Source organism: Cricetulus griseus (genome assembly GCF_003668045.3).
Source record: "Cricetulus griseus strain 17A/GY chromosome 1 unlocalized genomic scaffold, alternate assembly CriGri-PICRH-1.0 chr1_1, whole genome shotgun sequence".
Lineage (NCBI taxonomy): Eukaryota > Metazoa > Chordata > Mammalia > Rodentia > Cricetidae > Cricetulus > Cricetulus griseus.
This window is the reverse complement of record NW_023276807.1, coordinates 3,766,374-4,054,731: the sequence shown is the minus strand read 5'-3', so window position 1 is coordinate 4,054,731 and position 288,358 is coordinate 3,766,374. Positions and strand designations below refer to the sequence as shown.

General features: G+C 38.6%; 2 long non-coding RNA genes and 1 pseudogene across 7 annotated transcripts; all 3 read right to left on the bottom strand.

Annotated features, from left to right (window-relative positions):
- Nucleotides 1-129,144: 129,144 nt before the first annotated feature.
- Nucleotides 129,145-130,077, bottom strand: LOC113832221 (annotated as a pseudogene).
- Nucleotides 130,078-156,614: 26,537 nt separating this feature from the next.
- On the bottom strand, nucleotides 156,615-239,860 carry LOC103162603. 5 transcript variants are annotated; one of them, XR_004772519.1, is made up of 5 exons: nucleotides 239,408-239,860; nucleotides 237,820-237,904; nucleotides 186,121-186,252; nucleotides 169,757-169,860; nucleotides 156,615-160,536 (listed from the first exon to the last, which is right to left on the bottom strand). It is a non-coding gene; the product is annotated as an uncharacterized LOC103162603 (long non-coding RNA). The 5 variants fall into 5 exon arrangements; XR_003479422.2 differs by lacking the exon at nucleotides 156,615-160,536 and adding an exon at nucleotides 168,685-169,430; XR_003479423.2 differs by lacking the exon at nucleotides 156,615-160,536 and having other exon boundaries at nucleotides 168,685-169,860; nucleotides 239,408-239,466; nucleotides 239,568-239,860.
- A 623-nt stretch (nucleotides 239,861-240,483) lies between these two features.
- Nucleotides 240,484-287,720, bottom strand: LOC103162602. 2 transcript variants are annotated; one of them, XR_004772518.1, is made up of 4 exons: nucleotides 287,667-287,720; nucleotides 256,720-256,820; nucleotides 255,308-255,457; nucleotides 240,484-240,776 (listed from the first exon to the last, which is right to left on the bottom strand). It is a non-coding gene; the product is annotated as an uncharacterized LOC103162602 (long non-coding RNA). The 2 variants fall into 2 exon arrangements; XR_003479408.2 differs by lacking the exon at nucleotides 287,667-287,720 and adding an exon at nucleotides 270,190-270,740.
- Between the last annotated feature and the right edge of the window lie 638 nt (nucleotides 287,721-288,358).

Sequence of the window (288,358 nt, the reverse complement as noted above, 5' to 3'; positions counted from 1 at the left end):
GAGATATTTTGTTACTATTTCAATCCCATGTATCTGTTGAACTTTACTTTTTCACCTTTAGTTTTAGCATATAAAATACAGGTATAAATTAAACAATTTCTTTAAGAATAACTAGTAAATTAGAATATAGAATTTTATATTTCCTAATGATTTTCTGATTTTTATTTGTATCTATTATACTGTAACCAGTCTCAGCTCTATTTTCTTTATTTTGGTATTCTCTTCTCATTAATCCAGCTAAGGGTTTATCAGTAATATTATTCAAATAATAAATTCTGTGTTTCATCATTTTGTTTCCATTTTATTACTTCTATCCTGATGTTATTTTTTCAACCTACTGATTGGATTGACTTGCTTCTGTTTTTCCAAACCCTAAGTTGAATCCTTTAGTTATTTATTTTGGATTTGTGCTATTTATTTAATGCACAAATTTGCAGCCCTAAAATTTCCTCTCAGGTGTGCTTTTATTTTATTCCATAGGTTTTGGTAAGTTGTATTTTCATTTTCAATTGATGTTAGGAATTTTTTAACTCTTTGATTTCTTGTATGGTCCACTTGTGATTCAATAATGGGCTGTAAATCTTCAAGAGTTGTGCACATCTTGCAATTTCTCTTTCTGTTCACTTCTAAGTTTATACCATTGTGGTCAGATAGAATATAGGAAATTATTTTTATCTTGCTGAATTTTATGACTTGATTTGTATTACCTATTCCAGCACAAGTTCCATGGGCTTATGGGAATACTTGGCTTTGGCAATTCTGATATGCAATATTGTGTAGTTCATCTTGTGTATGATATTTAACTTAAATGTTTCTGTTTCATTTTTATGAAGATGATCTATTGCTTAGGGCAATGAATTCATCCATTATTACTGTGTTGGAGTTCATCTGTCACCGTCTACCTAGTTTTACTTGCTTTATGAAATTGAGTGCCCTGTGCTTAGTTTGATTATGTTCAGAACCATATTATCTTCTCAAGAGATTATTACCTTAATCAGGATACAGTGTCATTCTCTCTCTCTCTCTCTCTCTCTCTCTCTCTCTCTCTCTCTCTCTCTCTCAATTCAAAAAAACAAATAAGACAAAAGACATCAAAATAAAATAGAACAAAATTCCTCAGAAAACATATACAAATACACACACACACACACACACACACACACACACACACACACAAACAACAGCAAAAAACTTGGATTCCAACTACTCCTGGGCAAGGAGCCTGCCCTAAAGAATGGTTCATATACTCAAAGACAGTCCCTAAGAGAATACTGATTGCCATTTCCCAGCAGGCATCAAATTTCAAATAGCTTCTTGGTCAGGGGTGGGACTTTGTGCTCAATTTCCCTTCTCAGCACTGAGATTTTCTCTGGTTTGCACCTACCTATGTCTTCATATGCTGCCACAGTCTCTGTGAGTTAATGTGTATCAGTCTTGTTGAGCCTAGAGGATGCTGCTTCCTTGGAATCATCCATCACCTTTGATCTAAATCTTTCTGCCTTCTTTTCTGCATAGATTCTGGATCCTTAAGGGGAGGATATTTAATGAAGACATCCCTCTCAGGATTGAGTTCTCTAAAGTCTCTCACATTCTTTACATTGTCAGGCTGTGCTAATCTACATTAATCCAGACCTAGGAGGAGCCCTTGTTCTGTTTTGTTTATGACACAGAACTTTTATTGAACTTGGATCTCATTGATTTGTATTGAGTAGCTGGCCATGGATCATCCTTTCACTGTATTCCTAGAAACGAGATTGCAGGTGTATACTGCCATACTTGATTGATTTTTATCTGGGTGTTGGAGGTCTGAACTCAGCTTCTCATCCCGTATGGCAAACATTTTTACAAACTCATCTCCCCTGTTGTGACTCTGTTTTACCCATACTTTGAAAGTTAAATGTATTAGGTGTGTGTGCACTTGAGCATGCTACAGTGTAAACAAGGAGGTCAGAGAACAAACCATGTGGGTTCTAGGAATCCAACTGGGGTCATGGGCCATAACAAAAAGGCCTTTTACGGTTGAGCCATCTGACTGGTCCTGAATACTAATTTTTTAATTTTATTTTTCTTTTTATGTACATTGGTGTTTTACCTTCACATTTGTTGGTGTCAAGGTATCAGAGCCCTGGAACTGGAATTACAGATAGTATTGAACTGGAAATTGAACCGGGGTCCTCTGGAAGAGAAGCCAGTGCTCTTAACCACTGAGAAATCTGTCTAGCTCCCTGAATCCTAATAGTTAATCTAATCCAACAACTTGTGCTGTGATTGCAGAACTGAGACCAGTAATATTCAGATTTTTTTGTTTGTTTTTGGAGACAGGGTTTCTCTGTGTAGTTTTGGAGCCTATCCTGGCACTCAATCTGTAGACCAGGCTGGCCTCGAACTCACAGAGATCAGCCTGCCTCTGCCTCCAAGTGCTGGGATTAAAGGCATGTGTCACCAATGCCCAGCTTTTTTTTTAATTTTATATTATTATTATTATTGTTATTGTTATTATTATTATTATTTTAAACATTTTTATTTAAGATTTATTTATTTAATATGTATACGGTGTTCTGCCTACATATATACCTGCAGGTCAGAGAGAGCACCAGATCTCATTACAGATGGTTGTGAGCTACCATGTGGTTGCTGGGAATTGAACTCAGGACCTCTGGAAGAGCAGGCGGTGCTCTTAACCTCTGAGCCATCTCTCCAGCCCATAATATTCAGATTTATTACTTAAATGTGTTACTAATTCTTGTCATTTGTTGATTTTACATTATTTAGTGTTTCCCTATCTTTCATTTGTAAACTGATGTTCTATTATGTACTATATTTTCCTGTAACCTCATGGATGTGTTCATCTTTCCCTTCAGTCTCTTCTATTGAGGTGGCGTAATAGTCATCAATTGTTTAGCCTATTTTTATCCTGAAAGTTTTTCTTCTTCAACTGTAACAGATTAGCTGAAATGATAGTCTGGGTTGCTTGGTTACTGCCTAAGAGATGTACAAAATGACTAGATCATGCTAATCCCTCTTAGCTTTTACAATTCCTGTTAAGAAATCTGATGTTATTCTGAGAGGATGCCTTTATGTAGAACTTCATGTTTCTCTCCTTTAGACACATTTGCTTGCTCTGTGATTTCAGTGTGTTTGGCTCTACTATGGTGTGGAGAGATTATTTTCTGTCCTGTGTGGCATTGGCCATCTTTTTCTTTGGACTTGGGAACTTATCTTTTGGGAGTTCATTGAGAAAGTTTTCTTGCCTTTGGCATAAAATTCTTCTGGAATATATGACCAAGTTTTATAGAATTTGCCTTTTCATAGCATCTGTAGATCTCAATATTCTTTGTGTATGATATCATTTAAATCACTCTTGTTAGAGGCCATTACTCTGGAATTATTATTTGGAGAAATCATGATGTTTAGTTTTTCATGTGCTTTATCTTGGTCCACAGATGCTGGCCCCATCAGTAGGGAACCCTTCAAAGGTAAGGTCATAAATGTTGGTCACACCCCTGGGTTATACCTCAGAAATCAGGTCGTAAATGTTGACCCTGATACAGCATGGTCCTTTTGTGTTTTGGATCACAACTGGTGGTCCCTTCCTCATAAGGCAGGTTGCAAAGCATGACTTTACTCCCAGGCAATCCTACCCAGAATTCAGTGTGACTTTAAAACCACAATGTATGTATTAGGCTGACTCTGGCCCTGAACAGGTTTCTACTCTGCCATGTAAAAAGTCAAGAGAAAATCACTCACAATTTCTTCTCTGTCTGTGGTCTTGAAGTATCCTTTTAGCCAGGTTTCAGTATGTGAGTCTATGGCATTTGCTCTGATTCTTTGTACAGTGTAGTTAACAGAGGTTTTTGGTGTCTACCAAGATGCCAACTCAAAAGAAATATTTTTGATGAACTACAGGAATGATTCCTAAAACTATAGTCTTAGGGGTCTTTAAAATGGCATCCCGTGACTATTCTCACACAGTTCCAAGAAGAGAAGAATTTCCTGATATCTCCTCCATCAACAAGTCCTGCTGTTATGCACCCTTCTCCTTACTCTCTCTTTTTTATCTGCTCTATAAATGCCTGTTATTCAAAGTAAAGTACAGATTTTCTAAGCCTCTCTGTCTTAAGCCCTGGATCTCACTGACTGCTATTAGTTTTCTCTGTCACTCAGAGCTCCCTAGACTACATCAACAGATCTGGGACAGACTCTGAATTTTCCTACTTTATATACCTATATTGAAGATATAAATTTCCCTATACCTTTAATATTTAAAACTAGAGGTATTGAGGCATTACCTCCTTTATCTAATATCTGTTTCGTACCTGTTTAAACCTAATCCAGTTTAGTACCTGAAAATTCTAACAGACCACTTGGGTAGGTAATCTATTATCTTAAATCTGCCCCCCCAATACTTAGAGAACATTATTTCAGCACTTTCCATAGCTGTCACTTACTCAGGATCAGTGCTAATTGCTTTCCTCTTTAGTCCAACCAAAATGCATCAGTGTCCTTAGCGCCATCTTGCACTTCCCTTCTTGATTCTTCTGAGTCTCTTGGGCTCCTGATGCCCCATATAGAGGGAAATGTAAATGTAAATATGACTTCTGTCCTATCTTTTAATGTTCATAGGAGTGCTTTGGTTTCAGTCACCAAAGGGGTTTTTCTGTAGTAATTGTGTTTTGAATCCTATATAAAATGAATGATAAGATAGCTTTAGAGATCAAATCCCAGAAGACCAGGACCTAATTTTTTTTCTTCCATGATAACATGCCTAGGATGAAGGCAGTTAGCACTCTGCTTAAGGAGAGATGGAAGGGCAAAGATGTAATTCGGTGCTGGGCTACTGTGTAGCACAGTCCCTGGAGCATTAAAATAAAAGTTCTGGTTTTGGAGGGCTTCACTGTAAAGTACCAGTCCATGGAAAAGAAATGTAAGGCAGAGTAGTCACAGGAGAAGAACAAAAGATGGCCAGGTGAGGGATGCAGCAGTTTCTAAGTCCTCCAATGATTACAGAATAGTGATAAGACTGACAACTGACCTAAGGACTCTGCATGGAACACTAACTAGTCTTTGCTTAGGGAGAATCACAAACAACTGTGTCAAACTGGAGCACACAGAATAGTGATTATTAAAGTCAGGTGTTCCCTACCGAAATAGTCAGTTACAAGAACAAATATAGACTTTACTTTATAAACTGAGATTCTACATACTAAAGATAAATTACATTCTGATAGAACTCACACAGAGCTGCCTAGAATTAACCAAAAATATGGTTAATCAAATGGTCAGGTCCACAATTAATTACTGTGAAAAGTTGGATATCCCTTGCTTGCAATTATTGGGACAAGTCTTTTTTTTTTGTTTGCTTGAGACAGGGTGTGTTTCGATTGATTTTAGTTTGAAGTCTAATTTGTTAGATATTAGGATTGCTACACCAGCTTGTTTCTTGGGTCCATTTGTTTGGAAATTTTTTTCCAATCCTTTACTCTGAAGTTATGTCTGTCTTTGATGTTGAGTTGTGTGTCTTGTATGTAGTAGGAGGATGGAGTCTGTCTTCATGTCCATTCTGTTAGCTTGTGTCTTTTTATAGGCAAATTAAGACCATTGGCACTGAGGGATATTAATGACCATTGATTATTAATTCTTGTTTGTTTTGGATTTGTTGTTGGTGGTGTTATTGTGTTTGGATTTACCCCCATTTTTTCTTTTGGTGGTTGGTAAAGTGGGATTATCTATTGCCTATGTTTTTGTGAAAGTAGTTAGTTTCCTTTGGTTGGAGTTTTCCTTCCAGTGTTTTCTGTAGTGGGGCTGCATTTGTAGATATGTATTGTTTAAATCTCTTTTTTTCTTGAAATATCTTTTTTTCTCCATTTATAGTGGATTGAAAGCCTTTCTGGATATAGTAGTCTGGGTGGGTTTCCATGTTCCTTTAGCATTTGTAGACCATCTATCCAGGACCTTCTGGCTTTCAGAGTTTTCATTGAGAAGTCAGGTGTTTTCTGCTTTTATATGTTACTTTCCCTTTGTCCTTTGCTACTCTTAATGTTTTTCTTTAATATTTAAGTTTGGTGTTTTGATTATTATGTGGCAAAGGGACTTCTTTTTGTGGTCTATTTAGTGTTCTGTAAGCTTCTTGTACTTTCATAGGCATATCCTTCTTTAGTTTGGGGAAATTTTTTTTCTATGATTTTCTTGAATATGTTTTCTGTACTTTTGAGCTGTATTTCTTCCCCTTCTATACGTATTATTCTTAGGTTTGGCCTCTTCACGGTGTTCCATATGTTCTGGATATCTTGTGTTAGGGATTTGTTGGACTGGAAATTTTCTTTGGTCAATGATGACTGTATTTCCTCTAGTGAGATTCTCTCTTCCATCTCTTGTATTCTATTGGTCATACTTACATCTGTAGTTCCTGATTGTTTACCCAGCTTTTCTATTTTAAGCATTCCTCATTCTGTGTTTTCTTTTTTGTTTCTATTTCAGCTTCCAAGCCTTGAACTGTTTTAATTGTTTCCTTCACTTGTTTGGTTGGTTTTTCTTGGCTTACTTTGCATTCTTTAAGAGATTTGTTTATTTCTTGAATTTTTTGGCTTGTCTTTTCCTCCATTTCTCTAAAAGATTTTCTCATTTCCTCTTTGACAGGTTCTTTCATCTTCATAAATTTGTTCTTGAAGTCTTTCTCTTCTGCTTCATCTGTGTTGGGATGTTCTGGTCTTGCTGGTATAGAGTACCTGGATTCTGGTGGTGTCATATTGGTTGTTGAGTGTGTTCTTATACTGTCATCTTCCCTTCTTTCATTGACTGGATGCAGAATGGGTCTCTCCCTCTCCTCTCCTCTCTTCTCATAGCCTCTCCTCTCTCAATTTGGGTAGATGGGCCAAGACTTCGATGTCCAGAACTCTGGATGGTCTGGCCTTTCTTGGTGCTCTCATCACTCAAGCGGAGAGTGTAGGGGGGGGGGCAAGACTCAAGTGGAGGGTGGAGGGTGAAGGGGAGCCAAGACTGAAATGTGGCCAGACTCCAGGTTGTCAGTCCTACCAGCGTGGGTCCACCTCATGCAGAGGGGACCCAGGATGTTCCAAGAAGGGGATGGAGGAGTTGGGCCAAAGCAGAATCCACATTCACCTCAAGAGGAGGGCAAAGGACCTGGGGGGCAATACTGAGGGGTGGCTAGGCTCTGGATGGTCTTATTTGTTTTCTTGATGGTAAATATCTGACTGGAATGGAATAGAATCTCAATGTAGTTATGATTTGCATTTCCCTGCTTGATAAAATACTTGATACTTTTCTATGTATGTTTTGGGTAAGTGTAATGATTCACTTGAAAATTGCTCATTTCAATTTTTCATATGTTGACTGGACTGTCTCATCTTCTATTACTTGGTGTTTTGGTTCTTTATAGGCTATAGATATCAGTGCCCTGTCAGATACATACTGAGCAAATATTTAACTTCTGCTTGCACAGATGTGTATGCACTATGTTGACTGCTTCTTTTGTTCCACAGAAACCTTTTAAATTTGATAAATTTCATTCATCAATTCTTGTTCTCCATTCTTCAATATTAGCATCCCATCCAGAATTCTGTACTTATGTTTGTCTTTTTGAAGTATCCCCACTCTGCTTCCTCCTAACAGTTTTAGCTTTCCAGTCACACATTTAAGTTTCAGATCTATGTGGAACTGAACTTACATGGGATGAGAGACAATATTATAATTTCCGTTTACAAGTCCCATTTAAAGACAGTTAAAGATGCTGTCTTTTTTTCCAGTGTATGTTTTTTGTGCCTTTGTCCTGGATCTGCCAATTGTAGCTGCTTGGGCTTATTTCAGTCTGTTCTCCTCTGTTCCTTTGGGTTATATATCCATCTGTGGTCAGTATCATGCTGTTTTTGTTACTATGGCTCTGTAATATGGTTTAATGTTAGCTATTGTGATTGCTCCTATTATTAAGATGTCTCTGGCTATTTGGAATTTTCTGCACGAATATATATATATATATATATATATATATATATATATTCATATGTTCATATATATTCAAATTTGCAAAGAATATTATGAAATTTTATGAGAGGTGCATTGAATTGGTGTATTGCTTTTTCTAATATTGCCACATAAAATATTTTTTCCATGGTCTATAAACATTGGAGGTCTGTGACTTCTGCAGTTTCTTCAGTAATTTATAGTTTGCATGGTAGAATTATCACACCCTTTAGATTTTGATATATTACAGAAAGTCAGGTGTAGAATTTTCCATTCATAGCAGTAAATTTGGCTAAAAAATTTTGGATTTTGGAGCATTTAAGACTTCACATTTTTAAATTATGGACATTCTTCCTGCAATGTTATTGGGGTACATGGTTATATTCCCTCTCTTTTAGTGGCTTCATTAACTTGTTAACTTATATCATTTCAGGTAAATTCAATTTTTTTGTACTTATAATGTCTGAATTATATCTCCAGACATTCCAATTTGGATCCTGTAATCAGAGAATTGGGTTTTAGGTTTGATTTGTTTTGAATTTCCTATTAGCAAACTGTAGAGCAATGGTGATACTACTTCCTCGTGGATTGTGAAGATAGATTACCTAAGCAAAACACTTCACATATTGCTCAGCACATGTCAAAAACTGTACACATCACCTAATGTTTCTACTGTTGTTACTACTTTCTTCTCAGGTTTGTCTTTTGGTTTGGAAACTACAGTATAGTGCTAACTGTCCAAGCACATTGCTTCACTCACTGATAACAGATCAGACATACCTGTTACCTTAATGGAAATGACACATTGGAACAGAATTCCTTTTAATTTTTCTCTACATCAGTCTCATGAATCAAGGCTATTACTGCAACAAAACGAGTGTGGCTGAATAGCATTTGTCAATGGCTAAAAGCATGAGAAAATGTGATAAAAAACCTTCTTGTCATTTTAATAACTTGTGTAAATGTTAATTTTCAAGACACTTGAGGATCGTGATTCATATTTCCTTCAGGTTTACAAGAAAGACAATCTCACTTTAACCCTTGATATGCAGGCATGTTACACAAACAAAGAAAAATGAGACTCAATAATATTTTAGTTTCTCTCCCCTTTGCTATGACAAAATACCCTTAACAGAGCAACTTAAAAGAGAAAGGGAACATTTTGGCCCACAGCTCAAGGATATAGTTCAAAGAAGTGGGGAAATCAAGCATCCAGTCTCATTCCATCCACTATCAGGAATAGAGAGTAATGATTGCATGTATCCTCTTCAACTCTCTACAGAAAACAGTCAGAAAAGAATTTCTAGTTTTTTGCATAAAATCCCTTGCACAAACAGCAAGATAATAATATTATAGTAAATTTCACTTTCAGGAAATTTGAACATAAAATTTGGCATTAGAAAAAAGTTAGTGGATGATTTCTTACCTTGTGGAACAATTCAATAGTGTTTATTTTTATAATGGATACTAAAATACAAGTAAAATTTGGCTTGACATTGCATCTAGAACTTTCTTGGACTTAATTATCACACAAAAAACTATAAATCTTCTGTAAGCATTCCAACATAATACAATTATCAAACATTCACAACTGATGATTCTTGATTCAAAGCCCCTCCATTAAAGCACTTTAAAAATGTGAATGATAGGCTAGGTATATATGAGAAATATTACAGAAATTATGGGTAACCTAACAAAGGTCTCACCTTCTGTACCTGCACCATATATTTGCTTATATATTTGACTCACAATAGGCTGCACATTTCTCAAAAGTCTGAAATGTCAAGGTTATGTCTGTGATGAGCCTCTGGGCAGAAGAACTTATACAGGTCTCCAGGTATGCATGTCATAGCTACATTGTTTATTTCATTATTCTACACATGCCTCTGTATACGCACAGTACCATCTGTGATTTAAGGTAGGTGATTATAAGAGTAAAAGTCTGGAATCCTAGTTTGATAGAGGGCTTGTCCAAAACACTATCATTTTCCAGGTTGGCAAAGAGTCATTATCACTGACATTTGGGGAGAGCAAGACTCAGAGATGAAGTATATGAGGTTGTGTAGAAGTGTTCCAGTCATGAGCAGGGGTGCTGGCAGAGGTTGTAAAGGAAGAGGAGCCGTAGGACTTAAGCCATCAGAGGAATATATGGCAAGTGGGAAGAGAAGTGGCCAGAATGACTTCATCATGTAAGACTCCAACCTCCCCAAACTGATGCAACAGGGTTTAAATTCCACTGTGCATTTTAGGGGTGGTATTCAAATCATGATAGTGGCTAAAACATTGAAGACGGTTCAGCTCTAACAATAAAAGGTCTTACTTTTGGGGAATGAGTCAATGGAGTCACAGTTGTGTGCACACATGTGGCTCATAATAATTGATTAGACCTAGAATCCTGGAATTCTGGGTGGTAGTTCAAAATGTAGAGTCCAGTCACACTACAGGCCCCGATTCTCCTGCCCACTTTGAGAAGCTAGAATGACAGATGATGCTGTTATGTCCATGAGAATGATATTTTTTAGGTGGAAAAATGAGAAATATCTTAAAATATTTCCCCAAAGACCTTATTTTGCTAAACTTTATGTGTTCATCCCAAATAACATAGTTCTAAAAATCCATTTTACTACCAAAATAAAAATCAATCTTATTCTTAAGGTTGTTTTGCCAGACAATTTAGCATGGATAAAGAGGAACAGTGAAAAGAGCCTGGATTTCCTAAGGCTTTGGTAAAATGTTCCCCAAGCATCCTAAAGCTCAAAATGAGAAGGAAGATGACCTTGGGGAGTAGAGAATGCACAGTCTTATCTAATCTCTTAGTTATGAGTAAGGTACACAGTTATGGAAGCTGGAAAAACAAGGAATGGATTCCTTTAATTTTGATATTGGAAGCTTTGACCTTCTGACTTTGAATTGCTGCATCTGACCTCTAGAGATATGAAGGGCATAACATTTCTGTTCCTGAAGTCACGAACTTTGAGACTATGTCTGCAGTAGCCAAGGGAAACTAGTACACTCCAGTTATGTAAAGCAGAAAGACATTCAACATAGAAATAGGCTGCCCACAAAAATTATGAGAAGAGTTTGAATGAAGATATTATGGGAGGTGTTCAGGTGACCAGAGGTCTGGAGACAACAGGAGATTTTTATTCTCAGTTGTCATAGTCCTTTAATTCTGGAGCCAGTGACTAAATGGTGGAACAAGGAGTTTGACATGTGCAAAGGCAGAGGGATCCCTGCAAAAGAAAAGGAGAAAGTATGAGTACAGAATGTAACAAGGAAGACCTAGGACCACCCAGAGGATTTCGATTTAAATGTATAGCTGGTGACTATAGGTGTGCAAGGCAAGAAGGGCAATGGGATACAGAAAACCATACATATCCGCTGAATACCAGTTCCCCTTACAGAAAAGCCAGAAAAGCAATGAGATATATACAACCATGCAGGTCAAAGTAGGAGAGCATGAGGTCCATGTGCTCAGGTAAGCACTAGAGAAACCAGAATTGTTAAACATGCAGGCTTTCTTCTTCAATGGAAGAAATTGATAGCTGCTCATTGGTGTCCACAACTTTGGATCAGCTTATTGATGAACCTACACCTTGGTCAGATGTCCACCAATTCTAGGCTGAATTGGAGTATATGCAGGTAATATGGAACAGAATCCATATTTGTGGGAAATTTCCATACAAATGTAAGTGTAATGTAAGTATTTCAAGTATATACTCTTTTTCCTTGCTTCTAAGATGGCATCAACTTTTATGAGGTGCTGAGATTTGGACCTAGATTCTACAGAAGAGCAGTCAGTGCTATTAACGGTTGAACCACATCTCCTTTCTCACCAAGATGTGACCAATTTTAAGACATCATTATTTATGCATCACTGAGAAAGAAAAGAGAAGCTGCCGTTTAACTTTGCGGGATTCATTGTAATTCGTATTTCAATTGAGATGTTAAAATGTGGGAAAGTAACTTATTGTTTTTCACGAATGAAAGATGAGGAGTCAAAGGCAGTGTGGAATGACTCCTTTTTAACCACTCACTGAGCATGACTTCAATAGAAAAATTCACAATAAAAAAGTCAAAACACAAAACAATATTGTTTCATTTTTATTCTTTTGTAAGTTTAATTTTTTTGTAATAAATGTAATGGCTAATTATAGAAAACTGCAATGAGAGCAATCAAAATTATGCAAGTGGGTCTATGGGGGTCCTTGGAAAATCATGGTGGTTTTAACAAAATCCAGGGAAATATGCAATTCCCATTCAAGCTGTCTTCCTTCCTTCTGTATCAAAGGGACATTTTTCAAAAGATTACAAGAAAGGAAAAGTGCTGCTGCTTTTGGTTTTGCCTAATAAGTTCCTCTTGACTCTCCGTTCCTGGGTAATGTATGCCATTCTCCAGGTTACTTTCCTTTTAATAGATAGCTGACTTTATAACATTATGCATGAATGAACAGAATTTGATTGGTGTATCTGTTCTGAAAACACCTATCAATTGGGCACAGCTAGTTAGTTTGCTAGAACTGTTTTTACATATTACATGATTTCTCTTATCTCTGTGTAGCCATACTGGAGTTTTAAAAGGCATTCTATTAGTAAAATAATTAGTGTAGAAAGTCTGATTCACCAATTTCCAGTAACTGATGGAAGCCCATGCAGTGGTCCACAGCCAAGCAATAGGCTTACTCCTGGACTTCCGTTGAAGAAAAGGGAAGAGATCATATGAGCAAGGCTGCGGGGCGGGTCAAGTTTGTGATGGGTAAAATGACAGAGACAGCCAACCCTAGCTCGAGGTAGTTCACAGACTCTGGACTGACAGCTGGGGAACCTGTCTGATACTCAATTAGGCCCTCTGAATGTGGGTGATGGTTACGGGGCTTCATGTGTTAGGGGTGGGGGACTGGCAGTGGGACCAGGACTTCTCTGGGTACATGAACTGCCTTTTTGAAGACTATTACTTGTGGTGGGATACCTTGCCCAGCCTGATTCAGGGGAGAGGGGCTTGATCCTTCCTTAACTTGGTATCCTAGACTTTGGTGACTCCCCAAAGGAGGTCTTATCCCCTCTGACAAGTAGATAAAGGTGGGATGAGGGGAGGTGGGGAGGAGAGAGAAGGAGGTGGCAGGGGAGTGGGGGTTGGAATGTAAAAATAATTTTAAAAATATAAAAGTGAATTCTGATTCACAGTTTGTTGCAAAGAGCATTTTCATGAAATGATATTTAGTGCTTGTGGTGGTTTGAAAGAAAATGGTCCCCAAAGGGAGTGGCACTATTAGGAGGTGTTACTTTGTTGGAATAGGTCTGGTCTGGTTGGAGGAAGTATGTCATTGTAGGGGTGGGCTTTGAAGTTGCCTATGCTCAAGCTATGCTCAGTGTAGACCCAGTTCACTTGCTGTTACCTGCAGATCAAGACATAGGACTCTTAGCGCCTTTTCCAGCACCATGCCTGCCTGCTTGCTCCTATTTCCCACCCTGTTGATAATGGACTAAACCTCTGAAAAGTAATCCAGCTACAACTAAATATTTTCCTTTATAGGAATTGCAGTAGCCATGGTGTCTCTTCAAGCCATAAAAACAATAACTAAGGCAGTGCTCAAGTTGACAAAATTTCCCAAATTTAATGGGAAGCACTCTGTAAACAGTGCTGTCAGAGCTGATCAGATGCAAATGCCTTGGCTTCTGTGTTTACTATTAATAGCTGTGGAAGTGGCCAGAACTACATAAGCCTTATATAGAAAGAGGGACAATTTTTAAAGTCACTCTGAAACAGTCACTTTATTAACTTAATGAAGAATATCAACATATTTGTTCCTATTTCTTCTTTATTTCTTTCTCCCTAGTGTAAATACTTATTGAATTTTGTAGCCAATGTGATTATTCAATTCTAAATACCACACAGGCAGGGGCTTTGTTTATTGCTACAGGTTCAATAGTGAGAATATTGTCTAGAGTAGGTGATTTGGTAAGGAAATGCAGATAAAGTCCTACCTTGTTGTTGGCCATGTCACAGAGATGAGGAATAGATGAAAATGGGCAGATGGAAAAATCTGGCACAATCATATGTCTAGTTCTCTTACTTATAAATTGTTTCTTGATAAATTGCTCTCAAATGTACTGATTTTACACAAAACCCATGTTACTGAAAGTCAGAAATTCACTTGTGGCTTTTAACACCATAACCTGGAGCTATGCCTCATTGTGGTCTCAATCTGAAGGCCCCGCTGAAAACACTCAAATTGCCATGGACAATCTCTAGCCCTTTTCCCTGAGGAACCTCGTATGGGGTGGCTCATCTGTTCCAACTGGCTTTTGGTAAGAATCTTAGAGATAACAGGAGCAAACCATGCCAACTGAAATGCAATAAATGTATTGATTCACAGTTCTGGGTGCTAGAAGTTTAAAAGCAAGGTGTTAACACTACTTTTACCCTGATGGCATTTGAAAAGAACCTTTCCTTTTGACTTTCTGGTGACTGTTGAAAAGTCCTGGCATTCTTCAGCTTGCAGACATTTTACTGTGTCCTTCCATGGTCATGCTCTGTGACTTTGTCTGTATTTCTCTCCATTTACAAAAACAGCAGCAATTGGATTAGGCCCACCCTACTTCAGTAGCTCCATTTTCCAACTTGATTCCATCAAAAAAGACCCATTTACAAACCCCAGGGGTTAGGACTTAAATACATCTCCTTTGACGGTTATAATCCAACCCCCACATGGGACTAGGAAATATTTGGAACAAAGAAAACCTCTAAAGGATTTTTACAATTATCTGTAAGTGTTTGCTTTTGAGTAAAAATTATTTATGGTAGCCCAACAGTGGTGGCACACCCCTTTAATCCTAGCACTCGGGAGGCAGAGGCAGGTGGATCTCCATGAGTCCAAGGCCAGCCTGGTCTATAAAGCTACCCAGAGAAACCCTGTCTGAAAAAATATATAAAAAATATTTGTTGTAAAAATTATTGTAAAAAGTACAAAACAAACAAACAAATCGAATGTCTTTGTGACTCCATCTGCTAAGAAGGAGACCAACAGTGAAAGTAGAAGGAGTCAGGAGTACATATGATGGGCTTCCTCTGGGTCCAAGAATCTCAGTGCAGGGAAGCATCCTTTGCTGAAAGGCACTTGTGGCAGGAAGCAGACCCCTGGGGCTCTTCCACTGGAGCTGGCTGATTGCTGTCATGCTTCTTCTAACTTTACAGACATTCACAGATTTCCAAAGCAAGAGAGAGTGCACTAGTTGTTATGTATCTATTCAACACTCAGAGCAAATAATTTCCCTGAAACACACTTGCCTAAGCAACAAGAAAATTTCAGAGAAATGTTCACTGATCTTCCTACTAAGAATATGGTAGAACCATGGATATTAAGAAGAAAAAAAATTCTGTCTGAGAGCAATGAAAATTAGAAGCATCAATTTCATGTCAAAAGTGGTACGCAATTATACTTACCTGGAATGGGAGATGCCATGATTACAGAGATGTTTTCTTGGATGTGAGAAAGCTGGATGGTACCTTGTTTGTCTGCCTCCCTGCTACATTGACATTTTAACACCAGATTCCTGTGTGCTACCTCTCGTTCAGTTCAGGATTCAATTATTGTTGAGTCAAATTAACCAATTTTTTTAAATGTCTCCATTTATCTGCTTTCCCTCACTCTCTTTTCTTTTGAGTCACCATTATTCATAATTTTGGTCAGCTTGATGATGTCCCATAATTTCCTTTAACGTTAGTCACTCTAAGCCCCCTTTTTTCCCTTTCTTTTTGCTGGGATAATCAACACTGGTCAGCAAGGGCTGAAAAATCATCTATGATTAATAAGAGACCAACACCATTGAGGCAACATCCTCTGGGAAGTGTTTTGTTGGGGTCAGAACATAAAAGCTGTGGTCCCTGGAGGTAGCAAGACTATACTTCATGCTGGCTATTGAACTAGGTAATATATAAGATTTTCCCAGGTGATCCTCAGTTTTTAGTGCATGGAATGGTCATGTAGAGATGCTGAGGCTTGCTACTGTTAGAGGCCATTGGTGAGAGTACAGTCTCAGTTTCAGTAGAAACCCGAGAACTGAAGGGGCCATGGAGAATTGGCACCATGTGGTAGGGTCAGAGTCCCTGAAGAGAGCCCATGAGAAACTATTAATGAAATGCAGTATAGTTGCAGGAGAGAACTCAGCATATTGGAGATACAAGTACCTTGGGATGATCACCAAGGACAACATCAGGTGTAAAGTGCAGCTTGCCTGAGCCTATGGAGAAGCTGTATGTGCTGTGGATGACAGGGCCAGAGAGCTGGTGCTGTCTAAGCCCATCGGAGCCCAGATGATTGTAAGTCCAAGACCACAGATGCTGACTTTCTACACTGTTGTACTTTGGGGCAGCCTGGTTCTTCCCTTTTCAAATAGGATTTATTTAGTTCAGTCTTGATTTTATAGAAACCCATAGTAAAGAGGTTTTGCTTATTTTAAATATGCTGATCTTTGGTGTGTTTGGGTTTTGATAGACTGTGGGATTTTAATATTGTGTTTTATATTTTGATATTAATAAGTATGAAGTCCTGCAGATTAAAAACAAGAGGAAAGATTATGGTTTAATAGAGTATTTGTGTTTCAAGTTGACAGATGGCCAATTGTGCTGGTTGTTTTTTGTCTATTTGACATGTACCTAGACAATTTGAGAAGAGGGGATCTTAACTGAGACTAGCCTATAAAGTAGTTTATACAGCATTTTCTTGATTACTAATTGGTGTGGGAGTGCCAAGCTCAGTGCAGTTGGTGGAAACTTGGACAGATGATCTTGGATGATGTAAGGAAGCAGGATAAGCAAACCATTAACAAGAAAGCCAGGAAGCAGTGGTTTGTGATAGTCTCTGCTTCAGTTCCTGCCTCCAGTTTCCTGGTTTGATTTCCCTTCCTCATTTCCCTCAATGGACTATGACCTGGGATATGTAAGCCAAGTAAGTCCTTCCCTACTCCAGTGGCCTTTGTTCATGATATGTATCACAGAAAAAGAAACCTCAATAGGACAAGGAGTGACATGTACATGTATTATCTCCCCCACCTCTCTCTCTCTCTCTCTCTCTCTCTCTCTCTCTCAACTTGACCAGTTGTGGGCACCTGAGTTAATCACCATCTATTCGAAAAGGAAAATTCGTCAATGAAGTTTGAGAGATATACTAACATATGGGTATAATGATGTATGATTTAAGAGTTGGTTTAATACTATGGCTAGTTAGCAGAATAATACAAGGAACTCCCACTAGTTTCTGTGATGTGTGTAGCCAGAGGTTCTTGAGCCCAACAATGGTGCTAGGTATCTGTTTCAATTTGTGGTGCAGATTTTAAATCCAATAGGAAAGTTGTTGTTTATTCCCATGGTATTTGTGCCACTATTGTACCAGTGGACATCTTGCCAGGCCGTCAATTATCAAAGCATGCAGCATTCAAGACTGGATAGGATTGATTAATTGTTTTGTTTTTGAGAACCCAACTGACTGGCAGTCATTCAGGCTCAGTGTTCCAAAACCAAATTCTTACCCTCAAATGTATTGTTTGTACAAATAATCTGCTCATTATTACATTAGCTAACTTTTTGTGGCTGGAATAAAATACCCCCATCAAGGTATATATAGAAGGAAGGGTTTACTTGGATTCCTATGGATAAGAGTCCATTGTGGTGGGAGGCATGGCAGCAAAAAGGCATGGGACAAAGAGCAGGAGGATGAGAACTCACAACTTCAAACCTAAGTGCAATGCAGAATCTAAGCTGGAAATAGGACAAGGCTTTATAAACTCAACCCTCTCCTACCCATCCCTAACATGCTTCCTTCAGCAAAACTGCACCTTCAAAGCCTCTCCAAACAGTGCCACCACCTAAGAGCTAGGTATTATGGGAAACTTCTTTCATTCAGACAGTGTAACTGTGACCAAGGATTATTTTTTGTCTTTCACATCATAAGCACCTACTGGGTGTCCTTAAGACTGATTGAATTGCAGTTAAACTTAACCCAACTCAACATTCATGAACTAATTCTATTTTTTCATGGGCTTTTTGGACCTCAGAAATCAAATTCTCCAGAAAAAAAGTGACTCTCTCATAACAGGAAATGAACTATATTCAAAACTAATTTATTGTTCATGAGAAAATCAAGTATTTTGTGGTACTCTTATCACGTTTATCTATGTACCAAACTCTAAAGCTAATGATTATGAATCTTTCGAAATACAAATGGTAGACAGGAATAGATCCTGCACCTGGAGGACCTTCTCTTAGATTTCACCTTAACATTGGTAGCAATTTCCTCTCATCTTAGGTAAAGCAGCCAATTAGCTTTGTAGTACTGTGAAAGCCTATCTTTCTCAGCATGCTAGTTCTATTCTGGGGCAACTCAGTGTTTGCCCAGAGCTTCTTTTGAAATGTGGATAACTTCATACAGACATATGCATCCACCGAGTAGGGAAAGAAGTCAACAGGACTCCAGTCGTGGGGACTGTTGCTTTGTTAGTGCTATGACTATTCACTACATTATGGGTGCAGCAACCAAGCTGTTTTTCTGCTTTTGAGAAGTTGCTCTTTATAGACAGACAAAAAAATTTCCCAGTCCAGAAGTTATTATCTGTGGAGCAGGTATTGACAGCAGTGAGAACAGGAGCTACACACCCCTGTGGGCCAGGCTGGCATAGTAAGAAGTGTAGCCTGAATGAGCTCAGGCCTTGAGGCCTCATCCTACTCAGGATGGCATATGGGACAAGGGTAGTTTGATGTGCTAAACTACCCTAGAAGATAGACCACTGCTTGTGAGAAAAGAAGACTTGCCATATGTGTGTGTGTTTTTACAGTACAGTCAACTTAGGGCATATATTTATAAAGGTAGTTCCCAATGTCTTCAAGAATGATGGATTGCAAAGCATCAGAAACATAAATAGGGAAGCACTGCAAGCTGTTGAGTTTTGCACACAGAATATCTAGAGAATGAGCACAATTCCACATTGTCTAGTACCTTGTCAGCTGTAGCAGCCACTGTGCTGAAATAGGGCAGATTCATTTCCGGTTCTGGCTGTGCTCGGTCTTCTGGTGATGCTGCATGAATTCTGTTGCCTCCACCTACATCACCTCACAAAGCTGGGCAATAGCCACCCACGACAGTGTTAATGAAGCAGGTGGTCATGGAAGGAGAGAGAGCAGCTTGTAAAGAGAGTACAGGTGACCCAATAGGGTTAACAGAACATTAAGCACAAAATGGGGCCAGTGATGATCCACATCCATCCCTCTTCGCTTTACCTTCGCTTGCCTTGGGAATTACTTTCCAGTTTCTCAGTGGACCTAAGTTTGAATTCACATCTCAGTGCTCAGTATTACTCCAATAGGTGAAGCGTCAGCATTTCCACCTTTCTAAGATAGTCCCTCAAGTCCATTCACTTTCACTTCCCCAGTAATTACATACACAACCTGCATATATCTGAACATAGATGACAAGAGAACACATGGGGGAAAAGGGACTACATTCTCAGAGGAACTGACACAGGATTCAATACTGATACTCTGTGGTGGGTGAAATCCTAGGCATGTAGGGGAACCTGTAGCCACACCTGCCTAGGGGCTGGCTACAGGTCTGCCTGACCATGCCTGCGAGGGCGTGGTCAGGGTGACATAGAGTAAGACTTTCAGTTGGCTGAGTTTTGTTTTGAGTTTTCACCTTTTCGGCTTGGGTACAGACTGCTGCCTTGCCGGCTGGCTAGATTGCTCTGTAAGTACGGCTTTTCCCTATTAAATACCCTTATATTTCTACTTGGCTCCGTATTGGTAATTTCCCACTATATAGGCATGATAGTTTTAAAAATCAGTATGAAGCCTGCCTTCTTTCAGAAAAATTGAATAGAACCTTGTTAAGATGACACAAAAGAAGGCAGAAAATTCAAATGAAAATACGACTATGAAAAACAGAGACCAATGATACATGCTTAGAGTTGTAATGTCTAAATTATTTTTGTTCTTTCAGCCACGGAATTCTTTTATCAATATGGTGATAACCTCTGCCAAGCGCTTGATTGTCTCTTAATTTAGTAAGAGACCAGATATCAAAATAGGTATTTAAAATTTATGAACTTTCACTACTGTTTCTGATGTAATAAATGTCCCCCACAATATGCATCACTTCCCTCATTTATTGTATTAATTAACTAATGTACTTTAACATGGGAAAGTCAATTGTGCAGGAAGAAGCAGACTCCAGGGCCAACTCCATACTGCTCAAGCTATTCCATGTTGCTTAAGTGATATTGTCTTCTTGACCAAGGAAGAGAACTTGCACAGTGCCAAATTTTAGGGACTGCCACTTGAGGTTCCGACTCCTACATGCTACTGACTTTGACATCATAGAGATAAGTTTGCTTGCAAAAAGAGTGTACTGGTTAGTTTTATGTCAACTTGACACAAGCCAGTCATCTGAGAAGAGGGAACCTCAGTTAAGAAAATGCCTCCATAAGATCAAGATGTAGGCAAGCCTGTAGAGCAGTGGTTCTCAGCCTCCCTAATGCTGTGACCCTTTAATATAGTTCTTCATGTTGTGATGACCCACAACTATAAAATTATTCCTGGTACTACTTCATAACAGTGATTTTAATACTGTTACAAATCATAATATAAATACCTAGCTTTTCTATGGGTTTGAGGTGATTACTGTGAAAGAGTCATTCAACCCTCAGAGGGATCACAACCCACAGGTTGAGAACCACTGCTGTGGGGAGCATTTTTCTTAGTGATTGATGGGGGAGGGTCTAGCCCATTGTGGGTGGTGCAAACCCTAGGCTGGTGTTCCTGAGTTCTATAAGGAAGTGTGCTGAGCAAGCCTTGAGGAGCAATTGAGTAAGCAGCACCCACTCCAATTGGCCTCTGTATCAGCAACTGCCTCCAGGTTCCTGCTGTATTTGAGTCTGTCCTGACTTCCATCAATGATGCATAGTTATATGGAACTGTAAACCAAACAAATCCTTTCCTCAACAACTTGCTTTTTGGTCATGGTTTTTCATGGTACCAATAGAAACATTCAGACACAAATCTAGCAAATAGACTTGCCTATTGTATATAATTTCTTCATTTATGAGTACAGATTCAGTCTACTCTTGTAGCCTCGTCCTTTCCATTGACTTTTTGGCTGTTTTGTTTGTACACAGGATGACAAGTCATTAGAATTTCAGAAACCCGTGCCATGTTAGGAATTAGAACTGGCATCTCCTCAGACCTTGGAGGTGTGGCATAATCTCTGTGGAGATGTCAGTGCTGTTTCCTAGGGATATTGCTCTTACAAAAGTGAAGCAACTCTAGAGAACTGACTCTGTTTATAACCTTAATTGACTGAGGTTCTGGATTCAGCTATACAACCCAAGAAGCCACCCAATATACGTTATGTTTCTTGGTGTGTTCATCAAAGTTGTCCTGAACTCTTTATCATGGTGCTTTTACTGAGACACCAAATATGTTATTTCCAAACTCACTTATCTTCATAACATTCCAAATCATGGCAAATATTGACCTGATTTCAGTTTGCTGGATCTATTTCCTATGCTATTCTGTTAATTTTGAATCATATTTTAAATCAGTACATTTTTGTACTGGTATTTAACACTTATATTCTATACATTCTAAACATAGAAATAATACTTTCTTTGATGGCTAAATATAGCACAGTGCATATACATTGTGTATGAGAGTACACACACACACACACACACACACACACACACACATACACACACATACACATACACATACACATACACATACACATTTCTGTTACTGTAGCAAAAACACCCTGACAAAAAGAATAAATTATTTATGTTACCTATCATCCATCATGTGAAGAATTTCACAGAGCAGGTAGTCACCTCATCTACAGTCAAGGCAGGGAGATAAGAACATATGCAGTTTTCTTACTGGCTTTTTCCTGTGAAGTCCATTTCTCTGCTCTTATAAGGTTCATGTTCTCAAGCCTAGAGAATGCAGCCACCCATAATGGTTTGGATCTCTGCACATCAATTATCTTGACTAAAACCGTCCCCATACACCTGCCCACAGGCCAATCAAATGTAAAAATATCCCTCATTGAGACTCTTCTAAGGCAATTTTAGAATATGTTGAATAAAGCCAACCACCACAGATGCATGTCCACATAATGTACATGTATAATCGTTACTACAGTACATTATATTTCAACTCTGGAATATTAGAAACATGTAAGCAGACTCTTTATTCTTGAATATCAGTAAGATTGTACAACAGAATAGAAAAAAGAGGCATATTCCTAAACACTGGTGGAAATGAGAAATGCCATTTCTTTAGAAACCCTCAACACTATGCTTCTCTCATTTATATTTGCAAGCTTTCTGGTGTATATGGTGCAGATTGGCTCAACAGGAAGATGCTTTTCTTCTGTGAAGTAGCAGCTGTCTTATAAAAAGACATATATGTCCCAATGCTCTCAAGATGCAGCTGCTGTCAGCACTCAGAATTCTGAATTCAATCCCACAGCAGGTGGGGGTGTGTTCACACTCACTTCACACCAGCCTCCTCATTGTTGTCTCTCTCTTTTCCTCTCCCACCCTCCCTCCCCTCCCCACTCTCTCCTTTATCCTGTTCAGCTTGCCTCCTCTGAAGAAGGTATTACAGTTGTTGTGTCTAATTTTTGATTATGTATATAGTTTCAATAACACCTTGAGCTCTTTTTAACACTGTTATCCTCTCATATAATCTTTTTTATCAAAAAATCACCAAGTATATACATTCATTTTACATTTTTAGGAGAAAGATGAAAAATAGACTTTATTAGTTCTCAGGAAGAGGACTAAGGGCACATATTGTATAATTTTAAAATACAATACTAAGTATTGAAACCAAGGCTTCTTGTATGCCAGGCCAGTGCTTTTACCATTGAACTCGTGCTTTCTTTTTATGCTTTATTTTGAGTCAGGTTCCATTGAGTTGCCTAGGTTGGCTTTGAACTTCTGCATTAGCCTCCCAATCAAATGGAATTACAAACATCATTCCACTTCCCTTCTTTTGAGCAATTCTGTTTTCTATACTCTTTTTCCAATTTCTACTTATATTGACTCTCTAAGCTATTATGAAGCATAATTACGTGGTCATACCACATACAAGATATCCTGACCATGTTCCCTTCAAGTGTGTGGAATTGATGAACAGCAAATTCTTTCCCATTAGGAAGCATGGCTATGTTGAGTGGTGGTCCTCAAGTGATAATATACAAGACATCTGAGGAGACAGTATTAATTTAAATAAAATAGGAAACATTGGTACTAAGAACAAAGCCTGTCAGAATATTGAGATAGGGTTACAAGTGTTCAAGTCATTCCTGAGCTCTGGAAGCCATTGCAAGATAGGCCTGGCCATTCATCATCAACCAGCCATTTGAAAGAGCTGCATTAATACTAAGAAGTGAAAAAAGGAGACTTAGTCAACCAAGGTACTTTGATAAGAGTTGAAAAGAGATTCAGTGTCATTTCTCTGCATGATCTTTCCACCTTTCCATTTAGCTAAGTAGAAGGCTGGCATATGCATAGATGAGTAGCCTCAGCTAGTTGTGGTCCTAACCATCATTATCATGACTCCAGTCTCTCCTGCATGGTATTCTGACAAGTGGTCAGTACTCTGTAAAAACCTCTTTCCAGAAGACAAGCTTCCCCTCTGGCTAGTACCAGGTTCTGTTTTTTCTTTCTTTTGCAAGAGATTCATGTGTAGAATTTGCTGCTTTAGCCATAATAGTTATAATTGGGAGACAGGGTAGATGTCTGGCAATGAATGACTGGATAAAGAAAAATGGTATATTTACACAATGGGATGTTACTCAACTGTTAAAACAAAATACCAAAATCATCTGAGTGATGTAAGACAGACCCACATACAAATGTGGTATGTGTTCATTTATGCCAATGTTAGCTTTTAAGTCACTGATAATCAGGCTAATATCCATATTACCACAGAGATTAGGTATAGAGTAAGGGACTATGAAGAAGGGAAGGATCTCTGAAATATCATGTTATGTAGAGATAGGGAGTGATAAACAGAGGGGGAAGGAAAAGAGTGTTAAGAAGGGGATATGGAGAAAGACAAATACAACTATTGGCCATATAGCAGGCTGAATGGAAGCTTTTTATCATATATGCATATATGAAAGAAATCTAAATAGGATCACCAAATAACAGGGGAAACAGAGAAGATTCCTGGGGGTGTTACAGTTCCTGGGGGTGCTTTGTTTCAAGTATGATAGTCAAAGTGAGAGAGACAAATGTCTGCTTAGAGTTCTCATTCTTTTGAACAGTCTGGTTTGCTCAATATAGAATTTTGAGAATTAATAATTAAGTTAGAGTTTCTTGAAGATCAAATGTGGTATTTCTTCATAATCATAACATTGAGAGATTAGCTAAAGTGTGTGTGTCTGTGTGATGCATATATATACATATATATATATATATATATATATATATATCAGTGATATGATAAGGTTTTATAACCTGAAGTAGTGTTACCCTCCTGTCTCCCCAAAACTGAAAATTTCACATTATTTGGACAAATCAGTGTCTTATTTTGGGGACAAGAGAAAAGCAAATGCTTCTCTAAGGCCTGAATGGTGTTTGTACTGAAAGCATATGGGGCTTTATGGGTTGTGTGTTCCTGTGCTTCATTCTAATTGGCAGTGACAACTGTGAAGTCTTTAGTGAACTCACTTTTGGGGTCTGAGATACAATAAAGCAGACAACCCAGGGCAGGTCTCCCCTGGTTTAGATGTGATAGTGATCTTGGTGATTAGGAAGACAGAGGGATGCTTGCATAGTTTGGTAAAAAGTATCCTTTAACAACTGATGACAAATAAACTGCAGAATTAACCAACATCTGATTATCAAAACCATTGAATATTATATTTAAAAATATTGTTCCTGGCCAGTGAAATATTAATGCAGCTTATTCTAGAATAATTGGCACACAGCTTTGTACATATATTTAAAGCACACCACTTGACAAAATTTGCCATACTGGTATGTTATTTACCTGTAAAAATATAAAAACAAGCAGATATTTATACACAGTGAACAAAGTAACCACATGCCCTGTATATATTAAGCGTCCTTTTTTCCTTGGAATAATCATTTTGTGTCTCAGTTTTTTGCTGTGTATAATAGCTTGGCTTCATAATATAAAACTTTAGGAAATGTAAACCACGCTCCTGTGACAGGATGCTGATCCATGTTGACCCAACAGGAATTGTAAGAGACTGAGAGGAGAATTTATTCAGTTTTATGGAAGATTTTCATGCCAAAGTATGTCAAGATACTCATGTGATGGACGTGTTCACTATTTTCACAGCATCCATAACCTCATGGCTCTATGGTCTATAACTATAAATCCTATTACCTGGTACACTTTGCTTTTATGGAAGTTACTGTTCATCAATTTATACAAAAAAAGTAGCTATGTGGCGACTTCACTAGCTGAAAAATAATACATTAATAGCTTCATTTGACAGTCCCAAACTAGCAAGCAAAATGTCCATCAAAGGCATGACCTGATTCAAAAGCAGTATACTCAAATAAATGCATCCTATACAGTAGAAGGCAGAATGGATTGCAGACTCAAGTCTGTGTGGCTATTGCTGCTTTCTTAGGTGAATAACAATGAAAAGAATAAAGTAGATGGGTGATTAATTATTTAAGAGACTGTACAACTGTTTTCCAAGGTGGTTTGCCATTTGACATCACCAGAAGTATGTGAGAACTTGATGCCCCCATGTCCCTCTCCAATTGATATCATCAGGCTTTCAAGTTATTTAACCCCCTCCCCACCCCCCTCCTCCACCTTTGTCTCTCCTCCCTTCCCTATTCCTCCTCATCTTTCTTCTTCCCTTTCTCCTTTTCTCCTATAAAATATTTCATGTGGTTCAGAGTGGCCTCCAACTGACAATCATTCCACCTCAGCCTATCAAGTGCTAGGATTACAGGCTTACAGCACCACACCCAGCTCAGTTCAACACTATTTAGTGAACAGACTTTTTAATCATCCTTTCATTTGTCACTTAGTTATCTTGTTGCACGATAACTTGTCTCTTTTCATATTTTAATAGTTTCTTATATTAGTTTATTTGGAGTTCATTTGTTTGGGCATCTCTTTATATATTTAGACTCAGGTGTGTATTGAATGTATTGAATATTAGCTACACTGAAGTGTTGGATATATTTTACACCCATGTTCTGTATTGGGTAAGTATTAAGTCCATGGATTGTCTGGATTAGCTGTATATTAGCCATGCACTTTGTATTGGATGAGTCTGAAAACATTTTTCTGGTCTGTAGCATTTATATCCACTATTTATCATTGTATTTGAAATTTTGCTTACTTCAGAGCTTGGTATCTTAGAATCAGGCTGTCAGAGTTCCTTTTCAACCTTTTCCCCAAATTGTGCTGGATATCCCTTGTTATTTTTCCATCATTGTAAAGAACTTTATAATCAGCTTTTAATTTCTACAAATTCTTGGTACATTTTACACACACACACACACACACACACACACACACACACACGCACGCACGCACGCACGCACGCACGCACGCACGCACACACACACACACACACACACACAAGAAAGTAAGATCAGCATCTTAACAATGCAAATACCTTTCATTATTATTAAATGATTGGTTCTCAGAAAAGCCTTTCACTTTGTATATACTAAAATTTGGGAATATTTAAATATTTTTAAAGGGGTATAGGTACTATAAAAGTTACACACACCCTCTCATATATTTAAATAATTGGTAAAGAATCATCATACTTGGTAATAGTGTATATTTTTGTTCTGTTGTGTTGCTTGGGGAATAATGACAATAATATAGCCGGGACCAGTTAAGTACCAAAGCAATTTTATTTCCAAAGCATTTTTATTACATGATTTGTGGGTGTAGAATGTATGGGCTCAGAGGACCCACTAAATTATTTCTGACTCATAAACACAAAGTAGTTCCCAGGCTTTTAACTATGTTGTTTTTTAAATTTCATTTTGTAGTTTTCAGGATCTAATCATTTCTTCTATGTCTTTCTCAGTTTATTCCTAAATATGTCAGGTCTTGTGTTCTTTTTAAATTGGTGTTTCAAATTTTTACTTCAATTTCCACTTTGATAACAAACATAATCATATCCTGGGAGGGTGTTACTAGATTGAGCCCTTCCTCTCAGTTGCTCTCTGCAAAATGCACTCACTACAGCTTCTCTGCAGACCATCATATCTTCTGTGAATAAATAAAAGTTTTGCTTATTTTTTAGTCCAAATGTTGCATGTTTCTTTCCAGGCTCCAAGGCACTAGCTAAAGTCTCAGTCCATTGTTGTCTGCTAGAGGAAAAAGCTGAATCCTCATACTGTTCCTAAATCAAAAGGAAAAGCTCTTCTGATATCTCCACTGATTTAATACAGCTGTATGTCGTTTTCATGAAAGACTTTCACCAATTTCTCTGCATATTCTTCTAGTTTTCTGTGAAATACTTCCTTATGAATCTCCTGATATGACCATGTGATTTTCTACTAGTGAACTCTTTATTACACTGATTAACTATTAATCAGTGATAGTTTACACTGATTCAACTATTAAAGCAACCTTGTAGTGTAAAATCAATTTCAAGTAGTCCTGAATTAGCCCATCTCATGTATTACGGAATGATTTTTATTGCTCTTAATTAAGCTGCTACTTTATTTATACAGGTTGCTTCTCAGTGTCCTTTTCTTCCTTCGGTGTCTGATGATGGGTGATATAATAATGATAGTGCCACAAAATCTAATGGGGAGTGTCCTCCTCTTTCCCAATTTCTTGGCTATTACGTAGAGTTGGTTTTAATTCTTGCTTCAATAGAGATTGCAGGTGAAATCATCTGGACTCAGAATAATTTTGTTGTGGTGGCTGTTGTTATTTAAGGGATAATTTCTCCCTGATTGATCAATTAATTGAACTAGGGTTTTGGTATGCTGCTCAGCCTGTCTAGAACATTTGTGTTGAAGTCGTCTTTTTACCTTACCTTTCCAAGTGGCTGTGACTGCAAGCACATGTCTCCTAACTCTTTTGGAAGACTTTGCAGTAAACATTTATTTTAGAAGACATTGGACTGTCTAATATATCTATTTCTTCTTAAGTTACCTTTGGATGGTTGTCTCAAGAAATTTGTTCATCTCATTGGAGCTGTCAAGATTACAGATATAAAGTTGTTTGTAGTGTCCCAGGCTTTCCTTTTGGTGTCTGCAGAATTGCAACTGATACCATTTATTTTTTCCTGGTGTTATTTCTTTATTTCATGTGCTGTCAGGCAGGAGAAGATCCATTGATTTTATTGTTCTTGCTTTAAGGTCTGGCATTTGGTTTTATTGATGTTTAGTCATTGTTTCGCTTATTGATCCATCTCTAATACTAATTTATACTTTTGTATGATTAAATCAGATTTAACAGTCTCCTGTCAAGGGGCAGGGTGTTGTAATTAGAGACTCAACTTACTTAATATTATTTAATGTGATAAATACCCTACCAAGTACTACACATACATTGCTCTCTTGTGTGGGTGCAAAAATTTGACTTGAAATAATTCAGATTTCTCTTTGACTTCTTTCTCATTCACAGCCTACTTGAGAGTGTTATTTTGTGTTTAAAGATTTGTGTATTTTCTAGGTATCTTTTGACTATTAATTTTTGAGTTCCATGTGGTCACAGAAGATAATTCATATGCCGGGAAATGTTTAAATTTGCCAAGAATCATTTGTGCTTTGGAATATATTCTTTCTTTGCATATGATTTCTTAATACATCAATAAATTTCACTATATTCTATATATTTTAATATTTGTGAATGCATCTGCAAGCATATTGGAGACAGTGTTATTATATTTCCATGTGGACTGAACACCATAGCTACCTTTCTTGGCCTCCTGAGTAGCTGGGATTACACACATATCATTGTCATTTCTGTCTACTTGTTTAATTAACTATTGAAAGTGCATTACTGACATATTTGCAAATGGATCTGTCTCTCTATCCAGTTGTTTCTGGTTTTCTTCATGATTTTTTAAATTGCTGTAATTAGCCAGGCATTACTAAGCATCCAGGATTAGTATTTTATCTCAGTGTTGTGATTTTTGTTGTTGTTTACTTATTTGATTGGCAAGTGGACTTGAAGTCACTGCAGAATTGTCTTGAATTACTGATGTTACTCTGCCTCCAACTCCCAAGCACTAGAATCCTAGACATACCCAGATTCAGTGAGACCTTTTTATTATTTAAATTAGAAACAAGCTTGTTTTACAGTCAATCCCAGTTCCCTCTCCCTCTCTTCCTCCACCTCCTATCCCATCCCCTTACTTCTCCCCAGGGAGGGTGAGGCCTTCCATTGGGGAATCTTAAAAGTCTGTCATATCATTTGGAGCAGGACCTAGGCCCTCCCCCTTGTGCCTATGTGGAATGGGCTCCCAAAGTCCATTCATATACTAGGGATAAATACTGATCTTTAATCATTATGAAATCATCTTCAATAATATCTTGTTCTGAAAACAGATTTATTTGTTATAACCAGCACCACTTTCTTTCAATGAGTGCTAGCATGGAATATTTTATATACATTCAATCCATCTGCATGACCTTATCCATTATTTGCTTTTATATGCCTTGCTTATCCTTATCCCCCAGCGACTCTCCAGTCTCCTAACTGATCTCTTCTAGGTCCTCTTTTTCTCTCCAAATGGTCCCTGCTTCTGCTTTCATTCATGCCATATGTACTTCACCACACACTCTATTCTCCTCCTCTAGTCTCATTTAAGATATCTTCTTACTTGCTTGTTATGCTCGTGTGTGTGTGTGTGTGTGTGTGTGTGTGTGTGTGTGTGTGTGTGTGTGTGTGTGTGTAGGATAGACCTGTGTATTGACTGAATGAGTGGAGTATTGTTTTGTATTTGATATTTGGAACTCTTTATGTATTCTAGTTTGCTGGAAAAGATTTCTTCCCCGTTCTGTAAACTGTCTCTCCACACTAAAAAATTGTTTCCTTCACTGTGAAAAAGTTTTCAATTTTATATAATGTCATAATTCAGTTCTTAAGATTAGTCCTGAGCTACTGGAATCACTTTTAGAAGATCCTTGTTTATGTCTGTGTTTTTAAGTGTTAAATCTAGGCTTCTCTCTAGCATTTTCAAAGCTTCAGGTCTTATATTAAGGCCTTTGATCTATTTTAAATTGGTTTTTGTGCAGGGAGAGAGAAATAGATCTAGTTTTATTTTTCTACATGTGGATATCACGCTTTCAAAGCACCATTTGTTGGATAGGATGTCTCTTCTTCCAATGTGCTTTTGACACAATTATCAAAAGTTTAATGGCTGTAGCTGTGGTGGTTTATTTATAGGTTTCATAACTGGGATAAAAGCCAAGGTGGTTTAGCATCTACAGTCCTCTTTATGTGTTCTTGAATTAGGTTTGAAAGAATGTTGTTGATATTTTTTGTCTCTATGTTAATCACGGAAATTGGCAAGTTTTGGCTATTGTATCATTATCTGGTTTTAATATTAGGATAACAAAGACTGTAGAATGAGTTTGTTACAATTCATTCTCTTTCCAATGTATTAAGAGATCTATATAAGGAGAATCCAAGCTGAGTTTTCTTAAAGAATTGGTAGCACTGGCAGTAAATCCAACTGGCCATGGACCTTTTTATCCTGGGGAGGCTGTCTACTTTTTCTTCCTTCTTGGTGCTTGGATCTGTTTAAGTTGTTTACCTCACTATTTAATCTAAATAAATATATATGCCCTGGGATTTAGCGATTCTTCTATATTTTCCTATTCTAGGAATGTAAGTTATTAAAATATTTCTTAATGTATCTAGGTTTCACAGGAATCTCTCTGTTGAAGCATCCTAATTTTGGAGTTAGTTTACTATTTTGGATTCTTTCTCTAGCTTGGCTAGGGATTTGTCAATTTTATTTGTTGCTACAGTGATTTGGTACATTATTCTTTTCTCATCAATTTATTTACTGTTCTTTGTGATTCCATTTACTGTTCTAGGTTTGCTCATCATTGTTTTACTAAAGAACTTAAACTTAATGACATTTGAGAGTGCTCCTGTCTGTCTCCCTCTCTCTGTGTAAGCACCGGTGAACTTTCTACTTAGAATTTGATTAAATCTCAAAGTTGAGCTTTAAAGATGAGCCCCCTGATAAGTTATCCAATCCAAAGCTACTAGTTCTAAACTCATGTACATACAAGTAACATTAAAAACATTCATGAATTCATAGGGTGGTACAACACATAAGAGGAACTGGATGGGGAAGAAAGACAGGTGGGAATGATGTGCATATACTGTACTCATGTGTGAAATCCTTAAAAATGGAAAATTAATGTGAAGATATCACAGAAACTTCACAAACATTTGGAGATTGACCAATAGATTTTTGAAAGATCAATGATCATTTATAAACCAGAGAAAAGGAAGAAAAAACTAAATAAAAAATGAAATGGTGGAAAGATATCTTGCATTCTTCTTCTTCTTCTTCTTCTTCTTCTTCTTCTTCTTCTTCTTCTTTCTTTCTTTCTTTCTTTCTTTCTTTCATTTTGTTTTTTGAGATAGGGTTTCTCTGTGTAACTTTGGAGCCTCTCCTGGCACTCACTTTGTAGAACAGGCTGGCCTTGAACTCATGGAAATCTGCCTGCCTCTGCCTTCCAAGTGCTTCGATTAAAGGCATGTGCCAACACCACTTGACTCCTGTTTCACTCTTTTATGTTAACATTTGTTTAATTCCATGAAACTGTGTTACTTTGTTTGTCTGAAACACCTGATAGTTCTAATAAAAGCGGAATAGCTGATAGCTAGGCAGGAGAGAGAAATAAGTGGGGTAGCTAGCAAGAGAAATACATGGAAGGAAAGAATAAGAAAAGGGGGAGCAAGAAAAAAGAGGAGGAGAAGGAGAGGATGACTCCAGAGTCCAGCTACCCAGTTACACAGAAGCCATGGGATAGGAAGGGAAGGAAAGTATATAGAATAGAGAAATAGAATAGAGAAAGATAAAAGCTCAGAGGTAAAAGGGAGATGGGATAATTTAAGTTAGAAAATCTGGCTAGAAACAAGTCTAGCCAAGGCCTGGAATTCCTAAGAAAGGATAAGTTTCCTTGTATTTATTTGAGAACTAGGTGGTGGGCCTCCAAAGAGTAAAGAGCAAAGAGTCAAAACAAACAAACAATCAAACAAACAAACTACAACATTCATGTCCCATCCGTCTTGGCATGCCAACTGGCATGGCCATCATGTAGGTCTTGTGTGGGCAACCATATTAGTGAGATTGTATCAGTAAAGCTTCTATTTTGTGCGTAGAACACACTATCTAGCAGCAAACATCCTAGTTCTTTAACTTTTATAGCCTTTTCATCTTATCTTCCACAATGTTTCCTGTGCCTTGGGTATAGAGGTTGTTTTGTAGATATCCCAACCAGGACTGGGAAATTCATACTTAACTGCATTTTGGCCAGTTGTATATCTTTGTAGCTGTGTGTATCTGTGCAAAAAAAATGAGCTCTTTTGATAAGGGGTGAGAGATATACTTATCTATGGGTATAAGGATTGAAAGACCCCCGAAGAGGTACTTTTGTAGAGGGAGACCCACACCCAGGAATCAGCGAGGCCACGAACTGGATGCAAAAAACAAGAGGCTTTATTGGAGACGCGGGTACCCGGGGCGACTTAGCTTCTGTGTGGCTAAGCGCCCCGAGCCAAGGGAAAGGGGTCCTTATATAGGGAAAAAGGCGCAAGCTAGGAGCAGGGATTCTATTGGATAATTCTAATGAGGCATTGTACAGAGCTATTCCCATTGGTCAATGTAAATGAGGCGCTATACAGGGTTATTCAAATGAGGCAAAGTACAGAGTTATTCAAATGAGGTGAAACACAGAGTCTTTCAAATGAGGCGAAATACAGAATCATTTCTATTGGATGGTTCAAATGAGACACAGAGCCATTCCAGATCAGCATATTCTCAAGGTCTGGTGTCTGGTGTCTGGTACAGCAGACTCAATTCCCCCCCCTTTCCTGATGGCTGACCTTGGGGGCGGAGACCTTGGGACGGAGTGTTTCTCTTCGGGCGGGGCGGGGGCTCAGGGGCAGGGCTCCAGGCCGGCTCACTCGGTGTTTGTTCTCGTGCTGACCCACCTGGTGCTCGCCCTCGTGCCGGCCCACCCGGTGCTCGTTCTCGGGCTGGCCCACCTGGTGCTCATTCTCGGGCCGGCCCCACCCGGTGCTTGTTCTCGGGCCGGGCGGGGAAAGGCCACCGGGGGTGGGGATCGGGGAAGCCGCCGACAGGAGGAAGAGGAGACAAACTTGAGAAAGAAAGGGCTAAGGGACAGGGGTCTTTCAGGATAAGTATTTAGAATATAGTTAAAAACTATATTGATTTAGAAATTAGGTCATAGTAAGTTCTCTTCTAGGGTCTATGACCTCTCTTTTCATGGACTTGAATATTGTTTTATAGTTCCAGGCATGAGTATGTTCCTCTTGTGTAGTCCTTAAGTCCAATTGGGAAAGTGATGATTATGCCCAAGACATGAGTGTAATCCTGTATCATTGCATCATTGGGAATATCTTGCCAGGTCATTCATTGTTGTGATTTGCAGCTTTAGAACTGAGTAAAACAATTGGTTACTTTTCTTCCTTGGTAGTTTACATAGCAACTTAGGATGCTGTCAGAGCTCAACCTCAGGGAGGAGGCTTCTGAGTCATTACCAGTTTGATTCTGCCAAGTACTATAACTAAAATATGTGGTGTCTTCAGCAATATGATATTACTTAAAAGTTGTGGGAAGCAACCAGAGGCATTGGTAATAACCTGTAATGTTTTAGAGGTCTCCTGGACCGTATTGACCAATTAGATAGGAGGTATCCTTTGCCTGGCACTGGAGTGTTTGCTAGTATATGGCTCCCTAAGGGGTAATTATAACCCTGTGTGAAGTAACTGCATTTAAAACCACACACAACACACACACACACACACACACACACACACACACACACACACACTATGCATATGTATATATTTATGTTTAAATAATCATATAATCTGTTTCTCTACAGTTTTTGCTAACACTCAGTGTTATTTCCTTTTCCTCTCTCCTTCTGCATCTATATTGTCATTCCTCCCCATTTCCCAGCTAAGTCCATACCACTGTCTTTCCTGTCTCCCCTCTCCCCACCATAGCAACCATGTCTTACTTTTCACTCTCTAGAGCTCCTTCTACCCACATCTCCCCATGGTCTCTTTCTGCATTCCTGGCTTCTATAGCTATTTAGGCTATGTGCTCATGAAATGTCCAATGCAAATATGCTGAGGAATGATGTAGCTAAATCTATGTATGGTAGAACTATTTTCAGCTTCTTGGGAATCTCCCACTCAAATTAGCTTTACCAGTTTGTAATGTCACCAACAGTGAATGAGGGGTTCCCTTTATTTGTACCATTGCTAGTATTTGTGCTTACTTGCTTTCATGATCATAAGTATTTCAACCAGAAGAATGATAAAATCTCAAAGTAGTTTAAAATTATATTTCCTTGAAGATATTTTCACATATTTATTAGCCATGTTTTATTCTTTGAGAACTATCTTTTCAGATTCATAGCCTATTTAATTGGGTTGTTCATTTTCTTCACTTTTTTTCTCCAGTTCTTTATATATTTTCAATATTAATCCTTTATCAAATGTATATTTGGTAAAGATTTTCTCTCACTCAGAGAACTTCCTTTTAACTTGATGGATTTTTTTCCTTTCCTGAACAAAAACTTTTCTGGTTTACGGCATACTAGTTTTGAACACATTGGCCTGGGGGACAACTTTCTGAATTGAACACTGATAATGCAAGCAGTAAGGTCAGCAATTAATGAATGGGACCTCACTTTGACAAAGTGGCAACCTAGAATTTATTGTTCCTAATACCTGAGTGAATGAAGCTTTGTTCAGGAAGTCTCTGCTGTGTTTATTTATATCTTGTAGTTTTCTTTGGGCAGTTTGCACATTTCATGTTTCACATTGGGGTCTTTGATCAATTTGGAGTTGATTTTGTGGAGGGTCCTAGCTAGGGATTCTGATTTCATTCTCCTATGTGGTATCATTCAGTTTTCCCTGCACCATTTGTTGAAGATAACTGTATTTCATTTGATGTGATTTTGTTGGTGGTGGTGGGTTTTTTTTCTTGGTAATTTAGTTTCTTAGTTAAATATCAGGGGGGCTGTAATTGCATGCTGTATTAGTTACTTTCTCTTGCTGTAACAGAATAACATGATCAAAGGAACAAATAAAGAAGGGATTAAGGATTTATTTTTTATTACAGTTCTAGAGGGGTAAAAGTTCATTATGATGGGGAAAGCATGGCAACAAACAGGCATGGAAGAAGAGATAATGTTGAGATCACACAAACCACACACAAAGCAGAGGGAACACTTGAAGAGGAAGTGGACCAAGGCTATAACCCTCAGAGTCCATCTATGGTGATGTTTTCTCCAGAAGGCTATAATTCCTGAGTGTCCATAAACTCACCAAACAGTTCCATCTAGTGGATACAAAGACTATGGGTAATATTTTTCATTCAAACCATAAAGTTTAGGTTTAGGGTTATTCTATTCAGTTGATCTGCATGTCTTGTTTTGTGCCAGATTCATGATGATGTTATTACTATAGCTCTAAACTATAACCTAGAATGTAGTATAGTAATTCTTCCTATATGCCCTCTACCACCGTTTGCTGTGGGTATATGGGGTCTTGTGTACTTTCAAACCAATTTTAGATTTGTTTTCTATTTCTGTGAGGAATATCATAATGTATTCATTGGGATTGCATCATATCTGTACATTGCTTTTGAGAGGAAGGTCATTCTCACAAAATTAATTTTACCAACCTTTGAGAATGGGCTGTCTTTTGCATCTTCTGCTTCACCCTACACTATTTTCTTCAGAGATTTAAAGTTTCCATTATAAAGGTCTTTCTTCTTCATTATATATGTTCCCAGATTTTGTTTTTATTTCTATTTTTTGAGGTATTGTTAATTGGAGTGCTTCCAGGATCCCCTTCTCAGTATATTTCTTAATAATGTGTAGCAAGGCTACTGATTTTTGTTAAGTGATTTTGTATTCTGCTACTTTGGTGAAATCATTAATCATTTCTAAAAGTTTCCTGATTAAATTTTGAGATCTCTTATGTATAATATCATATAATTTGTAAATAGAGATACTTTGACTTCTTTTTCTATTTTTAATCATCTAATTTCCTTCTCTTGTTATATTACTCTAGCCAATACTTTTAAGAACTATAATGTAAAGCAGTGAGGATAGTGAACAGCCCTGTCTAATTCTGTAATAAGATTGCTTTGATATTTTCTTTATTTAGGAGGATGCTAGCCCTGACTTTGTCATAAATGACCTTTATTATATTGAAATAAGTCCCCCCCAGTCCTATTGTCTTTTATCTTTAAAATAATTTACATGATTTATTACATTTTAAACTTACATATTTTGGGGCTATTCTTACATCTTCAGCATAAAGCCAATTTGGTGTTAGTGGATGATCTCTTTGATATATGTATACAAATTCAGTTTTTAAATGTATTATTGAGAATTTTTGCACTTATCTGAATCAAGGGTCTTAGACTGTAGTCTCTTTTTTGTTGTTATGTTTTTACATGGCTTTGGTATTAGAGTAATACTGTCTGCTTGGGTTTAAATTAAGTCTATGGGGGAATAAGATGAATTTGTTGACACTCGCATGAGAACATCTGATGTTGATATTTGACTTTCCTCAACTTCTAGAGAACAGTGAGTGTAAATTATATTCCCATATCTCAGAAAACCTTTGAAGACAAATACTATTGTTGTGCTTTGTATAACATTGAACACACTGCCTGTGAAGCAGGCTTCTCTGCTGAATTTTGTGGACTCATAACTCTGTTATCAAAGGAGGTGTGATAATAAAAATGAGCTTTGTTGTCCAAATTGAATGGCTGCCTTGACCCCTCTGGTTTCCTGCTTCAGTTCTGGCATTAATCAGGAAAAGCAACTTGGCCAATCTCTCCTACTGGCCGTTGTAATGAATTTGGGAGTGTCACTCCCATTTCTGTTTTTTGCTATTGTTTGTTTTGTTTTCATTTTTAAAGTGTTTGTTGTAGTTCTTCTCAAAAGTGTAATAGAACTCTTCTCTGACGAGTAGTTGGAACTGAGATTTTGTTCAGAAAAGAGCTTTAATTACTGTTTCAGTCACAATTTGTTACAGGACTGTATATATTGCTGATCTCTTCCTGGTATAATGTTTCAATTCCTCTAACTTGTCTTCAAGTTCTAATAATGCTTTATATTTTAATTGAACCATTCAACTGGTTAAGTTTCCCCCTGAGTTTTCTAGAAGAGTTTTGAATTTTGACTCCATTTTCATTTCAGCTTGATCTGTCTTCATATTTCATGTTTACATTAATACATTTTTGCAATACTGAATTGTTTCTGTCATTTTATTCAGCTGTGTTTTTTGTTTTCTGGAACTTCAGTTGAGTTTTTTTCTTGCCTACTTTAAATTCACTTGAATATCACTGTCCTCTTTAAATTCTTCATGTTGTTTTATGATGTTTATTATTATTCTTTTAGATCATATATTTACAATCCTTCCAGATAATTCTTATTGGAGATCATATCTATAGGACTGCTATTATTTGTTTTATTGGTTTGTCTACTATTTTTTGTTTTATTGGTTTGTCTATCGAGGTACATATTGTCTCGGCCTTTAATGCTGTTTGTGTTTTTGCAAGTGGACCTAGAACTGTGGATTTATTTAATTGGTTTTGTTTCTGGTATGAAATTCTAGCTTACTTCTGTTTAGTGAACCCCTTCCCAGTGTTCTTCATTGCTTCATTTAAATCTATATATTGTTTTAAGTTTTCCCTATTTAATTTTATTTTCTTCTTAATATATGGAAACTAAAAAATGTTAATAAATCTGAGAATAGAATGGTTATTACTAGTCACTGAGGAGGGTGACAGTGGAGAGAGGACAGAGATAGAAAAAAGTTGCTGGCATGGCCCATACACACACTATACTCTGTGTGGAAATATCATACAGAAACCTGTTAATATGCACAGCTGATGTGTTAGCTGAGAACAAAATAGAAACATCTCTGCCATGTTTTAGGGTGAAAATGTGATGCTAATGAGTGTTTCTTCTTTCATATAGATTTATTTCACCTTTTCTAAGAAATAATGTATTTACTGAGGCATAATTCATGTGATACAAAGTTTATCCCTTTAAAAATACAACTTAGTGTTATAAATTCTGTGAGATGTACTTCCATTACACTAGCTAATTTTAGAACGTTCCATCATGCTCGAAGTGATTCTATCCTTATCATCAATGAGTCCTCACATTTCTGTCTGTACCTCCTGATAAATAATTGACTTTTGACCTCTGTTATTTCACCTATTCTGTATATGCCACATAAATGCACTAGCCAAATATGACCTTTGTGTTTTGTGGATAAATCCAAATGTGTGATGTGGAGCCCACTTAGCATAAGTTGTTCATTGTTCATGTTAGTGAAAGGCATATTTCCTTCCTGTAATCTATGGAAAATTATTTTTGCATCAATACAGTCAATTCCATTCATCAGTTCATTACGTAATAGTTATGTGTGAATCTTTTCCAATTTTTCCTTTGGGTAACTTCTTGCATATCTTTGGTTATCATGTGATCAGTTAACTGTATTATGGAACTGCTCACTTAATAACCCTATACTTAATATTTTGTGAGTTACAAAATAATTTTAAATAGGATACATTCTTAACAGGAATGTATGCTACTTCCAATTTCTAAATGGTTTAATCAAAATTTAGAAGTTTTCTGTCTTTTAATTTAACTATCTAATTTGCAGTTTGTTTTGCTTTCCTGTAATAGCTAATAATCTAGACTGCTTTTGTTGGCTATTTGTATATCTGCTTTGAGGTACTGTTTTTACTTGTCATAAATGATCATGCCGGATAAAGATCTCTGGGTTGGTGTGACTTTTCTTTCAGTACATTACGTAATGTTCTAGGATCATATGTTCCCAAAATCAAATCTTCTCCCACATGTATTTTTGCTTCTTCTTGTGTGTATTTTTCCTCTGGTTGCTTTAGTAACTGGTATTTGAACAATTTAGTATTTAAATCACAGATTTTGAACAACTTATTATATGGCTAGATGTATTTTTATGTTTATTTTAAATTCATTTAAATTCTTGGATACATACTTTATGAATTTTAAGTAGTTCAGAAAAATTTCTGTCATGATTTCATCAGTGACTCAGCTGGACCCATTGGTGGTGATAACGCATCACCCAACCACATACCTATTTTACATATTATGTGTCTGCATATTTATGTATGTTCTTGACTTTACCTTATAGCTCACTGAAGCTCTTTTCACATTTTTTTCTTATCTTCATTACCTAACTAGTTTAAATTCATGGGTACTTTCTTTTATTATAGACAAAATAGTGTTGGTGCTACAGTTTGTGAATGCTGTTCATAGTGTTTTTCTGTTATATAATCTTCTCTAGGAGTTTGATTTTAATTTTTTATACATTCCATATCTTTATGTGTATTTGTAGCATGTATAGTAGGTATAATGACTGCTTTGGTATCCTCCATTAGTCTTTAACATCTGAGTCATTTAAGTGTTGCTTCGGTTGAGTTTTTTTCCCTTACTATATTTTGTGTCTTATTGCTTCTTTTATTCACCATAAATTATGTTTTGATGTCAGGTACTGAAAGACATACCATGCTTCATATAGATGCAAAAGGAGGGCATAAAGGCCTTTTGTGGACATGGACTGAACAAGCCAGGAGACTGATAATTCAAAGCAGAAGGAATAGGACCACAAGGTAGGCAAGGTTACCCTGAGGCTGCTTGATCTGATGGAAAAGCAAAGGAAGGATAATATGTTCATGTTTGACAGCTGCATAATTGAAAACCCTTGAAGAAATGGAATCCCAAATAAAAGTCTCTTGTCTTAATCCTGCTGCTTAGGAAAGGTAGAGGAGGTGGAGGTAAGGGTCTCTAAAATGTCAACCACTCACTCATCTCAATGGTCCACCTATGGCAGAACCACAGTATGGTTCTCTCAGACACTTCCTGTTGCCATGATAAAATGGCTCAGCATGTAATGCCATTTGCTACTAATCCTTATAACTTGAGCTCTGATATCAAGAGAGAATTGATTCCCACAAGTTGTCCTCTGAACAACACACATGTGTGCATTCACGTGCGCGCGCGCGTGCGCGCGCGCACACACACACACACACACACACACACACAATACTGCTGTTACCACCAGTAACAACAACAACGATAATAATAACAATAAATGGACTGGGCTTAGAGCTAAGTTTGTGTTGCCATGAGCAACATAATTTTTTTGTATAATATCTACTATATGTTAAAAACAATGAAAATAATACACAATAAAAACTTATTAAATCATTATAGTCATGTTTATTTCCATTCTCTCCTTTCCCTCTTAATGCATGCTTTCTATGATCTGTCTCTAGGGGCTTGCAAGGAAATTATTTCCATATTTGAATTTGACCTCAGATGTCCAGAGCAGAGGGGTATTTGCTAGTCTGCGAGGGTTCTTTTGTTGTTAACTTTAGATATCATTATTTCTACTAGATACAGCAGTTTTCCTCATGTTGTCAAATTATATTTTTCTGCTGATTCTTAAAAGAAACTGATTTTTACAATGCCTTGTCTTCATAGCATTTTTTTAATAGAAAAGAAACCCAAGTGAATCTATTGCTTTAAAAAGTGTTGATTATTTTAAAGACACTATTTTGACAATTCAAAAATTTGGGGAGAACCATTTGAACTTTTATAAATTCTCGACAATGAAATAAATATTGAAAAACAGTTCTGACATACTTGACGACTCTTCTGTCCCAGAGTCTAGTAAAAGCTCATGTGAAAGGGTCACTTGCTCTGGTCAGAAAGATGTTTTATGCTCCTTTACCTGTAAGCACTCAGTAAATTCATTATGACTCACTTTGAAGACACAACAGAACCCTTTCCGCATTCAAACACTGCCCATCATGACAGCAACATCTGAGTTCTGACATCAAAGAAGGTCTAAGTAGTTTATATCAGTGCTGGGAAATAATTTTGGACACTGTGGCTCATGGCCTGGAGCAAATAGTATCTGTAAAACTAAGGATAATTCCAATGGGCTTGTCGGATTGCTGTTTGCCACATCTTGTTTGTTTGGGGAGGGTATGAACAGGGAAAGGAGAAGAGGCAACTGAGAAGCTTCTGTAAGGCAAAGGACACAGTCAGCAAGACAAAACGACAGCCCACACACAGACTGGGAAAAGATATTCACCAATCCCACATCTGACAGAGGGCTGGTCTCCAAAATATACAAAGAACTTAAGAAGCTAGTCTCCAAAATACCAAACAATCCAATTAAAAAATGGGGTACAGAACTAAATAGATAATTCTCAATAGAAGAATCTAAAATGACTGAAAGACACATGAGAAAGTGTTCAACATCCTTAGCCATCAGGGAAATGCAAATCAAAACAACTCTGAGATACCATCTTATTCCTCTCAGAATGGCTAAAATCAAAAACACCAATGACAGTTTATGCTGGAGAGGATGCGGAGAAAGAGGAACACTCCCCACTGCTGGTGGGAGTGCTAACTTGTACAGCCACTTTGGAAATCAGTATGGTGACTCCTCAAGAAAATGGGAATCATTCTACCACAAAATCTGGCAATTCCACTCCTAGGCATATACCCAAAAGAAGCACATTCTTACAATAAGGACATCTGTTCAACCATGTTCATAGCAGCATTATTTGTAATAGCCAGAAACTGGAAGCAGCCTAGATGCCCCTCAACCGAAGAATGGATAGAGAAAATGTGGTACATTTACACAATGGAGTACTACTCAGCAGAAAAAAAAAATGGAATCTTGAAATTTGCAGGAAAATGGATGGAACTCGAAGAAACCATTCTGAGCGAGGTAACCCAATCACAAAAAGAGAATCATGATATGTACTCACTCATATGTGGATTGTAGACATAGAGTAAGGGATTACCATCCTACAATTCACACTGCCAGAGATACTAGTAAACAAGGAAGACCCTAAAAGAGACAAACTTTGCCCTCTGGAGAAGGGGAAAGGGTCACCATCCCCTGAGCAAATTGAGAACATGGGAAGAGGGGGGAAGAAGCTACGAGAGAGAGAAGGGAAGAAAAGGAAGAATGCAGAGGTCATGAGGAAGCAGAAATTTTGAGTCAGGTGTAGATTAGAAGAAAGAACATATGATAGGTAGGATTTTAGATGCGGGGGTGGTAGAGGAGGAAGGGAGGGAGAAGGGAACTGGGATCGTCATGTAATTCAATCTTGTTTGTAATTCAAATATATATATATATATCTTATTAAATCAAAAGAGATCTCTGTAGGAAAGCTGCCTAGAAATCTGGTATTAAATGGCTCAGCTGGAAGCCCTCCCCAGGCCATCCTGAGGAATAAAGCTGCTTTAGAAAATGTCAAGGAAAACGCTGCTCCTCACAGGAAATGGTGGGATAGGGGTTACAAGGAAACATCAAGAGGGCCTTATAATCTCTGTTCACCCGCATGCTAGAAACCCGAGAACAATGAGGTTGCAGGTTGCACACAGCAGCACCTGCAACTTGCTAGCACCAGACAGATCTAATAACATCACCTTTCAATTCCGCATGTCTGTACCTGCAATTCACTCCATTGGTATTCTTTTTCCTGCTCTTCCACATCAGTCTCAAGATGATTCTCTTCTTGTTAATATATGTCAGGGTTTAGGGCTGTTGAGTTCATTTCTCTACCCATTTTACTATAAGGCATTCTTTGCTATGCTCTTCTCCCCCTCACCACTATTAAGTTCTTTCACCTTTATCCTTCTGTTCACATAAATGTAGCTTGATATAGCTTCTATACTCTCTATAATAAACATATCCAACAGAGTCACAACTTTGCCCTCCTGGTTACTTTACCTACCTCAACTTTTTTGTCTTTTCAAAGTTGATCTAATACCCAATCCTCATCCTTATTCCTCCTGCTTGCCTCCCATTCATAAACTTATTATGAAAATCTGAGTACATACTCCAGAATCTCTTGAATGTTTATCCTTATCCATCGAAATCATAATCCACTATTATTTTATTAATAGGTTTGTATAACATCTGCATAGTGATAAATCAGCCAGCTGTGGTTAATGTCATACTCAGGAAATACCAGGTTACACCAGCCACCTGAATTCCAGGTCTGAAGACATATTTTCTGAGTTACAAATTCAGTTCCACTACACCCATATTCCATATGAATTCTGAAAATCATCAGCTAAGTGAAGATTAACTGATGAAAATTAAATCTCACAATGAAATAAAAGCAGATCCCTAAATCCCAAAGCAATAATTTTAGAGATGTGAAAAAAATCAAGGTAACAACCTCAGAGAACTCAAAATTATGTTTGTAAGGATGCCCAAAGAACTTAAAGAGGAGAGTAAACTTCCATTGAGAACACCAAGAGGTTAATCAAACAAGGAAGGCTAGATAAGATACAAAGAAAAGAGGAATCCAACAAAGATAAAAATGTTTAAATAAAAGATAAAAATAAATCTGAAATCATTACAAGTCAAATAAAAGGTCCATGGTCAGTCTCACTAATAGAAGGAACCAACTCGAGGAATAAACATCTGAGCTTGAAGACAAGGTGGGCATCTGGTACATTCAAACACAAACAAACACAAAATGGCAAGAAAGTACTTGCCAATCTAACATATATGGGGCACTCTGAAAAGACTAACTCTATGGATAATAAGCATACAAAATGCAAAACTGGAGGAATAATATTCCTCTATATTGGGTTTCTCTATTCAAAAGGCTTTAATTTTTATTTTTAGTAAGCTTATAAAATAGGTTTCTATATAGATTTTCCAAACACTTTAAGGTTAGTTATCCCTCTCCTAGTTCCTAATGGTGGGAAAAGTACTTTTGTTTTAAATGCATGTGAAATAAATGTTTGTTTATTTATTGCCCATATTCTTATTTTAGAGTGCACCTTTCTTAGATATGAAAAATTATTTTCTGTGACAAGTGATCCTTGTTATACATCTGTTTACTACATGTCTTGATTGCAAGATATTTATATACAACATCTAAAACTATGCTAATGAGGATCGGAGAGAATCATGGTCTCTGTACCATAGGTGATTTCTAAAATAAAATCAACAAACAAACAATGGGTGATTAGGTGGACTCTGGTGTAGTTCAATGGCTGAGCATTTGTCTAACACATCCTAGGTTCCAGGTCTAATGCCTACAACGACAAAACCTATAAAACAAAATAAAATGGAACAAATCAAAAGAAACATAACACCTGTGGTAGTTTGAAAGAAAACGGCTTCCAAAAAGCGTGGCCCTGTTAGGAGGTGTGGCTTTGTTGGAGAAAATATGGCCTTCTGGGAGGAACTGTGTCACTGTGGTGGTGAGCATTGAAGTCTCATATATGCTCAAGTCACACTCAGTGTCTCAGACCACTTCATGCTGCTTCTAAGTCAAGACGCAGGACACTCTGCTACTTCTCCAGTATAAGGCATGCAAAATCTTTTTTTGAGTTGTTGTGTTGTCCAAGTGACTACCAAAACACTGTAGGCAATTGCTGTTGTCCTTGCTTGTCTCTCAGAGGTTGGAGGTAAGTCCCTAATACTCACACCTCTGTGTTATCAGATATAATATAATAACAGATGAAAGGGGAAATCTCATAGGTCCCACCCTTAGACAAAGAGCTATAAATAACTAACAAATGCTAAGAAAACTGTATCTCCCAGACATAAGCCATCTAATATGATTATCTGATGCAAAGTAATCATTACTGAAAAAATATACAAACAAGCAAGAAAATTGGAGTCAACAGGTCATATTTATAGATTCACATATATATGCTATAAATTTACACACATACAAATATCATGCCTCCTCTTCTAAATTAACCTCCCCATCTGCAATTAAATCCCTCCTCTCTGTTTTTTTGATTTTCCCCTTTATATCAACTGTGTCTCACTAGTCTTTCCTTTACACTACCCCCAGGTCCTGTTGACTTTCCTGGTTTCAGTTGTTACTCCAAGTTATACATTTACTTCTGAAGATTTGGAGTTAAGAACCTCTGATGGAGAGAGAGAACACATAGTGTTTGTCTTTCTGGGTATTGGTTACCTCATCCATTATGAGAGTTTCTTGTTTTATTTATTTACCTAAAATTTCAACATTTCCTTTTTCTGTACAAATGAACAGCGTTCTGTTGGGTGTGTATGCCAAATTCTGATTATCAATTCATCTGCTGAAAGACATTTAAGTTATTTCAATTTCCTAGCTATTGTGAACAGAGCAGCAATGAAGATGGCATAGCAAGTACCTATGGAGTAGGGTGTTCAGTCCTTTGCTCATATGCCAAAGATTACTGTAGCTGGGTCAAATGGTCAATGTATTTTCAGCTTTATGAGACTTCTCCACCCTGATTTCTAGTGTAGCTGCAGCAGTTTTCATTCTCACAAACAGGGAAGAGTCCCCTTCCTCCACGTCTTCACCAGCACTTGTCAGTTGATTTGGTGGCCATTGCCTTTCTGGATGATTTGAGATGAAATCCCGAAATTGTTTTAATTAGTATAATGTATAAAATGTAATTAGTATAATTATAAAAAGATAATGAAAACCGTTAAAAATATTTAGTAGCAATTTTTATTTCCTCTATTGAGAATGCTCTGCTCAATTATACCAATCACTTTTAAAATGAGATAATTGTTTTCTTGATTCCTTGTTTTTTTTTTTAATTCTTCATATATTATGAATGTTCTGTCAGACATATACCTGGCAAAGATTCTCATTCATTCTGCCTGTTTCCTCTTTACTAGATTGCTTTCCTAGGTATACAGAAATATTGTAGTTACAAGAGATCCAACCTGACAATTGTTGGCCTTAATTCCCCCAAAAGCGCTTATCAGTTGCTGAGCACTTCAAAGATGGAAGTGGCAATCAGTCCCCATCACTGGCTCAGAGAAATGATGACAGGAACATTGTACTATCTTATTGCTCCATCACATTGTACACCACTCAGTGGCAGTCTGTTCTGCATGCTGCCTGCATCTGATGCAAGGGCTCAGCAATATTTTCTTTTGAGATTCCTGCTCATTAAAGATAAAGGATGGAAATCAAGGTAATATAAACACAGGAAAATGTTTTGCCCCTATGCCATGGAAACAGCTAACCGTGATAACACAATTGTGACTTTAAAATGCGTATTTGAAAACAACCCTTAGTTTTCAGCTACATTATTCACACTGTGTAGTAATGTATAGTGTGATGTCCAGAGATCTGCATATGACAGTGATATAGTGGCCCATATCACAGTGCCAGCAACCTACAATTTATTGTGTATACGATCTATATGCTATACTTAACAGTGACTCAATGCCCTACTCTGCACACTGCACAACAAGCTACATTGGTATTGCCCCTATTTTTAGCAAAAGGCACATTTTATTGGCCCCACTCTTGCCAGGTCACTCTTTTGTAAGACTTAGATAATCCCTTCAAACAAAACTCCCAACTTTTTCTACCTTTGTTGATCTTCCATCTTTGAATCTCCCAAGATTTTAAGTGATCTCGTTGATCTTAGTATAGATCATATTCAATGATCTTAGTCATTAGCAGAAATATATGAAATGAGCTCACCATAGACAGGAAACACCATACTTGTTGTTTCTAAATTAAAATGAGCAGAAATTTAACTGAATTCTGGCCACTGTGGTGGAGCTCCCTAGAGCCTCGTTTCCTCCAAGATTCTAAGCCAGTTATGCTCTGTGAAACCTTTCAGATGATTCTTATACATGGTTGTTGACCTGTTCTATGAGATGAGGGAACTTCATCATTGTTTTCTGATTTGTCTCTTTTCACATGGGTAAAATCTTTCCTGGATTCTCTTATGAGAAGAGGTAGAAGCAGCCTTATCTATCCCACAAGCCATTTCTCAAATAACCATGCAGAGACTTATTATTAATTATAAATGCTCAACCAATAATTCTGGCTTGTAACTAACTCTTACATTTTAAATTAACCCATGTTTCTTATCTATGCTCTACCACATGGTGTAGTAACTTTTCTCAGTAGGGAAAGTTCATGTCCTTCTCTCTGAGTCTACTTGTGATTCTGAAAATCCACCCTTCTTCCCAGAATCCTTTCTCCCACCTAACCTTATCCTGCCTAGCTATAGGTCAGTCAGCTTCTTTATTAACCCAGCCACAGTGACATATATTCACACAGTGCCAATGAATATTTCACAAAGAGAACTGGAGAAATCTGTTTTCATTTCACATGAAAGATTAATCAAAGCTAAACCTTACGTTTTTTTTTCCCCCCACAGTGTAGGCACACAATTGAAGAATAGAGTTGTGGGAGAATTCTGAGTGGTTGTGAGAACATTCCAAGAAAACAAGTGTCTTGTGACCTCAGTTTATCAAAATACAGACTTGTTCTTGTGTTTGTTTACCTGCTCCACCCAGGTGCAGCAGGTGGGAGTGAGTTTACTTTGGATTACTTATTATTTATTGCAGTTGTTATTCAATTATGCTTCTATGGAAAAATGCTTTTGCCATGTGCAGCTTGTCCTTGTGATTGTATACTTATGTGACTCTTATAGTTTAGAGTATAAATTGGCTAATGCTATGAATAAAGTTGATTATTCCGTGAGAATTTAGTCTGCCTCAATTTTAGGCTTCATTCCCCATGTCCCACCATCTCTAGGGCAGTGACACCACAGAGAGCACCAAATAATGGCTCTGTGAAGAGAGGGCACCTGAAACTTCTGCTGGAGTAGAGGTAACCCAGAAACATAACCAGTATGGCTGTGATAGTGCCTGAAGTAGCAGGTCTGTGTATTGGTGCTTTACCTGAGAGTTTTAAATTCTTCAAAACCACCCACTGAAAACTTAGAGAAACATTAATATCCAGCCATATTCCAGACTTCAAAATGGTCTCTCATTCTTCATTTGTTTCAGAAAAAATTGACAAGTTTCTATTTTCAATATTAAACATAGAACTTTGTGATTTTATAGTTGTAGGCAAGGGTATTTGCATTTTAAGTTCTCTCTTCAATTGGGTAAATGTGATTCCTGGATGAAAGAGTCACTTGGTGAGCCAGAACAGTATGATTTGCCAGTTTTGTCTATATAAATAAGTCTCTATCAGTTGTTTCTGCACACTCGCCTTTCTATTTCTGAAAATAGTGGAGATGGATAACTCAGGATCATTTATGTAAATTGACTGGAAAAATGAAAGTGTGTTTCAACTGCAAATATGCCTTCTTGAAAGGAGAGTAGAATTGGAGAAAATATTAAATATATTTTAAAAGACATTTCAGGAAATGACTGGAAGTACTAGTAATTTGTGTTCAGATAAAGTTTTGCATGTTGTTTGAAGTTTCTGGTGTATGGGGAAAACTTTAAATTATACTAGCTATTTTTTGCCTCCTCTCTAAAACATTATCACATAGTTAGAATGCACTATTTATTCAGATATGTGAATTGCCACAATTCGTAGTATTTTGAAATCATATCCATTTACATTTCCTTTCTTTTTATAATATATATTTTAAAAGTATAAGTATGTTTGGATTTTATGGGACCCAACGACCAGAAAGATTTATTTGAGTGAGGCATTGAGAATGCAGTTCTGGAGCATATTGTGGAAACTATGACCAATCACAGTCAAAGTACAAGATTGTCATCATTTTCAAGCCAGATGATTAGACATTCTACTGTATTTGTGCCCTGTGCACAGTGTTAAACATCAAGAAAGACTGACCCATTGTGCCTAACATTAGGAATATCACTCCACACCTGATAGCCTACAAAGAAAATAACAGTGAGAATTACCCACACTCCTGACACATGCATACACACACACACACACACACACACACACACACACACACACAGAGAGAGAGAGAGAGAGAGAGAGAGAGAGAGAGAGAGAGAGAGAGAGAGGGGTGCTGCGGTGGGGAGTGATGATGATGAGGGCAGGGTGGAATGCATAGAGCAGATCTAGTATTACTGGGGAGAAGTCCAAGAGATTGGCTTAGGTCATGCTTTGGAGAAAGTAAATGGGCTCTGGCATACCCTCCAGTTTTCATTTCTGTCATTTTTCTTCCATTAATCTGTCAGAATTTAATTTGGAAAATACAGATCATTGAATATGTGCTTGCACTATAAAATGTAAAAGATAAAAAGGCCTCACAGCTATAGACTGTTTCCTGGTCATTCTGTTCCCTTTGCTAAAGGTCAGCAGCATCATTGTTTCCTGCATGGTTTCCAAAGGTTGTAAAAGTGCATATGAGTGCACTACTCCCTGTGCCCGTTTACCTGTTATGATGTTATGCATTGCTCACTCATTACTTCAATTAATGTATCTTGAGAGTAATTTCACACGGATGTAAATAATTGCTTCATTCCTTTTGGTTTCAGTTGCATGATACAGTATGTGAGTACTGTATCTAATCCAAATAATATTCGACTTCTTTCTAAATGAACATTTGCACTGCTTAAATCTAAGAAGATCCATTGGAAGCATGACAAGAGAATGTACTGTTGTGTGCTGGGTGGAATCCAAAAGTAGAAACTGACATTAACTAAAATCTAAGGGAATTTGAATAAATGAACTGTAGTTGCCCTTAATGCAACCACAGCAAATCATTCAGTATAACAAGTACACATGCCAGACCTAGACATATGAACTGAAGATTTAAAATATTTGTACTACAGTCTCAACATTTTAAAAAATCCATCTAAAATATTTGCAATTCATATTCATAAAGATCAAAGCCCCTGGAGAGAAATCAGAAAAGGTCACAGGCAAAAAAGTTTAGGGAAAAGAAATATAAATAGTTCTTTCTTTAGAAAGTTGTTTAGTCTCACACATTAAAATCATATGTTTTCACTTCTCAAACTAACAAGAATAAATATTTGATAAGTCTATAGAAGTTGGCTAAATCTATTAAAAATCTTAGATTTCTTCCAAGAGATAATTCTTAGGTCTCTATCCTCTTTTGAGCATGGGATACTTATTGACTCACTTTTAATTAAAAAAGTATTAATGAAAAAAGTATTAATGGCAGTGGTGGTGCGTGCCTTTAATCCCAGCACTCAGAGAGGCAGAGGCACATGGATCTCTACAAGTTCAAGGAAAGCCTGGTTGACAGAGTTTTAGAAGAGCCATGGATATATAGAAAAATTCAGTCTCAAAAAAAGAAAAGATATACACCATAAATATGATTATTTATGACTTCTATATCATGAAAGGCTTGATGCTTTGTAGGGGCCACCTCTCTTGGATCACGTTCTGTAAGAAAGTCCTTTGCACACTTCATATGATGGGAACTGAGGTCTCTGCCAACAGTCATTTCAGATGTTGATCCTACAGTATCATTAAGCATGAGTAATTGTAACACTAATAGCAATGAACAATAGTAATAGTAATGAATAATTTCAATCTCAAATGACCTACAGGATATGAACAGGATGATTTCTCAATTATATGTTCAATAAACTAAATAAAATGTCTTCTTAACAAAAAGCATTTGAAATTATATAAAAATTATCTCACTGATGCCCTTTCTCTTTAGTACATTAAAAAAAGTCAGTCATATAATTATATGGCAAAAGCACTGAGTGTAGATTTATTTCTGTTTCAGATAGATAGATAGATAGATAGATAGATAGATAGATAGATAGAGATAGATAGTATATTACCCCAAGCAGTGTTTTTCTGCTGTGAACTACTTGGGCTATCATATCACCAAACTATAGCATTTTTTAGCATAATCTTAAAAGACCCCTTTTCTACCACAGAGAAACATGTACATTTGTGTTTATGGCTGCATTATTCACACTAGCAAGGAAGTAGGACCAGCCTAGATATCCATCCACACAAGAATGGATAATGGAAATGTAATATATATACACAATGTGGGTTTGGTGAGCTGTAAATAAAAAATAAATTTGCAGGAAAATTCCAGTTTGTAAAGTATTATATTTAGGGAGGTATTAATAACTCAGACTCAGAAAGACAAAATCACATGTTCTCTCTGACGTCTGAATCTTAGCTAGTAATGTTATATATTTGTATATAAGTGAGGTAGTATGGATATAGACTATGAAACTAAAATGGAGAATATAAGAAAGGAGAAACATGTTGAAGAAGGGTGGAGTATGGCAGGACACAACTGACAGGGAAAGGGACTGAATGCTACTGGAGGTAGAAGGGTAAAGTGGAAGGTCAGAGAAATATGGAAGGAAAGGGAAGGGTGAGAGACAGCAAAATAAATTCTGTTTGAAATACCATAAGGAACCTAATATCATGTGTATGTTAATTAAAAGTTTAATATGAAATAAAGCTCTCTATTTGTATTGACATTAGTGTTTCTCTCCTCGTGGATTAAAATAATACAAGGAAGTCCTCCCAAGTTTGTAAAATCTTAAATATCTAATCTCCAATTATAGGTGCTGGGTTTTAGATCAATCTGATGTTACTTCAAAATTTTGATATTATCTGCAATTTTAAAATGTTGATAATCAGAGGAGGCATAGATAGTTAATGAAGAAATTTTTAAAGTGAGTTATCTAGGAAAAATGCTTTCAACTGAATTTCTCAACTACTCACAGTTAAAATTATTTACTTTTCTATTTTATTTATTCTTTTAATTATTTTTAAGTGTGTTACTGTTTTACTTATAAGTATATCTGTGTACTGGGTACATACCTGATACCTTAGAAACTAGATGAGGGTATAGGATTCTTGGAACTAGAGTTACAGATGGTTGTAAGTAGCCATGTAAGTGTTTGGAATTGAACCTAGGTTGTCTACAAGAGCAGCCAGTGGTCTTAACCACTGAACCATCTCTCCTGGTTATCTCTCCTGGTTATCTATTTCAGCTGACAGAGAAATATAGTAACACATAAATCAAATGAAAACGATTGATGTAATATGAAAATGAATGGAAAAAGTTGTTCATGGGGGAATGATTTTATAACTGGCAGAAAACATTCAGAAGCAAGATAATTTTGTTCATTTCTATCATCTGACTCAACAATCACTTGTATATTTCTTTTCCTGTGCTTGTATATTTCTTTTCCCCCCATGACTTCCGTGGAAACTTTCAAGTAAATCTAATCATCTAACAATCTTGATTTTGGAGATCAGTATTAGCAGCCAATTATAAGATAAAATTATTGAATCATACTGAAAATGAGTGAATTCTAATGCTTACTCTGGGATTAATAGAAACATTACCTATGTTAATTCATTCAGAACAGCTAACTGAAAATATACTATTACTGCTTATATTTTACAGATTAAAAATATATTGTTAACTATAATTTTCCTGTATGTGTCTTTAGGATGTTCAGCATATTGTGCATGTTTATATTGGATATAGAAGGTTAGCAGGAAGTAGATTGTGCTAATTTTAGTAACTAGCTAGGGAAAAATGTCACTTATATTCCATTAGATGTGGTTACATACTTATTGGAAACCTGGTATATGAAGTCTGCCACCATAAGCAAAAAGTAGAAAGTACAGGATTTGCTAAAGAATTAAAAGTGGAATTTTCTGGAAAGGTTGGGTTTTAGAATGGAAATCAGAATACATAATAGTTACTTCCATCCTCATAAGCAGTGTATAGAATTCCCCATTTTTTTCCACATTGATGACAGCATTTCAGTTTTTTATTGTTTTATTCATGATAGCCATTCTAACTAGTTAAGATCATATTCTATTATAGTTTCATTTCCATTTCCTCAAAGACTAGTTAATTTATTGTTGCACCATTCACAACAGGCAAGACGTTTAATTGTCTTAAGTATCTAAAACCTGATAAATGAAGCAAAAATGAGATGAATACACAGTGGAATATTGTAAAAACAACTGAACTTCTGTCATTTTTGACCACATTTTTAAAAAATGCTGGCGATTATATGCTAAGGAGATTAACCAAAGACAGAAAGATAAGTACTGTATGATGTCATGTATTCTGAACAAGCTAACCTCGTAGAAGCAACAAGTAAAAGAATTACCAGAGGCTGAAGGGAGGCTGAGGAGACTATAAGGAGAAATTAGCCAAGGGATGCAAAGATATCAGTCAAACAAAATGAATAGTCCTTCGTACTCTTGCATAGCAGGATGGCAATAATTGACAAGCTGGTACCCCATATTTAAAATTATTCAGAACAGAAGATTTTTTATGTGAACATAGAAATGTTTGTGAGGTTATGGTTGTGTATGGGAACATCACTGTACCTCATCTCCATGTGAAATTGCTGTGTATACCTTGAAAACAAAACAGAATTAAAAAAAGAAAATAGCTTTTTTTTAATTGAGCCCCACTTCCAGAGGTGTTGTGCTTGCATTATAATGATGCTACCCATGTACTCACAGAAGAATGTGCACGGGAAGAAGAAAGCTCTGTATATAACAGAGCAAGGACTTGTACTTCAACTTCTGACTAGAGCCAACTCATGAAGGTATCAGTAAATAGGTACACAATGACATGAACAGCTCAGCACAGAACTTCCCTATGCTGTGGCTTTCCACCCAGCTGTCCTCTCCATGCAGCCCTGTAGGATGGAATCTGGAGGTTAATGTCTCAAGGTGACCCTGAAATTTTTGCATGTTCTTTGCATATGAAGTTTGGTTCTTCAGCTAGATCAAGGGTTACATTGAAATAACTCTCTCCCTCTCTCTCTCTCTCTCTCTCTCTCTCTCTCTCTCTCTCTGTCTCTCTGTCTCTCTCTGTCTCTCTCTCTGTCTCTCTCTGTCTCTCTCTCTGTCTCTCTCTGTCTCTCTCTGTCTCTCTCTCTCTCTCTCTCTCTCTCTCTCTTTCTCTCTCTCTCTCTCTGTGTGTGTGTGTGTGTGTGTGTGTGTGTGGTTTGTTTGTTTGTTTTGCCACAGAGGCTTTTGCCTGTATTCTGTGCTCACTGCAGCACTCATACAGGTTTCCAACCAGAAAACAGTTTCTTATAGTAAGAGCAGGAAAAAACCTGGTTCATGTAGTGGAAGCAGAGAGCTGTGGTCTAACTTGCTCTCTTGCTAAGAGTAGTCTTTTCCACTCCTGATTTTTTGCAGGCAAAGCAGGAAGTGGGTGCTGCTTATATCAGTCCCATGCTACAGAGGTTATCTCTTCTGAACTGATGTTCTTGGGGGCTATGGTTGGAACCATCCGGATAGCCATGGGTCCATCTTTGAATGGGGGTGCGTGGACCTGGAACCTCCTAGATACCCAACAGCAATAAAGACCAAACACAGGCATCTTGCCGTTTCAGGAGTGCTCTCAGTCCATGCTGGAAACTGAAGCCTCCAGTTTATTCTAGCGTCCTCCTAAATCGTTTTCCAACAGTCCTGGTGACCGCAGAGAGCATCTACTATTAACTCATAATTTTAACCCTAGTGGCACACCTAAAAGCAGTCTCTAGGCATGTAGACAAAGCCCTCAATACAGTTGTGGCACATTCAGGGCCTGGGCCTGTTCTAATGCAAACTAGGAGACATTCTCCAATGAGGCCATACCATCCAGAGGCAATTAGCCAGCATCTGCAATACAATGGAGATTCAGGATCCATAAAAATGGAGTGGAGATTAGGACCCCAAGAAACTTTATAATAGATAATTTTGGTTCCCGACAAGTGGGCAATCAGTTTCCTACTCTATATTACTATTTATGTGGTTAGAGTGGCCTAGGGCTACAAGCTCATTGTCACTTCACTTCACATATGGTTTTATTTGTTTCAGGTAAAATCACTTCTTCATGTGATCGCATTCTCCAGTGTTCATTTTTAATTTCAACAGTCTATAAAATGTCCTTTGATTCTCAAACGTTAAATATTTTTGATTCTCTAAATTCAATTTTTGTAATTAACTGGGACAATTTAGTTTCTTTCATAAAATGAAAAATTTTTATATAGTTATTGAAGGGACCAGCTCCCATTTCAGCAGCCATAACAGCCTAATACTTAAGGGACCAGCTCCGATTTCGGCAGCCATAACAGCCGAACAGTGCTTGCCATGACCTTGCCTTGATCACTAAGAGGTCAGATGCTTGCCTTGTGGTAAGGAACCAATCAGAAGTTAGCTGGTGGTGCTATGCTTTACGGCTCTGAGTGTGCTTTACGGACAAGTGCACAGCAATGATGTGCAGAGCATAGTAATCGCTCTGGGAGGGCCTATGGGCCATAACAACCAACACAGGGCAAGCCCTCCAAGTGTGGAGGCACACCAATCCTGAGCCTGTGATTACCCCTAGACACTCCCCTTATGCTGCCCTGTAAGATCTCTATGCCATGGCTTCTCGGCATCTTTTCACCCTACAAGCCATGGTGGATGGATGAAAGGCCTGAGCTAACATGGGGTTAGCTTGTTAAACAACAGCAATAAAAGACTCATTGCTTTTGCATCGAAATGGGCCTCTTGGTGATTTGGGGATTCAGAATTTGGGCACAACAGTTATGACTTATTTTCTTGTCATTCTCCTTCAGATGGTGCTGGTACATGAGTAGTATCTAATACATAGTTGTCACTGTTTAAATATTTTAAATATGCGGCTTTTTAAAATGTGTACTAATTTAAAAGACCAGTGACCTTGTTTTATTCTATTTTAATTTCTAAGTATTTTTAAATATACAGCATCTTAAATATATACTAATTTGAAAGACTAATTGACCTTGTTTAATTCCATTTTCTTTTCTAAGCAATTAATTCACAGATCAAGTGTAATTATTAGTAATTTATTTGATCCTGTATTTTGGTAAAATATTTCAGTGCACAGTAGCACCTTGTAGATTGCAAACTCAATTAATTATACATTAGATACAACAACCCTTTGTTTTGCAAGATTTTTCTCAAAGTTCTTTGAGAAGAAATAACTATGTTTATTATATCAGGCTGAAATCTCTGTATTTGCCTTGTGTCTGTACCTGATATCTATTACCAACTTATCTATCTCTCCATCATCTGTCACTTCTCATTTGCAGCTATAAAGCTATGAGGAGGTCATGTTCATATAGTAAGGTAACAAAGGCAAGATACAAACACACAGACACACAGACACAGACACAGACACAGACACACACACACACACACACACACACACACACACACACAACTTTACAATATAAAGGGTGAGGTGAAAATAAAATATAAAAAAGATAAATTATTTTAGAAAAGAAAAAACTCATGGCATGACATTATGAAACAAAGAACCGACAAAAGATGCATCAAGTTCCTTTTCTGTTAGTCATCTATTGCTGGGAATATGGCCAAGTGTGGTATATCTGACTCTTTAGGTAGATTGATTCCCATCTTTCTGAGGATCTGCCACACTATTTGCCACAGTGGCTGCACAAGTTTTCTTTCTTTCTTTTTATTAAGTTTAATATTTTTTATTTTTTATATTCTCTCTTTTTGTACCCTCCAGACTCCTTGCATATATATTATGACTTCTGGTTTTGTGTTTTTAGGGGATTCCCAAGCATGTGAATGAGTGCATCTCTGTGTCTTTATTTGTCTCTTGTGCTTTGGGAGGGGGCTTTTTCCCTTATGGTTTGTTGTTTTATCATATTCTGATGTGTTAGTTTTGTGTTCTATCATATTATATTAATTATATTATATTGTTATTCCTTAGACACCTGTTTGTTTTCTAATGAGAGACAGAAGGGGAGTGCATCCTGGTTGGAGTGGAAGTGGTGTGGCTCTTGTTAGAAGAGATCTGGAAATGCTTAGTAATTATCCAAGGGAACATTAGAGACTGAATGATCCACATAAACATAGAGGAAATCATTGGTGTCAGGCTAAGCCATTGAGCATAGGTCACAAGAATGGTGTGCTTAAATTCAGAGGCTCTGCTTCATAGATATCAGTCACAGAAACCAGACTCATGAACAGTAACTACCACTCTAGTTGGATAGACATTTGCAAGTGTGCACTAAATGATTCCTGAGAGTAACAGAACTTCATATTTGCCAGAGACAATTTATAGATAGGCATCTTTCTTTCAGGGATCTATGTTTTTATCCCTAAAAATTCTTGTGTTGAGACTCCTAACATCCCAAAACAACAGTGTGAAGCAGGGGTGGGGGTGGGGATGGGAAATTGTTAGTGCTTAATCCTTTAGAGTGAATAGTCTATTTCTAAAAGATGAACAAAAGAGATCGATGTGTACAAAGTTGTACTTTAAAAAATTTGTTTTGTCTCAAATTTGGATGCCAAATTTGAGCCTTAAATGTATGTTTAAACTTGAGTATCCAAATAAGTCAGAAAATTACTAGGAAAGCGTGTGTGTGTGGGTGGGGGTACTTCAGGGAATGGGGGATAGAATTCATGAAGTATAAAAAAGTGAAATAATAGAATAGGAAGAGTTACATGTGTTGAAGATGGGATGGTAAGTTAGAGGAGAAAATATGGGAAGACGTAAGTAACACTAAAGACATTTGAAAAGGCTGTATACTGCTGCAGATATTTTTAAAAATATTTTATAAACAGAGTCACCCTACTGGGGGACAATGCTTTTTAAAACTCCATAATATAACAAATAAAAATCATAGTACCAGCTATGGTTTGCCTCTTTTAGAGTTGTTGACCAATGAGTTTGCACAAATAGTCTCCCCCACCCCACCCACCAAATGTTACAAGTTATTGCTACTGCCATTGCTCTTTGTTCACCCAGAGCTTAAGACACCACCTATGTAAGTAATAAAGCATGGAAACATCAAGCTAGTACCACCCTAGAAGCGTCATCCCTACTAGCTAGCTCTTATAATGACAGAAGTACTCAACAGTGCTACTTATTAGTTGCCCTTCTGTTGCAGTGAGAAAAATGATGAGCAAGGTAAGTTACAGAAGGAAGTACTAACTAGAGACAAATGGTTCAGAGGAGTAAGCATCAATCATGGTGGGAAGGCAGAGAAGCACGGTGGCAGGAGAGAGGCATGGAGAGATCACATCTTAAACAAAGTACAAAGCAGAGAGTGATGAGGCAGTGGTTTGAGGCTTTAAACTCCTAACATCTCCCCAGTAACATACTTCTCCTAGCAAGTATACATTTCCCTATAACATTTCTATGCAGTGCCACCAGCTGAAAACCAAATATTAAAATACCTGAGTCTGTGGGAGCCATTTATCATTAAAACTACCACACTTACTCAGCTGTTAACTCTGGAACCACAGTAACAACTGGCAGGTGGAAGATATTTCTGCTTTTATAATAGTGGCACTAATGATATCACAGTAACCAAGCACTTTCTGGTTAGATTTAAAGCCTGATCCACAAGACAGAACTTATATCTGGTACTGTTAACTGGACAAAGACTCAATGATTGTCTTAATTCAAAGTCCCTAGGGGAGAACCTAAAACATATTACTATGCTAAATTAACATAGTACATAGTTCATCAATTAATATTAAACTAAACCACAAATTCTTATCTTTATATTAGTGCTTCTCTCAACAATCATTAGGGAAACTATATTGTTTTTAAGTAAGTTGTTCTATTCACCAATAAGACCCAGGAGTTGGATGTTGGGCTGAAAACCTGTTAGACCAGAGAAGCCAAGAAACAACAAGCTGGCCTTCCTTTTTGACTGGAGACACAGCAAGAGACAGTCTTCTCATCCTAAACCCCCCAAAGACCATGAATTGCTAAGTCCCTCCCTACTCCTTCCTGTGCATCTCTCTACCCATATTCCTGGCTCCTCCTTATTCTCTATGGATAATTCCTGTTAACTAGTTGTTGGCTCTATCTCCTGATCTGAGGGTGATTTTATTAACTCAGTCTCTGGGATTAACAATACAATCAAATAAACTGCCACAAAGCTTCCTTATGCAGTAGACAACGATTAATTCAGAGACCACTCAACATGCTAGGGATGAGAAACTGTGGAGTGCTCAATTCTAAATGGAGCATCCACACCACAACCTCTCCCCCTAAGACTCATGGATCATCATGGTAGAAATATTGTCAGACTCAGAAGCTGCAAATATGTGCAACAAAATAGCGTTTGCTTGGAATGATATCCCAGTTGTATCTATGTACCCAAGGCTATTTTGAATGTAAGTAGAAAACCTTCACGAAGATCAAGTCAGCCAAAATCCCAGAATGGATGGAGAAGGGACTCACACAGCCCCTCTCCAACTGTGAAGCTATCCAAAACTGATTAACACTGGAGGAGAGAGGGATTTTTTTCTTGCAAGATGCAGCCCGTGAAAGACTACCCATGCTCCAGGATGTGTTCCTATTCCCAGGCACATATAGGCAGCACTAAGTGCACTCAGTGGGCTTAAAATAAAGGAAGGAAGGAAGGAATTTGGGAAGGAAAATGGTGAAGAGAATAGGGAATGAATTGGAGGGGAAGTAATGAAGATTAGACCTGATCAAAATGTATTACATACATGTATGGGATTCTCTAAGATTGGGTAAATGTTATATTAGTATCTGGGTTTCCAGCATGGGTGCTTCTCTGAGCAAGGAAGAAAAAGTGCTGTGACTCCATAATTCCTGAGTGACCTCATCTAGAAGTCATTCCATCTCCCTGCTATCTTTTTCTATGTTCTTCATCCCATCTCATTCTGCTTGCTAATAGTAGGACCCGGTCACTGCTGTCAACTGTGAGGTCCTGCCCCCTTCATCCCACACCTGGATAAATAAATGGTGTGCACTTTACTTTTGTATGGAGATAATGAAAGTTTATACCAGCATCCTCCATGACCCCTACAAGAGGTTCATGGAGAGGTCAATTTCCTTCCATGCTGCTGAGGAGAGTGCTCAACTTGTACTCTCATTGTGCGTGCTTTGTATCTGCACCTCTCTCCTTTGGGATCCCTCAGACCCTTTCAATCATGCACAATTCCTAAAATTTAACTGCAGTCTGGGCTGTTTAGAACAGTCTGTTCCAGGGAACTCTGAGACAGGGTCACGGACATGTTTCTGCTCCTTGCAGGGTCCTCTCTGTTCTCTGGCTTGTCCCCTTTCCTTTTAAAATCCTCAATATTAGGTGTGAGAATAGACTATGTGGGTGTTTGATGAAAAGTGAGACTATTTTTTTTACAAATAAAATGTGAACAACAGAATACATCTTAAGAGCCCTACATTCCTATAAAACAAGAAAACAAAGTGGCAGAGCAATGGCTGTGTTACTTATGGAGACCCCATGTCAAGGACTGTTTCACTGCAGTTGTTACCTGAGCCAGTGAGATGGCTTGAGGTCACTGTAACACAATGACTGTGAGTTGGGTCAGTTCTGCTGTGGTCCTTTTGGATTTATGCTGACAGTTCTACGAAAAGCCACACACACAGGTGCATACCCCTCCCCCGAGCAGATGGTGGATGTGTATCACAGAGGCCCTGGATGTGAAAATCTACTGATTTTCTTAATGCAAAGAGACATTCTGTCTTCCCATTATTGTCAGCCTTGGGCTGAAAACGATTGTACCTGACATCTTTCATTTCACCTGACTTAGCTATGCATTTCTATAGCAACAATCAGTGTAGCAACCAGATTCCCATTAATCCTCTGATGTCCCCATTTGGTCTGCACCTAGGAGCCAATATAAGTTCCAGTCCATTGATGGATTGGAATGCTACTGCCATTTGTCAATATTGCTGGGAAGGAAAGACACAGTACCTTTGTAAAGGCCTTGGAAAACACTTTGTTGCTTTTGCTTTCTATGATTCTGTCTGTCCATTCTGGACTTCATCTTGTGCACTGACCTTACTCACAGGCTGCTGTCAGACGCCTCACCTCTTAGGCTGAGAATAACTGGCTTAGATTTCAATTCTCCATGCTTGCAATTAAGGACATAGATGTCATGCCTGCTGCCTCCCCCATTCTTTCCTGCTATTCTAAAGGACTCACACTTAGTATGGATCCTCTTTCTGGTTTTGAATAGTTTCTTCATGCAACAAATTTGTTCAAAATATCTACTACCTCTTCCTGAGGCAATTTAGAAAAACATTCTATGAGTTTAATTGTACCCTGCCTGAGCCTGGCCTCAGCATTCAATCAGTGGAGAATAATAGTCTAAAGGTTTGCATAATACCTTATTGGGAATTCATCATCTGTGCAGATGAATAATGTGAAGGTGTAGATTGCCTTTTCATGAGGATGAGAATAGAGATGTCTTTAGCCATGAAAAGGACAATGAGGAAAGAGGAATAAAAATCATTAGGGAAAGAAATAGCTGCAAGAGAAGCAGTCATGATTGCTGTTAACTTGGATACATCTTGGCTCTAATATACTCCTTCAAGTATAATTAGCTTTGAGTGTGATATGTTTATTAAGTAGAGATGATATTTTAAAATGGATCCAGAAGCTCATCCATTGCACTGAAATAAAGGCCATCCATATTACCAAGAGGATATGATGTTGCACAATAAGGCTTAGAATTTTGTAGAGTTCCTTGAGATAGGAAAGGATAGAATAAGGTTGCTGCTTCTCTGCTTCTACATTAAATTTACTAACCTATTAATATATGAGAGAAATAATAATAGGATAACATGAGCAATTAGCACACCTGCCAATGAGTATAAATATGTAAACAGCTTGAAACTGTAGAAAGAACATCATTCAAGTTAGAATCTGTTCTTGTCATCCAATGGTTAAACAAAATGTTTACAAAAATTATGCGAAAGGTATGGTTGTCCCTATGAGAAAATAAGATGAAGGACATGATCCAGGGCTGTGATTCTAGGATCAGGGAGGCTGAGGCAGGTGGCTCCTGAGATGGAGGCCATCCCAGGCTACATGGAGAGTCAGGAGAGTCTGTACTTCAGGGAGAAGGAAAGAAGGGGAGGGAAAGAAGGAATGAAAAGAAAAGAATAGGGAAGAGAGGAAGAAAAGTAGATGTAAGAAGGAAATGAAGGGAGCAGGAAGCCTGAAAGAAAGAAGGAAAATGAGTTCTCATATTAGACTTGCTGCTTTAAAACAAACAAACAAAAAACCCTAAAAACAAAACAAAAGAAAACCTCTTTATTCCTTGATTCAAATCACACCAGGGGAAAACAAGTCTTTCACTTTCATTCCATTTCTGTGAAAAATGCTCTGACATAAAGCAACAAGGGAGAGGAAAGGGTTCCTTTAGCTTGTGATTTCAAGTTACAGACCATCTTTGGGTGATGATTAGCAGCTAGTCATATAATATCCAGAGTCCAGAGCAAAGAGAATAAATAACACCTTGCTGGCTTCAATGCTTGCTTGTTTTCAGCTAGTGTCGCTCCCACTTATACTGTTCAGGACACCCTGCCTGGGAAATAGTGCTTCCATAATGGACTGGCTCATTCTACATTAATAATACTAAAGTCAATCACCCACTGGCATGCCTACAGACATAGGATCTGGTCTACTTAATTCCTGGTTATACTCTTCCCAAGTGATTCTAGATTGTGTCAAGTTGACAATTAAACCTACTCAGAACAACAAACCAAATAATAATGACAATATAAACTTAAAGACAGTATTGAACCACAGTGCCACCCACCACCCAGCTTCCCAGGAATCCTTCTGCCCACAAGGCCACTTCTCTGGAGGGGAATACTTTCATTGCCATGACCAGTCCTCCTAGTCTTACACAAGAGCTGCAATGTACTTGTTCTATTTGGCCTACAGGCCTACAAGGCAAGTGCCACGATGAAAGATGCCTGTACCCATATGCTACTTTCTGTAGCTGTGAAGTGATCCTGAGAAGAGGTAGAGCCTTAATTGCAACAGATATTTCTGTCCAACCCACAATCTCTGTCTCAGCACAGATTGTACCAGCTATCAAGGAAACTGTAAAGAAAATTCTGTGGCTGTTGGGGAACTGAGTGGAGCCCAAGGTGTGGATGCTGGACACCTCCCCATGACCAGTGGATTACAGAGGAACTTTCATCTCTATGAAAATACTTTCTTCCCCCTGCAGTGCTGTTGCCAGGGAGTATGGGGGTCACTTTGCTTAGGTAACTTGATCCCACAAAGTCTTGCCCTTACAAGTCTCAAATATTAACCATTGCTTAGAAACAAACCATCAGAGATCCTAATTGTTTCTCTGTCATTTGGAGTTTTAATGGCTGTGAAGAACTGTCCTGTCTTCTTTCCACATTCATTTATGTAAGCACTAACTTCATTACAGATGCATATGGAGAGTCTTTGTGATGGTAATTGAGTTACAGGGATGTCATTTGTCATTGGTGTGAATTTTTATCCAATGTGACTGGGTTCCTTTCATAAAATGGGGTCATTTGGATATCCATTAATGCTCAGGAAAATGATTCAAAAGATTAAGAAGAGGAAACCACATCTTTTCTAGAAAAGTGCCTCCAATAAGATCTTCCTTTTCAGGCTTCAGTATCAGATTCATACCTGAGGACTGAGACAGCACATGCCTGCTGTTTAAGGCATGCCATCGGTGGTACTTTAATATGGTAGGATGAGCCAACTAATGGGCTTCAAGGGCACAATAATTAGGAACTATATTTTTCTGGATTTTAATCAAGTAAAACTCAGTTGGGTGCTGGAAAGTTCTCCTATGATCTTGTTAGGTGATGGGTAGGACCATTAGGCATAATTATACAGACTAGGATACTTTCAAAATGATCAGAGCACTCTAGATATTTAGGAGAAACATAATCTGGGGCTGCCCTAGGAAAGCAGAGGGGATGGTCATTCTATATAGAGCAATCATGTCATTAAAAGATTGGCACCTCTTTGCTTTTGTCTTCTCTACATTCGTTTACTAAAAACCAATGTTATCTATCCTGTGAAAATTTTGTTATAAGATTTTGCTGAATCCAGCCATGTTGCTACATGTTCCCTTACTTTTTAAAATAACTTTGTGTGCATGTATGTGATGTAGCTATATGAGTGGCACAATCGCCATGGCTGTGTTTCTCTCTCTCTCTCTCTCTCTCTCTCTCTCTCTCTCTCTCTCTCTCTGTGTGTGTGTGTGTGTGTGTGTGTGTGTGTGTGTGTGTGTGTGTGTGTTCCATCAATGTGAGTGCAGGTGTATGCTTTCTATGAATGTGTGCATGTATGGTATGTGTGTCATTACATATTTTCTATGGCTATGTGTATATATGTTATGGGTGTCTCTTTCTGTAGAGGTGCATGCTTGCATCATATTTAACTTTACAGAGTTAGTTCTCCTCTTTCACCCTGTTTTGAGGCAGAATGCTATTGCTTGTGTGTCTCTTTGTACTTCAGATCCAGAAACTTTTCAGCTTTTCACTTTTTTCCACCTCTCATCCAGCTGTAGGAATGCTGGAATTACTGATATGTGCCAATACTTTGATCTTTTTACATGGGTTCTGAGTAGCAAATTTAGGCCAAGAGCTTTTACCCTCAGACATCTTACAGATCGCATATATCTCTTTTGACTAAGAGTCTCATGATTCCAAGCATCTGAGAAGCCTGGTTGAGTTGAAAGAATGGTCTGTTGTTCTTTGTTTACATTTTATTATTTTATATATATGGATATTTTGTCTGCATACTTATCTGTCTATCAAGTACAAGTCTAGTGTTCAGGGAGACCCTTGGAACTGGAGATACAGATGGTTGAGAGCCATCATGTGGGTGCTGGAGATTGAACCTGGGTCATCTGGAAAGTTGCCAGTTTTGTTAAGAGCTGACTCACCTCTTTAGTCCTCATTTTAGTTGTTCCATAAATAAGAGGGCAGAATGCCTAAGTGCTGATGGTGTAAAGCCAGAAGACCTAAAGGTAAAACAATTATATGTAAGTTAATGTCTACATTTGTACACAACATAGTATGATAGTCAATGTATATTCTTAGAGCTTCTTGACTGTAGTTTATTCAAGAAATGAAAATGTGAGCATTCAGTGTGAGCCTTAGCTTTTAATGGCTCAGATAGGTTTTGTCTTATTTGTCTTTTGGTTTGTTTTAATTTTTGGTCTGGGTTTCTGTTGTTATTTTTTCTGAGATAGAGATAGACAGATAGATAGACAGACAGACAGATAAAATAAAGTTTGGAGGATAGGTAGGGATCTATCCTTTTCTCTACAATGGAGTCCTGCCTGCAAGATATGTTAGGGTAGTGGTGGCACAAATCTTGTGGGAGTAACCAACCAATGTCTGGTTTGATTTAAGGCTCACTGCATGAACCCATACTCATGACTGCTTCAATGATCAAGAACCTGAAGTTAGGCAGCCCGGGGAACTAGGGAACAACCAAATACTACTGTTCTAAAGAAAACAGCAGCAATAAAATGACTCCTAATGATATTCTTCTGTATTCATAGATCAGTGCCATGCTCAGCCATCATCAGAGATGCTTCCTGTTGCCGCAGATGAGAACAAATGTGAGACCCAGAGCCAGACAATATGCAGAGAGTGAGAAACTTTATACCACTCAGTCCTATGTGGTCTTAATCAAATCCTCTCTCGGGACTCAGGTGATCATGCAGAAGAGGAGACAGAAAGAGTGTATGAACCAGAAGGCATGGAGGACACCAAAGAAACAAGGTGCTCTAAGTGAACAGGATCAATGCACACATGGAAGCAGAGACGGAGGCAGCATGCACAGAGTCTGCACAAGTCTGCAGCAGATTGGGTCCTCGAGCTGAAAGGAGGAGTAGACACATTCCCCCATCTATAATGCAAAAGCTATCTCCGATTGATGACTACTTACAAATGAAAATTTAGTTTTCTCCAAAGGAGTCTCAATGGGGAAGCAAAATACGCTTAACAGTAGGCTGCCTGTCCAGTTGTAAATGGCCAACAAAGCAATGAACTCAGCCACATCTTTTGAGGCTCCTTGTCTCATAATGTCATGTCAGGGATTTCTATGTTTTAATTTAATTTATTTTTTTACTCCCTACTTACCCTACAGCTCCTTTTGGTGTATAGTATGACTTCTAGCTTAGTGTTTTTATGTGATTCCTAGGCGTATGAACAACTCTGAGTCTCTTTTTCTTGTGTCTTTTCTTGCATTCTTTCCCTTTTGTTTATTATCCCTCAAAATCCTGTTAATTTTCTAATGAGAGATAGAAAAGGGATAGCTCCAGAGAGAAGAGGGGGTAGGAACAGAGGAGAGTAAAAGGAAGGAAATCATAACCAGGATATATATGTAAGAAAAAAATCTATTTTCAAGAAAAGGAAAAATATTTTTGGAAAAAATGTTAACAAATTATCTGGGCTAACTACTAGGAAAATTGAGGTTATTTTAGGGCATAAGAAAGCAATGGATGGTACAGTGGTGTGGTGATATGAAGAAATAGGAAATGAAGTTTATATTTTAGTGAAGCGTCAGGTTGTTTACAGAGGACCCTTCCCAAACAGACAGAGGATCTCTCCCAGAACTCTGTCTCCTATAAAGATGCATCCATTATGAACATTGTAGATAAAGTTTTAGGAGATAGCTTGTCTTTTATTTTCTTATTGAGAATGATAAAGTGGTTTTCCTCCTGGAAATATCCAATCCATCTCCTGAATCAAGTTCTAAGCATTTTGTAGTATTTGACATTGACAGAGGCATCTTGTACTTTTTGCTTATTACCAGTACCCTATCATCATTTGTGGATACATCTTGAGCAAACATTTAATGCATTAATCAAAACCTTGCCTTTCTGACAGTGCTAGTGTTCAGCTGAATAGGCAAGATCTGAGAAACTCATCATCATCCCCCAGCAGGCCAGCTGCACTCACACACACATACACACACACACACACACACACACACACACACACACACACACACACTGTGTGGGATTACTTTCTACACAGGCACTGATCCTAAGCATGCCAGCTGCACCACACACACACACACACACACACACACACACACACACACACACACACACACACCACACAAACACCACTGCGTGGGGGTTGTTCCTTTCTACACAGGCACTGGTTCCCAGCAGGCAAGTTTCACATACACACTGTGTAGTGTACCCTTCTCTGTGGGCAGAGGTGTCTTGGCACACAGGAGTCACTTGAGATAATAGATGCATTTTTTGAAAATGTTCTGAAATGATAAGACTGTTATAAAATGAGTGAGGAACACTGGTGCATATCTAAAATCCCATCATTTGGGGAGCTGAGGCAAAAGGATTATGATAACCAGAATCAAGGGAGTAAGGGAGGGAGGGACAGAGGGAGGGAAAAACAGAGGTAGGGAGAGAGGGAGGGAAGGAGGGAGGGAGGCAGGCAAATAAGCATACGAAAATCATCAGACTGTCACTAAAGCAAAACAAAACATCTGGAGGTCTGTCCTACCACACTGAGCCAAGTGACCTATGATTGTGTGCATTGTTAGCCTGGAGAGAGTAAAACTGTATATACAGGGAGCGTAGATAGTTAAGGACCATGCTATAATAAAATGACACATAGTTAATCTCCTTAAACATTTTGAAAACATTTAGATTAAAATAAAAATATACACAGACAATAAAATCTACTGCATTTGATAGCAGCAGACTCTCTTTGAAAACATTTTGCTGTATTCTGCTCCCAGTGGTGTGGTGACTAGATTTTCTGAAAACCTTCTAGATAATAGCAGGGAGCAAGAATATGGTTATTTCCCTCTTCACAGAGCAGTGGACTAAAGCCTGATTTAAAAGACAAGCTGTAAACACAAAAAGTTAAGTCTGCTTACTGTGATCGGGGCCTTGAATGGGCTCTGAGAAATGGTCATCCAAAGCCACATACTGCTGGGGACTCAGGGAGAGGTGACGAGGGGGGTAGAGTTGCTATTAGTGCCTGGGTCTTGGAATGCATTTCTCAAAGCCCAAGATCTCCTTATTTTCTGTATTTTCCACAGATTAAAAGATCCAGCTCATATCTTGTTACCAAAATTTACTGAACTCACATACACACACAAACGACACAGATGAGAAATTTCAGAAACAAGAGTGACAGATTTAAAGCTCCAAGGACTTGAGATAATTACAATGAACAGACATAAATATAAAATGGCTACAACTCGAATATGTCAAAAAAAAAAGTGAAAAGCATTAATTAGGAAACAATAAAAGCCTGATAGCAATAAACAGGCAGCTTTAACAAAGAACCAACGATTGCTTTCAGAAGTGCAAAAATACAACCATTCAAATAAAGTGAGAGGTTTAGAAAGGCTGAAGAAAGAATTAATGAATCCTGGAAAATACAGGAACAAAGTCAGAGAGACCTATGTGACAATGGCCGTGTTCTGGGACACAGGCTTCAATGAGACCATAAAGCTCCAATGAACGAGACTCTGAGGAATGCATCTGGGACTTCACCATGGACTAGTTTGTCCCACTGGGGATGTGTTACCTTCTATCTGGAACCTCTGGGCTGCATGGAGAGGAGCAGGGATTTTAAATTTGAAATGTATGCTAATGACCTGTGAGGAGCCCGTTTTCTATGTGTAACCCACAACTCCACTTGGTTTACACTCTGTACATATCCCTCTTCTAACAATGCTCTTGCCAGCCTGAAACCCTTACCTGCATGTGCTATGCACTCACTCAGCTAAACATGCACCTAGCAACCTGATAGTAATCTAGAATTCCTGCATGCATAAAGTTGCATGCACACCCCAGTTCCAACAACAAAATCAGTCTCTCCTTCTGTTAAGAACTACCAAATGTAGACAAATTTTCCTTAGTCTCACTCTAGTTACATCTATGAACTATTGTCTGATTGAACTTTGCCAGAGAATCAGTCCTCTTTAACAACTTATGCCAAATGGGTGTTCAAAGACTCAGACGAAATGCATTCTGGGAAGAGATATGAACAGTGTGTTTCCATGATCAATCTTATCTATCAAAATAGGATACAGTATACAAACCAAATTAGGTTATTGCCTGAGGCTCTTACTACTGTCATTCACATGGTCCACTGTGACTCTTGCTAGTGTGTATGACCCATTCCTTGTATTTTGAATAGGCTACCTTGATGCTTTTGCAAATGTGTATAAGCCACTTTTCAATTGTTTGAATAAGAGGCAGTCTATGGGGCCTCTGGTAGTGGAACAGAATTTATCCCTATTGTATGAATGGACATTGGGAGCCCATCCTCCAGAGGGGGATACTCTTTCAGTCTAAACACATGGGGGAGGACTTAGGCCCTGCCCCAAAGGATGTGACAGACTTTAATGACTCCCCATGGAAGGCCTCATCCTTTCTATGGAGCAGAAGAAAGATGGGATGGGGGGGTTGGTGGGGGGCATGGGAGGATGGGATTGATATATAAAATAAGATTGTTTCTAATTTAAATTTAAAAAAAAAGAAAAAGAAGGGAAAAAGAGACCAAGGGCCTGAAAACAATTTGTCCAGTTGCTTCCCACCAGTGAAGCAATGAGATGGGTTGACCATTGTCATCCATGTAAGCCCGTCTATTCCAGAATGAATGAAAGGCCTGTGAAGAGAGGATGATTGTCCAGCTGCATGGGCTTCATTGCACTTAGGGATTAGGGTTTCTATAAAGCTGATGTGGAAACCTAGATTTTAAACTATAACCTTTAAGTACATTTTAAGTACATTTTATGTCCATAATCCACATTATTTATTTATTTGTATTTATTTATTTATTGGGTTTTTATGTTGTTTGTTAGAGATAGTGTTTCTCTGTATAGTATGGATGTCCTGCAACTCATTTTGTAGGCCAGGCTGCCCTCAAACTAAGAGATCCTTATACCTCTGCTTCCCAAGTGCTGGGATTAAAGATGTACACCACCACTCCCTGGCTCATCATCCACATCTTAAAAATTTTATTCTTCTAGGCAATTTTTAATTTTATGGAGTTTCTCATTATATAGCTGACTTTAAACTTGTGACTATTTGCTGCTATTGTTTTGTTTGGTTTTGCGTCCCAGGGCCAGGAATGGAGGCATGTGCCACCAGGCACAGGAAGAAATTTAAGTTGAACTATCACTTCCCAAATTTAGTTTGTTTCAAAATACAACTATTGCAGTGACCTTAGGAGACTACAAACCATCTAACAAAAGTCTGCTCATCTGATCGTGTTACTAGTGGTTGAGATCTGGTCACCTGTTTGCAGGCTCTTCGCCTGTTATTCAAAGAATTAATGGCAATACACATTTGCACAAGTAGTAAGATAATATTACTCAAAGTTAATCGACAGAACAGGTCAGATCCATTACGTTCAAGTTTGTCCTTGTGTTTAATGCTCTTGTCTGGCAGTGCAGTGCGGAGAGAGTAAGGTACATGGGATTACATTGGTTTTTAAATAAGCATTTACTTTGAACTTCTCTGACTTTACCTCTTCACACACGTTTAGTTCTATAACCTTAGTACTTTAGAAAATCTAGAATTAGATACTTTTTGTTAGAAATGTCCAACCAAATACATTTTCCTTTTTCTATGCCTCCTCTGAAGAATGGTGGTTTTAGGACTTCTGAAGACTTGGCATGATAATATGAGGCAGGCGCTGGGCTTCTCTACCCTTCCACATCTCAACTCATCACCCAGAGGCATTAGAACGCACTTCCTAATGCTCCGACCCTTTAATACATTCTTCATATTGTGGTGACCCCAAAATAAAAAAAAATTCATTGGTACTTCATAACTGTGATTTTGCTACTCTTATGAATTATAAATATCTGATATGAAACTCTCTGTGAAAGCGTCGCTTGACCCACCAAACGGGACACAACTCGTGGGTCAAGAACTGCTGTTCTACAGGCATAGATCCTAAGAGGACCCAAATGCTGCTCCCGTAAGTTTACTGCACACTCTTGACCTCTTGGGATTTTTCTACTTCCTGAGTTCTCTCTCAGATGCTTCCTTTCAAATACTGTGAAGACAAAAGCTAAGGTTGAATGCCTCAGTCTGTATCTTTCGACTGAAAGCCAGTTTGAAAGAGGTGATCCACACATGTGCACCTATGTTCCTGCAGTGGGCTGGCCTTGAATTCTCCCGGGAATCCCAAAACTATCTCTTGACTTCCCTGTGTGTCCTGCAGACCTTGTGTTTGATTGAATTCCAAGCTGTCTAGTGTTTACAATCTTGCCAGCATAAATAGAGTTTTAATGACTAATGAACTGTCCTTTTTAATGGGGGAGGGATTTCTCAAATGCTGCCCAGAAGCATATCCCCCCCCAAAGGAACTATTATGCATTACATATTTTAAATCTATGGTCTTCTGCGGGTGGAACAGATTATAGCAGTGGCCGGCATTCAACTAGAGATGGGTCACAGTGGTCAAGCATGGAAAACAATACTTTAGCTCTACCTGTTCCTTTCCCCCCCTCCTCCCCACCCCTCTTCCTATCACTGCATTCCCTTCCAATCTGTTCCTCATTCCTCCTCCTTTTTCTATCTTTCCTTCTACATCCTTCTTCTCCTCTCTCTTCCCTTCCCTTTCCCCCTCCTCTCTCCATTTCTCCCCCCTTCTCCAGCTGTCTCCTTTGTCTCTTTCATTTCTTTTCCAGTGCTTTCTAAAAAGAGCTAACATGGGTGAAATGACTGTCAAAATGTTTGGAAAACTAAATTAGTAGCAATTAAGGGAAAAATATATGCAAGATAGCACAGGGTCATGGCAAAACACCAAACCAATAATAAACCTATTACAGAGCAGATGACATGCGAGCAGGGTTGAGGCCTGTGGAGCTCCAACATCAGTTAGGGGAGTCTCCAGGGCTTTAAACGGCACAGCCTTTATTTCTTGACTTCAAAGCATGAACAATCTGTTTCTTAAATACTATAAAAGATGGGATATACCAGGCTATAAAAGGTCCCTAAGTACAAATAATGTAGATAATCCATCTGTGGGAATAGCACTTCAGGCCACAGAAACACAAGCTGACCAGATGTCCTGGGCATGTTATCTCAGAGCAATGACTAAAGTTTCTCATCACTTCAATAATTGTAGTGGTTTTGATGAAAGTTTGCAAAATGCTTTGGTTATGTTAGATATTTCTGCCCTCGTGATCATGATTTCCCATTTTTTAGGATTTAAAACTATTTTAGAGACCTAACTATGGTTGAGTATATGCTTAAACTGACACAACTAAAGTCTCTCAACACATGCTTAGTTAAAAGCCTGTACTCTCTGAGACAAGATCCAGATGACTGTTGGACTTCATGGTAGATGAGAACTGTTGCCTAAGAAAAGTTGAAGGGGTTTATATAAAATCACAAGCAAAACACAAGGCATGAAGGTGTCTGTGGGAGCAGAAATATCAGCTTGGGACACAAGTAGGAAGTATGACCTCTGAGCCATGAGACTTAAAGAAGGGGTTTCTAGAATGTGGGAATGGATAGCTGATCTTCATTCACAATTCAAACCATCCAATGTAAAAGCAGACAAATTAGACCGGAGGGCCAGGGTTCATGAATTATATACATTACAGAACCAGGATGTTTTAAGATGATGTCTGTCTATAAGCTAATATCTTGAAGAAATGCATATGGTTCGGGATTTTTTTTTTTTTTTTTTTTTTTTTTTTGGTTTTTCGAGACAGGGTTTCTCTGGGTAGCTTTGGAGCCTATCCTGGCACTCACTCTGGAGAACAGGCTGGCCTCGAACTCACAGAGATCTGCCTGCCTCTGCCTCCAGAGTGCTGGGATTAAAGGCGTGTGCCACCAACGCCCAGGGTGGTTCATATTATTAAAAATTAAAAATGTCTTATGAGCATCACAAAGGAATTTTAAAAGAGGAGTTCAAAAATGCTTCAGTCTACAAAGTAAAGTGAGGAATTATTTGTAGCTGTCCCCTGCCTGATGCACTGTTAGATTTGCTAAGTTCTTGCAGGTTATAGACTGTTATTAGGCACTACCATGAAACCAGGTGCTATAGCAGCTGCAGCACCATAGAATACTGCTTGCAACCATCATCTAGCATGGAGCTTTCAGATGCGTTTCATGGAGGACTGAGGGAACAAACACCATCCCGAGGATGTAACTTCAAGCACTCAAGCAGCTGTTACTTGCTGTGCTTTTAAGAATACACTCCCTCTTTATATGTGTGCATGCGTGCATGTGTGTGTGTGTGTGTGTGTGTGTGTGTGTGTGTGTGTGTGTGTGTGTGTTTGTAAGAGACAGAGACATGGCTTTTCTGTGTGAAACTCTACACTCAAACATATGAAGCAAGGGGACATTTCATACTTCTTTATGTGTGGGTGCTGGTGGCAGGGGCATGGAAGAGGGCTTGGGATGTAACTGTAGTTGTGACTCACATTGAATTGCTAGAGATGCAGAAGAAAGAGACACCTCCCCTTTCAGCTTTTCATCAGCTGCAACAGCACTTAATGAATGCTTCCAAACCTGTTCCTAGGGATGACTTGGCAGTGTACAGAAAGTCCCTCTTTTGTTTACACACTCACAAGGGACCATAGTCATTGTGCAAATAAAGTTCCCTTCTGGTTTGGTGTAGAATGGGGACTGCCAGTTAAAATGGTGAAGTTGAATTCTGAACTATTTTCCAGCCCCAAGAGGTATTAAGTACTACTCAACCTAAAAAGTTATTTCTTTAAGCCATTTACCTTGATATCACAGACTCTGAAAGTTAGCAGTCTATTTCAAAGCCCTCCTCTTGGCAGTGGCTAGAGGGACCTATAAAGTTAAGAAAGCTGAATTAGTATCAGTTGGGCAAAGCCGCCTCCCAACCCTGAGCACCAAACTCAGCACAAGAATTCCAAGGTCTTTCTGTGGTCATTCTCTGTGACAAAATAAACCTGCCGACAGGAGTTCCAAGTCTTTACTCCCCGTAAGAACATTTGACATTCTGCTCAACTGTCTGAGAGCAGACAGAAAATAAGTGGGGAATTTTGATAAGCTTATGTGATGATACTTTGAATACATTTTATTGCCACAAGGCCTTAGTCAAACTGCAAATCTTTGTATTTTGAGATCTGAGCAAAATGCAAAGGACTAAATCTGAGAATAATATGTAGAAACATGTAGGGAAGTAGTTCTCAATTTTCTTAATGCTTCAGCCCTTTTTTTCCAACTTTTTTTATTTGAATTAGAAACGGGATTGTTTTACATGATAATCCCAGTTCGCTTCTCCCACCTGTCCTTCCCTACCCCTGTTACATATCTTTTCTGCTCCTCCTGGATGGTGAGGCCTTCCATAGGGTGTCATCAGAGTCTTTCGTATACTTTGGGATAGGGCCTAGGTCCACCCCCATGTGTCTTGGCTCAGGGAGTATTCCTCTATATGGAATGGGCTTCCAAAGTCCACACCTATGCTAGGGATAAACACTGGGCTTCTACAGGAGGTCCCATAGATTTCTGAGGTTTCCTCACAGAAACTCATGTTCCTGGGGTCTGGATCAGTCCCATGCAGGTATTCCAGCTATCAGACTGGGGAGCTATCAGTTATCCAGCTATCAGTTCCTGGATGTTCAGGTCAGCTGTTTCTGTGGGTTTCACCATCTGGGAGCTAGGAGAATGAGAAGGGGAGAAGAAGAGGGATGCCGAGGACATGAAGGAACAGAAAGTATGAGTCAGGGGAAGAATACATGATAACAAGAATGGAGATATCATAATGGAGGGAGACATTTTTGGTTTACAGAGAAATCAGGCACTAGGGAAATGTCTGGAGATCTACAAAGATGACATCAGCTAACAATCTAAGCAACAGAGGAGAGGCTACCTTAAATGCACTCCCCTGATTATGAGATTGATGACTGACTTATATGCCATCCTATAGCCTTCATCCAGCAGCTGGTGGAAGTAGAAGCAGACACCCACAACTAATCACCAAACTGAACTGGGACCCAGATGCAGAGAAGGACCAGTGAAGAGCTTCAGCCCTTTAATACAATTCCTCTGTTGTAGCAAACCCCCAGTCACAAAATTATTTTTGTTGCTACTTCATAACTGTAATTTTGGTACTATTATGAATCATAATATAAATATCCATGTTTTCTAATGGTCTTAGGTGACCCCCCCAAGGGTCATTTGATCCCTAAGGGGTCATGATGCAGGGACTGTGAAAATGGGCTCCTCTGTGAAAGCCTCAATGCTCTGAATTGAATGTACTTTGCATAGAAAGAACAGGAGCCTGTGTCCTTTATAGTGATGTTGACTTCCTAGATGCACCTGAGGGCAGTGTTACTCACAGTGGCCAATGACTTGTTTCAAGAGCTAAACTATTCCCATTTTGAGATATCCTCAGCAGCAAAAGCACACTCTAGAAGCTGATAGTTATTTGAGTGGTTTAATTTAATAAAAATGACCTTCACTGCTTCTAATTTTTTTAATCTTTTAACACACATACTCAGGTATATATTATAAAAGTAGAGTTTTTTTCAAAACATTTTCTCAGCTTCCATAACTTAAGAAACATTATCCTGCATATAGACCCTTTTTATTTTTTCTTTTAAAAATAGAATAAAGAGAAAACAATCTTTGTAAATCATAAATCATAGTTCAGAAGGAGCATCCAAATCCCTAATAGCAATAGCTTTCATAATTGATCCCCAGCTTGTTCTTTTAGTGGAGCTAGGCAAAATAAAACTGATGAAGAGCGTACTCTTTGAGCATCTATAATTAATATTTTCATTTACATGAAACTAGTTAAAAATTTAAGACTATAGATTCTATAGGGCAGAGATAAGAGTAGTCCAGCTTCAGTTCTGAAGTTAGAAAACTTAATTCCAGCTGCACCCAGAGGGCTTGCTTCAGTCTTAATCTATTTACACACTTTGTACCAATCCCACTTTATGATCTAGCTATGACTTCAACAGCATCAGATCAAAACACTGACTTCAAAATGCACTGGCTGCTGACTCAGGCTCAGCCTATCCAATCCATAGGTCTCCCTTCTTAGTTCTTTGGAGGATCGTGTTTAACACATGGCTAAATTCAATTTGATTTGTTTCCAAAAAACTTAGGTACTATTATCCCCATATCCCTACCCTTCTTTTCCTTTCCTTCCTTCCTTTGGTATTGGGCAGGAATGGGAAGATTCTGGTATGCCGAGTTCTCCAGTACCAACTACATTTGTAGTTTCTGTTTGTCAATTTGAAACTGTCTATTTAGTATGATTTCATAACTCTGTCTCTTCCCCTTTGAGTTTGGTTTATTTATTTATTTATTTTTGGTCAATAGGTACTTAAAAATCTTAAGGGAAACTTCTCTTTTAATTATTATCTCTTTAAAACAATTAATATATTAATTTTAATTTTCAAATTAAAATATAATTATATAATTTCCACTTTTCCATTCTTCCCTCTAATGTCTCCCATTTGCCCTCTCCCCACATGAGCATTAAGAGGAATAAGTAGCTCCATGTGAAAAAGCAGCATCACATGCAGTGATCCTGTCCCTGAGTGAACTATGATTGTCATGGTGGATGTGACAGCATTCACAGGACCTGTGGAGGCCCAAGAAGAATAGAATCCCAGCATCGAGCGGAGACTTGGGCATGAAGTCCCACTCCTAGCTGTGCAGCTATTGGCAAGTAGTAGTTGCTTGGAGAGGGAGAGAGAGTTTCTCTAGGTGGGAAGCCCCCTGGTAAGTAGATTGCACTCCAGGGAAAGTCACACATCAAGTGATGTTTGAGCAGTACAAACTGATCTTGATAGGTTTACAAAAAAGAGGCAGACACAAAGTTGAGTGGGAAGCAGAAGGGGCAATGGAGCTGTTAGGAGTTGGGAACAATGAACATGGTCAAAACTCACTGCATGAAACTCTGAAAGAAATAGAATAAATAAAGTCTAGCACATCCGATAGAAAGAAACATGGCAAAGGAAACAACAATAATAACAACAAAAACTAACTTAAATGCATAAAGTTTGGTGGTTCCACAAGCTTATTTTGTCTAATGATATAGTGCCTGTCTTGGTATGTATACACAATAAGATGTTACGACTCAATAAAACCATGACACATTTCTCAAAACCAGAGCATGTCTCCATCACTGATATGTTACATTTCTGTGCTTATTCACCCTACCATTAATTGCTAATGACATATTAATATCATCCTTAGTTTCTAGACAGGTAATTTGTTTTCTGTTACTTACATTCCTAAAATTAACTCATGGACTACTGCTGTTGATGTTTCCAAGACATAACTATTGGCATGAACAAGTTTCCCAGGGTGTGATAACTGCATGAGAGGAACATGATGGTTGAAGCCACTGGCAATTTTACCAGTTCCAAAGTCTGTCCAGATGCATAGTTGCAAGGTTGAGATGCATGTTGCTTACTTTGCACAAAAATGTGATATTTTTATTAAAATATCTACTGAAATCTACATAAACAAACTTTTTGTTGAAGCAGTTGACAATTCTTTTACATACAAAATTATGGAAATAACATTTGTAAAATTAAACTGACTTTGTTTTTCAAAAAGATTGATTTTGACATATATGTGTGTGTGTGTGTGTGTGTGTGTGTGTGTGTGTGTGTGTGTGTGAATGTTTTTACTACATGCATGTGTGTGCACTGTGTGGGAGCTGGGTGTCCATGGAGATGAGAAGAGGGTGCTAGATCTGCTGGAACTGGAGTTGTAGACAATTGTAAGCAGCCATGTGGGGGATAGGTACTGAACCTGGGTCCTCTGCAAAAGTACCAAGTTCTTATAAATGCTGAGCCATCTCACCAGTGCCCAGTCTTCATTCTTTTCTGCCGCAAGGGATGATCTACCACTAGTTCTGGAAGGAAAAGGATACTGAAAATTTAATAACAGCTACTTATTTCATTAAGTCAACTATTAATTAAAATACTTTGGATTTTTTTCCAAATTCATATTTGGAAAAATATCAAGCAAACAGGAAAGCTTTAAAGAATGATAGAGTAGGTTTTTGAGGTCGACTGCAGAGCACAGTTATTCTAGTTTTTAATAATACATATTTAAAAAGCGCAAAGAGAATAATTTCAAATTTTTGCCTCATTAACAGGGATAAGTGTATGAGGTAATGCTATGATAATTAACCAGATAATCATTTCATATGGCATGTACAAACAAAAATACCACATTTTGCTATATATAATTATTGTCAGTTATAAATAGAAATGGTAAAATCAATTCACCTCTAAAGTGAGAATGATTGTGATAAACACTCAAATACTTTTGTACAAGATAGATGTTATCGTGTGTGTGTGTGTGTGTGTGTGTGTGTGTGTGTGTGTGTGTGTGTGTGTATGTTCAATTTTGGACATTTAGATTAAGTCACAGATAGCATTCTTTATCCCTAACTCCTCTAGGTCCACAATTTGATTTCTAGGAGCAGAATATTTTCTCCTGTGCCCCCTGTATCCGCACCACTGGAAAGGTCGAAGCTTATGAAGACATGGACTAAATTGGTAAATAATTCACAGTTAATAGTAATTTTTATCCAAATTTCCAACAACAGATTCCACATCTCTATTTTCCAGATGCAGCATATAATCATCACACTGCCTTGGTATTTTAATAATCAAATCCAATGGAATCTTAGAATAATCCCTATATTTTAAAGTTAGATTAATGTTAAATACTTTTGACAAAAATACTGAACTGTGTCTGTATATCACACCTGGAAGCATAGAATATTGGCTGTATCATTCTTGGTGAAATTCAGTACAGAAGATTATGCTCATGCTGTCAGCCATCTCCCTCATAAAGAGTAGTTTTCCCTTTATAATTAGTGAGCCATCCTTATAATGAACAATAAGTGAATTTCCTGTTGCTCTAGGTAATGAAATAACATGAAAATGTACACTGTAGCATGCTTAATAATATTAATATTGAGCTGCTACAGTGCTGACAATTGATGGAGAAGTTTGCTGATTTGTACCACTCGACATCTAGTGAGGGTTCTGCATGCAATCCCCTGCAGACACTTAAAGACAACTGTAGTTTCTATATTTGAAACAGGTTTAATATTTAATAGCACCATATTATGGCTGATAGTGCCCCAGGAGGAACCCTGGATGGCATAACAAAAGGCAACAGAAAGCATGCTTTTCTCCAAGTCCCAAGAAGAGTGTGTCTGAAAAACACTGACAGCAGAACAGACTCTTAGAAATAAATGTTTTGTGTAATAACCAGCATATTACATATTATCCCAGCTATTCAGAAGCTGAGGCGGGAGAATGGTGAGTTCCTGAGTAATCTAGGAAATTTAGGGAGCTACTGTCTCAGAATAAAATAGGGTTGGGGCTTTAGCTCAATGGGAGAACATTGCCTAGTATTGCCAAGATCTGGGCTGCAGTCTTGTATAGTACTTAGAACAAATCTTTATGTAGTCCTTTATGTGCCTGCCCATCATGATTCAGCCAGCTTCTAGAAAAGCTGGAGTGGCTAGTTCAACTGTTGCATCTGAGGGCTGAGAAGCCAAATCATAGTTTTAACCCACACCATTCCAGTTACTTAGAGGGAGAAGAGGTACCTTAATTCTTGGCATGGGCTTTGTTTTAAGCGCTAGTGAAGGTGAACTTAGATTTCATTAGAGGATGCTTCAGGTGAAATAAAAGGTAAAGTCAGCCGAGCCTCTTCTAATTCACATCCAATGAAGAACTGCCCTAATTCTGAGCATGAGAGTAAATGAAACACAGAAAACTGATTGGCACAAAGGGGTGGAGAACTATGATTCAAAAATCCACCCCCAAATATTTTGAGGAGTTAGTTTGGCAGCATAGCTAGAATTTCAGAGCCTTGGTTTGTTTTGGAGTTCCATATGGAGACTCTGTTCAGGACCCCAACATTCAGAGGCAGTAACTGGAGCAAACATAGGGCCTCTATGCAGCTTTACATAAGCTCTTTTACAAACTTAAATGTGGGGCAAACACTGACATGGAAATGAACTAAATGAAGAGGAGTAGGCGCAGCCTTCCTTTCAGGCCTGTCACCTAGGCCACACAATGTATTTGCAGCCTGAGTCAGTGCTGAACACCAGCACAGTAGTCAGCTCTAGTAAGTCCATGTTGAGTGGAGGATTTTACCTTATGATAGATATTTGGATGATTGTCCCGCGCGATAGTCTTGCCGGCAAGAACCACACAGAACACTCGGATCCTTCTGCAGTAAAGCTTTTATGCGTCTTGAGAGAGAAGAGCATAAGCTTACCAGAGCGGAGACCCCGAGCCAAGAATCCCATCCCCTAATAAAGGCTGGCAACCGCCGCCTCGGACGTGTTACCCCATGATTAGCTGTAGCTCATCGGACCATATGACACCACGGAAGAGGCAGAGACCAAGGAATGGAAAGTTACCCAGCGCCTGCACAATAACTTGTTTACATTCGGTGCCTGCCGGATGCAGGAGCCATCTTGTAATGGAGAATGCAGGGACGGCTCCCTATAGATGATGGCCTTGCTATAGATTTGACATCAGGTGTTATCAGAGAATGAATGTATATGTCACAAGTTATAAAGAAAAGTTTCTTCATAACAGAGCTATCCTGTCACACCCCAAAATGTAAATATTCCTTTCCCAGGAAATGAGGCAAAAATCCAGTTCCTAAACATGATTATATAATAGAAATACTTGAATGTTTACACAGTCACTATATCATGTAACAAATGGAAGCAGAGGGACAAAAAATGTTATTGGCCTAATGTAGATGGAGCTATTTGACAGGTTATGGAAAATTTTCAACATGGGGACTAGCTTTCAGGTGTACATATGTATACACAAATACATTCATAGAAAAATAAGCAACTACAGAACAAACACGGCTCTTGTTTCCACAGTTGTCCAAATGTTTGAAGGTGATATTCCTACTTCTACAACCCATTCTGTATTTTGGCTTCAGCATATATTTCTTCTGCTCATTGTTCTGTACCTAGCACAGTGGCCCAAATATTCATTCCAAAGATGATGTGTCCAGTTATCTTTCTAAGTTGGTTTGTTAGAATTCTCATTGACTTTAAACCTAAACCATAATAACATTGAGAGAATTTCTAGAGTCCACCTTCTTAAACAATGGGTCATGGCTCCATGCAGGGGGTGTTGTCACACTCCACAGAACTGAGTGTGGGGGTTACAAAATATTTGACAACAATACAAAATTTCTAAATACACGATGTCCAAAAATTAATTCAAAATTAAAGATGTAATTAATGTTGGGTGGAGTGAGCTCACTGCAGTCTGTCTTCACACACAATTATCACACTTTGCAACATACAGCACAACACCAGGCAACACAGAGAAATACAGCCTGAAACATCTTGGCTCGGGTAGGAGAGTATTGTGTATCATGAACTGCTAGATTTGTTCTGTTCACAGAAACGTTTTCTGCTGTTACAATGATAGGATCATAACCACTTTAGTTATGAAAACAAATATTGGTAACATTTTCTTACCATCATTCCTCAGTGTGCATCAGATTAGAAGGCTTTTAGATTATTGTTTTGCTTAAATGTTTGATATTTTTAAAACTGCTATTTGAGTTGGTAATTGAGTTACAATAAAAAGTTCCTAAATTAACTTTTACTTGAGATTAGAAAAGAATTGCCAACAATTTGTGAAATGTCACTAAATGTAGTTCTTTTGCTTTGAGTTACTTATGTATATGAATTGGCAGTCCAAGCACTAATGTTAGAATATATAAATACCAACCAACATTAGCAAACCCTGAGAATGCTTTACATGCATGGTATCAAATACTCAGTGAAAATATAAATTTTATGTAAAATTCAATAAGTACATCTATCTTTTCAGTGTTCAAATTTATGTTTGTATTTTAAAATGATAAAATTATATGCATTACAAAGAATTGTTTATTACTTAATAACAGTAAATGTTTGATTTGAGTATCTTTGTTACACACTTACAGATTTTGTGTCACATAAAAAAAATGTCTTGTGTGAAGAGGGTTTTAAGTGGGAACCCTCAGAAGACATGTCTGAGCAGATCTCCTGTATTTCCAACTCCTCTGTTTTCCCCCCACACACAATGAAATAGTTGCTCAGTTCCTCCATGTTCATATAGTCCAGGTATCCAATGCCACAACACAAGAGAGGATTTTCTTGGTCTATGCCAGGAGAGATATCAGGAATCCCAGGGATAAGCTTAGTTTCCTGTTCAGTAGGTTCCTGATGGAAACAATTATCTCTCAGCAATGAGACCTCAGCAGTGTGTAAACTCAATGATCAAGATGCAAAATTTGGTATTAGGTTACCAATAGTGATTAGTGCCCTTTCATTTTTGCCCTCTAAGTCGTTGTCTAAGGAAGAAACTATCATATACCAGATACAGTTAGGAGAAAATGCAGCTTCTGGAGATATTTACAGCATCCATGCAAATCAGTGTAACTTAGTTTGCACTGTATTCAAAAAAGCCATTTTGCTGGTAGAGCAAGCTGCTTTGGGTTGTGAGAAGTGGGTAAGAGCCATGACATCATGCACATGGGGCCATTGTTTTCCTCTTTGCCATGTGAAGTGAAGTGAGTTCAATGATGAAAACCGGTACTGGAGCCAGGTATGGTGGCACACACCTTTAATCCCAAAACTTGGAGTCAGATACAGGCAGTTCTTTGTGAGTTTGAAGCCATCTTGTTCTCCAATGCAAGTTCTAGGCTTGTCAGAGTTGCACAGAGAGATCCTGTCTCAAAAACAAAGAAATATGAACAAAACAAAATCAGTAGCCGTGCAAAATGTAGGGCCACTGGTGAAGTGTTCTGAGATTCACGAATGGAAGTTTTCTTAGAAGTGTTGCATGCAGAAAAAGCAAACCCTTATGCAAAGTAATCTCCTTTCATAGGAAAAACCACACCCATTCCCTTGCTGCAAGTGGCACAGTGTTATCAGCTTGTTACTAGGCAACTGAATAATCTCTTCAGGAAAGGTGTCATGTCAGGAGCTCTTTGATGGTCTGTAGTGCCTGAGATTGTGCACTCATTGGTGGCCATAGCCATGCTGGCCTTGTCCAATGGCAAATCCAAGTTGCTGAGCCCATGTAGAATCTCCATCTCTGCCATCATGTCATTGCATTCTTGAGCTCGATGACTAGTGTGACAGTCAGTATGGATTTTAACATGACAGAATCTGGAATCATATAGGACATAGCCTCCAGATATACTTATGAAAGATTATATAGGTTAGGGTACCTTTGAGCAGGCCTGTATGGGGTTATCTAAGTTAGGATAGTTGAAGGGTATCACCCAGCCTAAATATGGGTGATACCACTCCATAGGTGGTAGCCTGGATGGCATAAAAAGAATACAGTGAGTTTAGCACAAGCATTCATCACTTACTGCTCCTGATTGCATATGGAATATGACCAATTCCCTAGAGCATCTATCACCATGACTCCCATGTGTGACAGAATGCACCCTGGAAGTCTGAGCCCAAATAAAACCTTCTATCCTTAATGCTTTGTCACAACCATAAGTTCATTAATTAATGAAGATGGTGACAGGCGTGACTTGGGAGGAGGCAAACTAGTATCCACAGAGAATATCAAACTAACATTCAGATTATTAAACTCCTGCTTTGCTCCAGTTACACTTGAGTGGATATTCATACTATGTACATATATCTTTGTGTTTATTTTCCATTCTAATTGGTCTATCTATCCTCTAGATTTTTTTTTATTTTTGTCACCAACTTTCTAATCATGTCTCTTCCAAGTTTCGTCCACACCCCATGCATTGTCATAATTACCTAACTTTCCATTTCTTCTTTCAAACAAGTGCACAGCCAGATGACTTCCCTGGAGTGCTGTCCAGTGAGAATATTTCTTTTCACTACTGTTCTTGGTAATATTCCATAGTGACACTGTAGTACTGCAGCCATCCACTCTGTAATGGTGTCCCCATAGTGTGCAGAAACTGTGGCTAAGCTCTAGTCTTAGCCTTAAGCTAAAACCTTGTCATGTATTGCCCCAGGTCACAAAGACTGCTTTAAGAACATGCTAGGTAACTTGATTTTGTGACTCCCACAAGTTTTCTGGGGAGGCTGGAGAAAAGAAAACAAGTTAACATTTAGTAAGAAATGCTAAATCTAAACCAAAATGCAAGAATCTGATAGAAGCCAGTTCAGCTCCTAGCATGAATTGATGCTGGAAGACATAATGGAAACCTGGTTGTCATCGTGCCACCTAGATCTAGGCTTTTTCCGCAATGTAATGTGATAGTCCTTAATTGTTCAAGTTCACCATTGCACCGTTGGGTTTGTGTATATGAAAGCAAGAGAAACATTTCTAACTGAATCAGAGCAGAAAAAAAAAGTTCAAGAAATTTCAGAAAGCAGGAATGAGAATACATTTGCAAAGTTTTCTAGAAATTCAAAACAAAGATACAATAATCTAATGGCTTTTCATCAAAATGACTATGCGCTATGAACAAAGAATATACATCTCCAAAATTTCAAAGGAAAGGTGTTTTTGTCTTAGACATCTGTGTCATTTACTCCTTTTGAACTGTGAGGTAATGACATTTTCAGGTTTACATTTTTTTACCTACTTACCCCCTGTAGTGTTTCTTAGGATGTCATTTAAAGTTGTTCTTTCAAGAAAGCAAAGGGCCCAATCAAGACTGGAATGCAGCCTGGGGTCCTGTTGACATGGTAACAATGTCCTAGGATAGCATCTGCCATGGATTTGAAGGCAGAAAAGCCACTGTAGCACAAGAGAGTTGCTCAGGCAAGGAAACCACAATAGAAGGGGTGAGTTGAGATGAAAGATGCCCTAATGAGACAGAATAGGAAGTAATAGGAGCAGAGAAAGCTACACAAGAGAAAATATTAAGCAATTATTCACCAGTAAAAGAAAGAAAATGCGCTATTAGAGGGTTCATAGTGCACAATTACTGTCAGTATTTATGCGTGGCTCTCCTAAGAGAATAGAATATGACTTTTGAAGATGTCACTCTAGATTGTGAGACGGTAAAATGTACCCATATTACATGTAACTCATAAACTATGCAAGTTGAGAATTGGCTAGCCAATACATATTTTGTAATCCATTAAGTTGCTAGGAAACTTATTTTTGCAGCTTTTTTCCATATTTTCCCCTAAATGTCAATGTAAGCACTTAGAAATCTATAGATAGGTGTAACATGAGTTCGAATTGGCCTTAACAATAAAAGCCTGGAGTTAGATATTAGGGGGTGAAAGCTGAAAGATCAGAGAAACAGAGCAGCCAGTCACTAGAGCTCTTACCTCTACAAAGTCCTCAGACTGAAAAGAGACAAAAGTTCTGTCTCCTCCTGCCTATATTCCTCTCTCTGCCCAGCCACCTCATTTCCTGTCTGTCTGTAGAGGCCTCAAGACATCTATGGTTAGCTAGTGGCTAGCTCTGCCCTCTGATCTTCAGGCAAGCTTTATTGGTTAGAGTAAAAACAAGATAATGACACAGATAGGCAGGTGTTTTGTTGTCTCTATTGAGTCCATCATGGCACTGCTCTGCTGCTAGACCGCTAGTATTCATCTGCTATGGAGTTGACTACAAACATAGTGCTAGCAGACATTTGATTCATGGTAGTATCAACAGCATCATGCACAAGGCATTTGCAAGATGGCCTAAGTACTAGCTGATATACTATTTCACTTAATGACCTACTTACTATATAATATAAGGCACTTAGAGATGATGTATTGACTGGATGAGCCTAGAGTCCCTCTCCTAGGCTTTCTCCAGAATTTGATATTGTTGTAAAACTAAAGTAGAGATGGTAGCAGAGAAGTGCACTGTTTAGAAATGAGAAGGCTATTAACAGAACAAAGAAGTAAAATTATTTTATCTACACATTTGAGAAGCAGGTGTGGAAGTAGGATGTGGTAGGCAAGAAAATTGTTGATTTCCATAACCAACATTTTTGTACTTTTAACTACAGGCTTGAAATATTTTTCAGAAGCAACAAATGTAGCAATTCAAGTCCACACAAATTTTCTGCACTTTGTTTCCCAAATAGAGTTGCTATTTTAGAGGTGTGGTAGTCAAATTCTGTAGGACCTGAGTGACAACAGCAGCATACCACCTGGAGTTTGTGACAATCCCCAAGGGACTTTGTCAAGTTCATATTTCTTTTACCCAACTTCAGATAGTGATTAATGCTATTAATATGTCAGTCTAATAAGCCTGTATAAAGGGAGAGGATGCAGAACCTGAAGAATTATTTATTAAATTTTCTATTCCTTATTTTTATTTAAGCAATATTATTTATTGGCAGATATTAAAAGTATTGATTTTGTCATATTAAGCCTCAAAACTTATCAAGTTCTCTCTCTCTCTCTCTCTCTCTCTCTCTCTCTCTCTCTCTCTCTCTCTCTCTGTGTGTGTGTGTGTGTGTGTGTGTGTGTATGCATATGTATGTGTGTGTGTGTTGAATGGAGAGTCTTGAACATAAATATACTATTCTCAATTATTGAACATGGAAACACTTTATCTTTATGACACTCAAGCATCATCCTGGCATAGTTGCGTCTTTGTTCTCAAAGGCAGATTGATGTAGCCTGTGCATTACATGGACCTGAAATGACTCTTTAGCAGGTCCTGAGCATTTTGTCTCCTACGATAATGAAATGATAAAACAATGAATGATATTTGGAGCTTATCATCTTTTGTTCCTTTCTTCTCAGTATATGATGCCTATGTCGAAACATTTCTCCTAGTGTGACACCATCACTCACTGCCACTGTCAAACGCAGAGCTGACTACTTACAAAGATGGAGTGCCAGTGGAATGACAAAAATCATGATACACTTGATAGAGTATCATTCTTTCTGACAGAGCTTCCTGAGACTCTGAACCTGGAGAGACAAAGTAAGGCTGGATAAAATCCAAGATGTGCAAACTTTTCCAAAAAGTTAGGTGAGTAGATAGTTAGCCTCAACTCGTTCATAACATTTTAGTGCTCCCAATAATCAGGGAGGCTTTGCATTAGAAACAAAAGAAAATAGTAATATAAGAAGAGAAAAAGAAGGAATTGGCAGATCTCAGCAAGAACTAAACACGAGAGGATACCAGACCAGTGTGAATGGTCTGCATCACAGAAACTTAACCAGGACACTGGACACATCAATGCAGTACCTGGGACAGCCATGGAGACAACATCAGCTGTCTAGTTGAAGTCAAGGCACCTGTGTCTGATACCAGCAAGTGAGGAGTTTAACCAAACAAAATCAAATCATCTTTTCCTTTATGGGCTCCCATGAACCAACTTTCTGTTTTAGGCACCCTGCTCCTAATATCAGACAGGATCTTTCCGAAGTCCATAACTATCATTGACAAAAGTTTTATTCATCTTTTTCAAAATAAAAAATGCTCTCTGCAGTTTAATGATTGTTTTAGCTATGTGCCTCACTTTATCTGCCTTCACAACCCACTGAAAAACCATCGGATAAAATAAATTTCCTTGGTAATTTCTTTTTTCATTTCTGATAATTGCAGCTGGGGCCCAACTGCCCTGACAAGCACTGACTACTAAGCAATATTCCCTGAAAATGGTGATAATTTATAAAGCAACCATTAGATTTCTCAGTTTTTGCAGTCAGGATACTGGCTGTTTATTGGGGCCATGGGATCAGCATTTATTAATATTAAAAATTTATTGTCTCCGAAGACATAGTTATGCTACTGGAGAATTGTTGCTACAACCAGGGAGGTAAGGTTTGTGAACAGGTCCAGAAATCATCTCATGTTGTCTCAATGATGCTATATATTCCTCCCAATATATAGCAACATTGAGGGTTTGCATACGTGAAAAACAGTACACTTACCAACCATTTTTATAACTAGTTATTGGGAAACTACTGTAAGCAAGAAAACCAGCCCTGTCTTAGTTATTTTTGCTTTTGTCTTTATTTAAATACAAAATAACCACAGCAAAAAAAGCGTCAAACCTCCAAATAACCTTGAATGGCAATACATATATTTTGGTTAAGCAACAACTAACTTGACTTAAAAATAAAGATTTTCTTTGTATAACATCACCAATTACTTAACAATATATTGGAAGAAAAGAACATGATTTCATTACCACAGCTAAGTATGGAACTTTCTACCCATCTTACCAGGCTCCTCAGCTATGTCAGTTCGACATGCTTTAAAAACTCAACCAACTGAAGTGAAAATGTCCTCCTTGGTGCTTTATTATCTTAATTTCCTTCATACCAAAATGAAAACTTTTAAAGAACTAAAATCTCAAATGAAAACTGTGACTAAATCTAAATCCAGGGATCCTGTGGTGATTTCCAGAGGCTCCAGGTCTGTAGTACCTGGAAAGGCTTTCAAGGTTGTTCACTGAAGGTAACAACTTTTTTTTTTTCTAAGTAAAAACAAGCATGAACTCAACTAACTGCCAACCAAATAAAACCAATGTGATCATCACCAATTTATCGGAGGAAGAACATGCTATCAGAATGAGAATTTTTCTGATAAAAACTTTCAGAGGAGCACAGTTTATTTTCTGATTTCTTTTATGAGCCCTAGTATTTCTTCTTAGTGTGTGAAAATTACTGACTTAAAAGGCTGGCGTGTTACTCAGCATCATTAGTGCAAAGTGTACAGCTGATGAATAACATGTCCTCATTTGGAGCTCTGCTCTTTCTGCATGAATGGCCTTGGTTATTAGGGATCTGAAAAGGTGGAAAGAGACATTTTCTGCTACTATGATTAATCAAGACAACAATAATCTGGAAAAGAAGACAAAAAGATGAAAGGTAAAAAGATGGTTCCAGGAGCATGACGTGGCATAGAGCATGCTCTCAGAGTGCACAGTGAGATGGTGTCACATGCCAGGCCCGTAATAGCCTGAGAATTCTAGCTATCATGCTGGGTTCTGTTTTGCATAGTGACATCCAGAGATCTAATTAGATGTGTGTAGCCTAATACTATTCACACCTGTTTAGCCCAAGGGTCTCTAGTGGAACCAGAAACAATGAAGGAAAGATATATGTTGGCTGCCTGCAGTGTTTCTTTAACCCATGTGTTATCTAGCTGAGGCCTCTAAGGAAATTATGTTAGTCTAGGAATAAAACATGTTTTACTTGAGCTGCATCCAGTGACTTGAAAGGAATTTGTCTTTTCATTCACTCCCACTTCAGCATCAGTTGCGAACCTACTCCTACTTAGACAATGGAGAGAAAGGAACACCTATTGAATAAAAAAAAAAAAAATATGCCGTCTGGCTTCAAAGACTACAATCTAGGAAGAGAAACTGATGTGAACATTTAAGATGCAAATATAAAAATAAACACATTAAAATAACTAACATATAATAATAATATATAGAATCACTGACATAAAAACAGGAAATAGCAGTGAGCTGAGTGTTACACACATTTCTAATGAAATTTGAGGGAACCACACTTAAAGAATGAATTTACTTTATGATCTTGAAAGATATGGCTCCTTCAGATCATTTTTTTTTTATCATCTGTAAATGAGAAGGTTAAACTAAGCTTTCTTTCCTGCTCTGAATTTTTTTGTTTCAAGACAGAATTTCCCACCAGACAATATACATATATATCCTTAAACACTATTCTAGATTTAAAGAATAATTTCCCTCATGAAAACAAGTTAACAATTCTGTCATTTATATTCATCACTAGAAATTATTCCAGATGAAAATATCCATAATGAAGTTGTGGGAAGTGATGCTCTTAACAATGAAACTCCCAAAGCGATATGGGGGTGGGAAGGCAATGCCTTTAACTCCTGCCAGACACTGGAGCCAGATTAGTCTTCTTGGAAGGTGTCTCTGGTAAAATATAGTCTCACCATCATGTCTTCACTGCTTTGTACTACTCAGTGAAATGCTTCTCTCCAGGAATCTAGTCTCTTGGCTGCCTTTAACTGTGTCCCATGATTCTTTTCTAAATTAAACACTATTACATCATAAAGAAGAAAAACATTGCAAACTATTCTGGGCAACAAGGAACTGTACTAAAAGAAGTAGGGGTGTCTTTGAAACTCAAAGCAGTAAATATAGCTGCAATCTATGAGGTTTGCATTATGGATAGGATAGCACAAAGCACCTAGACATTTATACACATCTTTATTACTTTTGTGATATAGTTGTAATAACTATAAAATTTACTATTTGTAGCTTAGAATTCATTGGTGTACAATATATTCACAAGGTCACCCAACATCTTCTCTTTCTAAATTCAGTACATTTTAGCACCACTTCTCCATCACACTCATTAATTTACATGGTGAATCTTCTTTTACAACTTTTGATTTTCAACCTACTTTTATCATTCAACCAAAAGTGTGTCTTCTGTATTTCCTGAACAGTTGTAACGTGTCTCATCCATTCTTCAGTCTAGGTTTTAGCTGGCACATTTAATCCATACCTGTTCAAGGCAGTAGCTGGAGAAATAGGAGATTCTCCTTGTGACCCATATATCTTCTTACTTCCCTTTTTTCCCTCAGCTCCTTGTGTATTTTTGCAGGATGTTACTTTGCACATTGTTCCATCATCAACAATGTATTTCTACATGCATTTGACCTTTAATTCAGGTAGGAAAATTGATTTAAAAACCAAACACAGGTTGATTCTGTCCTTTGCATCACTTTGTGGTCCTCTGCACCACATTCTCTACTTCATATGGATTCAGATTGCAGCCTGACTTCTCTCACTGCAGCATGAAGGAAAGCTCTTCTTAATGTCCGTTGTAGGGAAATTCTATGAGGGACAAACTCTGTGCGTTGCATGTCTGTATTATTTTCATTTCTGCAGGATACCTTTGCTGAATCCAGAATTCTTGGCTGGTACTATTGTGGGCTTCCCCACTCCCCCACTCAATCTGCATCTATTGCTTTCAATAAACCACCCCCTGCCTCTTTACTTCATGGTTTCTGCTGTTCTATGCATACATGGTCAGAATCAAGATTTGTATATTATGTGTTTTATCTTCTTTTCTGCATTCTTGGTTCTTGTTTTCTTTTTCTAATATAAACTGCATCAATTGAGACTGGAAAATGAAAATATATTTCTCAGCTTTCGTGAATTCAGACCAGAGTTTGTGTACCAAGGGCATCATGAGTTCTGGAAGAATTCTATAAACATTTCCAATCACCATGAGAGACTTACAATGTGCATTGGCAGCTTTATCTTCTAAGATGCTGAAGCTGCAAGTGTGTCTGGGGCCCTGCTTCTCTGACTCCATTTCTCTTCCATTCAGTCATCTACTCAATTATCCTCAACACACCCCATACCTTCTTAGACAATGTGGCCAAAAGTTCAATTATCTGCACCTTTTATCTCACATCATGTCTGGGCTTTTGGTCACACTATACAGACCTATCAAATGTTTACAATAAAAGAAAATGACTTGTTTGTTCTTTTTATTTAACAAGTTCCAATCTCTTTTTTGGGTAATTGTTAATTGAGTATCACATCCTTTTCATTATATTCACATTTTTGTCCATATTGCTTATTGTTTTTCCAGACTACATATGATTTACTATATAGTGGGTATGACTGGAGTGTGACTTAGTAGGGTAATAATCTTGTTTCATCAACAATACATAGCAGTATTTTGAAGCAAGAAAGAGTATATCTTAGATGCCCAACAAATATTTGTTAATATAATGACAAAGATTTTATTTAATTCTGTTAATAAATCACGTTTGTTACACACCAGATGATTTATTATAAAAGAAAGAGCACTGCCTGCATCTTTCTTTGGCTTCCTGTTTAGAGGTGTGACCTCTAGCCATCCTCCAAAGCTCAGGAGCTCATTCAGTGAGAGCACAAGTTTATTTTCAAAGTAACTCTGTAAGGCAGGAATAGGATGTGTTGAAGCATGGAGTCAGGTGCTACACTGATCTTTACATTGACATTGTGGGAAAAAATCTTTTGCTGTGATTTGCCCTAGTCACTCACCTTAACCATGTATACATGCCTGTGCAATTGAGGACAGTGAATTGTTTCAGATGGAAGTCTCCTTATGTAACTTGGGAAAATTCCAACACCATAGGGCACAGCTTTGCTTTAAAAAAGATAAGAAAAAACTGGTAAGAAAAATTAAAAACATACCTTGCATAGCTAAATTTTCATTCAAAATTACATATCCAAATTATGTATCTTAAATTAAAAGTCGTAATAGCTTCTGGCTCTATCAGTGAAAATTTATCTTGATTAGGTTAATTGAGATGGGAACATCTACCCTAAACATTTCTTGAGCTGCTGTCTTGGACTACATAAACAAGAGAAAGTGAGCTGAACAGGAATCATCATGGCTTTGTGTGCTTCCTGACTGCAGATGCAATGTGACTAACTGTTCAAGCTCTGCTGCCTTGACTTCCTCATGTGATGAACTGTATGCATGCTTAAACTTTGTACCAAAAACACCCTTTATCCACTAAGTTGCTTTTCTCAGGTATGTTATCACAGAATAAAAAAAAGAGGAACTAAGAAACTTCTACCCCCCCTTTTTTTTACAGGGCTTGCCATTTACCTTCTAAAATATTATCCTGCTCTAGCCCTCTCTCTATTCTTTCTTAGTGGATAAATATGATATAGGCCACAGATAATCTCCTACTATCATTTTTCTAAATGAATATAGTATTAAATCTATTGCTATCACTATCCCAATAGATTGATGCATCAGTCAACCCTCATCAGAGAAGCTTCTCTATTCAGTAGATGAAGATTAACATAGATACTCATATATGGTAAGACCTAAATGGAACATCTATATCACACCCTCTCCTCCCAAGGTCCAGGGATTATTGGAGAAAAGGAGTCAGCAATACTGTAAGAGCCAGAGGTGCTGGATAACTAAAACAAAATGGTGTTTACTGGCACAACAGGACAGTTGCATATATAAATTCACAGTGGTTGTGACAGTAGGCACAAGAACTGCTCAAACTCAACTCAGATAAAAACCAAGCTTAAAGAAATGAGGTAGATAAGAAGTCCTACTATTAACTGAGTAGCCATTAACAGCAGTTGGAAAAGGTTGTAATCTTTAAGGGTGTGGCCACTGATGGGACAACCATTTTTTGTGGAAGACCACATAGCAGAAAGTATATGGGCAGCACAAATAGGACTTGATAGGTTTTATAAATGAAGACTTTAATACAAAGATGATTGGGTAGGGAAAGGGTATGGCTATGGGAGGAGCTGAGCAGAGGGGAGGTGAGTATGCACAAACTATATTGTATGAAATTCTGAAAAGCTATTACAAAGTGAAAAAACAATAAAATATTCTCCAATTTTGGTTGCTACCAACTACATGTTTCTGTCCAGTTTCTTATTCTGTGACATAAGAACATGGGAACTCTCCAGTGGTCTCCATTGACTTTTCCCCATCACTGATGGCAGATTCAGTAGGTGTTAGACCAGTTTTTTTTAATGAAGTCTCAGATATAGGGCTTTGCTTTTCTTTGTTTTCATAAATAATTATATAAATAATGGTGAAATTATAGGTAATTTTCACACTCTCACTAAAAACTAAGCCTAGGAAATCTTGGACCTATAAGTTAGATAGCTCAGAATTACTTTTAAAAGATTCATCTCTGGTTACAAGAACATAGATGAAGATGACAGTGACACTGAAGAGTACAGTGGCAGTGGTGGTAAAGACAGTGGCTTGTTTACCAGCAAGGAAGTGAAAGTAAAGATATTGCCAGGTGGTTACCATAAATTAATTGAATCTCTACAGAATCAGTCCAAAATGAGTGGAACAATTTTAGTTCAACAAGGAAACGAAGAGCATGTATTCTACTCAAACACAGGAAGTTTAGTGTGAAGAATAACATTATTAAGGATGATAAGACATAGAAGCAAAGTGAAAGGTAACTAATCCATTCATTTGGTTGTCATAAAATAAAAAAGTTGTCATAAAAAAAGTTGTCTGACTTAGTGAACCTTAGGGGAGAAAGGGTTTATTTTAGCTTGCAATCTCGGGTTATAGTCCAGCATTGGGTGAGGTCAAGGTGGGAACTTCAGATGGCTAGTGATGTCACATGCACAATAAAGGCCAGAGGAAATTTAATGAATATATGATATTTGGCTTCTTGTCCTTGACTCTCTTTCTGCACTTATATTCACCATAGGACTCCTTGCCTAGGGAATGTTACGCTATGAGCTGTGTCTTTGAATGTCTATTAACTTAATTAAGTTAATGTCAGGAAATGATGTAGGGAAGGCAATTGAAAAGGTTGGAGGGGTAATACTAGAGATGAGTCCAAGGGCCTCCCACAAGTCTATTAAGAGCTGTTCCACATCTGAGCCACATCTCCAGTCTAATATTTCCTTTCCTGGCAACCTATTAAATAGGCATAATAACAAATAATTGGACAGTCCTAGGAAGCAAAAATGATGAAGGTGGCAGAAGCCAACACTATTCTGATTCCTACTACAAACAGAGTCTCTCATTAGGAAATACAGCACTGTTCTTTTAAACAAGTTTGCAAGCCAATATATTGATAGACAGATAATTATATGTATATAACATGCCAACAAACATTGGAAGTTAATAACCTTTATCAACAAATGTTTTATGCTTATTAAATATTTGTTGAATGAGGAATTAAAGAATTACCCCCCACCCCTAGATCTGACTAAAGCATATAAGGCCTTAAGGACTTTTCTAATGTGTGTGAAATTAATTCACAATAATCCAAAGATTTGTTTCCTTTGCATTTTGCTGTGGATACTTTTTCTTTGTGTGAATTCAGCACCGTCTCCTCATTTCTGTTTCCTTTCTACTTTCATTGTGTGAAGACATTATTTCTCCTTGCCTCATTGCACAGATCACTGGCATACTGATTTTCACCTGCCTGTGTGTCTCTTTGAGGACTAAGTTATAGGATACAGGGTAATGGTATTTTATATATAAGCAGACACAGTGGGAAATAGCATGATGCATTTAAATTTTAAGGGATTTGGTCAGAGACCTGTGCTCAAGGCTCAATTCTGCCATTATTTATCTGTTTTTGTATTTTTGTCAGTTCTTCCATATAACTAATTATTTCTGTCTACTGATCAAGAGTTCCTGGCAGTGGGACCAGGATCTATCCTTGGTGCATGAACTGACTTTTTAGAGTCCATTCCCTGTGGTGGGATGCCTTGCTCAGCCTTGGTGCAGAGGGGAGAGTCTTGGTCTTGCCTTAACTTGATATGCCAGGCTTTGTTGACTCCCCATGGAAAGTATTACCCTTTCTGTATGGGGAGTGGAGTAGGGAGGAGTTAGGGTTAGCAGGAGGAGGAGAAGGAGGAGGAACTGTGGTTGGTATGCAAAACAAATTTTAAAACTTTAAATAAAAAAGCTTATTTGAAAGTTGAGTGAATTGATTTATGTAAAATTGAAGTGCTGATTTGGTTTTTAGTATTCCTGTAGCATAGCAGAGGCTTGCTAAATGTTGGATAAAACAAAATTGAATAAAAGAAACCCATATATTAAGCCCCCAAATCATTTCATCTATGAGGTTTTTAAGCTATTTTTCTATATGTACAAAGAACTATTCACTGAATATACTGAATATCTGTCATAAGGTCGTCTAAATGTCTAATGACTATCAGAAACACATAAGACAACAGAAAAGATAAAAATTACAATGGGTCCCAGAATAGTACAAAGTTGTGGATAGTTATTTTTTGAAAACATATTGTCTTAGTTATTTCCTAACTAACTAATATAAAACATCCATTTGTTCCTTGTGATAAAACATGGTGACCAACAGTAATTTCTGGAAGAAAAGTAACTTTGATATACATTTCCAGAGGAATAAAAGTCTATAAGGAGGGGGAGGCATTAGGTGCCTCGTTTGTGCAGTAGGTAGTGATCAGTCTTACAGTGATGCAGAAGCATGGCAGCAAGTGGCAGGCACAGTAACTGGAGCAGAAAGGTGAGAGCTCACATCACAACCCAAGCAAGAAGCAGAGGGAGAATAAACTCTGTTTATTCTGTTAGTACTATGAAGTGATATATAGTCAAATCCTGCCCCCTGTGATGTACTTCCTCCAGCAAGGCCTCATCTCTTAATCCTCACCAAGCCTGTGAGGAACAGTTATCATTCAAACCACACATAGTCAAGCTGAACAAAATCAATTCAAAATTTAAATTATGGGGGTCATCTGGGGAACGAAAAGGGTATTTCATATCAGCGTTATTATGAGTTCCAAATGCTTCCATGACCACAGATCGGTCAATGAGAATGTAAATAATAGATGTCTGAGGTCACCTTTTATTATTTTTGCCAAAACGTTATTATATCACTTTAATATCCTATAATGATCATTGGTTAAGGCTCACTACCATCTGTTCTAGTTTTCTTTCTGTTGCTGTGATAAGGCACTCTGCTGAAAAGCTTCTTAGGAGGATACATTTGGTTTATACTTCCAGGTTATGCTCTATCATCAAGGGAAATAAAGCCACAAATCCACAGAGTGACTTAAAGCAGATACTATGGAGGAATTCGTGTTTCTTCCTTGCTAGTAGGCAAGTGCAAGGAAAATGACCTGTCTAGGAAGTAGTGCTATCCATATTAGGCTGGGATATCCTACATCAATTAGCAATCTCCCAAAGATTTGCTCGAAGGCCAATATGATCCAGAAAGTCCTTCAACTGGGATTTCCTTTTCATGTGACCCTCAGCTGTATCAAGTTGACAGTTAAAGATGAATAGTTATCATCCCTTACTCATACTTTAGGGCTCAATACTATCCTTACCCAATCTGAGTAGGTTTAAGAGTAGGATGAAATTCTTACAGCTATTTGAGCTAAGCATTCTAGAAGATAATAGATATGATTTCATTGCAAGCAAAAGAAATCCATTTAATGTAGCTCAGGAAGAAAGTGATAGATATGGTGGGATTTACTCCATTCCCAGAACCCTGGAGTATGAAGTGGAAAAATGCCAACTTCATTGTCACCCTGGGATATATAGCATGATCCAGGATCAACTGGAATACCAAGTGAGACTCTGAAGGAATTGGAAATACAAAAGAGAAGAAAAGGGAAGATGAAAGGAAAACACAATTTCTCCTTTAGATTTTGAGGGAAAACCCATAAAGCCTACAAATAATATAACTTTCAGCTGTTGTAACTAATGAGTGTAAACTACACGCAATATAAACAGGTTTGTATCAGCACACATGCACCCTAATATTGCTAAATAGAGAACTGTGGATACAATCATGCTCCCACACTTACGATGGCTCTGCAGGATTGTAAAATAGCATGGTGGGTTACATCACCTACAGCTCTGTGAGAAATCTATGTGGTTGTCTAACAATGAATTTCTGTGAGGAAACAGGTCTCGGCATCTAGCCCTGTTGTTGGATATAAAACACATGAGTAAACTAAAGGAAGGGGGTAGAGGGATAGACAGAGAAAGTTAACAAAAAGATTCCAAGTATTTTTAAATGTCACAATCTCAATAAGAAAATAAAAACTCTAAATTGGGCAACTGTTTAATTAGAGCGCTACATACTGAATCATAAAAAAAATTACAATGGCTTTGTAGTCTAAAAAATATTACTGAATGAAGAGATGTTACTAACAAGCCAATCAATAAATGGACTAATTAAATGAGCAAACTGAGGCCGAAATAGTAACTAATAGTGGACAGAAAACATATGAAAAACATTCAACATAACTGACATTAGAGAAATAAAAATGAAAACTACAGTGAGAATATGTCTCACTCCAGTCAAAATTCCAGCCATCATGACCAAAGGTCCTTGCAAATGTGTGGAGTGTTGGGCCCTTCCCTGCTTTGGGGTACACTGACCATCTCATGACTAGGAGTTTACTTCCTTGTTTCCTTCCTTCCAACAAGGCCTGAATGCAAGAATGCAAAATATCTGCCTATCCTTATTTCTATAGGGACTTGGGGACATGAAGTTCTGACCTGCGTAGCTTTCCACTGTGCCTATTGCCTGATATATAAGTCTTCCCTCCTTTGAAATAAATGGCATTCTCCTTGCAAGAATGACCCATTATCTTGTCTTTATTTCATTCCTCAGATCCCTTGCCTGAATCCATGAAAAGTGTTGTAGCACAGGCTCTACAAATGGGGGTTCCACTGAGATCGGGAAAGAAGGAAAGATGCTGAAGGATCACCCGAGAAGGCTGGCTAGCATTCTCATTAAGGTAAGGAGCAGGTGTATTGAACATGGTTGCCTCAACTCCTGAGAGAGTTGGATTGGAAATAAAGTACCCCTATCTCAAAAAGAAAATGCAAGAAAAAATAGAAATAGAAAATGAGGAAAAGAGAGTAACAAGAAAGGAAAATGACATAGACGAGTTTATTAAGATTTGTTCAGATATCAGGCCAGCAGAAACTTTAGTTAAGGATATGTTATTATTACAGAGAAAGCAAGGCTTAGGAAGGAAGAAATGCACAGAGACTTCTAGAGGTTGGACATGGTCAGGAAGGGCACTGGGTCAGACAGAGTCCCAACAGAAGAGGAAATAAGGAATCAGGCTTATTTCAGGGATGCAGGAGAGGAAAGCAGCCACAGATGATCTACAATGGGCCAGAGGGCACAAGGCAAGGAAGGCCAGAGCCAAAACCTAAAAAAACTTGCAGCCTTGGGAGCTGCCACCATGGCTGATGCTAAGTCAAATGTATAGAAATTGCTATTAATGCAACCAATTAGAAACCTTATGGAGAAAGAAAGGCAACATAGATAAATTTGGATCTGTTCAAATTTTGGATGTTCATAATTCAAGGATTGGCTATAGCTGCTATGCTACAGGAGATTTCAATTAGGAATTTTGAGTTCAACAGATTAATCATAACCTAGGCAAAGAAAAAATTAAAAATCAGTATATAAATATCTTCCCTTAGGTTTACTGGAGAACTAGGGCATCAGCAAGAAAAAAAAAGTAAATACTGAGAAACAGAATTTGAATTGGTATATATGAAATAGAAAATAACAAGAACAGTAGCTGATGGTAACACGTCAAAATTCTGTTGACTTTATAAAGACTGAGTGTGGACTTAGTTAAGAGCTAAGACTTCCTGGGATGTGGTTTTAGACAGCTAGCCTACCTATTTTCTTGGAGTTTTCCCCTAGAGATTCCCCAGTTTTTGCAGTGAATGCTGTAGGAAACATAAAGCTACATTTACATGAAAGGAGGGATAAAATAACTGTTTCAAATTACTCCAGAAGATGTTTTCCCAGAAGAAAATTTTGAGTAGTCTTGAACTTGACAATCTACCTCCCTCTACTTCCTGGTGCTAGGATTTCAAGCTTGCAGTAGTATGCTGTGCCTGCTCGGATCATTCTTCATAATGAAATTATGCCTTCCAAAATAATACTTGACAAGAGCTTTATTTGACCTGGGAAATTATCAAATTCTGTTTCCCTCCTGTCTTGCAGTGTGATGTAAAGATAGAGTTTAAAAAGTCTAAGAAAAAGCTTCATATTTCCTATTTTGTTGTAGCCAGCCTAAAGACACATTTCTCACTTAGAAACCAAGAGTAAAACATAAACTTATAGAACTCTTCTTCACATCACATCAACCATTGACTTATAACTGAAAAAGCTGCAAATCACAAACTCAACTTCAGAAATTTTTAAAATAAAGAAACATTATGGGCAGGAAGTAAGGAAAGAAACTAGTGGAGGAAACTAAAACCTTCAGCACTCAGCCTGGTCTAGCCAGAATAATATAAAACCTAACCATGGACCCTCCTTAAGGAATATGACCTGCTTGTCTTTCTGCACATAGCCACTACAGGTAGAGAGTTCCAAATCAGGCCTCTAAAAAATCCTCCACCACCCTCAAAAGTCCTTACTCTGGTCTCTAGATAGGGAGACTAGACCCTTCCCACAATTAAGTTCTAACCACACACAGCAACTCCACCTAACATGGTTGAACACTTATACTCTATTCTCTAGACAGACAGCATATCCCCACTAACAAGTAGACTCATATACATCACCAGAGGACTGCCTATCTATCTCCAGGTAGGACCACTAGAACAATATCACAAAGTTCACCCACTCCTATAATTCACCCAAGATCCATATGTCCCCCACCTGCCTTCCTCCCATACTGCCTGAAACTATTCTTCAGGTAGACATTGTAGATGTGTATTGACAACTCCATCAACAACTATTGCCTGAGGAAAAATCCTGAGCACCTGCCCAGAAACCTCAAGAATTACTCTGAGAGTCTTAAAACTCTACTGTGCCTGGGTATAGAAATCTCATTTATCCCATGCTGAGCTAAGACTATTCCAGAAACCTTTTCAAATCTCAACAAATCCACATATAACTGGCCAACCACCAGTGAAGTTGTGGTAACTGGGCTATAAACACCTACTCAACAAAAGAGAGATAAGAATTACATACCAAGAAACAGGATCAATGACCAAATTCCAGATGCCTATATCCCATCACAAATATGTACAGACAAATAACCCGAACAAGTGTACATCAAAAATTAATATTCCCAGAGTCATGTTCTCCAAGAAAAGAGACTCGGGAAATGCCTTATTGTTCTATTGCTGTGAAGAGACACCCTGACCAAGGCAGCTATTATAAAAGAAATCATTTAATTGGGAGCTTGCTTATAATTTCAGAAGGTTACGCCATGATCATTATGGTAGGGAACAGACACCATGGCTTTGGAGCAGCAGAGATTCACATGCTGGTCTGTAGGCTGCAGATAGAGCCCATCCCCAGGGACATAGTTTCTCCAACAAGGCCACACCTACTCCAGCAAGCTCATACCCCTTAATCCTTCTAAGCACTTTAACTGGGGACTGTGCTGATATCTTGCTTGTACAAATAAAGCCTTCCTGAAGGTCAGAGAAGGGAGCTTGCCACTAGCTAACCATAGAGGTCTGGAGGTCTATACAGACAGACAGGAAGTGAGATGACTCGGCAGAGAGAGGATATAAGTGGACAGAAACAGGAACTCACTCTCACTTGTCTCACAATATGAGGTAAGGTGTGGCTGTGGCTTACTCCTTCTCTCTGGTCTCTCAGCATTTTCCTTTATATCTGACTCTGAGTTTTTAAGACCAATTAAGAACTCCAGTTTTACAGGGGACTAAGAATGTAAATATATGAGCCTGTGGAGGAAGTAGTAAGAGGAAGTAATGGCTAACAAGAGCCATAATATGTCTTATGACAACCAATCATATGCCCATACTCAGGGGACAATGGGACCTGCTGCATCCTTGTACAGCTCTAGAGGTTGAACTGACTGAGGCAGCCATCACTTCTTCTGAGTACTTCTCATTAAATTAGAGGGAAAATAATCTCTCTTCTAAAAAGCTGTTTTCCCTCAAGTTTAGCAAAATTCAAGATAAAAGAAAATCTTTGTTTGGATATTCTGAATGTTTTAAACCCAGGTGAGGTTTTAAGTTTCTGGCAGACTTTACTTTGGTCCTTCAGTACAAATCTTATCATCAATCCCTCCTCAGACTGTGATGAGGGAAGGGGCTAATCCCTCTGTAGCATTGGAATGGCATCAGGACACTGAGTTACAAACCAGAGTCAGGGTGGTGTTGTAATGTGGGAACACACACATATGAATAAACACAAACATTCATCAGTTGATTTGGTCTGGGCACAGTAACAAGCTCAAGAAGATGCCAGCCTCCAGCCCCTGGCTCTGTTCAAATCACAAAGTAGATACTGCAAATTTTCCAAGAAAGAATTGAAACAAAGCTGTGAGCTCCTTGCCTTAGCACACTGCAAAGAAAAATAATTTGGCTTCTGCATAAAAATCTCTCTTTTCCTTAGTCTCTCTCTCTCTCTCTCTCTCTCTCTCTCTCTCTCTCTCTCTCTCTCTCTCTCCCCTCTCTCATCTTTTAAAGAAAATTTATTGATTCTATTTGATTCTATTTATTTTCACACCTACTTAATCAAGGCAAAGGCAGAGACGGAGATGGGTTTGAAGGGAAACTATAGTTGTGCCCACTGCTCTAAACTTTATATTCACTTGTTTCTCTCTTGCACTAGGAGAACCGCACAGAGGTTGTGCAGCTTCATTTCCATATCTTTATCATCTAGATGCCAGTGAAATGCCTGGAATGGAGATTTAATAAACATTTCGGGAAAGACAAAATGAGTGTCTGTGGAGACAGATTGTTTGATTCATGAAGAATGAAGTCAGGGAAGGATGGGTACAAGAGCAAGATCCATTGCAATTGTAATGTGAATCTCTGCGCAGGCCAGCAGACTCATTCATGCAAAGAGGAAAAGTGGCTGTAGTCAGTGCAATTATGCAGACCCTAAGCTTCACCATCAATCCTGGCCCCTTTGAAGTGTGATAGGATTTTTAATGATCTCTGTGGGATTTCAAACTCAGAATCTAATTTTACTCACACTCACAGGATACCTTTGGATCCCACGATTAGCAAAAGCTGCAGTAGACTCTGTAGCTAGAAACAAATATAATTAAAATGGAGGTTGAATGCTATGCAGATTATAAAAGATTCCGGTAAGTGGGGGCAGAGAAGATGAAGCAACTGAAATCAAGCATGTCCTCTGTGGGAAATTTGATTGGCCCCAAGATAGCCCTGCCAAGTTAAGGGATGTTGACAAGGGACTCAGTTCCTCTTCCATAGAAGTAGTCACATCACAAGTCAGCAGGATATGAGCAGCACAGCTTTCCACCAAACCCAGAAACAGCTGGACACAAATGCAAAGAGTTGGGCCCCTGAAGTTCTATTCTTCCATGCCCAGTTCCATGTTCCAGACTTGCACTGTGAGGAAGGAAATCCCCAGATGGAAAACGGTCCTTGCAGACAAACAAAACCAAGGATATATATCAGATGCCCTGGACAGTTCTGCATCAGTGTGGGGTAGAAATGCCAGAAGGAGAACTGTATGAAGTCAGTCTTTGAAATTGACAGGCAATTTGCTTCAAGAACTCCATGAATACTTCATGAATTCTGTGAACACTGCAGATGCTTAAATTGAAATATAAAATAAATTAATATTTACACAAAGCATATGAACATAATCCTGATGCTTTAAAACACCTCTAAATTACTTGAATTACTTAATTCAGTATAAATGCTGAACAAATATTATAATGTCTTGTTTAGACAGTAACAATAAGTTAAATAAGTCTATATCTACTCATGTCAGATGTATTTTCAAATTCTTTTTATATGAAGTTGGTTTGGTTCAAATACAAACTCTTTGGAATTAAAAAAAAAAACTGTGCTTATATATCTGCTTAGCTGGGCTTCCTTTGATAAGTTTTGCCCTTCAACAAGAACATCTGTGTCTTTCCACATTCTAAGCCAGTTGATATTGAGCAATTCTCTGCCCCCTTCTGTGACAGATGGTAACACTGGAGGCACCCCTGCTAGATCATTTGTTCCACCTTCCCCAAGAGTTACTGTCATCCCACACAGATTGATAATGACTCCTCTTTTCCACCTCATCTTTGTACAGGTTGCTTGTGCTAAGGTCTGGAAACCTGCAGGCATCTCCATGATCTAGATAGATAGTCATCAGAATTATTAATTTTGATGACAGGTTGCATGCTGAGTATGGTGGAAGGCTCTCACCTGGCTTCCACCTGCCTGGATTCTATTGTGGAATTTCCATATATATTCTGTTTGGCTTTGAACGTGTTGAAATTTCCCAGAAAAGGATTTAGTACTGATCAGTGGGTTATTTATATTGCAATCTGTAAACTGAGTGGAACAATATTATTTAAATAATAAGACCAAGTAGAGTATGACATCTTTGTATATCTGTCCCTTCTTCTTATGTTTTCTCCAGATGGTACAAACACATGAACCAGCAGGTTTTAAAAATGACTGCAATTGAGGCAGGATCAAGAGCAAATAGATTTATTCGACTGCACTGGAGAGATGTAGGTATAATCAGTTTCCTTCAACAAGAAAACCATGAGCAGTGACTCTTTCAGAAGGCCTTTAGGGAATGGACTTGACCCTAGTCTTAACAGTAGTCTTTCAAGGCTTAGTGAAATAATCTGCTTTTCTCTATCAATCATAGTTGAGCTCGCCTTTTTTTTTTTTTTTGTAAAGTCTTTGAAAAATCTATGTCATTTCCATTATGTTCTCAATACCTTCATATGAAAAGGAGATCAAAGAACAGATAAATGTGAATTTTCTCTCTTCCCTCCATCCAGCATGTTAGGCCACATGTGACTAGTTTAAAAACTAATTAGAAGAGACTTCTTCAGTCTACCAGTTAATAACTATCAATGTGCAATGTTCAACAATAGAACTATTCAAATATTTGTCAGATTGTCATGGTTATAATTTAAATTTAGTGAAACATAGCATCTATTAACTCCATTTAATGTATGATGTCAATTGAATCTAGTGTTTCTCTGTTTATTTAATTTTTTGTCGGGATGATCTAGCTATTGGAGAAAGTAGCATATTGGAATCACCTATTACTAAAAGACTGATGTTTATCTGTGTCTTTAAATTTAGTTATGGCTTTTTTAAAATGAAAAATTTTTAAATGAAAGTTTGGTGCATGTTTGTTTAGAATAGTAATGTTTTCTGAGTTAACTGTTCCCTAGATTGGGATGAAGTGTCCATCTTTATCTCTTCTGATTAGCTTTAGGGTGAAGTTTATTTTGTCATGCCTATTTGCTTCAGGTTCCCATTTAATTGTAGTACTTTTGTTCATTCTTTACTCTAAAGCATTTTCTAGACAGCAGACAGATTGATTTCGTTTCTTGATTCATTCAGTCAGTTTGTGTCTTTTGACTAAAGAATTGAGATCATTGATATTAAAAATTAGTATTGAAATGAGTGTGTGTGTTAATTGCAGTCATGCTAGTATTAATTTTTATTGTAGCTGTTGTTTGTGTTCTTAGTGGAATTTTGTGTTTTAATAATTATGGCTTTGTATTTCTTTCCACACTCTCTAGACTTTGCTCATTCCTTTCTTCAGGTGAAATATTACTTCTAGTATTTTCTTTAGATTTGGTTTGTTGTCTATAAAATTTTGTAGATTGTTTATATAGTGGCAATTTCTTCTTTTCCCGTGAATTATAATGGATATTTTAGCTGGGTGTATTAGACTGGGCTTCTTGTCTTGGTCTTTTAGGACAAGAAATACTGGCTCTTTGGGCTTTCAATATTTCCACTGGAAAATCAGCTTTTATTCTTATGGGTTTTCCTTTATATATGACTTGTGTTATTTGTTTGTTCGGTTAGTTGATTGGTTGGTTTTTCCTTTTATAGCTATCAGTATACTCTTTGTTCTGTATACTAAGTGTTTTAACTATAACATGACAAAGGATATTCTTTTCTGGTCTTGTCTGCTTGTGCTCCGTGTGTTTGTTGTGTCTGCATGGGTGTTACTTTGCTTGGTTTGAGAACATTTTGTTCTATAATTTTAATGAAGATCTGTTCTACACCACTGACTTGGCATTATTATACATCATCTATGACTATAATTCAAAGGTTTGCTTTTGTCATGGTGTTCCGCAAACGTTGTGCTTTTTTTCCTATGTTTCTTGAAATTTCTCATATTCTTTGCTGATTTGGTATAAATCCTCTAGTTAATTTTTGAGTCTTGATTGTCGCTCTTCTGCTTGATTTATTCTACTTCTAAGGCTTTCTTTTGAATTTTCTTGTTGAATTGTTGAGTTTTAAAGTGCCATATTCTTTGAGGCTTGATTCCTCTTCAATGGTTCTATCATCTTATTGAATTATATTCTCAAATGCTGCATTTTCTTTGGCATCATATTTGTGTTTTCTTCAGTGTTTATTCTTCTTAGGTTCTTCTCCATAATTTCATTGAGCTGTTTGTGTGTGTGTGTGTGTGTGTGTGTGTGTGTGTGTGTGTGTTCTTTAAACTCCCTAGATAAAGCTTATGATCATTCTTTTAAATTATGAATCTAGGTAATTCTCATTAGTAAACATTTCTACAGTATTGATAGCCTTTGGTAAAAATACAAACTTAGTTTGACCTTTCTTATACTGGTATTCTTGTGATGAGATCTGGACATATGAACTTCTTTTTGTTAGCTCTGACTCTGCTCTGGACAGAGATAGTTGGAGCAGAAGACAGAATGTGTGGGAGGCTTGGGCCAAAAAGTTGGGAAAGTCTTAGGAGGAATGAAGTCAGTTAGGCAGAGGTTACTAGGCCTGTGTAAAGGAGGAGATTCCTGGTCCAACCCTGGAGTGTGGGGGTACACATGGTTAGGTAGAAATGTTGAATGTAGTATGAGAGATACTTGTAGGTTGGGGGTAGGCAGGATGGGTATAATAGAAGCCTAGATGTAGGATAAAGTATACACAGAGGTGGCCACCGTAGGCCAGAAAACTGGATGTGGGACCTGAGCTAGATCTGGGTTCTTGGATGGGGACGGTTAGGGGGACTCACCAGTGTAGACACTGGGAAAACATGTGGGAGATCCTAATCAGTTTTGAGGATTTTCATTTTCAGTTAAATAAAGTAGAGTCACTCCATAGATATTAGAAAGGAGAACTGGAGAAGAAGGGTAAAAATTTCAGGGAGAGATTTTAAATACAATTTAAAAAAAAGCTCTTAGAATATAATTTTAAAATATATTTAATAGTTGTGAGTTAAAGAATATTGCATTAAAATATATTTTCCCAAACCCATAACTTACTGCTACCATTAATAAGAGGTACCATTTTACTATTCAGTATTGTCCCTTGATTTAAAGGACAGACCATTTTAAATTGGTTGTTCCTTCCAGTTTAAGTGTTAGAATTTAGGTCTTCACTGAAAGACAGGTTTCCTTTTGTTTCTTGTTTGAGAAAAATGTACCAACCTGGCTTTGTTTTGAAATTGTTTAGTGACTAAGTTGTAATTGGCTCAACTATTTTCTCAGAATCTGATCTGGACTGTGTACTGCTGAACAGTTTCTTTTGATGTGAACAGTTGTCAGCCTGTGGAAATCTGTGAAATTTGAGGCTAAATTGAAGCAGAAGGCTAATGCTCAGACCCATAACATTTTGAACTTTATGACTCAGACCACACTGCTGTGACAAGTAGAAGAACCAATAATCTCAGAGGGGCCCTCAGTGATACTTTTCTAAAACATAAAAATTTCCCAGGCATGTAGCCCTTATTGGGAAGAATATTAAGGGCCCCAAGGATGCACCTTTATTTGAACCTGAGTTAGCTGAAACTCAAAATGAATTAATAACTTATTCATAGTCCTGAGGTGATTAGCAGAAGTAACAGGGTGAGAGTTTCTATGCTCTGATTTTAATTTGTTCCTCTTGATAGAGTACTGAGAATCAGAAGTAAAGCACAGTGGTTGAGTTGGAGTAATAAAAAAAAAAAAAACTAAAATCGTTTTTTTTTTCTTCAGGCAAGTAAAGTCCAGAGCTAGAGAGACCACAAACTGTTCCACACAATGCTGTAGAGAGCACACAATCATTTTTGATAGAGCCAGAGTAAACTATGAAGAGGTCTACTGAGAAATGGAAGGGTTTGTAGAAATTCTCACAGATGAGAGAGGCTGTACAGAGTTTACCCAGTACTGCTACTGATTCTCAATGGGAAGGTAAATAAAAACATGAACCTAAAAGGGAAATGTAGCTTATTAGAACTGTCATGAAAATCTTCCTGAGGACTTGAATTCATGATAGCAGATGGCACCATGCATGCTTGCAAAGGAGGGAAGTAGCAATTGTCCTACCCAGGTATAAGAACTATGAACTACATCAATGACCAGAATGCCACAATAACCCTAAGGGTACAATAGTGGCATTCATACCTTGGCAGTAACAGCTTTCTACATGGGCTTAAGACCCTCTCAACAAGAGGCCAATTATTCATGGTACTGGAAACCTAGCTAACTGCAAAAAATGATCAATCAACTCATGAAATCTTGGAAAAGACCCCATAATGACCATTTTACTAACCCAGCACAATCCCTAATATACACGGATAAATGTATTCCTCACCTCATCAAGGAAACTTCTCTTTGTAACATATGGAAACAATGATGGAAAACCACAACTAATAAAAATTCAGTCATGGATCTCAGTCCCAAAGGATGTATCTACAAAACAAATAATTAGTACATCTAAGGCACAGGGAACATTTTGAAAGATTGTAAGAGCCAGTGGATCAGAAGGTTGTTGTGAGATTGTATTTCCTAATAATGTCAGAAGCTACAATCATAAACTCTCATTAACTTGACTGCCAAACCGTGAGCTGAAAAAGGATACAAACAATAGACATGACTAAGTGGATGGAGGAAAGCCCAAGAGACTGCAACCCCACACAAAGAACTAGAGGCAACTAAGGAATGGTGACTGGGAAAAATAGTCTTCCTCAGGGAAGAGAGTATCAACTTTTATCCAAATGATCAGCCCTGAACATATAAATACAAGTAACATCATACAGACTGAGCAGGATGTATTTATGAATAAATTTGCAAAAACGTATATTAATATAAAATCAATAAAAAGCAGGACATTAATTTGAAAGGGGAGACTATATGGGAGAGTTTCAGAAGAGGGAAATGGAGAGGAAAATTAATTGAATTATATCATAATCTCAAAAACAAAAGAAAATTGTCAGAAATGTAGCTTTGTCTGGTAAAGGACTAAGTGCTAAAGAAAATAGGGAGGGATAATGGCTGATGCCCTGGGTATTGGGGATTGTCACGATGAGGAGGAAGGTGAAAGTTGTGATGACTTCAGACAATCTGTAGCCTTTGATTGCAGAAAATGATGCAAGTGCAAACAAAGATCCTTTCAGTGGAGAATGTAAACAAAAATAAAGGTGCCTACTTCAAAATGCAAGTTTAAGTGGGTGATAAAAACAGAAAGTTCACAGGCCATTTCCAAAAGAAAGCATAGCACTCTTCCCCAATATTGGGTTGAAACACTTGTGCCTTTATACACATTGATGCTATAATATGAAGCAATGGCAGACTGTTATGACCCAGAACTACATTTGTGATGCATACAAAACAAATTAAAGCCAGAGACAGCTCAACAGTTAAGTGTGATTACTACTCTTTAAAAGAACTCCAGTTGGCCCGGCGTTGGTGGCACACACCTTTACTCCCAGAACTCGGGAGGCAGAGGCAGGTGGATCTCTGTGAGTTCGAGGCCAGCCCGCTCTCCAGAGCGAGTGCCAGGATAGGCTCCAAAGCTACACAGAGAAACCCTGTCTCGAAAAACCAAAACAAACAAACAAACAACAACAACAACAACAACAAAGAACTCCAGTTGGACTCCCAGCAACAGCATTATTAAATGGCAGGCTACTGCCGCTAGCTCCTGTGGAGCCATTGCCCCCTTCTGGTCTCAGGGGGTACTTGCATGCATGTGATACACACAAACTCATGCAGATTCAATAATATATACATACATAATCTTTCTTTACAAGAATGTTGATCCTAAATCCTAAAAGATGTAGGAAAAGGAAATGAAATAAGTGATTGGAGATGTTGAGAACTTCTTAACAAGTCTGAAAGGAAATGGCTTTACCCTGCATTTCTATTACTTAGTAGATGGTGTATCACAGCTTCTTTACATACCAAACAAACAAAGCTAACAAACAAACTGCTGAGAAAGAAAACTCCCTTAGTGTTTTAAAGTGGCTGAAGAATTGATAAAATCTGTGCAATGTCAGATAGAGTTTTTCTTTCTTGTTAATGTGTGAGGTATGACCTGACACTATGGAAACATCCCACTTACATTTTTAATATCTTCAATATCCAGCATACCAAAGACTTCATGATCGGATCATTAGCCCCATGAAACAAGTTCACGAAAACCTTTGGTCTTTAGTATATCATTGAATGCAGTTTACTGATGATTATTTATCTAATATTAACTTGATTATTATAAGTGCCTTAGCATCAGAAAGTTTAAATCTTGTGGCTGGTATATGGGGAAACTTTTTCTCGGTTGCTGAGGGGGGCAGTAGAGGAAAACACTTGTCAGGTTGGAAAACAGAGGAAAGCACTAAAACTGGCACTGATCCCGAGATTAAAAGACTTGATAAGAGAGCAAGGGTACTGTGCTTTTGTAGTGTAGACATTGTCATCCCTGAATATGTTCTAAATACACATACAGAGACCACTACTTTAGAAATTATAACACACTCGTAATATAACACCTGTTTAACATTCTCTATAATTCTTTGTGTCAGTGTAATATAATTCAGAGACTTCTTTGGTATTTGCCCCAAGTTCCTGGCATAAGCTTCCCAAACCCTTGGGATTTAATGGGCTATAACAATGTGGAGCCTGAGAGGAGCATCAGTATCAGAAAATAGCCCAACCCTACCCACTGTGGGAGAGAGGATGGGTGGTAAGGAACTGGATAGAAGGTGAATGCTGCCAACACTCATAAACAGAGATATCCAGAAAGCTCCTGGCTTTGAGCATATCAAAGGTGGAACACCTCTTTCCACTTGCCTGCTCATTGGCTATTTTTCTAGAGCAGATGACAGCATGAAATGGTGTTCTTAAATTCTCTGAGTCATTCCAGAAACTTCTCAGCCATTGGGATCAGTCATGAATACCCCTGATTTACAGCTTTATCTGAGGAGTCTTCACTATTTCTGATAACTGGTGTCAGTATTAAGCAGAATTGTTGGGAATCTTATAGGCATTTGGAAAGTTTCATACTTCTTTAGTATGAGAAAATTTCATGAATAAGTAAAATAAAATAAACATATTTCATATAGACATAGCACTAGCACCCCACCTTTATAGTAACAGAAGTGGGGTGAACAAAATGAAATTGATGAACCCAAACCCTAAGCCACTGTAGCTTCCAAAATAAGAGTTCCATACTGTATTCTGAAATTCTCAGCTCATTAACAACCTCTTTTTGGCCCTGTTTATTATAGAGTCCTCAGACCTACCTCAGGGTCTTGAATACCCAAATTGTAGACCTGCAACTGGCTATCAGGTGCAAGAACACATTTAAAATTATTGGAAAATGTAAGTTATTTTCCTTTTAGATTGGAACATAGAATGCCTCATAAAATTGTAGGAAAGATTTTTGTTGCAATTTATTAAAGTCATTACCCAACTGTTTTCTAAAGTATCTTCCATTTTCTTGTTCAATGAGCTGAAGTGTTTGCACGAAAGTTGCTTTCAACAGAAGAAGTTTGTCTTTACAATCAGTTAGATTGTGAAGGAAAGTGCTGTGTGGGCAACCAGAGACATCAAAGAAAAGGAAGGAGAAAGGAGTGGAAAGGGAGAAGACCACTGTATCTGTAAATAGGAAGTTTGGCAAAGGCTTGGCAATATCCCAGTCATATGAATGAGGTCTGCTTTCAAATGACAAATGGAGGTTCCAACTCAATTGACAAATGGCAGGTTTGTGCTGGGGGGGGGAAGCAAGAGGAAAAAATTCTGATTCAGGCTGATTAGAAGGTGTACCAAATGGGATCAGCCAGTGGTGACAAGAGCCCTGTAGTGCTCCAGTGCATGCCTCTGGGGCAATTACATAATGAGGAGGCAGGGACCTCAGTGCTGGAGTGCTGTGGGAAACACCTCTCTTCTCTCAATGGATGTTTTAGATAATACTTAGAAACCTTTGAGAAAAAAAAAACATACAAACAAGCAAACCCCTAGTGAATTTCTTTAGACACCTTGTGATAAGCAACATTTATAAACAGGAACACTCTCCGACATTCTTCAATGGAGTTAGCTTTATCTCTCTTAGTCTTACTATATAGTACTCCATAAATGCCATGCTATACTGTAAATGTGTGCCCCCTTCTATGCTGCAGTTCTTTGCACATTCTTTTTTAATGGTGATTTCAAAGAACAAAATGGATAGTATCTGTATATTTTTCAAAATCTGTAAATATATTAAAAGTTTTGCCTTGTAAAATGGCCTTGCTGCATTCTATACTGATACCAACCCCCACCCCAATGCAAATCTTTATGTGGTTGTTTTCTAAAAATAATCAGTTCCTTCAATAAATGTCAGCCTGCTTCTCAAAGAGCAATTCCTCTTCTTCTTAGTTACAAACTCTAGCCTCTTTGATGAGCTCCTAAAGGAATTGTTTTCTGTCCCATACTTACTCTACAGCTTTAAGGCTGTCACTCCATCACAATACAGTCCTTTTTATTATTATTAAGTAATTTACTTTATATCATGACTGCAGTGCATCATTAAATTAGTAATTTGAGCTATTTATTTTTCTTTTTTCTCTTTGAGTTTGTGAGACAGGATTTTTGCTCTGGATGTCCTGGAATGCACCATAACAACTATCTCATATACAACTAAAAGCACACTATGCTTCCCCAATAATAAATGGAAAAGTACCAGACCCCATAAGTTAATTTATGTGCACATAGATTTAATAATTTTAATTAATGATCTTAAATCAATGGATGCTAATTCATGACTAATAAACAAGAAGACTGTAAACACTAATGTCTACTTAATATCTGTATATAGAAAATATATATTTTTTGAAACTGAAATATTTTAAAAATTCAATTAATTTATTTATATTACATCCAGACAGCAGCTGCCCCTCATTCCTCTTCTCCCACTCTCTCCAGCTCCTCTCCACAGTATTCACTCAAAAAGGGGCAGGCCTTCCATGAACATCAGCAAAGTGTATCATACAAGCTGCCATAAGACTAAGCACCTCCCCTTCTACTCAGGCTGGAAAAGGTCATATAGAATAGATATCCAAGAGCCAGCCAAATCACCAGAGATAGCCCTTGTTCCCATTGCCAGAAGTCCTACAAATAATCCTACAAGCTACATAACTGTAACATACATGCAGAGGGCCTAGGCTGATCACATGCAGACTTTCTGGCTGTTGCTTCAGATTCTGACTTCCTATAAGCCAAGATAATGGTTTCTGTGGGTTTTCCTGCAATGTCCCTGACTCCCCTGGCTCCTATAATCCCTCCTCCCTCCCCTCAGCAGGACTTCCTGAGCTTGAACCCTTGTTTGACACTGGGTCTCTGAATCTCCCTCCTTTAGTCACTGGATGAAGACTCTCTAATGACAACTGGAGTAGTCACCAATCTGATTACAAGGGATGGCCAGTTCAGGCCATCTGGGTCTGAGTTACTTCATTCAGGATGATTTTTTTCTAGTTCCGTCTATTTGCCTTCAAATTTCCTGATGTCATTGTTTTTAACGTCTGAGTAATATTCTGTTGTATTATGCACCATATTTTCCTTATCCATTCTTTGGTGAGGTGCATCTAGGTTTATTCCAGGTTCTGACTATTACAAATAAATCTGCTATGAACATAGTTGATCAAGTGTTCTTGTGGTACGATTGAGCAAGAGTGATATTGCTGGGTCTTGAGGTAGATTGATTCCCAATTTTCTGAGAAACTATCACATGGATTTCTGAAGTGACTGTACAAGTTTGCATTCCCACCAGTAATAGAGAAGTGTTTCTCCTACTCAAAATCCTTTTCAGCATGAGCTGTCATGTGCATGAACCTACATTCTAAGCATTTGGAGCTGAAATCATCCCCACATCCTGCCATACTAAAATTGGATTTTTCAGAATCCTTGCTGTGCTGAAGTGCCTTCTCCCAGCACTCCACCTGGCTGAATCCCACCCTCCACTCATGCCCACACCAGGTGTCAAGCTCCCTTGGCTGCTCTGAGGAGTGGTTCCCCCTGTTTATCTGGGTCTGGTGCCCTTGTGCTCTCAAAGCAGTGTCCTCACCTACCTTTATTTTTAGAACCATTGTTCACACAGTGTTGACATTCCATGATCCTTGCTCTTGTGAGCCCTTATTAGATAGGCACTGTGTCCTATTATATGACCCTGTGACTAGGATGATGGTAAAAAACATTGAGTGGTTGAGTTAATAGGTAAAGACAATATGAAGCAAATCTGAAGCCAGCCTCCTTCCACTGCATTTTTGAGATAGGTTTACAGAGCTTTTGTGACTATCCTAGGTTACTGAAAAGTGACTGTAACTAAGAAATTGAGAATGGGTCACAAAAATTACAAATGTTTTTGGAACATGGCTACTATGCATTATATTATGCTAATATGGTAATATAATTTAGCAGAATTTAAGACTGAAGCACAAGTTAAGAGGGAATAGCATTAGAATCATATTCTGTCAATGCTTTAGAATAGTTACATCGTGCATCATAAAATAAGCATCCTGAAATTATGTTTCTGCTTTATCTATCCTGCTCTTTGCTGTTACTGTGCTTTCTCTGAGCTGGCCCCAGTGCTATGGCGTGGTAGAATAAAATGCTAGGAGGGAGTGGGATGTGTATTGAAACACTTAAGTTAATTTTAAGAAAGGAACAATCCCCTACAGGGCAATATTATGATTTGACAATTTTTCAGCATACTTCCACAGTGCAGTTGCTCTCCCAACAGTCTAATCAAACTATTTAATGACTTCTCTCACTATAAACACCACATGGTCTCTCTCAGATGAGTAGTCTGCTTTCTACTAATAAAATGGAAACCAACCCAGAGGGAAAATCCTTCATCTTCTTTTCACAAAATGTACCAAACATCCTGTATCTTCTTCCTTATAAAAATGCCCACATGCTTCTAAGTTTAATTCCACAGTAAAGAGTACCTTTTACTTTCTCATGGACCTTCCTTCGGCTTTATGTACCATTCTTATTCCTGATTTATATAGTCAATTATTTTTACTGATTTATTCTCTCTATGATACAGAACCTTCTATCCTCAATTAATCATATAATGTCTTCTTGAACCTTACAACACTTTCCATCAATCTCCAAGTTTTTTCAATTCTACTTATAGCCCCACTTCCTTATAAATGATCTATGTTTGCTCAGTCTACTGTCACATCCTACTCTTGCCCATCTCACCACATCCATGTTCCTTGTCCCACTAACAGAGTGTTAAGAGTCAGAACTCTGTCTGTTGTATTTTCCAGCACTGTTGACATCTCATGCCCTGGCTTCACTAGCCTGAATGACTTCCTTCTCATATATTAGCTGGTTATTCCTCTATTCAAAGCTACATATCCCTCAATGCAAGGCTTCTTTGAATGTCTCTCTGCTGGATGTTCTTTCTCAGTAATTTTAGCCACAACATTTTAGAAATTTATCCACTTGGTGGTGATGCCCAGATTTCTATTTTTAGACTTGAAAAACAACTCTAGTTCATGTATGCAGTTTTCCTATTATCCATTTACATTTGAACACCTAGCAAATATTACATACCAAAATATTTAATTTTACACACAGAGTTTTAAAAGTGCCTCATCTGAGTCTTATGTTTTTGTATTATTCTTACCACCCAGGGCAGCAGCAACATTCTACCCATAAAACAACTCTCACATATGGAAACATGCCTCCATCTTTACACTTCTATTCATGGAGACCAGCATAGAATTTTAGCTGCTTTCTAAGTCTCTGCATTTTTCTTATTCTTCAGCGTGACAGAGTAAGAATTTGAAATCACAAGTCACAGTAACTCCCATAAGAATTTTGTAGTTTTCCCAGTAGCCATCTCTATATTTAGTTTTACCAAAACCCTTACTACAGTTCCAATGTCCTGCATAATGAGGCTTCCATGTGCTTTGTGGACTACTTTCTGGGTCTATCATACATGTACTCTACCTTCCTCAATCTGTGAGAAATGCAACTGTTGCTCCAGAGGAAATAAGTTCATTCTGAACCAAAATCAGAGTGTGCATGCTCAGGAACAGGGATTTACTTTGTCCTAGATAATGCATTACACCATTGCAGCAATTACGTTAGAGGAACAGAAAAATGAAACTCCTAAAGCAATGTATTTGTCAGATACACTGAGCATCAGACAGGTGGGTTACAGAAAAGGGGGTAATTTTTCTATAGGTATCATGTGCAATTTGGTCTATGAAGAGAACTAAAAATGATTCAAGATAGTTTTGACTATCAATCTGCTACATTCACAGAAATCCAATCCTTATACCGAATGCTCAGTACAGTGTGGTTTCTTGGGGAACTTTGTTTCATAGCCTCCTTGTTGGTCAAGTATCACATCACACTTTGTGCATGCAGAGGCCAAGTGTTATTTTATGAGCCATTGTTTAAACAAAGCTCATTCCTAGAATCTGATAAAGCCATAGCTGAATAAGCAGGAAAATAGTCTTTAGGGGAGAGAAATGGTTGTTAAATCACTGGAGGAAGAAGTTACTCCATCACATTAATGTTATGAGCCATCATGGTCCAGGTCAAAGTCTTTTTCTTTTTCTGTCTCTGCAACTATATAACATTGACATGGTCCATAAACTTATTATACATAAGTCTGAATGATTAATAAAGAACACAGTATAATTTTGAATTTCTTCATAATAAAATCACTTTCCTCATCTACCAAATATTAATAGTAACTAGGACAATGAGACAAATATAGGAAGAGTCAGAATTCCATAAGATTTTTGTTCATAATCAAATTTTATTTTTTACTTCACCTTCCAAACAGGAACTTAGACGCCACTAGGAGTAATTTTTGCAATATTGCCTGTCTTGTTTTTTATTTTGATTTGTTTTTTGTTTTGTCATAGTAGTGTTTTTTGTTGTTGGTCTTTGTTTTGTTTGTTTTTACTTTTTTCTGTTACTGTAATAAAACACTCTAACCAAAAGTAACTTAAGGGAGGAAAGGCTTATTTCATCTTATACTTCCAGGTCACACAGTCCATCATTGACAGACATCAGAGCAAGAACTCATGTCAGAAATCTGAATGTAAAGGTGGCTTCTTTATATTCTTCCCAGCATTAAGTCCAAACAGGAACCCTACTCACAGACAAGGAGTAGAGAAAACTCATGAAGGGATATTGCTTGAAGGTCATACATAGCCCAGTTCTACCTGCCTAGAGATGGTGACTCCTACAAGGGGCTGACTCCTATAAAACAGTCAAGACAATCCCCCTCAGACATGACTGTAGGCCATGACGACCATCAGTATAATTTATTCACTAAAAGATGACAGTATCAGCTATAATAGCTTGACCATTAAAAAACTAGAATCCAAGCATTTGTTTCCCAAAGTTTTGGAGCACAGGCAGTAGTTAAAAGTACCTAATTGTGTCTTTCAACTGAAGTCAAAGGGAAGATTTGATGTGAATTTTTATAATATATCATACCATTTTGTTTTAGCTCTTATTCATTTCCTTCTTTATCTGTCAGTAAATTCACTCTGCAAACAGTCCTAAGATCTTCATTTTCAAAAGTCACTCATAATGGTATATAATGATTCTTGTTAGCAGAGATGGCCCATTATGTTATTTGTCCATTCCAATAGATATCAAATAAGTTAGTTAAATGGAGACAATTGATGTTTACCAAAAGTACTAGTTCTTAGATTTAGAAGAATGAGTAGGAATGTCTTTGGAAAAGGAAGCTGAAAGTTTCAATCTAATTTGCAAATTGATTTTAAATTTCCATAGTATTGTTTATTAATTTAGCCCGTCCAGGAGATTGAAGATGGTAAACACAATGAAAATTCTATAGAAAATTTTATTAATAAATTTAAATGCTTGTCCAGGAAGATTAGCCCTCTGATCACTATGCAATCCAACAAGAATAATACTTGCTAATAATTTTTCTTCCCAATGCTAAAATGGAGATTATTCTAACAAGTAAAGACTTCATCCAGTGGATAAACATACAGACTGTCACTAAGGCATATTTATATCCTTTTGTCAAAGGCAGGCAAATTTATATCCTTTTGTCAAAGGCATTTAGATAAATTTTAAGTGACAAAATCCAAATGGCCTATTTGACAAAGGAAAATGCTCTTTTCTGATTATATTTGGAAAAAATACAGTATCTCAGCTGTAAGTTTTGATCTCTTTGGGAGGAGGTTATTGCTTAACTTTTTTGGTTGTTTCTGTGACAAAAGTCTTTATAAGAAGCAACTTCAGGGAGAGAGAGTTTATTTGGGTTTAAAGTTTAAGAAGATACGCTCTATCTTGCTGGGAAAAGCAAGAGGCATCTGCTGTCATGAAGCAGAGAGTGAACAGAAAGTGAGGCCAGATTACAAATTTCCAAGCTTCTTCCCAGGGCCACATTCTCCATAAAGGCCCTACCTCCTAAAGTTTCATGACATTTACAACAGCACTACCTGCTGGATGCAAGATCTGTAACCCAGGAGCCTATGAGGGACATTCTATATTCAAAGCAATTGAAACTGATGAGTTGCCCCAAGATTACCTTCTCTGAGGTTTGATGGGTTAAATGATACACACAGCAGAAGTGGCAATTTGACATTAGGAGTTATTATTGGAATTGTCACTAGGTCACCAAATTTAGAAACATTTTGTTGACAGACTCTGTTTGCTCCTTTTGTGGATTCTCCGTTCAGCAGAAAAAACAAAGGCAGAGATTAAAGAAGCCTGATTCAACCAAGAGAGCAAGTGCCATATACTGGTTTTGCTACTTTGAATAAATTGTCATCTTGGACCTCATTAGTATTTACTTTTAAATATCTTGGGATTTTCATAATGTCTAATTGCATGAATGTGTACTACACCATAAATCTGAAATCTGTTTTGGAAAGCCTGACCAGGGTAAGTTAGAAACCCTTTGTGTCTCTGTAACAGCCAATAGCAAGGGTACTGTAAACACATAGCAAATATCTGGGTAAATATTAGCTGCTTTGTTTTATGCTGAATGGGATATTCTAGTTAAAGCTATGAGTTCAGCTATTTGAGCAGATTCAATCCCAGGCAAATGAGGACTCTCAGTTGTACCAAGTGTGGCTGTAACTACACATACTATCTGGAAATGCCCTTGTTCATCTCACAAGTAAAATTCAGTACTAAATGGAATTAATTCACCCTTTAATGGTAGTTTATAGTGGGTATCCCCAGAGTAACGGCATTTATGTTACTTGAGTATACTCATGCTTACCTTTTGTTAATTCATCTGATAAACATAATGAAGGGGCAAGATTAAGAGGGCTGCCTAGGACAGATTGGAAGATGAAGACATAACTGTCTTAAGAAGCTGGATGGCTTATTGAGTAATGATGGGTGGGATGCAAATTTAGTTCTAATTTTACAAAAGAGCTTCTGTAGACTGAGAGGAAACACTAAGGTTATTTCTCAGCTACTCTTGGTAGTAAAGCAATAGCAAAGAAGGCCCCATGTAGGTGGGTATCCTCTAGCCACTGGGTCTAACTGCTCTCAAAGTACCTAATATACCCAGGCTCCCTTCTACCAGCCCACTATTTTAAGTATTCTTGTACTATGGGTTTAATTTTCAGCAGAGCTTTTTGCCTCAAAGGATACTGTTTTATATTCAGCACGGTTTTGGCTTATCTATCATTATCTCACTTGGGGCTACTAGTCTTGTAAGTTCTGTGTTTGTTTAGGATTTTTTTTTTTTTTTGCGCATAGTGTCTATGGTGCTTGTGAAAGAAAGCTCTTGATTTCCCTTGATGGAATCTGTTCTGACTCCTTTATAAGAGACATGGAGCAAAGTGTGTTTGGTGTTAGATTAACTGTCCCCTCGGAGAAAAGATATGAGAACTCCACCCTTCTAAAAACGTTTATCCTGATAAATATATAAGGCAAGTGTCTGCCATTAGAAAGTGTGCCATCCTGGGTTTTCTCCTGATTCCCATTTTATTGGGTTCCTCTCAAACGCAGTTAGAATTAGGTTAGAGTTTGCCTCCATTTGAGTTTTATCTCTATTCTGAGACAGGCTTTAAATGTGTTGGAATTTATAACAGGTAGACAATGACTTTATCTATTAAGGCCTTTGTTTCTTCTTGGTTAATAATTATCCAGACTTCTTCAGGATGTCAGTAAAGAAAAAAAAAAGGTGGGGGGAAACCAGGATTTCCCTAGGGAGGGCATGTTTTATCTTTGACTTTGTTCAAGATTTCTGAGATGCCTGGAGTTCCTTTGGAGACAGCACCTGCTTGAGTTTTTTACACTGTTTTTGAAACAGTCAGGCCTTTTGTATCCTTTATAAATAAACTTGTTGCCCTTAGGGCATAAGGATTTAAGTCTCTCTGTCTGAGAGCTGCTCAATTTTAACTGTGGGGTACTGATTTTGATTAGCAGCATCTTTGGTTTTGTTGATGATGATGATTTCCCTGTGCTTTTCACCAGGCATGTAATTCAGTGCCTTGCACATGTGCCGGATCACTGAGTACTGTGCAGCTTTCCTAGACTTCTTTTCACCTTGAGACAGGCTCTCATTAATTTGTGCAGGCTGAACTCAAACTTTCTCTGTAGGACAAGCATGTCTAAAACGTTGGTCCTTCTGCTTTAAGCCTCCAAATCCCTGGGTTTACAGGTCTGCACCACTGGGCCTGGCTTTCTGTTGTTGGTGTTACTGTTCTTGAAAGGTGGTCTGCGAGGGTAACAGAAAACATCTGTGCAAATGAGAGCTAGAATATATTGATTTAACCAAGATGATGATATTTTCTTCCTGTTTGTCAGTAAAAGTACAAGTTAAGAGTCCGGGTCTTATTTTATATTGCTGTGCTTGAACTACATTTGAAAGTCATCGGACCCTTTTTTAGCATCATAGCATGGAGGCCCTTTCTGAATTCTAGACATTCTTAGCATCTCTGTCATTATCATCCTCAAAAGAGGCTTTTTTTCAAGTGACCAAGTTAAACTTGTCCTTGACTTGGCTTCTAAAAGTCACCAATTGATAAAATTGAAAATTCTTGTGTGTGTGTGTGTGTGTGTGTGTGTGTGTGTGTGTGTGTGTGTGTGTGAGTGTGTGTGTGTGTATGTGTGTGTGTGTGTGTGTGTGTGTGTGTGTGTGTGTGTGTGTGTGTGTGTGTGTGGTGTGTGTGTGTGTGTGTATGTGTGTGTGTGTGTGTGTGTATGTGTGTGTGTGAGTGTGTGTATGTGTGTGTGTATGTGTGTGTATGTGTGTGTGTGTGTATGTATGTGTGTGTGTGTGTATGTGTATGTGTGTGTGTGTGTGTTGTCAATACATCCCAACCACAGTTTCCTCTCCCTCCACTCCCTCACTATCCCTCTACTTCTCTGAGTCCCCCCACATGACCCTCAGATCCACTCCTCCTGTTTCCCTTCAGAAAAGAGCCTGCCTCCTAGGGATGCCTCCCAGAGATGCTCACTGAATACAGCATAAGAAGATATAAGAAAATATGATAAGACTAATCACAAACCATGGTTTCAAGGCTGGACAAGGCAACCCAGTAGGAGGAGAAGGGTCTCAAGAACAGAAGTTCCTTGACAAATAGAAAAGGGAGCCCCAGTGTGCATCAGAACATCCCATAATCAATGTTTTCAGACCAGGTTTTGTACAGGGAGTATGGACAACATCACGATTGGCTCTCTAGGTTTCACCTAAAAAGGGCCAGAGTGATCTTTTTCTTTGGTGTACAATCTTGTTCTTCTTGGAAATTAGTAGTGATGAGAGTAGAAGGAGGAGATGATAAAGAAAAATACAGCTCAATCTTTTCTGGTAGAGGAGACAAGGTCAAGGAAAGAAGGGAGTGAGAAAAGCTACACCTCAGCATGCACATCCGTTTCTGAATCAACTGTTACCAGGGTTGCTAAGGTTAAAATCTGGACCCTGTTATCCCCCAACAACCTAGGGTCAGTCATATATCCTCAAGAGGCCAGCTAGACACCCAAACCAGATCTTGCTCCAGTTTATTAAGGGTCAAATTGAATGAACATGATCCAGGAACACAAGTCATGTTAGGCTGGATGACATCACATCCATGATGATTACATGATGTGTTGATACTCACAATACAAAAGAAAGTCTTTAATAAGTGTATTAGCCCAATTCATTAGTGGAGACGTCAGTTTACAATTACAGCCAATGGAAATTTTAGCATTAGATTACATGGGGTCTTTAATAGCCTTCTTGGTTTGTGGGCGTATTCCAAAGATTTTCTCCAGTAGTCAAATGGACACACAGCTTGATGAGATTGGCTATTAAGTTGACTAAAAACAGTCCTAGACATTTTTCCTCTTGAATTGCAACATTGTGACTCTTTACAATAATGACATTTTAATCTGTAGTGTTCCAACTCCTCACAACTAAAATGTTCTAATCAATGAATTTGATTACAGAATCTTTAACACAGATGTGTTTGCAGAGAAGTTCAGTTCATGCCAGCCACCACTCATTGACACACTATGCCCCCACCTTAATGTGTTATAGACTGTGCCACCCATGGTTTACTCTTTGTGACCACATTATCATTCGTTCTTCACTGGGGAGGGTTCTTCGACAATTCATATCTCGGATCAAATGTACTATTGCCAACTAGATCTTCACTGAGAACCCTTGTGGTTTCATGCATCCTACCTACCTCTGAATGAATCACCAGGTTTTGCTACTGGTGTATGGTAGTTTGTGCTGCTTGTCACCCGAAATGCCAGGAAGAAGAAGAAGAAGCAAAAATCAGACCTTTAAATTGCACTTTGTGCCGGGCGTTGTTGGTGCACACCTTTAATCCCTGCACTCAGGAGGCTGCGGCAGGCAGATCTCTGAGTTCAAGGCCATCCTGATTTACAGAGAGAGTTCTAGGATAGGCTCCAAAGCAATACAGAGAAACCCTGTCTCGAAATAGACAAAAAAATAAACTTTGTTCCAAGGGCCATCAATATGAAAAGCCAGCAGACTAACAGCCAATGGAGTCATTTTGTATCTTATAATCCATCTGGAAGATTACATAGGGAATGGAATTGAAGACAGTTCACCATCCCACTTTAGCTTTGTCACTCCAGTCAGGTGGTCAGGGTCATCTCTGAGATCCATAGTATTGGCGTGTCTCTCTTTATTGCCTGTCATTCTTCCCTGCATAGCTGGTGATTCACACATACTAAGGCTGAGAGGTCCAGCATTCCTCCTGAAGCACTCAGAACAAATACACTATTACCTGTACATTCATGCCAGTGCACTTATATTTGTATGCATACTCCTTTATATAATAAGAAGTACAAATATATTTTATTGTCCCCTATCACCTTTGTATTTCCTTCTCATAAGGGTCCTACCATGGTGATGGTATAAACATAAACAAAGTCTATAGTGGAACTTTATGTAAGGATGATGTACCCTTATACACACCAAATTTTAATCTTCAGTGAAACACATTTACATCTTGTTGGGAAGGAGCAAAGACTTCAAAGAGGAACAGTAATAAGATAACGAAACAAAGTTATGTTATGCTCACACCCCAGCATTCCTGGGGATTTATTCTGAGACCTATCTTCAAACACTATAGGGAGTTTCCCTGTCTGTCATTTGACCGATCAATCCTTTTAAACATGGGTTCTGTGTTCCTTTTTTTTTTTTCAGTTTTTCTGACATTCTGACAGAATGTTTGGGTGCTACTAACATTTGCTAGACTCTGCTCCTAGGTCAGATGGAGTAACACATGGCTTTTCTTGGGAAAATCTTCTTTAAATCCAATACCCCTATGTAACCAGTGATGCAAAGTAAAAGACCCTTGTGTCTTTAAATACGAAAAACTAAAGACTCTTGAAAGAATGGACCCTTAAAGAAATGGAAATCTTCGATGGGAATCTCATGCTGGGATTAAAAAAAAATAAAATAAAAAAAGAGAGCTCCAGTCAGAGAGAACAGGGATCTCCCTGAAAGGTTTCAGACAGTTACAGAAACTTGTTAAACATCTTACATGATGATACTGAAACCTCAGTAAAGATGTGTCCATGGCATTCATTGCCACACCCTGACCAGGACTTCTTAGATATCCATGATGTTGCTTCAGGTACCTAAAGAGAGGACTTGTGGGATTTAATGCCTCTATTTCTTTACCAAATGTAACCACATTGAGTAAGTCTCCTTTGCTTTCGCCTTTTGATTAGGCTCTTTTATTTGGCTTATTGAGGAAGGGTTTCCAAACCTAACTGGGAGCACAAGTCTGGAACCTCAAAGTTCCATACCACCTGTACATTCGTGGTGGTTTGAATGAGAACGGCCCCCACAGGCTCATATGTTTGAATCTTTGATCTCCAGTTGGTAGAACTGTTTGGCAAGTGTTAGGAGATGTGGTCTTGTTGGGAGAGGTGTGTCACTGGAGGTGGGCTTTGAGGTTTCAATATCACCCACCTTTCTCAACTAGCTCGTTCTCTCTCTCTCTCTCTCTCCCTCCCTCTCTCTCTCTCTCTCTCTCTCTCCTCCCTCCTCCCTCCCTCCCTCCCTCCCTCCCTCCCTCCCTCCCTCCCTCCCTCCCTCTCTCTCTCTCTCTCTCTCTCTCTCTCTCTCTCTCTCTCTCTCTGCTCCTTGTAGATTATATGTAACCTCTAAGCTATGCTGCTGTGCCACCACTACCTGCCTGCTACCATATGTTATTCCATGATAGTCGTGGAAACTTCTGGAACCTTGAGCCCTCAAATTAAATGTTTTCTTTTATTAATTGCCTTGGTCATGATGCTTTGTCATGGAAATGGAAAAGTTAAGAAGTTAACATCCAAATTAATTTCCTACTTCCAAGAAAACAGCCTGGGACACAATTACAAACAAAATAAAACAAGCAAGCAAGCAAGCAAGCAAACAAACAAAAAACACTTCCTTCTCAGAGAGACAGAGATTCCTTTAACTGTGTTCTACAAAATCACCTTTCAACCGTTTGTGATACTAAGCCTTTCTCACACAAAAAAAGAGACAAACTTTCTATCATTTTTCTAAATAGGCTGGACCTAATTTCCTGTAACTATGTCATATATGTCCATGATAATTGTTGTCATGTATCTTTGGTTGTTTTCTTATGTTATTTGTGTCAAAAAATTTGTGTTTATGTTTTTATTGAGAAAATAAATTTATTATTACTATCATTTTTTATTACTATGATTTATACCCCTACTGCATTTTCCTTCCTTCCTATTCCCCCAGTCACCATCCCTCAATTCCTCTGTTCCTCCATCCACTACTCCTCAGATTCTCTTCAGAAAAGGGTAGGTCTCCTATGGAATCAACCACACATGTCATATCAAGTTGTGATAAGACTAGGCACCTCACCTCATATTAAAGCTGGATGGTGTAGCCCAGTGTGAGAAAAATGGGCCCAAAAGCCATCAAACGAGTCAGAGACAGCTCCAGCTCTCACTTTTAGGAGTTCCACAAGAAGACCAAGTTACACATCTGTAACATATAAACAGAGGGTGTAGGTAACTCCCATGTAGAATTTAGCTGTTGATGACTTCTTTTATTCCATTGTATATTTATGGCTTCTTTAAAAAAATCAGGTGTCCATAGGTATGTGGTTTAACATCTAGGTCTTCAGTTGGGTTCCATCGATCACCTTGTCTGTTTCTATGCCAATATCATGTGGATTTTATTATTATTGCTCTCTAATACAGCTTGAAATCAGGAATGGTGATACTTCCAGCAGTTTTGTTGTTGTTTTAAACAATCTGTTTCCAGCAGATTGTTTTTGCTATAATGGGTTTTTTGCTCCTCCTTATGAGGTTGCATATGGTTCTTTCAAGGTCTGTAAATAATTGTGTTGGAATTTTTATGGGAATTGTGTTGAATATTTAGATTGATTTTGGTAAGATTGCCATTTTTACTATGTTCATCCTACCAATCCATGAGCATGGGGGAGATCTTACCATCTTCTGATATCTTGTTCAATTTCCTTCTTCAAAGACTTGAAGTTCTTGCCATACATATCTTTCATTTGCTTGTTTAGAGTTACACTAAGATATTTTATATTATTATGTAAAGGTGCTATTTCCCTGATTTCTTTCTCAACCCATTTATCATTTGTATAGAGGAAGGCTACTGATTTTTTTTTTAATTTATTTTGTATCCAGCCACTTCACTGAAGGTGTTCATCATCTGTAGGGGTTCTCTGGGAGAATTTTCGGGGTCAGTGTGTGGTTTAAGCTTTAGTAGTGTTTCCCTTACAAATATGGGTACCCTTGTATTTAGGACAAGATGTTAAGAATTTTAAAAAATCATCTTGCTTAATTTTTCCTTTAATGAATATTAAGTGTCCATCTCTTTTGATTAACTTTGGTTTGAAGTCTATTTTGTTGGCTATCAGCATGGCTTCACCAGCTTGTTTCTTAGGTTGATTTGCTTGGAAAATTTTTTTTTCCAAAGTTTTGCTCTGAGGTAATATCTATCTTTGATTTTTAAGGTGTGTTTTTTATGTGCAATAGAAGGATGAATCCTGTGTTTTAATGCATTCTGTTATCGTATGTCTTTTATTGGAGAGTTGAGTCTATTGATATTGAGAGCTATCAATGACCAATGATAGTTAATTCCTGTTATGTTGTTATTGATTGGTAGTGGTAGTGGTAGTGGTAGTGGTAGTGGTAGTGGTAGTGGTAGTGGTAGTGGTAGTGGTAGTGTTTGTGTATGTTTCATTGGGTGTTTTGTTTCCCTTCCTAGGATAGGGTGATTGGGATAGAGATCCGGGTGCTGGTGTGGCAGGGGTCATACCCTGGAGGTATGGGTGGGATAGGGTGATTAGGGGAAGAGGGACTGTTGCTGTTAGGAAGGTTCTGAAAATATTTGGTGGTCTGTAAGCAAGGTAGTTATTTAGGGATCTCAGTGCTGGCATGGGCCCTGATGGATCGGGGATCTTCTGCCAGAGGTGTCTCAAAAATAATTTTCTAATGAACTGTTACCACTTTCTATTCTCCCTTTGTAAATTAATTTTTATTGCTGGCAAAGCTATTATTTTTGCATTCCCAATTAAAATACGTGTGCAAGTTCACAAATTTAAATATTCGGATCATATATTAAGGCCTAATAAGTACATACTACTTTATAAATCTGGGTATTATAGACATCTTAAAACCTATTAAAATGTTTTTAAGTATATTAAATATTTCATAAACTTTAAAATCATAATTGTTTATATAAAGCAACATTTGTTCGTATCCTTAGATTTCATTAAGCTATAAAATTTAATGTGATATGCATAGATTTTTGTAAAGCTTTCCTTGCAAACCAGATTCTAAATCTACAAAACTATAAAAAAATTGTTTTATTTATATCATGTGTACCATAAAATGCATATTATTTCTTCAAAGTGTTCTTAATATAATACTATTGAATGTAGGATTGATATATAAATATAAATAGATATATGTTTACTAAAAATCTATGTGTTGCATTTTCTTTCAAAATGGGGGTTATAGGATATATAATCCCAATAAACAATAACTTTCAAAATCTTTGTTTATTAAAATATAACTTGTATATGAATATGTATATGTACATATACATGCATACATACATACATACATACATATATACATACATACATACATGCATACATATTGGCTTTTCAAGACAGGGTTTCTCTGTGGCTTTGGAGGCTGTCCTGGAACTAGCTCTTGTAGACCAAGCTGGTCTCGAACTCACAGAAATCCTCTGCCTCCCAAGTGCTGGGATTAAAGGCCTGCACCGCCACCACCACCTGGCAACAGTATTTTCTTTATAAATCAGTTCTCTTGGGTTTGCCTTTCTCTTTCTGCTTTCAGATTCCTTTCCAACAACTCATGAATCCCATGAATTACTTTCTAGACCTGAACAAGGGAAAACTCTTGGTCCCCAGACTGATACCTGGGAAACCAGCATGGGACTGATCCAGACCTCCTGAATGTGGGTGTCAGTGAGGAGACCTTGGAAATCTATGGGACCCCTTGTAGTGGGTCCTTACTTATCCCTAGAATAGGAATGGACTTTGGGAGCCCATCCCACATGGCGGGATACTCCCTGTTCTGCTATAATTTTTCCTGGAATCACTATGAGTGATTTCAAAGCTCATGATGCATTCACACTTACTTGTATCTATTCTGATGCCCTCCTCTCTTCAAAGGTGTGGTAGTCTTCTGTTAACATTTACTTTCTGTTTAGACAAATTCCATCAGTTAATGGTATTTAGTGACATTTAAAAAGTTTTCTTAATTTCCCCTATTTGAAAATTGATTTATTTCCTCTAAATAATGGGATGTCTTTTGCCCAGGCACAGAACAGATGATTGATGGAGGTCTTTAGCATTTGAAAAGATTTGTGTCACCCCATAGAAGTCTATAGTTTCCCACAGCCAAAAAAATATCCATTGCCATTAAATTGTTTCTCCCTAGAGGTAAGGGACCCTTCTCTTAAGCTGTTTGCATTCATTACTGTCCCCTTTGCTGAGATAAAAATGAATCAAATTAGTTGAGAAGTGATTTGTCCTGGCTCACAGTTTTGGAGTCCATTTAGAGTGACTCCATCCATAGCTGAATGATACTGTGGTGTGTGTGTGTGTGTGTGTGTGTGTGTGTGTGTGTGTGTGTGTGTGTGTGTGTGTTTCTGGGACACCAATGCAGTGATGTAAGCAAGCTATGTTGTTAATTTCCTATGGGATCCCTCAGATTCTACTCATTTGATTTTTGTGTATCTATTCTCAGTTTCCCAATTTACACTCATATTACTGATTTGTTGTACTTCAAAGAGTCTGTCCTTTATGTGGTTTTCTGCTGTGAATGGCTATTCACCTCCCTGTTGGGTCCTGCTGGTACCTTGGAAGGAGGAAGCTGAGAACTCCTAAGATTATTTTCATCCTGTAGTGGGAAGGCAAATGCTCAGCTTCCCACTTGGAGCAGCTGACAGAAAGAATGGGGTGGGTGGGCAGGTAAGGCAAGGACAATCCACTCATGTCCCCTCAGGAAACCTTGTTCTTTTCCTTGGCACTAGGTGGGAAGTGGGCTTAGTTTCCTGATAGGTCAGTTGGCACTATGTTGAGATTTAGTGCCTTGGTGCTCATCTTCACTGCCTACACTTTGCTCAGTTTCCTGGAGCTTGTTGGAGATCAGTTTTCTTTGCCTCCTGCTAATGCCACCTGGGCTAGGGAGTCAAAATGCTACGCTCCTGAGTGGAGAGGTCTACATGAGTACTTCTACGTGATTTGGAGATTGGGACAGATCCACTCTTCTACCAGCTGACAATACAGGGCATGAGAGGGTCCTGGTGATGTCTGGCTGAAATTGGAAAACATTGCTATAAAAGTATCCTGCTCTATTAGGTCACTCTTCCACAGTTTTGCCTGGGGGTTGGGGATGGAGTAGGACTTTCTTGGATCCTTTCCTCTTTTTCTCTTTTCCTTTCTTTCTTTGGTCTTTTACTGAGACTTCTGACTGGGTATTATCTGCTGAATTCTACAGAATATTTCTGAAGCAAAAGGTAACCCAAAGAAGTTGTCAATTTGACTTTCCACAGGTCTGGAGCCACTAAAAAATGGGCCTTCCTCTGCCTAGTTTTCTTTGTTGTTGGCCATGTACCATTTTTTAGTCATAAAGGAGAAGGTTAAAACAAAATGATTTTTTTATTTTATTTATTTATTTTTTTTTTACAGCTCGTAGGAACTTTATTTTCCTTCCACCCTTTTTCCCTTTGCTCAAGTGTCTGCAGAGCAGCTCAGGACCACTCAGTGGTGGCTCCAACCCACTCGGTGACCTGCACTGTGGAAGCTGCTGACCAGTCCCAGTGGCTGGCTGGGCATTCCAGTCTGCAGTAGGAAACTGCTGGATGGGTACAGAGGGCACCTGCACACCCTCAGACCAGTCGGCCACCTCTGGCTGAGCAGCAGTGAACTCTGGCGCTGGCGCTGTCCATTCACCCTGAAATTCCTCCTTGGTCACAGCCTTCTCGGCAGCAGCCTGCTCCTCCTTCTCAATCTCCTCTGGGTCTCTGTAGAAGTAAAGGTCAGGCATTACCTCCTATGGGTGCTCACGGGAGATAGTGCCACGAATACGGAGTACTTCCCGGGGCCAGCATCCACCACATCAGACCCACTGAGTGAGCTCCCTTGTTGTTGCATAGGATGGTAATGTCCATGTGGCGGAGAGGAGAGTCTGTGTTACACAGAGCAATGGTGGGCAGGTTGACATAAGACGCCTCTGTGAGGGGCTGGTGGTCAGCCCTGGGGTCAGTGACCACTGGAAGCCATGGCTCCCGGAAGGCTGCTTGGATCTGGTTGGTGAAGGTCCCAGGAGTGAAACGGCCAGCAATTGGAGTGGCTCCGGTGGCAGCAGCAAACTTCAACACAGTTTGCTGTCCAGTGTTCCTGGAGGAGATGACCCTGACATCAGCGGGGTTCTCAGTGGCAACGATGGGCCTGGCTGCCAGCAACAGCTTCTCCCACGTCCTCTTCAGATTGATGATGTAGATACCATCATTTTTCCTCTTGTAGATGTACTGCTCCATTTGGAAGTCAAAGTTGGTGCCACCTAGGTGGGTTCCTGCTGCAAGGAACTTGAGGACATCATCCTCTTTCATCTGCAGGACATCGAGGGCTCCGGACATTGAGTAAGTTTCCCTTTTAAGTTACGATGGGAATCAAGAACAACGCTGTATGGACCCATCCTGGGGCAGCGCGGAAAGGTGATTTTTTTTTTATTTTTATAATTGTAATTAGACCAATTTCAAATTAGAAACAAGCTTCTTTTACATGTCAATCACAGTTCCTTCGGCCTTCCCTCCTGGACTCCTCTCCTGTCCCTGCATCCCAACCCCTTTCTGCTCCCCAGGGATGCTGAGGCCTTCCATGGGGATTGTCAGAATCTGTCATATCATTTGAAGCAGGACCTAGACCTTCCACAGTGTGTCTAGGCTGAGAGAGTATCCCTATATGTGGAGAGGGCTCCCAAAGTCCATTTGTGCACTAGGGGTAAATACTAATCCACTACCAGTGGCACTATAGACTGTCCTGACCTCCAAACTGACCTCATGCAGAGGGTCTGGAACAGTCCTATGCTGATATTCCAGCTATCAATCTGTGGTCCAGAAGCAACCCCTTGTTCAGGTCAGCTGTCCCTGTGTGTTTCTCCAGCCTGATCTTGACCCTTTTGCTCATCACTCCTCCCTCTCTGCAACTGGATTCCAGAGATCAGCTAATTGTTTAGCTGTGGGTGTCTGCTTCTGCTTCCATCAGCTACTGGATGAAGGCTCTAGAATGGCATATAAGGTAGTCATCAATCTCATTATCAGAGAAGGGCATTTAAGGTAGCTTCTCCACTATTGCTTAGATTGTTAGCTGGTATCAACCTTATAGATCTCTGGACATTTCCCTACTGCCAGAATTCTCTTTAAACCTATAATGTCTCCCTCTATTATAGTATCTCTTATCTTGCTCTCCTCTATTCTTCCCCTTACTAAATCTTCCTGTTCTCTCATGTCCTCCTCCCTTCTCCTCTTCTCCCCTTTTCTTTCTTCTAGCTCACTCTCCCATCCTCCCATGCTCCCAGTTTACTCATGAGATCTTATCCCTTTCCCCTTCTCCAGGGGAAAATATATGTCTCTCTTAGGGGCCTACTTGTTTCCTAGCTTCTCTGACGGTGTGGATTGTAGGCTGGTACTCCTTTGATCCATCTCTAAAATTCAAAAATGAGTGACTACATACAATATTTGTCTTTTTGTGACTGGGTTACCTCACTCAGAATGGTTTCTTCTAGTTTTATCCATTTGCCTGTAAATTTCAAGATTCTGTTTTTTTTTTTTCCAATGAGTAGTACTCCATTGTATAAAGGAACCATATTTTCTCCATCCATTCTTCAAATGAATATTTAAACATGCTCATGTGAGCACATTACACATTGGAGTGAACCCACACAGCCATGGAGGAGCTCCCTGAGTCTGGAAACACCTCACTCTTCCTTCCCCCTCTGCCGCCGGGCTGACACCTACAGAGTGAGGAGACAACCAAGAGAGGCAAGACATTTCAGAGCTACAGACATTGACGTCTTGGCCCACACACACCACCGGGTGACAAGAGGTGATAGAGAGATCCCACCTGCACCCACTGGAAGAAGAGATGGGAAGAAGACAGAATAAGAACACACTCAACATCAGAAAGACCAATATGACACCACCAGAATCTAGGGACTCCACAGCAGCAAGATCTGAAAAGCCCAACACAGAGGATGAAGAAGAGATGGACCTCAAAAATTATCTTAGGAAGATGATAGAGAACTTTAAAGAGGAAGCAGGAAAATCCCATAAATAAATAGAAGAAAAAACAAGCAAATATTACATGAAATGGAGGAAAAGGCAAACCAAAAAATTCAAGAAATAAACAAATCTCTTAAACAATCTAAAGAAAGCCAAGAAAAAACAACCAAACAAGTGAAGGAAGCACTCAAAATAGTTCAAGGCATGAAAGCTGAAATAGACACAATAAAGAAAACACAGAATAAAGGGATGCTGGAAATAGAAAGGCTGGACAAATGATCAGGAACTAAAGATGTGAGTATAACCAATAGAATTCAAGACATGGAAGAGAGAATCTCAGTTGTTGAAGACTCATTAGAGTATATACAGTCATCACTCAAAGAAAATCTCAAGTCCAACAAATCTCAAACACAAAATATCCAGGAAATATGGGACACTGTGAAAAGGCTGAACCTAAGAATGATAGGTATAGAAGAAGGTGAAGAAATACAGTTCAAAGGTACAGAAAACATATTCAACAAAATCATAGAAGAAAACTTTCCCAACCTACAGAAGGATATGCCTATGAATGTACAAAAAGCTTAAAGAACACCAAACAGACTGGACCACAAAAAGAAGACCCCTCAACACATAATAATCAAAACACCAAACCTACAGAATAAAGAAAAATATTAGCAGAAGCAAAGGAAAAAGGCAAGTAACATATAAAGGCAAACCTATCAGAATCACACCAGACTTCTCAATGGACACTTTGAAAGCCAGAAAGTCCTGGATAGATATCCTACAAACACTAAGGGAGCATGGATGCCAACCTAGATGACTGTACCCAGCAAACTTTCAATCATTATAGATGGAGAAAACAAGATATTCCATGACAAAACCAGGCTTAAACAATACATATCCACAAATCCAGCACTACAGAAAGTTCTGGAAGGGAAACTCCAACCCAATGAAGATAACTACACTCACAAAAGCATAGGCAATAGACAATCCAATTTTACCAAACACTAAAATAAAAAGTGGGAAATCCATACACAATGACACCACCAACAATAAATCCAAAACAAACAAGAAGGAAAATTAAAGGACATTTATATCCCTCAATGTCAATGGTCTTAACCTACTCATAGAAAGATAAAGGCTAAAAGAATGGATATGAAGACAGAATCCATCCTTCTGCTAGATACAAGAAACCCACCTCAACTTCAAAGACAGGTGTTATCTCAGAGTATAAGATGGGAAAAGATTTTCCAATCAAATGGGCCCTAGAAACAAGCTGGTGTAGCAATCCTAATATCTAAAAAATTAGACTTTAGACTAAAATTAATCAAAAGAGATGAAGAAGGGCATTTCATACTCATCACAGGAAAAGTCCATCAAGATGAAGTCTCAATCCTGAACATCTATGACCCAAATATGAAGGCACCCACATTTGTAAAAGAAACATTACTAAAGCTTGTAGGGGACAGTAAGCCATGCCTGTTAGAGGCTGGCTACAGATTTGCCTGACCATGCCTGTTAAGGCATGGTCAAGGTGAGGTCAGGATGACTGGGCAGGGGCTCTAAAGGGACTGCAGAGCAAAAAGAAGCCCTTCTCCCTGGCCTCCCTGGCCTTCTCCCTTCTCCCTGGCCTCCCTGGGCACACTCTGGCTTGTGTTTGGCTGGCATTTATCTCAGTAAAAATATCTTGACCATAGGGACTATGGATCGTCTCTTGTAGTCACGTAATAAAAGCTCAAATCACACATAAAACCACACAGACTCATAGTAGGAGAATTCAACACTCTGCTTTCACCACTAGACAGGACCACCAGACAGAAACTTAACAAAGAAACAAAGTATCTAACAGAAGTTATGATCCAACAGAGTTTATCAGATATCTATAGAACATTCCATGCAAACACAAAAGAATATACCTTCTTCTTAGAGCCACATGGAACCTTCTCTAAAATTGACCACATAGTTGGCAACAAAGCAAACCTCCACAGATACAAGAGAATTGAAATAACCCCCTGTATCTTATCAGATCACCAGGCTTTAAAGCTATAATTCAACAACAATACAAATTGAAGAAAACCTACAAACTCGTGGAAATTGAATAACACCCAATTGCACTATTCCTGGTTTGAGGAAGAAATAAAAAAAATTAAAGACTTCCTAGAAATTAATGAGAATATAGACACAACATACCCAAATTTATGGGACACTCTGAAAGCAGTGTTAAGAGGAAAGTTCATAGCACTAAGTGCCCACATGAGGAAACTGGAGAAAAGTCACACTAGAGAATTCACAGAACAACTGAAAGCTTTAGAGAAAAATGAAGCATACTCACCACAGAGGAGTAGATGCCAGGAAATAATCAAACTTAGGGCTGAAATCAATAAAGTAGAAACTAAGAAAACACAGGGTGTTGGTGGCGCACACCTTTAATTCCCAGCACTCGGGAGGCAGAGGCAGGCGGATCTCTGTGAGTTCCAGGCCAGCCTGGTCTCCAGAGTGAGTGGATAGGCTCCAAAGCTACACAGAGAAACCCTGTCTTGAAAAACCAAAATAAAATAAAATAAAAAATAAAAGAAACTAGAAAAACATTACAAAGAATCAATGCAACAAAGAGTTGGTTCTATGAGAAGATGAACAAGATAGACAAACCTCTATCCAAACTAACCAAAAGGCAGAGAGAGAGCATGCTAATTAACAAAATCAGAAATGAAAAGGGAGATATAACAACCAACACTGAGGAAATCCAGAAAATCATCAGGTCATACTTTGAAAACTCTACAAAATTCAAAAATCTAAAGGAAATGGACAATTTTCTGGATAGATATCACTTACCAAAATTAAACCAAGAACAGATAACCAGTTTAAATTGACCTATAACCCCTAATGAAATAGAAGGAGTCATCAAAAGCCTCCCAAGCCAAAAAAAAAAAAAAAAAAAAAAAAAAAAAAAAAAAAAGCCCAGGGCCAGATGGCTTCATTGCAAAATTCTACCAGAAATTCAAACAAGAGCTAATACCAGTACTCTTCAAATTGTTCCACACAATAGAAGCAGAAGGGACATTGCCAAACTCTTTTTACAAGGCTACAATCACTTTGATATACTAGCCACAAAAAGATACAACTAAAAAAGAGAACTACAGACCAATATCCCTCATGAATATTGATGCAAAAATACTCAACAAACTATTGGTGAATCGAATCCAAGAACACATTAGAAAAATCATCCACTATGATGAAGCAGGCTTCATTCCAGGGATGCAAGGATGGTTCAACATACGAAAACCCATCAATGTAATCCACCATATAAACAAACTGAAAAAGAAAAACCACATGATCATCTCACTAGATGCTGAAAAAGCCTTTGACAAATCCAACATCCTTCATGATAAAGATCTTGAAGAGAACAGGAATAACAGGAACATATGTAAACATGATAAAAGCAATATACACCAAACCAAGCCAACATCAAACTAAATGGAGAGAAACTCAAAGTGATGCCTCTAAGATCCGGAACAAGACAAGGCTGACCATGCCATCTCTCTTCAATATTGTACTTGAAGTTCTAGCTAGAGCAATAAGACAAGAAAAGGAGATCAAATGGATACAAATTTGAAAGGAAGAAGTCAAACTTTCACTATTAGCAGATTATATGATAGTCTACATAAGTGACCCAAAAAAACTCTACCAGGGAACTCCTACAGCTGATAAATACCTTCAGTAAAGTAGCAGGATACAAAATTAACTCAAAAAAATCAGTAGCCCAACTATATTCACATGATAAATGCAATGAGAAAGAAATCAGAGAAACATCACCCTTCACAATATCCACAAGCAACATAAAATATCTTAGGGTAACAGTAACCAAAAAAGTGAAATACCTGTATCAGAAGAGGTTTGAGTCTTTAAAGAAAGAAATTAAAGGAGATAACAGAAAATGGAAAGATCTCCCATGCTCTTGGATAGATAGAATCAACAGAGTAAAAATGGCAATCTTGCCAAAAGTAATCTACAGATTCAATGCAATCCCCATCAAAATCCCAACACAATTCTTCACAGACCTTGAAAGAACAATACTCAACTTTATATAGAAAAACAAAAAAAGTAGGATAGACAAAACAACTCTGTACAATAAAGGATCTTCTGGAGGCATCACCATCCCTGACTTCTATTATAGAGCCATAGTTCTGAAAACAGCTTGGTATTGTCACAAAAATAGACAGATAGACCAATGGAATCAAATTGAAAACCCTGATATTAACATACACACCTATGAACGCCTTATTTTTAACAAAGATGCTAAATCTATACAATGGAAAAAAGATAGCATCTTCAACAAATGGTTCTGGCACAACTGGATTCGGACATGCAGAAGATGGCAGACAGATCCATTATCTGTCACCATGCATAAAACTTAAGTCCAAATGGATCAAAGATCTAAACATAAATCCAGCAACACTTTATCTTCTAGAACAGAAAGTGGGAGATGCCCTTGAACATATTGGTACAGGAGACCTCTTCCTGAACATAATATCAGTAGCTCAGATATTGAGATCTGCAATTAATAAATAGGACCTCCTGAAACGGAGAAGCTTCTTAAGGCAAAGGACACAGTCAGTAAGACAAAGTGACAGCTCACATAATGGGATAAGATCTTCACCAACCCCACATCTGACAGAGGGCTGATTTCCAAAATATACAATGAACTCAAGAAGCTAGCCACCAAAACACAAAACAATGAAATTTAAAAATGGGGTGCAGAACTAAAACAGAGAATTCTCAACAGAGGAATCTGAAATGGCTGAAAGACACTTAAGAAAGTGCTCAAAATCCTTGGCCATCAGAGAAATGCAACTCAAAACAACTCTGAGAAACCATCTTACACTGGCCAGAATGGCTAAAATCAAAAACACCACTGACAATCTATGCTAGAGAGGATGTGGAGAAAAAGGAACACTCCTCCACTGCTGATGGGAGTGCAAACTTGTAAGACCACTTTGGAAATCAGTATGGTGGTTGCTTAGAAAAATGGGAATCAGTCTACCTAAAGATCCAGCAATTCCTCTCTTGGACATATACCCAAATAATGCATGTTCATACAACAAGGACATATGTTCAACCATGTTCATAGCAGCATTGTTTGTAATAACCAGAACCTCCTAGCAACCTAGATGCCCCTCAACTGAAGAACTGATAGAGAAAATGAAGTACATTTAGACAATGGAGTACTACTCAGCAGAAAAAAAAAACAATGGAATCTTGAATTCACAGGCAAATGGATGGAACTAGAAGAAACCGTCCTGAGTGAGGTAACCCAGTCACAAAAAGACAAACATGGTATGTAGTCTCTCATATATTAATTTTAGACATAGAGCAAAGGATTACCAGCATATAATCCTCTTCACCAAAGAAACTAGAAAACAAGAAGGACTCTAAGGGAAAAATGTATGGACCCTAGAGAATGGGAGGGGGCAGGAACTCCTGAGCTAATTGAGAGTATGAGGGTATGGTAGAGGGAGCTGCCAGAATGAGAGGAGGAGAAGGGGAGGGGTGAGGAGGAAATGGAGGAGCAGAAATGTTGAGTTGGGCAAAGAATAGAGGAGAGCAGGACGAGAGATACCATATCAGAGGGAGCCATTACAGGATGGAGGAGAGATCTGACACTAGGGATATTTCCAGAGATCTACAAGGATGACAGGAACCGACAATCTAGGCAATGGTGGAGAGGATAACCTAAATGCCCCTCCCTTATAATGAGACTGATGTCTACTTTTTATGCTATCCTAGAGCCCTAATCCAGTGGCTGATGAAAGCAGAGGCAGACACCCACAAATATACACTGAACTGAACTCTAGAACCTAGTTGCAGAGAGGGAGGAATGAAGATCAAAGGGGTGAAACCCACAGAAACAGCTGGCCTGAACAAGGGGGAGCACATAGACCCCAGATGATATCTGGGAGGCTAGTACAAGACTGATCCAAACCCCTGAACATGGATGCCAATAAGGAGGCCCCTGCACTCCAGGGAGCCTCTGGAAGTGGATTAGTATTTTTCCCTGGTGTAAGAAGAGACTTTGAGAGCCCATTCCATGTGAAGGGATGCACTCTCAACCTGGACACATGAGGGAGGGCCTAGGCTCAGCCCAGGATGATGTGGTGGATTTTGGGGAGCCCCCTGTAGAGAGACCTACCCTGCCTGTGAATGGATGGGGTGGGGGGCAGGTGGGGGGTTGGGGAGAGGGTTGGGGGAGGAGAGGGGAGGGAGAGGGATAAGGGATTGACATGTGAAGCAAGCTTGTTCCTAATTTGAACTAATAAAAAAATTACAAAAAAACAATAAAAAAAATTAAAAGAGAGCTAACCAGTAAAAAGCCTGGGCCACCAGCCAAACAGTTTTTAATTAATATAAGACACGTGTTTATTTGGGACTGAATGGCTGCAGGACTTGGTGGGACAGAAACTTCCATCTACAAGAGACTGAAGCAAGAAGACAGTGAGAAGAAAGGAATTCATTGGTGGAACCAGAGACACCTGATTGGGAGAAGGCCTAAGAGCTACCACATGGCTTTGTCTAGGGGCTTTTTATAGGGTGACTGAGTAGGCAACAGTGACCTTCGGGAAATGGTTGCTTTCAACCTGGCAGAGACCAAGTCACTCAGGGGTCCCCACAATCTCCTCAGTCCTTTCTCATGCAACCAAGTGACTGATCAAAGGCCTTTAAGGTGTTTGGGGTTAATAGTTTGCCAACTTTTCTTCCCTCAGTAATGGACCTCCTTTCTAAGTTGAAAACATATGGCAGTTTGGGGTCAGGCTTTTTCCTTCTTCTGCAGTGACTGGGTGACCCTAGTCTTCCCTAACTGCCCACCCAGATATTTGCTACATTAAGTAAATGACTTCATCTTTCCTGGAAGGAAAACTAATCTTTTTCTTTTTTTTTCTTGCAGTTTGAGATCACATTGAACTGTTTCAGCTTCTGGAGAACAAAATGGTTCATATTGTCGACCCCCTTACCCCTCACTCAAATCTTATTTTAAATACATTATTTTTAAAAAGGTGGCAGATGCAAATATGAATGCAAACTAGGGGGAATTATTATTTAGTCCAAACTTGAATAAAAACAGGGGAGAGGGTCATTTTCTTTTTTTACCGTTGTGTTCCAACACAGTTATAGCACAGGGTGGCTGTTTTTCTCAAAATAGTAGATGCAAATTGACTAGGATGGCAGAGACTAAAAGTCATCACAGTGAGGCTTCAATATGTCCCTGGCAGAGGCACGCACAGAAGAGGCAAGCATAAGACCTAGGATTACACAAATAATTCAGCAGTTATTGTTCTTAGCTTATAGCCAAGTTTCCCCAAATAAATTATTCTCACTCCTGTGCTGCTGCCTGCTACCCATGCAATTGCTTTTACAATAGAATGCATTCATATGCTAAGTGAGCCTGCTCACCAGGCACCAGAATACCATTTCTCCCTGAGACCAGAATATTAAAGATAAATATTTGCAGCTCCTGTGAGAATAAAGGAAAGGCACAGGAGCTGCAGGGCAAAGGTGGGGTAGAAGGAGAAGCTGTGAGTGCTCCTGGAGCACAAGAAAACAGGCCAAAGTCCTTCTTCCTAGCACTCTGGCTTGTCATGACCACTGTGACTGAGGACTTCAACCTGGTTTTAAATGTTTAGTGCCCCATTATGTGGGTAAGCCTATCCTTTATGAAGGGAGGGACCAGATATGCTTTTGATGACAACATAGAACTTGATTAATTTTCTGTTCAATAAAAAAGGTCCTTCCCACAATTAGAAAAAATATCCAACAGAAGTGGTGTTCTATTTATTTTATTTGTTTAAGATTTATTTATTTATTAAGTACACAGTGTTCTGCCTGCATGTATGGCTGTAGGTCAGAAGAGGGCACAAGGTCTCATTATAGATGGTTGTAAGCTACCATGTGGGTGCTGGGAATTGAACTCAGGACTTCTGGAAGAACAGGCAGTGCTCTTAACCATCTCCCCATGATGGTTTAGTAATTCTTCCAATATCAATTTCCTATCTGTAATCAACACTCCCCTCATTCATTAATCAGTAGCCACTGTCCTTATCTCATCCTTGTAATGTCTGTTTGGCTTGAAACAATGAAAAAATGCAAAAAAAAAAGAATAAAGGGAGAGTTCCATGAATAATATGCCAATTTGAAACAGAAGTGACTTGTTTGATGCCATGTTGTCCTGACTCCATTTTGTGTCTGCTTAAATGAGTCTCAGCCCTCTAGCCCTTAACAACCACATTTGTCTTGACAACACTTTTGGGATTTTTCAAACTAACCATTGTATTAACCATATGTATGAATCAAAATAACTAATGTTTTTACAAGCTAAGGATAAAATAGAATAACTGATAAAGGTATAAATCAAAGTTAATTGCCGTGTTGTGTCTGTAACAACTATTAGATTCAGTCTAAACAAATGTTGCAAAGATACACTGACTCTTCTGTTACACTGATGTGATTATGGTTTTTGTGGGATTTACCTTTAAAAATGTTGTGTCCTGAGCTTTAACATAAAGAGACTCTGAGACATTAGCTTTTTCTTGGTCTCGGGTAAAAATTTAATGACTACTATATTCTTAATTGATTAGCATGGCAGTCCGACCATTCTCTCATAGGTTATTTAAAACACACATGGAATATATATATGTGTGTGTGTGTGTGTGTGTGTGTGTGTGTGTGTGTGTGTGTGTGTATGCGCGCGCACACACACACACACACACAGAGAGAGAGAGAGAGAGAGAGAGAGAGAGAGACAGAGAGAGAGAGAGAGAGAGAGAGAGAGAGAGAGAGAGAGAGAGAGAGAGATTTGTGATCCTTTCAAAGGAGGAAAATAAGAAAACACAAATCAAAGAGAACAAACCTGGTATGTAGCACCTCCCTGGCATTCGCCCCAAGTGTCAAGAAAGACAGAAGCAGTCATCTATCCATCCTATCACACTGGGATCTAGCTGCACCTTGAACATAAATAAAAGAGCAGAGGAGTCCCCTGCGATCTTCCTGACTAGTTCACCAACTGGTTGTGTGATCCTGACAGCCTCACTTCACGTTCCTATTGCTTCCTCTATCTAAAACAGAGCTAACTAGTTACTGTACCTGCCATTTGCGAAATGGAGGGGAAGCACTGGATGATGTAGGTGGCTATAGAGGCAGACACCCCTATAGTGTGCCAGGGGAGTCAAGAATTATACTGCATAAGGGAAGTATATTCTGTTCAATTTAGTTATTTGCAGGGCGTGTTTCCTCAGAACAAAGAGCAATGTGTGATTACTTTGCGGCAGGAAATCCAAATTGTGTTCTCATGAGGAAGTAATTTCCACGAAAGATGGTACTGAGATGCGGAATCAGTGGAGATTTTGGCTGTTGTCGAGCATTGAAAATATACATGACAGTATATATATAGTGCTCTGCATTTTATGAAAATCAATCCTTTGAGCTGATTGTGGATGTATTTTGACACCAAGGTGCTATTTTTTTTAATAAAGTAAAGATACTGGAGTTTAGCAAGGCTAAATGACATAATTACTAAGGGGCTACAACAGGATAAACTCTGGGATTTTCCTTCATGCTTCCTATGTTCTCTTGGAACAGACCAACCATCTCCCTGCCTGGCACACTCAGCCCTACCTAACAGCAGTTGTCTTTACAGCCTTTCTTTGCCTAAGCTGGTCTTCTGTGTCTCTGCTCATGCTGACCTTCTAGAGCTGTCTGTCCTCTTGAGAGAGAAATCTTATTTTTGTCTAAGTACCCTATGAAGTTACAGCCACTAAAATAAATACTCTACAATTTCTAAAAGAGATATGCTGAGCCACAGGCACTAGACTGTGGTTTGAATCTGTCCCCCAAACTCCAGGTGTTAGAAAATCGATTCCTGAATCCATGTATTGATGGTGCCTGGAAGTGGTTCTCTGGAAGGTAGAGTTAGACTAGGTCATGAGGTCAGGGATCTTTAGATGGCATTTCTAAGAGGAAGGGTCTTAAACCACCAAGCCTGTTTATCTCACCAAGGGATGCTCTCTACCACTTAGTGATGGAGAAAGAGGCTCTTCAATACAGGCTAAGCCTGGCCGTGCCAAGTTTGTACTCATCTCAGGTTCCACAACAAAAATGAATGTCTGTTCTTCATGAATTATCTAGTATCTGGGTATTTTCTTATAGCAACAGAAAGTAAACTAAAGCATGAAGTATATGTGCCGCATTTTTTTTCAGCAAATACTCTTTTTCCTTGAGGCAGGACCTATATTTGATGCTGGGAATAAAATACTTCAGTGAGCAGTGAAACTGATATGGTAACACATCTTACAACTTTGCCAGCTCAGTCCAGGACGGAAGCATGCACAGAAATACATAAACATAAAACGAGAGCTTGACAGGCCCATTGGTCTGGGAAGGTATTGGAGAAATGCTTCGAGATGGCAGCATTCTTTTTGCTCTGAAACTCCCTAAGTTTGAGATTTCAGATTGTGTAAAATTAATTACTATTCCACGAGATTTGTTATTGCTAAATGAACAAGAAGTGCTAGTTCACTCTTCAGCTGCAGAGTGATTCCCTGGTCAGAAACAGAAACTTGGCTTTCTCAAAGGTTCCCATGAACAGGTCTAGACACTAGATGTCTGCATGGAATCAGCTCACATGACATCTCATGTCAACATCCATGTAATCTCATGATCAAATTGACATTTTAATCTTATAAGAGGAGAATGCCTGTGGGCGGTAATTACCTGGAGCTCTGTATCTGACTGATTTCCCAAATCCCCCTATGCATGTGTGTATGCCCACTATTGGTGTCAGTTTTCCGGCCTAGATGTAAAAATCTATGGACAATAAATGGCTCCTGAGAGAGGGAGAATCAGTCTGCTCCAGGGGCAGAACCACTCCCCCCATAGGTTATCTAATCCCTAGAGTCAGGCCTAAATACTTGTACATATGAGCAACACTAAATGAACACAGAAGATTCTATTTGTTAATGTGTGTGTATACATACACACATACATACACACACACAATTTTTGAGAATTTCATATATGAGTACTGTATTTAAATAAATTCTCCTCTTCCCTCTTCCAACTCCTCAAATATGTGTGTGTGTGTGTGTGTGTGTGTGTGTGTGTGTGTGTGTGTGTGCACGCGTGCATGCATGTATGTTTGTATAAATTGCAAAAACCTTTTGTGGGGGACTCCTATCTTCAGTCTCCTAGGTATTTCATTAATATCTAAATACTAATGATCTTCAAGGATTCACGTAATGGGAGGAAAATTTGTTGTTTTAACTTCCAGATTCTTCTTCATAATAATGAATATAGGCATTGCATAGAGAGGCACTCCAGATTTTAGTTCAGAGACACCTTCTCCCAGGAGCCCAACTTTATCAGTTTCATAGAACTAAGAAAGGGCAGATGAGAGGCTGGATATAAAACTGAGTATTTGACTTTTAGGATTCTGTAGCTGGGTTCTTTTAGTGACTTACAGCAGGTCAGGGTACTGTAATGCATATGCCCAAGGGCTGCGCTGCTGAGCTCAGGGATCATGGCAAAGCAAGAGATGAATCATGTCCTGAACATCTGCTAATTGCATAACTCAGCATCACCCCTGAACAAACAGCTACAGGAAGAAGGAGACCTGTGGTGTGCCAGGAGTCTGATAAATTCATAACATAGACAAGTATTCACAATCTCGCTACATTTTCCAAATTTTCATCAAATCTACCTACTTTGGGGCTTTCAATGTGCCAGAGGAGTAAGGGGTAATAGCTGCAGGGTTCCTAGGATCTCATGGGACTTGACCTGCAGTAGTCCCAAGATGTACTATAGAGAAGCTTGGCTGTACAGGATCATCTTAGCTGGTCTTCTAGGAGACTGAGATAGGGCAAAGAGGAAGCTGGAGGAATGTCATGTAATGTGAGAATCTGACATGCTTGGCAGTGGCTGTGCCCTCTCACAGAGACACACCAGCACCTGCAGGCACACTGCACACAAGCTTCCTCACCTGAAAACTGAAATAACAGCAAAGATGCTGATAGGAAGATAATGGAGCAACCTGCATCCTGCTTCCCAATTCCTCCCCTGCTGCGTTTCTGGGGATCAGAAAGCCAGACTGAAGGCCCATGTTAAGAACCTCCCCCATCTTCTAAGGGTGTAAGAAGAAGCTCCCTGCTCCGTCACATGTGTTCTGAGTGTATCAAGGAACTGACCATGGAATCTGTCGGGGCTGCTGGGGCCTAACATTTCCTATGTGCCCTCACCATGTTGTTGACCCTTCGTTGTCTCTCCACAACATCAATACGCCTTCTAATAAATACCTTATTCCCTAGGATTCCATATCAGTGTCCTCTAGAAAGGCATGCCCTATCAGAAATCTAACAGACAAGGACACCTAGATTTATCAATAGCCAGAGAAAGATGAAGTGTTTGCTGATTCAATGAAATCTATCTGTGAAATAACTAAAAAGGAAAACCAAAGAAGGGACAAAACAACTATTTGCATTCCTGTCTGGAGGCAGAAAACTGGCAAAGTGGGGAGTGGGAGGGAAATTGAGGAACAAGGAAAGGGACTAAAAGAGGAGAGGGGATGGTTTGGGAAAGAGGTAGGCATGAACATGCACAGACCACAATAAAGTGAAACAATAAGCACCCTAACTCATCAGGAAGGGAATTAGTACTGTGTCATATCAAAATCAGCCAGGAGTGAGTGATGAGCTCCCATGGTGACCTTGTGATACAGAGAGGGCTTAGCAAAGCTATGGGGGAGGATAGTAACATCCTCAACTTCCTGCTGCAAAACAGAGCCCCAACAAGAAATCCAGCAAGACAGGCTTCAGTCAGTCACTGCTTGGGCTGAAGTCGAAAACAGCAACAAAAGGAGATAATGTCATTTGGTTCTGAACAATCCAATATTATTACTCTATTCAAAATTCTAATCTCATCATCTTTGTCTAGAGCCTGGGGTGAAGATAGAAGTATAAAAGTCCCCATTTGAATGTGTAGGATCTGAGGTCCCAAGAAGAGAAGCCATATTACAGTAGAGTTCAGTTTGAGCTCAGGGTACAGGAAGGGCTCAGGGAAGGGACCCCGGTGTGTCCCTTTTAAAGGGGGTTTTCAGAGATGTAATGCAAAGGTGGTATAATGTAACAACCCATGTGTCTCGTAGGAGCCAGCATGATGGGACACTTCTGAGTCAGCATCTTTCTTGTCACTGAGTAGATGGTCTGTGGTACCTCAAGATTTTGTCCAGCTCTCACCCATTTAGCAACCCAAAGTGTGCTTTCTGAAAGATTGACCCTGAGGGTCCCATCCAAGGGACCTGAGTCCCCAGCAAACACCTAATGTTAATGCAAAATAGGAAGGATAATTTTTGTCATTGTTATTAGTGGGCTCGTGTGTGTGTGTGTGTGTGTGTGTGTGTGTGTGTGTGTGTGTGTGTGTTTCGGGCATGTTTCTTCTTGTTGAAACAATTTCTGCTACTTGCATGTATCTCCCTAAAGTATTTGCTAAGTATTCTAATTTTTGAGCCTCATATCTTTATGTGTTTTTCCTTGCATGGTAATAACAAGCTCTTATCCACATCTGTAGAGATGCTTATTGAGTCTAATCCCAAAAGAAGTGCTGGGAAGGATTTGTTTAGTTCCATGTTGCCAGATAAAGTGGGTTAAAGTTGTCCCTGGTCAAGGCTGAATGAAGATTCTCAGCACACACAGCCACTGGCAAACCAAACCCAAGGCAACCTATCATCATGAATATAAAATCAGCTAGGACAGTTTTAACAGAGAGTAAAGGCTGAGTACATTTCAGGTCCCCAAGCACAACACTGTAATAAGGATTTTATGTGTTATAACAACTATGTTTTTGTAAATATATTTATTTATCTAAATCCCTCCCTACACTTAACTATTCTGTATCTCTGTCCTTTTCCCTATTTAATACTACACCTGGTGGTGTTTCTTTCCATTAGCATCCTGTATTTTTATCACAGGTATTTTGACTGCCTGATGTTTTCTCAGCCTAAATTCTTTGGGTCAGATATGTCAATCATTCACAGCAGCCAAATGTTACAATAGTGATACTATGTTCCAGCCAACTCCTCCTACCCAGATATCATTCAACCATGCTGCCATAGCAATGTTGTAAGAAAGTGATGTTTACAGGAATGGGTCCACCCAAAGCTTTATGTCCACAGGTGGATGCTGTAACTCTTTAAGTTTCATAATCAGCCATGTGGATTTTGAAGTGTGATAGGGTGATGCTCAGCTGGATAACAAAATACAGAATCACACAAACCATTTCCTTTGGTTACAAACAGGGGATTTTAGAGGGTTTGTTTTTAACATACTGCAGTGAACATTCTCAAAAATATATCTTGGAAATATGAGTGTGTCACCTCGATGAATTCCCAGAAGTAAAGCCGTCCAAACAACTGCCATGACTCTGGGTTTCCTCAATTGCTTCCTAATTCTCATTCCCTCCCCCCCCCAAAAAAAATTTGCACTGTGTCTTGACACCACCTGTGTAGTTTGAGAGTGACTGTTTTCTTGTGCCACTCCTATACTGATTTTTTACAACCTCCATTAATACTTTCCTGGATTGAATGGCTCAAATAGCACAAATTTATCCTATTACAGTCCTGGAAGCAGGAAACCCAGATATAGGCAATTAGCAGGGCCAGCTGAGTCTGATTCTGAAAAAAATCTACATCCAGAAAAAAAATCAAACAAAAAAATTAAAAGAACCAAAAACCTATCCAGGCATTTCTCAACTTGCAGTTGCTACAGCTACTTCCTGGCTTGTTAAGATTTTTTCTGGTGCTTATTTTCTTGGACATGAATCTCCATGTGCAACTTTTCTCCTTTGAAAGGACTCATCCTATTGGAGTAGCCACCTCTAGTTCTTCCTCTTACCCAATCATTTGGAAGGATTCTCTTTCTGTTTAGGGTCACGTTCACCTGACCTGATGATTAGAACTTTCTATGTTGGTGGTCTAATTTCAGCTCCTAGCATCCACCACTGTGAGCCACTCTTCAGCGTTTCCAGCATGATATATGAACCTCTGGGCATCTCACAAATTTAACTTGCACATAAGTTGAATGGAGGTGGTGTTCCATTTATTAAAATTTTATTTTGAAATGAATATAGATTTACTGGTACCTGCAAAGTCCTGTAATAAACTCACTACTCTGTAGCCTTCTAAATGGTGTCTAACACAGTGTCTGTGATGGCACACTATTCCACCAATAAAATGACTTGTTACAGTGCTGTGTCCGCAGAGTGAGGCACCTGTTAGTTTAAAACAGTGTCTTCTGTTGTGGGATCATTTCACTACTCATAGTCAGCAGCTAGCTCCTAAGAGAGTTCTGTCCAGGACACAAACTTTGATGAAACATGGGAGGCTGATAGTTGTAGATGACTTTGGGAAAGCCCAGGAACTTAAATTTGCAAGGTAGAAATTGCACTGAGGTGAGCTTGGTTGTTGCCAATCATAATCATTCCCTGCAATGAGAACTGCTGACCTTTAGGCAGTGCTCACATCCAATCACAGAACCCCAAGAAGCCCGGTACAGAACCTGCCTTTTGCAGAACCTTCAGCAGTCCTCAGGCCCTCTTCCACCAAAGCTCCTTGCTCCAGTTACAGCATTTCTAGATTCCATTTAATGCTTACACAGGATGCAGCCTATGGAGGGGCAGGGTTTCTAACAGCATACTGAGTGCCCTTATGCTGTGTACTGCAGGATGGAATGCAGTGAGAGTAGTGATGGGCTCTGAGTGCAGACTGCTAAAAACATTAGGAAATGGAATGAAAAGAAGGTTTGCTACTTGTAGCCACAGTGGGGAGACCTCAAAGACGTGTCTCCCTGAATTCAGAAACCGAGGGGGGGCGTTTTTTGGGGGAATTTTATGCATGTTCATTTTGGAAAGATTCCTAATGACAAGTAGAGGGTGGGGCTTCCCAGAACATGCTGCTTGATATTAAGTGCTTCACATACTGCGGGGACCAAGAATTTACTACCATAGTGAGCAAAGTTTACTCCAGGTAACCAGGATGGAAAGATAGATGTAGAGCTCTATCTCGTGGTTTCACTAGGGATTCCTATCTGAAACACATCAGAAAGGGAAGGGGAGGGGGAGAGAGAGATGTTAGCAGTCACTTATAGAAGCCCCAACAGTATCCCTCACCAGTGAGCATGTTTGGTTTGTCACAGAGAGCTCGCCTACTTTGAGATAGCAACGGTCAGAGTTGTCCGGGCACCTGCACAGTGGCCTGCATCACTGTAGTCATCACCTGGGGCTTGTTCCCTAGCTCTTGTTCACTAGATGTTTCTCAGCAGCTGGAAATATGAACAGCAGACCAGGTTCTTATTGTGGAATATTCCTTTACACTGTGACTGCTTTAATAAAGAGCTGAATGGACCCTAGGTAGACAGGAAGAGGCTGGGTGAGGCTTCTGGGGATAGAGAGGCATTGGAGAAGAAGAAAGGCAGTATTGACAGCTAGACAGAGAAAACAGGACATGTAGAAGGGGAGGTAAAAGCCATGAGCCACGTGGCATCATATAGACTAAAATAAATGGGTTAATTTTAAGTTAAAAGAGCTGTAGGACAAGCCTAAGCTAAGGCTGAGCTTTCATCATTAATAAGAAGTCTCATGACTTGCATGCTAGTGGTCCATAAAAGCCTGCTACAGGTTCTAGCATACCTTTGGCTTTGATAACACATACCCAATAATTTTCCTTTATGCTCTTTTCCAGTTAGATATGGGGTCTTTTCCTTTTCAGACATTGTCCTTACAGGAAAATCATCAGGAACTAGAAAAGAGCCATGCAAGTCACCTTTGTTGCAAGGGCACCGATGCCCCTCCTTGCAAGTAGCCCCTATAGACCTCAGAAGACTCCTGGGCCGTTTAACTGAAAGGACATTAGAGGTTTTTGTTTTGCCTTATTTTTATGTTGTATTAAAAATCAATTCTACTCCCATACATTGCCTCATGAACTGCTCTCACACAGCTGCTCTCATGAACCGGCTCATTTCTATGCTTGTGTCTGTGCCCTAGTGGTGGAAGGTTCTCTGTGGCTTTGAAGTCAAGGGCACCACCACTCGCTGCTCTGGGAGTTAATAACTGTGAACTTGACTAAGTCACTTCAGCTTCCTATCACAAAAAATGGAACTTGGAAGAATAAGTGAATTAGGGTTTTCTAAACCCACTTAGATTAGATGCCTTAGGAACTACCCAAGCACACACAGTACCAGGCCCGTGAAACTGTCACTTGCTGTCACTCTCACCTCCACAGTGGGCTATACTGGACCGGTCCTGAAAAACCAAGAGAGAAGCTGCAGTGCATGGCTGCGAATACTTCTTTGTGAGCCCAAGGGGCAGGATTAATCTCCTCAAAGGTCAGCCCACTTTGCTTCTTTCTGTTAACTGTGAACTTTGCCCACCATTTCAGAAACATGGATTACTCAGAGCCTGCCCTGGGCAGAACTAGCAGATAAAACAGGCAATTTCAAAAGCTCTTTCCTAATAAACTGCTAATGGGTAATAATGGCTTAATGCATGTGCCGAGTAGCACATCTGACACTTTCCAGACTGCTCTCAGGCATGTTCCTGAGAGAGGCCGATAGTGGGCTTTCTGTATCTGTAGGAGGTTTCTTGTTAAGACCAGAGAACTCTGGGGTTTCCCTTGCCATTTCCCAATGCATCATGTGGACCCCTGCACAACTGCAGTGGATAGCTACCCAGATTATTTTCAGTTCTAAGAAAACAGAGCTTTGTTAACACGGGAAATTGTTAAGCCCAGACCACGCCCCCTTACCAATCCGAACTCTGTTGGACTGAAAAGTTTTCTATGCTAGTGAAGACCAAGGATTAGACAAGTCTTGGCATCATTTTTGCTGTCACATGTGGTACAAAGGGGAGAAGGCAAAAGGAGTGGAGAGAGATACACTTTGCAGGACAGTTTTAGGGCATCCTCATTCATGGATACCCAGGCCAAGGTTTAGCAAGTGGCTTGTTAGACAAAGTTAAGTGCCACTTTCTCAGACACCTGCCTAATTTGCTTCTTTATTAAGTTACTTTTAATGGCTTCCTATGACAAGCAACTAAAGGCTGTCATTAGTGAAATGGATCTCTATATGAGACGTGTTATGCTATGGGAATCTTCACCACTACCATACAGAGAACACAGACCTTAAGTTGTGTTGTTCAGAATCTGATAGTGTACAAAAAGTTAAGTCATACCTTATACATCTTTCCTATACAGGCCCTTGGAAGCACCTATGTGCATACACACACACACACATCCATCCATCCATCCATACATACATACATACATACATACCACGTGGACTCCAGGAATAGTGCTCTGGTATTTAGTCTTGGCTGCAAGCACTTACCTGCTGGGCCATCTTACTGGCCCTCCATGTGCTTTCTTCTGAGAGTATGTATGACTTTCGAATCAGACCAAATCTTCAGTCACTACAATCCTCATTACCCAAATACCCACTCTCAGTTTCTTCACCTTCTATCTGAAGGAAGTTCTTTGTCAACAACACCACTTTCAGATTTTCTGCTTTGATATTTGATATTTGATACTTGATACTTGGGTTTTTAACTTCCCAGAATCTTCATTTTACTATTTACAAATGTATTAGTCCTGAGAAATAATTTAAACTATTTCATCTCAAATTTCATAAACAAAATGATACAAATGGCTGAAAAACTTAAAGTGAAATGAGTTGAAATACGTCATTGGTGGTCATCCACCATTGTTACTGTCAAGGCATCTCTCCCTCCAACAGGCAACACAACGCTACATGGTAGAGACACTAAATAAATATTTATTTAAATTTAAATGCCTTATCCAAAGCCTTGACTTTGCCTCCTGTGCACCCTCCTCCATCACACAGGAAGCACAGTAATATTGACTCAATCAATAACTGAGTGTAGAGTCCTGTGGCTTCCGGACTCACTGCCTTGCTTGATTTGTAGTAACACAGTCAGTTACTTCCCTGCTGTAAGTTTCAGCTCTCTTACTAGTGTGTACATAGATGGTCAGAGTGGTTGCAATGATGTTAGTTCATCATTTCACTCTTTAGTGACTAGAAGGAGACAGTTCTTCTCTTGGTATGGGGATCATTAGGTAACTCAATATTAAAAAAAAAAAAACCTAGTAATTTTTGGTGGCTAAATTACAGGGAGGAAATATAAAACAAGATGCCTAACTCCAGGTCATCTTGTCTAAATGTGTGTTGGTGTCAGCAGTCACAGGCATGATCAAGCGTTACCCATGCCTCTTGAAATGGATGACTGGGGGTTAATTACCTGAAAGTCTCTGGTGGAATGAGATGCTCTAGACAGGAGAGTTGACTGATTACACCTGTGGAAGCTTCTGATCAGGGGCCCCACACACCAAACAAGCTGGTATATATCACTTCCAGACTGCAGGGGAAGTAAGCTGCAGATGGATTATCACCCCTCATATCCCCCCTTTCCACCTTATAAAGCCCCAAGACCCCCACACCAAAGACATATGGTCTTCCCTCCCCAGAGATGCTGCAGCCCTTCACTTGTTCATGTTAAAGAACAATTCGGCTTCTGGAGTACTGTGTCTCTGTTCTTCCCTTTGTTTTCAGGTCACCTCCATCACTCCCTGTCTAACACTTGACTAACCACTTGTCAGCTAATGGTCTTCAGAAAACCTGTGCCCCTTCATCTTTGCTTTGCTTCTTTCCAGCTACACAAACTACATTAGCACTAAAGTCATTTTAAACCTTGGTGCCAATTCTCCACTTACACAGACAATCAGCTGCCTGAGTTACTCTGCTGCATCAAAAGCTCAGGGTCAGAATGAACTATCATGGAAACACAGCCAGAGTAAACCAAATTTCTCTTTGAAGGAAGGATGGATACTCCATGAAAGCTATGGTTAATTAAACATTCAGCTCCTTTGCAAAACCCCTAAGGGATATTGGGTCATAGAAACGCTAGAGAACAGGAGCTCATACCATCTTTAAGTGTATTGAACCACATTATTAATTTTTCAAAGGCATTTCACTAAACAACCAAGAAGATTGCACCTGTGAAGTAAGGCTAGCCCCTAGCCACTTATTTCCATTCCTAGAATACTCGCCATCATTTTAAAAAAAATATTTTCAGATCAAATGGAGCATTGAAAGTGAATGCATTCTTTAGCAAATAGTCTGCGATCCTTATGGCTTAGCAGGGTTTCTCAGCTCAGGAAATAGTCAGGAGTGTTGATGAGGGTAATGATGTAAATGAGGACACTTACTTGTTTCTATTCAATAGCACAGATTCAGGAGACAACCCCGCTTAGAACGGCACAATTTATTTCACAGTATGTGTGCATAAGACAATGAAGCATCATTAATCAACAAGGACTCTGGTCTTGAGATGTATTAAGTCGGAGTATATTTTAAAAAATCTAAATCATTGCATTTTACTTTTTAACTTCACATTTATATATAGAAGTTTGTAAAATTATGGTAACAGGAAATTTCACACAGTAATTAAAATCATGAAATCTCAAGTCAATCACTTGTCAGGTCAATTGCTTCAGTTTTATAATTTGTTCTCTCACTTTCTGAATAGTTTCATTAATTTTTCTGTCATTCATTTGCCTGGTTTATTGTTGCTGCTTGTTTGTTTGATACATGGTATCTCTCTACATGGCATTGGCTGTCCTGAAATTCACTATGAAGATCAACCTGCTCTCAAACTCAGAGCCACCTGCCTCTATCTCCCAAGTTCTGGGATTAAGGCATGAACCACCATACTTGGCCCATTGACTGTATAGTAAAGTGAAGATAATAATAGTCTCACTTCCTGATGAGTAGATAGTAAGTGAATACGAAATATCTAAGTTAGTATCTCTGACTCAGCAAGGGTTTGATAAATTTTATTCCTTAATATTATGGGGTAAGACTTACTGTTACTGCATTAGTTACCTTTCTCTAGAGTAACAGAATCTATAGAATGAATCTCTCTATACATATAAAAAGGGGATTTATTAGCATGATGTACAGGCTGTGATCCAGATAATCCAACAATGGCTACGTATCAATGGAAAGACTAAGATTGTAGGAGTGCTCAGTACACAAACTGGATGTGTCATCTGGTCTGCAGTTAATACTGCAATCTCAAAGAATTTGTCTCTGTTACCTGTGAGGGAATGGACTTGCTAGTCAGGGCAAGGATAAGTGGGCAAAGAGCAAGACTTCCTTTTTTTTCATTTCCTTTATATAGACTTCTAACAGATAGCCAGGTTATAGGTAGGACTTCCCACCTCAAAAGATCAATATTAAAGTTATGCATGTCTTCCCACCTCAAAGATCTGAATTAAAAGTGGATCATCCTAATTCAAATGATTTAATTAAGCAAAAATCCCTTCCACATGTGCCCAGCCATTTTTGGCATTTAGTTAATTCCAGATGTAGCCAAGTGGGACAACCAAAATTGCCCTCACAGTTATGAAAGAACTAGAGTAGTAATAGCTAACATTAATTCATTTCATTGCTATATCAGATTGATTTGATGCTGAGCAATACACAAAGGGAAGTTTGTTTGACTCACAGCTCTCATGACTGGCAAATCCAAATAATATGGTGTTAATGGTGTGGGTTGGAGTTTGGAGGGCACTTGTCGACCAGGTTCTTGTGTTCTGGAATGAAGAACTGAACCAGGAATATGTGAATGGTGGCAGAAACAGAGATTATTAAAGACCAACAAAAGTTCTAGATTGAAGGTAGGACAGAGCTGGGCATAGGCCATGGTCTCAATGGACTAATGTCAGAAACCTTGTGAACTGTATATGGGTAATTTACATACTATGTACTTTTTATGCATATGCTCTGTCTGTTTTGATAATCACAGCCTGGTGTGTGTGTGTGTGTGTGTGTGTGTGTGTGTGTGTGTGTGTGTGTGTGTGTGTTCAGGGAGGGGTCCCAGTCTTCCTCTTCCAATTTTTTCTTTTAATATGCTAATCTTCATGAATTTTTAGCATTCTTTTTCATCCTAATTTCTTACCTCCATTCCCCAATGAAACTTGTAGTCCCAGAAACCTTTCTTGGGAGAGCAAGGATAACTTCTTTTATGCTAACGAGAGATAGAATCCTAAAGAGAAATCATGATACTCTCTTCCTGTTCAATTCATTGGTTACAGAGGAGGTTCTATTTCAGGTATTGACATCTCTGGGTAAAAAGCTGGTTAGTAGCCTTGGGAATTATTATTTTTACCTGTCGCAGTTGTTGGATTCTGGAAGGCATAAGACAGGTTACTAGGTTTTGGATATAGGCACTAAAAACACAAGCCAGAATGAGAAGTACGAACACTGGCGCCACTGAGGCTAGGATTACCCACAGGTTCCCCACAGATCTAATGAGATAGCCCTGCCATGACCCTTAATAGATACCAGAGTTTAGATTTCAGTTCACTTAGTCATCCCTTTTGCTTTTATAAGACCTTGTTTATCTTTTTACATTAATCCATTAATATTAATTGTTAATCCAAAACCAACATGACCCCTTAAGCATTGCACCAACTCCTATCTGTGATGTGGTAATGTTCAAGACTCTGAAATTCTGCAGGACCCTTTATGCAAAGGAATCAAAATTTTCCTAACAAAGAAATGAGAATTTCTCCAGAAATCTCATGATGGGAGAAAGAAAGGGCACCAGTTAGAAAGGGGACTTGTTTGTTTCCCAGAAAGAGATTTCACATAGTTCTAACAAGGTGAAAGGCCACCTTACAGAATGACACTTTAAGCCCCAGACAATGATAGACCAATAGTGGGCAGGACCTCTCTTTCAGCAGGACTGATTACATGTGCATATCCTCGATCCTCTATTTGAACTTTGACCTCACTTCAGGACCATGCAGGCAGACAAGAGGACTTCCCAGAATCCCTTTGTCCCCCTTCCTAATGTTGCTCACTGAATAAATCTCCACCTCTGCTTCCCACTATTAATTTGGCATTTTAAATTGGCTTATTGATAAGGGATGGCAAGACCTAACTATCACAAGTTGATAACACTAGGATAGTTGCAGCCAAGAAAGGTTTCTCATCCTTTGTTTCCATAGGCTGTAGTACACTTTAGCTGAATAGTGGCTTGTCAGCATATAAAAGTGGTTCTCAACCTGTGGGTCATGGAAAATTGAAAACACATGTTTCTGATGGTTCTAGGGATTGAGAAACCACTCAGTAAAATTGCAGTTATGAAGTAGCAACAAAAGTCAATTTATGGTTGGGAGTTCCTAAGATCATCAGAAATATGCATTTTCTGATGATTGAGACCCCCAGGTTGAGAACTGCTGGCATACAGGATATAAAACTCAAGTAGATGTGGGATATTTTTCAGTCATATAGAGAGTTCTCATGATGCTCAAGGCCCAACAGAGAGAAAATTATCACATGTATACTCTAGGAGAAGAGGCGCTATGGTAAGAGATTGACAGGCCACATTCTGGGTTACAAGTCTGAGTGGGCTGCATTGTGAAAAATGCCTGTGCACTCTTTGCTCTAATTGCAAGGTAACAGAAAAAGCCTGCTATTTTGAAATATATATATATATATATATATATATATATATATATATATGGCTTGTTTCTAGTACTGCTGATTAGTGAGTGAATTAGAATAGTCGCTAAGAGAGTAGTTAAATATCCCATTGCCCCAAGACACAGGAGACTGTGATACCACAATGCTTATGTTCTCAGCCCTCATCTCTCTCTGGCTCCCTTATTCTCTTTTCCATATAAATTTTACACTACAATTGCAAAAGGACACACTTAGAATCTACATGCAAGGGCCAGTTTTATTGAAATGAGGGATGTAAAAACTTACCTTCTTTTCCAGAAAGCTTGCATGATGTTCTGGCTGGTAAGAATTATACCCATTAGCACATTCCCACCAAATTATTCAATGATTGTGGAACTCATTTTAATGGACAGGTATTTAAATCTGTTTATAAAATTTAGTCTTTTAGATAAATAAATAACACAGTATTGTAAAGAACTTTTAACAATATTGAAAATTGTTAGAATTTTCCCCAGAGGATAAAGAAAAACTAGATGACTTCATGACCTAAAAGATAAAAGACTTTTTAACGAGTCTTAAGGTATACCTGTCCTGAGAGGTGCTTCTTGTCCAGATGATTGACAGATCTTTTTCTATTATACAAAGAGTAATAGTATGCCTTTACAACCTTACAATCTTTTGTGCAATTCAGAACCTTCTGTCTCCATTAAAGGCTGTAAGTACAAGTCAGATTCCATTCATTTGAACAAAACTAAATTATATAAGAGTAATGTGAGCAAAAAACGCCTCAAAAAACCTGTTTCTGCAGAGACTGATTAATTAGAAGTTCAGTACTATGATGATATTGGAATATGGCAGGTACAGAAGCTAATAACCTTATTTTGGGTTAGGTGTAGATACAGGAACAGCTCCCCTCCTCCACCTCTGTGTCAGATCTAACATCCTGTGTCTAATGTGTAGAAACCTTTGGAGTCTAGTGACTTCATAGATGCCCTGGCTTCCACCAACCCAAAAGCTAAGAATGTCATCAGATGCTATGTATGGAAAACTTCCCCCAGTTTGCTATAACTGCCTCTTCTATGGACTCACCAATGTATTTTAAATATGCTTGATGTCTGACTTCCTTTGTTCTATAAAGCTATAAAGTGTCATGAAATTGTTTTCCCATTAGAATTGGAATTTTGGGTAACCTAAACATGTTGTCAATTTGAGATATTTGTCATTTGTATTTGACAATAGATTGAAAAGAATAGAAGGAAAATTAAGAGTAAATAAATATGTAAAATAGACTTGTTTTGTCAAGAAATAGTCTTCCCAAAACCCTGCTACCTCCACCATCCTCATGAAGAACAATTGTGATATTTTTTCTTTCTTAAAACTAATGAGTTACAAGGGAAATGAAGGTGAAGCTCAGAAGCTGATCCTGAGGGTTGCATCCTCAACTATCTTCAAGCCTGCTAATCATCTGACTAGACCAGGATAAAGGGAGCATGTTATCTATTGCCAAATGTCATTGTCATCAGATTATCCAGATTAACAGTTCACTCTCAGTGACCTATGGCACTAGTTTTTTATTAACATATATTAATTGTAAGTAATAACGAGTTCAGCATATTTTCACAAACACATGAAACCAGCCTAAATTGGTTACAAGCAACCTAGCTTTTGTTCCTGTGCTTTTCCTCATTCACTTCCTAGACTCCCATAACCATGAATGTATTCTACCTTCAATATATGAGAGAATGGCAATATATTTTAGGGGAATTATCAATACAAAAGAATATTACATATTCCTCATTAAAGAACTCTGAATCTTTATCAAGAATCCTCTACTCTGATGGTAACCTACTAGTCATTGTTCTTCATCCTCAGTATAAACAGTTAAAGCAAAAAGATGCAGTGGTTTTCAAATATGCTTTTTATTCTCATATCATAGGCAGGGAAGGACATGGAGGCAGGAATTTTAGAAGGAGTCAATGCATTCTCTGTTGTTTAGGTTCCATGTGACTATCTTGTAAAAAGCTTTCTCTGCATCACCTACTCTGTATGGTTTCCATGTGTAATTCCCTTGTCTGGCCTGTCTACATGAATGTCTATAAAATGAGGGGTCTCTCTCAGCTCTAAGCTAAGTTTCAAAAGCTCATGACTATGCATGGTATCTGATTTCACTCCAGTTTTGTATTAATGGTCTAATTTGTAGTCTCTCTAACTGAGCAACAACAATTTATATGACCATTCCATTTGCTCCAGGTCAGCCCTTTCATTTCCATGTAGTTGCCAACATCAGTTACCAGCTGGTAAAGAAGAACTGACATCTCATACTTGCATCATGAAAGAGGTCTGTAATAGCCCATCTCTGCTGGGGCCACATCATAGCAATATACCAGTAGAAATCTACTGCCAAGATACCTTGCTGTCTTCTAAGCCCAACCATCCCCAACTAGGGAGTATTTGCACCTGACCTTGAAAACGTCAGAGTCTATGAAACTGTTGTCAAATTTTCTTTCACTTTTGAGAAAACAGCCCCACTACCTGTTGAGAAAATAGGAAGGCTGAGATGTGTATAAAAGCCTATCAATGGCAGTGTGAGATTTCCCACTTGGAGTGTCTTTTAGAGCCAGCCAGAGAATTGAGGAGAGGCTGGGCAGAGAGGAGTTCATGCAGGGAGATTTTCACCATCACTCCATTTTGTGGTTCTGGGCAAAGAGATTCTAGCCTCTGTGTCTGCCCTCGATCTTACTTTCTTTCCATTTAATGAAAATTCTCATAGAAGGAAGCACAAGAGAGCATTTTGAAGGCAAAAGTCGGTGGATAAAGCAAATAAATTCTGTTACAAGCAAGACGGTTTCCCCAAATTCCCCCTTTGCAGGACTGAGGCTGGTTGCTATCTACCTAAAGGATGAGATATGGCAACTCAAGCTTCTTCCATCAGCAATTAATTAAGCATCTCTGAAAGACTCAATGTCAAGACGAAAAAACACCAACAATTGCAAACTCCAACAGAAGTGCCTTGCAACTGCCTGGTAAAGTATTCTACTTCTGAGATTGTTCAAGCAGCTGTCTGGTGCCTCCCTGGCCTTTCTCTCATACCCTTTCCTGCCATGAAAAGAGAAAGCTAGACAGAAGTAAGAAATCTGAATGAAGAACTCCCAGGGTCCTGGAGATCACAGTCTAAGTAATTTCAATTGACTTCGGCAACTCTTCAGTTACCACATCCTAGCCCTTCAAGTTAGCAGGGTGATTCATCTATTCATTTGCACTTCATAGACAAGAGGCTTTGTTTGTGTCCCCTTTTCAGATTAGAAAAAAAGACTTTGATACCTATTCACAACTACAGCACATGCAGAGTTGCCAAAGATAAAAAGGATGGCCTCTCACTGTAGTTTCCTTAATGATATGAAACAGAACTTACCTAAGAGTAAAAGGGACACCAAAGAAGATAGAAGTCCAATGAGAAGGAATGGTGGGGTTGTGAATTTGGAGAAGGAATGTCAGTTGGCCTGTGATGCAGCTGTTGCTAGCTGATTGTGGATGTCTTGGTAGAAGCTGGTCTGTCAGCGAGCAACATCTGCATTTGGGGTGTGGTTGCTTTCCAGCAATTCTTTGCATGGCAAGTGAACTAAGAAAACAGGCAGGAGACTTTCTTCCAAGCATTTGTATGAATAAGAATCTTTGGCATCAGGAATGGAGTAAGAGCCTGCTAAGTGCAGTCTGCCAGCTTTCTGAGCACAGCTTATGCCTCCTAATAAGATGAGGCATCCTTGACTGGGAGACTACGGGTAAGAAGGGAAAACTTGGCATCATGGAGCATCTTAACTATCCAGGACATGGTGCAACCTATTAGGGAATGCATTTGGATAAGAGAGGGAAATTCAAAGAAGAAGAAGAAAAGAAAAACAAACAAAAAAAACCAAAACAACAACAAACACTAAATCTACAGGCTGCCCTGTTCCTTGTGCTTCACCAATGCACTCATGTTCTCCTAAACCCAGAGATAGGGCAGAAGGTGGGGAAGTCTGTAGGGGCCTGGGAAAGGAAATGAGGCCCTCACTCAATTCTGCCCAAAGTCTCTCACCAGAATCTGGAATAGGGCCCAGTAACTTTTACTGAAGGGTTTCTCCTTTCCTAGATGCAAATCTGAACTTAAATGTCTCACCACAAACCCTATTTACATAGAATAAGGTGGACTAAACCCTTAGTGGATCCTGCTTTTTAACTTATCAGACTGACATAACCTCATTCAAAGCCACCTTGTTTGTAATCTAGGTTATCAAAAGGAGAGAGGAAGGCAAAAATAGTTTCTTAGCAAATGCTTAAGATATATCTTGAGAGCCACCAAAAAGGCACATTTACTAAAAAGAAGACAACTAATTGCTATTCTCCACAGAGCCCATACACACCCCCTCTTTCTCTTAATCTTTGTGATTACAATCCAGGTTCAAGTGTATGTCAATAATGACTTCTTCTTCGGGAAGCCTCCTCTATGAAGTAGGTATGCTTTTGTCCTTTCCCAGAATGCCTCTCGTCTATGTTTAAGAGAACCCCAACTCAGGTTCACAATGGCTAACCCTGAAATTACTTCCTGTATTGAAGCCACAAATCCCGAGTTTACCAGATTCAGAGTACCTGAAATGAAATACTTCAGGTCACAGATGGTCAAAGTGTGGAGTAATGTCTTAGTTACCAAGGTGCACCCTAACCATGATCCCAGAGGCAATGATTGTCTCAGTGGGCCTGACTGAAGGTTCCCAGAACCATTTCTTTCCTTGCTATTTTTAAAAGATAACTGTAATCAGACCACTCTGTTTTCCCCTCCTATTTTTTATATCTAGTTAAGTGCTTCCAGGAAGCATCCTTCTGGATCTTAGATTGTCAGTAAGTCCAGATGTAGTTATGCAGAATAAAAGGCTTTCGGGAATTTTTGGTCATTTGAAAGACAAAGATGCTTCAGTAAGCTACTGTATTTCAAACTCTTGTCTTTGCATTCCTGAATGTATAACAAAATCTCCTCTTGGCTCAGTGACAAAGTTTTGATGTGTGCAAAAAAAATTGGGGAGCCCCTTTATAGATTCTGTCATTTTCCTTGGGAAGACATTGCTTCACAACCAGAAATATAGCTGTCTTACTCATGGGTTTCAGTGATATTTTCTGAAAACAAAATAAGCTAATGGAAAAATTTCTACTGAAATATAACAGCATCATTCATCCAGCATCTTCACTCCTCTTACAGCCTTACCAGCAGAACCATGTAGAAAACCTGCAAAACGAGATTTCTGTTAGCAGAAGTGTCAGCATTTCCAAGTGAAATTCAGGAGATCAGGAAGCTTTATTTGTTTGTGTGATAATTCTTTTCTTAAAATGTATTCTCTCATATATTATATCCCAACATCAGTTTTCCCTTCCTCTTCCCCTCCAAGTCCCTCCTCTTCCAACTCCCCTCTCCCCTAGATACTCATCCTTTCCCTTCAGAAAAGGGCAGGCCTCCAAAGGGATATCAACTGAACAAGGCATCAAATGGCAATAAGACTAGACACCTTCTCTCATATTAAGGAAGAATAGTATCACATAAGCATCAGTGACAGCCCCTGCTCCTAAATTAGGAGTCCCACAAGAAGAACAAGCTATACATTCTTAGCATATATACAGAGGGACTAGATCAGACCCAGACAGGCTCCATGATTGTCAGTTCAGCCTCTGTGAGCCCCTATCAGCCCAGGTTAGTTGATTCTGTGGTTTTTCTTGTGATGTCCTTGACATCCTTCTGTCTTCTCCCCCACCCCCACGTCTTCTGCAAGATTCCCTGAGCTCTGGTGAATGTTCGGCAGTGTTTCCATCAGTTGCTGGGTCAGGGCTCTATGGTGATGATTATGCTAGGCCCCTTCTACAACTATAGCAGAATATCATCAGTAACCGTTTCATTGACTTTTTGGTTTGGTTTGGTTTTTCCTGGGTGTGTTTGTTTCGATCTAGCTTCTGGTTCCTGGCCCATCAGGCAGATTCAGGCTTGGGCTCCCTCTTGTGGCATGGATCTCAAGCTGGACCGGTCATTTGTTGGTCACTCCCACAATTTCTGTACCACCTTTACCCCAGCACATCTTGCAGGCAGGACAAATTGTAGGTCAAAGTTTTTGTCGCTGGTTTGGTGTCCCGATCCCTCCACTGGAAGTCTTGCCTAATTACAGGAGATGGCTGCTTCAGGCTCCTTATCACCCATTATTAGGAGCCTTAGCTAGAATCACCCTCTTAGAGTCTGGCAGTTTCCATTGCACTTCGTTTCTAGCTCATCCTGGAGATGTCACCCAAATCCTGTTGTCACTCCCAGTATTCTCTGCTCCATCCTTCCCTCACTTTATCCCTCTTGTTCCTGTCCCCACCTGCACCTGGCCCACCAAGAAGACCAAGCTACACAGGTATAAAATATTCAATATCTACACTATTTCTCCTTCCCAGGGAGATTCAGGCATCCCCGCCATGAATGTTCCTTGTTACTTAGGATCTCTGGGTCTGTGAATTGTAACATGATTACTTTATAGCTAATATCCACTTTTCAGTGAGTGCATACCATGTTTGTCTTTCTGGGTCTGGGTTACCTAACTCAGAATGATTTTCTTCCATATATTTGCCTGAATAGATGAAGTTATTTTTTTAAAACATGTGCCACCACAAAAATTTGATTCTTTTTAAAAATAATTTATCTATGTTTGTTTCATGTGCATTGATGTTTTCCCTGCGTGTGTGGCTATGTGATGGTGTCGTATCTTGGAGTTACAGTTTTTAGTTGCCATGTGGGTACTCAGGTAGAGCAGTCAGTGCTCTTAGCCACTCAGAGATCTCTCCCAACCATGTTATTTGTTGTTTTAACAGCTGAATAATATTCCATTGTGTAAATGGACCACATTATCTTTAACCATTATTTATCCCCAGAGGGACATTTAGATTGTTTCTAGTTTCCAGCTGTCACAAATAAAGCTGTTACAAACACAGCTGACCAAGTGTCCTTGGAGTATGATTGAGCATCCTTTGGGTATATGACTAGAAGTGGTATCGCTGGGTCCTGAGGTACATCAACTCCCAATTATCTGAGAAATCACCATATTGATTTCCCAAGTGAGTATACAAGTTTGCACTTCCACCAGCAGTAGAGGAGTGTTCCCTTTGCTCCACATTCATTTGTTGCATATATATATATATATATATATATATATTATATATATATCATTCTGACAGGTATAACATAAAATCTCAGAGTCATTCTGATTTGCATTTCCCTGATGACTAAGAATGTTGAACATTTCTTCAAATGTTTCTCAGCCATTTGAGATTCCTCCATTGAGAATATTCTGTTTAGATCTGTACCCTATTTTAAAAGTTGGTTATCTGCTTCTTATGATATCTAGTTCCTTGAGAATATATATATATATATTTATATATATATAAAATGAGAGAGAGAGAGAGAGAGAGAGAGAGAGAGAGAGAGAGAGAGAGAGAATATTATGTATTGAATTGAAAAGTAACCCTGTCTCAGATGTGGGTTTTGTGGAAATTTTCCCCATTTTGACAGTGTCCTGTAGGGGAAGCTGTAGCCACGCCTACTTAGGGGCTGGCTACAGGTGTGCCTGACCACGCTTTCGAGGGCGTGGTCAGGGTGATGTAGAGCAATACTTGCATGGGACTGCGTTTTCTCTTTCGGTTTCACTTTGGTACTTGCTGGACAGACTGCTGCCACACCGGCTGGGTAGGTTGCTCTGTAAGTAAGGCTTTGCCCTATTAAGTATCCTTATATTTCTACCTGACTCCGTATTGGTAATTCCCCACTATAGTATCCTTTGCCTTACCGAATATTTTTAGTTTCGTGAGGTCCCATTTATTAATTATTGATCATAGTCCCTGGGCTATTACTATTGGTGTTTTGTTCAGTAAGGTGTATCTTGTGCCAGTGGGTTCAAGGCTATTCCCCACTTTCTCTTCTATCAGGTTCATTTTATATGGATTTATGTTGAGGTCTTTGATCCACTAAGATGTGAGTTTTGTGCAGGATGATAGATGTGTACCTATTTGCATTCTTCTACATGCAAACAGCCACTGTGTCCTGCTGCAACAGGGCTGTGGGGCAGAGTGGGTGCCATGTCCATTATTGCCAAGTATATTAATTTATTTTGGTGGTCATTGCCTAGAATATTATGTATTTCTCCTTGAGGAAGCCTGTTTATTGAAGTGGCAAGTGGGTTTTTGTAGTACTGCAGTACTGTTGGCAGCAACCTCTGATCCTAAGCACAGGCAGCTTTTGTCATTAAAAAACATCCATTCTCAAGCAGCCAAGTCCTCTATCCATCACTTCTTTTGGAAAGCAGACTTAGACTTTAGGGACCAAGTTCTTTGGAAACTAATGTTCAGGTGTGGTGGAAAAAGAATGTGGGCAAGGTCTCAGCTATTAGTAGCAGTATTTTAAACAATCAACAAATATAGCAGGCTCTACTCCAGATACTTACTTACATTTTCTTGGGAAAACATTTTCCATTATTTTACCCTAAGATGGTGTCTTTATTTGATAATGAGGTTTGTTTCTTAGGAATAGCAAAAACATGCATCCTGGTTCCCAATCTAGTATGCTTATCTCTCTTTATTAGGTAATTAAGAACACTAACATTTACAGTTGCTGAAAGATATGCAAAATGTTTCCTGTAATTTTGTTACTTTATGTTTTTGTAGACCTCTTAACTAATAATTTTAGTGTTGTGGTCTCTTTGATTTATTTAACCTTCTTGTAATCTGAAATATACTTTCTGGTTTCCTAGGTACAGCTGATGTGTTGTCATAAATTCCTTTAGTCTATTTCTTATCATGGCAGGTTTTTATTCATCCTTCAACTTTAATAGATAGTTTTGCTGGGTATGCTGTTGAGCTTGCAGAATATCTTTCCAGGCCTTTTTGGCTTTAAATGTTTCTTTCAAATAATCAGGTATTTTTCCAAGACAGCTACCTTAATAATGACTTGTTCCTTCTTTCTTAAAGCTTTCAATACCTTTTAAAAAATCCATGGTTTTAATATTTTAACAATAATATGCTATAGGAAGTTTCTTTTCAGGTTGTCTCTATTTGGAGTTCTCTTTGGGTCTCTTACCTAATTCATCTCGGTTTTATCCCCTTGGAGTACAGTAACTCCTGTAACTTGTTTAATATTTTATTATTTCAGACATTTCCATTAGGGATTATTACTCACTCTGGGATTAGTTATTGTTGCAGAAGACATTATCTTACATTTTCATGGGTGATTTTTCTTTCTGGGCTGGAACTTGACCATCCCATCACAGAAAGAAAATTAGAATTACTTTGTTGATCATGTTGTTCTTACTTTCCTTTTATTTGCAAATTTTAAAAACTCAGATCTCCTTTCTTCTTTCAGTGAAAGTATTCACAATGCATTGAGAAGTACATCCTAGTAGGGTTGAGGTATTCTTTCCTTTGTGGGACTTGGATTTAGGACCAGTACTGTCCTGTGTCATCTGGGTCTTCAGTCTGTGTTTCTGGCTGGGGACATTGCTGAACATACTTACTATGAGTCAGATCTAATCCAAATCCTGGGTTCCTAGGTTCTAGCAATACGTGTACAAGTTATAGAACTCACCATGTACTTATGGAACTAACTTAGGGTCAGATCCAGTACTTAAGGACAAATCAGCTTCTCATTTTCTACTTAAAGGATTGCTGTGTTTTTTTCTGAGAAAATATTAAATCTATACACGCATACCAGTTTACTGGAAAAAGAACATGATTTAATTGCGTTAGTCTGTTTTTAATAGAATATACTCTTCCACTTAAACATTCACATTTATTGCATAAATATTTTTCATTTTTGAGTATATAAGCATTGAAGATTAAAAAATTTACACAAAATATCTCATAAATATTAACTATGCCAGCAATGAAATTGTTCTTTACTATAGTTTTGGGGGTCAGGGATAGAACCAACATCTTTGTACTTAGAACATGTTCTATTTTGGAGCTACATTACTAGCTAGAATTGTTCTTTTTAAACTTTATTTTCTGACTTTTCATATCCAGAGTATGCAAGTAGAATGAAAGTTTATACATTGATGCCAAATTCTGCAGATTTGCTAGTGTTAGTTATTGTTTCTAGTGCATTTCTTCTTGAGTTTTAGTGTTCTCTCTATAAAAAATAAGACTATGTGACTTTTATTTGCATATTTGGGACTCATGAGACCATAAAGTGCTGACTTGGCAAGACCAGAAATCATTGCTTCACTTTTCTCCATACAGAGAAGCCATAAAAAATTTTATCAGTATGTGTGAGGCTGGCTGGAGGCGTGTACAGTTTTCTTCTTTTATATTGAGGTTCAGTTTCATTCTTAGTTTATTTGGTAGTTTTCTTTATAATATAATATAATTACAACATTATTCCCTCCCCCTTCTTCCCTCCCAACCTTACCTACCTACCTTATCTACCCCTGCTCATTGTTCTTTTTATTCATGTCCTGTTTCTTCACTAGTCATTATTGAATGTGTATATATAAATGTATATACATATATATTCCTAAATATCACCTGTTCAGGCGGTATAATATTATGTATATGCATGTTTTGAGGGTTGACATTTTGCTACTGGAAAATGAATTGGTCTTCTCTGTGGAAGACCACCTCTTCTGCTCCCAGAGTCCCTAGTTATCTAGAGTTCTTTGTATTGAGGCCTGGTAGGCTTTCCCCAATCAACTTTGTCATGTCCATTGGTATCATACTTGCTTAGAATGTGTTTGGGCAGAATACTGGTGAGAGTTTTTGAGTATTGTTTCTGATATTACCAAAAGACAATCTCACAGTGAAATCATTAATACTATGTGTGGCTCTTACAATCTTTATGATCCTTCTTTAGCAGTTTTTCCTGAATATTGTATGGATGTATCTATTGGAACTAAGCTTCATAACTCTGCATTTTGGTTGGTTGTGGTTTCTGTGGTGGTCTCTATTACAAAGAGAAATTTTCTTGGTGTGGGGTAAAGACTGTACTTATCTGTGAGTATGAGAGCAAATGTTTATAGATTGTCATTAGGGATTATGCTACTTTAGTAAATAGATTATAGATTCTCCTCAAATATTCATGATTTCACTAGCACTGAATAGTTAGCTGGGTTTCCAGTAGCTGGTCTTCTTTCCTTTTTTTTTTGAGTGGGTCTTGGGTACACTTAATGAGTTCCTGACAAGGTATACGTAAGGATAATGTTGTCCCCTTAGGATGATCATGCCATGCTAGTCATTGATGTGATTTATAGGTGTCATAGCTAGATAGGATATTGGTTGTATCTCTTTATTGGAATATTTCATGGTGCCTTCTGTTACCATGGAAGCTCACGGGTCTCTGGGACCTGGTTCTGAAGTGTATGGCATCATTTTCATCAATCAGGACTTAGCCTTCCACCTTAGGCACTAACCGAAGTGACGGCAATAGGTGGTAGCTTTTGGACAACCCTGGCCAAGAAATCAGAAGAGGGCTTCACATGTCTGGCATTGGGGTTTTTGATAGGGAGTCTTTAGCTCTAGGATGGAGGACTATCAGCACAAAAGACAAACGTTTATTAAACTTACAACTTAAATGTGGAATTATGCATATAATATATATAGGTATTTTAAATAAGTAAGAGTGTAATTTCTTGTGGATATTTCAGACACTGTTATTCTTATTTTACCCACCTCCACCCTTCTTCTGTATTACTGTCTTCCACATCCCTAAAGAAGCCCACTTCTCCTATTTCCTTATCAGATCACTTATATCCTCTATCCCTGTTATCCTTCCTCTTACCTTTTTCTGTTTGTTCCTCTCGCTAAGGATCCCCCCTTTCCATTTCCCTGATCAGATGACTTGTATCCTGATATTCCTCTCTCTACTGCTCCTCAACTGCTTTATTCAGGGAATGGTCCCACTTTACCTTCCTGGTTTCTGGACAATGTACTCTGAAGATTTGGAGCTAGGAGTCTCCAGTGAGAGAGAACTGAGGCATTTGTCTTCTTGGGTGGTGGTTATCTCACTCAATAAGATATTTTCTAGGTCCATTTATCTGCAAAGTTCATTGTATTGTTTTTCTTTACAGTTCAGTAGTAATCTATAGTGTATATCTACCATATTCTCACTATCCGTTCATCTGTTATAGGACATTCAGTGTTTACATTACCTAGCTAGTGTTAATAGAGAAAAAATGAACATGACTGAGCAAGTATCTGTGGAGTATATTCTTTGAAAATTTTGAGTCCATTCAGTATAAGCTAAACAGTGTTGTGGCTAGGTCATGTGGAAGGTTTATTTTTAGCTTTTTAAGAATTGTCCATACTTATTTCCACAGTAGCTACTTACAATGAATGGTAGTTTCCTTTTCCCTGCATCTCCTCCACTATTTGCTTGTTGTTGCCTTGATCTTTGCCATTTCCAATAAGGTAAGAGAAAATCTCAAATTTGTTTATACTTACGTCTCCATAATTACTAGGGGCAATGAATATCCTTGAACTATCTCGCAGACATTTTTTTTCTTCTTTTGGAAACTCTTTATTCAGGTCCAAGATCCATATTTCGAATGGGTCATTTGTTGTTTTGATTCTTTGTGCTTTGTTTCTTTGCTTATTCTGGATACTAATTCTCTGTCAGATGTATACCGGGCAAGGATTATCTCCCATTTGGGCTTTCTCTTTATCCAATTAGTTGTTTCTTCAACTGTGCAGAACCATTTATTTTAATGAGGTCCCACTTGTCAGTTGTTGGCTCATCATGGTGGGGGAAGTATGGTAGCAAGTGGCAGGTATGACAGATGTAGTAACAAGCTAAGAGCTTACCTCTTGATTGACAGACAAGAAGCAGGGAAAGCAAAACCCCAAGTGGGATGAGGCCTCAAACTCTAAAAGGCCACCTCCAGTGTTGTACTTCCTTAGCAAGACACACCTCCAAAGACTCTCAAAACAGCCTCTTGAATCGAGGTACAAGTGTTTAAAAACTGTGTCCCATTAAACTGGGAAACTTAAATGGATTAATCTCTGGATTCAGCCAAAGCACCAAAATTAAACAAAGAAGTCAACAAACCAAATATCCAAACATACCCACAACCAAATGAAGCGATTAAAATAGTAATGAAAAAATGTTTCAGGTAGAAGAAAGTTCAGAACTTGATTAATTCACAGCAGAATTCTACCAGACATCCCAAGATTCACAGCCAGTTTGTCTTAAACTGAGAGAAAGAGAGAGAGAGAGAGAGAGAGAGAGAGAGAGAGAGAGAGAGAGAGAGAATGAGAGAAAGAGAGAGAACTCTAAAGCTCGTCTATGAAGCCAGTATCACCCTAACACACAAGCCAGGTAAAAATACAAGGAGAGAGAGAGAGAGAGAGAGAGAGAGAGAGAGAGAGAGAGAGAGAGAGAGAGTGGGGGTTGTGAAAATATGACTTTTTCTTTTTGAGGAATGTGGAAAACATTGAAACTTTGCACTAGAGAAGAATTTGAACATTCTAAGCAGAGCTTAATGGGCTGTTCTAGCAGAAGCTAGTTAGATGGTAGTGCTATATAGAATATGATACCCTACCTGGATCAAAATTTTTAAGATGAGAACAATATTAGCAATTGGGGTAGAGGCTCCTTGTGTGGTATTTTTGCAAAAGATATGGCTTCTTTCTGCCCATGGACTGATAATTTGCTTAAGGATGTATTTTAAAAGAATGAACTAATTTTATTGCCATAGGAGATTTCAAGACAGTCCAATTTTAGCTTTGCTATATGGTTAATAACTATCACTCTTATGCAGGTCTACAATGAAAAGGAGCATATGGGGCAGAAAGAAATAGGAAACATTCACTTTGGAGAAAAAAAGAAAATGACAAGCTTGATTCTATAACCATGGCTGTACTAGAAGAGAGGCTGTAGTCTAAAAGAAATTAGGTGTTTAAGAAGAAGCCTGATTGGAATAAAGGGAAGGGTATACTCAGGACAAGAACCCACCTCGCTAAGCTTCCAACTCTTGGAAGAGAAGCTTAAGGTGTTCTCTGATCTTAAAAACTGAAGCCAGAAGCTGCTCCAAAAGTGATGAAAGGGGGCAACAGGTCCCACATTTCCCTCTCCATCCCCAGTGGCAGCCAAATTTGGAAGTGACATTTATGAGGTTCTACCTTTAAAGTCAAACACACAACAGTGGAGGTGTCATGTAATCTTTTGCTGTAGCTTCACAGAGCCACTATTTTGTCAAAATTGGGTAAGCCCTGATCCTTTGTTTTTCTGTTTCATTTCTACTTCTTTAGGTCATCTTGATCCTCTTTGAATTAATTAATTTTCTAATTTAAATCCTCCTCATTAACCTCCCTTCTCTAGATTTTTTCTTAATTTTTAAATCAAAATTTTATAAATGGCATTGTATCAATAGTGGGACTTAGGGTTTTTCTGACTCTTTTGCCTGTTCTTGGGACCCTTTTCCTCTTATTGGGTTATCTCATCCAACCTTGATATGACAGTCTGTGCATTTTTTGTTTCTTGCATCTTGTTATGTTATGTTCAGTTGGCAGATCCAGCAAGGGGCATGAAACTTCCTTTAGGATGGAGGTCCTACAGGGAAAAGAAAATGAAAAGCTCTTCAACAATCCTCCATCTGACAAAGTGATGATCTTCAAAGTATATAAAGAACTCAAGAAACTAGACATCAATTACAAAATAATCCAATTGAAAATTATGGTACAGAGCTAAACAGAGAATTCTCATGAGCAGAATCTCAAATGACCAAAGGGCATTTAAGGAATTGCTCAACATCCTTAACCATCAGGGAATTGCAAATCAAAACTACTCTGAGAAACCATCTGACACCTGCCATAATAGCTAAGAACAAAAATACTGAGGGCAGCTTATGCTGGGGAGGATGTGGAATCAGAGGAACACTCCTCCACTGATGGGGGGAGTGCCAACTTGTACAGCCACTTTGGAAATCTGTATGGCAGTTTCTCAGAAAATGGGGAATCAATTTACCTTAAGACCCAGAATTCTGCTCACTCTTGGGCATATAGCCAAAGGATGCTCAATCATACCACAAGGACACTTGCTCAACAATGTTCATAGCAGCATTATCCACAATAGCCAGAACCTGGAAACAACTTAAATGAGGAATTGACCAAGAAAATATGATATATTACATAATGGAATATTACTCATCTGTAAGAAACAATGACATCAGGAAATTTGCAGGCTAATGTTTGGAACTAGAAAAAAAATTCTCGGTGAGGTAACCCAGACTCAGAAAGACAAACATGGTATATGTTCACTCATAAGTGGATATTAGATGTAAAGCAAAGGATGACCAGGCTACAATCCACAGCTCCAGAGAAGCTAGGTAACAAGGAGGATCCTAAGAGGGACATATGGAGTGCCCTGGGAAGAGAAATTAGATGAGATCTCCTGGGTAACCTGGGGGCAAGGGGGTAGTAAAGGGAAGGGGAAGGGGCATGAGAACACAAGGGAAAAAATGGTCAAGCTGGGAAGGGTCAGGGTGGAAGAGACTCTGTGAGGTGAGCTCTTACCATTAGCATGTTTGTTCCCCTGGGTGACTTTATTTTTCTTGTGCTTATTAGTTTCAAAATGTTTTAAAATGTTTGTTTACACATCCCTCTCCTTGCTTCTCTTCATCTGCCTGCTTGAGGATACTATTTTTGCCATGTTTTTAGTTTTCCTTCTAACGTTACCACCACCTGTGCTTTCTTAAAATAAAATGGAATTTTTAGCTTCCAATGATAATTATTTTTACATTAGCTGGAAAGTACTTGGAAATGCTTTCTGGCTGCTGTTGCTTTTGTAATTCCATTATCCACTGTACAGATGCAGGGTTAGGCTTACTTGCTTTGGGCTCCTTACCCTGCTGCCCCTTTTAATGTAAAAGGGAAACGGCTTCTCCTGCACGACAAGTGTCTCTTCTAAAATAGTTCCTTGATGGTTCTGCCTGTTTTACACATTGGTGCATATGCAACAAATAGAACTCAGATAGATGCTAATACTTAAAAGCATCTTCCAGATTAGCTGTTTTCTTGTTTTAATGTTCATCTTTTCTTTCATCAGAAAAGCTCCTCCAGCCTTGCAAATAATACTCTTTCTAAGAATCTTAGTTAGGCGATCCATCTAATCCTTAGTTGTTTTCTTTTTGTAGTAATATTTATGAATTTGAAATTCTTTCTTATTACTTCATTTCTATATTCTTTTTTCCTTCATGGTATTTCTCTTTTCCAGATCATCCTCTTGCTGCTATTCTTTTGTAGCAAATTAGACCTCAGTTCTTCTTTCTCTTGGTTTTTGTTTTCATTGTTTTGTTTGTGTGTTCTGAGGCAGGGTCTGACTGCATATTCCAGGCTAGTCTCCAACATGGGACACACAGTTTCTGTCTTTGCAGTGCTGGGATAATAGTCATGTACAGCTTTCAATTCATAATGTGAATTGCTTATTCAGATATTACTTTTTTTTACAATGCCTTAAGTTTACGTTGTGAGGGTGTTTTTGTATTTGTTTTGTGCATTTTATGTTTCATGAGTGGGTCATAATTCTTGTTTGGTATTTAAGTGTTTGATGTAACCATTTAACCTGAGTGTTATCACCTGCCAGATTTTGTTTCTTCCTATACATAGGAAATCCTGGAGAGAATGCTCCAAACTAAGAGTGTCAGATTTGGTGACTCACAGAGCCTAGTGGAGTGGGAATTCACAAAAAGTTTGTACAGTGGATTGGAGCTTCCAAATTCTTCCCGTGACTTTATGTTATTATCATTCTATATCTAATGAGAGCTCTTTTTTATTTCTTCACTCTTTGCTTCATCCTCAGCCTTAATGCTGATTTAACTTGTGTATCTTGGTGGCAGTGGGGACTGTTCCAGCTGCTCTTGATTTGTGACCAATGACACTTAGAAGGAAATCAGTATAAAGAGCCAGATTGAGGGTTGCCTGAGGGCATTCATATGGGCATGCCACATCAAACTGGGCATCCAGTGATGATCACAGAGCAATGGTTCTCAACCTTTAGGTCATGACCCCTTTGGCAAACCTCTGTCTCCAAAAATATCTACATTGTCATTCATAACAGTAACAAATTTACAGTTATGAAGTAGCAACAAAAGTAATTTTATCGTAGGGGGTTTCCACAACATGAGGAACTGGATTAAAGGGTTGCAGAGTAGTTTGAGAACCACTGATCATAGAGTTATCTGTACCTCAGGCAGGAATGCATGTGGAGAAATGGGTGGGAATTCAGGATGTAGGTTGTGGGTGAAAAAACATACAAAAAGCATTACTCAGTGTAAAGGGAAATACAAAAGGAATGAAAGGAGGAAATAGAGCTTATCTTACAAAGATGAGGGATTCTGAGAAAATATGGTAAGCCACAGGAACACAGAATTTTAAAGAGAGGCTGTGTGTGTCTTGTGTCTTAGTGGCAGATCTGGTGTTGAATGATATTGTGCCCTTGTGAAAAACAAAATTGAGATTTCAGTATTTAACTCTCTATTCCAAGATTGGGATATTCTATGTTACTTTCCTGCCATTCTTAAAGGATTTTTGTCTCCTACATGTAGACATAAATTTAAAAATTTCTATATGAAAAACAATGCTCCATTATATGGAAAAATCTATATGTAAGAATTGCCTGGGCTGAAAATGCTAACCTGAAAATCCAAAAGCTTCATAGCATAAACCCCTGCCCTGGGCATGAAAAGCCCACTTTTGAGTTGTTAGTCATGGCTGAATAACTCCCAAAACATAATGGCCTATTACTATTGCTCTTGGCTGCCCCTAGAGGTAGAAGGTGAGTCTCTATTGCTAAAGACATCATGCATTTCAAAAATGGGGCTCAGAAACATGGCCCAGAATCCCTGAGATGGACTGATCTGAATCTGTCCTCCCTGAGGCCTACTTTTCATGGTACCAAAAGGCACCATGCAAGCTTCCAAATGAGGGAGACAATTATCAGTACTATCCAGCCATGATGCCTATGAACTACAATGACCAGAATAGCAGAATAACCCTAAAGGTACAGTAGTGGTACACATATTTTGGTGGCAACCAAAAGTTCTCCAATTGAACTTAGGTCAGCTCAACAAGAGGGAAGCCATGCCTGGTAGAGTGCTTCAGTTGTAATATCACTATTTCTATGATGTTATGTAGGAGAAACCGCAGCCAGTCTACCAAGCCGCAGGTGCCCAGGCCAGTCTGTATGAGCATGGGAGGCAGGCGTTTCCTCCCAAAGCCAAGCCTGCCTCTACACCTAGAGACTGCTGATGAAGAGACTCATGACCAGATACACCAATGAGGAAAGGACAACACAGCAGAGTCAGGTGCCTGAGCCAATGGGACCTTGGGAGGGGATATAAAGACAGTTCTAACTTCCTTAATAAATGAGTCTGGAGCATAGTCTGCTACTCACTGACTACCAGTGCCTGAGTTGCTGGTGCTGCATCCTCTCACACCCTCCCTCAAGGGGGATCCCAGCAGAGTAACCCTCAACAAGGTTATATCTGGCCTTACTCAACAGCTATCAGTCTGCAACAACCCAGAGAGGACCGTTTGCTAAAACAGCCTATTTTGGGAGATAATTTGTCTTGCTTAAGTGAAGAATTCCAGGAAGAATAGACTATTGTAATCTACAGGCATCCTCTGCTGTAGTACCCACTTCCTCATTCTCACCACCCTATAAAAAGTCCCAGCTAGTTTTTTCCCCTTGCAGGACCACCATGCCTTAGGAAAGTTCATGCCCCTTGCTGTATATGCTAATAAACACAGCCTCATATGGTGAGGTCCAAATCTGGTCTCTCTCCTGCCTTTTGTCTCTTTTCTCATGGTCTCTCTCTATCTCTGCCTCTCACTTAGAGACTCCAAGCAATGAGGCACTGTCAGGATGAGGACTACATTTTCAGCTTGGCTTTCATTTGGTTCTCACATTTTAACAGAAGATGATTTCTCTGACATCCAGGTGAAATTCTCATTTTATACAAAAAAAAAAAAAAAACCCTATGGATTCCTGAATGAAGAATTTCAGTTAGTGTCAGATAAGAAGAGATTTTTTAACATACTTTTCTTTTTGAGATAAGAGAATATTTAATATGCTAAGCCATTTAATAAGAAAAATACACTGCCAAGGGCCAGGTCCCTGTGACTGGGAAAAGCTCACAAGAATTCTCCTCTTTCTGATTGTCAAGGTTACTGAAAAGTACCACAGGAGATCCAGCTCTCACCCAAACAACACTAAGCAGGAAGAGATTCCATTCTCATAGGGATCATCATAGGTGTTATATACTACAGTTCACACAAAAGACCCACAGAAGGAAGACAATACCAGTTAGGTTTATCAGGGAAGACCACTGTTGGATAGGCAGGCCTTAGCCCATCCTGTCTCCCTCTTACAGAGTGGCTCTACATAAGCTGTATCCAGCAGAGAAGGACACTAATTCAAATGCCTCCAAGAACAGATACAGCTCTTCAGCACAACCACATTCTTCATTACCAGGCAGGTGGTCAGAATTACCTATATACTATATGTTTTCATGGACAAAATTGACTTCTCACCATAGACTCATCCACTCTGCCCCAAATGAAAACAAGTATTAACAGTGTTGAAACTGATGCTACTTAACTTCTGGAACTACAAATAAGTCAATTCAAATTACATTCTAGTCAGTATGAGATATCTATCTGATACCAAAATCCTAAATGCCCAATTGCTATAATTGGGCATATGTGGGTGACAATTACAGGAGCATTGGAAAGATTTGGCTTTTCTGAGGATACTGAGATACAATTATTTGCCGTGGCAGTCAGCATGGATATTAATTCACCTTGTTATACAAGATGAAGGTACATCTGAGTTCCACCTGTGACATGATAGTTAAAACTTTGCCAACTATGAGTTGAGCCTGTTTGTTGATGTCAAAGAGGAGGCTCAAGCACATCCACCTTCATTGGTAACACTTACTCTACAGAGTTTTGACAGGTTGTTTCTGGGCAGTTTCCAAAAGCCAGGCTATAACAGAATAAAATTCAAGGCAATATTTGACTGTTCTTTATCAGCTACTGACAGCCACTTGGATGGGCCAACTCAGAAAAGTTCTGTTCCAACAAGCAAATAATTTAAACTAAGCACCCAGCCAGACATCCTTTGAACCTGCTTTTGCCTCTGTCTCTTTAGTGTGCATTCGTGCATGGCCATTAAATGAGGAAAAGAGAATCTGATATAACTGCCTTAGCTCAATGACACCACAGGTAATAAATGAACTAGTGAAAATAGAATTATAAGAAGTTAACTTCTCTTTTATAGACAAATAATGGGGTTTGATACATACTTCGTATTGAAAAACTTTCCAGGTACAGAATAAACAAATCAATACACAGTTGTCATGCAAAAGTTTGGTTTTCCCTTGGGCTACATCAGTAAGAGCAACCCAGCATTGGTCTTTTGACTGCATAGCATGTGCAGAAAGACATACATGAGAGGGACTTCCTGGAAAGTTCCAACATGGCTGCTTTGGCAGAATCTGGCTGTAGCAAAATATGGAGCAATTGTAAGTGACAGATCTGAGCCCTTTAAGACCTAAGTCTCACAACATTTTTCAAAAATTTAAGAGACATAATGAAGATAATGCTGGTTTAGGATGGATAACACATGGCTAACATCTGAATTGTCATGACTGGAAGGCAGAGCTGGCCCTGCTGACTCCATTCTCTTACTACAGTTGCATGATCAGAGCTTGTGCCTGATTGGGAATGTGAAAAGTGCAGCAGAGATTTTATGCCCTCAACTCAGAAGGAAGTCCACATGAATACTAGATTCCATTAACATACACAGAGCTTTACATTCCATTAACATACACACAGAGAAAGAGGGGTAGAAAGAGAGGGAGTGAGTGAGGGAAGGTGAGAGAGAGAGACCATGAGTAAACAAAAAGACAACAGTAGCGGTTTGGTTCTCTGTCAGAGATGCCACCAGGAAGTAATGAGAAAACATATAAAACATGCAACTTTATGAGGCATTTTGATACATGTATACACTATACAATGTTTAAATCAAGTGAAACCTGTCTATACTCTCAAGAATCTACCATTGAGACAAGCATACTCAAACTACTTTCTTCTAGTTTTTTGAATATGTATCTTAGCATAGGGTTCTTTTCTGTGGTAGCCCTCTTTGCATCAGAGCCTCTTGCTCCCAAGTATAACTTGTCACCTCTCCCTGTCGGTCATTTCCCTATACTCTCCTACCATCTGGTAACCACCATTCTACTGTAGATTTCTATGAGATCAGTTCCTAAGAATCCAGAATATGGGGCATTTGACTGTCTGTCACTTAGAATAACAAACTCCAGGTCTACCTATGATAGTTTTTCATTCTGCTTTATGGTTGAGTAGTACTGTATTGTGCAAACATGACCCATATTGCAATGTGTGTTCATATTTCTCTTTGACAGATTGAGTTTATTTTCCTTTTATCATACCCATTTTCAGGGTTTCCAGATAGCACAGTAGTTCTTTCCTTTCTCTTTTTTGAGTAATCTCCATATTGGATTAAGAAGGGAATGTAATGTTGGTGTTTGCTGTTCCCTTGAAAGATCTTTTGGGGAAATTGGATGGTCACACACATTTTACATCCTGCTAGGTAGAAAGTCACCAGGTAGAGAAAAACAGTGTTCACACATTTTTGAAAGTCAAACGTTTAACTGAGTGTGTGGTCAGTTTGGTCTGATTAATTAACCACTGTACTTGCAAGCATATATTCTAGCTTTTCTTTTCTTTTTTTCCCTTCCTGTCTCCTGTAAATTCCTTAAAAGTCTCCCTCTTTTCTGCTCCCCACTTAGCTTCAGCCTTCCTGCTTCAGTGACAATGTTTCCCTATGACAGAATGTGTCCTCCCAGAAACCACTTCCAGCCTTATATTCTGAGGTGAACTTGTATTTAAACCACGGAGTCTGCCTCTTTCCTTTCCTGGTTTTGTCATCTGTCATTTGTTTTGTCATCTGCTTCTGTCATTTGTTTAGTGTCCCTCTCTTTTCTTTCTAGGGCCACTCTGCTTTTTTTTATTTTTAAATTTAAATTAGGAACAAGATTGTTTTACATGTCAATCCCCTTTCCCTCTCCCTCCCCTCCTCCCCTGCCTCCCACTAACACCCTACCTATCCAATACTATTTCTGCTCCCCAGGGAGAGTGAGGCCTTCCATGGGGGAGTCTTTAGAGTCTGTCATATCTTTGGGATAGGGCCTAGGCCCTCCCCCATGTGTCTAGCCTGAGGGAGTATCTCTCTATGTGAAATGGGATCCCAAAGTCCATTCCTACACTAGGGTAAGTACTGATCTACTACAAGATATTCACCAACCCCATATCTGACAGGGGGCTGATCTCCAAAATTTACAAAGAACTCAAGAAGCTAGTTTCCAAAACACCTAATAATCCAATTAAAAAGTGGGGTACAGAACTAAATAGAGAATTCTCAATAGAGGAATCTAAAATGGCTGAAAGACACATAAGAAAGAAAGTGCTCAACATCCTTAGCCATCAGGGAAATGCAAATCAAAACAACTCTGAGATATCATCTTACTCCAGTCAGAATATCTAAAATCAAAAACACCAATGATAACTTATGTTGGAGAGGATGCGGAGAAAGGGGAACACTCCTCCACTGATGGTAGGAGTGCAACCTTGTACAGCCACTTTGTAAATCAGTATGACAATTCCTCAGGAAAATGGATCTTGTCTACCACAAGATCCAGCAATTCCACTCTTAGGCATATACCCAAAGGAAGCACATTCATACAACAAGGACATCTGTTCAGCTTTGTTCATAGCAGCATTATTTGTAATAGCCAGAACCTGGAAGCAACCTAGATGCCCCTCAGCTGAAGAATGGATAGAGAAAATGTGGTACATTTACACAATGGCGAACTACTCGGTGGAAAAAACAATGGAATCTTGAAATTTGCAGGCAAATGGATGGAACTAGAAGAAACCATTCTGAGCGAGGTAACCCAGTCACAAAAAGACAAACATGGTATGCACTCACTCATATATGGATTTTACACATAGAACAAAGGATTACCAGCCTATAATCCACACCACCAGAAAAGCTAGGCAACAAGGAGTACTCTAAAAGATACATACATGGTCCCCTGGAGAAGGGGAAAGGGACAAGATCTCCTGAGCAAATTGGGAGCATGGGGGAGGGGAGAGGGAGCTAGGAGAATGAGAAGGGGAGAAGAGGAGGGGTGAGGAGGACATAAAGGAGCAGGAAGGTTGTGTAGGGGGGAAAATAGAGGAGAGCAAAATAAGAGATACTATCAAAGAGGGAGCCAGTATAGGTTTAAAGGGAAATCAGGCACTAGGGAAATGTCCAGAGGTCTACAAGGATGACATCAACTAGCCATCTAAGTAACAGTGGAGAGGCTACCTTAAATGCCCTCCCCTGATAATGAGATTGATGACTAACTTATTTGCCATCCTAGAGCCTTCTTTCAGCCCCTGATAGAAGTAGAAGCAGATACCCACAACTAGAAACTGAACTGAACTGGAATCCAGTTGCAGAGAAGGGGGAATGATGCACAAAGTGGTCCATACAAGGCTGGTAAAACCCACAGAAACAGCTGACCTCAACAAGAGGGAGCTCTTGGCCCCCAGACTGATCATTGGGAAACGAGCATGGAACTGACCCATACCCCATATTCTAGCTTTTCTATCAAAATGCTGAGAAAAATCATGGTTTTCTTCCTTGTACAACATTTTGGAATGTCATTATCTTTAGTGGCTACTTAGTTTAGTGGAGTACATTGGATGATGAGTACATCTCAAATTCCTGGTATATGCATACACATGTTTTAATTACATGAAAGTGTATGAGCATATGTATACTCTTGTTGAGGAGGAAATTTTAATTGACATATTTTATCACAGCATCTTGAAAAATGATTTTATGTATAATATAAAATATATGTAAAATGTTTCAGTTGTGAAACATTTTAATGTATGGTGTTACCAAGTTTGCAAAAAACCTTAAAAGTAAAGGTTAACTCTTGTTCAATAATACAAGCTCAACTTTGCAGTAGTGGATACACCAAATATATTTTATGTTTCTATATGAAAGCTATATGTACAGCTATGATACCCATACAGCTTATGATACCCATAAGCATATATTAGAAACCCAATCCTTAGTACAATAGTTGGAACCTTCTCAGTCTTTTGCTTACGAGCAGGCATAGCAGCAGTGGTGGGAAATTGGGGCTACTATGTTTTAATCAGGTCATGAATGGGTTCACTTAGCTGTTAAGAGAACTGGCTGGTTAACACAGGATGGGTTTGTTTCCACCTTTTCTTCTAGGCTCTTTTGCACACTCCTTCATGACTTTCTTTCTTCTTCCATGGAACAACAAAGGAAAAGGTCTGCTACCAGATTCAGCAACCTTGAAAACAGACTTCTCAGTGTCCAGATCTAGTGAAATAGCTTTCTTTGAAAATTACTCAGTCATGGGTTTCTATTACAGTGGCACAAAATGGGTTGAAAAGCAAAACTATTTTTTCTAAGCCTCCCATTCAGTCTTTGAAGTAGTTTTCTCAAGCTGGCCAGTATTATTCAAAATCAATAGAGAAAAAAAATCAAGAGTTAGAGTCCCAAGTGATAATTTCTCAGAAAAATATTGCAAACAATGAGAACTAAAGACTGATAGCCATAAACATTTTACAATTGTAGTTACAGTGTTTGCTGTGGTGAATACTGTAAAGCACACTGTGGCAAGGTTACAATTGCCATGGAAACCATACATTTGATTTTCTGAGGTTTTGTGTGTACAAAATCTCAGCTGTCAAATGTCTTCACATATTGTCATTTCATATGCTGCACACATCTTTTGGTCAAAGTAGACCCTCTGAAGACAGAAGTATTGGCTGCTTCCTCAAAGATCTCTTCAGAACCTCAGCAGTATCAGAGTTTGTTTAGAGAACACAGGTATGACACTTATTTCTTTCTTACTGCAAACATTGTAGACCTCTTCCAGTGCAGCTTGTACCATCGCTTGGAATGGAATAGCCCTTTGCACTGTTTAATATAATAGCTATTCACATTTTAAGTCTTCATATGAGTGTGTACTCTTCCAGGTAGAGACAGATTCATTGGTGTGTTGTGGGTTACCGTTTGTTTTCTAACAAATGTGGAGCCTCAGAAAGGTTCAGTTTCTGGTTACTTTTTATTTTTTTAACAGAATGAAGCTCATACCATGAATATATATATATATATATATATATATATATATATTATATATATATATATATTTTACTTCGGCACCACAACATTGTCCTAGCAGAGAGCCAAGTGTCCTTAATAAAGGTGAAGAGAATTTTCTGGCTGTTTGTAAAGATATACGGCAAGGGACTGGATGCTGAGATAAGACTAAACCATTTCGACCTTTGACCTAATAAAGATTTAGGTATTCTGTCTCATCTTGACTGTATTAGCAGTGATATCAAAAAGGGAGACTTAGCAGCAGATGGGATAGATGTGGGATCTCTGCAGAAGTGCACTTGAAATTGCAGTCATGTTGCTAGCCATCAGAAGAAGAGTAAGCATGTAATTCATTATGCATAACAAATTTCTCAATATATAAATGTTATGGTTTGCTTTAAATGCCTTTTTGATTGTTCCTTAAATTAAATTGGCTAATCTCAATCCATGTAGATTAGATATTGCTAAATTCTTCATCTTTTCCATGGAACAATCTTTTCCATTTTCTTGGCAATTCTGTAACCTAACCCTTTCATAAATATTAAAGCCTCACCTAACTTATCACAGACAAATTAGAAATTGTGACGTCTGTGTCCTTATTTTCTAGTTTTCAGATAAATCCATGTGGTCCATTCTTAGCTGCCTCAGACAATTTTTCTTTCCCTGTGGGGTGCTTTTTTTTTATATATATTGACTGCACTTTAGAAACTACTGCACTTCTTAGTGTTCTTTGTTCCTTCTTGGTCCTTCAGGTGTTGCTTATGGCTTATCCTTTATTTTACACAAACATATTGTACAAAACACCCCTTAATACAGTCCTTTTATTGTTTTTTAATTTAGACTATATTTTTATTAAAATTAGATTTTTTAATGCAATAAATTCTGATTATGGCTCTCTTCTAACCTCTCCCAGCTTCTGGCAACTCCCCACCCACCTTAATCTATACCCTTTCTTTCTCTCACTAAAAACCAACAGGCATCTAAAGTAATAATAGTAGTAGTAACATAAAAGAAGATAAAAACAAATAAACCAGAAAAGGACAAAACTAACAGTAAAAAAGAGCCAAAGAAAAGCATTAAGAATCACATATTGATACACACACACACACACACACACACACACACACACACACACACACTCATTAAAACACAAAATGGAAAACTGTAGTATATAACCTAAGGGTTAAAAAAATGATGCTGAGACAAAGCATTTGGACAAAAATCCTTCAAAAAATACTATTGAGTTTGTTTTTTGTTGGCCATCACTGCTAGGCATAGGAACTTCCCTTAAGCATGGTTTACTTACAATGTTATTTTTAATTGAATCTCCAGATCCCTGTTCCTTTAATAATTAAATTCTTTCAAAGAATTTGGCTGATTAGACACATGTAAATTAATGTCCAACCATCCTTAAACCAATGAAATTTGATGCTTTCTCCCAGCATTACCCAATGCAGCAGGAATTGCTATTGTTAGCTCTACACTGACTTCTGAGAGACCCGTCAAGGTAAGCATGTCTTCATTCTTTACACACTCTTTACATACTCATAGCTGTGGCATGCTGTTCTCACTCTGAACATCATCATGCTTCCTTCCTGTTTGCATACTTTGTGTATCTTGGGTCCCAAAATTCATTATGTTCTGCCTCACATTCCCCATGCCTGCCTGAAGTTTTCAGGCTCTGAACTGAAGATAAGCATCATTACCTCATAAATTGGTGCTGAGTAGAGCTGCTCTTCAGTAACTATATTTAGTCTCATTCAGGATAGAACTGACCCCATGGAAAGCTAAGTATTTTGATTTAAAATGATCTCCTGCTGGGTCACAAGGCAAACCCTGGCAAGTAAAGTAAAGAAACCCAGGATTGTGAAAAAAAAAAAAAGAAAAGAAAAAAACAAAAAACTTCAGCTGTTCTGCTTAGTGGTTGTTAATGGAACTAGTAATTTTTTCTCCACAAAGCTTGATGAAGTGGACAAAACACCCATGGGTGGTCTTATTTACCTTAGGGTCAGAGGGAGAATATACTTGCTCTGAATCTGATACTTTACTGATAGATACATGATCTGAGGATATAGAAGTTTGATAAAAGCAAATTTTCACAAAATTTAAACTTTAAATGTAATAGGTAATTCTGTAAAATGTAGATATCCTAAAAACAAAGCATGGAGGTAGAAGTAGACAACTGTTAGGTCAATTACCCTATTTTAACACACTCAACTAAATGGATATTTGAGTCTGAAAAGGCCTCTGTGAAGTCCTTGACATAAAAGAAAAAGCTGAGTGAAATTTCACAGTAAACACATTAGAAAGATGTTAGTTGCCATAGCACAAAAGGAGGGTCTACCTCCAGAAAGAAAAAGGGAGGCGGCATGTCAGGTCCTACTTCAAAGAGCCTGGGCTGTTCTTTCACTATGGAGAGCCCTTTCCCAGAAATGGATGGAGAGTACAGGTGACATGCTAGTAGCTGAAGAGTTTTTTCCATTAAAGGACAGCTAAGGTAGTTCAGAATCCTATGTATTGAGAGTTCATTCCTCTCATGTTTCTATGGCTTATTGATGCCAATTCAAAGTGATATTGCTGTTCTGGGTGCTTTCAGACAATAGTGTTCAACTCTCCAACTGCTTAACATCACCTAAACATGCCACGACACAATCTTTGTTGGCACTCATTCCCAAGACCTAGCATTGTTCTACATTGGCTTAAAAAAGTTCCACAAGGCTAACCCACTTCAGATAGTGACAGAAAGACCTCAAGCTATTGATCCACTGCTAATGTAGCTCCTTCCACCAATGAGGCTAGACAAACAAATAGAATGGTTCTCCAAACTTGCTAAGGCATCTGTCTTGTGTTCACTGGCTTATGATAAAGACTATAATGTAGGCCAATGCATAGACACATAGAGAAAGATCTCCTGTCCCTATGCAGTTTGGGGTTCATCACCCTCCTGGCACACAACTGTCTTCAACTATTCCAAAGCTTTTCGTTTGTCATTCAAGAATTTGCATGGAACTTAACCTTCATTCCTACCCCATCCCCTACTTCCCATAATCTTATGGGTGGGGAGGAAATATCCAGCTGCCCAAATCATGCAGTTTCTACTGGCCAGTTCTATCTTGTAGCAAGCTAGGAACTGACTGAGGGTCTGTGTCAGGTCACCCAACAGCACAGCCTAGTGCCATATCTCAAATGGGGTTGGAACTAGTCGTTTGTGAGTAATGAGCTACCCCTCTACTCAGAAATTTAAAATTCAAGTGAGCTGTGTCAGCCCAGGACAAGATGAGGCCTTTTATTTCCTTTGACATGGGAGTTAATACAGCTTCTTGTAGACTGCAGTGCAGGCACATTGTAAGAGGTACACTGCCCAGAAAACAAAATCTGCACATAATATATGCCTGAACACACTCTACATCACTGCAAGAACTTATTTTGTTGAGGTTTGTAAATAAAATGGGGACTGACATAACATGGGCATGGCCTTGGTTTTACAAGTTATGTAGGTGCTTTTATAATAATAACATCACTGATCAGATTTCCTGAGGGCAGAAAGCTTTATGGTTTTTTCATGTCATGAATACCTTTTACAGAGATAGGCATTAAAGATGGTTTGCTAAAGATACATGGTAAATTTCTTTAAATGACCCTTTTCTCCAAGCTTCCAAAAGTTTTGGCAAAGTTAATAAAAGCCCAAGACATTGCATCCTCTAAAATACTAGGTTTGTCCTTCACACCAAAGTGCCCTACATAACAAACAATCATACAAACAAACAACAAAAAACCCTATTCACATCTACTCTGGCCTGATTTTAGTCCTACATGAAGATCATTTCCTTTTAGAAATTCCCTGGGTTTTGCAATGAAGTTCTGGGTCTTCTTGGGAAAGTTGACTAAAATGATGTTGGGTTGCTATAACAATAGCCGACCTGTGCTTTCCATAGTGAAACACATTCAATGTCAAGTTCCCCTACCTATGTATCTGACAAATGATTCTGCATGAAATCCTGTAGACCTTATGAGGAGTTGTACATGGCCAGTTGGGTTCCCTTTCTGAGAACAAGGCCTGAAACATTCATGCCTATGTGTCTAGTGAAGACAGCTTTGGGTGGAGCCAGGACTATGCAGCCTTGTTTCTGTGTAAGCCAGTGTAATAAAATCTTACACAGAGGATGCAGCTGGAGAACCAAAAGCAGAGAGAGTATGCCATTGATAATGCTATAGGTTGATGCAAAGGGACAGAACCACAGATACTCTGTAGATTCTAGAGCAGGTCCTTCCCGTTATCCCTTCACTGGATGAGAGAGCCCCCAGAAGGTGGACTTCTAGCCATGGCCATCCATTTAAACTCCTTTTCATGTAACAGGCATGCAAGCAGAGCTACTCACAGTAGCCAAATAATTGAATCAACTCTGCTCCCATCAACACATAAATGGAAGGGAAGCTATGTAGAATATATGCATAATAGTATACTCCTCAGCAATAAATATACGACATTCTATTATTTGTAACAACATAGAATTGATGGCTTTGTGTTAAGAGAAATAATTAGAGTGTGGAAGACAAGAGCTGCATGTTCTAATATAAGAAGCACCATTGGAGACAGTAGAATGGTAGTTACCAACTGCTGACTGAGGGGTAGGTTGAACAAGGCAGTAAGTGCTAGTCAGCAACACAAAATTCTTGCCAGTTATTGCAAACTAGGCTGAATACAGATAATGATAATAGACTTCATATGTCAAAAGTGTTATACGATGGGGATTGGAGTGTTCCCACTAGAAAGCAATACTAAGTGTCTAAGGAAACACTCCCCCATAATGGAGTCTGTGAAGCATGTGGCATATGTACCTGGCAGGAAGTGGGCATTTCCTATCTTGAATTTTAATGCCATCCCTTGTGACACGAAGCTTCCCCTTAGCTTCACAATGCACAGAGCCCACACATCTTGCCATGGCAAAGCATTCTTGGATGTTAAAACCACCCAAATGACTGAAAAGAAATGTGACATCTAAGACTCCAGCAAGGAGGTGTGTGGGGGACAGCCAGCCTTGAAGATGCTATGGGTAGACTTTAGGAAAAGTAAGATTGATCCTGAGGGTCATAGACTTTGTCCTTGACTTGTGGGAGATTATACTGCTCTAAAGTTTCCAAATGAAATATAAAAAGGAAATTTGGATTTTCCAAGAGTAGAGTTTAACCACCAGAAATAGCCAATATGTCAGCAATTCCACGATGCTTTTCCATTAGAAGAATCATACAAATGATAGATAACAACAATGTAGGTGAGACTTGTGGAGAGGAGCATCTCTGCTATGGGGTCTCCAGCTAATAAAGAAGCTCCCAAGCCACACCCAGAGAAGGATAGGCTCACTACAAGCAGAGTTTGTTGCAGGACCACTGGCAGAAGAGAGAAAACTCCTGGAAGTCAAGGAGTCATGAGTCCAGGAAGTGCTCTTAACACAGGTGAAGGCATTGCAATTATAGCTACTTGGAGATGTAGGGATCACGTTCAGTCTTCAAATAAACAGTATCATCCAACATGGGAATTCATGAGACATGGGGCATGGTTGTAATATGTGTAACGTAAAATATATAACTTACCAACAGGGGCCACATGTTGAGTCAGAAAAATGGAGGTGACTGGCGTACTCACACCTTCCTCCACATCCTGGCAGTGGGCTTCTAGACCAGCCAACAGGAAGCTTCACAGGTACCAATGGGGAGCATGCTAAACTGTGGGGCAGAAGAAGATTTTACTTAGTAAACAGCCTACAATAGGATTCTACTTTTGTTGTTAGGAGTTCACTAACATGCTGGGCAATGGCACTTTCCTGATAGTTCCAGGAAAGTTTGAAGGGCTTTTGAAATAAGTTGCAGTACCCTCTTGCCACAGTGGGCCTTAGCCTGACTGGGACTGTACATACTACCAGTTGTGACACAATCTCACTATCCACAAAATAAGCTTTTGGGGCAATATGTCCCAAGTCAAGTTTATTGTCATGGACTACTTACTAACGTAAAAGAAATTACTAATCAAACATTAGTATATTCAAAGCCATTAGTGCATTGAAATCTTTTTTCAATATTCCTTTTACCATGTGAGACAAAGGGAAGGGTGAATAGTTGTCTAAAATCAAATTGTCATGAGACAAACCTTGAGGATCTGTGTAGACTAGGTACAGATAGAAAAAGAATTTTATGGTCCTAAGTGTTGGTTTTCACATGTGTAAATGAGAACATGGAAGTATCAAAGACTTGTTGGCAGTGTTATGTTAGCACTGAATAGTTAGTTGCTGGCTATCACCACTTCTACTGTGGTAATTGCTGCTATATTAATCTTGACCCCAAAAGATCATCCCTTGAAAACCCCCTGACTATATTGCTCTGTATTCACTGCTAATTGAACACTTGTTTTCAGTTCAACACCATTCAGATATAGGTTACCAACACTTTAAAGGAAGATTGTATCTCACATTATTGACATATCAACAGAATTGCACAGATTGGAAGAAATAATTCATTTTTTCTGAATCCTTAACATTTTACAATACACATTTCTATCCCAAGCAGTATATATTATTTTGATTACTGATATCTAAATTTCTTAATGATAACAAGGTACAGTCTTATTTTTATTGCATTGTATTTGGGGATTTTATCTGGTATAGATTTATTGCTGGAACCCATATAAAAGAAAACCTCTAACCTTTAGAGAAGGAACAGAAACAAAAGTAAATTGTTTTCTTTAGATACCCCTCTCCTGGCATGGAGAGAACATTCATTTACCACTTGTACAAAAACCAGCAATGCCTCCAAGGATCTAGCAAAGGGAAAACATAGAAAGGGGAAGAGAAGTTTCCTTTCTACACATCACCCTTGCATACCTGATGCATTACCCTTGTCATCCTGATGAAAGTGTATATGCATCTTTCATTATTTAATGACCATCAAACCCTAGCCACTATTAAGCCTCAAAATAAAGGACAATGATTCTCCATCTAAGTTAATTCAAAGATGTTCTAGAGACTGAGAAATCTACAGTGCAGCCAAATCCCCATCCTCTCGGTGCTCTTTATGCCTGTGACTTGCAGCCGTCCTGATTGGCAGCCTCATCCTGCTACTACCCAGTGGTCCTCTCTCTGATTCCCTGGATTGCTGTTATTGCATCTGTCTCCAGTTCGAGAGACTAATAGAGGTTAGATGTGTACAAGCTCATGGTTGATTTTTTTGGTTTGGGTAATTGTTGTATCTCAACTACTTGGGTGAGGTTGAATTATTTTCCAGAAGCTTCCCTTCCCCCTTTCTTCTGCTCAGCATTTGGATTTTACCCCTTACATCTTCCAACCATATTTCTGCCATTTCTTTCCTGGGAATGGCCATGCTTCTCACTATTGGACAAGATGACCCTTGATGCCTAGAAAGAAGGAAGCTGCTTCTGATCTTAGCAGGCCTCTCAGGGGGTCAGTGATTCTCAGTGAATCCCTTCAGGGGCAGTTTCTAGCTAGGATATCATTTCTCTAGATGACACCCTAAGTTACTGATAGTTTTCCTAAGTACAGAGATCCTTCTGCTTAGATGAAATTTATTAGCCCATCCCATGAACAGGGAATACATGACACAATGTAGTACTAGAAGCTCGTTTCAACCTGATTCTTCTCTGTTCCCAATTAGCCAGCAAAAGTCCCTGAATCCCAATTAAGTTTAGATATCAAACAAATAACAGATGCACGTCAAATGTAAATGTTTCCCACACAATGTTGTGAAACTTGTACTCGGTATAAAATTGTGCATTTGATCTAGTGTCTAGTTTGTTATCACCTTAATACTGAAAGGTAGTGCTTTTTTGGGGGGTCTAAATCCTAGTCTGAATTTCAATAGAGATAATGTTTTGTAATCTCCTTTCCACTGAGTTGATTTGAAGCTCTGTCCCTGCTGTTCCTCTTCATGCCTCTTACCAGTGGCTTATAAGTGCTGCAGACAGATATCTCCTTTTTTTCTCATAAATGCACATTCAGCTTGATCAATTAATATGCTTTCAGCCTGTGAGTCCCTGTCTTCAACCCTCCTGTGTTTCTAGTTGACCTTTCTCTGGGTGTGAGTGGAAAATGGCAGAGCATGTCAAAGGATACAAGTTATGTGTTACTGTTGCTCCCTGAGAGTTGCCTGACACTGTGAAGCCTCAGTGTAGGATTAAAGTCTCTTTATTCCAGATGACACCAAGGCAAGACACAGGCCAGAGCTAGGTTATAGAACCCAGCAAGCTCGGCCAGAACAAAAAAGGGCCAGGGTCCCCACGTGCAGCCCCTTAAGAAGCTCCCTTATGTCACCCTGGCTTTCCTTCACCACGCCCTTATGGGCGAGTCCCGGGTCTACCTGGTACCTGTCCCAGGACTATTGGGCAGGGCTAGAGTGTCTCCCTACACCTCAGAGTGTAGCAGCTGACTTAAACACTTTCAATTACACTAAAGCAACTAGCTCATCAAGCTGTAGAACATGGTAGCAAGTTTTTCCTTCCTGGATTGTCACACCTAGCAGCAGAAGCATGGGATTATCATCTCAATCAAGTGCACTTGAGTGACTGTCGGTCATTGTGTTATCTTCTATAGCAGGAGATAAAAATAAGTATTTTGCCCAAAGCAATGGGATTCTCAGGGAGATAATTTCAAATGCCTAGAAACGCTCAGGAAATGAAAAAAAGGTGGGGTATTCCGTGGGCCTATCTTTACCTTTATTCTAGAGGGATGTTTATTTCTATGGCTCCTTTTTTTTCTTCTCTCATAAGTTACATCCTGACCACAATTTCCCCTTCCTCCACACATCCCAGTGCCCCCACCTCTATCCTCTCCCCTAGGTCCACTCCTCCTCTGTTTCCCTTCAGAAAAGAACAGGTCTCCCTGTGATGTCAACTGAACATGAATAACAAGTTACAATGAGACTACACACAAACTTTCATATCAAGACTGGACAAGGCAACCCAGTAGGAGGAAAACAGTGCCAAGAGGAACCTCCAACTCAAACTGTTTGGATTCCCACAATACACCAAGCTACATGATCATATTGTATAGGGGACCTAGCTCACACCCATGCAGGCGCCATGATTATCGGTTTTGTGTCTGTGAGCCCCTATGAGCCCAGCTTAGTTGAATCTTCGGGTGGCTATTTTGATTGGACCATACGAGAACACACAGGAAAGTCAGGTGGTCACAGGTGCTGTGCACAGAGTTCGAGAGTTGCTGTTGAAGTTGTGTTATATATCACTCAAAGCAAATTTTCTTAAGAATACCCTACACCTGAACAGTTCAAGCATAAAATGCATCATTATAGGTCAAGAGGGACTGCTGTTTCTCATTAACAAGTGGCTGTGAAGATGGACAACCATTACTTGAGACCTGAGGATCCTGGGCTGCTAAGAGGGATGAAGCAGAGCCTTGTTACTGGAAATTTTCACTGAGAAGAGCTTTCAAAGGCCAGGGTGAATTCTTAGCACTTATTTTTATTCTAAATTAAGCATAAATATGGCCTAAGTAAGAGAGCTAGGTCAAATGCCTTCTTTAAATCACTCACATGGCAGAAAAGCTTTGATAATAAATATCTTTAAATGCCCTGAGAACAGGGCCTTTTAAAGACTGAGTTAAAGTAGGGAGACTTGCTGGAAAAGTTACTCATTTTACAGGTATGGATAAACAAGTGTCTTATTCAGCACACCATACCAACAGTAGCCACATCCAGGAAAAACACAGGAATACTGAATCAAATCAAGACAAAAACCCAGCAGTACAAAATCCAATCTGGTAGTTTCATAACTGATGTCAAAGAACTTAAATGACTCTGCTCCTTCCAGCATTGCTAAATTCTACACACTTCTTTCTGTCAGGCTGGTTCCCCTCCTGTCTACAGTTCTACCTGTCAAATATCCAAGGGTTCTGGAATCTCCAATATCTTTTGGACTCAGGAATATTCCATAACCGCTTTTCTCCTCTGCCTTTCATGACTCTAAACCTAGAACCAAGTGGCTGTTTCCCAAGCAGGATGCTAAACTTGGCTTCCTGCTTGGGAAAGTACCTGGCTCTCTCCTTTCTCTCCTTGAACTATGTTTGTATAGGCTCTCCTTTGTTGCAAAAGCTTTTCTTTATTTGAAGAGTAGAAAATTCCTTAGCCATGTTCTGATTACAAATTGGATACTTACCTGAGCGGGGTTCTTTACCAGAGGGTACCATTTCCTTTACATCATTTCACATTGGGCTGCTCCTTAATCTCTTTCAGCATAAACCTAGCCTCTAACATTAAATTTTCTGCTATTCCCTTTCTCCTCAAACAGTATATTTTTATTTTTTGTTGCCCCACTTGTTCTTTTTCATTGTACATCTGTCTAAGAGTGATTACAAGTAACCAAAGTAGTCAATATTAGTCTATCTTGACATCTCTGCCAGTGAAATTAGTCCCAAACTCTCCTATGTAGCCTCAGGCATATTCTTATAGTTAGAGTAAAAAGCAGCCACTTACTGAGCCAAAATATCACAAGAATTGTCTTGGTTAAAGACAATTTAAATTTCTCATATTTTTCCTCTCTGAAAGCTCTTGAGCTGGGCCTCCATAGTGCACACTGCCCTTAGCACTACTGTCTTCCAGGATCCTACTGGAAGTCCCATTAAGCCCCACTTACAGCATTCAGCATCTTTCCTAGCCTAAATTTCCAAATCCTTACATTCCTCAAAAAAAAAAACAAACAATCAATCAAACAAACAAACAACAACAACAAATTGTTAGGCTTGTCACAGGATTGGTTCACTCCTGGCAATTGGCAGGCTGCCATGGTGCTAGAGAAGTAACTGAGAGCTTAACATTATTATCTGCAAGTCAGAGGCAGAGTGGGGAGAAGAGGGAGAAGGAGAGAAGAGAGAGAAGAGGGAGAGCTCACTGGGACTGTGGGAATGGCCTTGGATTTTTGAAACCTCCAATCTCACCCCTAGTGACATACGTCTTCCAAGACTACACCTCTCAATCTTTCCCAAACAGTTCCACCAAATATGGGCCAAGAACTCAAATACTTGAGCCTGTTGGGGACATTCTCATTCAAATGACCTCACTGGGTAACCACTGTTCTCACACTCAACTGTGGAATGATTGATAAATTAGCCGGTAGATACTTTAATATCAGAGAATATCCTATTCTCTCTTGACCTTACACCTGACATAAGCTGAGCAATCAAAAGGAATGGCTCAATAGAAATAAATAGTGTGATCTGAAGTTTTCTGAAGCATGGTGAAATAATGCTTAAAAATGTATTCCTCCGGATGAAGGTAGTGAGGATTTCTAGATACTTACAAAGACAAGGAAAACCGCACCCCCTCTGTACCTTCCAAAAGCTTTCCATATATGATTGGAACTAATCACCTGGCATGGCACTGTGGGAGTGTAGAAGATGATGGAAGACTTAGGTTTGGATTATTTGTTGTACTTTCATGTTCATGAAAAGCTTGCAATAGAAGGATTTTAATCTACAGTATAAATCAGGTATCAGTAACTTAGAGATAATAAATGATTTTTCCTTAATTGAGCTAACTATCTATAAATCCAGGAATTAATCAGTATGTTTTTATAGTGTTTTTTTTCCTGGGGTTCAACATATCTGGTACAAATTTGGCCTGGCTAGATCTTGACCTATATAAAGATCATGATCACCTGCCGATTGGACCTTTTGCTTGAAAATAATACTAAGTACGATAGTCAGTGATCTAAACTATGCTCTGGTACAATATAAGAACCCACATTTTAAGTGGATTGATGCCATTAATCTAAAGGTTAGCAGGTACAATTTGAAAGGCATGTTCACTATTTGTCTCAGTTTGCTTCCAGTTGGAGTTATTGGTCTTCCAGTCACATATGGATAATAAACAATATTTAGCAATCAGTGCATGCTAGCTATTCCACATAATACTAGTGACATTCCCCTATGTACAAAGTCTTCTATTTTATTCTGTAAACTTCAATACTAAATTATTTTTAATGTGAGCCAAAGTTTTCAGAAACCAAGACTTACTTAAAGACTGGATGAGAAGATTTCGTTTGTGGAGGGTTCGAATGTTAGAATGGTATAGATTCAGAACCAAAATTCTTAAGCTATCATTCGTATCCCTAGTAGTCATTCATTTCTTATCTAACTGCTCAACTCTGGCTCTAGTCTGAAGTTGTTTTGGTTATCAGAAAAAACATATAGTATATTCTTAACAGAACACTATCTTCTGCCAACTGTCTGAATCCCAGAATGTTATCATAGCGTCTAAATCCTACAGCAGAGATTCCCCAAAACTAATCTACATTATGTCCCTACTAGTGTATTTAGTAAATGGATTTATATTTTTTTCTGTGTCACTATAAACAATTCACTTGTTCAGTAGAACAGGGTATTCAAGGCCACAGGAATCTATGTTCCCTGGTCCCAGCCACATACACTTGGCCCAGAATAAACTATCCCTTACTCCTTTTGAGATGAGAGCTGTTTTACAATAACAATTTTAGCACCATACATAGGACCCCAAGGATGTCCCACTTTCACTGCAGAAATCCCAAGGATTGACACAGGAACACACATGGCCCTTTGTGTTGCCTCCTTGAGTAGATATCTGTGAGTTCTTTCTGGGTACTCTGTGTCTTCCTTTTTGATGTGGCTGGTATTCCATTGGTTTATTCTGAGCTGATTATTTAATCTGAGTTTATTTGTTCCAGTGAATTTTTCAGATAATTTTCTACCACAGCATCTATCAGAACATGGTCCATGAATGAAGCCATGTGACAAGAAATCTGATTGCTTGTGAGAAAATTCCTAGAAAAACAGGACAAGAGTTTTGTGACTTTGTGACTTCAGCCATCCAAAGCACAGGATTGCTCTTAGAATGTGCTTTCATGCCCCTCCTAGGTATAGTAAAAATGTGTGTGTTTACTTCTGATTACCAGTCAGATAATGTTCCGAAGCATGGGTTGCGCTTGTTACTGCATACAGCCCAAACTCACATGAAAATAGCTTGCCCTTGTGGAGGTATACACCTTGAAGGCCTTCGAACTTTGCTCACATGACCTAACTTAACCATCATAATATAAATTGTCTGATGCTCTGCAAAAAATGTTGGCTATTGCTTGGAACTTTAGTCAGTCTCATTTTAGGCTCCACGATGCCAGGTTCACACCACCAAGGAGAGCAGTAACAAGCATCTATATAGCAGACTGTGCCAGAACTTTGCTTTGCTAGCATTTGACCTTTGTCTCCTACTGCTCTTCCATTACCTAACTGCAATTTTTATGCCTCCACTCTACTTACCACAACGTTTCCTCTTTAAAAGAGTTTAGAAATTCTTAGTACCTGGTCATAAAATCTCTGAAGGTAAGAGACATTTGTTTGTCCAATCCAACAGGGTACAGGTAGTAGAAGAAACTCCCCTGGATGTATAATGGACTCATAGGAAACCCTAGAAAACACCTCCATCCTGGGTCAGAGGAACTTTTTTTAGCTCATCTGAGAGGTAAGTACCGATCACCTGCTTTTAGCTGTCTTCAATTCCCCTAATACACATGCATTTCCCACCTCTGACTCAGACACAGCAACACAGCATCCTTTGACTGTTAAGGACAACCTCTAGAATACAGTCTTAAAAGACCAATATTTTCTGCCAACCCCAAAGCCAGTATCAGGCAGCACCAAAAACCACTAATAGTTTCTTTCTCTTCATTGTAACATGCCTAACCTACATTGAGGCCAGACTATTTAGTGAATGGCTCCATTTGTGACTGTCTTTTGTCCCATGACTATAAAAATTCATGTAGCTACTTTGACAATTTAACTTGTTATGGTGGGGCAACAGGAATCCATGTTTTTCTGTCATAGTCACTAATATTTAGATCAAATGTACTCTATTTCTTTTGAAGCAAGTGCTTTGTTTTGCATTAACATTTATATATTAGACTACACAATATCTGAGACTACTACATAATCTACTACAATGATTAGTGGGGTAAAAGCTTTTAATATAAGATGTTCAATAAATGAATATTATTGCTAGTTATATATACATATATGCATATATTCACCTATATATGCATACGGTAGTATAAAAGGTAAAATATTTTATATAAGCCTTTCCCTTTTATACATCTAACAACTACCAAGCTATGAAAATACCCATAGCTTGACACTAATATGTCATTTCCTTTGCTTTCTGTCACTTTCTCCATCTATAACAAAAAGCCCCCAATACCTTCTCAGGCACTTCAGACATACCCTGAGGTAGTCTCCTGTACTTCTGAGCTTTTGTTTATCACCTGGCATTTTAACTGAGTTAGAATTCAGGATCTTTGCAGTAATTGTGCATCTCCTGGCATGTCGATGGGAAGTACATTTAGATAATGACTCTGCTGTTAGTTAGCTATTCATATGAGATACGGTTATTATGTTTACTTCCTCATGCAATGAAAACCATTAATGGCAGAATCTAGTCATTAAGCTAGGATATTATGAAAATTTTCGAGAGATGGTTTTTATCTTTGCCTGTTTTTCACTCAGTCTTTGCACATTTGGGGGATAACAGAGAAGCATTATTGACTCTTTTTGTTAGGATTTAGTAAAGGTGATTCCCAATTTCAATTTATTAAAACACTTCTCAATATTAAAAAATTCCCAGAAGAAAAACCAACATTCGAGAGGTACATCATGGGAGTCCAAAAAACTCCCATAAACAATATCTGCTATTGCTGTTTCTCTTGGTTGCCTCCCACAACCTGAAAATAAGTCCCTGTTGCTGAAGACATCACATACTTTGAGCAGAGGATTTGGAAGAATTAAGCTAGATATAACCTGAAAGCCTCATTTCTGAGGACTGGCTTTCATAACACCAGAGGAGCTGAACAAGCTGCTAAAAGAGAAAGGCAATCGATAGTTCTATCCAGCTGGAACATTTATGAGCCATAACATTGACCAGCAAGGATAAGGTAGCACTACCCAAAGGTGTGATAATGTCACATACCTTGGTGGTATCCAGCAGCTGTCTAAGTGGACTAAAGGTGCATTCAATAAATGGAATTCATGCCTTGTGCTCTAAACAAAGCCATGGAACATAGAGGAGAACCTACTACTGGAAAATCATGTAATTTATAGCTACATTCTGACTACTTTTCCTGATACCTACAGGTAAGAGTAGCTCTCATCTCTCATCAAAGAAGGTTCCTTTTACAGCAGATGGAGACAATTACAGAAAGCCACAACTGGTTAAAATGAAAAGAACAACTGACCATGGGGTTCCCAGCTCAAATGGATAGATCTACAACACAACTCTTACACGGGCTAGTCTAGTGAAGGTATTTTCTCAGTTGGATTTCCCACTTACCATATGACTCTAGCTTGTGTCAAGGTGATATAAAACCAACCCACACATATTTACCCTGTATGGGTATGTACTTCTGTGGCCCTGGCAGTTGCCTAAACTGTAGCTAATTTTTCTCCCTGCATACTTATCCACTAAAATACTCTCCAGGTGTAGATTCTCCTTACCATTATGCTCCCTCTACCTCTGTACTTCCTCTATATCTGTGTTACCAAGCTGAGCATCACCCTTACTGAGCTGCTCTTATCTGCTAACCCTAAACACAATGCCCAGCTTCCTTTTCTTACTTAGTAGCATGATGTGTATTTTACTACTGTGCTTCCTTTGCACTTTGACATATTTTCATGTATGCATTCACATGGGCTGGTTATAGGATCATGTCTTCATTTATGTTCAATGAGCCCTCTGACACAAGAAGACAGGCTTTACTTATCTTTGAAATATATTTAACACACATCTGCTGAAAAATAACATGCTCTTAGAACATGTTTACCATTAAGTTAATTAGCAAGTAAAAATATAGTTTTAGGTCTGATAATGAATTGTGGATCAATATCTGCCTTGCAAAATAAATTGCTTTGCTTTCCCAAGCTTTGTTCTTCCAAATAAGAAGACATGACAGATAGTTTCCTCTATGCTTGAAGACTCCCTCTTCTTCTTTCTTCATATAGAAGCAAAAACAAAAACAGGAGTAGAGTGGCTACTGCACACCTGTGTTGGCAAGCTGTCAAATTTTCTTCCTGGCATTAATTGGATCATGCACTGAATCTGGAAATTGATGGATAAAGCAATGAGAAGAGATGACTAGGGATGAATAACAGTGTTCTGCCTCTCAACAGTGATGAAAGTGACACCCAAAGAGCTATCTTTTATCCCCTGCAAACAGATGGCTTCAAACAGCATACACTACAGACAGCCAGATTGCTTATGCTCACCTCTAAGCACTTAGGCCAGCTAAAGAAATAAAAAATTAAACCCTAGACAACAAAGGGCACTTCCTGGGAGGTAAGCCACTAAGCTACACTGAAGGCAATTATCAGCTGATTTTCAGGCTATGCCTGCTGTTTTCTTAAATGACCTGCTGTATGAGAGGAATTTTGTGAGGGAAGAATAGCTAAACATTAGGGGAAAAAAGCATGTGTGATTTCTGATTTTACAAGTTAAAAGGGAAGAAAAAGGTAAAGATAAATAAAACAAGAAGAAAGCCACATTCATTGATTATATCCATATCCTACTGCAACATAAAATAATAAATGTTCAAAGAAATTTCTGTTAGCATTTGTACAGTTGTAGTAAAGAAAAATATAGCTGCCAATGTGTACCTAGTTGTATATATGGGTGATATAATATTAGATTAGGAGGCAGAGCAACACAGCATCTTTAAAACATACTGCTTAAAATCTGCCCAGGTAATGCAAGTTGGAATTTATTGTGTGTTTGATCTAACATTTAGGTCTTCAGCTAATTCTGTTATTTAAAAAGTTGTACTCATTAGCAAAAAGAGAAAAAGAAAAATCACAATTTACTGTGCTTAAAGATCTTTGAATTAGGTACATTTAAGAAAGATATCTGTCTCTTGGTTCCCAGATTCCATGTGGCTTAGTGCCAGGAGACCACTTCCTAAATATAACAGCAGTAGCGCAGACACTAAGAACAATAATTAATAAATGGGACTTCCTCAAACTGAGAGGCTTCCCTAAGGAAAAGGACACAGTCAACAAGACAAAATTGCAGCCTATACAATCTAAAAAAAACTTCACCAATTCCATATCTGACAGAGGGTTGATCTCCAAAGTATATAAAGAACTCAAGAAACTAGACATCAAAATACCAAATAATCCAATTCAAAAATGGGATAAAGATCTAAACAGAAAATTCTTAACAGGAAACTCTCAAATGGTCAAAAGACACTTAAGGAAATGCTCAACATTCTTAGTCATCAGGGAAATGCAAATTAAAACCACTCTGAGATACCATTTTACACCAGTCAGAATGGCTAAGAACAAAACCACCAATGATAGCTTATACTAGAGAGGATATGGAGTAAGGGGAATACTCTTCAATTGCTGGTGAGAGTGCAAACTTGTACAGCCACTTTATTAATCAGCATGGCATTTTCTCAGAAAATTAGGAATCAATCTACCTCAAGACCCAGCAATATCATAACTCATCTATGGCCATAGAAGTTTTACTCATAATATCCAGAACATAGAAACAACCTAGATGTCCCTCAACTGAAGAATGGATAAAGAAAATGTGGTGTATTTACACAATAGAGTACTACTCAGCAGTAAAAGAACAATGGCATCATGAAATTTGCAGGCAAATGGATGGAAGTGGAAAAAAATATCCTGAGTGAGGTAACCCAAACTCAGAAAGACAAACATGGTATGTACTCACTCATTAGTGGATAATAGACATAAAGCAAAGGATAACCAGCCTGTAGTCCACGACTCCAGAGAAGCTAGGTAACAAGAAGAACCCTAAGAGAGATAATCATAATTTTTATTTTGGTTTTTTGAGACAGGGTTTCTCTGTGTAGCTTTGGAGCCTATCCTGGCACTTGCTCTGGAGACCAGGCTGGTCTCAACCTCACAGAGATCTGCCTGCCTCTGCCTCCCAAGTGCTGGGAGTAAAGGGTGGGCCACCAACGCCCGGCTTATAATTTTTGATGTAAGTCTTTAGGAAGTTTCTAGATGGCTTTTAAAATATCTTTAATATTAGTAATATTTTTACTACCCTCTCTTGCCCTCCTCTACCTCCTACTCATGAATGGATGCCACACATCACTCACTACAGTGCCTGATATAAATCATAAATAAATGAATGTAACTTAAATTGATATAATTAAGTGGTTGTCTAAGACAGAAGTTTGTCAAAATATACCCTGGAAAAACTTATATTGAAGAAGTAAACTTTATATTGATGTTAGAAAATTACCCATATGAAATCAACAACCTTTACCAAAAACCTAGGAAACAACAACTTATTGAGTGTTTTATAATTCCTTTAAATTGTGAGACTTATTTGTGACCACAGGATAGAACTAAGCATACTGAAGAAGCCTTAGAAAACAACATCCAAAACAAACAAAAAGTGTTATGCCAATCTGCAGCTGTACTGTTCAGATAAGGACAAAGGGAAGCTAGCTGATCTATAGAATAGACAAAAAGAACCCCAGGGCAAGATATGGGATACCTAAGAACCCCAGTGCAAGATATGGGATACCTCCCATTCAGTGGTTGATCAGGTAGTCCCATTAAAACCCAAAAGGTACAGAATATCACCATTGCTCTTGGTTACTCACCAGAACTTGATAGTAAGACCCTATTGCTAAAGATACCACATACTTTGGTCACACGTCATGGAAAATAAAGTTGGTAAGGACTTGGAACCTTATTCTGTGCTGGCTAATCTTCATAGTTCCAGATGGTGCCATGAAGCTTGCTAGGAGTGAAAGGTCATCAAGAGTCTTACTTAGCTGTGGACATTGTAAGTTACAATAATGCAACAATGGCGTGAATGTTATAGGAGTAACAGACTCATTTATGCTTGCATTTAAGGCCTGCTCCACAGGTGGGAACTCATGTGGTACTATAAACCTGGACAAGAATCTCTGGCTTGGGATGTCATATACTCTATAGGAGAACATATTTTGTAAATGGACATAGCATGAAGCCATCTTCTAAATTTTTATTCTTATACCAATAAATTAGTGCACCTCTTACTTCTCCTCAAAGAAGCTTTTTATTGTAGTGGATAGAAGTTAACACAGGTACTCAATGGGTCAAAGTGTAGAGACTTTGGAATATTAACTGTGGAATATTTAGCCCCAAATGGAACACCTGTATAACCCTCTTCCCTAAACGCTCATGTTATATCACAGAACAGATGGCTGCAAGATTGTAAGAACCAGAGGAGGACTGGTGTGGGATAACTAATCCTCAATGGTCCTGACAGCTGACCTAGAGCATGCACACTAATATCTCCTGATAGATGGCCTAGAATGGCAGTAAGAGCATGTGCAGTAGATATTTCCTGACAGACAGCCTGGTTCTGCCAGAGGGCCTTGACAACAGCACCCAAGTCTGAGAAGAGAGGACATGGACCTATCTACAGTGACCATATCACCTCAGCAGATGGTGGATCTACTACCCTGGAGCAGGGTTGAGAGGTATAAAAGATTTACCCCTTCCTGGAATAAACTAAGCCTATTGTTTCAACTTATTCCTGCTGCCTGGTGGTGTTGTCATGTCTACTTTCCCCCACCCCAAGGGATGCCTGTAGGGACTCTGGGACATAATGGAACAAAACAGTCTTTTAGACAAAGCAGAATTATTGAACTCATGAGCTTACAGAGATTGTGTAATCTACATAAACTCTACACAAGGTCAAAGGAGTCAAAATTCCAGCAGGGATGCGTGTTTGGTTCATGAGTCCAACTCCTGCCTGAAAGCAGTTGGCAGTTGATGGGAAGAAGAGTCAGTTTTATTCACGGGTATGTCCCATGGAAGTTTGTTCATGTTCTCATGCATAGCAACATACCCATATGCATATGGGTTATAAAGGAAAGGAGGGAAAGGGTATGACATTGGAAGGGGAAAGTGTGAGTGTCTGAGAGAAATTGCTGGGAGTGTGAGAGATAGGTATGATCATTGTATACATGTACAAAACTCTCAAATAATAAAGCAAGATTTTTGAAAGTAGATATATGAAGTGTTTTTTTTAAATCCTCTAAGTCCTTGAACTATTATAGTTTGATACCCATCTCCATCTAAAGAGGGCCCAAATTTACTTTTATTTTCAAACCATTGTTTTCCTGTAAATTCCCTTCCAAAGCCCCCCACGGCCTACTTTTGTTTCATTTAGTTTTACTTCTACACCAAGGGACCAACTCACTCTATTCTAAGACTGTATTACACTCATTCCAGAAAATGACAGAAAAAATGGACACATAGGCAACCAGGTCCTATCCAAGTGACAGCAAGCATACTTTGAGCTAAGGTGACTGATATAAGCAAGCCTTCCAATAAACATTGAGCCAAAACCCATGTGTGAAGAGCAAAGGAGGATGCAAAGTGCAGGTTTGATTCTCAGTGTCTGGGGGCTGCTTCCTAGAACCTAAGAACTTTGAGGTGGACTCTCTAGAACAGAAGAGTGAAAGATAAGTCCCCACAATGGAATCAGCAAGCATTTTAAAGGCTAGTGCTGTTGCATATGATGAAGTTGAATTAAAAAAGAAAACTTGGTCATTCTTTCCCTTCTGAACCCAAATATGATAGCATGCTGTGTGTGATTGAGTTGAAGGTGGCTGTGCTGGGGAGTCAGGACAAGGTCTGTATCCATCTCATGTGGTTTATGAAAAATACCCAAGGCTCCTAATGGGAACAGTCATCATCTTCAGAAACATTGAAACATTCAATGTATCTCCAGACTGTCTGTTTGGTCATGAATGTTCTTTCAGAGAAAAGGCACATGGACCACAAGAACATCCATGTAGCCAGGAGCTGTTCAAACAGCACACACCAACTCTGTGTTGGAACTCAGACTGTTTTTCAAACAATATTCAAATGTAGCCCAAGCTACTCACCCTGCACCACTCAAGGCAAAGCAGTAGGATAGTACTACCCCCATAGCATGGTAGGGATTGCATTATGTGGCTGTGTCTTGTCTTAAAATGTGACCACAGCAAGCGAACAGAAGTCCCCAACGCCTATTCTTAGATATGAAAACAAATAAGAAGTAGAAGAATGCTTCCTCACTGAATGCCCCTGAAAATGTTAGGAAACCTCTCTAAGTGTTCTTCATTTTCTCTGGGATGATTACAACTCAGATTTGTGCACGAAAATTAAGGCATTCCAGCACCTAGAGTGGCACAAAGTCCTACTGAAGGTGTAGGTCCTCAAATGGAGATCTCCATTTTACATGTGGGAGTAACACTTCAGTCCAAATTTTAATTTCATGCCAGTTCTGAAAATACACCTGCTGCAGTGACCACAAGCTGAGACATCCCTCTCAGGCAACAAAGTTAAGAGCAAAGCAATTGTTTCTCCTTTCTTCCCTTGTTTTCTTTTCCAGAGTATTTACAGTACCTTGGGAACGGTGCCCTTCATTTTATCTCTAATAAAATACTGTTTTTAAACTCAGCAGTAAAAAATATCCCCATGATGCACAAAACCTGTTCACTGACTGTCAGTCAGCTTGCTCTATTACAGTGTTCTATATTTTCAGCTTGTTTATACAGGTGATGATGAGCAATAGTAAAAATAGTAGTGAAGGCTCACCTGCAATTGTCGTAAATACACTGAGATAAAATGGAAATTTTCTTAAAGCCAATAAATAAATAAATATAAAATAAACAATAAAAGCTCCATTAAAAAGTTAACTGACATTTGGAAATACATTTTTAGGCCTTGCTGATAAAACAAACCTTGTGAATAATTGCTTTTATCTCAGAGCCTGATTTTGAAGTGATATATTATAGCCATCTACACTCTGGCAACTGCTATGAAACCAGGGATACAAGTGAACCATGTTGTCTTAATTTGATTTTATTTCTGGTAAAATAACTCACCAAAACCTCTTGAAGAAGAAAGGGTTTATTTGGCTTAGACTTCCCTATCATAGTCTGTTAGCAGAGTTTTCAGTCCTGCCAGCTAGCTTCCAAATAACCACACAGACACTTATTATTAAATATGAATACCCAGCCAATAGCTTAGACTTATTTTTAAATATCTCTTATAACTTAAATTAACCCATATTTTCTTATCTATGCTCTGCCATGGGGTACCTTTTCTCAGTACAAGTTCATCTCCTGCTTCCTCTGCATCTCCTGGTGACTCCTCTGACTCCACCTTTCTTCTTCCTAGCCTAATACTCCTGCCTAACCAACTCCTGCCCAACTGTAGGCCAGTCTGCTCTTTATTAAACCAATGAGAGTAACAAATATTCACAGTGTACAAAAAAAAAGATTATTCCAGAACAATAGTTCATCATTGAGGGAAGTCAAGGCATGACCTTGAAGGCAGGAACTGAAGCAGAGCTCATGGAAGAACACCACTTACTGACTTTCTCTCCCTGGCTCCTTAATCTTGTTTTCTTACATAATTCATGACCACCTGCCCAGGTATGGCACTTCCCACAGAGGGCTGGGCTCTTCCATATCAACCATTATTCAAGAAAATATCCCTATAGATTTCTTATAGGCCTCTGAGAAGCTCTGCTTCTTCAGCTCTTCCCTCTACAGTACACATTCAGTTTGTTTCAGAGGCTTAGGTTAGTTCTATTCCATGCCTGCTACTGTCATTAGCAGACATCCCACAGTCCAATATTCTGGGGTATTCACTGCAACTGGACTATTCTTTCAGCATTGGGCTCTCCTACTCATATTCAGGGTCCCCCAAACCCTATTGGACCCAAACTGTGGTTTGGATTATAATGGCCCCCAAATATTTGCATTCTTGTTCATTAGGTAATAGAGCTACTTTAGAGAGGTTTTGAGAGATATGGCCTTGTCAGAGTTTGTGCGACCTTACTGGAGGAAGTGTGTGTTACTTAGGTGGGCTTTGGGGTTTCAAAATCTCAAGCCAGGCCCAGTGTCCCTCTCTTCCTGCTGCATGCCAATCCAGATTTGGAACTCCCAAACTACTTCTCCACTACCATGTCTGCCTGGATGCCACCATGTTCACCGCCAAGATGACAATGGACTAAACCTCTCAAACTGTAAGCAAGATGCAATTAAATGTTTTTCTTTGTAAGAGTTGCATGGGCCATGGTGTCTCTTCACATCACTAGAATGCTAAGACATAATCCTAAAATATTCTCCAAGACACCTTTGATATTTGGATTTCCACTGTAACTGGTGTTGCACCTTCACCAATGACCTTCCTTGGCCTCTTATGATGCCATCCTGCAGCTTTACTCCATGACCCCTTCAACCCTGCTGTGGCCACACTGCCAACACAAGAACCACATTAACAATTTAGCTGACAGTAAGAGATGCAGGCTTAGGCCCCACTGTGTTCTGTGTTCTGATCCTAAGAATATAATTCCAGATTTCACCTCAATGATGCTGGTCTCCTCTTAAACACAGCTGATTCTTCAGCCCCAACTAACTAGCATCAATTTTCTCAGTAAAGCAAGATTTTCATTTCAGTAGTACTGGTATCTTCTTAATCACATCTGATTCATCAGCTCTAGATAACCAGAAAAACATATACTTAGATAAAATATTCCATAAACATCCATGCTAGAGTATTTCCTTTCCTTTGAAACTTCAGAAGTGAATCCTTCATTTTCTGCACCACTCTCAACTTCTATGTTTTTAACAGCAGCTCATTAAGTTCTGAATACTCAGCTGATTTTCCAATCCAAAGTTCCAAAATCCTTGACTTTAACATTCTCATATCTGTTAGATATGACATATCTGCCTACAGGTACCAATTTCTCTCCTCTCTCTCTCTCTCTCTCTCTCTCTCTCTCTCTCTCTCTCTCTCTCTCTCTCTCTCACACACACACATACACACACACACACACACACACACACAAACCTAAGCAGCATATATGTGAACTATTGGGTCTCATGGTCTCTAATCTCTGCCAATGCACCCATAACTCCCTTGCCCCTTTCAGGTCTCTATCTCTCTCTGAATCATATGTGAACATTGAATGACTGACTTTTTTTTCTGTTACCTTTTTTTGTTTATTTTTTTAAATTTCATTTTTCATTCCAACCACAGTTCTCCCTCCCATTCCTCTTTTTGTTCCCCTCACCTCCCCACCTCAACCCACCCTTCATCCACTCCTCCCACATGGTAAGGGCTCCCATGGAGTGTCAGCAAAGCCTGGTCCATTAAGTTGAAGCAGGACCAAGCCCCTCCCCCTTGCATTAAACCTGAACATGGCATCCTACTCTAGTGTATGTGCTCCAACAAGCTAGATCATGCACCAGGGATAGATACTCATCCTGCAGTCAGGGGCCCTTCAGATAGATCTAGCTACATAATTGTCTTCCATATACAGAGGGCCTAGTTTGGGGATGGCCAACTTTCAACCAAAACAACCGAACCCTTGACCACCTGACACATAAACCTGTGACAATTAAACCAATAAACTTGCCTTTCTTATTTATCCCCAGGTCATTTCTTTTACAATAAAATCAACATAAAACCAAAACTTCAACAGTGTGATTATCTCAGTGTCCACTATCTAGGACTCTCAATCTTCCGGGTTCCCCAGATTCCTCAGCCTAGCAGTATTATCATGGAGCCATGCCCCTTTTCTTAACCCACAAGGACTGCTTATAGGGCACAGGACTGATTTTAGGATAAAATTATTCTGCATTGAAGATTTGAAATCAAAAACAAACAAAAAGGCAACTTTTACTTGCCTTCGTGAGTTAACTGGTGGCTGGTACCATCTGTTTGTAAGACCCCCAAACATGATACTTGCAGATGAAACTAAATAAACTATGTATAATTTCTATGTGAAGTGTTTCTAAAATTCCTTCTCAAGGGAGACATAAAGATTGCCTATGTCTCCTAAGGTTCTAATGTCAAACCTAGGTACAATTCCACCAGACTCTGGGTAACCAATGAATTTACTGGACTTCCTTATGGAGTATCAAATGAGGAGTAGCTTACAAGGGTGTCCTCCACAAAACATGGTACTAAAAGCCTCTGCAAGTACACTGTTCACCTATCTGCAGTATGAGCAGTGGCCCCGAATCCGACCCTCACTCTCCTGCCTCATATTCTAGGCTAAGAAGGACTTCTAGGGTTTCCAATGCTAGTTACAGAGCAACTACAGGGAATGTAGACAGTATTGAGTCTTGAGCAGAGTGTGATTGCTCAGTCAAGGTAGGAAATGGCACATGAGTGGCTGACTTCTATCGATAGCAGTTCATTCTAAAACAGGGACATCATGCTTGCTAAAGTACCTGGAGAGGCAGCCACTGCCACAACATCAACCAGTAGCTATCTTTCAGCTCAGAGCTCTATGCAAACCACAGGGACATCTGTGTAACACAGAGGGAGAAAATTTCAAGGGCTGAAAGCTTGAACTCAGTGAAGACTACTCACAAAAGTTGTGCATTGGCTGGGCTAACAAGTATGTGACTTCCCGCAAAGTCAGCTTTGAAGCATGAGTGCCTTACCAATTCTCAGAATATGGAGACTACCAACAGGGTGATGGTTTGAAAAAATGGCCCCCAAAGAAAGTGGCACCCATAGGAGGTGTGGCTTTTTCAATTAGGAGTGGTCTTGTTGGAGGAAGTGGAGTTGAGCTTTGAGGTTTCATATATGCTCAAGCCACTTCCAATGAGGCAGATCACTTCCTGTTGCCTGTGAGTCACCATGTAAGAACTCTCAGCTCCTTCTCTCGCACCATGTCTGCCTGCATGATAAGAGTTGCTGTGGCCATCATGTCTCATCACAGCAATAGAAAGCCTAAGACAAACAGAATCAGCATAGTGAGGAGCTCCTTACCTACAGTGAGTTTGGTGAACAGGCCCTCACTGGATATCTTCAGTCCACTCAGTGTATCAAGCACTAGGCTCCACACTCCTAGTCATCCATAATGATGACCTCACACTCTGAGCCCTTCAATAAGTCTTTACCCTGCATTGATAATGGCTTATCCATAACCATATAGATGGATAGCCCACTAGTATTTCCAAGCCTATATACACCAGGCCTTCCCAGAGGCCATGTGCAATTGTAGAAAAATTGTACAAGTAAATGATCTGCAAGAGGGAACAGCTGAATTCCTTAACTTGGTGGTTGTTTGGCTTGGAGGATAATCATGTACTACACTCTCCACACCATTCTCCATGTCTTATATCCTCTCTGTCCCCATTCCCGCAAGGGTCACTGAGCCTTTGAAGGGGTGACATAGTTATTCCCTCCAATTGCAGTGAACTGTACCTAATACTCATCTTCATGCCTTCTCACCCATCCCTCTGTCTCCAGAATGTGGCAATTGGTGAGTCTCACTGGTGTCCTTTCTAAGACAAAACAAAAATGATAGGGAAGAAAATCTGAATAGAAAAATAGAAATAGACTCTGACTGTATTAATAACCCAAGGGTGTAAACAGTAATGTTTGTAAGGTACCTGACTTAGCAAGCACATCATACCCTTCCAAAAGAACAAGCACATGGCTTCTCCATGGGGTCTATCACTCCCACTGCCAGCTGGGATTTCCCTACCTAGAGAAACAAATGTGTGTTCTCCTCCATGGAGTGAGCCTTAAATCAATTAATGAGCACTTGTTTGTATATAAACAGTTTATTAACTACTATACCAGTTAACTACTACACATCTTGCATGGCATGTCTACAGTGCAGCACATGGGGTCTGTCATTATTTAGGACATTTGGGGACAGATCTCCCGAGAAATACTCTGTTCCCTCAGAAGTGCCTTTCTGTTATAGAAACCAATCCACCCAATTGTGAAGGCATTTTCTCAAGGAGAGATGAGATTGGTGGCTGCACTGCTCAATTTATTTGCTTCTGAAGCACACAAACAGATCCAGTGTATGCCTTCCCCCATGTCCCACAGCCTCACCAACCAGGCATCAAGGGGTTCCTTTGCTGCTCATTTGAAAATCGTCTAGCTCCCAACATCTCTGGTTAGCATATTTTCCTAAATCAGCCTATTGATGGTTTAGCATGCTTTCTCTGTGTTATGGGTCACACCTAACTGGCATCCCTATATCATTTCTTGTCCACTTTCTTTCCCATCACTTTTTGACTCTTTCCATGGGTTCTCAGCTTTGGAGCCTCAGGATCGGGTCTTCATCACTGGCCTAATTTGTACTTCATTCTCTTTTTTACACATTAGCATTTAAAAAAAAGAGTGAATGAACGAAGACTAGCAGACAAACACCTCCATTTCTCCTCCTTTTTTCCAATTTATGCACTAAGTCAGAGGCCAGTACAAAGACACCACCTCTTAGGGCAATTTCTCACTTACACCTGCAGTGACCCTCTGAGCTACTACTGCAGCTTCAACAGATACCTTATTACCCATCACAGTGGCTTGGCTTTCTCTACAGCTGCTATTTGCTGATACCTCTGCCCCATGTGAGCCACACCAGGGCACATAATGCCTGCTCTAGATCTACAACTGTTTTCAAAGCATCTCCATTCTCTGGAGGAATATCCCATCCATCAGGTGGGTGTGCCACTTCATACCACCTAGAAGACTGCCATCCTGGGACTTCCACTACAGTCTCTGCCCTGGTATTCTAGCCTTAGTTAAGGGACAACATGATTGTTCTTACCAAACCCATCCTCTCCTTTTCTGTATCCTGCAAACTGTTCTAAAACTTATTTAGTAGATAATGTCTATTCCTCCTCCCATGATCCTAAAAAGAAAAAGAGGTCTAATTCCACCAAGGTTTACTCCAGAAAACATCAGTATGGCTGTTTCCTCTCATAGGTCTCCTTGGAAAGCCTTTAAGTAGTAGAGATAATGATTTTTCCATAGCTTCAGAGATGGTTCCCCCTTTCCCCTAATCTTCCCTGACCTACATATTCTAGCCAGTTCCTCCTCCCCCAGGACACATGCAAATAGGACAAAGTTGAATGAATGGATGGTATGGACTGGCTGTATAAACAGTCAACAATACCAGCTGGGATTATTGTTGGCAAGTGAGCACAGGTGAAGTCTAGAAGATGGCAGTTGGTTGAATCAGAGTATTGTCATACCCAATGGGCCTCTCTTAAGAGTCTACTGGGAGGAAATAATGTTGGGTACCAACATTGTTTTTGTAATATTTGTAATGTGTCTCCCATAGGTATGTCCTGCTTCCTTCTAGTTGCTGTGGGCAATTCTCCCACAGGATCAATTGGTATAAAGACTATCAGGCTGGAAAAGGTGATGCTGGAATGAAAGAAAACATACCCAAACCATTCCATTCCAATGAAAATAAGGGTGTCCACTTAACATACTGGGAGTGGGGTGGGGAAGAGGCAAGGGAGGAACATGGGAGGGAGGTTGGTGCATTTCCATTAACCTAGACCTCCTTGGACTTTAAATGAAATGGAGTTTTGAAAGATTTTGCTACAATAAAGTACATCTGAATTATATCTGAAGACATACTATTGATTATTGTTCTATTAGTTCACTTGATCAATGATTCTGAAATAGTCGATACTTTTGGCAACATGAGGAATAACAGAAAACATTCGTTGAAAGCAGAATGTAAAAATAAATAGTAATTCTGTGACATGTGTAAAACATCTATTAGCCACAGATGTCTAGTGGCAAATTGCCCATTGGTTCACTGCTGACAAAAGCAACGATCACAGTTTTGAAGCCAGGAACATGAAAATCATCTGTGGGGTGATCAGCTTCTTAGTTAGTGTCCCAGTTGTCGAAATGCTTTTTTTTCTTCACTAAGGAAAGAAATCTGCAACATTATTCCCATTAGAGCAGTGGTTCTCAACCTTCCTAATACTCTGACCCTCTAATACAGTTCTTCACATTGTGGTGATCCCTCCCACCACAACAGTATTTTGTTGTTACTACATAACTGTAATTTTGCTAGTGTTATAAATAATAATGCAAATATCTGATATGAAGGATATCTAGTCTATGACCCCAAAAGGGTCATGACTTACAGGTTGACAGCTACTGCATTGAAGTCTGTGAATTTATCCTAGAAAGTCATAAAATCAAGACAAAACCAAAAATATGCCACAGGTTAGGTTAGGTGGAAGAATGTGTGCAACTGGACATGGCACCTTTCTCCATGCTCTGAGTTGCCAGACACTGTTTCTGGGACAGTGTTCCATTTCTGTACTCAAGGGGGAAAGTGAAGTGAGTGATTTGTATTAGGAGAGTGCATTTATCTATCAAGCTGACAGGCATTTCCTCCCACTATTGATATTGATTGGTCTTTAAAATCTGGCGGGGGGAGTTAGTTTCAACTGGATGGCTTTAAGCCTTCAAAGATATATTCCTAAGGAAAATTGCTGCTAAATCTCACTTACTGCTTCACAGATGATCCTAAATACTTAGTGGATATATCAGTTTTAGACAGCATGAAACTATTTAGTTTTTAAATGATTAAAAAAAACAGCATAGGACAATAGATTACTCTATAGCTGAGATAAACAGGAGTGCTGTATTAGAAAATTAAGTCATTTGTATGCTAGGTATTTTTAGAGTGAGTCATGCAGAGTTATTACAATCCTTTTATATTTGCATGTTCCCTTCTTTGTAAGGTATTCTTGAGAGTGGTTAAAATGGAAAGCATGGACAGTGTGCTGGCCATATTTCTTTCACTGTGATGGAGCCCTCCTCGATGTGACTACCTCTGCAGAGGCATAAGGAGTGTCAAGAGCCGGTATTCTCAGGCAGAGATAAAACCACAGCAATGAACAACCTCTTCAAGGCCTTCATCTTCCTTTAACTATGTGCATACATGAAGCAAAAGACAGATATTTTTGCAATATCTGTCCCTAAGGCACAGATATAACTAAGAAGAATCACTTTTCTGTCAAAACCTCACTAAGGACCTTGTCTGGGAAAAATCATAAACTGTGCATAGCTGTATCCTCCAGGACTCTTTTCTGAACCACAGAATAGTACCATCTCTCTCAAGTCCCATGTATTCTAAGTCTACTGTTTTACATGTGTGGATGTTTTGGCTGCATGTACATCTGAGAGCCAGGTAGATGCAGTATCCCTGGATGCTGGAGAAGTCATCATATCTCCAGGTTCTGAGTTACAGACAATTGGGAGCCACCACGTAGGGTAAAAACAGGTCCCTGGAAAAGCAGTCAAAATGCTCTTAGCCACTGAGTCATCTTTACAGCACACAAAATATTATTTTAAATTTTACTTTTATATCAAAAACCAGATGCTTTGTCAAATACAGGCTTTATACCTCCAGTTTGGGGTCTATATATTATACATATATTAATTTCTATGTATGTAAATATACATAATAAATATATAATGTTATGCCATTACTTTTTAATTAGTTATAAGAAGAAACAGGAGAATAAATATTTGCAGGTAATTGCATAATTATCTTTACTGGTAGACAGATAACAAATTCTCTTGTTTAGATTGAAGGGCTGTTATATCACCTGAATTTTGAAAGATAACCTAGCCATATAAAGAGGTTTTGGTCAAAGTTTTGTAACCACCTTGTTTTGCTGAGCCCAGTGATTTCTTTACAAAGCTCTACACTCAGGTGAGTGGTTGTTTTTCTCTTGTTGCTTTTGAAGACTCTCTTTCACTTTCAGTATTTGTATTATAATCTCATCAATGGTGCATCTTTATTTGTATATTACACAAAAGCTTACTAGACTTGCAAGGAATAAGCTAGTGTGTGTGTGTGTGTGTGTGTGTGTGTGTGTGTGTGTGTATGCAATTTAAGAAGTTTTCTGTCACCATTTATTCAAATAGTATGTATGCTCCATTGTGTTTTCATGTCTTCAACTCCTATTACACACATGTATTACATGTGACAGCTTCTCAGATTGACAGACTCCTACAATAACCTCCAACATTCTTCTGAGTCTTGGGTCATTTTTTTGAAAATTGTCTTTCTTTGTTTATTGGACTACATAATATTTACCTATTGATATTATAGTTGTATAATTTTCTCATCTTCCTTCATTTAAATCTACTCCTGTGTTATCTCAACTGATTCTTTTAACTCACTACTGCAATACCAGAGTTAGGGCTAAACCCTCCAGGGAGTCTCAGTGCACCAAGCTTCACCACCCATTCCAGAAATGTAATTAGAGAGGAGTGGTATGAATTTAAGGAAAGATCTTTATTAACAGTACACCATAAGGGAAGAGCAAACTCCCAGTGATCTATCTTCTTAGTGTTCAGTGTTTCAAGGGAGAAAAGTGACATAGACAATGTCTGGGAACTCCTATGGCACAAGGCTGGTAGCAGCCTTCCTCATCTTCCTGGTCTACCTCCAGATATCATATCCTCCATGTTCACACAGCTGGAGTTATTGATAGATAGTGCCAGAAGGCCTCTGTTGCTAAAGGGTAACATTTCAGTCTTTTGTCCTACTGTGCTCATTAGCCACCCATAGTGGGAGGAGGACTCTAAACAGATCAGAAGGAAAGATGAGAAACAAGATGGGGTCAGATACACAACGGAGTCATCTAGGGCTGTGGCCTGATTATAGTGTACAATCTGAGACTTTTCTGCATCTTTAATAATATTTTCTACTTTATATAAAATCCACATATTCAGCCTTCTCCCATTTTAAAAATACTTTTCTTTAGCTTCATGAACACCTTGACTTTAAAGTGATATTCTTAATTTCACAGATGGCTGCTTAGACTCACTTTTCACATTGCTTTTCCCTCCATCCTAGTGGGCATGTTTGATATTTCTTCGTCACTTTGTTCATTTGTTATTTTTTCAATACATATTTTATAAGTAGTTTTATCAGCTTTTAATGCTGCATATTCCTCTAGGACTTGCACTTGTTATCTGTTTTTTTTTTTTTCTTTAGTGACTGGCTTCCCTGTTTAATGAGTCTAAGTTCCCTAATCTTGAAGCCTTAAGTCTCTAGTTTCACACACCTCTATAGATTTGCATTTCTCCTCACATGCAGAATCATGTATGATGACTACAATAACATCAGGGGTCACTGTCTTTCTCCTAAACATACCCAACTCTTAAGCTTTACTGAGTGCTGAATTGCTATTCTACTAGTTTCTAAAATATTCCAGAATTCCCAGTCAAGAAATGGCTTCTAAATAAATAGTTTATAAGATCAATGTCTGGGCATTTGTCCTAATCCCAGCAGCCTATTCCTAGCTATGTATTCATTCCTAGTTTCTACAAGATGAGCTAATCCCCAATCTAGTTTGAATTTTCCCTAAACCCACAAATGCCCTTCTAAGTATTTTTCACCACTGATGCCCTTCTTCCTGAGAATGTCCTTAGGGTTGAACTTCTCCATATTCTGCTGCCTATGAAATCTATTCCTCCTCAAAGACTGGGGGTATGTTTTTATGTGTCCTTCATTCCTACCCTGACTTCCTCTACTTCACTCTAAGTAAACTTAGGAGTGAGACCTCTAGAGTCAAGGGGACATAATAATAGGCTTGGATGATATTCATTCTCCAAGGGGCTATGCAGTCAGTTGAGGCGGAGGAAACAGCCCAAAATTATAGTTTCTCAACTATGGTATGTAATTCTCAATTCAGTTTGGACACAATTGATGCATCGTATTCTTTGGATGCTGGGCTCAAGGTGGAGCCTGGGTCTGATGGAGTTGGGACAAAAGGAGAGGTCCCACTGTGGTGAACTTAGCACTAAGGGAGTGGAAAAGCAGGCATGTACATCATTTTATCTTGTGCAATATCCACCATGAAAATAAAGGCTGTGCCAGTAAAGGCAATCCGGGCTCATCAAAGTTCAGTCCTGGTTAAAGCCCTTGGTCACTAAGAACCAAGCTGTGGCTCCCTGGCATCTTATCACAGACATTCATGGACCACCCTTGTGAAAATTCCCTAATGGGTCTGACTCCATTTTCTGGTGTCTTATTAATAGATGTCCCTCCATATTCCAGCCTCTGCACTGGTCCTACTCTCAACCCCAACAAAAGGAAAAATATAGAAGACTAGAATCTCCTTCTGTGAAGACCCCTATGGTAACTTAAATGAGAAATGTCTGCCACAGGCTTCAGTATTTGAACACATTATCTCCAGTTAGTAGTGCTGTTTGGGGAGGTTTAGGAGCTTAGGCCTTGCTAGAGGAAGCCTTTATTTTTGTGGTTTAATTTGTGAGCTCTCAGCTTCTTCCTCAAGCCACCATGCCTGCTGCTTGCTGCCATGCTTTCTTGCCATTATGAACTCTTATCTCTAGGGAACCAGAAACCCAAATAAACATCTTCTATAAATTGCCTTGATCATGGTGTTTTATTACAGCAACAGAAAAATGGCTGATACAGCCCCTGGCTGGGATCAGGAAGGAAATAGCCATAAAAGTCTGCATCAGATTCTCTGCCCAAATAAGCTAGAAAGGCAAAGGAAATGATTAACCTGACTACGGACACTGTAGTTTCTTCCATTCTTTGTAAATTTTCATAGATCCTTTCCCTTTAAAATGTCTCCTTATATTATCTTTCCCTTTAAGACCTTTAGCAAAGGCATTAAACAAATGGCTATTTTTCTAATTTTTTTTTTAGCAAATACACTGCTGTGTGGGTTAGTAGAGAACCTAACACAGTCATGCTATGTGTTCAGTTACAGGATGCAAATTCACTTACTGTCTCTTTCGCACCAATTCTCACAAGTACCCCTTTTCTAATGTGATCCAGAACAGAGGTCTGAACAGAATTCTTAGACTATAATGTGATAAGCTAGCATAGCTCCCTACATGGATTTGCAGAATTGAGACATTAACTAAGGAACTGTCCTTGGGGAAATATAAGCTCATTCTTGGCATCCGTTTCCTGAAAGCAGCAGAGTGAGAAATCTTTACCACACTTTCCGTCCCTTTAGCTTACAGATTCTGAAGCAGTGTGTTGTTAATTGCCATTTCCAATCAAATCCTTTCTAAGTCTCTAGCAAATAGTGAGGGGCTATGGGGAAGCCCTTTCGTTGAGATAATATTGAACATGGTCTTGAGACAACAGGAAATAATAAAGCTGTACAAAAGGCTAAGTTTCAAGGCAGCCCAGGGAGCACACTGTATTGGTCTTGGAGTCTGGCATGTATTTCATGATCTGTATTGACAAATCAGTTTCTCAGGACTAAGAACAATCATTTCTCCTCAGCTACATGAGTCCAGGACAAATCATCAAAGATAGGTGCCCATTCATTAGCTGTGAGATTTTACATTTTTTCTTTCTTCAAATCTCAGGAGCACATTGGATGTAAGAAGGCTCATTTTCTCAATTGATAATCAAATCTCTTAAGCTCTATACAAAATTAAGCATAATTATGAACAAATTAATGCTGATACTTAATGACCGGGACTAATTAATTTTTGCCATCTTGTCTATGGAACCAAATAATTGTATGTCAAATAAGTATAATCTCCTCATGAAAGCTTGCTTAAGACTGAGTTTTAAAATCTCTCACCACAGGAAAATAAAAACTTAGATCTATGTGTGATGCCACTAAAAGAAATTGTATCAGGCTAACAAGAAGAACTGAATAAATGCAATGCAAATATGGGTTTATGTACACCTTTCTCAACATTCTTGGGTAATAAGGAAAATTTGTAAACAAAAGTTTTATAAGACATCTCTAGTAGACTTATCCAGAAAGCTATTTTGGTTAATTTTCCTATGTGTAAATATAGAATTTTATGTATAACAAAACAAATATGTCATTGGATAGACAAATTGTTAAAGTGAACCTTAGATAGTATAAATTATATAAACATACACATATATTACAATTGGTGATATAAAATGTTTAATTTGTTCCTGGTCAGGTTTTTCTTATTCTTTTGTTTTGTTCTATTCAATTTTGTTTTCATTGGTTTAGTTTTGAAAATGGGTCTTGCTATTTAGCGCAGGCTAGCTTCAAACTCACAACACATCTTTCTCAACCTCCAGAGGGAACATTTAATCTTACCCTCCCTATTTCCCCCTCTAATATATGCTCAAACCTGAGAAAAGGTCATGGTTGACTTGTAAGCTTTGAGTTAGAAACAAAAAGAGGCACTTATTTCAAGTGATTATTAAACTAACTCCTTGTTAGGCATAGGGTATGTTCCAAATAGCTTTAGAATATCATATGTGGCTCTTCTCCAGGAACAAGTGTGCAAATATGAATGTACCTAAGCAGATGGCTGAAGAGAAACATTAATGATCACTCCTAATACATCACTTTAAGTAGTTTGGATTTTTAATTTGACTGCCCAGAGAAAGCATTTAGAAATCTGTTTATGACTTAGTGAAACTATTAAGTTTTTTGTTATAATCACACATGTATATTCTCATAACCTAGGCCACCAGGGACACCCTCAGATACTTAGTATAGTGACAGAGCTGAATAGCTGTCACTTCCAAGCTGGATTAGAAACCACTTAGAATGAGAAGGATTTACAGCTCTTAAAGATGCTGCTGCCTCTGCTTCTGAGAACGTCTTATTTTATCATCTGTGTGAGATCTTATTTTTAGCTTTCCTTTAAACAGAAATGAACAGTGAAAGCCCAAAATGGAAAATTATTGAGATTGAAAGAAATCAGGAAACAAGACAGCCAAGTGTCTGAAACTGAGAGGAGCCAGAAAGGGATGACTAAGAGTAGTTTCTACTAGAGAAGTGGGAGACATTTAGAAAGGGGCATTTGTATTTTATACAAATCTACTGCATGAGAGATTCATACAGGAATGGTTCCTATAGGCACAACCAGCTGGGAGCTGGCACCAACAGTGCAGTAGGGAGGAGCCACCTGAACCATTTGACAACTTCAACAGTGTAAATACTCCCACCTCCACCAAGTGCAGGTGACTAATTTGACATCAGTGGACACCTGGGAAGAGGTATGAAAAACCAATTGTCTCTGGAGCCAGCTCCAGAAACCCACTTGGAGGGACTTCATTATGACCCAATGCCCTATGACTGAATAAGTAGAAAATTTCATATCCGTGGTGTAGGGGAAGCTGTAGCCACGCCTTCTTAGGGGCTGGCTACAGGAGTACCTGAGGGCTTGTGAGGGCGTGGTCAGAGTGAGTAGGGGGACTGCGTTTTCGGTTTCGGTTTCTCTTTGCTTTGCTACTCCTGTAGCCAGCCCCTAAGAAGGCGTGGCTACAGCTTCCCCTACACCCGTGGTATTGTCTTGATTCCATCTCTCCAAAGCTGAAGACCAAGCTAGCTTATAGTCAACAGAGAACACAAAAACCTCCTCACTTGCTGCGAGAGTGAGATGATGGTAAGATGGTAAGGCACCAGCTGTGTCTGCTGCGAACACAGAGACCTAATCAAATAGTGAAAGGCTTTTGAGTTTTCTTAGCCCAGAGTTGAACATGTGGCCAACAACAGGAGTTTCTCTGAATTAGATAAAAAATAAAAAAGTCAGTTGAAGTTCAAGTTAACAAACCAAAATGGATACCATAAAAGGGAGATTATTTTAAAATTTACTTCAGAGGTTTGTGAAAGGATCATGTTCTAATTTATCATCTCTTTTTGCTTGAAGAGTTTCTATCTATTTAATATATGATTGTTCTAATGGGAGAACTTCTTGCTGTTGATATAATCTATTTTCCCTCAAGGAAATGTTGCTCTATAATTGTGGTAGCCTTCCATTCCTGCAATAATTGTCTAAGCTCACCAAATTAATGAGAAGGAAGGTTTATTTTGACTCACAAATTTAAGAGTTTCTAGTTCATGGGTCACTTGCTCTGGTGATTTGCCTGCCAAGAAACTGTAGAGGGAGAAGATAAAGAGTAAAAAAAAACAAAGGTTGTAGTATCACTAACTCCTTCAGAGGTGCTGTCCCAATCACCTAGAGACCAACCTCCAAGGATCACCAGTCTGGTGACAATGCCTACAACACACAAGACTTTGGTGAACATTGCAGGTGAAAATTACACCAATACTGTGATAAAACAAAAAACTTGTTCTGTTAAACAGGCCATTCACAAGATGGAGGTGATTTTCTTTTTGAAATTTTTCAAAAACTGGTTGGTACATAGTAGATTCTCTTAAAACCAGGAAACATTAAGCCACATTCATGAAAGATATCCATTGGCTTTAAATAACCTTATATTGGCTCTTTCAAAAACAGCAATTTTTGATGCTTTTCATAACATAGAAAGCTTTTAAATCACCTTATAGTGCATTTTTAGAGTGCACAATGTTTCCATGAACTTGTTTACACTGGAGACACACAGGAAAATTTATCATAGCAAATCTTCTCATTCTATCCTCAGCAGCCCCTTCTTCTTCAGCCTAGCTGGTCCAGCCAGTCCCTTCAGGCCACCCCCTGTTGTGATTTTCTCACCTCCCTCAGAGATTAATGAGAAGTCTTTCATGAATATATGGTTGATATTTTTAAACACCAACTTTATAACTGATTTTCTTTAATCCCAGATATTCAAAAATAATAGGCTGACACTCAATACATAAAGGAAGGAGAGCAGAACTGGTCTCCGGAACACCACCTGTTATTCACGGAGACTTCAAACTAATCCTGCATGTAGCAAATTTGTCTGATTTATGGCATTTGAAAAGAAATTACTTTTTAAACCATGAGAACAACATCTTGTGCTCTCAGCTTTTGCAGCAATAAGAATAGTGTGACTAACCTAAAAGGAAAAAGAAAGAAGCCAACCTGCCATGAAAGCACCTCTAGTCATCTTTTCTTGCTTCAAAGCCTCTGGGCTCTTTCTGCAGAGTCGTTGCCTCATTAAGAAACTTTCCTCCACAAGAGAGTTTTGATCTGGTGTAATTTTTATGCTTGGATAGTGACAAGGTAAGGACAAGAGGGCTAAAGAGACCTAAGCTAATACTTTTTTACAGCTAAGAAGAAACAGAAGAGAGAAATGTTTGCAACCCTTTTAAAGAATTAAGAATTGGCCAGAGAAAAGGATAGAAATTCTAAGTAACACCATGAAGTATCTTCTCCACTAAGTGGTGTATGTAAGTGTAGGGGGAATGGATGGAGGGCATTGAAGTACAACCCCCCCCCCAGCTACCTGGAGCCCCTTTTGTATAAATAAGCCTCTGTACTGATCTATTTCATCTGTTCAGACTGCTAACCATGGCATCTTATCAGAAGCTTATCTAAATTAGACTTTTAATTGGCCCCTCTTCTCTATGTCTCATCAAGAAGTGACTCATATTAGCATGCTATTGTTGTTGTCCTTGTTCAGCTCACGATTAAGCAGTCATATTGGTGAGTCTTTCTGGGTATATTTTCTGACATTGCTGGAAGACACAATCTCATAACAAACTTCCCAATCCTCTGACTCTTAACAATCATTCTGTGTTCCTCTTCTGCAATGATCCCTGAGCTACTGCTGGTGAGCTGTACTGTAGATCATATCTGTTGGAGCTCCATTCCATAATTGCATTTTAACTATTTGTGGTTCTCTGTAATGGTCCCCAATCTGTTGCAAAGAGATGTATCATGGATGAGAAGTGGGGAGTATGTTTATCTGTGGTTATAAGGACAATTAGAGAGCTGTTGATTACTGATACATTAAAACTTGCTCAACAAGAGGTAAATCATTCCTGGTATGGAAAACCTGGCTAACAATTTTAGGGCTAATGAAGTTATGGATTCTAGAAAAGAAACTGTGACCACCGCTTTACTAAACTAACATAATCCCCAGGTGCATATTAAATATTTGTTTTGTTGTGGAACATTTGTTTAATGATACAAAGATGTGTAGCATTCTTTTATGTTGCATTTGTTTAACTCTGTAAAGGGTCTGATTGGTCTAACAAAGAGCTGAATGGCCAATAGTAATGCAGGAGAAAGGATAGTCGGGGCTGGCAGGCAGAGAGAATAATAGGAGGAGAAATCTGGAGAGAGAAAGAATAGAGGTATGAGCAAAGGGGAAAGGACACCAGGGGCCAGCCACCCAGCTACATAGCCAGATACAGAATAAGAAGTAAAGAAAGGTATACAGGATAGAGAAAGATAAAAGCCCAGAGGAAAAAGATAGGATAATTGAAGTTAAGAAAAGTTGGCAAGAAACAAGCCAAGACAAGGCCAGGAATTCATCAAAAGAATAACCTTCCTGTGAGTTATTTAGAAGCTGAGTGGCATGCCTCACAAAGAGAAAGGAGGTAAAGAGCAAAGAAAAAAATATCAACCAATAAGAGGACTTCTCATACCCAGTGTTGAGGGTTTTGTTAAGTGTTCTTTAGTTCTTGGAGAGCATTGTCAGCCCATAATAGAATTCAATATAATGTTATATTATATATGCATATATACATACACGCTTTGCTAATGTGGACAGGGAAAATCCCATGTGGCTTCGACCTTACGAAAGAACTAAAAGCAACTAAGGAATACTGAGAGCAGGACAAATAGTATTAATAATTTCAATGTCTCAGTCTGCAAACACCCATATCATCCAGAAGAAGGGCCATCCATATGAAACTGCTCTTTTCATTGTTGAGAATGCAGTCTCAAAGGAACATGGGAAAATTACATACTTAAAAATCCTTTGAAGAGCCAAAGACTTTTGGTTAAATACTGAGTTTATTTATTTCCTGTTGCTAGAACGAATCATGGACCTGGCCAATATATAAAGAAATAAGGTTTCAGGCACAATTCTGGAGTCTAAAAGTCTAAGATCGGGTTTTCCCATCACTTCTGCTTCTGCCCAGGAACTCATGCCCTGTGGCATTATGGTAGGATGCCCTGTGTAACAGGAAAGTACAAATGGTGAGGAAAGAATCCAGAGATCGAGAAACCAGGTTGATCTTCATAACAACTTTCTTTCAATAATGCAGCCAGCTCCACAGACCACTGTGAGCATCTTCTGAGGGCAGCACTTTTGCACCATGGTCCCCACCTTGCAAAGGTCCCAAACCTCCTCACATTGACACATTGGGATTAAAGCTTCCAACATGTGAACCTTAGGGGTAACAGTTAAATCAGCCAAACCATACACTAAATAAATGGCCAAAACAGCACAGTCATCGTTTTATGTGGATTTATTGCTTTCCCTCTCAGAAACACAAGGGGTATTGATTGGCATGGGGAATGCTTTATTGTGTCTCTAAATCACAATTAGTTACAATGTGATTTGTCTCAAGGGAACCAAGTTCTTGGGCATCTCATTTACATGTCATTCACATAATGTATGTAGTCAGTATGTCTATAGTCCTATATATTTACTTAGATATGTATATATTCAATACATGCAAATGCATATGTATGCATGTATTCAATAGGTCATTACATTTTGAAGAGGCTTTGATTTCCCTCCTTAAGATTTTCCTACTTGCAAGGGGCTCAAACCTCTGTATTTCTGATAGACCACTGTCTCTAATTGAGTCATAATATGTTAGCTTGAAATACTATAGAAATCAGATAGCATCAATTCTACTAAATACTCATGTGTTGGAACAGTTTGAGACTAAGTTGATAGTTGTAGCAGCAAGCCATGCACACCTCAATGGTGAGCTCTTCATTACTGTTAACATTTACCCAAAATTTTACTTAACACAGTTAGCTTCAACTGGTCCCCAAGTTTTAGAGTAGTTAATAAAAAGGAATCTAAAACCTTTCTTGTAATGATGGAATCCATCCACCATGGACACATCTCTTTCAGCTAAAAACTGGTTTCTTCAATGTGATCTATATAATTCTTTTTTGTAGTTAAAGGAAAAAATAAAGTTATATTTGAAAGCTTGTGAGGATAAAGACTCTCTTAAGTTAACTGCTGATGGAATTGTCAGAAAGTTATTTCGTGTGTGTTTTCCATGATAAAAAAAAAAGCCATAAAGGTCACAGAAGCAATTGTGAGCTGCAAAAAGAGTGAGAAGGCTCTCTCAGGGCCTGAAAATAATTAATAATTTTGGCAATAAAAAGGATAATTAATAGCTACTCTGCATAGTTATAAAGAAGTTACATTTAGAGTTTAGAACTGGGTTAATAGTGACCCTCATACTCTGCTAATCAGCATTCAAAGGCTTGCCCTAGTTACCCTAATGAAGGAGGCAAATTTGCCTCCCTTGTGACCAAAATGGACCATAGAGCACACACACTCTACAGACATTAGGAAAGAGTCAGGCAACTGGAGAAATTATCAACTTTTAAAGTCACCTAATAATCACAAAATCATGGAAACCCTTCATACAAGGCTATGAAAGGTATAAAACAGACTGTCATGGGGTTTGGGGGATTTCCAGGTGAGCTGCAGTTACTGGGGGCTATCGGCCAATTGCAGGCATGGATTGTATGATTTGAGTTAGACTGGAAAAGAGTCACCTGGGTTTTACTAAAAACTTCAGCAAAGAGGGTAAGAGGGATAAAGGAGAAAGTGGATCAGCCTCAAATATGTCCCCTGTTATTCAGAATATATGTTCTCAAATCTGACACTAAAGGAGGCTGAAACACTAGAGCAAATACTTCCAGGCAAAGATGCCTTTGTGTGAAATTCCCATCCCTAGGCTATTTAGCCAACTACTCTAGGGGCTTCTGGGAAGATATTTTACCTTAAAGTTAAAGCTTAACATACAGTGATCTGAAAACATAGATTATCCTAACTAATCCACAGGAGTCTAGGGTAATCACAGAAGCCAGGGAAATTAGAAGACTCTACCAGAGAAATATGTAAATTAGGAACACAGAAGGAAAGGAAGAAACAGGACAGCTTGCTGAAAAGGATGTGACCTTGATTTCTATTTCTGAATCTTAAATGTGAACAAAGGACTACAAGTCCATTGTAGCCTGTCAAAACTGAGAACTGCCTTAAGCTCACAGCCAGTTGTTAAGTGGGTACTTCAGACCTACAAGAAAGCAACCTCCTTTAAGAGCCTCTAGAACAAGGAGTACTACAAAGTTCTCAGTTTTGGTCATGTGAATTAAAAAAAAAAAACAACAACAAAAAAGTCCAACTGAATCACCATGACTCTGATTTTGTGGCCTACGCAGCCACAAGGGAAGACAGAGGTACAGAGAGCTAAGTGCCGGTTCACATTTATTTGCCAGCAATAGGAAACTCTGGGAGTGCATCCTGATGTAATAAATAACCCCACACATGGAAGTGACTTTTGATTTGAAAGTAGGGAAGAATGGTGAGACATGGCAGAAAAAAAATATGCCTGAATATTTCAGAATAAACTATTGTAGAACAGTAGACAATTACACTGCTGCAGTTGAAAGTGAGAAGGAAAGTAAGACATGCATAATTAGAAGCAAGAAGGAGAAGCCTTACTACTGACTGACATCTGGAGGCTAAATGTCTTCCAGGACTGTGGAGGGTAGAATTAGTGAATGATGAACTTGGGTTAAGTTGAGGCAATTTCTAGCATAGGGCTCAAGGGAACAACTTATGTGAAATACAAAAGGAGAAAGAGGACCTGGAGGAAACTAGTTTTAGAAAAGTAGAACCAGAACCAGGGCTCTGTAATCCTCAGCATACAGAGACAGCAACAACAGCTAAAAGATGCACCAATTAGGTCAGCAAGTAAGACTCCTGAGGGCAGGCCAATCCACCACACCTGCCACCAATTGTACCCTAGAACCTACAAGTCCCACTCTGCCCTAAAAACCTATGAAACCCATCCTCCTCCTCACCACCACCAAATATCCATCATGGCAGCACCAGCCCCCTGAGGCATAGGCACCATCTGCACAGATTAAAGGAGGACATGGGTAGACAACAGTGAAAGAATACATTCAACAACATAAACAGCACTACCAGAACCTAGTGGCTCTACACCAGCAAGACCTGAGCATCCCAATGCACATGAAGCAGACAAAAACAACCTTTAAAAAATTTTATGAAGACGATAGAGGCCCTTAAAAGGAAATAAGAAACTCCCTTAAAAAATGAGGAAAAGACAAAAAATTAGAAGAAATCAATAAATTAAAGAAAGCCAAGAAAATAATCAAAAAGGTTAAGGAAACAGTTCAAGATTTGAAAATTGGAATGGAGACAATAAAGAAAACACAAACAAGGAATTATGGAAATGAAAAACCTTAGTAAATGAACAGGAACTACAGATGCAACCATAACCAACAATACAAGAGAAGGAAGAGAGAATCTCTGGTGTTAAATATACGATAAGAGAAAATAGATTCATTGGTCAAGGAAAGCGTTACATCCAAAACAGTCTTAGCACAAAACATCTGTTAAATCTGGGACACCATGAAACAACCAAACACAGGAATAATAGGTTCTAAGAATACAGAACACCAAATAGACTGGACCAAAAATAAAAATAAAAACCAAACCAAACCAAACAAAACAAAAACCAAGTCCCTTTGACACATAATAATCAAAATACTAAACATATGGAATAAACAATGTTAAAAGCTGCAAAAGAAAAAGGCCAAGTAACATATAAAGGCACATCCATGAGAATAACACCCAACTTCTCAGTGGAGACTCTGAAAGCCAGAATGTCCTGGACAGACATTAGGCAGACATAAAGAGATCACGGATGCAAGCCCAGACTACTATACCCAGCAAAACTTTTGATAACCGTAGACAGAGAAAACAAGATATTGAAGGATAAAAACAAATTAAACAATACCTATACACAAATCCAGCCCTACAGAAAGTACTAAGAGGAAAACTCCAACCCAAGGAAGTTAGCTGTACCACAAAATACAGGCAATAGATAATCCTACAACAGAAAATTGCAAAGAAGGTTAAACACACATACACTACCACCAAAAGCAAGCAAGCAAACAAAAATGACAGCAATTAACAATCACTGGTCATTAATATTCCTTAATATCAACGGACTCAACTCCCCTATAAGAAGATACAGGTTAGTGGAATGCATATGAAAACAAGAGCCATCCTTCTGCTGCATACAAGAAACACACATAAACTACAAAGACAGACAATACCTCAGAGTAAAGGGTTGGGAAAAGATTTCCAATCACATGGACCTAAGAAACAAGCTGGTATAGCTAACCTAATATCTAACAAAATGGATGTCACACTAAAATTAATCAAAAGAGATGGGGAAGGATATTTCATATTCACCACAGGAAAAAATACATCTTGATGAAGTCTCAATTCTGAACATTTATGTCCCAAATACAAGGGCACACACCTTTGTAAAAGAAACATTACTAAAGCTTATATCACACATCAAACCCCACACACTAATTGTGGGAGATTTCAACACCCCGCTCTCACCAATGGATAAGTCTGCCGGACAGAAAATTAACAGAAAAATAAGGGAACTAACAGATATTATGGCTCAAATGGACTTAACAGACATCTATATAACATTCTACCCAAACATAAAAGAATATACCTTCTTCTCAACATCTCAGGAAACATTATGGGGGCGGGGGTTAGGTAAGAAAATGTAAACCTAAACCTGAAAATGTCATTGCCTTACAGTTTGAGAGGAGTAAACAACACAGCTGTCTCATATGAAAACACCTTTCCTTTGAAATATTGGACATATTTATTCTTTGTTCATAACACATAATCATTTTGATGAAAAGCCATTAGATTATTGTTTATTTGTTTTGCATTGCTAGAAAACTTTGCAAATATATTCTCATCCCTGAATTCTGCAATTTCTTGAACTTTTTTTTTCTGTTCTAGTTCAGTTAGAAATATTCTCTTGCTTTCAGATACACAAAGCCAGCAGTGCAAGGGTGAACTTGAACAATGGGGGACTATCACATTACATTGAGGAAAAAGCCTAGATCCAGGTGGTACAATGGCAACCAGGTTTCCATTATGTCTTCCAGCATCAATTCATGCAAGGAGCTGGTATCAGATTCTTGCATTTTGGTTTAGATTTAGAATTCCTTATTAAATGTTAACTTGTTTTCTCTTCTCCAGCCTTCCCAGAAAACTTGTGGGAGTCACAAAATCAAGTTACTTAAGTAGCATGCTCAATTGAAAAACAGTCTTTGTGGCCTGGGGAAATACATGAAAAGGTTTTAGCTTAAGGCTAAGACTAGAGCTTAGCCACAGTTCTGCACACCATGGGGACACCATTACAGAGTGGATGTCTGCAGTACTATAGTGTCACTATGGAACATTACCGAGAACGGTGGTGAAAAGAAATATTCTCACTGGACAGCACTCCAGGGAAGTCATCTGGCTATGCACTTGTTTGAAAGAAGAAATGGAAAGTTATATAATTATGACAATGTGTGGTGTGTGGCTGATACTTGAAAGAAACATTATTAGAAAATTGATGACAAAAAAATTCTAGAGGATAGATAGACCAGTTAGAATGGGAAATAAGCAGAAAGATATATGTACACGGTATGAATATTCACTCAAGTGTAACTGGAGCAAAGCAGGATTTTAATAATCTGAATGTTAGTTTGACATTCTCTGTGGATACTAGTTAGCCTCCTCCCAAGTCACACCTGTCACCATCTACATTAATTACTGAACTTATGGTTGTGACAAAGTGTTAAGGAAGGAAGGTTTTATTTTGGGTCAGATTTACAGGGTGCATTCTGTCACACAGGAGAATCATGGTGACAGAGGCTCCAGGGAACTGGTCATATTGCATATGCAATCAGGAGCAGTAAGTGATGAATGCTTGTGCTAAACTCATTGTATTCTTTTTGTGCCATCCAGGCTACCACCTATGGAGTGGTATCACCCATATTTAGGCTGGGTGATACCCTTAACTATCCTAATTTAGATAATTCCATATAGGCCTGCTCAATGGCTACCCTAACCTACATAATCTCTCATAACTATACACAGAGACTTATATCATCCTATGTGATTCCAGATTCTGTGGTGTTGAAATCCATACTGACCATCACATTATTCAGTGAGCTCATGAATGCAGTTACATGATGGCAGCGATGGAGATTCTAGATAGGCTCAGCAACTTGAATTTGCCATTAGACAAGGCCAGCATGGCAATGGCCACCACTGTGTGCACAATCTCAGGCACCACAGACCATCAAAGAGCTCCTGATATAACACATTTCCTGAAGAGATTATTCAGTTGCCTAGTGACAAGCTGATAACATTGGGCCACTTCTATCAAGGGAATGGGTGTGGTTTTTCCTATGAAAGGAGCCTACTTTGCAAAAGGGTTTGCTTTTTCTACATGCAACACTTCAAAGAAAACTTCCATTCATGAATCTCAGAATACTTCACCAGTAGTCCCACATTCTGCACAGGTACTGATTTTTTTGTTGTTCATGTTTGTTTTTGAGACAGGATCTCCCTATGTAACCCTAGGTGGCCTGGAACTTGCATTGGAGACCAGGATGACCTCAACCTCACAGAGAACTGTCAGTCTCTGACTCCCAAGTGTTGGGATTAAAGTACACCTGGCTCCTGTACTGGTTTTCATCACTGAACTCACTTCACTTCACATAGCAAAGAGGAAAACAATGGTCCCATGTGCAGGATGTCAAGGCTCTTTCCCACTTCTCACAACTCAAAGCAGCTTGCTCTACTAGCAGAATGGCTTTTTTGAATACAGTGCAAGCTGAGTTACACTAATTTGCATGGATGGTACAAACTTCTCCAGAAGCTGCATTTTAGAATACCTATTACTTACAGTTTAGAGACATAATAAATAAACGTGGTATGAATTTTCCTGTTTAGTTTTTGAGTGGAATCATGTTTCCTTAGCACTTTAGTAAATTTCTTGTCAGGTAATTGCAGGTTTGTAGAGTAACTGTTCATTTACCTGTGTAAGATCCTGCCCAGCCACTTTCCTAAGTGACTCTACTGGTTGTCAGAGAAATATCTGTTCAGATCACTTTACTTTTAAGTTGGCTATTGGTTCAATTTTGTAGTTTTAAGAGACCTTTGTATATTTTGGTTATAAATCTTTACATATATGTGTTTCATGACTTATCTCAGCCCATAGTTTACTGTTCCGTTTTCTTAACATCTTTTATAGCACAAAACATTTTTGTTTCAATTAGGTTCAGTATACCAGTTTTTATTTTTCCTATTTTTCTTTTATTGAAACTCAATCTTTTTTATATAATACATTCTGAATACAGTCTCCCCTTACACAGCTGCTCTGAGATCCAGGAAACAAACATTTTGAATGTTTGTTAGAATTCATTTGATGCTAAAACAAACTACCTTTGGGCTCTTCTATATTGAGAATGTTTTGATTATTTTTTCTCCCTCCTTGGTTCTTATTTGTTTACTGGAATGTCTATGTCATGATTTGGTCTTGGTAGATTTCTAGGCATTTACTGCTCCCCTCCCTTTTTGTTAATTTTCCCTGTTGGGATATCATTGTTCTTCATATTTGTTCTTACAATTTTATAATATCTGTGTCTCTAATCTTAATGTCTCTTTATAATGTTTTAGTGCTTCTCTTTAGTCTTACACTAATTAAGCATTTGTCAATTTTATTAAATGTTTCCCAAGACTTTTTAGATTCATTTTTCTGATATTTATTTTGATTGTTTCTGCTTTAATTTTATTATTTTATTCTATTTGCTAACTTTGTTTATATTTATGATATTTGTGTGTATATGCCTGTACATGTGTTTCAATAATTAAAGAGAAAGAGGTCATGAATTTGAGGGGTGGGGGACATAGGAGTTTCATGGAGGAAATAGGGTAAAATGATGTAAATATAATACTAATATATAAAATTGCCAAAAAATGTAAATGAAAAAGAATGTCCATTGTTAATATACACAAGCTATCAGCAGGCTTCACAATCCTGAGGAAGCACTATTCAAATGTAGAAAGTGACAGTTGATCAGACAGGCACTAAATAAAATTGAAACGGGCCATTGCTCTGGAGTAGGCACCTCCTCAGGCACAATAAATAGACTGTATCACAGTGACTGATGGATACAAGACATCCTGAAGCCAGTCAACCAAGCTAAGTGTTATCCAGTTGAGTTGTTTTCTATACCTGGCGGTCATTTCCTTACCAATTCTTATTGTGGAGTTTGTTTGAGTTCTCAGAGTCTGCCCCAGTTGCCAGAGCTTCCTGGTTTGGTAATCACCATTTTGCTTTGCTCAAGTAAACTCTACAAATTAATTGGTCTAAAGAAATTTCCCTTTAACATAGTATTGCTGGATTACTCAAAGACATGATTCTATTTATATTGTCCCATGCTCATAAAATGTGGAAACAGTAGCAGGTGCAAACAGCTTAGCTAGCATGATGTAAGTTTCACAGAACCATTTTAATCCAGTTACTTCCCAATCAGTAAATATCATCATTTCCTCAGAGCTACTGATAAGATCGTGAATCAGGTCTATAAATTATGGACAAGTCAAAGCAAGAGAAAGCCCTGCCTAATTTCTTGCTACTCCTTCTGTGATTTAATTTGGGAAATAAGCCAACCCAACTGGAATCAAGTATGTATTGGAGAGTTTTCCAAGTAGTGTTTTGATTTAATGCAATTACAATTCTGTCCTTACTCCTGTTTTAACAGAGTGATTCCAGAAATGCCTTCCAGTGTCCAGTCACGAAACATCATGAGATTTAAATCTAACTTGAGTAAGAGGCTAATGAACTGGTATAGGAGAGCTGTGGGGTTATAGAATGGGGGGATCTGAGATGTGACTAACATCAATCAAGCCATGTTTAGAGCTGATCTTATGACCTTCCATTAGGCCTGACCTCTTAAAGGTTCCACCATGTCACAGTACTCTTACCCTGAAGTCCGTGCTCCCAACTCATCAATGATGAGAAACACATCACTTTCAATCCATCGAATTAACTATAAAAAGAGATGTTTGGGGGACCAGGTTGAAATGACAGCAAGTAGAACCTGTAAGAACCAAGCACTGATGTGAGTTTCTATGTGCTAAAATGAAGGCAGATTGAATTGTGTATTCATCCATGTCAGTTGGTACCAAAACAATGGAATACTTACCCACACAAAACCAAAAGAACCACAAGCCACAGATCTGTGCTCTCTGCTTTCCAACCAGCTCATTGGCTCAACATCAGAAAAACACAAAAATGTGAACTATAATAATAAACATCACTTATTACTGGGTAAAAGTTGAATAGATTTAATGAGAAATATCAGCCAAAGTTTTTAAGCCCAAGAGATGGGTGCATACTTAAGAATACTTACTGCTCTTGCAAAGACCATAATTCCCAGCACCCACATGGCAGCTCACAACCATCTATAACCTCAGTTCCAAAGGATCCAGAATCTTCTTCTGGTCTCCATGGGCACCAAGCACACAACATTGCACATACTTGTGTGCAGGCAAAAGCACTCATACATTTAAAATAAAAATAAATGCATCTTTAAGAATATTTTTAATAAATAACTATAAATATTTCAAAATACTCAAAGGATTCCAAAAGTAATTTTAGTGAGCAGCCATGGGAATCTCAACAGCAACAAGAGTAACAACAAAAAGATAGAAATTAAGTAATTAAAACCCCAAATCCAAAAATGCTAACTGAATAAATTTAAGAAAAGTTTTGAGATCAGACTGGTTAAGATGGAAGAGAAACCAGGAAATATGAAGACAAATTAATAGAAACAAAAGAAATGGAAATGGGACTTGGAAAAAACAAGAGGCAGACTATACTTCTATGATAATATCCAGGGCTCCAATGTAATTGGGATTCTAAAGCAGAAAGATAGTGAAGTTGGGCAAGCAAATAGCAGAAAACGATTTTGAAGCAATGAACAGAAAGCACCCATTAATTTAACAATGACTTTGTAATTAAAGCCTTGACGTACACTAAGTAAAAGACACATGAAGAAACCTGCTTTTAGGCAATCACAGTTGAAAACCCAAAATCAGCTAAAAAAAAAAGTAATACTACATCAAAAACAATGATTTAAAACAGCCAATTATACCTTCAACATAACTATATAATTAGAGGCTGTTTTCATTAGAAAACAAAACAAAGAGCTAGAGAGAGTGCTAGGTGTCTGACCTGCGTGGGGCCCTGAGTTCAATTCCCCAGCCCTGAAAGAAGCATGTCAAAAACATCTCTATATCTAACCACGCAGGAAATTGAAGCAAGGATGATGGTGAGTTTAAGGTCAGCAAGGACTACAGTGATTTCAAGATCAAACTGGTGTATACAGCATGTCCAAGATTGACCTGGGCTATATACAGATAAACTGTCTCAAAACTGGGAAAAAATAAACAAACAAAAAACAAAAAAGGGAAAAAATGTGGCTAATGACATAACTCAGTGGCAAAGCACAAGGCTCCAAGTTCAATTTCCAGCACAGCAACATATAGAAAGGAAACAAAAAAAAACAGAAGCCAAAAGTCATGGAAGTGACAAATCCACAGTTTAGATGAAAATGAAAATGTTAAGTTTATAAAAATTACATGTCTGTATTCGGGAATTGTCCTTGAATATGAAATTGAAATAAACATTTTATTTTCATCAAAATTATGAATACATGTAGGCAGCATATCTGCATTATACACAGTGATACGGGAAGATTTTTTCAGGCTGGAATGAACTGATACCAGATAACATAAATGAAAGGAAGACAACTCTGTCAAATATAAAAAAAATACAGATCTTGCAACAGGTGCCAAAACTATATAAAAAGATGACCAATGTATTTACTAGAGGTAAATGAAACTCAAAACCACTCCTAGATGCAAATGCTTGCCTGGCATCACTGTAGAATGAAAAAAGAAATCACAGCTAGTCTACCAACCTTTGTGAATGGGCTTGGAGATATTGATCCTTTGTCAGGGACCAAAAGGGCATAGAGTGAAAGAGAACAAGAACTATTCCAAAGGATGTTGACATTTGAAAATGCAGTGAATACTGGCAGTTTCTGAGGTGAAGGAAGTGCTTGGCCACTGCAAACCTATATCAGTGGTGCCACAGAGGAGAGGAGAGACTAAGTCAACCATCTCTAACAATGTGATTACAGTCTTAAGTTTACTTAACCCAAACCCTAAAGTGAATGAGTCTCCAGAGAGGCACCCTATGAAATCAAATGCCATTTTGGAGAGAGAGAGTTTAAGACATTGTAAGTGACATGGTTAGTTGTGTAGATTTTGTGACATAAAATGACCCAAGTGCATACCTCCCATTTATAGAACCAGTTAGTCAAGAAGTTCAGGAAAAATGTTAAAGATACCAGCAAACACAATTCCATGCACACTATAGAATGTGCATGATAGGACTTGGAGTCAGGCGAGTGTCCAGGAATAACAAACCAATGGGTCTTACTGAGTGTCAGTGCATAAGGGAGAGAGGGAAGGAGAGAGATGGGCAGAGTAAGGAAGAGGGAGAAGGAAAGAACCAAAATCTTAATTGTTAGAAAAACAATGGTAAAAGCTGAGTGCTATCCAGATTTTATACACCATAACATCATAGTAATAAGCAAAGTGGCAAGTACTTTCTTTCATATTATATAGTGGCTTCAACTCACAAAGGGTAGATTTAATGTTCCTTCCACTCACAAAAGGTAGATTTAATGTTGATCTATACAACATGCAGATGGGAGTCTGCTATGCACCAAAGACTAGAAGATGTACAAAAAAGTAAATAAGCTCATGTTTTGTTTTCTATTGCTGCTATAAACAGCATGACCAAAAGGCACCCGGAAAGAAAGTGTTTGTTTGGATTACATACACTGATCATATTCCATCACTGAAGGAATTCTGAGGAGGAACACAAGCAGACCAAGATCTGGAGGTTGTAACTGAAGCAGAGACCATGGAGGGATGCTACACACTAGCTTGTTCCTCCTGGCTTACTCAGTTTGATTTAATAGCCTAGGACCACTTGTCCATGGATCATACTATTCTCAGTGGGCAATCAAAAAATGCACCACAAAACTGCCCACAGGCCAATCTGATTGAGGCATTGTTGAAGTTGAGGTCTCCTCTTGCCAGATAACCTGAGCATATGTCAAATTGACAAGCATTAAAACAAACAAACAAACAAACAAACAAACAAAAAGCTGCCAAAGTAGTAGCTCATGATGTAACTTATAATATTCCAATTTTCTGAACCAGTTTTTCAACTGCTATGCAGGGATACTCCTGAATCTTAATCGAGTCTTCCTCTTGACTCTCTAATAATAGTCCTGAAATTTAATAATGCTCTTCTTTTTGGCCACCTTAAAAGGTATTTTCAGGTAGGACTTTGTGTAGCCACTAGGAATGCACTGTAACACAAGCTGATTCAGAATGGAATGAGAAAAGGCAGAAGGAAAAGTCAGCCCAGTTAACTGAAGACTGAAGAACAAAATTTGAGAGCCATGCTGCTGTGAAACACTCTCCTCAGCAGGAGCTGCCTATCAAAGAAACAGAAAGCAAGTGTTGTGTTCTTTAGACAGTTTCTAGATGCATATGACAAAGTGATTACAGGATCCAAGATGGATTTGTTTATTATTTTGTTCTATTATTTGATTCTGTTGCTATTGTAGAGCTGGGGTTTTAATCCAGTTTTACACAAGCAGGTCAAGTATACTACCACCAAGCCACATCCCCTGAATGCCACCATGCTCCCAGTCATGATGATAATAGACTGAAGCTCTGAAAACTGCAAGCCACCCCAATTAAATGTTTTCTTTATAAGAGTTTCTGTGGTTATGTTGTCTCATCACAGCAATGAAAACCCAAACTAAGACAGGGAGTCATAAGGAAAATTGCACAAGAAAAGCTTCCCAAAGTATATACATGTATGAAGGTTATCTGAATTAAATTCCCAAATAAAAGGAAATATAGAGGTCCAACTATACATCTCCCATCACCAAATCAAGTTTACACTACCAAGAATGGCTTAAAACGAATTGAGTTGTTGGCCAAAGGGACCCCATGGAAACCCCCCAAACAACTGAGGCTATTGCCAAGATGACTCTCCACAAACTGACTGTAAGGCCCTACTCCTAATGACATCTACATAATTCATTGAGCAGAGAAAAGTCTGGCTGGTGCCCACCTAAAGCCTTCATCCCTATGCCTAGTGTTCATAGTATTTGAAGGTACTCTTGCACACTACCAAAGGAAAAGGTAACCAACAACTTAGCTAAAAACTCCAATCTACAATGATGACCTGTCTGCAAGATGAGCTATTGCAATAGTGGGCAAAAAGCTTGTTGGAATAACCAACCACTATCTTATTGGATTTAAGATCCACTCCATAGGTTGGAACCTGTACCCAACACTGCTTAATTGGTCAAGACCCAGAGACAAGATAGGCCAAGGATCTGGGGAAAACCAAATTTTTTTTCTACTGTTTTTTTAAAGGAATGTAGCCATAAAATTACTCCTAACAACACTCTGCTATATAACACCTGCGTTTTTGCTTAGTCCTCATCAGAGAAACCTCACCGAGTAGCATATGGAAACAAATGCAAAGACCCACAGCTGGACAAAGGGCAGAGTGAGAGAACTTGGAATACTCCATCCTAAAGGGGATGTTTCCACCATATCCATTCACTTGGGGCTCAGGGAACTCCACAGAAGAGAAAACTGAAAGATCGTAAGAGCCCAAAGTTTTGGAAGACACAAAGGAAACAAGACCCACTAAACACAGCAGAAACAACACACAGAAACTGTTGCAGTATGCACAAGATCAGATGGGGCCCCAGCATGGAGAGAAGAAATGAACACCACCCCCTACCCCTAAAACTTGATGCTATATCTACTTGATATCCACTAGCAAATGAAAAATCAGTTCTTTCCAACACAGTCTCACTGGGGATGAAAATCACCCTCAAGCTTTGGGGTCATGCCCAGTGGTAGATGGTCAAATGTAATACAAACTCAATGATGTCTTAAGAGGTTCTCCATTACATAATATTTAGTAAGGGCCCTTTTGGATTTGTTGTTTGGTTTTTGTTTTGTTTGCTTGGGTTTTTTGTTAGGTTTTGTTTTTTACCTTATAGTTCCTTTGCATATTTACTATATTTATACTTCTGGTTTTATGTTTTTATGGGATTCCTGTATGTAAACATAAATGTGTCTCTGAATCTATATGGGGTTTTTGTGCTTTTTCCTTTGGCTCTTCTGTTTGTTTGTTCTTGTCCTATTCTATTTTGAGTTTTTTTGTTTGTTTGTTTTATTATTACTATTCAGATCCCTATTCATTTTCTAAAGAGAAACAGAAAGGGTATGGATTTGGATGGGAGGTGAGGTGGGAAATATCTTGGTGGAGGTGGGGGAATGAAAACTATAATCAGAGTATATTGTATGAAAAGTGAGTCTATTGTAAATAAAAGAAAAACTCTGGGGAAAAATTGTGGAAGACCTTTTAAGTAGATCATATTTTACAATATGAGACAAACAATTATGAGACTCTGGGGACAAAATTGAATGTTATGATTTAAAAATCGATGTGTTTATATGTCAGGATGACAAAGGATGGAATTATGATGATCAGTTTTAATTGTCAACGTTCAATGATTTAGAATCACCTGAAAAGACAGCCTCAATGATTGATTGCCTAGATTGTGTTTGGCTATGAGCATGCCTGTATGGGAATGTTTTCTTAATTGGCTTAAGGTGAGAATACACACCCTGAATATGGAGGACACCATTTTGAGGGCCTAGCTAGCAGAATAATTAGGGATGCATGCATTTATTTTCCTATCAGATCTTGATTGTAGATGTACTTAGTTGCTTTAAGTGTCTGTATAGACTTCCCCACAATGATGGACTATAACCTGAAATTACAAGCTGAATAACCTGTCTTTAAATCTTTAAATTGCTTTTTCCCAAGGATATTTTATTTAAACACACACACACACACACACACACACACACACACACACACACACACATATCAAAAACAAAAACAATGAAACAAACAAATAGGAAACAAAACAGAAATTAAGCAGGAATCCTATTATTTCAATTTCCTGACTACTGGAAACTGGTATCTGGCTTCCAAGGTGGTTTTCTTCAGTTGTGGTTAAAAATAAAATGCTGTTGACAACAAATTCTAAGATAGATTCGTTCCAATGATCTTGTACCTTTTAATCAAATCAAGAGGACAAGGATAATCCTGTCCTCTTGACCAAAAATAAACCAATGCTGCACCAACCACAAAAGTGAGCATAGAAGTTGCATTTTGGAGCCCCCAGGTTGTCAGTCATCTTGGTTCATGGCTTGCAATTAGGTAACAAACTCTGGAGCAGAAAGCCATCCTCAACCTAGTTCCACAGAAGCAATGGGATATTAGACTAGGTTTTGTCCAAATCATTAAACTGGGGATTATCAGTAATAGCCAACTAATAAAAACAGCAATGGAAGAAACAAAGTTACATGGAAAAGGAAAGCCAAATTACTCACAGTTATTCCCACTCTCATTCTTATTAGGGAAATCAGTGTGTTAATCCAGAGGAAGTAGCATTACCATTATCATTCCTGGTAAATAACCCAATATTACAAGTGAATGAGGCCACCTCCTATCGCTGTAGCTGTTTCTCTTCTGGGACCTCAAATGGCTTTTTTTAATTTTCAAACTATAATTGGCCACTGTGGAAGAGTACAGAAAGAATAATTGGAAAGATATAAAGGATGTTTCCCCTTTGAATAGAAATCAAATTTGATAGACTGACTGAAGAATAATTAGGTTACATGTATAAAATATAAAGTATAAAAACAATGAGGTTATGGGTGTTTGGGGAAGGAAAGAATGCTAAATGGAGCCCCAGATGAGAAACCACACTCAAGAATTTCATTTATGTGGCCCACAAACTATCAATGACTTTCATATTTTCAATGCCAGCAAGCAACTGAATGATGAATATAAACACGAGTTTTATGTAACCCACAGCAAAAATATACAAACTTTGGGGAATTTAAGAAGAAAATTTGCTGACTCTTGTTTTATAGCCCAGTGTGGAACTCAAGTTACTCAGGTGTAGACATTTCCAAAATTCAGAGTCTCTACACCTAATAGATTAGTGTGCCATTTTATGTTTATTTTATATAAAATATAAAACTTTGTGTCTGCTGGAGTAAATATTTAAGAGAAATTATGTTGATATCTATAATTTTCTTCAAAGTTTATCAAAAGCCAGGAATGCTTATGGACTGATGGTAGAGTGAATGAGTGCATAGACATTTGAACAGAGCCCTACACTAAAATATTCATAGTAGAACTCAGATGTTTGGTACATTCATCTTCACCATGACTTTCCCTAGCTTTTTTGTGGATACCTGAATTTTATGTAATAAAATGTTAGGAAGAAATACATTTCTACATGATACTAATGAGGATACCCATTTGATGGATTAGGACAGTTGAGTCTCAGCAAGTCCCAACAGTAGCCTTACAAAACGAGAATTTTCTTTTCTTAGCTTCATTTGGATTTGGCCTCTATGCTCAAACAGACACAGAAAACTTAAGACAAATCTATGTTCATCTTCAACCCAACCATATATTCTTCTCAAAACTACAGCTTACACATGTGACTAAGAAAAACAGGGAGAAGCCTAGATACCAGAAAGAAAGAAAGGGAAGGAAGGAGCCATGTAGGGAATGAAGAAAGGAAAGGGGAGAAGGTGGGGAGGAGAAAGACACATGGGGAGGGAGATTGCTCCAGTCTATCTCTGAAACCTCTAGGAATGGATATAGCCAGTGTGCCATGAAGATGGTGTCCTGTGAAGCTGGGGTAGACTCCAGGCTGACGCACTCCTCCAGCCTGAGCCCTGACCACAGTCTGCACCCTGCTCCTTCTAGCCATGCTTAGTAGGCTTCCACGCCCTCACCATCCACATTTCGATTATCTGACTCATACTCCAAATTACTATGGGGTTTTTCCTCTACCCTCATGAAAGGAATTTTATACCACAACTTACTGATACATCTTACCTCCTGCTTTAAGGCCCTGGTTCTCTCTCCTTTTTCTGGAGCCATGCTGAGACTCAATGATAATTTCTTTCTTTCCAGCAAAGAGACAAACAAAGCTTTCAGGTTTGGGTTGCTGTTTTGTTGATAAGGGGTTGTGGGGTATTATATTTGTGACACACTGCCCTGCCAGGAGGTTATAAATCTCCAGCACACCATTCTCCCAAACATCTGTCAGCTTTCTGTTTGATGGTCACCTCTCATCTCAAGAGGTTTCACAAGGGAAGGATACATTGCTGCTGCAAGGCTTCTATTAATATTTGACCATTTTATTTTCCCCTGCAAAATTCATATGGAAACTGAAACATCGGGCAATGTGGCCGTCAGGGGGGAAATGAGTTATGATGACTCTGAGCTCATGAATAGGAAGACATATCCTCATAAAAGAGTCTTGACCTCCAGTTCCTTCCATCCAAACTGCCAGATGAGTATTCACCACTGTTTCCTATCAGTGGACACAGCCATCAGTTATCTCTTGTGACAAAATTAACCATTCCCCAGGTGACTGGTCATTAAAGCCATCTTACCTTGGAAGGTCCAGCCTTCAGAACTGTGACAAAACACTTCAGTCCTTATAAATGACCAATCTCAGGTATTTTTGGTTACATAACTCTGTAAAATAAGAGAGCTTTGAACACTTACTTTCTCCCAAATGCTTTTCATATCTTCTAGGTGGAGTCTTTCTTTTAACAGAGAGAGACCCAATTTCAAGTTTATTTATTTATTTATTTATTTATTTATTTATTTATTTATTTATTCCTTAATTGCAATCCCAGATCCTCCTCCCTCCTGTCCTCCAGCTTTCCCCCCCTTCCTCCCATCCCACCTCCCATCTGCTCTCTTTCTTGACTCATATGTCCTTGTGCCAACATACCAGCCTTCTTCATTATGAACACCATTATTTTTATAGCAACTTGTCACTCAGTAAAATATCAGATTTACCATTTCACTGTCAGTTCTGTGTGTCTACATAACCAAGAGGGAAAAAGTGTTCCCTGTGAGTGTGGTGTGCGAGTTCCAAGAAATCTCCTACAATATAAAGTTTGTGCTCTTTCAGATCTTTCTCTGTTTCTCCTTTGTTCCTGCCTTCCACAAGTGCAGGGAAAGCATCTGGAGCCAGCAGAGAGGTATTCTTATAGATTTCATGTATTCTATAAAAGCTATAAATCATAATGACAATTATATGTTTTTGATTCATAACCTTTATTGTCAAATTGACTCAAATTTGGAGTCACCTAGGAGACACACCTCTGGGTATATCTATGAGGGAGTTTCCAGAGGAGTTTAACTGACCAGGGAAGATTCACCCAGAATATGGGCAGCACCATTACATGGAGTGGGTCTGGGATTGCTTGAGGAGAAGAAAGTAAGCCATGTACCAGAAGTCATCTCACTCTGTCTCTCAGCTACTGATACAGTGTGGCCAAACACTTCATATTCCCACTGCCATGTCTTCCATCCTTAAAATATGGCCAAAACAAAACCTGCCTCCTTGACCTTAGTCAATTATTTCTCAGAGTTAGGAGAAAAGTAACTAAAAAAATAAGATCCAATAAATAACTCAATCCCCCCTCTAAATAGAACCAAGGTCCAGGAACTGATTATTGTGCATATCACAATGCCCCAGGTCTGTTCACTGTCTCCACTCCCACTTTTGTGGACATATTTTAAGCCCATTTAGCCTCATTTGTCAGGGCCCATAAAAATGACTTCATTTCATCTTGGCTTCAGGTCAGAGAGTTCAAAACTACCCTTACTCTTCCAAGATTAAAGTCATAAGACCTAAATGTCTAAGGTGTGGCTGCTGTAGAATGTTTGATCTTGGTCCTAGATGTCTTATCTAAACAATGAGACTTTCTCTGAGATGTGGTTACTCTTAACCCTCAAGGTCAGATAACAAGGAATTTAGTCTAAGGCATGATTATCAAATGTTTGGAGAATTAAGGAAGAAGGTCTGTTTCTTCCTTGTATCTTGATAAAGAAGTCTTTTGCCATGTTCCCCTTTTTTGGGTAGGGTATTTAAGAATGTTGAAGAATAAACTTGGGGTGTTCAGTGTCCACTGGATTGCCCTCCTGACTCTATTCTGTGTCTCTGTCTTTCCTTAGCTTCCTTACCAGCCATTTCTCAATCCACACTCCCCATCTCAGGAACAAACCAGGAAAGTCAGCTGGATCTAAATGAAGGCCCCACAAAGATGGGTTACAACACTCATTGAACTGCTATCTCTTGTGCTGCCTCTACAATCTTTTAGCACACTTTACATTCAATGTATACCTCAGAAGGGTATGTAATTCTTTAAAGTCCAGCAGTGTTTCATTCTCTAAAAAGAAAGAACAAATCCTTAATTTGATGACAAAGACTACCCAGCCTATATACTCATTAACTCTTCCCCAAGGCTCTACGTGTGTTCCTCAGCTGGCAGGGGGATGAGACAAGGTGAAGATGCCCTGGCTGACATGGGCATCTGTTATGATAAATCTTTCTGCCAAAACCACCTGAGCCCCACCGCCACGTGTGAGCTTTACGTCAGCCGCCCGCCCGAGTTAGGCCCAAATGAATACACAGAAACTTATATTAGGTACAATGCTGTATGGCCAATGACTAGGATTCTCATCTGTTATCTCAGTCTTAACTATCATAAACCTATATATTTTATAAGACTTATCTTATCGGATGCCTTATTGGTGTCCTTCCATGCCAGTGGATCACATCTTGCCGCTGGAGCAGGAGTGGAGAGGAAAAAGAAGGCCCTTCCTGTTTCTCCTTCACTTAAATTTCACTTAAATATGAGTCTCCTTGCTATGTCACTTCCTTCCTGGATCAGCACTTCTCTACTACATTTCCCAGCATCCTCTTTGACTTCTAGTCCTGTCTAACTTCCTGTCTCATTGGTCAAACAGTATTTTATTCAACAATCAATAGGATAAACATACACAGTACATTCCCCATCAGGCATCTACTCTAGTCATATCTAAGGAATCTTTACTGATCATCATTTAGATATGATTTTATTCTGAACATGTGTTCTCCAACTCCTCCCAGATACTCACCTCTTTGTCCTCCCAAGTCTCTTCTCTCTCTCTCTCTCTCTCTCTCTCTCTCTCTCTCTCTCTCTCTCTCTCTCTCTCTCTTCCTCCCTCTCTCTCTCTCCCTATCCTTCTTTCCCTCCCTCCCTCCACCCCCAAAAGAAACACACAAATACCAAACCAAACCAAACTAACCCACAAAGTGCTGCCATACTGCATTCACAAAGTATATATTTCCTAATGCATTTTAGTAAGTGTTAACTTGCCTGTATTCCTGTAGATCAAGCATGCAATTTGACTTGGTCACCTTTTGCTTTTACTCCTGCCAAATGCAATTTACTATTTTGCAAAATCTTGCAACTCGGAACCATACTCCTCAAAATCCCTTGTAGCTAGATGTGGTGTATATTGTAGCATTTTTTGTTTCCATGTGCCAGCACAGGATATGATGTTAGAACTAGAAAGAGAGAAAATGCCAGAAGCATCAGTTGTGAGCATCATGTGATTGGCTCTGGAAAAGCACTTTGATCTTAGGTAAATATTCCAGCATCAGTTCAGGAGACTCTGGCTGATTCTCAAGATTTAGTTCTTTCACAAGGATTTAACTCAAATAATGACCCTCTTTCTGACTGAATACCTAAATGGTGAAAACTATTCATCAAGACATCTTCTAACATTCCCCTCTGGCTTATCTCACCTTACCAGCAGGACTTGACTCATAAGAGGTCCCCTCCCTACCATACACAATTGTTGACTCAAGGTGTATGTACACCAAAGATACTGTCACTTTGAATGATTTAAGAAATGTTTCAGTATTTTAACAATAAATAATCATAACAGAATACATGTAACCATCATATCTAGTGGTAAGCAGGACAAACTGCACTCACTGCCTAAATGGGACACATGGCAAGGAAAGAATGCTACAGGCATTCATTAGCTTCTATGTAATTCCCACTTTGCAACCCCACCTTGGCTATGTGAAGAATTCATCCCAGTAGTTCTGCATGAGCTCACTGCTATAGCACAGTCAAGCTTCAAATTTTCTGTTATGTCTACATTTGGACTACTTTGGAAATTCAGATATTGTTATTCAGTTAATTAGAATTTGAATGTTAATAATAAAAGAATACACTTTTACTTATCAACATGGCTTAATGCATGATTATATATCTACAATTATGTATCTAAAATACCTTAATGGCAAACAACTCTCTATCAGAACAGGTTTTATGTTCTACTCGTGTCAGGAAAAAGCAATCTCTCATGGTGTACCTATGGAAGCAGTATTTCAGAAATAACATGGACAGGCTGTATTCCAGTAAGCTTCAGTATTGTATTCATTTTCCAGACCAGTTCTGAGACTGTGAGCACCTGTATTGACCTTTAATCTGCTAAGGTTAACTGTATTTCAGTAGAAAACATATTTGCACGATGGAGTAGGTCACCCAGGGAAATGCTGAGATGACAATAATTAAATGTATTGAGGCAAGGCTCATACACTTTGATGAGAAGTTCCAGCATAAAGAGAGACAGTAACTTTTGTGTGGAGAAGATGATTGAAGGAAACCAAGGTAGAATTGGGAAACAATTACTTTCCAGACCAGATCCCAGAGCAATGGAAAAGTTAGCAACTGTATTAAAGTCTGGACACAAATACATGTTGAACAGGAACTTTTTCAAATATGACAGGGTCACAGCCCAAGAGATATCCAATCTGTAACATGTATCTACAGTTGTGAGGATCTACATGTCAACCTGAAAATTTCCATTTTTATCCTCAGTGCTGCCCCTCCTGGGGATCAGAGTGAAGAAGCAGGTCACTTTAGTTAACATAGGCTGTCTTCTAACTGAAGCAGCACACAACTGGTTCAAATATAGTAGAGATTTCTTTCTCAGTCTCTGAATTTTCAGGCATTCATAGTTCTGGAAGGTGCTGGCAGGTAGCTAGCAGGACCCACATAAAAGCTCCACTACTGTATTTCTGCATCTTTCCAACTGCAAAACCAAGAGACTGAGAACTGTCCTGATCACTCACTATGCTCAACACCAATTTCAGGCATCATGCATGCACAATGTGTGATCTACCAGTTATGCCTGTGGCTCCACAGTCTCTTACAACTACAGCCTAGAGTGAGCAATCTCCAAGACCTTATACAGAACCAGTTGACCACACTAATTTCTTTGGGAGATTTTTAAAATACATAATTTCTATTATAAAGTTTCATTACTCCTCAACATCTTTAAAAAGCTCAGGTTAAAAATAATAATATATGGATATTCTCCATATGCTCTTGTTCAGTAAGCTCTTGGTCCACTGGTCATGTGAGCCTTTTCCAATCATTCAAACCAGGTCTTACATATGGAAATACTTTGCTTATATATGAATGATATGAAATACAAAAGTATTTTATATTCATATCCACTCTTCCCTTGACATGGATTTGCTGTTATTAATCATTTTATGGGACTTTTGTTAAAACTGATGGTGGTTTGAATGAGAATGGTTCCCCATAGTCTCAATATTTGGTCTCCAGTTGGTGAAACTGTTTGGGAAGGATTAAGAGGTGTGGCTTTGTTGTTGGAGGTGTGCCACTGGGGTGGCTTTGAGGTTCTAAACTTGTGCCATTCCCAATGACTCTCTCAGCCTCCTACTTTTAGATCAGGATGTGAGCTCTCAGCTCTGCCATCATGGACTCTGACTTGCTGAAATCCTTATTAAGTATTTTTTTTTGTTAAATACATTCTAAGTTGCCTTAGCCAAGGTGTTTTGTTACAGCAATAATAAAAAGCAACTAAGACAGGCAGTTTACTAACTAGAGCTCAAAGTTTACATAAGGTTTCACTCTTTATAGATTTCAGCAAATGTAGAATGCTATGGGTTCACAAGTGTAGTATTGCACAAAATAGTTACATCTTCTCTAGAGTTCTTTTGTGTTCCAATTCTTCATCCCCTACACACTGTAAGACCTGGCATGTACTGACCTCTTCACTTGTCTCTGTGTTTTTTTTCTCTGTTCCAGTAGTTGGGATTACATAGTTTATAGCATTTTCAGACAGCCTTCTTTCTCAAAGCAAATGTATTTTCTATTCTTTAATGTCCTTCCATGGCTCGCTAACTCATCTTTCTCTAATGTATCATATTTCATGACATGGAAATACCATCCTGTTTATTCATTTACAGATAAGATTTTGCTACTTCTAGCTTTTGACAACTAATAACAAAGATACTATGAACATTTATATACAGCTTTTGACATGGGGAAAAACTCAACTTATTTGAATAAATATACATGTGACAGGTGCTGTTATCTCCTGGAACTACTAAAATAGCATCTTTATGGGACTACAGAAAGTTGTGTGTACTAGCATTGTGTATCTACACTTTTATGGGTTTTATTTTCAATCAAGACAAACCATTTTTGACAGAGAAGAATTAAGAAAGATCCTTCCTGGCTCTTGTTGAAAGAGCAAATGTTGTAAAACATGATCAAATATTTCTCAAGAAAAAAGACCTGCTCTCTAGAAGAAAGGAGCTCAACCACACCCATGGTACATAATGACTGTGAGAGTACTTGCTTGGTTCTGTTTTCTGAAGAGTCAAAATGAATTACTGATGTTTGAAAGAATTAGCTTTTTCAGAGGTCCTTGTGACCCAGGCCTTTAATCCTAGCTATTACAGAATCTGTATCATAATTCCAAGGCTTGACTAGGCTACATAATGAATCTGGGGAAACCCTATCCCCAAATAAGAGGTAAAATAAGGACTGAGGATGTAGTTCACTGGGAGAATGCTTGCCCAGCATGCACACTGCCATGTACAAAGGCACAAAGTCAATAGACCTTGAAGGTAAACATGGGAAGGAAAAGAAGCCCTACCATCCAGGGATCTTGTTGGCTTCCATACCAACTGATGGAATCCAGGAACCTCAGACCCCAGAGAAAAAGACAAAAGTGCCCAGCGATAATGTATTTTTATGGAAGGTATCTCAAACAGAGATATCAGAGACAACAAACTGCATACTTGGGACCAAAGGACCTATTATCTATAGAGTTTTAGCAATGTCCTTTATTTCTAAATCCGAACAAGAAATCTCACAAATCCACCTTACAGTCTTATCTTAAAAAAAGGAAATTCTCTTAAGTTTTAGACTCTGCTACAAATAACTCATTAGATAATAATTCCCATGAAGCCATCCCGTCACAGTTGTAGCATTGAAAAGTGAATAAGGGCACAACTCTCTCTTGAAAAGCCCATGCCTACTCTTCAATGTCTTAGGCCTCCCCTGACCATGTCTCTTCCTATTTATGCTCGGGCTTAAATCTATGTTAAAATGCCTTTTAATAAACTCCAATTCTGCTTTCCCCTAGGCCATCTTGAAATTATCTTCAACTGTAGAATCAGGAATACTTTTTTGCCAGAGTGAGGTCTTGAAACTGAAGCCATGTGGAGTGGGGCCCCTACACTGCCAGTACTAATGAAAGGAGCCTGAGACTATGGAACCATTCTGTTCCTAGTAGATCTTTGCGCTTGGGTTGTGGTCTTCTGAGGTACTTCTCAGCTTCAGGACCATCATGCAATAGAGTCTAGAGGGAGCCTCAGTTCAGTGATTACCAGCTCTACTCTTGGTTAGGAACTGAAAAGATAGTAAAGGCTAAGCTCTCAAGAAAGGGTTTCTCTAAAACACAGGCTTTTTTTTTTTTTTTACTGGGTTGTTGCTGCTGCTACTGTTTTTGTAGTGCTGGGGTAGAACCCTGGGCTTTGTACATGCTAGGCAAGTACTGCTCTGAGCCACAGAGTTATATGCTTAATCATTAGGGTATATTTTTAAACAGCTACTTTCCCTATCTACTTGTCAGAAACAGGAGAGCACTTTTCTCCATCTTCTCTTGGAGGGACCAGAGAGTATTTCACTTCTCTACGTCAAAGTCTAGAGTGAGCTGGGTTTTGGTGCTTCCTCCTCCTCAGGCCAGTTCAGTTATGGTAAATCTCTTTTGCTCAGTATCTGTGGGGGCAGGGTGAGGGAGACTGGAGGGTTTCAGCACTCATGCTTACGTCCACCTGTGGATATTCACAACCCTCATCTGAAGTGACACAGTGTAGACATGGAAGCTGTGCACCTCCTCTTATATAGTGCAAGTCATTTCCGAATGTTTCATAACAACTGCTCAAGTGTGGTTCATACATAGCTGTTATACTTTAGTGTTTAGGCAATAATCGAGGGAGTCTGCATATTTAATATGGATACATGTTTTGCATACAGGCACAGAACCTATGACTATGGAAAATTGGCTACACTACACTTTCTTTTGTGATCAGGGCATATTGTCATAATTCAAATGGCCCCTGGCTCCATTACTTTCTGGCAACATGAAGCTATTTTTCTTTACTATACACAGTGAGGAGCTGGCGTAAGTCTTAAAATAAAACTCATGTAAGTAAATTTGGGTAGTCCTCATAAGATGAGTAAGATAGGCCCCACTGAAGCTTCATATGTGTATGAAGCAAAATTCCTAGGGAGATATCAACAAACCTCTACACACCACAGACAGGGAACCAATGGCAGACCCAAGTCCCTCCAAGATGGTAGGTTTTAATCTCCAATGAAATTGCTATATAATGGCATGTATATTTGTATGTTAGTACATGTTTATGGGTGCATGTGGAGTCCTGAAGGCTGTTCTAGGGAATCTTCAATTGCTCTTCCATCTTGTGGGTTTAATTTATTTTAATTAATTATTGTTTTAATTACTAGGCACAGTGTTTCAATCGAGCCAAGAGCTCAATGGCATTGAGTAACCAGCTTGCTCAGGGAATTCTCTGAACTCTTAGAACTACCTAACATTTACTTGGGTTCTGGGTATGAACTGGAGGTTTTAACCACTGGGCCATCTTCATACTTGTGCCTTCAGTTCTGAACTCTCAAATTTGTGTAACATGAGATTCTCGATGCTCAATAATTACGTTTGAAGTGTTCTTGCCTTCTTACTGAAGGGAGCTCTGACTCCCTGTAATCTCTTGTCAGCCACTATTCTATGATAAATCTATGAAGAGTTGCTGGTTCTTAGTTTGTTCAGCTTTTTCTGTTGTGAGGACATTGGTAATGACTTTCAAGCTTCTTATATGTCAGACCAAAATGAATTATTTATTTTTCACTTTCTTTTTACTTGCACATTATTCATGTCATACCAAGTGAAAACATATTAGAAAAGGGAGCCATTGAAGGTCATTGCTCACTCGGATTCCTAGTTTCTGAATACTGAGAAAGTCTTCGAGACTTACGTCAAGCAGAAATATGTAGCATTAAGTCTTCATGGCTAAAATTATCTATTGATCTTTCTCACTATTTCTCTGGCTTTAAATACTTCGAAAGAAAATTAACCCACATGACTAGGATGCATGGCCAAGCACAACTCTAGGCACATGGATGCTTTAATTTCATTGATGTGAATATCCCCCCTCCTTTTTCATTATTGACACCCATTTAGATTAGGGGAAATGTTACCCCACTGATTCACAAAATAGAGACTTGATGTATGAAAACAGAGCCCATATTAGATTTTTGTTTCCCCTAAGTTATAAGTTTGCTTTCCTGAGTATTATTGAGGATCAATTTTCTAGTTTTAAGTACTTTAACTGTTCCTGGATATTGTGATGTCTTCAGTTTCCAGCTTAGTTTAGTATTCATTTTGCCATGTTAAACATAATTACATTATCTTAGATACATATGCTACTGGTGCAAAACCCTGCTTTGTTGCTGAGGTCCAGAATAAGAAGCTGGCTGCCTTTCAGCTTTGTTTTAACTAAAAGTTAACTATTAAGGCTTCTTATACACAGTTTGATGTGGTCAGAGGGCAGTCTAGGGAAAAGTGCCCAATGTACCACTCACACATTTAAAATGTATATTTGCTCTTATTATACACTTTTATCAGTTAGAAAGAGGGGAGGGTTTTTAATTTACTTATGCATGCTTATCATCTTTATCATCATCTCTGTTGTTAACATAGCAGCCAGAGATAAGTCAGTCAATCACAGAGATTCCAATGGATAAAGGCCAGCACCTTCAGCATGGACTGTGAAAACAATGGGGACAACCTTGTCAGCACCCTCTAAGAACAGTTTTTGGATCTGCAAGTTGCACTAAAAAGAAGTTTCCAGTTAATTAAAATTAGCAGAGAAGTATCATTTTAACATGCATGACATTAAGTATCTGCAAAATAATAACTTACACAATGCACTGTGGCAAACACAATGGATAGTTTAGTGCCTTTGATCATCTGTGCCTTTAATTTTAACATCAAAGAAAGCAGACACTGTATATTACCCAGGGCTGATGGTTGGCAAGAAATAAATAGCTTGGAAATGTAGAGAGGTGGTAAGATAATTAGCCATGTTTCAGAGAGGCAAAAGAATTCAGACAGGGGTTAATGGGCTTGTGCACCAGGATGGAACTAAGGGAGGACGATTAAGATGCAGATTTAATGAGGATGTAGATAAAAGATAAAGTCAGAGATGAGATTATAGGAATACAGGAACCTGAAGATGGAGCATTTTCAAAAGGTACTGGTGAAACTTAAAGTAATTTCCCAAAGGTTTCCCCTTAAGTTACTAAGGATAATAATTCAATGTTAAAGAAAATGTGATAAAATGTCATTCAAAATAGCTTTGAAACCTTTGGGATATATATATATATATATATATATATATATATATATATATATATATATATGCAGAACCACAAGACACTACTGTGATTTCCTGGCTCATTCAAGCCCTCACTCTTTGTGCGTCGATTTCAGATTTCTGATTCCCCAGTCCTTTTTGGTTTACAGTCTGCCTTCCATAAACATTGATCCCTACATATCTTATAATAATGATGAACAAACTCCCTGTTATGGTTTTAGATGTCAATTTGCCACAACCTGAGAACTGGAAAATGGTCTTGGTTGCCATAATTGATGTGAGGTGGGCCACATCGCATATGGGTCACATCTTCTGGTAGCAGCCCAGGTTAAAAAGAAATGGGACTCAGGTGTTCTGGGACAAGCATTAATTAGAGCACTTTGGAGGCAAAGACATGAAGATCTCTGTGAATATAAGGCCAGACTGATCTATAATATGAGTTTGAGGCAAGCCAGGACTGTATAGTTAGACATTGTCAAAACAAGACATGAAAGAAGGAAGATAACTCACTTTTGGCTTGCTTGGCCTCCCTCTTGTTGCCAGGTTAATTTACTCTCATGCTGTTGCCAATTCCTTCAATGGTACTAGATAGAACCAGCATTCTAGAAGTCTACCACAATCTTGGGCCTGGTGGTTTTCAAGGATTCCTTCAGGTCTTCCACTCTACACAGGGACTGTTGAAACATCCAGTTCCATGGACTGAACAACTACCATGTTCTCAGCCTCTCTGATGTGAATCATTTGTTGTCACTATTTTAACATAAGCTGATAAAGCTGATAATACATATATTATTGCTTTCATATATATATTTAATATATAATTAATAGTGTGTGTATGTGTGTGTGTGCTTACATTATTTGGGCTTAATATCTATTCATCCCCAGTCTGTTTATAATACAAAACCTTAGACATTTTCTCCATATAAAAATATATCCTAAATTCACACTCTACCTAACATTGAATAATTTGCTTCTTGGATCTGATATAATCCCCAGCAACACAGAGATGCTGAGTAATATTTATGACTACTCTTTCCCAGAGGTCTGCAAGAACACTGAGAATGTGAACAGTGTTCAATTTACCTAGTTCCCTGGTACATGTAGAAACTTGGTAAAATACTTGTACTCCAAACTCCATGGACAAATCCCACTATATATAATTGAAACCATATATATATATATATATATATATATATATATATATATATGGTTTAAATTTTTTTCTCTAGGAAAATACTAACCATAGTTACCATCTATCCATGACCTACCTGCCAGACACCAACTGTCCTCACTGAATCACTAACACAGTCACCCTGTAGACCGCTCATTATTCTACAGATTTAGCAAATGAAGATGACAACTGTTTTGATATTAAGTCCCTAGCACTTAACTGCATACATGTTTATATTAGAGTCTAAAGTCTAGATGCAAATTCTGTATGTTTGCCATGAAAGAGCTTAACATCACTGTCAAAGAACACCAACCTCCTGTCAACAGGGCCCTGACTCTTTCAGAAAGTGAGAAGTCCGTGATGTGGGATGTGCTCTTAGAGGAATACATAAGCACATTAGTAACTGGAACATGTACTTTAGTAAACATTGTTTGAGTGATGTTGAAATCCATATGACAGAAGGGTGAATGTGCTGTCTATTCCTTACTGAAAATCACTGTAGATATTTATTTATATTTTAGGTTGTAACCTGGCATTGAGTTACAGTTGACACATATCACAATGCTTTGATCCAGCAAAGACACTTGGAAAGCTGTCTCCTCTCGTGTGTGTAGACATCTCAGTTGCTTTTGGCTTTGGTTATGTACTAATACTAGGATTCACCATGGTGCTTTTCACATAGGTTTGGTTTTGATTCTCTCTCTCTCTCTCTCTCTCTCTCTCTCTCTCTCTCTCTCTCTCTCTTCTCCTCCCTAATCTCTTTCCCAGTAGCCTCCTTCCCCCTTTCACCCTTGTCCCTCATCATCCCTCTTCCTGGATACTTCGAGTTCTCTTCTCATGGTTTTCCACCTAGTTTCACAGTTCATACCTACTCTGATAGTTCCTTATTTGCATACATGTAAACATTAAAGTTAGAATCCTTATAAAAAGGAGAAATGTGTCTTGTCCGAACCTGGGTCACCTCAATAAATAAAACACTTTCCCAACTCACCTGTTTTCCATAATCCCACTCTATATATCTGGCCTATTTTCATTATCCATTCATCAGTTGATGGATGCCTGGTTCCATGTCTGAGCACCCAGGGATATGGATGAGTACATGTCTCTGCCATAAGGTAAAATAAATGCCTTTGGGTATGTTCCCAAGAGGGGTATAGTTGTTTTGTACAGTAGTTCTATATTCCTTTTTTTTTTAAGAGTGACAGTATAAGTGTCTACTCCCACCAGCCTTGAATAAGGTTCCTGTTTCCCATACGTTCTTTCAGCATTTGTGATTTGTTTTCTTGATCTTAGCCATTCAGACTGCAATGAGATGGAGTCTCGAAGTGATTTTAATTTACATTTTCCAGATGGCTAAGCATGTTAAACATTTAAAGAAAATATTTATTGGCCATTTATGTTTCTTTTTTAAAATCTGTTCATTTCATTAGCTCATCTATTGACTGGCATTTTTCTTTTTGTGGGGGAGGAGTGTGTTTATGTTTTGCAGGTTTTTTAAAAATATTCTATATATCAAGCACTCATTTTCAGTATAGCTGGAAGAATTTCACTCCTTGTCTGTAAGATGTTCACTCTGCAGATAGTTTCACCTGCTATTCAGGAACTTAAATTTTATGTGGCCCTATTTATTGATTCTCTGGGCTATCTATTTTCAGTACTAGTGGGGAACTGCTGAAAAAGTTCTTAACTGTGCCTATAACCTGAACTAGATTTTGAGAGTTTTCCTCTTGCATTTTCAGTTTTTAAATTAAGTTCTTTGATTCATTTTGATTTTTGTGCAGCATTGAGCTACATGAATTTCATTTCATTCTTCTGCTGGTAGGTACCCAGTTAGCGTGGTGGTGCTGGTGTTAGTGCTGGTGGTGGTGATGGTGGGGCTGCTGGGGCTGCTGGTGGAGGTGGTACTGGTGGTGGTGGTGATGATTGTGCTGATGGTGCTGATAGTGTTGGTGGTAGTGGTGATGGTGATGGTAGTGGTGGCAGTGTGTGTGTGTGTGTGTGTGTGTGTGTGTGTGTGTGTGTGTGTGTATTGTTTGTACACATGTGTATATACCTATGACCATGCTTGCCTACAAGGCATTGTGTGTCATCTTCTGTAAATCTCTACCTTGTTCCTTTGAGGCAGTATTTTTCAATGAGCGTAGAACGAGCAAGCATTTTTATGCTAAGCTGGCAGTCAGCAAGCCCCTCTAAACTAAGGTCCTCAGGAAAGTGCAACAAGCACCTTAGCTACTGAGTCATCTCAACAGCCCCACCTCCTTGAGACAGTTCATCACAATGACAAGAAAAGTAACTTACAAAATTACTATCAAAACATAAAGATTCTCCCCTGAGCAAAAGGGAAGCCATACCTGGTACTGGAAACCTAGACAAGCAATGAGTGCAATGAAGTCAGCTATTGGAGGAAAGTCTTTAACCATCAGTTTACTAAACCACCAGAATCCCCAGCAAAAATCTCTAAAGATTTGCTTATATACCCACAGATAAGTAGAGTCTTCACCTCTCTGTGCAACAGACAGACACCACTACATAATAATATAATAATAAATATAAATATAATAAATAATAACCAACCGAAATGTGGAGTTGTGAAGCCCAGTCCCATTGGATACATCTACAAACATGCCCACACCTAAAGTTTAGGGAACATTGTGGGAAAGATTTTAGAGCCAGAAGATCAGAGAGTTTGCTGTGAAACTGTCTCCTAGAAATATCAAAAGTTATACCCATAAAGTCTTGCCAACATGACTGTCTAAATATGAGCTGAACAAGGATGACAATAATACACTTGACAAAGTGGATGGGGGAAAAGCCCACAAAGCTTCAACCATACACAAGAGCTATAGGCAACTGAGGAAAATTGTGAGCAGGAGGAAGTGGTCTTTTCCAGAGAAGAGTACACCAGCTGGCTTTCCAGGGCAAAATGCTCATTCCCCAAAGATGTACATACAAGCAACATTATATGGACTAAGTAGATATATTTAGGAAAATATATGTATACACACACACACAGAGAGAGAGAGAGAGAGAGAGAGAGAGAGAGAGAGAGAGATTCAATAACAATTGGTGAGGTAAAAGGGCCATCAATTTTGAAGGAGAATGGAAGGAGGTACAGAAGAGGGTTTGAAGGGAGGAAAGGGAAGGAAGAAATACTGTAATTATATTGTAATGTCAAAAATAAAATTAAAGCAAAAAATAATAATGAAAATAAAATGCTAGAGATGCTGTTGCTGGGAAAGGTTTATACACTATTCATAAGAAGGGAAATTATTATATCCATCATGAGAAACACTATGTAATTCCTTAAACAAACACAAATAGAATCACCACATGATCAGGGATGCCACTCCTGGCTGTGATATATCCAAAAGAAACAAACTGCTTTATGCTTTAGCACTATTGAGAATAGCTGGATTATGAAATCTGGCTAGATGCCTACCAACAAATGAATGGATAATGAAAAATGGCAGATTTACAAATGGAGTGTTACTCAGTCAAAAGGATGGAGAAAACCACAAAAATTATAGGAAAGTAATACAACTAAAGATCATCATGTTAAGCAAAATAAGCCAAACACAGAAAGACAAGTATTACATGAGTTCTCTAACAGATGGAAAATAGCTAAAAGATCTGAAGGAGTATAAAAGAATGGGAAGGGATTAGCAGGGCAATGGGAAGAGAGAAGTTTTTGGTAAGTAAAGATAGGTGGGAGGATGAATACCACCAAAGAAAACACACACACACACACACACACACACACACACACACACAGAGAGAGAGAGAGAGAGAGAGAGAGAGAGAGAGAGAGAGAGAAATAGTACAAATACATTCAGAGCTCTAGACACAAATCAAAGACTGAAAAAAGACACATCAGGGGCTAGAGAGATAGCTTATCAAGTAGGAGCACTGACTGACCTCTTGTGTAGAAGACCACAGTTTAAATCCCAAAAGTGACATGGCAGCTCACAGCTGTCTGTAACCCCAGTCCCAAGAGATCTGACCCCCTCCTTTTGCTTCCACAGGCACTGCAGGTGTACATGGTGCACAGTTATATATGCAGGCAAAACATCCATACACATCACTTTAAAACAAAGAAAGGAAGGAAGGAAGACACATTAGTTGGAAATCTCAGAACATCAAGCATAAAACAAAATGTACCAAAACAATTTGGGTGTGAGATAACTAAATCATGAACAATTAAAATGACATAATGACATATATATATACATATACATATATATATATGGTGTCACGGCTCCACCCTGATGTGGATCACATTACAAAAGTAAAAGACCTTTACTTGTCCTGGGGAGGAACTTGTTCAGCATAAAAGTCACAGGCTTTCCTACATAGCTCTGCATTCTTAGAGAGAGCTAGCCAGGAAAATTCATGGAGTTGGTGGCTGTAAGAGGTGATATTTCAAGAAATATAACTTCATAGGCTTTAATATGGTATATCCCATGTATTTGGTATGAATGCAACTCTCGATTCGGTACCAACACACACACACACACACACACACACACACACACACACACACACACACACACACACACACACACACTGTAACATCAGGCAATTTCTTTTTTCTTAAGGATATGAACAACTCAAACAGATTCTTGGAGGAGACAATGAAATCTCCTTGAAATGCTGAGGAACAGCCAAAGATTTGGAAAAAAAACAAATCATAAATTGTGAAAGAATATTATTATAGAATACTGTTGCTGTTTTTATGATATTTGTATAGTCAAATATGTGAACATAGTATGTAAACCCTATACAGTCAAAATGATGCAACTACGAGTTAATTAATGGTAGTTGCATGAGGCTTAGGAGACAGGAAAGATAAAAGGGATCTTCCATAAAGCTAATTCTTCATTTGTCAAATCTACCAGTCAGTGGATAGTGACTAAAATTGATGGATGCAAATGGAAAAGTTTAACTAGTAAGGCATGGACTCTGGACGGCAACTAAAGGCTGAAGGGTAGGAAAAAGGCTGATGTTCTCTGCTTTATTTTAAACTATATCCTTTTTTCTTTTTCAATGATTCAAGTGATATGTGGGTATAAAATGGAAGTATTCATTCAGTGTATATAAAAGTTTAAGCAAATGACTTACTCTGATGTGGGAGAAGAGACAGGTTTTTATAACCAAAGGAAGAGGGAGACAGAGAGGCAGAAAGACAGGGATAGAGGGAGAGACAAGGAGAGAGACTTGGACATCGTTAGCACATGGAGTGGACATCATGAAGATTTCAACTCACTGAAAAATATAGCACAAAAACAGGAGGAGAAGTCAGATAGAACCTGGGCATATCTGAGATGAGTGCCATAAAGATTAAGAGAATTTCTGGAGGCTGTACCAGAGATTGTTGCGTTGACAACCAGCTCTGAGTTCTTGGTGGACTTGTGGAAATTTGGTCTCTCTTCTAGTTCCTTGTGGGGTTAACACATCAATATTTTCCAATGCGTTCAATCGTATGTAGGTTTCCCACAGATAAACAAGTTATGGTGTAGGGGAAAGGGCCATCTCAGGCAATCTCCAGAGCTCCTGTGTTTAGCTATCCAGTTTTCCAAGCATGTGTGTGCTATTGAGAAACCCAGCAAACAAAGTTTCCGTGCCTTAGTGTCTATTGTGACAACTACTTTGACTGGAATCGCAGAGGTGTTGGACAGGGAGCAGACATTCATTCAAACAGTGCTAACCAAGAATCTGAAATATTTAATATCAATCTTGAAGATAAAGCAACACAGATGAACAGATATCACAACTCTGAATTCAGGGAGCCAACACTGAAGTGAATTCAACCATTCCTGACATCCAATGTTAGCAGTAGATGTTCTGTGCCCCCAAGTCATATTAGAGAACTCAATTAATTCTCCAATCTTGAAATAGACCTTGGTTTATATTCTGTTGTAGGCTTAATGTGTATAAAGATAACTTGATTGTGCATCAACTTTACTGAATTTCTAGATTAGGTAAGTGCCCTTATTTCAAATCTAGGTTTCTACAGACAATCAAAGCAGGCCAACTTGTCATGTTTTTGTAAATCCTGTGTATGTGTATTGTAAGTTTCACACACAAGCTTTCACAATAGGAAAACACAGAGAGTGAAAAATAAAATTGGGCATACCTTAAAATGATTTGTCCTATCTTTATAAATGAGGCTTTTGATTCTAGAACATTCTGTGCTGTGTAGTTCCTGAGATCATTTCGTGTCCCCATTCCTTTGTTATACAGTTCATATCTTTTCTCCTCTAGTTATTTTTTTTTTCAGGAAGCCCTGAGGTATACAAAGGACTTAAGTTATCTCAGTGTAAAAATGCCAGGCGTTTAGAATCTGCAGAACAAACAAAAACAGATACACAAACACACACCTTCATAGAGCATTTCTATTGAGCCCCAGCCTTCAGGCAATTCACCTGCTTGCTCTGCTCTCTTTACTTCATGCACATTGATTCTGGGCTATTTAGTACAGGTACACATTATCTCCTCTCAGGAAAAGGAGAAGGGTATGGGCAGGTGCAATCACAGTAGTTTAGCAACACAGCATGCACATTCCGTAAACAAAATCCATTCTTCTTAGGGGGCTGAGTTTCACCAAGCCAAGTGCCCTAATTTGCCCTAATGTTCTATCCTCTAAACAATCCCAGGGACCAGGAGATGAGGCAATACAGAGGCTCCAGCAGAGCTGAATGGAAGCATGGTGAGTTCAATGCACTTGAGCTTTAAAAGCCAACCTCTCATTAAGACACTGAAATGCAATATTGACTCTGGGCAAAGATAGAGCCATGAAACACAAATACAATGCAAGTAAAAATAGCACACATTTTCTCCCAACACCTCGATTTAATCCATTACAGAGCCATTTCTTTCTCTTTTTCTAATTCAACCTTCCTTTCAAAAGCCTCCTCCCATGCAGGTCAATGGGAGTAGCTACAATTACCGAACTAGCAGGTTGCAGCACTTCTGATGGAAAATGAAACAGTTTTCCTGAGGCAACCCTAGGAAGCTAGACGCCCACTGCCTCTCCTGAGATAACGTTCTCTACACCCTTGAGACCTGATCATTCTATCACATTTGAACACTGTATGAAGTACTCACTCTCATTGTAGTAAACCATAAAATAAGAGCCTTCCAAAAAGGCACACTAGCCATACCTGCATGGAGGGAGACTTGAGTGTGCCAATATTCCCAGGCTTTATTAACAGTAGCTGCAAGCTACTTAGGTGGAAACAAAGCCTTCTGAGTCTAATGAGCTAGCCTGATGACAAAAATCTACTACTTGATTTTAATTGCACCCACTAGAACATTCTCACTGGAGTTGTCTTAATGAGGAATTACTCTAAGCATATATTTGCTCAGTCCCAAATGCATAATTTAGCCCCAAATTTCAGGCTTACATGGCACTGCCTTTTTTTTTTAATTGACAAGTTTTAATGACCTATGCTTTGCAAATCAAGTATGCAGGTTTACATGAAACTATAAAACAGATGGGTTGTACTATTTATTTTCCCAATACCTCATAATAGAACCTAGACTTACCCATCCTTTTGTTTTGCAAGCAGCAATGTCTTCCACTGTTGTGTTTTCTATATCTCATTCAAACTTTTCATCGTAGAGAGAGAAGAAAGACTTCTAAGATCCTGGAAGGGAATAATGACGTTGACCAGGCTGAGGAAGTAAATGAAACACCCAGAACCCAGTAAATTCAGAAAACTCTACCATTTCACAAGGCATTTCCTTGTGGTTCTTTTTGTTTGGTTGGTTTTGTTTTTTGTTTGTCTGTCTTGTTTTTTCAGACAGGGTTTCTCTGTGTACCTTTGGAGCCTGTCCTGGAACTCTCTCTGTGGATCAGGCTGGCCTCAAACTCATGGAGATCCACCTGCCTCTGCCTCCCAAGTGCTGGGATTAAAGGCTTGCACCACCACCACCTGGCTTCCCTATGGGTTTTAAGCAGTAACAATCACTGGGCTGAAGAAACTTATCTGCCAAGCAGAGTGTAAGTCATACACATGGGCTGTTACCCTGTAAAGCCAGGCAGGAAAGAAACAAAGGCCACATGGAACTTTCATGTGGAAGATAGTTTCCCTGGAACTCAGACCTGTCACAAATTTATGACTGAAGTTGGCTCAGCCACACCCTTATCCAACCTTGGTCTTCTGTTCTTGATTCTTCCATCCAATTGCTCTCTTCCTGTTTTCTTCTCTAGCCTGCTTTCCTCTCTGGCCTCAGCTGTGGATATAACTTGTTCTAAAGTAGATCTTGTCTTTTTTCCATGGTTATTTAATGAATTCACTCCATGAATGTCCATAGCCAGCTGTGAGAAATCCTAGCTCTGACTGGTGCACATCTCAGTAACACAGAAACATCTGAGTATGAAGGGACGCAGCAGAGACCATAAACACACTTTCAGAGTAACAGACAGTAAGTACGGGTACGAAGGACCTAAGAAGGCCTGAGGCACCAAGAGCCAGAGATGAACCACATTATAAGAGCGAAGACGATCCGTAGTCGGTAAGGTTAAGATATCTTTATTCAGAAAAACACCAGCCAAACGCAAGCCAGAGTGTGCCAGGAGCAGCAAGGCAGAGAGGCCAGAGAGAAGGGGTCTCCCATGTGCTTGCAGCCCCTTAAGAGCCCATCCCGAGTCATCCTGACCTCACCTTGACCACGCCTTGACAGGCCTGGTCAGGCACACCTTGACAGGCCTGGTCAGGCACACCTGTAGCCAGCCTCTAACAGGCATGGCTTACTGTCCCCTACAGGACCACAGCTCATTGCCACAACAGAGTGATTGACCCCTAGCTGTTAGCGAAGCAGTAGACGAAAAGGAAGCAGAATCTCCAGCTAGGAAAAAAAATCTCACATTAACAGTCAGTGGAGCACAATCAGGGTGTAGAAACAGGCAGCCTGATGCAACAGGAGATCAGACTACTTCCAGGATGATGCCAGCAATGGAAGATTCCAGCAGGAGCCTGAGTGTGAAGGTGACAAGAACTTCACCCCAGCAGCTGGAAACTGACAGAAACTCAATTTGACAACTATGTTCCAGGTTCTAAAACACCACAGTGGTTACACAGCTAACCTAATTGGGATGTTTCTCTTCCCCCTCCAAGTGTGACCACAGCTCCCCTTGAGAAGTCTCATTTTGCACCTTTTCTTACATACATGAATATAGAGCCCATCAGGACGAACTTGCTTCTACAGAATAGGTGAGCTCTCTGGACATTCAGATTCATTGGCTCATCAGAGAAAGGAGTAAAAGAAGACTTCAGAGCCCACCTACCTCTAATGTGGTGCTCGGGGTATCTCAGACTGGCCAGGAGCCCAGCTCCCAGAAGCTCTTGGAGATAAGGACCAACTTCAAGGTGAATTGGAGAATCCAGTGCCCATGGCTTCTTCCTCAAACAGGGGCCTTAGTCTCTGACTGTACCAACTTCTAAGACTCAACCTATTGTTTGCTGCAGCTATGGGGCGATGAAATACAAACCACAAGACTCAACAAAAACCAAGTTGAGTTTACTGGGAAAGGGAGTGAAGGGAAGGGTAGGGTGTTACTCGACTGGGAATGGAAATGGAAAGAAAGAGAACAAGCAGGTGGGAGGCATTTGCTTAAAAGGGAAAGCTTGCACATATGTACAGAGTCCTTACATAGCCACCTAGTGCAATAGCCACACAACACAGGGCCCTTTGAGCTTTTTAGTATCTGCTGGTACTTCCCCCCATTTTAGGGGGAAGGGTCAGCATAATGCCAGGATATCAACACAACCTATGAATACAGACGGAGAAACTCACCCCTGTCTCAGCCTCCAATACTCTTCATTTCAGCTGCAGATGAAAATTCATTCTTACAACTGGTTCCAACCTTCAAGACTAGGCAGAGACTGATGAAGTCAGCCACTATCATTGTTGACATAAGGTCTACAGAAAGAAGGAAGTCTAAGGAAGAAGAGGAGCGGAGGGGAGGAGGCTACTTCTGAAGTGCTGCAGTGAGCTGGAAAGGGTTATATGTAGTGGGATGGGGGTCCACATGGGGATGGGAATGTGGAAGCTGAATGAGTCCCCTGAGTCTGAAGGAAAATGAGGGTATATGAATTTATCCAATGAAACCTATATCCATGGTGCTTTAAATAAATTCCTTTTTATGCTGAAGCCATATAAAAGGAGAAGTTGTGGGAAATAGTGTTCTTATTGATTGATTGATTGATTGATTGATTGATTGATTGATATTCTAAAGAACATTTTCTTAACTGCTAATTGATATAGGAGGGCCACACCTACTGTGGTCCAGGGCTGTAAAAGAAAAGTAACATCCCAGATGAGGCAAGCCAGTAAACAGCATTCCTCAAGGCTTGGCTTTCCTTCCTGCCTAAAAGTTCTAACCTTTTGTTTCAGCCCTGACCTCCCACAGTATAAACCTGGAGGTGTAAGACAAAATAAACCCTCCTCTCACCAAGATGTTTTTGGTCATGGTGTTTATCACAGCGACAAGACGCAAATAGGAAACCTTTTATGCGCTGTGTCTTTCACTTTCTCTCTCTGTCTCTCTCTGTCTCTCTCTCTCTCTCTCTCTCTCTCTCTCTCTCTCTCTCTCTCTCTCTCTCTCTCTCTCTCTCTCATGAACACACACATAGATACATACCCTATCTTCCTAATAGGGTATGTATTTATTATTCTTTTTCAGTCTGACTGTGGTCTAGGCAGGGGTCCTGTCTGTGCTCAACACTCTTGCAATTCCAAGCACCACTCTGTTAGTGTAAAATAAGTATTAATAAAGACTCGTTGAATGAACAAACCAGTGATTTAAATTAGGCTTCCAAAGCATTCCTCCCTGTGGGTGGATGTTCCAGAAATATGAAAGGTTTCTGTTAATTTACCTGGCTTTTAATGTTTGCATGCACTGCTTTGCCTTAGGTTACTGAACAAAAAATCATCTTTGCATTTAAAGTTTGCTATTGACATTCAAACTATTGTATACTTTTAGATTCTGCAGAAGACATTTGGCTCAAGTAGACTTTTCCTCTTGCAATAAGGAGGAAATGTGAGTATAGAAGAAGGCAGGACATCGGGTACTAAATGGAGACATAGGTCATGATGAATTCTCTCTCTGACCTGGACATTTGGGGATGAGAAATTTTGGTAACTCTGGACACAGACTAGACAAAGTGTGCTGAACATGGTTAGCACACTGGGTTCACTTTTCAAATCTAGAAACAAAGGGTCAGTAATTTACATGTAGCTGCTTAGTCTTCTCTGCTAGCATGGAATTCATGGGCACCTCTACTTAGGAAAATGTGCCTACATCGTTGGTGAAGACTGCCTACTTCCCGTGTATACTCTTCTAAAATGAGAAGTCTCTCACATTAGACAAGAGATCATTGCTGTCCTCGAAATATGATGTGTGTCTTTCTAGAACAATGGATGGAGAGAGGTGACATCATTGGTCCCCATGCAGTAGCCCTTGGAGTTAAACATCCTGGTTGTCAGTGTGCAGAGCACTCAAGGGCTTCTCTTTTCCCACTTTCCCAGGAGCAAAGCGGTGACAGAAGGCTCCGCTGTGTGAACCAACAGGTAGAGTAGCTTCTTGTATTGTTTCCCCTGCACACTTAGGGTTCGGTGACAAGCCTGTTTGCTGACCTGCTGCTGGCTAAATCACATCTACTGTACAGAGATCTCACGGCTGCTATCTCTCTCCTACATCAGCTACTGAAACTTTAGAACACCAACAATTTCTTCCTTTCCTCTCTTGTTCCTCTAATCTAAGGCAAACTAAAACAAAACCCAAACCAGAACACCGGAAGCATCAAGATATCAAAATTGTAGATTATATTAGAACACTGGCTTCAAAGCAAGTTCTCTGATAAAACAGCTCTTTGAGATATTAATAGGAGCTAAATACAGATAGGATCAAGTATTAATTGAAGTTACACAGAGATAAGACCAATTTGTAGGAAACACTAGGGTCAGGTTGACTGACTTAGCTTCAGACATCCGCAGGTGCAGGGAGTCCTGTAGAGAACTGTAGGTGGAAGCAGTTTCCAAACCTACTTCATCCCAGAAAGCAACTTATTAATAAAAATCCCCTGAATATTTTCTGGCTACTGTTACTGTCAAAAACAGTAAGTTGGATAAATTTTATACCAAGGACAGCACACAGCTGATTTAATAAAAACTTAGACCTTTTGCGTAAATTAGCCTTAAAACTTCTTTCATTTGAGTAGGATATTTAAACACCTAGGAAAAAAATGACAAAGGCTTCACTAGGTTGGCTGGTGAGTTATTCTTTTCATTCAGAAATATCACCCTTGTCCACTTGTCATCAGAGAGGCTTCCTATGGCAACAGATGGGAGTCAGGGGCAGAGATCCGGAGCCAGACATTACGCAGAGTCTTAATTGGAGGTATCCATAGGGTTCCCCCCGTTGGAGCTTGGGAAACCCCACAAAAGATGGGGAGGAAATATTTCAGGAGTCAGAGGGATGGAGGACACTAGGAGAACATGGCCCTCTGAATCAACTAAGCAGGGCTCACATGGACTCACAGAGACTGAAGCAGCAATCACCAACCTGCATGGAACTGTACTAGGTCCTCTGAAAATACATTCTGGCTGATAGTTTAGGGTGTATTTCTGTATTTCTTGGGAATCTTTTCCTCCTTTTGGGTTGCCTTATCCAGTCTTGACATTACTGCTTTTGCCTTGTCTCATTGTACCTTGTTTTGTCATATTTGGTTGTTGTCTCTTGGAGGCCTGATCTTTTCTGAAGATAAATGGAGGGAGAGTGGATGCAGATGGGGAGAAACAAAGATAGGGGGAGCTGTGAGGAGTAGAGGGAGGGGGAACTGTGGTTGGGATTTATTGTATGAGAGAAGACTCTATTTTCAAAATAATAATAAAAGAGATTATGAGTCTTTATAAGGTCCTGAATCTCAAGGGGAAATCAGTTAATAATACTGCTTCATTCAAAATCAGTATTTTTCCTGTGTTCTTGTTTATAAACTTGAAGAGATGTCAATAGATACTAACTTGCTTTTCTGAGTGTTTAATGAAGACAAGGATGATAACACCAAATAGTAAAGACTCAGGGAGTCAGAGAATGAACAAGGACTTTCCCTCTTATTTCAAGGGAAGAACACTGTTAATAACTCTATCTGTTCTAGCAAGTTAGAGTGAGTTTGATGGGATCCCATTGGAAGCAGAAACTGACACCTCAAAGAAGAAACAAATAAGTAAGTAACTGGGACTAGGAAGATTAAATTAGGGAAAGCTGCTCATATTCTGTTTAGATAGAAATGGAAGATGAGAATTTCCCATCTGTGACACCTTGCTCTGCTTACAAATTCATTCCTGGTGTCTTAGTTAGGGTTTCTTTGCTGCCAAGAGACACCATGACCATGGCAACTCTTATAAAGGAAAACATTTAACTGGGGTGGGATTACAGTTTCAGATATTATCATCATGGTGGGAAGCATGGCAGCATGCAGGCTAACATGGTTCTGGAGAAGGAGCTGAGAGTTCTTCATCTGTATTGGCAGGCAACAGGAAGTGAACTGGCTTGAGCTTCTGAGACCTCAAAGCCCAACCCCTAGTGGCACACTTTCTCCAGAAAGCCACACCCACTCTAACAAGGCCATCCCTCTGAATGGTGCCACTCCCGATGAATCTGTTGCAGCCATTTTTATTCAAACCACTATACTTGGTGTGATATTAATACAGAGATTGCATACATGGCTGACTTTGACAACTTTCTACATGAGGTAGGTGGTGAATTTATCATCACTAGGCAGGAAAGTGAAACATGATAGCCCTCAACATGATGAAAAGGGAAATGTTAAAAGTCTTCTAACAAAGTGTGTCCTTAGATTGAAGAAAAGTGAGTCTGTTTATAGTAAATTTCTTAACCCAAGGCCTTTTTTACATCGTGTTTCAAGTTTGGTAAATTGGAGAATTTGATCAAATATAGAATAGAACTATTGTTCTCCTGTATTTGATGAGTACATTTATAATTAGCCTCCAAGGAGAGGATAGTATTGTCATCTACAACTTATCCTGTAAGTTCTGCATTGTTCTTAATTTTCTCAAAATCAACAGACCCCACTGTAGTGGTGTTTGCAGAGCAATTAACCTTGAAAATGAGCCACTTCATTTTTCTATTGTAGGGGCTCCTATTCATTTTCTCTTTTAAAATCATTTTTAGATTTTTTTATTAATTATGTACACAGTGCATGTATGTATGTCTACATACCTGAAGAGGACATCAAATCTCATTATAGAAGGTTGTGAGCCTCGATGTAGGTGCTGGGAGTTGAACTCAGGATCTCTAGAAGAGCAGCCCGTGCTCTTTAACAGCTGAGTTACCTCCCCAACCCCCTAATCATTTTTATAACCAATGTTTTTCAACACCTACTAAATAATATTAGTACTTTCTTTACCTTTGAATCTCAGTGCTAAATTGGGGAATTTCTTAAAGATAATCACATTCCTACAATTTATCATTGAGGAGAACGATGTATCACCATGTCCAGACCATGGGACCTTATTTGTGGGGTCCCCAAATTTGAGTGTTCACTTCCTCCTCAGGCCGCTTCAACTGCTGTGTCTGGTCCTCTCATGGGACCTTTCAAATCCTCATACACACCAGGCTTTGGATAGCAATAGCTGTAATCCTCTCCTGCCTTTTCTTCATGAAGTCATTCAATCAATTCATTCTAATATTTTTATTTAAATATTCTATAAGAAAATGTTAATTACACATAATAAAGGTTCCATTTTCATATATGTACATAATGTGTTTAAATCATGTTCACCCCCACCCATGAACTCTTTTGTCTCCCTCCCATGCTTACTGATACCTTCTTCCAAACGAATCTGCCTTCCACATGCATATCTCTAAAAAAAAGTTGATGACTCAATGAATTTCATTTTGCTTGTTGGAGCAGAGGTGAGAGTTTGTTTACAGGAGCCTAGGGATCTTACCAGTGACTACACTATTGGAGAAAATGGCTCTCCCAGAACAACCATTTACTGCATATGGGGACTTATGGGGAGCCATGAAAGACCTCTTACTCTATGGAATATCGATGAGCCTAATCTTATACAGATGTGAGTTTAATCATAGCTTCTGTGAGTTCAAGAGTGCAATAACAAAGCCATGCTCAGATGTCTTTGCTCTATGCTGTCACCACCCACCTTCACCTCCCTCTAGTTCTTACATTCTTCCCACTCCTTCCACAGTATTGTTAAGGCTTAGAGAAATTGTTATCTTCTAGTAAGACTCAGCACTGAACAATCACTTATTCTTAGCACTTTGTCCACTTATGAGTCCTTGTAGTTGCTGATAACCCCAACGCAAGAGAAGCTACTCTGACCAATGCTGACAACAGAACTAATAAACATTGTTATTTGCAATGAAATATAATGGACATGCATCAGTTACCAAAGCATCATCCCTTATGACAACTCAAGCTGTTGACCTATACTCTCTCAATATAGTAATTACCAGTTCCATCCATTTTCTTTAAACTTTTATATATCTATTTTAAATAATTTATTTTTATTTACAAATTAGTGAAATTATATTGGGTCTATGTGCACAACATTTTCATTATTTGTTTGCCAGTCGGTAGATATCTAGGTTGATTTAATTTCTTTGGTATTATTGATGGATGAACAACAATAAACATAGATGTGTAATAGGTTTACTTCTATAGTATATGCCCAGGAGTAATATATCAGGGTGATATGAAAGTTCTGTATTAGGCTTTAAGAAGCTTCCCCACAGATTTTAACACTTCCATCAATAGTGAGTGAAGACCCCACCTCCTCACCAGTATTGCTTTCATCTGTTTACCTGCTGATAGCCAATTTGACCAGGAAATAAATGGAATCAAAGTACTTTTAATTTCCATTTTCCATAAAGATAAGGATATTGAACAGTTTTAAAAAGATTAAGTAGACATTTTTACTTCTTCTATTGGTAATTACCTATTCATTTTATTAACTAAATTTTTATTATAATTTGTTTTTTTCTTGTTTTGATGTTGTTTCTTTGTTTTTGTGAGATAGCATCTCATTCTACAGCCTTGGTTGAACTGGAACTCACTATCTAGGCCAGGTTGACCTGGAACTCACTATCTAGGCCAGGTTGACCTGAAACTCACTGATATCCATTTGCCTCTGCCTCCTTAATGCTGGGATTAAAGGCATTCACCACTATGTCTGGAGTTGTTTAGCTTCTTGAGTTCTTTGTATGTTCTGGAAATTAAATTCTCTGTCAAATTTGTCAATTGGAAAAGATGTTCTCCCATTTTGGCTCTTGACTCAATTGTCTTTTTCTGTCCAAAACCTTTTTAATTTTATGAAATCCCATTTGTACATTGTTGAGCATATTTCCTGAGCTAATGAAGTCCTATACAGAAATTGATTGTCTGTGCCTATATTTCAAAGTGTGCATCATACTTTTTTTCTGTTAGTTCCAAATCAGGTCTCTCAGTAAGGTACTTCATCTTTTTTGCTTGTGTTGATAATGAGTGATAAGATTCTGATATTGTTCTCACATGTGTATATATCCAGTTTTATCTACACACATGTTAAACATGCTATCTTTTCTTCAATGTGTGCTTTTGGCATCTATGCAGGACATAAAGTGGCTGAAGGTCTATAGGCTAATATCTAGGCCCTGTGTTTTAATGGTTTTATATGAATTTCAGGATTAATTATTCTTTTTGTTAAGTAAAATATTGACAGTTTTATTGGAATTACATTAAATAGTAAACTTTCTTTGGAAAGGCAGCTATTTCATACTTATTAATTATTCCAACACATAAACATGGAAGGGCTTTTCATCTTCTAGTGTCCTTCTCTTTAGTTTTTAAATGTTATTATAGATGTCTTTCATGTCCTTAGTTATATTTTATTAAGATTTATTTATTAATTTTTATTTTATGTGTATGAATGTTCCAGAATAGATGTATGTATGTATGTACACCATTTACATGCTTGATGTCAAATCACCTAAGACTGATGTTATAGACAATTGTTAGCAGCCAATCGGATCCTAGAGTCAAACCTAGGTCTTCTGAAAGAGCAGCAAGGGCTCATAACTGCTGAGCCATCTCCAGTCCCATCCTTGGTTAGTTTGTTTATTCCAATGTCTTTCTTTCTTTCTTTCTTTCTTTCTTTCTTTCTTTCTTTCTTTCTTTCTTTCTTTCTTTCTTTCTCTCTTTCTTTCTTGAATGGAGATAGTAGACATCCTAATTTTGTTCTTGACTTTACTGGAAATGCTTTGAGGGTTTACCCATTTAATATAGTATTGGCTACCCATTGGTCACATATGGATTTTATTATGTTGTGATATGTTCCCTCCAACCCTAATCTGTTCAAAACTGTTTTATTTTTCATGAAGTGATGTTGAGTTTTGTCAAAGATCTTCCTTACATTGAAATGTCAGGTGATATCTGTTCTTAAGTTCACATGTTGTGGTAGTTTGAATGTAATTCTCCCAACCCATAAACTCATAGGAAACGGTAGTACTGGAGGTGTGCCTTTGTTGGAATAGGTATGTCCTTGTTGAAGCAAGTATGTCACTGTGGAGATGGGCCTTGGGGTCTCATATATGCTCAAGTCATGCCCAGTACCTGAGTTTACTTCCTGTTGCCTATGAAAATGTAGAACTCTCAGCTACCTCTCCAGCACCTTGTCTGCTTGCACAACGCCATGTCCTACCATGATGATAATAGACTGAACCTCTGAACTGCTAACCGTCCAATTAAATGTTTTCTGTGTCTCTTCATAGCAATAGAAACCCTAAGACAGAAGTATTGCTGGGATGCAGCCAGATTGATCGTGGTGAACTTTAATCAAATTGTAAGTGTTTGAGAAGTTTTGCATTATATTCATTATAGAGACAGATCTCTACTTTCTTTTGTTGTTATTATTATTTTGTCATTATCTGGCTTTGTTATCAGGATGATAAAGGTGTTGTGCTTGGTTGGTTTAAAAGTCAATTTGCCATGAATTGGAATCTTTTGAGGACAGAGCTCCACCTGAAGGATTTTCCCACTTGTCTTCATTGATTGAGGAAGACCCAGGCCAATTTTGGCTGGCACCTTCTGGCAGCAGCACTGCAGAAGGAAATTCACCTTGCCCTTTGTTTGTTAGCCCTTCCCTCTAAATGCAGAGTTGACTCATTCATTGATGCTTCTGATTCCTCTGATGGTGGCAGAGTCACCATTTCCAAACTTCCATCTGAGAATAGGGACTAGCAATTCTCCAGGAGCTTCCCAGACGTTGATGCAAAATTGGGACTACTGAGACTTATGCCTTGTTGACTGAGTAGCTACTACCATTGCTTCCACAGAGACAGCCATTGTGGAACTACTCTGTTTTGAGACATACAATCTCAAGGACCAAGCAACTACCTGCTTCTCAGCTGCTCAGTTATGATTTGGCTATGTTCAGATTTTAAAGCTTACTTAATAAATTCTGAAAGACACATATATGAATATACATGTGTACATACATTATTATTGAGGATTTTTCACTCCCTTAGTTATGAATTTTTAGGTTTATTTATTTATTTTTATTTTATATTGTATGCGTGTTTGCCAGAATATATGTATATGCACCATTTGAGTGCCTTATGTCAGATCCCCTAAACCTGGAGTTACTGACAATTGTGAACAGCTATGTGGTGCTAGAATCAAACCTAAGTCTTCTGTAAGACTTATATATGCACATACATACACACATTTGTATTCATATATATCTTTATATAAATTCTTGTATGGATGCATTCAAACATGCATGCATGCATCTATATTTCCCTTGGTTTTGTTGTTCTAGAGAACTTCACTAAAACAATTGGCTTTTTAAAGGGAGCTTGGAAATGTAGGCCTTTTCTGTTTTATTGGATAATTTGAAAAATATTGGTGATACTGGTAGAATTCTGCATATCTGGTCGTAAACTTTTTTAATTGGGAGATTTATAATAAATGTTTCATCCTGATTGCTTGGTATAAATCTATGTCATCTGTTCATCTCATCTTGATTTAACTTGGTAGGTCATATTCACATAGAAATTCACCCATTTCTAATTTAGTGGAATTTAAGTGTTTAATGCATGACCTTATATTTTTTCTGTATTTCATCAGTACCTAATGTAGTACTTCCCTTTGCACTTATAGATTTACTAATTTGGCTATTTTTGTTTGTTTAGTTTAGTTTAGTTTTGCTAAGGGCATGTTGATCTTGTTTGTATTTTTCAAGGACCAGTTGTTCTTCATTTCATTAATTGTTTGTATTGCATTTTTGCTCATTTGTTTGTTTCTGTCTCATTAATTTCTGCCCTGTCCTATTTATTTACTTATATTGCTCTGATGGGAATCATTGAGTTATTTATTTGAAGCATATCTGATTTGTTAAAATGTATCCATATAGCTATAGTTTCCTTTGAGAAGTGATTTCCTTGTATCTCAAATTTTTTGGTAGCTAACCTTCATTTTCATTCAATTCTAGGATAATTTTTTTCATTTTCTTCTTAATTTTTTCCTATGCTCATTCATCATTCTGTATATGTTTAGTCTCCACAAGTTTATGAATTGTCTCATGATTTCCATGTTGTTGATTTCTACCTTTATTCCATTGTGATATAAGAAGTTATTTCAAATTTTCAATATTTGTTTGTACTTGCTTTGTCTCTTATCTTTGATCACTTTTAAAGAAAGTTCCATAAATTACAGAGAAGAATGTGTATTCTACAGTTTGGGGATGGAATGTTCTGTAGATGTCTGTTAACTCCATTTCATCAATGGTGTCATTTAACTCTGATGTATCTATGTTTATTTTCAGTTGAGATGACCTGCCTAATTGATAGCAGTTGAGTATTGAAATCATCAGCTATTGTTGTGTTTGGTTAAACTGTGAATTATAGCTACTAGTGTTTGCTTTATGGATTTTGGTCCAACATTGTTCAGTGCATATATGTTTCCAATTGTCATTTCCTCTTGATGGATTATTACTTAATCAGTATGATGTGACCTTCTCTATATATTCTAATTTTAGCTATATTTTTCATATATTGGAATATTTATGCCTTCTTATTTTCTAGTTACTTTTGCTTGAAATACTTTTACCCATCCTTTAACCCTAAAGAAGTATCTGACTTTGATGCTGATGTGTATTTTTTGGAAGCAGCAAAAAGATGGCCCCTATCTTTATTTCAGTCTGCTACACTGATAGTAAAACTACTAACCAGAGTTGTTATTAAAAGATGTGTATTTAGCAGGTGATGGTGGAACATGTCTTTAGTTCCAGCACCTGAGAGGCAGAGGAAGGCAGATCTCTGAGTTCAAAGCCAGCTTGGTCTACAGAGTGAGTTCCAGGATAACCAGGGCTACACAGAGAACCCTGTCTCAAAGCAGAAACAAACAAAAGCCAAATATTTAAAAAATGAAAGATTTGTATTGATTAGTGTCATCTTGCTGATTTTGTACTAGTTGTTGTTTCCATTATCTTCATTTGCTTAACTACTGGCCTAGCATCTTTTTAAATTTTTCCCTATAGCTTCATGGATGTGTTTACTATTCTCTTCAACCAAAAGAATTCCTTCCAATATCTCCTGCAGGGCTAGGTTAGGGCTCATACATTCATTTAGCCTGTTTAACATAGAATGATTTTCTTTCTCCATTAATGATGCCACAGTTTTATAAGGTACAGTAGTCTGAGTCAGCAGATGTGGTATCTCAGAACCTGAAATATATCCTTCCATATCCTGCAGCTATTTAAAGTTTCTATTGATAAATTAGCTATTTTGAAGAACCTGCCATCGGATGTGCCCTGCAATTTTCAAAAATATTTTCATTGTTCTACATATTTAGTGTTTAACTAAAGTATAAAATGAATAGTTTATTTTCTGGTCCTATCACATTCTATATGATTCTTGTATTTTAATGGATCTCATTTTCCCTAGGTTTGAGAAAATTTACACTACATTTGAATTGAAAATACTTTCCATACCTTTGTCATGTAATTCTTCCAATTCTTGATGCTTCCAATTCTTCTTCCCTTAATTTGTTGATTTTTGTCTTTTTATGGTGTTCCAATGATTTTCCATGTTCCATTTGTGGTTTTTCTTTTTTACAATTTTCTAAATGTTTTAATGGAAATAGTATATTACCTTCTGCCTGCTTTCTTCCCTGCAGTCCATCCCAGGTATCTTCCCTCAAACCCCTCGATAGTCCATTTTCCTTGATTGCTTTTGTTACATGCACATCTATCTTTATCTATCATATCTGTCTGTCTGTCTATATATCTATCATCTATCTATTTAAATATTATGTAAATAGAACCTGATGAGTCTGTTTCTGTTGTTTGTGAGCATATGGTTTCAAGGCTGACCACTTTTCTCTGGACAACCAATAAGGGGGCTCATCACTGGGAGATGCTAATTCACCTTCTCCCAGTAGTCAATAACTACCTGTAAATCTTTGTCTGAAGTGGAACTCCCACAGAAATTTCCTGCTCTCACATTAACGTGCTTATTGATATTGTTGTTGTTTTACTTTATTACCCTTTTCTGAATGCTACAACTCCTCTACCTTATTTTTAAAGCTTGATATCCCTTATGTCCCATGCTCCATTGCTTTGGTAAAGTTTTCTACTGAGCTTTTGGCTTTACTTATTGAAATTTTCATTTTCAGCACTATTTTAGCTTGCATTTTCTTTGATGCTGCTAGATATTGAAAAACATTTTCACATCATGTATTCCATTATATTATTTCTCATTTCACTCAGCTATTTGTGTTCTCTTTGAATTATTTCAGTAGATTATTTATGTTCTCTTTAATTTCTATGAACATATTTATAAATAATACTTTTGGATTTTTTGTCCACACTTTTATTTAAATCACTTTCACTGTGACTCATCACTCTGGGATTGATAGTTTTGGGAAAAGCATTGTATGTTATTTTTTCATGTTATTTTGGTTTGAGATTGTGATTTACAGATCAGAAGTTAAATTGTTGGTTGAAGTCTTTCATTTTTTTAGGTCACTGTTTACATTGAACTAAAACATTGAGTTGGAATGTTTGCAAATTTGGTTTGGCCTCAGTTATAGCAGGACTAGAATTTTCTTTACCTCTGTTAGACTATGTTCAAGGAATCAGTCTATATCTCGAGAGTCCTCTATTGAGAGTATAATGCTGTGTACAAAAGCCATCAGTTTTGAGGAGTCTATCTACTATAAAAATGGAGTAACCATCAAGTAACAATCACCTCTAAAGTGCTAATAATTTTATAGAGAAATAGATAGTACTGGGTGATCTAATTTATTGTTATTGTATATATGAATGGAGGGAATGAAATACAGTAAGACTAATTATCAGTATTGAGATGCTAGAGTTATAAAGAAGGAAATAATAAAAGAAGGAACTGTAGGGTCAAATCATTGGAGGAGATTATTTTAGGGCTAAAATAACACTGCAAAAGAGATGGAGGTAAAGATGGGAGAGAGAAAAAGAGGCAGAGCAGCAGAGACAGACAGACAGACAGACAGACAGACAGACAGACAGACAGACAGACAGAGACGGATTCAGCAGAGAGAGATTGAGAAGTGAAGACATAGGTCATGGACACTGACTGACATGATTGCTAGATTCAGTTTAGACTCTTTTGACTCTATTGCATGGCTTCCTCAGATCCTAGAACCCAATCTTGTCACTGGTAGTTTTTCTGTGACCTCTTCTTAATGGTTTCTTGAGTTTCTGTATTAACTGTTGAATAGTTTGATACCTGCTTGTCATTATAGTGGTTTAATTGTTGACCATATTTAAGATTTTGTCATGCACATTGCATACTCTACTATACCTAACATGCACACCACATACATAACCACACATGTGTGTACCCATGAACACCAAATGCATGTACCCTGCACTACACCTCTGTGCACACCACATATAGATACACAAATGCATTGCATGCATACTCATGTGAAAAACAGAATTTATATGTTCATTCCATATACACTAATGTACTACAGACACATATAATGTGCATGCCCATAAAATACCTCCATGTTTGCCACACACACATACCACCATGTATACGTGCATGCACCACATTCTTCATCTTACCAATGAGAACCCATGATATCAGGCATTTTTTCCTTGTGTGTCAGGTGCAACACAAACCCAACTTTGTGGATATTTATTCCGATATACTAGCTCTCTGTTTACAAATATGTATGGATGTTCTTACTGAATTTTGGAGACTATGGTGTTGCATGAGTTCTAATTTGTCTTAATAAGAAAAACCCAGTCAGATATAGGGCTAAATGCTGAAAGATCAGAGAGACAAAGGAGCAAGCAAAAGCCACACCTTACCTCACCAACTTCCCAGACAAAAAGAGACCAAGCTCCTGTCTCACTTTGCATATTCTCTCTCTCTCTCTCTCTCTCTCTCTCTCTCTCTCTCTCTCTCTCTCTCTCTGTCTCTCTCTCTTCCTCCCTCTGTCCCTCTCTGGCCAGCCCTATCACCACTTGTTGTCTATCTATACAGACATCCGGACCTCTATGATTACCTAGTGGCTAGTCCCACGCTCAGATGTTCAGGCAAGTTTTATTTGTTAGGGTACAAACAATATATCACCACACTATGGAGCCTGACTGAGCCATCACCCAGAGTGCAAGTTACCTCAGCTGGTGTTTATCTGTACCAGTCCTGCCCTCTGGGACAAGTGGGACCTTCTTTGGGTCCTCTGTCATCCCACTCTCCTTCACCTGCTTGGGTCCAGATATAAATACCATCCTTGCCAGGTGAGCACTGTATACTTTTTAACTACTGTAATGTTTGTTTATCATTGTTTAATTCTCTTTCTTGAGCTACAAAAAATCAAAACCCACAGAAATTAGATATGCCAAATTAGCAAGGATCACTTCCCTTTCCAAAATAACTCTTGAAGGAAGTATTTTGCAAACTCAGCTAGAACACAACTGTGACCCCACACTCTACTCAGCAGCTGAGTCAGATATTGAAATGTGGGCCAGTTTGTGCCTCATATAAAGAACTCTTTCTCAAAATACCAAGGGCTGTGTACATATCCCATTGATTAAGTCCTTGAAGCATACCATGCATGGGATAAAGCCTATTCTTTTCCTTGTAGAATATGAAAATCTGCTGAGAGAACATACACTTTCACAAAGGTAAACTGAAGACCTGCATGTAGGCCGATGAAAGCAAGGCAGGGATTTCTTGTATCTGTCGATTCCTTTTTGCTTTCAGATCAAAATAATCCTTATATCAAAGTGACCTATTACTATCTTTGGATCTTATTTTCAGCCATTAAATTGTGTATACGGACCACTTAGAAGGATAGAAAAGAACTACATATAGCTACTGCTTGTAGCTGTATGCTAAGACCACCCTGTTTGGTGCTGTCATGGACTTTGTGATAGTAACAAAAGAGAACAAGAAGGAGACTGCACAGAGTGCTTGCTTGAAGCTTGGGGATGGTTTTCAGGACTCGATGTCTAACAATGATTCCTGTCTCAGACTCTAGTCCCCAGATGATTATAACAGATTGGGTTACATCGTGCAGACTGGGTATGTCACAGCTTTACCACTTTCACAGCCCTTCAACAGATAGACATTTTGATTTTTGCCTCTGGTGTACATCAGAAATTGCAAGCTTGCCACATTCTTTTGATAGCACAAGTGGGTTTTAAAAGTTCTTATAGCCTTAATTTTTCACTAAATACAACCATAATTATCACAAATGACTACAGTCATTTTGTAAACATTTAGATGATATCCAAGTACATTAGGAAACTGATTCACTCTTATCCACACTTTGTGACAAAGCAACAAGATTTCTGTCCCTGTTTCAAAGTTCTTGTGATTTGCTAACATGCGTTGTGTATCACAACCGTTCCCCTCATTCCCACCCTTTCCACTCAGTTTCAAATGTAGGTAGAAAATTGTCTTCCTGGGAGCAGTTTTGCTTTTCTCTGCATTCCCACTGAGCCATGAATGGCCTTCATCTTTGATGGAAAACATGACACAGCAGGGATCACTCAGATGATTGAATGTTTGAGAATATAAAGTACACAGGAAGTGACTGCTACAGAAAAAGGTAGAAAATGCTACATAGAAATCAAGCTTTGGGATCAAAAGATTGTTTATTTTTAGATTACTCACTATATATAACAGGCTGCACTGCACTCTTTATTTTTTCTGAAGACCTGAGATCTAATGCCACTGATTTAGAAAACAGAGGCCATGGGGAGGTAACTAAGGTTATTGAGGTCCTAAGGGTGGGGCCCTATCATACTATATCCAGTGTACTTGGAAGAGAAGGTAGAAACATCAGTAATGCTCAAGCTAAGAGGATAGATCAATGCAAAGACACAACAGCATGGTAGGTGTCTCCCTCAGGAAAAGGAAGGTCTGTTAGAGCAGTCTTGAACCCCCATCCCATGTTGTGATAACACAGTCTCAACAAATGACAGTCAATGCAGGCATGTAACTAAGGTTTGTCCAATTCCTGAAGTTTATTTCAAAATAAATATTTTTGTGTCCTCCAAACTTGTTTCCTGCCTATGCAGCAATCTGTTATATGTTCAAAAAGAAACAGAAGGGTCTGTTTTTTAGTTTCTTAACACAATGAAAGTACGAATGTGTAAGGGTGTAGAAATGAAAATTACTGTAGCTTGATGCATACATGTATCAGGTTCTCACGCTGTTTCCCATAAATATTTGCATAATGTGTCGATTGAAAATTGAATCCTAAATTAAAGAAATAAAACAAATTATTTTGACTATGAATACTGTTTTCCCTTTTATTGAAAACAGATTCACACACACACATAATGTTTACTGATTATGGTTCCCCTCCCTCCACTCTCCTTACCCTCTACTGCTCTCAGTTCCTCCTCATTTCCTTTCCCATCTAGATACACCCCCATCTCATTTGTTTAGTTTTGATTTGAAGTCTATTTTATATTAAAATGTCTACACCAGCTTGCTTCTTAGGTCCATTTGCTTGGATTATCTTTTTCACTCCTTTTATCCTGAGACATTGTCTATCCTTAATATTAGGGTGTGTTTCTTGGGCAAAGACTGAGGTTCCTGTTCTGCCTGATCCCGCAGGCATTTAGTCCCTAGTAAATACACAGAGGCTTATTTATAGACTGTTTGGCCAATGGCTCAGGCCTCTGATTAGCTAGCTCTCTCTCTTAATTATTAACCCATAACTATTAATCTATATATTTCTACATGGCCTTATTAATCACAATAAATAATCTTTTTGATGTGTTCTTCAATTTGGTTCAAATATATTTTATTAAGAATCATTTATTCTATATTCATCAGAGATATTGGCTCATAATTTTCTTTCTTTGTTGAGTCTTTTTGTGGTTTTCGGTATCAGGTTAATAAGATTTAGAATTACAAATTAGAGTTAGAATTTCTAATTAGAATTAGAAAATGTGTCTTCAGTTTCTACTACCTTGTGCAATAATTTGAGTATTATTGGTGTCAGTTCTTCGAAGGACTTGTAGAATTCTGTGCTGAGTATGATCTAGTCCAGGGCTCTTCCTATTGAAGAATATTTGGTTATTGCTTCTATTTCACTAGCTGTTATTGTTCTGCTCAAGTTGTTTATTTCCTCTTGATTTAACTTTCATAATTGAGACCATTAATATCAGGAAGCTTTAATAAGTAGTATTCATTGATGCCTGTTACATTTTGGTGAGGTGTGAGTCCACCCCCTTTTGATTTACTGTTATATGATTATTTCTTCCTTGTGTCCTTTTGGGTGTAATTAACCTCTAAAACTAAGGTTTTTGTTTTAGTGCCTCAATAGAACTGGAAGGGTAGATAGAAATTCCTTAAAATTTATTTTCTCATGGAATGACTTTCTTTCTCCATTTACTGTGAGAGATAATTATGCTGGGCATAGTAGTCTGGACTCACATCTGTGATATCTCAGAGTCTATAGAACATCCATCCTAGCTATTTGGATTTCAGAATGCCATTAAAAAGTCTCATGATAATCTAATGTGTCTACCTTTATATATGACATGGTGTTTTTCCCTTGAAGTTTTTAAGATCCATTCTTTGTTCTGTACATTTAACATTTTGGTTATTATGTATCATGGGGAATTTCTTTTCTGGACCTGTCTACTTGGTGTTCTGTATGTTTCTTTAACATTGATATGCATCTCTTTCTTTAGATTGGGGAGGGACTTTTCTTCTATAATCTTAATATTTTCTGGGCCTGACTTGGGTTTCTACTTCCTCTATACCTATTATTTGTAGTTTTGGTCTTTTCATGGTGTCCTATGTTTTATGGATTATTTTGCCTGAAATGACCTTAGTTTTCTTTTTTTTTGACTGAGCTGTCCATTTTTTCAACATTGTCTTCAAGACCTAGAATTCTCTCTTCCATGTCTTTTAGTCTATTGTTGAGACTTATCTCAGAGGATTTTGTTTGATATTCTAAGTTTTTCATTTCTAGTTTTATTTCAGTTTGTTTTCATGATTCTACTTCTTTGGTAAACTATTGAACATTATTGAAGTGTTTCCTCAACTGTTAAGTGTTTTCATGGTCTTCATTAAGGCATATATTTATATGTTCTTCAAGGTCCCTGAACAGATTCATATTTGCTCTTTTGAAGTACTCATCTTGTGCTTCAGACTTCCTTCAAGGCTATTGCAATACTGGCTTCTAGATGCGTCATATTGTCTTAGGTGTTTTTGCTCTGGGATCTAAGCATCTAGAATTATAATGTTTGAAATGTTTCTTTGAATAAATATCTGATTTTTTTTGATGGGTGGGTGCTCTGTTCTTGGGTTGCTGCTGATTTTGGTAGAAATCTTTTCTCTGCTTTGATCTGGGTCTCCTTTCTTTCTATATGTATTATTTCTTTGTTCATTCCTTTTATAGTTCCCAGAGTTTATGTATATTCCTTTACTGATTATTTTTGTTTTCATCATTTTTGACATTTTCTTTGACTGAGTAATTCATTTATATACCTTACCTTTAAGACATGATATTCTCTCTTCTAACTCATCCAATCCATTGATGAGGCTTTCCTCTGATTTTTTTTAATTTATAATTTTTGTCATTTAAGTTTTATTTAATTTTGATGATTGAAGATTCTATATCTTTATTAAAGTCTGTTTTATACCTTGAATTGTTTTCATCTTTTCACTCAACTATGTTATTGTGATCTTCATTTTGTCATTTATTCATATCCTCATTGAGTTTTCTGTTTTAAAATCATTGTCATCTAAGTAACTTTTAACTGGGGACATCACTAAGAAATGATTTTTTGTTGGAAACATACTGCTTTGATTATTCATGCTTGTATGTTTGCAATGGGACCTAGGCATCTGGAAATTGGTAATTAGTACTGTTTCTTGATAAGGAAATCTTGTCTATCTTTTGATGAATGGCTGTTTGAACCTCTTTGTCTGTTACCTCAATTTGTCAGGTGACTGACCAGCTGCATGGAGCATGGGGATTGTCTTTGGACAATTCAGTGTTGATGTTTGAATGAGTTTTCCAAAATAGTTGGAACTAAGTGACGTTTCTAAGCCCAAGAGCAGATCTTCTGTGGGGTTGTTGGATTCGTGCAGTCAATTACCAAGAATCTTAAGGAGGTATTCAGGACTCTTCTTCAAGTAAGGGGTGTGTGTGGAAGGGGTAGAAGGCAAGTGAGGTAAGTGCAGAGTACTTGGTTTCAAGTAAGGCATGGCTTGGGTGGAGTTGCTAGTGTGTGAGTCTAGTGCTCCTACATGAAGACTTGGATAGAGGGATTAAGTGTAGCTGGTGGCACCTCTTGTGAGCCAGGCTGATTCAAGGCTTTTTCAGAAGCTCTGAAAAAAGGAAAGGACAATGGGAACATGGGTTCTGTGTCCTTGCCCAGGGACAGACTTAGCAATGTCCTTTCTCAGGCTTGTTCCAGGGCATTCCTGGGAATCTGAAAGGCCACTCCTGAGGAGCTATGGTTATCAGGCTCTAGGCTGTTGTGTGCTTGCTCTGAAATGCACTTGAGGTACCCTGTGTTCCCTTTGTGCAACATTGCTTGATTAGCTTCCTGCTAACTTTGTCCCATCTTACGAAAATTTTCTAGTGATTCCATCCCAGTTCCCCCTGCAAAGAGTATATAACATATATAACCAAAAATTAAAATTAATAAAAGTTTAAAAACTTGGGCCCTAAATCTATACAGAGAAAGGGAACTTCTAATGGTAAAGGAAAATTTAATTCCTTAAATCAGGAGTGTCATGGCTGTCGCTTTATCCCTGCTCTCAGAGAAGCGAAGGACACCCTCCACACTTGGGTCAACATTCCTATATTGCTAATTGCTGGTCCTAAGGGTGTAAAGATCCCTCAGCCCAGGAGATGACTGACAGACCCTGTGACCCTGTAATCCTGCAACCCCATGCTCTGTCTTATCTTACTCAAATGTATCTTGCTTAAAATACATACTTACTGCTTTACTCTGTACTTTGTATGACCCTAAGTAACCTAAGAGTAATGGAAACTCTGAAATTGTGGCCATCAACCTTATGGTCCGCCCCTTTAAAAGCTTCTCTTAATGGCTGGTTGGCATCTCATTTCCCCACCATGAAGTGAGATCCAAGCTGGCCACCTTGAACAATAAAAAGAAACCTTTGCTTTGCATCAGAAGTGTCAGCTGCTTGGGTTGGTCTCTGGGGCTCTGCTAACCTGGCACAACAATGCTGTGCTTCTCAATAAATGGACTTTCTTGAGTTATCAACTCATGCAGACCTCCTGATCTCAGCATTCTGTCTTCTTTGCTTTCTCATTCCTGATCCTCCCCCTTGACACCAGGACTGGTGTTCAGCACCTTTATCACTGTGGGTTCTGATCTGAACCAGCGTGGTGTCTGTCTCATTGATATATGTGGAATAGTGCTCAGAAAAGGGAATATTTGGCTTTCTAAATGTTCATTATATCATAATATTTCCATTAATACAACAAGAAGACAGCTTATTGTTGTATGCATGTATTGTCATGCTATTGAGTCAAACCCAGAGCCTGACACATTTTAGACAAATATTCTACTACTGAACCACTTACAAAGCACTTAGGTAATTTTTTAAGCTAATTCATTGAACTGCAAATTAATTAGGTTTTTTTTTAGTGTTATTAAACACTGGGAAAATATAGATCAAAGATGTCTTTGCTTATTATTTTTCTGAAACAAGTATTGTAGTAACAATTTAAAAGAGCCATTTACTGTTAAATATTACTCATGGATCCTGGGAAATTCAAATATTGGTCTAATGAAAAAATGTAATTTATACAAAAAGGCCACAGTAAATGAACTTAGCAGGATACGCGCAAACACACACACACACACACACACACACACACACACACACACATATGAGAGGGAGTGAGGGGGCATGGAAAGGTTGGAGGAAAGCCAGGGAAGGAGTGAATGAAGTTATGGTTTTGTATTTAACATAAGTTTTTCAATAAAACATAAAAATAAATTGATGTTATTTAGTGTATTATAGGATGGCCACAATAGGATTATCCTAACTAGTGAGAATTGCAGGTGCCACATTTCTGTCCCTTCCCTTCATGCATTCACCTTAGAACAAGACAGATACCTTGATGGTTTGCCCATCAAACCTTTAATGAATAAACACCTGTATTATTATTTTGAAAACCTTTGGTTCAAGCAGCAGTTGGAGGAGGTCAGAGAGCCCCAATGCCTAGCCATATAAATGTGATACACCCGACTGGTCACAAGGTTCAGAGTCTGCTCAAGGGTGCTCCCTGGTCCTTGCTTCTACCTCAGAGCCTGGCTTCATCTGCGATCCTGTCAGGAGCTGAACTCTAGCCTGCTGAGTCTCAGGGATTCTTCCCTGGTTCCTGCCGGTGCCTTCATTCTAGAGGCTACTGTGCTAGGGGAAATCCCTTGTTTTTACTTTATAGACTACAGATCTTTAGGCCAAGAAGTTGAGATGTCTCACAGATGATGTATAGGAACATGAGCCACCATCTCCTTCCCCTCAGCCTTTCACAGGTTGCCTGTCTAGTGCAGATCCAGGTGGAGCTAGCTCTGGTTTGGACAATGAACACTCCTAGTAATGTAAGGGTTAAAGCTACTGTGCATAGTGCTTCTGACTCCATGCCACCCCGGCATCTAAAATTTGTGCTGTACACATGCCTTCCTATTTATCATCACACTTAATTGGCATAGGATGTATTGATCTTGAAGACTGGCCTACTTATATCTCAATAAGCTATCCATGTTCTCTGAAATTCTTCATTGAAATTGTTTCCTAGATTGCTGTAATTATGCTTGGGCCTCTTCCAAAATTATTAACCAAGAGAAATGAAATACTTCCTGGCTTTCATTACACATTCAGTGGTATCCTCAGGAAATGAGACAAGGCAGGGGCAATCTTGTTTATTCATACTGAGTACGCATGTGTGATGGAAACTGTGAGACTAGTGGGAAGCACAGAATGAGCCAATGCTTGATAAAAAACTTCATTGGCAAAGCATAGTGACAAGGATATTTGTGTGCTTTCCAGTTTTAGGCCTATTAATAAATCTGCAGATAGTAGTCACTTTTTTTTTCATTTGCTTTTGATAATTTTCTACTTGAACACTGCACTTAACATCATTTCCCTTTCTTACCTTCAACTCTTCCCCTGTCCCTTCCCTTTCTTAAATTCATGGCCTATTATTAATTATTGCATGTATATACACATACATATATATGTAAATTTATAAATATAATGTTGTTGTTCAGGGTTCACTCAATGTTGCTCATATACACAAGTGTTTAGGGATGACTGCTTGAAATTTGATAACCTATCTGAAGTTCATCTGTGGAGAGCTGCTTCTCCTTGTCTCAGCAACCATTCGTTGAGTAGCATGATGAAATTTCTTGAGGAAATGATGTCCTTTTGTCCAGTGTGTCCGGGATATATACACTGCCTGGCACTAGCACCGTAGCAAGAGCCAGGTGATCTAGCAGTACAGTGTTCCAAATACTTTTATTGAGCCTTTAATAGCCTCAAAGCACAAGACTAGTGGTGTGCTAAAGAGGATGCATTGAAAAGAGCTTCGAAGTTTGTCTTTTGCAGTGAAAAGGTAAAAGCCAAGACTTAATAGGAAAATGTCTAGCATGTATTAGGTTCAGTACTCTCCATGATTTGTGGCCCTCTTCTGGGCATGGTAAGATGCTATTTTCTGTGAGTGTAATGTCTAATGTCCTAGTAGTTTGATAGAAAATGTTCCTTGAATGTCTTAGTAAAGTATCAAGTCAGCAAAGCTTCCCAAGACTTGGACAGGAACAGTGTAATTCTTGCAAATCAAAGCAGATGTGTGTTAGAACAGAGATGGCACCAAGGCAACACGTAAGGGGTTCTAGTCGAGAAATGCGACATGAACAGAAAAGAGTTGTTTTAGAAGGAAAACACAATAAGTGGACCACTCCCAGCCCCTCCCTTACCCCCTCTTTCCTTTAACTATACCAGGAGGTAAAATAAAATCATTCTCTTTTCTCTTAAAAAAAAAAAAAAAAAAAAAAAAAAAAAAAAACAGAAGAATCCATGTGAATCTCTGCCCATACAGTCATTGCTCCCTTCCCAGAACTCCAAGTCTTAACTTTTGTTGGCCTGGATATTGCATTCCATGACTACACATACATATATGTACATCATATATATGATTTTATAAAGCACAAATAAGGATAAACATGATACTTGTTTTTCAGATACTGGCATAATTGACTCGATATGACTATCTCTATTTGCATCCATTTTCCTTCAGAAACCCATAACTTTATATTTCTTTATGGCTGAAAAGTATCATAGTGTGTGTGTGTGTGTGTGTGTGTGTGTGTGTGTGTGTGTTTGTGTATTTCCCTTATCCATTTCTCTTGTTGGACATCTACAGTAAACACTGATGGCACTTAGCTCTATATATGCTGACTTAGGGATAAATACCCATGAGTGGCTTAACTTGGTGACTTATTGTTAGTTGTTTGTTTTGAAAGGGGACCCCACATGGATTCAATGGGGGCTGGGCAAGTTTACAATCTCACCAGATGTGTATAAAGGCTCCTTTTTCTGTTCACATCATCATCAACAGCATTTGGTTTTTGATTTTTTTTCTTAGTGATTATCATTCTGTGAAGACTGGCATTGGGAATTTTATTGGGATTGCAATTAATCTGTATATTGCTTTTGGTAAGATAGCAATTTTCAAATATTAAGTCATCTAAACAATGGAGTTCTTTCTCACTTTTAATTCATTCATCACTTTTTATTTATTTGGTGTGTATGTGTGTGTGTGTGTGTGTGTGTGTGTGTGTGTGTGTGTGTGTGTTTTGTTGTTGTTGTTTTTGATGTTGTTGTTGTTGTTGCTATTGTTGTCCTTCGGTGTCTTAATGTTTTTATTAGAGAAGGCTTTCATTTGGTTTGTTAGGTCTGTTCCATGGTAATGTTTCAGGCCATTATGAATGTCATTCTCTGATTTATTTTTCCTCAGCATGCTTTTAATTGGTATATAAGAAAATTAGCATTTTATATTAATTGTATATCCTGTCACTTTGGTGAAAATATTTGTCTACTCTGGGGCTTTTCTGTTGAAATCTTTCAAATCATCCTCTGCCAATAAGGATATTTTGACTTCTTTATTTCTATTTTTATCCATTTAAATTTTCACTTACTGAGCAAGACTGGAAAGCCTGGGGATGCTTGTCTTGTCATGGTCTTAGCAAACCTTTGAGTTTTTATCCATGGATGATGCTTTTGTGGAGGTGTGAAAGGCAGGAACTCAATGAGCACAATTTTGCTTCCTTTCCACCTCCACATCTAATCAGGAACCACCTACAACCAATTGCAAAAGCCCATATTGGACACTACTCTTCTATCTCATAATAAATATGAGGAGACCTTTAGCTGGAGTAATGTTGTTACTGAGGAGGGTTAGCAAGCATACTTTTGGCTGTCACTAAAGCAGCCACTTCCTAGCATGTGCTATAGTGCCAGTAACTCTTCAACACTGATGTAAAATTCTCTCCATTTTCCAAATTGGAGAGCCAAATCACAGTGGCTTATTTAGGATTGATATTGCTGAGATGAATCCCCATGACCCAAAGCAACTTGGGGACTGAAGGATTTATTTCACTCACAGTTTCATATAGCAGTTCATAATCAAAAGCAGTGAGGGCAAAAACTCCACAGGTCAGAAACCTGGAGGCAGGAGCTGATGAGAGGCCATGAAGGGGTTGTCCTTACTGGCCTACTATGCCTGCTTTCTTATAGAACCCAGAACCACCAGTCCAGGAGTAGCATCACCCACAATAGTTTGGGCCCTCCCACATAAATCACAAATTCAGGAAATGCCCTGCAGGCTTGCCTACAGCCAAATCTTAGGGAGGTATTTTCTCAACTGAGGTTCTCTCCTCTCTGAAAATTCTAGCTTATGTCAGTCAAGTTGACATAAAACTAGCCCAGCACACATGGTAATAATGATCCATTTTAAAAAGCAAGTCTTAGGTCTCAGAAGAATGCAAAGCCTAGGCTCCTACCTGACCCATCCAAGAGTAGATTGTAGGCATTTCTATAACTATATTACACTGAAGAATTTTACTTGGCCCTTGACCAAGTTTCAAATATAAATATTTCCCTTTCACTCAGGGTAAAAATCCAAACTGTTTATGAGAGCACTAAACATGTGGCTCAAGTTCAGCCCTCATACCTAATTCCTGGATGTGATGGTTTGAAATAAAATGTCCCCCATAGGGAATGACACCATTAGGAGTTGTGACTTTGTTGGAGGAAGTGTGTCACTGTGGAGGTGGGCTTTGAGGTCTCATATAAGCTCAAGCTATGCTCAGTGTGACACACACTAGATTCTGCTACCTGCAGATCAAAGGGTAGAACTCTCACCTCCTTCTCAATGCCTGCCTGAACACCACCATGCCCCCTCCATGATGATAATGGACTAAACCTCTGAAACTGTAAGCCAGGTACAATTAATGTTTTCCTTTATAAGAAACCCTGTTGATGAAGATTCTTGTTTTGCCTGGTCCTGCAGTCCTTCAGTTCCAAATAAGCAATGGGACTTGTATTAATTATAAACTGTTTGGCCGATGGCTCAGGCTTCTTATCAGCTAGCTCTCTCTTAATTATTAACCAATTTCTATTAATCTAAGTATTTCCACATGGTCTTAACTTATTGGACAATGTCAGGACCTGTTACTCCTTCAGTGACTACATGGCATCTCTCTGGCAGCTTCTCTCTGCTTCCTCTCCCCAGAATTCTCCTTGTCTGGTATCTCTGCCTATACTTCCTATCTGGTTACTGACCAATCAGTATTTTATTCATCAACCAATAAGAGAAACACATATACAGAAGAACATATCCCATCAAAACCCTAACTCAGACACAAGACAACCTCACATAACCTCTGTTTATGGTCCATATCTCTGAACAGGAGTGTGATACCTGGCCTATAACAAGCTACTACGCATTCTTCTCCATCTTCAGAACATACATCCTATACCAGTTTTACATCCTACACCAATTTTCTTTGTCTATTTTCTAATTATTCTTCGAGGGAATATTAAATAATTTTCCTTGGGTACAAATACCCTGGCTGATCCCTCTTTCAAATTCTGTGAACCTTCCTTCTGATTCTTATGTGTCTTGTGTTTGCTGGCAGCTCTTCCTAGGCATGCTTCCTGATCATACTACTCTACTCACACTAAAGAATGGAGGCATTGTGGTTAGGAAACCTGAATCACAGAAGTTTCTATGTAATTAAATGCCATCATTGAACTTAACTAGGACACAGGGTTCACTGAGACCAAGTAATGTAATTAGTGGTGAGTAAAAACAGGTAAAAATAACTATGGTGATGGGATAGAATTGGGTAAGTGGTTGGTGGAATTGGTCTTAACACATCATAATTGCAATCATATGGGGATTTTAAGGTTTCAAGTAGGCAGAATCAGATAAAGGCATGCCACTGAATAGATTATAATCTTTGATGAATCCCAGCACTTCAGGCTCAGTGGTGATGCAACACTGTGTATGGAAGAGAGGTTATGGACTGGAGGACCAGTTTATACTCCTTTCATTTAGGCCTTATATAAGGCCATCAGAACAGTAAGAGAGAGGTGTTAAAAATTTAGTGGATGACTTCAAGGAGAATAAAGGAAATCTATATTCATTGACTGCAGTGGTTGAATTGTTTTCTGTTCTCTGACATGCATTAACCTCCTGCACTCCTCCTGTGGCCTCATAAGGAATTCATTATTACTTTTTTTAATGATAAAAGTGTTTGGACCAAGTGTTTCATTAGAAGGACAAGCTTGAGCAAGTCTCAAGCACAAAGCTTTCAGCTCTATAAAGTAGAAAGTTAATGTTCAAAGGAACTCTTATGACCTTTGCATCCCAGTGAAGGACAATAGCATATTAGCCATGTCTCAGCCTCATTGGGACTGGGGTGCATAAGAAATAGGAAGAAAATAAAGGAAGCAAGTACTGTCTTATCAAGGTAGCTATGGGGTTCTGGGGAAAAGCACTATGTTCAGTTTAGCATTCATCAGCCTATTCAAATATCTCTGGATTAATTCTGCATAATAATAGACATGTCTAAAAATTTCAGAACTGGAAACACATTTGAATAAAAACCTGGTGCTCACAGAGAATACAAGTTGTATTCAATACCTTAAAACCTACCTTCCTCGCTGCCTGGTAGTCTTCTCCAACAGGGTGTTATATTTATCATGACAGGAAGGAAATTTATTATCTTCTAATGCACCCCTCTCCTTTTCTGTACCATTTAACCCCAAGGAAAAGAATTAATCAGCTCATCCTTTGTGCTCTCACTATTCTCTATTTAAAGCACTAACGCTGGGTTTGACTGATGACCTTGTTAAATATAAGTCTAGTACCGATTGTCTATTATCCCCTCAGAAGATGGTGACAGACTGCAACCTCTGAGTGAGGCTGGGATTCATTCCTACATGTATGAAATCTTGTGCAGTACTGAACTTTAGAAAATGCTTTAAAAGAAGTATAGTTAAGAAATAGCCCTAGTTACCATTCTAATGAAATTCTATGTACCAATCACCTATTACAGACAACTGCCCTTTGGAGCAAGCATCCTCTATTAGATGAAAGAACTGAAGGCCATGCAGCCAGAAATAGGATGTTCTAGGGTTCAAGTCCAGATGTGCGACTTGATCATTTCTATCATACTCTTTATAACACTGTGGTGTGTGTCCTACATAACTTTTTCAATTACTAAACATTTTCTTCTTTCTCCACCCCACTCCATCCCTCAGGAGAATTCTAGGCAATACCTCCAGAAATTTCTGCTAATTGGATCACCACCTCCTCCCAGCTTAGAGTTTGATTTGTAAATGGGCAACATATTTGACAGATAATATCTGAAAATGTTATGCAGTGAGGCAGGGATTAGTAGCCTTGGGGTCAATCTTAGCTTTAATAAGAACTAATATGATACAAAGAATAGAGAATAAGTATTAGAAACATTAGAATAAATGTGGGGAAAATGGAGGAGCACAAGCTGTCCTCTAATAAAGACATATCACAAGCAAAAGATGGAAAATGAAGGCAAAAGATGACTTTCTAAGACAGTGAGAGCTAAAAGACAATGTTCCAACACATCAAAGATGGGGAGGAAAATACACACCAGTGGCCAACATATCTGAAACAGTCATCCAAGAAGAGCAAGGAATGTATTACAATTACAAACAATACTGTTCTCTGTCACTAACTGTCCCTCATTAAACTGAAAAGGGAGAATGGTGAGAAAAGCAAACAAATATAGACAAAAAACATGAGAAACATGAAGAAATTATCCAACATACAGAAAAATCATAACAAACAGTCATTATGCAAAAATTAGAGTTGCCCAATATGCAAGTTTGCTTTCTATTGCTGTGATAAAACACCATGACCAAAAGCAACTTGAGAAAGAAAGAGAATCTTTGGCTTACACCTGTGGATATGTTCCCTTACCATCACTGAGGAAAGTCATGACAGGAACTCAAGCAAGACAAGAACTTGAAGCCAAGAACTTAAGTGAAGGTCATGATTAAACATTGTTTACTGGCTTGCTGTCTACATTGCTTTCATATACAGCCCAAGACTACATGTTTAGACATGGCACCAGCCACAGTGGACTGGGTTCTTCCACATCAATTCTCAGTCAAAGAAAATATCCCCACAGATATGGCTGTTGTGATAAATCTTTCCACCAAAAGCTGCTTGAGCCACACTGCCACACGTGAGCTTTATGCCAGCCACCCGCCCGAGTTAGGCCCAAATGAATACACAGAGAGACTTATATTAGTTACAAAGCTGCTTGGCCAATGACTAGGATTCTCATCTGTTAGCTCATACATCTATTATCATACATCTATATATTTTATGAGACTTATCTTATCCTACACTTTATTGGCGTCCCTCCTTGCTGGTGAATCACATCCCGCCACTGGAGCAGGAATGGGAAAAGAGAGCAACACTTCCTTTTTCCTCTTCTTAAATACGAGTCTCCTTGCTATGTCACTTCCTGCCTGGAACACCACTTCTCTACTACATTTCCCAGAATCCTCTTTGACTCCTAGTCCAGCCTAACTTGCTGTCTCATTGGCCAAGCAAGTACTTTATTTAACAATCAATAAGATAAACATACACAGAAGTATTTCCCCCATCATATGGCCATGGGCCATTTTGACAGAGAAAATCTTCAATTAATACTAATTCTTCCCAGATGATTCCAACATGTGTCAAGTTGACAAAAAAAAATTAAGCAGCTCACTCGAATTTCAGGGTAAGTTTTATTTCAAGAAAGTATTTTAATAATTAACGTAGATGGAAAAACGCTGATTACAATTAAAGGAACTAAAGGCATTTACATAGTTCAGAATGAGAGGGACGTGGTTGATTATCTATTCTTCTGGCTTTTTAACTGACAATAACAATTGAATCTTATAAATTCTAAACCAAGAGAAGAAAAGTGTAGAATTATAGTTAAACCTTCTTCAACAATAAAAAAAGAAACAAAATAAAATTGAAAGCACAATAACCAAGTGAAAATCCAAGGGATAGGAAAAAATTCCAAATACATGAGTTAAATGAAA